At 35.9% G+C, this 288,358-nt stretch overlaps 2 non-coding genes across 2 annotated transcripts; one reads left to right on the top strand and one right to left on the bottom strand.

Moving 5' to 3' along the window:
- The first annotated feature begins 158,260 nt into the window (after positions 1-158,260).
- TRNAV-CAC (transfer RNA valine (anticodon CAC)) lies at positions 158,261-158,336 on the top strand. Its single transcript has one exon. It is a non-coding gene; the product is annotated as a tRNA-Val (tRNA).
- Positions 158,337-276,435: 118,099 nt separating this feature from the next.
- Positions 276,436-276,511, bottom strand: TRNAA-UGC (transfer RNA alanine (anticodon UGC)). The gene has a single exon. It is a non-coding gene; the product is annotated as a tRNA-Ala (tRNA).
- Between the last annotated feature and the right edge of the window lie 11,847 nt (positions 276,512-288,358).

The raw sequence follows: 288,358 nt of genomic DNA, 5'->3' as shown, positions 1-288,358 counted from the left end.
TTTGAGCAGACATCAAAGTGAGAGTTTGTAATCCCTGTTTAAATAATTTGTCTGCCAAACAAACAACAAAAAATTAAACTCTGGTAGAATATAACAGAATTCAGAATCTCCACTATGTAACATTCTCAATGTATAAGATACAAACCAAATTATTCAACAATTGAAGAACAAAGAAAAGATGACTCAGGTGATGCAGATGTTGGAATTAGCAACAAGTATTTAAATGCAGCTGAAATAACCATGCTCAATTTAAGAAAGTGTGCTGTCAATGTATGAAAAAATAGGAAACCAACAAATAAATAAAAATCGGCAAAAATAACAAAATGAAAATTCTGTAACAGAAGAAAACACAGTATCTACAATAAAATATTTAATGGATGAGATTAAAAACATAAATCTTTCAGAGGAGAGAATCAATTAGAAATCATTCAATTTGAAATAGAAAAAAAGAGAAAAGGGAAAAAAAGATTAAAAATAGAAAAGAAAAGGATACTAGACTTTGAAGCTACGTGGCAATATCTAATTAAAAGTCTAATATATATGTAATAGGTACCCAGAATAGAAGAAACAGAATGAGGTCTACAATAATGAAGACATAATGTTAGAAGCTTTTGCAAATTTTAGTGAAAGACATAAATTTATTGATTCAAGAAGCTCAACAAACTGAGACAGCATGTATATTTTATTTTACTAGTTGATTTTTTGTCTTTATCGTATCATATGTAAGGGCTTAACTGATTTCCCCAACTCTCCCAGTTCTCATCTTGCTACAACTTCATTCCACTTGTATTTCTGAGTAACAGATTTGACAATGTAACCAAACCCTATATTCAACAAGGGTGTAAGGCTTTCCATTGTCTTTGGAATAAAATATTTAATGACAAGTAATGCTTTTCTTCCATCTGCTCATGTGATACTTTGTTGTTGTTTTTTTTGGACATTTTTGACCAAGCTCTTCTTTTTGAACTTTTACTCATGGTATACTGTTGTGGCGACAATGAACTACTCAGAGTAGTAAACCTGTCATTTGGTTCCCATTCCTCACACGGGGCACTGCTTGTTGTGGCAGCAATGAACTACTTGAAAACCAGATGACATGTTCCAAGGGGCTGAGGGGAGGCAATAGCCTTGGTCAGCAGACTGAAGGACTGAAGCCCCCTCCCCAGCCTTACTCAGATATTTATTAGCCTGTACAAATAACTCAAGGAAGCAGACAGCAGAAGTTTTCAGGGGATGAAGTAAAATACAAGGAATATGCTGTCTCCTAATCTCTGTCCTGAGAGTCTAAACATGTCTTGTTGTTGCTGAATCTTATGCTGCTGTTTTGCTGTTTCCAGCACACACTGTTTTCAGTACTGGTCAGAGAGGCCCCTGGACTCTCGTCTACTCATGGCTTTCACCTCAGGGCTCCTCACTATCTCTGATTGTTTACCCTAACTCTGCAAGTCTTCACTGCACATTCCTATACTACACTATATTGATTTGAACAACAGCTATGCTTTTAGTTTAACCATTTTTCTCTTACTTGTTAAAGACAGACATAATTCTCAACATTTCAGTAGCTCTTATATATTCAGATTTTTTGAGCCATTCAATACTGATAGAAAAATAATTTATGTAATGCTTAAGACTCTTTTGTAGTTAGTGAAGATACTTCCCTAGAGGGAATTTCAGTTTTATGATAATATTTCTGTTAAAAATAACAATTGTGAATGCAGGAGTAAATCAGAAAATGAAGAGCTAATATATAATAAAATAGAAAACAAAAGTATTTTGTAAAGGAGACTTCAGAGTTATTTTTTTCTTCACAAATCCTAAAAGAACTTTTAAAATATAATTATATAAATAGGATGATTGAGGGATTATATATTTATAATTTTATTACATTTAATTCCCTAAAAATTATAAAAAGTTTTAGATTTTACTTCTTTTAAAACCTATTTTCCTCCTTTTCTGGTTTGTAGACTTTTGACTTATGTGCTTAAGGACTTCTGGTTTACCAAGAAAAAATAGGCTTCTTTTTGGTAAGTAAGCAATGTGGTTGTTGTTTAGCACAGCACCAACTATGGCCAAATAATTAATATGAAAGATATTTTAAACAGGTGGTGTTGCTATCAAACATATCCTTTTAGAAAACTACAAGTTCCCTAGAAATTTGAATCTGGGTCACTTGAGAGTATAGAGAATATATTTGTGCTTTTTGTGAAAGATAAAAGTCACTGAAGGAAAAATCCAAATGACAGAATATTAGAAAAAGGACCAAATACTTCATTCCATTTGTATTTCTAAGTAACAGATTTGGCAATGTAACCAAATCCTATATTCAACAGAGTTAGGGTAAACAATCAGAGATAGTGAGGAGCCCTGCGGTGAAAGCCATGAGTAGACGAGAGTCCAGGGGCCTCTCTGACCAGTACTAAAAACAGTGTGTGCTGGAAACAGCAAAACAGCAAATATTATCTCAACCAGAATGGTAGAGAAATGATCAGATCTTTCCTCCAAAAGAGGGTAAGCATGACCCCGTAATATCCTGAAGGAAATGGAAATCTCCCCTCATTGCTGCACAAGAACATGGACTGTGAGATCCAAAAAAGACTTGAATATTTGAGATATAAGAAGTTGAGTGCTTCACTTCATTCTTTTTCAAATAAAATGTTCCTCCCCTTTCTTTTAGTTATCTCACAGTAAGATGCAAGAGAATAGTTCTGTAGACAAGCGTGAGGTTTTGAGTCAGGAAACATGGACGTGAATTCACCCTACAGTAATCTTGTGAATTTTGTCAGTTTTGTCTGACATTCTCAACCCCAGTTTCCTGATTTATCAAATGAAGAAAATAGTAATCCCTTCCCATTTTTTAGGCTAAGTAACAATAATGTACATAACTTTGTCCACTGCATATATGTATATACATTTATTTTGGTGTGTGTAAATTTAAACCACGCAACATATCTGGGCTTATTTTGCCAGCTCCCTGATGCCTACACTCTCTAGACTTCTGAAATGCTAAGAAACAAAAGATTTCCTTTCTTCCTTAGAATAAAAACATCTAAATATCAATGAGTTACTTTGGTTATAAATGCTAAAGAAAAGATCAAAACATCTAATTTACTCCTGAGAAATTATGAAATATTTGTCATATGGACAAGTGGCCAAATAATGTGTAATAAAAAGGTAAGTAAAACATATTGGAGAGGGTTGTTAAGCAATAATTACTAAAAACATGATGTTACTATTCTGGACTTTATCATTTTTGTGGTCTTTGTGTCATTTAACTATTAAAATTGTTTTAGTTTCTTTTCTCATTGATGAATACTTATATTTCATGGATAATATTGTATTTATAGTTTGTATTAGTTTCCAGTTACACAAATTCTGCATCAACCTCCTTAGAGCAGCACAAGAGCTTCCTTATGGAAGAGTTGAAATTCATGTTTCCCCTAGTAAAATTTTATTAATTTCTCTGATAGTCTGTGTCCTCAGTGGTACAATTGCAAATTAGTTCCTTAATCACTTTATAGGTTCGATGTCTGTCTGCCTGAAAAAATGAATGGAAACTTTAAATTATTGAATAGTTTAAATTAATGAGTTAATTATAACATGTGATGATGTTTAGCTTCAAACTGTGGTTTAATTTCTTCAGAACATTGGCAGAATTGTATGAAAGTAATGGGAATGCATTGTTTCGTGTTAACATAATGAAAAAAATGTTTAAGATGACTGAATAAATCTTTTGTTGGGAGACAAGAATCATGAGCTGATTTTAGAGTACTGGGTCTCTGCTAAGTCTTCTTCACCTACTTGAGATCATTGACACAAAGTCATTAAACAAAGCAGAGTGTGAGGAAGGTATGGATGGACTCAATGTTTTCTAATCTAGCTCATCAATCTTGACTATTGCCAAAGAGATTTTGTAAATTTAGATGTGATATGTCATCAGAAAGAAGCTTATGAATGTACTTTTGTGCAGAATTTGTAGCAAAAAGTAAGTCCTTAAGATTCAATAGCAGACACATGGTAGACAGCTCAAGAGAAGAAAATAATGAAAAATATACTGTCTATTCAATAATTATTAAAAAAGACTATATTGTCTGGCATGTAAAAAACATATTTTGACAAGTATTAATTAAATGTTTAAAGTAGCTAAACTTCCTTGTCTCTCATACAAGTAGTGTGACTGTATTTGTGGTAGAAAACTATTCAACATTGTATTTACAAAATCTTAGATGTGGAAAACCATGCATTTACTATACCTCAGAATTACAATCTACTTTCTATATATGTGCCCCATTGAACTCTATTAGCTGATGAGATATTGATAAGTGTACTTACATCATAAAGTAGACCATCATGTTGAATGATCATAATTCAATTATAAATTTCTGTTTACTGATATTGATGCAATATTCCTCTATTTCCAACTGATTATCATTCCACTGTCTTTTAAAGTATTTTTACTCTTTCTTTTTTTTGTCTAACAATATTTTTATTTATGCTATAGTGGAAATTGTAGTTGTCCCTTCAATATACACCCACCCCCATTTAACTGTGCAGCAACCATATTCATTGGGTGAAACTGATCATCACTCTTGCTGCTTTCCAATGCCCCTCCACAGTCTAGGTCACTATCATTACATCTATAGTCTCTCCAATAGGTTTTCTTCTGTGTTCCCTGTTTCCTTGGTCCTTTCTAGAATCTATTCTCCTGTAGCCCAGATGATAATCATCAAAAGCACTAATCATACGCTGTCATTTCTCTGTTTTATTTATGCCCAAAATGTTACAACTGAATTACATTGCTGTTTAAATAAGACCTATTATTTTTATTGCTTACAAAGCCTCATTGTGATCCAATTTTTCTCTATTTCTCCAGATTTATAACATTCCACAACTGGATTATTACTAGGCCCTGGCTGGTTGGCTCAGTGGTAGAGTGTCAGTTCAGCATGTGGATGTCCTGGGTTTGACTCCTGATCAGGGCACACAGGAAAAATGCCCATCTGCTCCTCCATCCCTCCCCTCTATCTTCTCTCTCTCTGTCTCTTCACCTCCTGCAGCCATGCTTCAATTGGAGCAAGTTAACCCTGGGTGCTGAGGATGGCTCCAGGGCCTCTGTCTTAGGTACTAAGAAGAGCTTGGTTACTGAGCTATGGAGAAATACCCTAGATGGGCAGAACACTGACCTAGTGGGCTTGCCAGATGGATCTCGGTCAGGGCACATGCAGGAGTCTGTCTCACTGCCTCCCCTCCTCTCACTGAATAAAAAAATAAAGCCTGGATTCATAATAACTAGCTATTTCAGCTTTTTCTTTCCTTTCCTCAGACTATTAAGCCCTTTTTGACATCCAGGACTTTTCATTTGTCATTCTTTTTCTTAGAATATCTCACAGCACTTCAAAAGGTTAATCCATTTTCATTTTTAGATGTCAACCAAACATAAGTGTTTTAAAGGTACGCACACTAGTATCACCAAAGTACTGCTCCGAGGTATCCTATTTCTTATTAACCAGTTTATTTCCTTCATTGAGCATAGTATAAGAAGTAAATTATCTCATGTGTTACTTTACTTTTCTGTCAAACATCTAACCTAGTGGAATGTGACCTACATAAGGATAGAGGCTATTTCTATTTTCTTCGCTGCTTTGAAATAAATACTTGAACAGTGGCTTGTAAATTGTCACTGCCCAAAAAATAATTGTTAAATATAAGGAAATAAGTTAAGCTTTCATACATCCTTTTATTATTATCAGTAATTTGCATTGAATAACAAGTATCAATTTGTATGTTATTGAGAATCATGGTACTAGGCCAGAGTGCTTTAAACAATGTATCATAAAACATAAAAACAAACAAAAAAATCCCCAAAAAACTATTTTCAGTAACATTATCAGAATAAGATTTATTTTTTATTTATTTATTTTTTTTATAGAGTCAGAGAGAGGGATAGATAAGGACAGACAGACAGGAACGCAGAGAGATGAGAAGCATCAATCATCAGTTTTTCGTTTTGACACTCAGTTGTTCATTGATTGCTTTCTCATATGTGCCTTGACTGTGGGGCTACAGCAGACCGAGTGACCACTTGTTCAAGCCAGTGACCTCAGGGTCTCGAACCTGGGTCCTCCACATCCCAGTCCAATGCTCTATCCACTGCACCACTGCCTGGTTAGGCCAGAGTAAGGTTTAACATGAGATGTTGCAGTAATCACTTGCCCCAGTTGGCTTCCCTAACTACTCTTGTCTATAATAATCTCTAACTGTGATGATCCCAAGTTTTGTGAGTTTATAGATGATTTGACATTGGCACAGATTGTCTTGTGAAATGAAGTATAGTAGTTTAAATTGCTCTGTCCTTGATAATTTTTTCATGTTTATAAAAAAATATAGTAGGTAAATATCTTGCCTCTTAAAAACTAGTATTATCTTTTAGTGGATACTGCTATATAGACTGCTAATCACTGGTATTTAGTAAAAACTAATAAAATTAATGCATATTTATGTATTTCTTTGATATAATAGGTATTTATAAAATTTTTCTGTGGACTTTCCCTCACCTCTTTCTCTCAAAAAAACCTCTTTAAAGAATAAGGATTTTCATTTCTGAATATGGTCCAGAATTTTTATTTTCCTCTTTTCTGTTGTAGACACCAAAAATAAGGAAGAGAGGATAATTCAGAGTTTTTCATTTGACAGACATCTTTGATTGACACTAGACATTGTGCTGAACTTTAAGGATATAGTAGGAAACAAACAGATATGTTTCCTATTGGGATGTCCATCATATCCTGGAGATACAAAATAAATAAATAAACACATAGATGAAATAACATTTTTTTATGTGTTTTGAAGGCAAAACTGAAATGGTTCCTGTTGTTGAGCTGACCAATTGGGGGTGAAGGAGGGAATCCAGGCTTTAATTAAATAATCCCGCAAGGAAGCCAAGTTGGCTTGAACAATAAAAATTGACCTAAAAAGAAAAAGAAAATGTCTATGTAGACTGAGTTTGTAAACAAGTTGAAGGGATTCAAGGTTTAGAGTGAGAGTTTTTGATCAAGAGGGGAAGTGTGTATAACTGAGTTGTGCAGTGTAATAATAAAACTGTTTATTTGTTTTTTTCCCCAAACATCCACAAATATTTAAAGCTATTCTTAGTTGTCTTTGGTTGCTACAGTGATGTCCTATTGCCTAAATGGGTTGCACTGAGTTAGATCATGCTTGGCCTACTGGCTAATAGGAAATATTCAATATATTGCCCTTCTTACATTGTTATATTGAAATATTAACCTGATTTTGGTTATGACTTACATAACAATTATTCCTTGTACTTGAAAGTTTGCTAAAACCCTGTCATAGAACCTTCCTCCATTCTTCTTCCCTGCCTTCTGGCCTGCTGTCACTCCCTCACTGACACCTCTCACCTATTCTTCTCACTCTCTCCCTCCTTTCTCTGTCATATTTATTAAGCTCTTACAATGGATTGAGCAACATAAATTCCCAGGAACATTAAAATAATAACTAGAGTTTATTTATAGATCTTACTTTTGCATTAGCTAAGGTCTTTAGTGTTTCATGTAAACTAACCAGGTCCTAGTATTTTCTCAGAGATCCTGTTACATTTTTCTTTAAATAATATTGTTTGCTATGGTTGCTCAGAGCAAAGCTAAGTTGGTACGTCTGCAATTTCCAAAGTTATGATTTTTCTCCTTCTTTTATAAAGATGACTGTAATATACAGACCTTTTTTTCTTCCTTGGTCTGATATTTTTATAGATGTGTCAGTATATCCTGTCTAGAAGGTCTCAGGAGCCCTTCCAGTCTCACAACTGAGTATTTAGGATTGAATATTAAATAACTGTGCTCTCTGTGCATAGTTAATATGTGAATATGCATATACATAATAAATTCTGACAATACAGCATCTGACTAAAATTTACCTATATATTTTTAAATTTAAGTTTATAACAGTTTTATATCACAGATGATAAAATGGAGGCAGAGGAAGATTACTGTCTTATCAGTTGAATCATCAATTTGAGGATCAGTTGAGGACCAAGTTAGTTTTGAAATAGAAAGTTAATTCATTCCCCAATCTCTGCTCTATTCTGTCGAATTAAGTGTTGCTTTGTTATTTATATTTAAATAAATACAATCCAACTTATTAGTTTGTTGTAGTCATTTCCTCATAAATAGGTATTAAGAACTTATTTAATACTCTACATTGTGTTCAACCCTAAGGGTCTATATAAATGAAAAGATATATTTCTTTGCCTTCTTGAGGTATACCTTTACATTCTTCTGCCTTTAAAGTGGGTCCTGTAAAAATGCTTCAGTTTGTGTGTGGTGTGTGTTTGTGTGTATTTTTCATTGTGATGACAAGAATGTGGACTCCCTAAGTTCTTTCATTATTGCCTTTAAATGTTTAACAATATATCAATAAATGCACAAAGTAGTAACCAAAACACTATGTGAGAAATTCGTATAATAGCGTTTAAGCAGTAGATTTATGCCTGGGCATGTGGTTTTGAGTAAGTCATTTAAACTTTTCAGGACTTGTTTTCCTTATCTCTAAAATAAAAATATTTTGACTGGAAAGTATTTAAAGTTCTTTAAGATTCTATTAAATTTTTTACTATGTCTGACTTCGATCCTACAAGCTTCAATTTAGGTCAAGGCTTCATATTAGTTTCTCAGTGGAAAGATAGAACAGATTATTTTTCTTTTAAAATTAAATCCTTAGGAGGAAAATAATACAGTTGACCCTGAACAATATGGATTTTAACTGCATAGTTCCACTTATACACATTTTTTCTTTTAATAAATATAGTAATTGTATTTTTTGTTCCTTATGAATTTTCTTAACATTTTCTTTCTCTAGCTTACTTTATTGCAATATTTATTACATATAATATACAAAATATGTGTTAATTGACTGTTTATGTTATTGGTAAGGTTTCCAGTCATCCGTAGGCTATTAGTACAGTTGGTCTTCTGTATCCAGATTTGTAATCTCGATTGAAAATACTGTTTTCAATCCATAGTTAGTTAAAACTGTGGATATGAAAACTGTAGCTATTAAGAGTCAACTGTAGTTAAATATTTGGGAATCAAAATTATATACAGATTTTCAGCTGTGCAAAGTGGCCCAGTACCCCTAAACGCCACTTTGGTCAACTGTACATGACATTTTGGGCCATGATTCTAGATTTAGAGAGAATATTTATTAATGAATATAATCTTTAATTAGTTTGGTCAAGAAAAGATCCTTTTTTTTGAGTGAAAGACAGATGTTTCTTTTTTTTAATAATAAACAGTTATTTAAAGTTTTTAAGAAAGCAATAGTAATTTTACTTTACTGAATCAGTATAAAATCTTTTGCAGAAAACTTGAAATTAAGCAAAATCAATATGCTATGTATTTTTCAGATATAAAACTAGCCTTATTATATCTCTAATCATTTTTTTTTAAGTGAGAGACAGGAAGGCTGAAAGACAGACTCTTGTATCTGCCCAGACTGGGATCCACTCAGCAAGCCCACTAGGGAGCGATGCTCTACCCATCTAGGGTAGATGTTCTGTTGCTTGGCAACTGAGCTATTTTATCACCTGAGGTGAAGCCATGGAGCCGTCCTCAGCGCCCAGGGCCAACTTGCTTGAACCATTCAAGCCTTGGTTGTATGTGGGGAAGAGAGAGAATAAAGGGAGGAGTAAAGAAGCAGATAGTCGCTGCCACTGTGTGCCTTGATCAGGAATCAAACCTGGGACTTCCACATGCCAAGCCAATGCTCTACCACTGAGCAATCTGGCCAAGGCCTCTGATAATATTTTTGAATTGAATTTTTTTGGGTGATACTGGTTTAAAAAACTATATAGGTTTCAGGTGCACAATTCTACAACACATCATCTGTACAATGGATTATGTACTCACCATGCTAAGTCAAGTCTCTGTCCATCACCACTTATCTGCCTTATATCTTCTTCCACCTTCCCCCCACCACAAACTAGTGACAGCAATCATCACACTGTTCTCATGTGCATGAGTTCTTTCTCTTTTTTTGTTACTTCTTGCTCAATTTTTCCACTCCTCTCACGCAACTATATCCACCCCTGACAGTTGACAGCCTGCTCTTTATGAGTCTGTCTCTATTTTGTTGTTAGTTCATTTTGTTCATTAAATTTGCAGCTCCAATAAGGGGTTAATATCCCAAAAATATAAAAATCTCAGCAACAAACAAGCAAGCAATCCAATTAAAAAATGGGAAGAGGATCTGAACAGACACTTCTCCCAAGAGGACATTCAAATGGCCAACAGGTATATGAAAAGATGCTTATCTTCACTAGCTATTCAAAAAAATGCAAATCAGAACTACAATGAGATATCACCACCTGTTAGATTAGCTATTATCAACAAGACAGATAATAACAAGTGTTGGAGAGGCTGTGTAGAAAAGGGAAACTGCATTCACTGCTGATGGGAATGTAAACTAGTACAACCATTATGGAAGAAAGTATGGTGGTTCCTCAAGAAACTAAGAATAGAATTACCATATAACCCAGCAATCCCACTACTGGGTATCTACCCCAAAAACTCAAAAACATTGGTTCATAAAGACACATGCACCCCCATGATCATCATCACAGCATTATTCACAGTGGTCAAGACATGGAAACAACCAAAGTGTCCCTCGATAGAGGATTGGATAAAGAAGAAACAATAGCATAGTGACATTTATGACAACATGGATGGATCTTGATAACATTATACTAAGTGTAATAAGTAAATCATAAAAAGCTAAGAACTGTATGGTCTCAGACATAGGTGGAATATAAAAATGAGACTTATGGACATAGATAAAAGTGAAGTGGTTACCAGGGAGAAGGGAATGTGGGGAAGGAGGAAAGTGATTTGAATGAATGGGGAGAAGGATATAAAGAGGGACAAATATAAGGTGACAGAAACTGATCTGACATTGGGTGATGGATATACAACATAGTCAATACTTCAAAAATGCCATAGAAATGTTCATCTGAAACCTATGTGCTCTTATTGATCAATGTCACCCTGTTAAAGTTAATTGTCTAAATAAAATAAAATAATAAAGCTGAAAAAAAAATTCCACATATGAGTGAAATCATATGGTACTTGTCCTTCTCTAACTGGCTTATTTTACTTAGAATATTAAAAGTATGTATGTTGGGCAGATAAAATGTATTATGCTCACTTTGTTAAAAATAGGCGCTGCCCACGTGAGGCCATTGCCCAGGTGATATTAATGTGTGTTGAGAATTGTTGTAGACTGAGGCTTGGTTTTGGGATTAAGCCTGTCCCACCCTTTTTGGTGTGAGGTGGTACAATCCTATCATGCCTCAGAGAAGTGACTTTGTATTAGAGACTTCCCTATTATGTATATTGGATTAAGGGTTTGGATTTCTACACTATAAAAGGGAGGCAGAACGGGACTCGGCTCTTGGTTCCTGAGATTAGCATGAGAGAGCAGAGAGAGTAGAGCCAGCAGCAGGAGGAGGCCACGTGGAGGAGGCCAGGAGAAGCAGCCAAGATGGCAGAGTGCTGAGTGAGATGCCAGTCTGTGTAGAGTTTGTATCTGGGATAAGGAAGAAAATGGGGAACTGAGGAGAATAAGGTTGGTGAGCTAGAAACCTTTGATTCTAGGAAACTCGGATAAGTCAGTGGCTTTGTGAGCACTGAGTGTGACTGGGTTTTGGAGCCCAGTGTGTATTTTTACTTGCCCGCCGGGTGCAAGGTAGGATTAAAGGTTATGGCCCACCAGTTTTTGGCTCCATGGTTTCTTTACCGACTGTCCGAATCCAATGCGAACCTGCATGGGCTGGGCCGCTCTGATGGTGGCCCCGGCCCTGGCTGCTGGCTTTACAATGTAACAGAATAAATCAAAATAAACCTGAAATCCCTTGTATAAACATTTTTCCTTAAAATGAGAACAATCATAGCCATAGTACCAAGTGAATATATAAGGCACATCTCAGTTCAAAATCAGTTAAGGTGCTTGCTGTAACTATTATCTACTTCTTTTTTTTCCCCCTGAAATTTGGCATCATCAGCTAACTGTAAAAACTTTGAAGTCTATGACTCCAGAATAGCAATTTAAAAGCTAGATAAATTGATAAATTAGCTTTGATACATATATATATATATATGTATTATTTTAACAAGTATCTGGACACACATGAAAAACATTAAAATAAAGAAAAAAATGTGTAACATAAACGTAAATAAATAAAATTATTTTACATGAATAATTTATCAGCACTGAAGGAAAGAATAAAAAAACTATTTGAATATAAACACACTATTTTAACTCCAAAACTTCCTATTAGATGCATGATAATTGTAGAGAACTTTGTTAGTAAGTTTATTTTTTTCAGTGTTTTGGGTAAAAATTTCTTTAACATTGTATATTCTAGGATTGAGTAAATGAATTAACTTCCAATGATGGTACTTGCCTGAATCAATTATTACTATGAAGTTTGAAAAGCAGTGATTTTCTAATTCTATAATTTCCTCCATATTTATTATGGGTAATTTGCATTTGAGTATAAAAGGAAAAGAGATTTTATGTTCTACTTTCATCTTCTGAAAAAGTCTAGAAATAAATGTATCCTAGTAACAGTGAGCATATCTGAGACCCAGATCTTGTTTTCTATGTACCACTCTACTAAAAGTAACCAGGGCTCTTTCAAGAAGTGGGTCATTCCAGGGATAAAGTAAAGAAATACAAGATGAAGCTGAAACTTCTTGATGTGCCATAAAAAAAAAATGTGCTAATAATGTGGAGGGAATGTGAAAGGAAACAGGAGTCAGATTGAAGGGGCTTTCCTTTGCTAAAACAATGTTAACATATACATATATACTAATGATTAAACCCATTGAGCAGAACAAGATGTCATTAGCCTGTATTGACAAATACAAATAGAGTCATTAATAAGTGAGCGTAACTTTTTTAAATAGTCAAATGTTAACTAGCCAGCTAATAAATATAGAAAGAATTATAGAATTATGCAATGATAAAATCACAATTTGTCAACCTATATAGTAATAACACATTCACACAAGGATCATCAATACACATTAAAATTAGGGGTAAAAGTTTGATGATAACTTTTTACATGATCTCAAAGTAATAACTCTTAGTGGAAAAACCTGGCACAAACTAACTTAAGCAAGATATCAGAATTAACGTGACCAATAATGGAACCAACTGCATCATGTATGTGCCTTCTGTTATGATGGGTTGAGAAAAACACAACATCACTTTTGTCTTTGTGACTTTTGCCAAAAAGGCAAAATCTGAATATAATCATGAGGAAATACTATAGATATCCAAATACAGTACCATTGTTCAAACAAATGACCAACCCTTTCAAAAATGGTAAGTTTTACTATTCTCCAATAACAATACAAAACAAAAATACCAGGGCTTCTTGGATAAGTGGTTGATTCAAGTTTTCTAGTTTCTAGTGTTGGGCCAAGGAATATTCGAGATAAGCCTGGAGCTTTTTTAAGTGCCAGAAAATAAGGAAGTGATAAATAATCACAATGATAGAAGTATATCAAAGGAACACAAAAGCCAATTGAAAGAGCTCCAGATAGCCAAAGATGGAAAAATTGAGCAACAAAATAAATAATGTAGCATTGGATAATAACCAAAAGTAAAAATAAATATTTGTATCTATACTAATATAAATAAATGAATGAATAAATACATGAATGGGGGAAAATAAAAAAATCTCCCAATAAAAGAACTCTAAATAATGTATGTAGTGCTCTGCCCTGAAGGAGGTGAAATTTAATTTTCCACTCCTTAAGAGTGAGCTTCTTTCTAAAGAGTGCCATATGAAAAGTGCACGTTTGTAGGTGTGTGTGTGTGTGTGTGTGTGTTTACAGGGGTTAGTTTATAGCTTTATACTTTTAAATTTAGAGACCTGGCAAACACTGGCTCAGCCAGTTGATAAAATTTAGTATCAACAGTGATAACTCATGTTGCAATACATACCCTTGATATTAGTTAATAATAATACTTTATTTCTGTGTTCTTCCTCTTAAAAAATTGATAACCCTAGTATAATGAGAAAGAAATATCAGAAAAACTGAAATTGAAGGACTTGGCAAAATACCTGACTCTTTTCATCAAATTTATTAAGATTATTAAACATAAGGTAAATTAGAAGAAGTCATAGTTTAAAGTCTAAGGAGCCATGATGAGTAGATGTAATGTTTTATCCTGGAAGGTCACCTGGGGTGGAAAAAGGACACTAGGAAAAAACTAAGAAAATCTTAATAAAGTATGAACTTCTAGTTAATAATGTATCAATATTGGTTCATTAGCTGTGACAAATGTATCATATTTATGTAAGACTTTAACAAAAAAATCAAGGTACAAGATATATGAGAAAACTGTATTCTATCTTTTAACTTATGAAATCTAAAACTATACTAAAATATTTTTTTTTTCAAAAATATATGTCAAAGTCAACAGAAGGCTGAAGAATGTTTTAGATTAAAAATGAATGATGAGATGTGCAATGTATGGTTCTGGATTCAACTTCCCAGCAGATTTCTTTTTCTTTTTGCAATAAATGGCATTAGTAAGACAGTTGGAATTTGAATAATTTACCTAAAGGAAGTGATTTCCCTAGACTACCTTAGGATTTGAGGCTCTACACATACAAGGCGTATAAATCCAGTAGCAGGTTCCATGTGACAACAGCTCCCTTCCACTGCATCTCACATGAACAGAACACAGTGGCCCTCATTTTCTCTGTAACTGATTATTTCTAGATAAATTCTTGATTACCTTGCTTGCAAAACACTTGCTAGTTCATCAATATAGGTAGCTCAGATTCCAAAGAACAAATATATTTTAACTTCTTTGTATTGCTGGAAAACTCCCCAGACTGGGAGGAGACATCTCTTTATGAAGCTGTCTTGTTTCCACAGGATTTTCCTGAGAAGCAGTGCAGTGCGTGCTGCCTCCGCCTCCGCCTCCGCCTCTGCCACAGCCACAGACACCCCCCCCCCCCCCACCACACACACCTGGCTCAGCATTGGAGCTGAAATGGTTGAGAAATAGAATTTAACAGTAGCAGTTGGATTGAAGAAATTTTTTTTGTTCTTATTTCTGAAGACTGTTTCCTATGAATTATGATATTATAGATATTAGAAAACAGCAAAAAAAAAAAAAAAACCATAAAAACGACTTACAGGAAAAAAGGGGAAGAAAAAGGTAAAGATCACATGCCACATGCCCCCACACATTGATAAATTCATAAATAGGCCCGCTTTAAAAATATATAATAGAAAATTAGACTGTATTTGGAATCAGTTCAGTGAATGTAATTCTTGCTGCTGTATTGTTCTCTATCAGTATAACTCTTAGAATTAAATTTGAAAGGGCAGTTGTCCTATAGGAAACTAAATTAAAAAGAATAGGTTTTCTAAGGGGAAATAGATTGAACATATTAGTTTCTTATATCATGGGTTTTCAGAAATGTTTGAAATGTTGGGCAATACTACCCACTAAATATATTTCTCAAAATCTAAGAGTTCTTTTATTCCAGTTTTTAATCTTTATAATTGCTACTTGAAGGATTGCCCTAAGCAATGCAGAAGTATTGCTCTAATGGGATAAATGCATGTAATTACTCCAGAGCCTTACGCAGAGAGATGAGTAATTATTTGAACATGGAGCACTTGAAGTCTCCATCTCTGAGAGGAACAAAAGGAAAAGTCATTCTCCAGGTAAGCCCTAGACTAGGCTCACCACGAAATCCAGGGTGCTGCATTCTTCCCTTGAGCGATATACATCTCAGCAGGTTCTCTCCAAATTCCATCACTGGGGATATTTGTTTTTTTAATCTAGAAATATTATTTTTATTAAAATACTTTTTTTTCAAAGGACTCAATAATGAAATATGAGTTATGTTTTAAAAGAAAATAATTTTTTAAATGTATGTTTTATGTTTTTAGATTAAAACTGCAATGTATGAGATTTGTGGTAAATTGGATCAAAATGAAATAAAATAAGCCCTCACTTTGGGGACTTTTTGAAGGTAAACTTTCTAGGGAACCTGTTTTTGGTTTAAGAGTTTCTTCCAATATTGAAATTTATTAATATATTTTTGGGAAAGCCCTTAACTGATCATTGTTATGGGACGCAAAGTGGGGGAAAATAGATAAACTCTTCTTGAACTATTTTGCATTAATCACACTTTATGTTAGATGAGCTCTCTGTTAAAAACCTCCTTTCTGAGGATACATGCACTGCTAGGTTTCCAGGTATTATCAACAGAACCAAAACAGTCATGTACCAAGAGTCAAAACAAATGTCATTATGTTCCTAAGACAAGGGGGACAAAACAAGAACAAATTCAAAATAGATGCACTCAGAACATGGGACTAATAAAAGAAATGCTTCTTTCTCCCGGTTGACAAAACTCATACCAGGGTTTTCAGCATAATTTGCCATCTTGATGAACAGCCCTAGTGCAGGGCATTTACATGCGAGTCTTTCGCGGTAGCCCTGTTTAAATGCCTATGGCATTGCCCAGAATATAGTAGGTGCGTAAAATGATTACTGAATTATTAAACTTGCCTTCTAAGCATCCAACAGATGAAGTATGGCAGGAAGGGGGAAGGATGTGCCCTCTTCCTTTTATCTTACACATGTAGCCGGAGGCCTGGTGCATATTTAGGCAACTTTTGATGTTTTCTCCAAAAACAGACATTGGTTTCAGAATGTCTCTTGACATCTCCTTGAATAATCTCCTTAGGAAGAACATGTTATACTACACCTTTTATCAGTTATTAATTCTTTTGTATTTTTTAGGATGCAAAATTGAGTAATAAGAACTGAAAGGAGTCAGATCATTCTTCCTTTGAGAACATCAGGCACATGGTCACACCTTGACCTTAGAATTAAGCATGTGAAATTTTAGTTTTGTTTCCATGATGTATATTTTTCTTCTACATATGCCTTATCTGTCATAGTATTTGTAGGATGCAGAGAAAGTGACATCTTTCTTTCACATCAATAAGGGTAGGTCTTCTAGAATTATCTCCTATCTCTTTTGATCCATTTAGCAGAACTAATCCACATGCTATTGTCAGATGCCATTCCACTATCTTATAGTTTACATCAAAGATGTGTGTGATATGCTTATCTTTGTTGTTGTTGTTTTTTTGTGACAGAGACAGAGACAGGGACATAAAGGGACAGACAGACAGGAAGGGAGAGAGATGAGAAGCATCAATTCTTCGTTGCGGCACCTTAGTTGTTCATTGGTTGCTTTCTCATATGTGCCTTGACGGGGGGGAAAGGGAGGCTACAGCAAACCGAGTGACCCCTTGTTCAAGCCAGTGACCTTGGGTTCAAACTGGTGAGCTGTGCTCAAACCAGATGAGACCACGCTCAAGCCCGCAACCTTGGGGTTTCAAACCTGGGTCCTCAGTGTCCCAGTCCAATGTTCTATCCGCTGCACCACCATCTGGTCAGGCTGATATGCTTAACTTTGTATTCCTATATTTAAAGAGATAAAATATTCTGGTTTTTTTCTGACTATTCTAATGATTTTCTCTCATTTCTACAATTTGATTATGATATATTCAGCATGATTTTCATTCTCTTTTCCTACCCCGGCTGTAATTAGAGAAGCTTTCGGGATTTCTGAGTATATTTTTTTACAAATTTGAGAACAGAGCAAAATAGTAATTATTTCTTCAGATATTTTTCAGCTTGCTTTTTCTTTCTGGGACACAAACTATACATGGGTTTTACCATTTAATACTGTACTACTTAGGCCTGACCAGGCGGTGGTGCAGTGGATAGAGCGTCAGAATGGGATGCAGAGGACCCAGGTTCAAGACCCGGAGGTCGCCAGCTTGAATGCGGGCTCATCTGGTTTGAGCAAAGCTCACCAGCTTGGACCCAAGGTCACTGGCTTGAGCAAGGGGTTACTTGGTCTGCTGAAGGCCCATAGTCAAGGCACATATAAGAAAGCAATCAATGAACAACTAAGGTGTCGCAACGAAAAACTGATGATTGATGCTTTTCATCTCTCTCCGTTCCTGTCAGTCTGTCCCTCTCTCTCTCTCTCTCTCTGACTCTCTCTCTCTGTCTCTGTAAACAAACAAACAAAACAAAACAAAAAAAACAAAGCAAAAATACTGTACTACTTAGAAATGAGCCTCGGTTCATTTATCCTGTTCTCTTCTCCCCTTCCTCCTTTTTAGTTTTTTTAATATTTTTGTTTGTTTATATATGTTTTCTTGTCAGTATTCTCTTCTGCAATATCTATTATTCTCTCAAGTTGTTGCCGTGTAATTTTTTACTGGATTTTAATTTTTCATCTCTTAAAGTGTCATTAATTTTCTTTTATATCTTTAATTTCCTCATTTTGTTTATTTTACTTTAAATCCATTATCACATTTATTATTGTTCTTTTAAAGATCTGGTCTCTATCTTCAGTAGCTCTGAAATTTCTATTTCCTTCTTTCATTTATATTATAGCTCACATTTTCTCGCTTATTTCCACTATGTAGTAAATTTTTAACATTGTTAAGGTTATATATATATATATATATATATATATATATATATATATATATATATATATATATATTTTAAGTGAGAGGAGGCTAGATAGTGAGACAGACTCCCACATACACCCTGACCAGGATCCACCTGATAATCCCTGTCTGGGACTGATGATTGGATAAACCGAGCTACTTTTAGTGCCTGAGGCTGATGTGCTTGGACCAACCAAGCTATCCTCAGCACCCACACTGACACTCAAACCCATTGAGCCACTGGCTGCGGGAGGGAAAAAGGGAGAGAAAGGGAAGAGTGAGTAAGAGAGAAGCAGATGGTCTCTTCTCTTATGTGCCCTGACCAGGAATCAAACCCAGGACATCCATATGCCAGGCCGATGCTCTACCAAGCCAACCAGCCAGGGTCATTAAGATGATCTTTTTGAGAGTTTGATTTCTGTTGCTTTCATTTAAAGAGTGTTGAAGTATGAGAATTTAGTTATTTACACATTAGTTTGATTGCTTCTGTGGATTAATTTTGTTTGTTAGGTTAGGTGTAAAATAGCTATTATTTTAGATCAAATTTAGTCCTACTTCTAAGTTGTTACCACTATAAGATCTCTATTGGGTTTTTTGGATGTGCAATAAGTTCTCTCTATTTGGCTTAGCGACATCCCGCTGATTGTGTTTTCTTGGTTTCTTGGTGTTATACCCTACACAAACTCAATTTAATCTTTGACAGACTGATTTTATCTCTTATATTATCATCTGTGCTCTTTCTCTGTGTAGTCCCTCTATTCCAATATTTTTCCAGCCTTATTCCAGCTGTGCCAACCTCCCCAAACAGCAGCTGATGGCTGGCAGTCAGCAAGTTAACTGCTCTTCTTGTGTTTCTCCTCCCTGTAACACATCCAGGAAAGTGAATCATAGCATGAAACCAGAGCATTTGCAGAATCCATTTCATTTTTCTTCCTCTTCTCTCAGAAATCAAATTTTTGTGATGATTGTTGTTCAGTGCCCCTATACAATCTTTTCATATATTTTTTCCTAGTATTCTATTTTCATACAGCAGGATGGCAAACCAATATCAATTAATGTCCGATCCTTTGGTAAAACATCCTGACACCCCAGCATATGTTATGCTAAATGTATTGTTCTAATATGTAAATGTTCTCTTTTATTGGAGTATTTATTATTGATTGAGCAGCTGGTTTCACTTCCATTTTCTAGTGTAAGCCATTTGTCCATTCAGGAAACAGACTGCTTAGTCATCAGGGGTTTACATTTCAAGCAAATATAATTGTTAGATTGGAATGTTAACTAGAGTTTTTCTTTGAAATGTTCAAGAGTAGCTGACTAAGACATACTCTAAATCTCCCAGGCTTCACCAAACTATAAGACAAATCTAAACTTTAATTTTAAATCTTAATAGTTTCATGCCCCTACCATTCATTTAAGAAACCCTGGAAGATTTACTTTCCTGCAAGTACTTCTGAGAATCTTCAAGGGGTGTTTTAAACTGGTCTTCAATTTGTTTCTGGTTTTTGTTCTTCCATAGCCTTATGAAATTTAATTTCTACATTGGCAGAGATCTCTGCTGGTCTACTTCTTATTGTAAAGATATACCTACCATTTTATTTCCAGGAGGAATTGGGGCTGATTAGCCATAAACTCACAGTTTGGGTTGTTTGGAACGAAAAAGAGTGAGAGCTCTTTCCTCTGAGGGGAGTTACATTGCTTCTACTCCAGCTTTAATCAGTAGTGCTGCCTTAGATAGTTCCAAGATACAACGTGGTTCTTGTTACTGTGCCTTCCTTATTGCCAAATATACTAGTACTCCAGTCTAGCCACCTCCATTTTGAGAAAAATCTTTCAGATGACTTGATGCTTGCTCAAGTACAATTAGACTTTCCTACAGCCTCTGCTTTGGCCAAACATAACTTGTGACAGGAATATTCTCTTGTCTCTCTATGTGACACTTGGCTAGCAGAGCCCTACAGCAAAATTGTTTGGAACTATCCTGGTATAGAATTGAGTGAGGCACCTCTTTCGATGTGTATGGTGCTGCCTTTTCTCTTCTAAATAATATGTACAGGCTACTTGTATATAGTATATTAAATAGTAGGTCTGGCTAGATTCTGAGGTCATCCACTCTGCAGTTTCCAAAACAAATATGCTCTTTCTCAGTCCCTTTCCTTTATTACTCTAAGTTGTGCTATCCATTCATACAATCTGATATGTGTAGGGGTTCTACCATCCAATATGTTGGTCTATCTGGGAACCTCGGGTGTTGAGAGTTGAAACCCATCTCCCTAATCAACCTCAAAGTATTCTTTAGTTTCCCACATTCATCTTTGTATATCAAGTTTTTTTCTAACTCTACACATAAGGTACTCTATTACAAAAGCATAGTAACAGCCTGACCTGTGGTGGCGCAGTGGATAAAATGTTGACCTGGAAATGCTGAGGTCGCTGGTTCAAAACCCTGGGCTTGCCTGGTCAAGGCACATATGGGAGTTGATGCTTCCAGCTCCTCCCCCTTCTCTCTCTCTGTCTCTCCTCTCTTTCTCTCTCTCTCTCTCTCTCTCTCTCTCTCTCTCTCTCTCCCTCTCCTCTCTAAAATAAATAAAAACAACACCAAAAAAAAAAACAACAACTCTGTATAATTAAAAAAAAAAGCATAGTAACAGCCAAATTCTAAATGTTGGACAATCTTTCAAAGCTGATTAAAACTCAGACTTAAGTTGTCTCTGAGTACTCTATGGTTTTGCCCTTTAACAAGATACAATATATATAAATACAACCTTAATTTATGGCTACATCTCTTATAATTCTAATGAATATCAAGGGTAGTTTCTGAAAGCCAATGCTCCTTTGTGGAATTATTAAAAAGCTGTTGGAATTTTTATTCATGTATTCTTAACAATGGACACCAATTATTATACCTGGCTTTCCATCACTAATAATCAGTAACAGATTGTCCAAGATATGCAGCTGCTGAGCTGCTGGGCTGGATTCCACCCAAGCCCCACAGCTCTTTTAATCATGCTTTCCAACTCAGTGGCCCTTTTCCCAAGCAATTACATCAGTACTCTTCAATTCTTCTTGGCAAATCTTATATTTTCCTTTTACTGCAAGCATGATTTTTTCCCCCTTGAGATTGATGAAAATATGTTAACTGTTTGTATTTAAAATATGAAACTTTTTTCATAACCAATTTTTATCTTTATCTACTTCCTTTCCAATTCTATTTTGAAACATGACAAGTAAAACATTTCTAAGCACAGACGGGGTGACCACCTGTCAGCATATATTGCAAAATATGTTCAATGCACTTACAAGAACATCTCAAATCTTAGATTGCAGGATTCTATAAAAATAATAACTGCTTATTTTCCTGAGTAAAAGTAAAAATAGGTTTTCCCATTTAAAATTCTTTAAAAATTGATTTCACATTGTTGAGAATAAAAATATATAATGTCACCTCATTAAATGTAAAATAGACCTATTGTTTTGAACTAAATTATGGTATAGAATTTGGAACTCTTTTTAAAGGCTCTCAGAAATTTGTTTTTTATGATGAATTTTCTTAAATCTTCTTCACTTAGTGTCCCTGAAATCCATGTGGCCATGTAATACATTCAAAATACATATAAATTATTGAATCATAATATAAATCTGTATGATAATAGACATAAGGTTAGCCTAAATGGTAATAGACACTTTTATCAGGAAAATATATAAATAATTTTAAAATAACTAAAAAACCATTATGGGTAACCTGACTTGCATATTCTTTTAGATTATTTCCACCTTTCATTATCTTTGTGGTTTTTTTTTTTTTTTTTTTTTGTATTTTTCTGAAGCTAGAAACCGAGAGAGACAGTCAGACAGACTCCCGCATGCGCCCGACTGGGATCCACCCGGCAAGCCCACCAGGGGGCGACGCTCTGCCCACCAGGGGGCGATGCTCTGCCCCTCTGGGGCATCGCTGTGCCGCGACCAGAGCCACTCTAGCGCCTGGGGCAGAGGCCAAGGAGCCATCCCCAGCGCCCGGGCCATCTTTGCTCCAATGGAGCCTTGGCTGCGGGACGGGAAGAGAGAGACAGAGAGGAAGGGGGGGGGTGGAGAAGCAAATGGGCGCTTCTCCTGTGTGCCCTGGCCGGAAATCGAACCCGGGACTTTTGCACGCCAGGCCGACGCTCTACCACTGAGCCAACCGGCCAGGGCCTATCTTTGTGGTATTTTAAAAATGTGTGCTATCAGTGATTTTTTCATAGAAATGCAAGCTGCCTATGTAAAACAGTTAATTATTACCCTATAAATATGAACCAATTTTGCACCTATTAAGTAAATTTTTTCAATATTCCTGATTGCCTACATGGGTTCCTATATTTAGGATTCTCCTTTGATCCATTTGTAACATATTATTTATTCACTCATTAATTAGTGAAATTAAATATAATTTTGGACATGTATATACATTTATATTTATATGAAAATGATAATTTTACTTTTAAAAGTATCTTTTGACAACTTCTAGTATAATTTAAATGTTTATTTTACTAAAGTTTAATTATCATTTTTCCAATTGAATAATTTTAAAATGTTTATGTCAAATTACCTATCATTTATGCTGTCATAACTTTACCTGGTGTGTTATAATTTTCCTTGTAATGCAAGATTGAAAGCTAGAACAGCCAGTAGGATATTTTCTTGTCATTTTTGGTCAACTAATAAATAATACACATGTCTCAACCATATATATAAAAGTATACTAACTGTAGTATATTATTTTAAATTTTCTTCAATGTTTAAAAAATTAAATTAACAACTACATGAATACTCTCAGTACTAGAATTGTACGTAGAAAGCTCTACTTGGAATTAACTTGTTTATGCTGACTCAGCTTTATAAACTATTATTTAGGAATACGTATTCATATTTACATTTAGTTTAAATTAAAATATAAAAAATTAATTAAGTGCCTGTTATCAATAAAAACCACTGAGTCCCAAGGATATAAATTTCAGTAAGTTATGGTGCCTACTCTCAGGAAGTATGAAGTCTAGAACAAAAAAATTTATAATAAAAATACTATTTTTGAATTTGATGTACTATATATCCTGAACAGCTGATCTAATGCCGTTATCTACTGAATAGTTAACGTTTGGTAAATTATAACTGTCACATCTCTTGTACAGAAAGGTATCTAGTCAATAATATATACTAGTAACTAATGACCCCAAATGTAGTCATAATTGCGATATGTTTAAAAATATATTTTCTCTAAGTGCTGAGAACACGTGCTTTGTTAATTTCATTCAGATAATAATTATTCAGTATCTAACATAAATAAATATATATATATATATATATATATATATATATATATAATGAAGTATATGAAAATGCTACAGGAATTAAAACAAAATAAGTAAAGAATTAAGTTCAGTAGCAAAGACAGGGCAACTACGCCTAAACGGTGTTTAAAGGTTTCCATCAGAGGGCATTGTTAGAACTGTGTTAAAGAGGAGTCAGTTTTACTTTGTCAGAAAATAAAAGAAAGATTGGTATTTCAGAAAAAATACTCAGTGTGTGCTGTCCAGGTATGCACGGACCAGTAAATAAGTAAATAAGGCCCAAACATGCAGTGAAACACATGGTAAAGAAGTTATTGACCAACCTGGGTTGTCAAGGGAGGAAAACTAAGTGGAAGGGGCTGGAAGTGTGAAACACATATGGGAAATTATATTGAAATCTAATTTTGAAGAATTTCCTATTCTGTTACAGAATGTGCTATAAATCTTCTATAAGGAGTCATGTATGAGGCAACATAATTTAATGCGGATTTAGTAGTGCTAATACAGAGGAATGTGTAGGATCAAATGGAGGGGGAAGAGTAAAGACGAGAAGTCCAGTTAAGAAGGCTGTTGATATTTTTTTTGTGTGTATTTTTTTGTATTTTTCCAAAGTTAGAAGCAGGGAGGGAGTCAGACAGATTCTCTCATGAGCGCTGGACCAGGATCTACCCGGCATGCCCACCAGGGGGCGATGCTCTGCCCATCTGGGATGTTGCTTTTTTGAGGCCGGAGCTATTTTAGCGCCTGAGGAGAAGGTCATGGAGCCATCCTCAGTGCCCGGGGCCAACTCTGCTCCAATGGAGCCTTGGTTGCAGGAAGGGAAAAGAGAGATAAAGAGGAAGGAGAAGGGGAAGCACCCATCTGCTTATCCAGATGGGCGCTTCTCCTGTGTGCCCTGACCAGGAATCAAACACAGGACTTTCATATGCTGGGCCAATGCTCTACCACTGAACCAACTGGCCAGGGCTAAGGTTGTTGATTTTTAATGTGTCTATTTATCTTGTCATTTGCTGAGCTGTCAGTTCATAACTGTATGTTTTTAAGACAATCCAGGCACAATATTAAAATAAATTATTTGTCTTCAGAATCTTTTGAGACCCAGAAACTGAAGCTTACACCTTCAACATGACCAGATTCCTTAGCAGCTCCGCAGCTCCTTATAGACTTGTGTTTCATAATCATTCTATCTTAAAGCATATTTTTCAGGAAAAATATATAAGCAGTTTATATCTAGTGTGAATTTAAACTAATTATTAACCTTTCATATCATTTTGTATTTAAAATGTATTCACTGAGCCTAAAGTTAATATTTCATTATGTGACATTCAAGATATCCATAAACAAGTTGCCTCTTGTCCTATGGCATTTGCTTTTGTTAATTAATAACCATCACAATAGGAAGTGACTTCATTGTAAGTCAAGGTTGAGAAAAAGAGATGAGTGGTTATTTTTTAATATCATTTTAACATTACAGATTTCCTATATTCAAAATTTTATAGTAATATCCAACTTTTCCTAACCACACTTTGTTCAATGTGTTGGTAAAAAGTAGTGAGACACTTAAACACAACTCTTAACAGACTGAAGACCTGACTGTTCTTCTCTATTGTCCCCTTGAATATAACAAAGTACTCAAGTAAAAAAGAAAGAATGGGTTATAAACTTCATTTTCCTCAAGCTAGAAATTGAATAAATTGCATCAGATTTAGATCTTGTGGGTTTGTTTTTTTTTTGTATTTTCCCAAAGTGAGAAGTGGGGGTGGCATGGGAGGGGGCAGACAGACAGCAGACAGACTCCTGCATGCGCCGGGCCTGGATCCACCTGGCATGCACACCAGGGGATGAAGCTCGACTGTTGCTCTGCTGCAATCGGAGCCATTCTAGCACCTGAGGTGGAGGCCATGGAGCCATCCTCAGCACCTGGGCCAACTTTGCTCCAATGGAGCCTTGGCTGCGGGAGGGGAAAGGATAGATAGAGAGAAAGGAGAGGGGGAAGGGTGGAGAAGCAGATGGGCGCTTCTCCTGTGTGGGCACTTCTCCTGTGTGCCCTGGCCAGGAATCAATCCTGGGACTTCCACATGTTGGCGATGCTCTACCTATGAGCCAACCGGCCAGGGCCAGATTTTGATCTTGTGATTTTTAACTTGATTTACACTTTTACAGAACTATAAGCCCCATTTAGAAAAAGGAAGTTTCAAAAATAACAAAGTTTTAACTTTTCAGCATCAGAATTATTGATTACACAATAAATACCTTGGCCATTATTTAAAACAGGCTAATCAGTGTGTTCACTATGGCTTAGTATAGCCAATAATCCAAATTCTATAATATTTACTCAGCATTTACCTTTTCTAAAAATCTGATTGTCATAATTTTAATACCATAAATTTTGCTACAGTTCTACATACTCTTGCAAACACACAGTCATGTGAACACTACCAAAGTTAAGACAAAGATTGTTTCCATTACCTCAAATGCTCCCTTGAGCCTTTTTATAATCATTACTTCTCTTCAGCAGCAGCCTCCGACAATCACTTACCTGTTCTTTGTCTCTATAATTTGTCTTTTCCTGAGTGTCGCAACAATGAAGTAATCAAGCATGTAGCCATTAAAATATGGTTCCTTTCCTTTAGCATGTTTGAGATTCATCCATATTGTTATATTGCTGAGTAGTATTTCATTATACAGATGACCATATTCTAGCCACTCACCAATTGGAAGACATTTTGATTGTTTTGACTTTTTGGAGTTTACAAACAAAGCTATGATGAACATTTGTGACAGGATTTTTCTAGATGTAATTTTTTCTTTATCATGAATAAATATCTTAGGGTAATATATCTCGATCATATGGTAGCTTATAAAAAACGGCCAACATATTTTCCAAAGTGGCTGTACCATTTTGCATTCTCACTAGCAACATAGAGAACTCCAATTGTTCTACATCCTCACCAGCTCTTGATGTTGATAGGTATGTACATATATCACACATTATAGTTGGAAAGTATTATCTCATTGTAATTTTAGTTTGCATTTCCTTAATGACTAATGATATCAAGTATCATTTTATATGTTGGTCATTTGTAAATATCTGGAAAAATTCCTCCTGAAATCTTTTGTTCATTTTTTTAATAATTTTTTTAATGAGTTGAGAGGTCTTTATATTTTCTGAATAAGTTCTTTATTAGATATAAATTTGTAAAATATCTTCTCCCTGTATTTAGCTGTTTTTTTTTTAATTTTCTTAATATATTTATTTATTATTTTTTACAGAGAGAGAGAGTCAGAGAGGGGGATAGATAGGGACAGACAGACACGAACGGAGAGAGATGAGAAGCATCAATCATTTTTTTTGTTGTTGTTACAACACCTTAATTGTTCATTGATTGCTTTCTCATATGTGCCTTGACCGTGGGGCTACAGCAGACCGAGTAACCCCTTGCTCAAGCCTGCGACCTTGGGTCCAAGCTGGTAAGCTTTGCTCAAACCAGATGAGCCCACACTCAAGCTGGCAACCTCGAGTCTCGAACCTGGGTCCTTTGTATCCCAGTCCGATGCTCTATCCACTGTGCCACCGCCTGGTCAGGCTAATTTTCTCAGTATATTTATAAAAGGAAAACTTTTTATTATAAGTCCAATGTATATTTTCTTTTGCAATTTATACTTTTTTATTGTCCTTATGAAGCAATTGCTGCCTTACTGAAGAACCTCATTTCTCCTATATTTTCTTCTAGACATTTATTTATTTATTTATTTATTTATTTTTTCAGAGACAGAGAGAGAGTCAGAGAGAGGGACAGACAGGGACAGACAGACAGGAACGGAGAGATGAGAAGCATCAATCATTAGTTTTTTGTTGAGCATTGCGACATCTTAGTTGTTCATTGATTGCTTTATCATATGTGCCTTGACCGCGGGCCTTCAGCAAACCGAGTAACCCCTTGCTGGAGCCAGTGACCTTGGGTCCAAGCTGTTGAACTTTTTGCTCTAACCTGATGAGCCCGCGCTCAAGCTGACAACCTCGGGGTCTCGAACCTGGGTCCTCAGCATCCCAGTCCGACGCTCTATCCACTGCGCCACCACCTGGTCAGACTCTTCTAGACATTTACATTTAGATCTTCATTTTGAGGGTTTTTTTGTATATCACAAGGTATGTACTAATTTTTTTTTTTATATATGGATGTTCAATTTCTTCATTATAACTTATTGAAAGGACTACCATTTTTCTATTAATTATCTTGGAAAATTTTGTTGAAAATTATTTGACCATATTTGTTACATCTATTTCTGGTTCCCTGTTCTATTTTATTGATGTATGGGCCTATTTTTCACCAATACCACCACTTTTTGATTGCTATAGCATTATAGTAAGTATTCAAATCAGATAATATAAATCTTACAACTTTGTTCTTATTAAAAAATACCTTGATTATTCTTATTTCTTTACATTTCTATATACATTATAAATTAGCTTTTCATTTCTATAAAAAAAACTGCTGGAGTTTTGGTTGAGATAGTGCTGAATCTGTAGATTAAATAATCTCAGCCTACATTTGAAGGGTTTAATAGTGTGTTATTTTTTATAGTATACAATATTGCATATGTTTTTTAGGGTGTATATGTATTTTATAATTTTGGTGCTACTTTAGATTTTACTTGAAAAATGATTACCAATTTTCCATTACCTGCATATATAAATATTATTGATTTTTGTATATTGATCTTATATCCTGCATTCTTGATAAATTCATTTTTTAGTTCTATCAATTTTTATTTGTATAGACTCTTTGGGAAAATCATTGTAGACAATCAAGTTATATAATTTCTTCCATTCCTATATGACATTTACTTATTTTTATTGTCTTTGTACTGACTAAGACATCCATATAATGATGAATAAGATTGTTAAAGTGCACTTCCTTGTTTTCAATATTAGGAGGAAAGCAAGCAATTTTAAACCATTACTTTTGGTGTTAGCAATGTTTTTTTAGATGTTCTTTTATCAGGATTAAGAAGTTCCCTTCTATTCCTAGTTTGTTTTGAAATTTTATCATGAATGGATGTTGAATTTTGTCAAATGTTTTCTCTGCATATTTTAAATGGTCAGATTTTTTTCCTCTTTAGTCTGTTGAGATGGTGAATTATATTTACTGGTTTTCAAATGTTTAACCAACCTTGTACTCCTTGGATATCCACCCTTAACCCCAGTTGGATATACAGGGGATTCTTGGGTTATGACACAGTTCTGTAGCTACAACAGTGATGTTACCTGAATTTTGGTGTAAGTCAAAATGCACCCTAGCCTAACACAAATGGAACACTTGTGCTTTAACAGTCCGAAATGTCGTAAGTATACCGGGGGATGCCAACTCCTTCACTCATATGCTGCATTATCGTGTATTATTCCACCACACACAACCAAACTAGTTCGCCCACGTAGTCTGTAAATACATGCTAATGGTATAAGCTGAAACACTCATGTCTCAATTTTTTAAAGTTTTTATGTGAGTGGGTGTTGTAAACTCAAAATGTTGTATGTTGAGACTGTCGTAACCTGGGGATTCTCTGTAGTAATGTTATTTTTTTAATTCTGAATTGAATTTGCAAATACCTTATTAAGATTTCTGTGTTCATAACAATAAGTGATATTGATCTATGTATACTTTTTCTTTTTTGTCTAGCAAAATTTTGTCTTCCTTTGTTTGGAAAATGTTGCATATAGTTGGTATTATTTTGTTATTAAATGTTTGGTAGAATTTGGCAGAAAAAAAACCATTGAGCTTCTTTTTTTCTTTGTTGGAGACTGTTAACTAAGATGCAGATTACTTTAGTAGATGGATAACTATGTTATAAATGTCTTCATCAATAAATTTTGAAATTTTGCATTTTAAGAAATTGTTGACCCTAGCTGGTTGGTTCAGTGGTAGAGCATCGACCAGGTGTGTGGATGTCCATGGTTCAATTCCTGGTCAGGCCACACAGGAGAAGTGCCCATTGACTTTTCCACCTCCCCCTCTCTCTTCTCTCTCTGTCTCTGTCTCTCTCCCCCTCCTGTAGCCATGGCTCAATTGGCTGAAGCAAGGTCACTCCAGACACTGAAGATGGCTCCATAGCTTCTGCCTCAGATGCTAAAAATATCTCAGTTATAGAGCAGTGACCCGGATGGACAGAGAATCACCCCATAAGGACCCATAAGTAGCTTGCTAGGTGGATACTGGTCAGTGTGTATAGGGGAGTCTGTCTCTCTGCCTCCTCTGCTCTCACTTAATTAAAAAAAAATAAAAAATTGTCCATTTCATCCTAGTTGATAAATTATGGTAAAAAAGTTATAATATTTTCATATTATACATTAATATCAGTAGAAACTTTAGTGATGTACATATTCTTTCCTGATATTGGTTATTTGTATCTGCTCTCTTTTTTCTTCTTCAGTATAGATAGATTTATCCACTTGTTGAACTTTAAAAAAGAAAGCTTTTGTCTCATTTATTATTTTGTTTCTATATTAATTTTTGCTTATATTTTTATTGTTTTTTTTTCTTCTTGCTTTGAATTTAACAATATCTTCTTTTTCTATTTTCTTAAGTTGAAAGTTTATTGAATTTCTTTGAGGCATTTGATATTTTCTAACATAAGCATGTAGGGCTATAGGTTTCACCCTAAACAATACTGTAGTTTAATCCCACAAATTTTAAAATGTATTTTCATGTTCATTTAATACAAAATACTTTCTATCTTATTTTATTTATTTACTTATTGATTTATTTATTTATCTATCTATCTATCTATCTATTTATTTATTTATTTTACAGGGACAGAGAGAATCAGAGAGAGGGATAAACAGGAATAGACAGACAGGAACGGAGAGAGATGAGAAGCATCAATCATCAGTTTTTCATTGCAACACCTTAGTTGTTCATTGATTGCTTTCTCATATGTGCCTTGATCATGGGCCTTCAGCAGACCGAGTAACCTCTTGTTTGAGCCAGCGACCTTAGGTCCAAGCTGGTGAGCTTTTTGCTCAAGCCAGATGAGCCTGTGCTCAAGCTGGCGACCTCAGGGTCTTGAACCGAGTCCTCCACATCCCAGTCCGATGGCTATATCCATTTTGCCACCGCCTGGTCAGGCTCTTATTTTCTTTTTTTGACCATGAATTATTTATAGATGGTTTCTTTCAAATTTCCAAATATTTGAAGATTTTCTAGATACTATTTTGTTACTGATTTTTAGTTAACTCTTTTGTGGTCAGGGATAGGCTTTATTTAATTTCAATTTTTTTAAGTGTGCTGAGGTTTTCTTATGGCCCAGTATGCACAAGATATGGTGTATCTTGGTGAGTTTTTATGTGCCTTTAAAAAGAATGTGTATTCTGCTTTTCTTGGCTTCTGTAAGAGTCTATATGTGTTCTTAATAGTGTTCACATCTTCTATATACTTATTGATTTTCTATCTACTTGTTCAGTTGATTGCCTAGTAAAGAATGTTGAAATCTCCAACTGCAATTGTGACCCCTTCCTCCCTTCCTTCCTTCCTTCCTTTCTTCCTTCCTTTTTCCTTCCTTACTTTCTTCCTTCTTTTCTTTCTTTCTTATTTTCCATTTCTTTCCTTCTTTGTTTTATAATATATTCATTCAAATTGTATTAATTTCCAGTTGTTCTGGTCCTTTTGTGCTATTTTTGCATAATCACCAATATTCAAATGCCAACTATAAGATTGGAAAGGATGACGTACTTTGCTAAACACTTTATGTATCTTAGATGTCCTAAGCACTGTTCTTTGGTTTTAACCTTAAATATATTATTTTGTATTTTCTCTAAAAGGGATGATTAAGAAAGAAAATAACCATTACCTCTTTATTCTCTCTCTATTCCTCTCAAAAACAATTATCTCTAAGATGGTTACATTAACAAATATGACCACTTGTTGAATTTTTGCTGGACAATAATCACTTTTAGTAAAACAGAAATTATATCAGAAAATTGCCTTTACCACATAGAACTCTCTGGGATACCATATCATAGTATATACTTTTTACAAAGAACAAATTATCACAATATATTCATTTTTAAATTTTAACGTCAAATTACAAAGCATAAGTAATTGAAAATGAGAAAGTAAAAAGGACTCCCTGTAAGATTATCCCTGTCACTCATTTTCCAGCCTCCTTATCACCTGTTCCCTGCTTCTTCTAGTTAATTGACTTACTCTTAATTCTTAGAAGGCACCATGCTGATTAGTACTTCTATGTGCTTTATCCACAATTCTCTCATTGTCTTGAATACCCTTCACAAATTACCACCAGTCCTATCATGACCTACATAGCCCTTCTCTTCTTAAAAATATAAATTAGTTGTTACCACCTTAAGACCCCTTTCTGATGCTTTCCTTGCTCTAAATGAAATTGGAAATGGACTCATCTGCAGCTCACACATCTCATAAAAGATTCTATCAGATCACCTATAACTAAGTATTCCATTTTTTAAAAAAAAATATGAATCCCTCCAGAAACATCAGCTTTTTAAAGATAGAAACTGTAACTTATTTGTCTTTGTGTCCACTTGACTGACAAGTTGATTATACACAACGGGCCATCTATTTATTCATCAAATATGTGATTGAATGAATGAATTAATTCATTTTTAAAATTTATTTATTTATTCATTTTTAGAGAGGAGAGAGAGAGAGAGAGAGAGAGAGGAGAGAGAGACAGAGAGAAGGGGGGAGGAGCTGGAAGCATCAACTCCCACATGTGCCTTGACCAGGCAAGCCTAAGGTTTCGAACCGGCGACCTCAGCATTTCCAGGTCGATGCTTTTCCACTGCGCCACCACAGGTCAGGCCCAATTAATTCATTTTTAAATTTATCTTAAACTCAGCTACCAGTGTAGTACCTCGTTATCTTTCTTATATAATTAAATACCAATATTAATTTTTCTGCTTTGACACGAAGAGAGTTTTTCATCTGTCATTTATATCCCAGCATCAAAGTTACATTCCATTCTCATACTCTGTCATTACATCTGTTTTTGCTTGGTTTCAAATTTATTAATGGGGATAAGACATCTGCCTTAAGTGAAATCATACTTTACCTCATTTTGTATATTTGTATTTAAAGACAGTAAATAAACTATTGACATTTTCTCACTTTGCTATTTTGTATTTCTAAAGAAACATTCTACTTATTTTATTTATACTATAATAAACACAGACTTATATTTACCTTTTTAGAATTAAATGACTACTCAGCCACATCTACCACCTCCTTTTCCCTACTACATAATGCCAAAATAAGGGTGTATATTTGTAAACAACATAAGAAGTATTTACATAAATTTTCATGATGGATTTGATATGTGAGTAGAACTGAGGGTTTTAGAAGAAAATGGAGCCCCTTATACTGATCTCTTATCTTTCCAATTGAAAAGAATTGATAGGTTGTATCCGTTAAATATTAGATTTTAGAAAAAGGCTGACTGCAGAGGAATTTATTCTTCATTGCTCCACTTGCTTTTTGGTTATTTTTTTTCCCCCTTCGGAATGTCTCCAATATAACTCATAAGACATACCAGGACATTGACTATTGAATTGTTTCCCTTTGTATGTGCAGTTTCAGCCATTATTTTTGATTACCTTTTCTGGCATGATCACAATTTCCTGTAATATTTCTTTTCTCTCCCAAGGGAAATTAATGTCTGTTCCTAGCATTTGTCCCTTATTTTCTTTGAGAAAACTGAGACAAGGAAGCAAGAAATTAATTTAACATTTAGCAATGTCTATCTCATTGGTCGATAATTTATTCTTATAATTTTTACTCTGTAGGCATCTTCACAGTGACCTCTGGTCCTTTATATGCCTGAAACACATTTTCCATAAGATTTTGACCTCCTGTGCTATTTTTCATTCATTCCTCACTTTGGTTTTCCCTTTCATTCTCCTCTCAAAACTGTGCCCTTTGTCTCTTTCCTGCAATTCCGCATAACCAATATTTTATACTCTCTTTCTGAGCTCTTCATATACTTGATTACTTTTTACAAATCATTTTTCATCCATATTATACTTTTTAAAATTTCTGCGGTATTTACTTTTAGGTTACACATAAACATAATCCATTGGGAACACTGAACATTAATTTACTTTGGAACTTGCTCTAATTTATTTTCTCTTTTTTGTTTTGCTCTACACAATAAATAAATATCTCACCTTTTTTTTTTACACCACACACAATACTGTAAGGTTACCGATATCTTATTTTCTCATTTACTGATTTATTTCCTTATTCAACTCAAGACATTCTGTAGTATTTCTTCATTTATTATTATACTTGTCATAGGAATCTTGAGACTTGGTTTTATCTTGCTCACTAATAAAAGTTCACACACTATATGTGTTACTACACTTTAACTTTTCTTTTAGCTCTAAGTAGTTCTTCTTGTTCACATTATGCAAAGAACACATGTACATGAATCTGAATCATTTGTCCCTAATTTAGTTTTCTTGTTTCAGGTGTTTTATACTTTCTTGCCATTTTCTATATTTCTAAAATAAAATTCCTAACATAGTGATTGTGTATTTCTTTATAAAATATACCCTGTGCTTTTAAACACTTTGTAACCCAAAACTCTTTTCAATTAAACTCTTTAGTTTGAAATAGTTGTAGATTGTTTTTGTATCTTTCATGTATAAATAGGTTCTTCTATAATTTCCATTCTGTCATATTTTCTGCTTGAATGTAGCTCATTTATTGATTCTTTCAGTGTATATTCACCATGTACCACATAAATAGCAGATACTATGAGGCTGATGTTGCAATTTATACATGGCCATGATCTCTGTCCTTATGAATGTCATAATCTAACAAATGTTTTTAAAATAATGATTTAAATTTATTAAAATTTGCCACTATAAATTTAGATAACTGTTAAATCTACAAAATAAAGACTACTATGAAAGAGTCCTATGAAAAATTTGGTCTGAAGTTTTAGAAGGAGGTCGGAAAAAATTTTTCCTGGGAACATTGTCTTTAAGCTAAGATTGAAAGCAATAGTAAAAATTACATAATGGTGTAAACCTGGGTTCCTCTTAAAACTAGAGATAGTGGGAGATTATCCCAAGCATCAGGAGCTTGAAAGTCTGGGGAGAGTCAAACAAGAGGGAGAAGTTAATCTCTGCCATTAGCAACTAGGGCACAGCCTTGCCAGAACCTTTTGAAAATAATTCTCCATCTCAGACACCATAGAAAAACCATTGACCCACTAACTCCCTTTCCCCACTGGACAAAGGCTTACTCAGATATTTATAATGACCAGTACTTCCCGATTGCATCTTTGTATATGCCTGCCGGCTCCCACCTGCCTATTTCCTAGTTCACTGTGTGGGGAAAGCCCCAAGGCAGAAAGTGAACAAGACAAGTATCAACCTTGAGTTAAAACACTGTCATCTTGAAGGGATTTAAAATCTTCACACAGCTATTCCCTAAATCTAGGGCTGGAGTGAGAGATGTGGCCCAGAGTACATGCAGTCAGCTTCAGGAGGTATTGGTCTACCCGGAAAACTGTTAAAGAACCAGTATTTGCAAAGTTCCAGAGACCAGAATTAATTGGACATAGTCAAGGAAATTAAAGAAGACCAGTGATCTAAAGAAGAATGGAGAGAAATAAAGAGTCTCCACAGAGATTAAAGTCTAGCTGTTGGCCTAGCGTGCGGAGGACCCGGGTTCGATTCCCGGCCAGGGCACACAGGAGAAGCGCCCATTTGCTTCTCCACCCCTCCACCGTGCTTTCCTCTCTGTCTCTCTCGTCCCCTCCCGCAGCCAAGGCTCCATTGGAGCAAAGATGGCCCGGGCGCTGGGGATGGCTCTGTGGCCTCTGCCCCAGGCGCTAGAGTGGCTCTGGTCGCAACATGGCGACGCCCAGGATGGGCAGAGCATCGCCCCCTGGTGGGCAGAGCGTCGCCCCTGGTGGGCGTGCCGGGTGGATCCCGGTTGGGCGCATGCGGGAGTCTGTCTGACTGTCTCTCCCTGTTTCCAGCTTCAGAAAAATGGAAAAAAAAAAAAAAAAAAAAAAAAAGGCTAGCTGTTTATTATGTTAAATGATATTTTATTCAGATATTGAAGAACTAATTAGGATTTGAAGTGTGCTGCTATACAAGGGATGTTTTTCTGAATCATGACCTTATATTTGACTACCCTTCTGTACTAGTCCCAATTCATAGTATTTGAAGTCAGAATTAGACTAATATTCCTGTTTTCCCTACAAAAACTGTCATCAAAAATCCTAGGCCATGCAAAAAATAGCTGCTGGAGAGGCCCGGGGTCTGTCAGGTGTGCATGATTAGTTCTCTAATGTAGATGGTGTAGGCATTTCGCTTTCATTTTATTCTTCAGATGATAGACAATGTACTTCAAAACATTATTCTGGATGGCAGAGAAGAACTTGCAACCATCAATGTGTGCCATCTATATGCTCTGTAGGATAAGGAGGATCTTAAAAGTTAGAAGAAGAAAAAATTAAGGCTATTGGATTTAGAAAATAACTTATAAACTTTAATGGTTGCTAATAACCTTTAGTTTAGAAACTTTGTTGAATCCAGAGCACTTTAGATTTATACAAAGCTATAAGATGTATAAGTTCCATGGGCCAAATGTACAGCATGTTGACTATAAATAATAAACTGTATTATATATTGTGGGGCAGCTGTATTAGGCTTGCTCACAGGTTTACTGGCTGCAAGCACTTTGTCTGATTAGTGCATGAGCGCGTGGCAGCGCCATGTATGTATGGACTATGTAAGGCTATGGATGCTTACACTCTGGGGGATGGTGGATGGTGTATTGTCTGCCCACCATGGAAAGGGGCCATTTTGCTGTTTGTTTGCCTGAGAAGTGGTTTCCCCTGCCTATTTGCTTGTCCGCCATGCAAGTATCTAATAAATGAGAATGGCCCAACACTTTCCGACTCCTCAGTTTTTCTACCATTGGCCTGAGTCCAATGTGAACCTGCCTGGCCTTGGCCACTGGCACTACATATATTTAAAATTTGCTCAGAGTAATTCTTGTGTTCCCATTATAACACAAGATAACTACGCAAGGTGATGGGTGGTATTTAGCTTTGTGGTGATTGTTTCACAATATATAGATATATTAAGTCATCCTGCTATACAATTTAAATTTACACAATTTTTATTTGTGAACTGTATCTCAGTAAAGCTGGGAAAAAAAGAAAAAAATACAGAAAGTGACCACCTGTTCTTTACCCAGGCTTCCCCCAATGGTAACATCCTGTACAACTAGAATACAGAAGCACAGCTAGGGTCTGACACTGACACAGTAAAAATACACAACACTGGCATCCCACCAGGATCCCTCATGGTGCTATTTTGAAGCCACAATCACTTGGTATTTTAAGAATTTCATATAAGTGAAATCATATATATGTAAACTTTTTGGATAGTCTTTAATTCACAAAACATAATTCTCTTGACATTCATCCATGTTGTAACAGGTCTTAATATTTTTTTTTATTAATTAGTAATTCATATATATATATATATATATTGCAATGTATTTAATCACTTACCTGTTATAGTATGTTTGGGTGGCTTCCAGGTTTGGGGCATTCAAGTAAAGCTGCTATAAGTATTAATATTTGTGTTATAGATATTAATATTTGTGTGTGTGCATGTGTGTGAACTTCTTTTAACTTCTTTGTGATTAATGTCAATGAATGCAATTGCTGGATCATTTTGTAATCGCAGATTGAGTTTTGAAAGAAATGACCAAAATGTGTCCCGAGTGGCCGTACCATGCTACATCCCCACTGGCAACGTAAGAATAATCCAGTTCCTCTGCATCCTTGCCAGTATGTGGTGGTGTCACCATTTTTAAAATTTAGCCACTCCCATAGGTGTTGTAGTGATATCTCATTACAGTTTTAACTTGCATTTCCTTAATGGCTAATAATGTAATGTTGAACATCTTTTAATATGCTTATTTGCCATCTGCATAGCTTCTTTGATTTATGTCTTTTAATCATTTTTTAATTGAGGTTTTTTTTTAACTGTTGAGTTGTGAGAGTTTCTCTATGCAGTTTGTAGATATTTTCCTCAAGTCTGTAATTTGTCTTTCAACTTCTTAAAAGGGACTTTCTCAAAGCAAGGTTTTAAATTGTTCTCCTTTTCAGTCTGGGCTGGCCTTAATTGACCAACAAAATGCAAGGGAAGTGAAATTTTAGGACTTAAGTAGTTAGATCATAAAACTTCAGCCTTTTTTTCGATACAACAGTTACTCAGATTTGCTTTGGATTTGGTAACATTGACATTTTTGCGAATACTGAGCCGATATTTGACAGAATGTCACTCAGTTATTTAATGTTTCTCTCATAAATGATATGGTGGCTGTGGCTTTTGAGGAGAAAGACCACAGAGGTAAAGGGTCATGTTTATCACATTATATATATCCAGTGTACACTAGTGACTTCTATTTGCTTTGTTGAGGATTTTTGAGTCTGTGTTCATAAGACATATTGTTCTGTAGCTTTCCTATATTATTAGGGTCACGCTGGCCTCATAGAATAAGATAGGAAATGTCTCCCGTTCTTATACAGGCATACCTTGGAGATATTGCAAGTTCAGTTCGAGGCTTCTGAAATAAAGGAAACATAGCAATAGCTAGTAATAATCCTTTTGCTGGTGGAAGATCTCACATTCAGTTTGTGAAAAATGTCTGTGAATCACAATAAAACAAGGAAAATAAAATGAGGTATGCTTATAATTTCTGGAAATGACTAAGAAGACTTGCTATCCTATCTGACTTAACTGTGTAGTAGAATTCACTAGTGAAACCATCGGGGGTTTCTTTATGGGAGGTTACTAATTATTCAATATCTTTAATAAATGTAGGCCTATTTAGAGAATCTCTTTCTCCTTTTGTGAATATTGTCCTTCTAGTAACTGGTCCATTTCATCAAAGCTTCAAATTTGTGGCAACAGAGTTGTTTATAGCATTCCTTTATTAACCTTGTAATAGTCGTGGTCTCAGCAGCTGTGACTGTCAGGAACTGAGCTGAGCTCAGAAGAGCTCAGTTGTCAAGGGTCAGAGTCATCAGTTAAGACAGACAAAATGAAAGTAAAACATGAGGCAAGCCATTAGTGACTGTGATAGTATAAGCAAGAGGTAAAACCCAAGAGAAAGCACCACCCCCCTCCTCCAATCTTCCCTTTGGAATGGTACTAGTTAAGAAGGATCCGTGGGTTCAGTGCACAGGTGGAAACTGTCTCAATACCAAGGGAGCTCCAAACAAAAGACTCCTTCAGTATTAAGGACAGGGGAAAGTTGGAGTATGGGGTGTGTTTGTTGCTGGGGGGAGTTCAGAGTGAAAAAGTACTGAATACTGAGAGTAGAGAAGAATGTCTTCGTGTCCTGTCCCCATAAGGAAGTCTCAGTAGAGGCATCTGAGAAAGGCTCAGATAAAATATAACCTCTGAATGGAGGCACCTGAGCTAGGAAGTTTATATAAATAACAGCAAGGCTGAGGAGGGCAGCCTTGAGTACCTCTTGCAGTTCTCTCCTGAGGCCGCAGTAACTTTGCAGCGCTCCAGTCATAGGAGGAGGGCAGCTTTGCCAGTGTGGCCTCCCAGGTAAGCTTCTGCCATTGTCTTTGCTTGGCTCTGAAAGATTACACATAGAGCTTTGGCCGACATTTGTAGCTTCATTGACCCATCTTTCATTTCTGATGTGGGTAATTTGTGACAGCCCTCTCTTTTTCTTGACTGGATTCGCTAGAGGTTTATAAATGTTTTAGTTTTTGTTTGAGCCAGTTATTGTCATCGCATTATTTTTCCATAGAATTCTGTTCTATTTCATTGACTTCTCTAATATTTATTATTTCTTTTTGTTTGCTTCCTTTGGACTTAATTTGCCCTTTTTTCTAGTTTTATAAGATAGAAGCTTAGATTATTGATTTTTAGATATTTTCACCTACCTAATACATGCATTAAATGACAAATATGTTGCTTTAAGCACTGCTTTCACTGTATTTCACAAATTTTGATGTTGTATTTTTATTTTTCATTTAGTTTCAAATAATTTGTATTTTTCTTGAAATGTTCACAATGACCAATATGCTATTTACAGAAATATTTTGAGATTTCCAGCTATCTTTGAGTCATTGACTTGTTGTCCGGTGAATATGCTTTATCAGATAATAGAAATTGAAGTAAAAAGGCTTCCTTGTAAAGATTTATGTTAAGTTGGTTAGGTGTTGGTTCTGTTATATGTTTGCCATAAGTAGTTTTCCAGAGGCCTGGAATTCCTCTGAGTCCTGTCTTGCCTGTATGGTTTTGTTTTCTTCTTTCTTATAGCCTGTGGGCTTCCCTAAGATCCTCAGACCGTCTGCCTTTCAGACCTTTCCTTTGTAATATACTAATGTACTGGAGCCCTGTTGGTGTTTTGTTAAATTGTGGGAGATGGAAAGTGTTTCATCATTTTGTGACTAAATCTCAATCTCTCTCATTTAGTGAACCCATGTCTTGAGCTTCACAAGTCATTTTTGGATTGTTTGTTTTAAGCTTCTCCTCCTCTCCCTCAGTTGCAGCAAAAAAATGATAAGAGGAGAATCAAGTGGAAGACAGGCCCTTCCCCAGGTGGGATAAGGCTGGAAGAGAGCCTTCTCCTGAGGGTAGACCTTTGTAACACAGAGCACTCTGTCCATATTTCAGAGTAGTTACTTTTTCTTCCTCCTGCCAGAGCCAGAGGGAATCTTTCTAGGCTTTCACCAGGAGAACCTGGTGGGTGCTATTGAGTTAAAACACGACAATATGGGAGCCTCCATATTGTCAACCCCAGCAGTTTCTCAGTCTCAACATATATCACAAGGTGCCTCCAGTAACTCATCAAAATTACCTCTTACATTTTACTACCTGTGTTTAATTTCCACAGCTTCTTTTCTAGAGTAGCCTGTCTCAGCTGGGACTGTGTTAGCTATGTCTCCAGAGCTCGGAGTGATGCTTTACACTCAGGTTACCTGCTGGCTCCACAAAAAATCTGTTGACTTTCAGTTTGTTTAGCTTTTTCTTGCTGTGAGCCTATGAAACACAGAGGATTACTTTGTTTGCTTTCTAACGATGTCAAGCAATAGTCATATATCTGATCATTATTTATAAATGAGCCATGAGGGAGAAAATGTTTGCAATCTTTATTCCCTCTTTTATACTCACATCTTCTTTACCATATTGTAGATCCTATACATGTGTTACATTCTAATCACCTCTTAGAATACTTCCACTCTCAATATCCAATGTATTTTCTTCTTTGAAATTCATTAAGACAGAGTATAGGCGCTCTTGTGCTAAGACTATAAGCTCAACTTTCTGGGAGCTCAACAAGTCAGCAGCAACTATATGTGTAATTCTTCACAGGTATATTCATCCACAAAAATAGTGCATTTTACACTTTGTTCAAAAATCATCTGTTTCTTCTTGTGTTAGCTGTTAAACCCACAGCCTAGCAAATCATAATCCTACCTTTTCTAAATCCTATCTTGGAAAAGAAACCTTGTCCACAGAAAAGGAGGAAATTTAATACAGCTTCAGGTGAATGAGTAAGCCTTAACTTTGTCTACACAAAATTGGCACCAGCTGTAACATTGTGACACTCTGGGATTTGATGCAAAACATGTGTGTTCTTTTACATGACAAAACTCTTAACATCCTGAGAAAACTGGGCATTTTTATAGGTTTTTTGTTATTTTAGATGATGCTTTTTCTTCAGATTCTTGAACAAAAAGTAGAGTTAAAATAACAATTAGGTAGGGATTGATAAAAAACTTTTTGTATACATATCATGTTACCAAATTTCCTTAGAATCAGTCATGTTCACATGTTCATTCTATAGGCGGTTTCACTCAGTAGGAAATGACCTTATCATCCCAGTAGGAAGTAAACTCCTCTTATCTCAGATTGAGAACTTAATTAGCAATCTTACCGTTAGGAATATGAAGCCTTTATATTCATTTTCCTAGTGTGTTTTGCAGACTCAAGGTTCCTGAGCTGTATGATTTATATGAAAGGTCAGGAGCTCTCCAAGGTTTCCTCATGGGGATATGACTTTATCTAACTAGTCAGTCAATCTGAGGGTGAAATTCTTAAGATGAAAGCTTTTATGAAGTCCTTTGGAATAAAAATAGGTTTTTTTTTAAAAAATTATACTAATCTTGTACTTATCCAAGTATTAAAAGCAAACACAAAAGAACCTAGATGAAACCAAATTTGGTTTCCAAATGATGCCTCTTTTTTTTCTTGGAAGTTAACTCTCTAAGATTCTACACAGTAGCTCAGTGGAGAACATACCAGATAACGATCTGTTTTCAGTATTTGAGATGTGAAGAAAAGTGAGTTGATGAATGGGGTTAAACTTTCTGGGATTTTTTCTTGTTGTTATCTATTTGCAGGTTTTAGTTTCTAATTGTTGGGAAATCATAATATGATTTTTAGTGTGTTTCTATCTTACTACCTCTTTTTTTTGTACATATTTTGTTTTTTAAGTAAATGTCAAAGGGTGTTTGGATATTTGTGAAGTCAATCAGATCAAGGTAGAAGGCACTATAATAATTCCAGTCAATTTTCCAATATCTCAGCATTTCAGTACCTGTTTAAAAGCAAGAAATGTTAAAGCTTAGTAAGATGTTTCCTTAACTGTGCTTGAGAATACTACAAAGTATGCTAGACTGTCTATCCTTTATCTAGCATACTTCTGTACTTTAGAGATATCCATATATATATATACATAAACACACACATCCATTAATGATAAAAAAGTGTGATATTAAAATAATGCATCTTATATTAGAATAAATTTGACTAATACAATTATTTAGATACAATGGGTACAAATAACTAAAATTAACTTGCAAATCCTAATGCAGATTTCAGTAGCATTAGTTGCATAGATTGTTTGGCAGGTGATTTTTAAGTAGGGAGCACACACACACACAAAAAAAAAACAAATAGAAAGGACCTTGTTTTTTAAAGGAGAATTACTCCTTTGGTATCATACTTTGGCCAAAAGTAGTAAAATATTTAATGCTGATATAAATTCTTTAGTTAACCTGAGTAAGGAGTTAATTATAGATGAAAATATATACAATGATATAGTCACCATAAAAAGATGTTTAAGAAATCTTGATTCTATTTTGTGTCTGTTATTCCAAAGTGTATTCTATTGTTTCTAAGCTCCCATATTCTTAACATAAGCTAATTTTAACTTTAGTTAATATAGAATTTAAATGATAACTTGCAAGAGGAGATTTGGCTGTAACTAAGCCCAAATAAAAAGGCATGGACGCATTGTTATTTATGGTTGCCATTATTAAACACTCATGACACTGCCTGCATATATTTAACTCATATTAATGGATTTATACATGAGGAAATTGAGCTGAAAAGAAGTTCAGAAGTGACAGAGGTTTATTTGAACCAGGTCTGTATGCTGCTAGGTCAGGACTCCAATCCACATTCTACTGTGTTTTACTGGACTTCTATAAGTGATTAAACTGAAAATGATCAATCTTCAATCTGATTTTATAATGTAAGGGCCAGAAAATTTGGCCATGTTTTATAAGTTTGATTCCACTGTTTAACAACAACAACAAAATAATGTTCATAAAAATATGGGAACACTTTTCAATTTCAAAATAGTAACAAATTGGGTTTGAAGCTCTTTTTCATAAATAGTTTATCTAGTATTATTTCTAATGAGAAAGAGCATCATAACTCTAAAACCACCTGGTGTCCTGACTTGCAAATATTGAAATAAAATATTTAAATGATTATAACATTTTTCCCATAGAAACTTGTAGCAAAGTATTTACCTATGTTCCTGAGGTCAAATCAAGGCTGTCCGTTTTTGTTTTACTTTCAGCAGCAGTAAGTTTTGCTAGTTTTCAAGTTGAGACAGTATTCCAAAGCACTAGATTGTTATTTACTCACAGAATTATAACCTCACCAGAGCCTCTGAAGGATCTTAGACTTCATGTTCATGGATAGCCCTTCTGGTCCTTGAAGTTTCCCTCTTCATCACTCTTTTTTTTTGTCTCCTCTTCCTCCTCACTTGTATCTCTCTTCCTCACACTTCCCCATAAACTGTCTCCTACCGTGAAAAATGATGAAAAACAACTCTTGCGTTATTTTACTGGGGCGTTATCACTAAGTCCAAGGCATTCTTACCAGATGACTTTATCTATAGACAGACAGCTGTTCTGAATTAGAACACTTTTTTTTTTTCCAGTACACTTGAGTTGGGTCAAAGTTATAAAAAATCAATCACAGATGTTTCAAATCTTGGCCATCATAACTCTTTAGCACTTGTTTATACCATTCTTTTGGAGCAAAGCATATGCTACCTTATATTTTAAATTATTTTTAGAAGTCCCTTTTTTTCTGTATTTCATTATAAGCTTCAAAGCTGGCATAACTCAAACTTTCGTAAGGACCTTATCTCTAACCTTGCACACCACATATGTTATATACATACTGGTTAATAACACAGTACAAATCAATTAACATGCATTGAGTGCCTACTGTTGACTCAAGAAATAAAAAAAGAATAGAATAGGTTGTTTTTACATCAGAGAATCTTCAAAACAATGTTCAAGGGGCTTATAGATGTTTTGGAAGAAAGAAACATTATTATAATTCAAAGTTTCTTGAGAATATTGCTATAAGAAGGTGCAAAGTAGGATGTAGAGAAAACAATTTACTTCACAAAGATTTATAAAAATATTAGAAAAGCATTACCATTTGTGTGACTTCTCAGAGGGAAAGTATTCAAGTTGACTGATGCTGAAGGAATCACAATGTCAACATTTATTGATCATTTACTAACAGGGATGTTTCTTGGATAGGAAAATAAAATAAAAGGGCCAAAAGACTCAAAGTTAAGAAGGACCTAAGTAAATTATATGAGTCAGTTAGAACACAATGAGTCTGAAGGTAAAGGTGAGGAAGGAACCTATAATTTCAACTAGCATGTGATATGGGGAGCTGTGGTAGGCAGAACAATAGCCCCTGACAATGTCCACGGCATAATCTCTGAGAACCTGTAAACAGAGGAAAAAAGTTGTTTTTTGTTTGTTTGTTTGTTTTAGTATTTTTCTGAAGCTGGAAACGGGGAGGCAGTCAGACAGACTCCCACATGCGCCTGACAGGGATCCACCTGTCACACCCACCAAGGGGCAATGCTCTGCCCATCCGGGGCGTCGCTCTGTTGCGACCAGAGCCAGTCTAGCGCCTGAGGCAGAGACCAAGGAGCCATCCCCAGTGCCCAGGCCATCTTTGCTCCAATGGAGCCTTGGCTGCGGGAGGGGAAGAGAGAGAAAGAGAGGAAGGAGAGGGGGAGGGGTGGAGAAGCGGATGGGTGCTTCTCCTGTGTGCCCTGGCCGGGAATCGAACCCAGGACTTTTGCATGCCAGGCCAACACTCTACCACTGAGCCAACCGGCCAGGGCCTGTTTGTTTTTTTACAGAGATAGAGGGAGAGTCAGAGAGAGGAATAGATAGGGACAGACAGACAGGAACGCAGAGAAATGAGAAGCATCAATCATCAGTTTTTCATTGCAACACCTTAGTTGTTCATTGATTCCTTGACCGTCGGCAGACCGAGTAACCCCTTGCTCAAGCCAGCAACCTTGGGTCCAAGCTGGTGAGCTTTGCTCAAACCAGATGAGCCCGCGCTCAAGCTGGCGACCTGGGGTCTGGAACAGTCCTCTGCATCCCAGTTCAATGCTCTATCTGTTGTGCCACCACCTGGTCAGGCAACAAGAACTTTGTTGAAGGAAGAGAGCCTTGAGACAATCAATGCAAGGCTACCCGTTAAATGACTTGGAGAAAGTATCAAGGCAGATCCCCCTTAGAGCTTCCAGAAAGGAGCACAGACCTTCAAACACCTTGAATTGAACCCAGTGAGACCCACGTTGGACTTTGGCTCCCCAAAATGTTAAGTTCATAAATTTGTGCTATTTAGGGAACTAACTTCATGGTAGTTTGTTATGCCAATGATAGAAAACTAATACAATGGCAAGTGATATTGTGGTTAAAATTAATTTATTAGGTTATATAGAGCTAAAGTTTTGAACAAGGCAGTGATGCTGGTTAATTTTATACATATTAGGAAAATAAAATTGCTTCTGGCTTTCAATATTTGCAAAGAAAATTAGATATGGAAAAATAATATATAGAGGAAATGGAAAAAATTATTACTTATATAAAACTTCCTTGCTTTAAATAGAAATTGAAAGCTCCAGTGTAATCTTTGTTAAGACAAGACAACATAGTTAAGAGAATTTATAACTGCTGAAGGGAAATTTTTAAATATAAGAAAAATACTTTTATTTCTCATTTTATTATATTTTTAAATATATTATAGAATTGAATGAAGTTTAAAGTGAACACTCATATAATCACAACCTTGACTTTATTATTGGTAGTATACATTTCTTCTTTTATCCATCCTTTGTAGTGTCAGTTCATCTTTTAATTAGTACATTTCACAGCAAATTGCAAAATCAGTAGAATCCACCCTAAATGTTTTAATTGTCATTGCTGCAGTTTCATATTTGCTTAAATATTTTTCCTTTCATGTAAATTTACATAGTTAAATGTACCAATTGTAATTGTTTATTTAGTTTTTACAAACGGCTATAACCATGCAACTCCAACTTTATCAAGATATAGAATCTTATCTAGAAGTTTTTCTTATGTTCTGTTGTGTGCTAGAAAGAGCTTAAACAAGTCAAAAGAACCAATTATCTATACTTTTTCTAAGTTCTTCTTGATGACATTAAGTTGGTAGTTGAAATTGGCTATGGGGATAGTATTTACAACATGGAAATAGGCAAATATATCAAATTAAATAAGAACATTTCTCTCCTCTTTCCTGAAGAGCTGAAGGTAATCATGTTTCTGATCACCCCCCCCACACACACACACACATGCACACAGAATAATTAGCTTTGTGCTAAAATCAGCTGTGCTAAAATTGCATGAAATGGAATCATATAGTGCGCATGCTTTTGATAAGGTGACAAACTCAGCTGAATAATTTAAACTTGTCCTTATTACTGCATGTTATCAATACTCTGTTCCTTTTAATGCTGATTAGATTTCAAGTATATAAATAAACCACACTTTAAGTCATTTCCTCTTTGATACTTGGACTGGTTCTGATTTTTGGCCATTATGAGTAAAAGCTTCTGTGAATATACTAGTACAAATATTTTTGTAAACCTATTTTTCAGTATCCTGGGTAAATATTCAGATTTACTCTGGGTCATTTTATAAAGGTATGTTTAATTTTATATATGTAAAAAAAAGACATTGGGCCTGAATGGCTGCACTGTGTTAATATCTCATGGTAGTACAATGTGACTACAATGTATGATAGTTACAGTTGTACCACATCAGCTTCCAAACTGGATAATTTCTTTTAATCTTAGACACTGTATGAAGTGTATAGTGATAGCATTTTATAGTGTTAAATTTGATTTCCCTGGTGGTTAATGCTGTTAAATAGTTGTTTTCTAGCTACTTATATTTCCTCTGTTAAATTTCTATCTAATTTTGCATTTTTAATGGATTAACTGTCTTTATTATTAAATTGTAGAATTTAGGAAAAGTCCTTTGTCAAGTATCTATTTTAAGAATCTGTGTTTATAACTTACCTGTTCAATATTTTTTTTAACATTGTAAACACTATTTTTGTAAAAAATATGAACTCCTAGGTATTGTAGGACTATTTGTTAAAAAGGCTTCCCTTTCCCAATTTATTTTCTTTTACATGTCATTTATTAAATATAAAATAATTATTGAAATATTTATCTATGCCTGTCTTTTTTGTTTATTCTCCTAGATACTTTTGAGTATATAATATTATTCACTGTAATCAACATGCTATACATTAGATCCCTATCTTTTTTATAACTTGAAGCTAGTACCCTTTGGGAAATATCTTCCTATCTCCACCACCCCGCAATCCTCAGTTCCTGGAAACCACCATTTTATATTCCATTTCTATGAATTTAACTTTTTTTTTTAGATTATGCATATGTTATACTGTATTTCTTTCTCTGATTTTTTTTTTGTATTTTTCTGAAGCTGGAAACGGGGAGAGACAGTCAGACAGACTCCCGCATGCGCCTGGCACACCCACCAGGGGCCACGCTCTGCCCACCAGGGGGCGATGCTCTGCCCCTCCAGGGCGTCACTCTGTTGAGACCAGAGCCACTCTAGTGCCTGGGGCAGAGGTCAAGGAGCCATCCCCAGCGCCCGGGCCATCTTTGCTCCAATGGAGCCTCGGCTGCGGGAGGGGAAGAGAGAGACAGAGAGGAAGGAGAGGGGGAGGGGTGGAGAAGCAGATGGGCGCTTCTCCTATGTGCCCTGGCCGGGAATCGAACCCGGGACTTCTGCACGCCAGGCTGACGCTCTACCACTGAGCAAACCGGCCAGGGCCTTTCTCTGATTTATTTTACTTAGCATTAAATCTTCAAGGACCAACCATGCTTTTACAATGGCAGGATTTCCTTTTTTCTCTAATGTTGCTGTGTGGATATACATTTGTTCAACTACCGATGGACAATTACGCTGTTTCCAAATCTTGGCTGTTGTGAATAATGCTGTTGTGAACATGGGAGTGCATATGTGTTTATGAGATTCTGTTTTTATTTCCTTTGGGTATATAACCAAGAGCAGGATTGATGAATTATATGGTAGTTCTATTTTGAATTTCCAGAGACAACTCTATACTGTTTTCATTAGTGGCTAAACAATTTACATTTCCATCAAGAGTACAAAGGGATACCTTTTCTGAACATCCTCACTAACACTAACCTCTTGTCTTTTTGATGATGGCTCATTAGAATAGATGTGAAAAGATAGTTAATTGTGATTTTGATTTGCATTTCTCTGATTAGTGATGCTGAGCACCTTTGTATTTTCTTTGGAAAAATATTTACTTGGGTCCCCTATCCATTTTTTAACTGCTTTTTTTTGCTGTTGAGTTTTTTATTTATTCTGTATATTAACCACTATCGTATACATGATTTGTAAATATTTTCTCCCGTTCTGAAAGTTGCCATTTCATTTTGTTGTTTCTTTTGCTGTGTTAGTTCATGTTAGTTAAATGAAGTACCTGTTATTTTTGTTTAATTGTTTGTGCTTTTGGTGTCATCCAGAAAAATTGTTGCCAATACCATAATACTGATATTAGAGTGTTTTCCTTGTTTTGTTTCTTTTATTTTTCTGAAATTTTAGGATTTTAAGGTCCTATATTTGTCTTTAAACCATTTCTAGTTAATTTTTTCAGTAGTATGAGATATTTTTCTAAATCCTTTCTTTTGCATGTGGTTTTCCAATTTTCCTAATGCTATTTATTAAAGAGACTATTCTTTTTTCCATTGAGTATTCATGACTCCCTTGTCATATATTAGCTGATCATGTATTCAGGGATTTTCTCGTAGGCTCTCAACTGTTCTTTTTTTTTTTTTCATTTTTCTGAAGCTGGAAACAGGGAGAGACAGTCAGACAGACTCCCGCATGCGCCCGACCGGGATCCACCCGGCACGCCCACCATGGGGCGACGCTCTGCCCACCAGGGGGTGATGCTCTGCCCATCCTGGGCATCCCCATGTTGCGACCAGAGCCACTCTAGCGCCTGAGGCAGAGGCCACAGAGCCATCCCCAGCGCCCGGGCCATCTTTGCTCCAATGGAGCCTTGGCTGCGGGAGGGGAAGAGAGAGACAGAGAGGAAAGCGTGGCGGAGGGGTGGAGAAGCAAATGGGCGCTTCTCCTGTGTTCCCTGGCCAGGAATCGAACCCGGGTCCTCCACACGCTAGGCCGACGCTCTACCGCTGAGCAAACCGGCCAGGGCCCCTTCAACTCTGTTCTATTGGTCTATGTATCTGTTTATGCCATTACCATGAAATTTATTCATATTTTATTGTTTTGATGCTATTGTGAATGAGATCATGTTCTCGAATGGAATTGTACTTTTTCAATATATTGTTGATAATGTATATATATAATTGCAACTGAGTTTTGTATTATGATTATTTTATCCTGCAACTATACTGAATTCAATGTTTATTGCTACAGTTTTTTTGTTGTTGTTGTTGAACTCTTTAGGATTTTCTATATATAAAATATTATCTGCAGATTAAGACAATTTTATACTTTCCTTTCCAACTTGGATATTTTTTTCTTACCATTTTTGTCTAGTACTAGACAGATAAATGTCCTAGACAGATAAATGTTGAATAGTAGTGTGAGTGCTCATTATTCCTGATCTTAGAGGAAAAACTTCTAATCTTTCACCATTGAGTATTTTATGAGAGATTATTAATATGTTGAAGTATGTTCCTTCTATATCCAGTTTGTTGAGAACTTTTATCATGAAAGTATATTGAATTTTGTCAAATGCTTAATCTCTATCGATTAAGATGGTCCTGATGTTTATCCTTTATTTTATTGATGTGGATAACATATTAATTTTTGTCTATGTTGAACAATCCTTGCATCCTGCTTGATCATAGTGTGTGATCAATTTAATGTGCTATTGAATTTGGTTTACTAATACCTTGTTTGAGAGTTTTTGCAACTATATTTATTAGGGATATCATTCTGTAATATTTTGGTAGTGCTTTTATCTGGCTATGGTATCAGAGTAATGTTTGGAAGTACTCTTTTATGTAATGATTTGAGAAGAATTGAAATTAATTTTTTATACATGTTTGGTAGAATATACACATTAAGCCATCTGATATTGAGTATTTTATTATATTTTATTTACTAATTAACATCCTTTTATTTCAGCTTTAAGAATTCTTTTCAGCATTTCTTTAAGGCAGGTCTGTAGTGATAAATTTCCTCAGCACTTTTTTATCTGGGAAAACGTCTCCTTTATTTTTGAAGGACAGTTTTGTAAGACTGTGTTCTTGCTGCCTTTTTCTTTTTCCTTTCAGCACTTAATATATTGTCCCACTCTCCCTGGACTGTAAGGTTTCCGCTGGGAATTTCACTGATAGTCTCATGGGGGTTCCTTTGCTGGTTACAAGCCTTTTATCCCCTCCTTACTGCTCTTAAGATTCTTTTGTCTTTCCATTTTGACAGTTTTATTATGTACTTGGAGAGAATATTTTTTTATAGTTTTATTTAGACAATTAATTTTAAAGGGGTGACATTAGTCAACTAGAGGATATAGATTTAGAGAAAACATCTCCAGATTATTCCGATATTCGATTATGTTGTACATCAATCACTCAAAGTAAAATTGTTCTCCGTCACCGTCACCCTTCATTTGGTTTTCTTTGTGCCCCTCCCCTCCCACCCCCCCCCCTCTTTTCTTCTCCCCCGGTAAGCACTGCACTCTTATCAATGTCCATGAATCTCAATTTTGTGTCCCACCTATGTATGAAATCATACAGTTCTTAGTTCTTTCTGAAGTATTTCACTCATTATAATGTTATCAAGGTTAGACAGAATATTTTTAAAGTGATTTATTTTCTTCTTTGGTGACCTAAGAACTACATAAAATTGTATATCTAAAACTTTCCCCAGACTTGGGAAGTTCTTAGTCATTATTTATTTAAATAAGTTTTCTGCTCCCTTCTTTTCTTCTTTTGGAATACCAATAATTTGCAAAATGATTGTTTTGATAGTATCCAATCATGTGGGTTTTGTTTGTGTTTTTTTCATTTTTTTTCTTTATTTTCTGAGTAAATATTGTCAGAAATTCTGTTTTCAGTCTCACTGATTATTCTGTCTTCTGTTTGATCAAATCTTCCGTTGACGATCTTGCAGTTTCAATTTTATTAATTGCTTCTTCAGTTCCAGAATATTCATGTGCTTCTTTTTATGATTTCTGTATTCTTGTTACCGTTCTTATTTTGATCATGTACTGTCTTCCTGAATTTATCAAATTATCTTTGTGTTTTCTTGTAGCTCATTGAATTTCCTTACAACAGCTGTTTTGAATTCTTTTTCAGGTACATCACAGACCTCCAAGTCTTTGGGATTGGTTACTGGTAGACTTTAATCCTTTGATGTCATAGCTCTTTGATGTCTTTTTAAGAAATGAGTTTAAAATATTTTTAAATATTGCATTTCTATATTTGTATGTGAAATATTACTCATTTTCTGTATCAAAACATCAGTCTTTACTGATTGACTTTGGGAGAGAAATACTTTCCATAGCTCTGGTAGGCATTCTGAGGCCTTCTTAGACCATCTATATAGGTACAATTACCCTCCAGTCATGTAGCTCATGATTCAGTACTCTGGATAGAATGAGAGAAATGAGCCCCTCTGGCAGCATCTTCTACAGATGGAGAATCTAGGTGCTTCCTCACACATTCTTTAATTTCTGTGCAGAAGAAATCATAGGTTGAGGATGCTCTCCCTTGGCCCTAATCTCTCTCCTATTAGAGGAGGTGTGATGCATGCAAAGTCAAGCTATTCCTTTTATCTCTTATGTATCCAAACTGTTGCATTATAATAATAATTATTATTAATTTTTACTTGAATTGTGTTTTGGGAATAGTCCTCTGGAAAATTGTGTGTGACTGAGTCATTGTTTAACAGGGGCTCCTGGACTATAATCAAGGCATGCCAGAGCTGGTTCATGAGCTTCTGCAGGGTTCACAAGGAGGACTAAGACCTGTCTGCCAATTATTTAGTACATGGTTAACCAAGATTTACCCCCTATCCCTTGGTGTATGGTGCTGAATCCCATACATCCCTCAAAGGCCCTTTTGTCTGTGGATGAATGCCAAATATTTATTGTTGTGAGAAGACACCCTAAAGATATCTTATGCCACCATGATGCTGATATTATGAGAGCACTTTATCTTATAAAATTTATAGGCATAAATTTATTCACAGTATTATTATCTTCATAAATTCTGCTAGATCTGGGGTGATAATTGTTTTATCTCTAACATTTCATAGCCTCTTTGTAGTTAGCATTGTATTACTTAAATATGTAATAACTTTGCAAACATAAACTTCTATCGATCATTCTCATTCTTCATGCTGCTCAAGTTTTTATACTGGCACACATTATAGATAAGAAAATATAAAATCCTTTTTGAATTAAACAGTTATATGTATCTTAACTAAAAAGAATTGTTTACTTAGATATTTGCCATTTTCTTCAGATTTTATTTATTGATTTTTGGGGAGAGGAGAGAGAGACAAAGAGAGAGCAAATGAGAAAGAGTGGGGGGAGGAGCAGGAAGCATCTTGTAGTAGTTGCTTCTGGTATGTACCTTGAGTGTGCAAGCCAAGGAATTCAAACTGGCGACCTTAGCATTCCAGGTTGATATTTTATCCACTGCAGCACCATGGCCCAGACAATATTTACCATTTTCGATGCTCCTCATTTCCAGCCTGGTAAACTTCCTTCAGAATTTTCTGTAGTTCCTGTCCAATGGAAATAAACTTTCTATTGCCTTTTGTTAGAAAATTAACCTATTCTGTTTTCAGTGTCAATGAACATATTTGCTTGTATGAAATTATGGTTTGAAAACTAATCCCTCCTACCAGTTTACTATTTTCTCATACCTTCTGGAGGTTTTTTTGTGTGTGTGAAGTCAGCATTCATTCAAAGAGAGTTCCTCTGTATGCAAATATTTTATTCTTCTGCAGGCTTTCCCAATGTATTCACTTTAGCTTTGTTTTTCAGCATCTTGCTTGTGACATGTACAGGAGTGGCTTTATTTTCTCCTACAATTTTGGATAATCTTACCTGTATTTGAAGATCATTCATATGATGGGTATAGGGGTCAGCTGGAGAATCAGAACGTTCATACAGAGAATTTTTAATATCCTCTCTGGATACTTTCTTTCTGGGCTTCTCTCCTTTCAGAAGCATCTGTTGCCCTGAAGTTTTGCCACTGGAGTTTCATTGCAAGAATAGCATCTACTTCAGGTTGCCCTCATGATAAAAGACATAGAATTAATACCACACCTTTCTTGTTCCCTTTTCCTGTGTGTCACTACCTTATTGACCTGCTTGCTTTTGTTTACACTTCACAGCATTTATGTTGTTGTTCATCCTTTCCATGATTTTGTAGTTGTAGTCTGGTAGAGGTACAGGTCTGGTGGGAACTACTTAGTCATACTGGAATCAGTATGTTAAAGGTATGAATTTTTAATAAATAATAAACCATCAACACCTTTAAGTTTGGTGAATAAAATCCAAACTAGCTGTGACTTATTTTGTACTGCTGCTGGGCTCACTGATCTGGAAATACAACCAATTTCATATCCAATATAAAAGAAATGATAATATAAAGAACCTATCCAGTAATTTCCTCTGAGAGGCTTTATTTTTCATAAAGGCAGTTGGGGGAACATCCTAGATAATAGTATCATTTTATTTTAACAGCAGAATTTTACCACTCTCCTTCTACACTTACAAAAGACATATGGTTTCTCTCATTTTATGAAGAAGAAACTAAGACCAAAGCAAAAAAAATTAACTATAATATATATATTGTGTATGTGTGTGTGTGAGACAGAGAAAGAGACAGAAGGACAGATAGGGACAGACAAACAGAACTGGAGAGATGAGACACATCAATTCTTTATTGCTGCTGTTCATTGATTGCTTTCTCATATGTGCCTCAATCAAGGGGATACAGCAGAGTGAGTGATCCCTTGCTCAAACCAGCAACCTTTGAGCTCAAGCTAGCAACCATGCGGTCATGTCTATGATCCCACACTCAAGCCAGTGAGCTGCGCTCAAGCTGGATGAGCCCACACTCAAGCTGGTGACCTCAGGGTTTAGAACCTGGGTTCTCTGTGTCCCATTGTGATGCTCTATTCACTACACCACCACCTGGTCAGGCTAACTGGAAAACTATAATAATGTGATAATTATGGAGTATCTTACAAAACATCTAAGTTCATCTAAGTCAAACCAATTTAACAAATATTTACTGAGCACCTTTGCTAAGGGTAGTATACAAGAATTCTAATTATTGTGGTCTCTTTGTTGAGATTGATACGTTAGTTGTTGAAGGATGGCAGACACATACTGAAATATTTTAAGTTACCAAGTCACTGCAATGAGGAAAAGCACAGAATGCTATGCAAACATATAGATGAGACACCCAACCCCACACTGTTGTCAGAGGAGTGATGTGTCACTTATGTTGTTCTTACTCCAGCAGAAGGGATAAGAGCTGAGTCTTAAAGGACTATTTTGAGTTAGTCCTGGAAGAACTGGGCGCTCACTTTATTCAGATTGTTGGTCCAGTGTCTCAGCACTTCCTGACTACAATAAAATGCTACTTCTCTTTCTGGAACTCCTTATCTCTCTCCTCTTTATTTCTTCCAATTTTCTATCTTCTAACATATATCCCCCTTTCCCCCCTCATTCTCACTGACTATGTATGTTGTAGGCGCATAAAGCTTTTTCTTTTTTGGTCTATTTTAATTACTGCTCCATCTACAATGTTAGAACAATTAGTTTCTGGAATATAAGTTCTCAAATATTTGCTATATAAACACATTTGATAAATGCTTTCAGTGATAGAAAATAGAACTTGAATATTTTCCAAAGGCTATACAATGTAGCACCAGAATGCTATATTAGGATGTTTAGAATTTGTTCTATGAGTGATAGGAAATTATCAGAAAGAAAAAGATAACATTTTTACATGAATCACTATAATAAATGAAGATATACTAGATCTGAGGGACAAAAATTGAGTTTCAGCCTTCTGACTTTGTTCTTTTCCTTCAATATTGTGTTGACTATTCTGTGTCTATTGTCTTAATTTGTGGGTATCTATAAAATAGCTATTCATAGTCATTATGCAGGAACTTCATTGGTGTGGTAGTAAGGTATATGTCATGGGCTGTGATCTTCACAAGTATTGCCCTAGTGGTATATATTTTTCCCATCATTCTCCTAACTGCCTTTATAGCAGCAGTATTTCCAATCTATTTCTTTGAAGGCCTGACCCTTAATAACTATGATTTTTACTCTCCCTTTGAGGTAAAAGTCTACAGGGGACTGGAGAGGTAAGAATGAACTTTTTCCAGTGAGAGAAAACAATGTTAGTTTTTTTTCCCCCTTAAGAGTTGGCTTTTGCTGTTAAGAAAGCTTGGAGCATAATTCCCAGTGATTACTCTTCCACTACACTTTCTAGCATCATAAAGAAATCTCTCCTGCTTCTTTAACATTTAAACCTGTTGGGAATTCTAGTGCTAATGCGCACAAATGGTAGGAGTACCCCTATGACTACAGTCCCTAGGCATTTCTCTCTCTCATACTAGCCCACACTTAGTGCAGGCTCTTGTTAAAATTACCATTTAAGTGTTGATAACTGTTTATTGATTTGGAAGCCTCTGCTCTAGGTAAGCAGATCTTGCTTGTGACCCTCTGCATATGCCCACCTCTCTAGATTTCAAGGGAGCAATTTTTTCTGCAACCTCAATTCTTGATAGTGATTCCCCAGACTGGAATGTCCAAGAAGCCAAGCGACATTCGGAGAGTTGGAGAACCAGCTGATAACGCCAGTAGGCTTAGCGAAAGTCTGAGCAGCGACTGGTGGTTTCTTGGGGCTTTTTATGGTCATATGGTTACCGTGCAAAGAGCAAGCAGGTGGGTTCACAGAAGAAAGAAAAAAACAAAACAAAAGCGGAATTGCTGGAAATGGAACAGTCATTTCAGCAATAGTAACAGCCATACCATTGTAACATATCAGTAACAGCCTTATCAGGAATAGTTGTGTGTGCAGTATATCAATATAAGCTATACCAGTTTCATCAGAAACCTCTGGAGAAAACAGAAGGAGGATTTCGGGTTACAATGGACCAGCGATATCAATAGCTCCACAAAAAGTTTGGTTTTCAGTTTTCTAGTTTTTTCTTGTTAAAGATGAAAGTATTAAAGATGGTTATTTCTCCTGTGTGCCCTGACTGGGAATCGGACCCTGGACATCCACATGCCAGGCCGATGCTCTATCACTGAGCTAACAGGCCAGGGCCTAAAATAATAATTTTTTATATACATTTTGTTTACTAATCTTTGCTCTAGTTTCTCTGGAACCTTTTACTCTGCTGAGGTACTTTGGTATCTCTTCCAGTGGTCATACATCATATGTCTTTCCCTCCCTGACTGCCTTCCGTGAAGCCTACAGATACTGAGTTCAGCAGTAGGCTAACCATTAAGGTAGGCCGTAGAAGAAAAACATATGAATGGATCATAATTTAGTGAAGCAGAAAAGTAATCAAAATAAAATGAAAATGAGCCACTACAAATTGATCCACTACCAATATAATAAGGCTGTTGGTATGTGGAATGCAATGCTACCAAAGTGGAAGCAAAAATTGTTTTGTTGAGCTTCTTCGATCATTTAATTTATATAATCCTTATAAATCTGTGACATTTTTTCCCCATTTTTACAATTGAGGAAAGTAATGATCCTATGGTAAGTGGTTATCTGGGGTAATAGTTAAAGCTACTTGAGCAGAGATAGCTATGATTATCTTAGTTTTGTATACCTCTGCATAACAATGTGCTTGGGACATAATAACCATCATACAAAATGCTTATTTTCTGAATTGATGAATTGAAAATTATATATTTTCAATGCCAAAAGTTATATATCCTAAAGGTGATGTTGACTTAGTTTTAGGATTAGGAGAAATGTGGGCAAAGGTGAATTGAGACAAAAAACTTCCTTGCAGTAGTTGACTCTTGACCTCAGTCTTTAGTAAGTAAAAGCCTGCTTATAAATAGACTCTCTATGGCCGACTTATTTTAAAAAACACCTTTTTATTATCCATTAAACAAAAGCACTTATTTATATAATTCTCTCAGCTCTTTCAACAGATTTGGCACTCGATAGATAAGTGATTTTGGAAAAAAATTCTTAAATGATCTTGAAAATAAAACAATGTTTTTCTTTCTGATTTTTTTTTTTTTCTGAAGCTAGAAACGGGGAGAGACAGTCAGACAGACTCCCACATGCGCCTGGCCGGGATCTACCCGGCACGCCCACCAGGGGGCGACGCTCTGCTCACCAGGGGGCGATGCTCTGCCCCTCCAGGGCGTCGCTCTGTTGCGACCAGAGCCACTCTAGCACCTGGGGCAGAGGCCAAGGAGCCATCCCCAGCGCCCGGGCCATCTTTGCTCCAGTGGAGTCTCGGCTGCAGGAGGGGAAGAGAGAGACAGAGAGGAAAGAGAGGGGGAAGGGTGGAGAAGCAGATGGGCGCTTCTCCTGTGTGCCCTGGCCGGGAATCAAACCCGGGACTTCTGCACGCCAGGCCGACGCTCTATCACTGAGCCAACCAGCCAGGGCCGTTTCTGATTTTTTGTAACAATGATTTCCACATTTTTATTTGAAAGTTGATTTATTTGATATTTCTCAAATAACCATTTTCATATCTCTTTTTTTAGAACTTAATAGCTGTAAAAAGTTTTGTAATATGTACTTGCAAACATAAGCAGACTTAAGTTTAATAGTTTAATTTTCTTTTAAATATATAATTAGCCTACCTTTAATTTATTGTCCATTTCTCCTAAATGGCAAAGATTTGGCCAACAGTCTTCTAAAACAGTTACCACAGACAGTTGAATTCTTGAGCTCTGATGTCTGTCAAAAATAAATGCATTTATTTCTTCATTTTTAGATTGTAGCACTACATTCACTGACTCCTATAATAGTTCTGTAAAAAATAAGAGTCTAGCCTGACCAGGCAGTGGTGCAGTGGATAGAGCATTGGCCTGGTATGCTGAGGACCGAAGTTGGAAACTCTGAGGTCTCAGGCTTGATCATGGGCTCGCTAGCTTGAGCACGGGGTCGCCGTCTTGAACATGGGATCATAGGCATGACTTCTTGGTTGCTGGCTTGAGCTGAAGGATGCTGGCTTGAGCAAGGAGTCACTTGCTCTGCTGTAGCCCCCCAGTCAAGGCACATAAGAGAAAGCAATCAATGATCAACTAAGATGCTGCAACTATGAGTTGTTCATCTCATCTTTGTCCGTGTCTCTCTCTCTCTCTCTCTCTTTCTCTAAAAAAAAAATAAAAAGGACGCTACCATCTTTTTACCTTCTCAATCAAAGGCATGGTAATCTGCTCAATTTGGTCTCTTAAAATGCACTTTACAAAAGAAATCTGCTGAAAAGACCTTCAATCTAGTTTGACCTCACATTTCTCATCATTTTGATTCTACCGATTCTGGCATCTCACATTTGCCTTTTGATCCTCAGTATTTCTGACCAAATTTCATCACCTTCAACAAAATATCTTTTAATCACTTTTAGAGAAACTGTTGGTCTTGTTTTTGTTTGTTTGTTTGTTTTTTGGAGAATTTATATTATTATCCTTATTGACAAGCCTCTTAGAACAGTATTCTTAGCCCTAGTAATCCTGTCATATTGTGAATGTTGTCCTGTTTCAATGGAAATTTATTATATTTGTAGCCTATGAGTTTGGGAAGATTTTCAAATATTGATTGTTGCTATTATTGCATAAACAGGAATAGAGATGATTTGAACATCATATTTTATTCTTTCACTTACTGCAGTAAATCCTGCCTTGCTACACATGCTCACATTTGACCAATTCAGTTACCCTATGAGGAATTTTCTTTTCTTCTTCTTCTTCTCCTTCTCCTTCTCCTTCTCCTTCTTCTTCTTTTTATTTATTTGTTTGTTTATTTTATTGATTTTAGAGAGGGGAGAGATCAAGAGAGAAACAGAAACATCAATCTGTTCCTGTATGTGCCCTGAACAGGGATCGAACCAGCAATCTCTGTGCTTCAGGATGATGCTCTAACCAACTGAACTCTCCAGTTACGGCAAGAATTTTCTTGTTCATTCCACTTTAAAGGCTCTTGCTTAAATAACTTTCATTTATTTTTTCTTGAATCCTTGGAGACATAAACAGTAACCTACCAATAATTGACCTAATCATTCTGTATAAATGTTTTTTGAAATATTGCTTGCTATTCTCTAGAACAGCATTTTTCAGTGCATACTATGCCATGGAATAATGGTTTTGTCAATGCTGAGTAGGAAAAAACCAGAAAGGTTCTGTGGTCAAAGGAATTCGGTCACTGCCATAGACCTGCACCTTTTTTTGGATGCACAGGAGTTAACATTAGTGTCTCTGTGAAGATTTAGAACAAAGAAACACATTTCACTTTATTCTACTCAGCCATTTCTCTGTCTTATTTCAACATGAGCTTCATTTTTCCTGTAACATCTAAGAACTCTCCATGAGAAATGCTCTGGGAAATACTAGTTCAGTGCTTCTTTTGTGATGTTTTTATCACATAGCACATTTTCCATAATTTGTTCATTTTATTAGTTTTAATATGTGGATATGCTCATATTTTTGAAGAGTTATATTACTATATTGTAGTTAGAAAGAAGTGAATATGAAATAGAATGGAAAAAAATAGTTTCAGACCCTTGAAGCTCATGGAAATTTTAATACATTTTTACATAATTTAATAATATATTTAATATAACAATCATCTTCACTTCCCTTTTTATACTGAGTAAAACTGCCATTCTATATGTGCACAATCAAATGGTAATCTACATAGACAACCAAATTTTTCCTCCTTGTTCTTTAGCCATCCAGTTTAAAAACTGTAATTTTAAAAAATCCTTTTGGTTACAGAGTATAAAATGGCCTTAAATCCAATTATGTTGGAACATTTCTATCACTACATCTTTGTTAGAGTGTTGGATATTCCTGTAAGGTTACAAAGGTTAGCATTTCTGTTCTTAGTTTGATGATCAAGAGAACAAGATGAAGAATTAAGTGAGCTGGGCCAAAACAAACCTTTGAATCTCTGTGTCATCAACTGCTGCTTAAATCAGAACTTGTGCCACCTCCCAGTGGGCAACAAGCAGTCCTTCTAGTGCAGGTCAAAGATGAGGGATATAAATTAAAGGGAAGTATGAAGAATTGGTAAAGTATCTGACAGTTTGATATGACCTATACTCTGAGTACAAAATGTTGATAAAAATCACAGGATAATGGTTGTTGGTTTCATTTTAATAACGTTATTTTCCTGTATGAAGCAAAACAGAGATCAGAAGCAAAATAAATGATACATAACAAAGTGTTTTGACAGAAAAACTATACAAATACCACCTTAATGTTTCATTCAACAATTGAAAGAATAACTCAGCTCAAAAAAAAATAGTTTGGGGGTTTGAAAATTCTTAAAGGTGCTTTTCAAGTGCCCCTTTTAATTATTTAGATTGATTTGAATGTGTATATCATATAAAATTATAGCTTGGGCCTTTACTTTTAGGACTCCAGGACATCCTTTGTATTTCTATCTGTGGTATATTTCTTAATTTAGATCTGCTAATGATATTTCTTTCCTAAACATTCCCTTGCAGTACTTTACTGAGTATGAGCTAGATCCCCATTATTTCCAATGGCATTCCATCTCCTCTTTAGCCTGGCACAAATTAGATCAGCTTATTCACCAGGGCATCCTCAGTACCCAATATTGGGCCACATGCACATTGTAATCTCTGTAGGCTGTTTAGACATTCACATGGGTTCCAGGTTGAGGACGGTGATGTTTCTTCTCTTTACTTGCCATTCCCTCCCTTGAATTTTACACTAAATTTTCTTTTGTCCTTTGAAGCTGTGATATTTTCTAACACTGTCTTCAATTTTCAGATGCCCTTCCTTTTCCCTGAGATGACTTTTCTGTTACTTTTAATCTATTAACTCACAAGCATTCTTCAGGGCTCAGTTAATACATCACCTATTCTCCAAACACTATTGTGACTCAGAATTTGTAACTGGACCTTGGCTGGTGGTTCTGTGGATAGTATCAGCCGCCCAGTGTATGGATGTCCTGGGTTCAATTTCTGGTCAGGGCACACAGGGGAAGCAACCATTAGCTTCTCTCTACACAGTCTCCCCCTTCTCTCCATCTTCCCCTCATACAGCTGGTAGCTTGATTGGTTCAAGTGTTGCCCTGAGCACTGAAGATAGCTCTGTTGGAGCACATCAGCCTCAGGTGCTAAAAATAGTTCTAGTACTCGAGCATCGGTCCAAGACCAGGTTGCCCAGTGGATCCTGATCAGGGTGCATACAAGAGTCAGCCTCATTATCTCCCATTCTCTCACTTAAAAAAAAATTATAACTGCTTACTATAAATTTCCAGTGTTTTTAATCCATTGTATTCTATAGTATTTTTATGTATCCTTTTTTCTCATGAGTTAATTTACTCACTTTTAACCACTACTACTGTATTTTCTATTATTGCGGTAATAAATTATCACAAATGTGGTGGTTTAAAAGCACAAAAATTTATTATAGTTCCAAAGGTTAGAAATGGGTGGTACTGGACCACAATCAAACTGTCAATAGGGCTATAATCCTTCTGGAGGCTCCTGGGGAGAAGCCCTTTCCTTGCCTCTTCCAGCTTTTAGAGGCTTCGTGCACTCTTTGGCTCATGCCGCTTCTTCCATCTGCAAAGGCAGCAGCATAGAATCTTTAGATCTCTCTCTGACTCTGACCTCCTCCTTTTACTTTTAAGATTCTTATGGGGTTATGTTCTGCCCATTTTAATAATCCGGGATAATCTGCATAACTCAATGTCGTTAACTAAAATCAATCAAAGTTCCTTTTGCTACATAATTCACAGGTTGTGTGAATTTTGACAGACATCTTTAAAGGGGCATTATTCTGCTTACCACACCTAACCATCATTGCATCTGTAACATCTTCCATGGTCCCTAGCATATATTTACTACCCAACATTTATTAGTTTAAAAAACTAATAAGTATTATAGTTACTAGTTTTCAAGTCAGTCTTTTACTAGATTATGAAATTCCTGAGACAAAAGGGGAAGTTTTAATTATTTCTATATCCATACTTCTGTATCCCTTAGTATACAATAAATTTAAAATACAATTTTATATAATTAAAAAATTTCCTAAGAGACAACTGAATTCAGTCTTCAATAAAAGTATCTAATGAATATCAATTTATGCATATAGAAAACTCCAATTTCTAGAACAGAAGAGTGTGTCTCTATTAAATCATACTCTAGATTAATTTTGTATTATGTGGGTCAAAAGGGAAAGTGGAAATCACCACAAAGTGTTGGTAGTCTTATTTCTTTGGACTAAGTGTAACCCCAACCCTTCCTAATTTTATTGTGTCGTTTTTCACCAACTATCTCACACACATTATTAATATTAGTGATGCTGGTTCCAGCTCATTTTATGTAATTTAGACCTACCAGGGCTTGGTAAAAAATAAATAGAAAAATAATAATGTAAAACGATACAATAAAAATTAGAAGATCAGAATAATGTAGGGATATAATTCATTTTCTGAAAAAATTGACAACAATGAATTTTTGAGTGGTTGTTCTATTTTACATTTCAATATTCCTGTGCAGATTCAGTCTATGGGTCATAACCACTGAATCCTGATTCAAGAGACTCATGCCAAAAGAACACAATTATATTACAGGAAACGTTTATATTCCCACATCCACACTCCACAATTATGGTAATTGTCATCTAAAAACATTTATTATTCTACTTTCAAATTAAAGAGCACATAAATACTGTAATATAACAATCTTTTTTACTCTGCTGTCATACTGTGTGGTGCTGGGCACAGAGTAGTCACTCAAAGAAATAATTGTCTATTGAATTAAATTGAAGTCATTAATACTGGTCCTTTATCTCTTTCTGTTTCTAGCCTCTTTCATTATTCCTCTTGTATAACCACATGGGAAAATTGCTCCATTCTAGCTAAGCAAATACTATGCATGGTTCCTTTAATATATACTAAGTCTAACAGTCACAAGAAAATTCTCTTTGTTTTCAAAAGTGTTTCTTTTTCCCCTTGAAACCACATGTATTTGATTCCATGTAATTTATGCTCCTGCATTTTCAAGCTTGAGTCAATCTAGGAACTCCAGATTTTCTTAGGAAGGTCTGGATAATGTACTTTGAAGATGTCATTAGCATTTTATTTGCTTATGTTTATTAGTTGTGTGTACCTTTTAAAATGTCAAAATGTAAACTACTAGTGGAAGAGGAGAAATATATATATGTACATATATAATAATATATATGTATATGTGTGTGTATATACATATACATTCATAATCATCACACTTATAAAACTTTTTAAAGGCAATTCTGTCTCTTACTTGTCTCTGAATATGCCATAGTCATTCCAGAGGGAAGATTTATGAAATATATTTTTTTCCCACCTTTTCAACCTTTTCAACTTTTGCTTATTTTTCTAGATGCAGCTTTTCTATTATACAAAACCTTTGTAAAACACTGCAGTACCTTTTAGTTGGCTTCATTGATACAATTATATACTTATCTTTTTTTTATCACTTACCTATTTCTCAATTTCCTTCTAAATGTTAGAATTACTTGGGTATGTATTAAATACATAGATTATCAGGTATTTCTACCAGAAATTCTACTTCAATAGTAATGTTTGGAGCTTAGAAGTATATGTTTTAGTGTTCACAGAAATTAGTTTCACTGGAGAAATAAAGAAAAATCTCTTGTCTTTCATTTGGAACTCATAACATTAACATCATTTAATACTGATAGCTAAGACGGCTGTTTAGGGCAACTTCTTCATTAACCCTTTGAGTAGTATGAACATTCATGTATGTCCTCATGCCTCCTGACCATCTAGAGTATGATCATAACAAAAATTTTTGTTTTAAAATTGTGTAAGACAACATTAAAAAAAGGCAAATGTATGTGCTTCTTGTTTTCATAAATTGGTTATCAAGCAAACATGATTCTAAATTAATAAAACTGGAACTGGAACTAACTTCACTTCTTGAAAAAAAATACATCCAGGGGGCCAATGAGCATAAAAAAACTCACTACTCAATCAAAGGGTTAAGCATCTCCCTCGTCTAACCACCCTCTCCCCTTTAGCAACTCCCCCAACCTGGGAAGGTTCAGAGAAATGTTCTTGGGGCAAGGCCATCAGGAGAGACCTGAGGGTTGGGAAAAGGAGACAGTCTGTGATCAAGTAACAAATCAAGATATGCTAATATAAGTAAGTCCAGGTGCACCCACCCCCATGCCATCAAGGGCCCGCAGACCCAATCCCGGAGCACTAAGGGCGGACTGAAAAGCAAAAATCATTTAATTAACATCCCACCGGGTGTTTGCTTTAAGTGTGCAATGAAGATCTCTGGGCCAGCAGGTGCCCTAAACCAGGCCAGCCCCCAAAACCACCTTGCCCCATTGGCGGTGGGTCCAATTGGAAGTCAGACTGTGATAGAACCTTTCTAGGTAAGACCTCATCCCTTCCTCAGCTGGCTGGCCCCTCCTTTCCAGAGCTGACAGGCCAGCCGCTGAAGACTGAAAGTGTCTGAGGATGGACGCCTCAATGATCATCATCACATTTTCTGAGCCTTGGGTAAACTTGATGGTAGCAAGTAGGCCAATTTCTTTCCTTTTAGATACAGGGCAACCTACTCTGCCTTACCAGAGTACAAAGGTCCCCTCGGACAGTCTGCAGTCTCTGTTGTGAGGATTGATGATCAAATTTCCCAACCCATGTCAGCCACACTCCTTCAATGAATGCTAAAATCCCTCTTTCACACATACTTTTTTTACTTCTCCTGTCCTGTCCCACCCCATAACTGGACCAAGATATTCTCTTAAAATTAAATACCACATTTACTTTTCATAATCTCCATAATGCTCTTAACCCCCCTGATTCTGCTCAGGCTTCCCTCCTACTTCTAAAAAATTCAGAATAAACTTCTCACACACCCACCCCCCTTTTTGAGACAGTAAACCTCAGAAAAAATAAATAAATAAAGTTATTTAACCCTTTGAGTAGTACAAATGTTCAAGTATGTCCTTGTGCTTCCTGATCATCCAGAGTACAATCATACAAAAATTTTTATTTTAAAAATGTGTAAGGCAACATTAAAAAAGGCAAATGGGCCCTGGCCAGTTGGCTCAGCGGTAGAGCGTCAGCCTGGCATGCGGGGGGCCCGGGTTCGATTCCCGGCCAGGGCACATAGGAGAAGCGCCCATTTGCTTCTCCACCCCCCCTCCCTCCTCTCTGTCTCTCTCTTCCCCTCGCCCCCTGGTGGGAAGAGCGTCACCCCTGGTGAGCCTGCCGGGTGGATCCCGGTCGGGTGCATGCGGGAGTCTGTCTGACTGTCTCTCCCCGTTTCCAGCTTCAGAAAAATACAAAAAAAAAAAAAAAAAAAAAAAAAAAAAAGGCAAATGTATGTTGTTCTTGTTTCCATAAGTTGGTTATCAAACAAACATGATTTTATATTAATAAAATTGTTACTGAAACTAATTTCACTTTTTGAAAAATACTCACTCCTGGAGGTCAGTGAGCATGAAAAAAAAACTCACTACTCAAAGGATTAAAAATAAGTTTGTTTGATAATGAAATATGTTATGTCAATATAAAACAACTTCAAAAATGTAAGAATTATTTTCTGCAGAAATTTTGTGCAGAGGGAAGAATATTTACAAGCTATTTTATAGACTACAATTGGGAACATAGCATATGTCATTTTACTTCACTTCCCCCAAATCACACATAGTTGCAACCTGTTCTTCCCTTATTTCTATATCAGACCCATGATACTTTTCTTAATTTGTCTAAGTTTATCCTCATTGTAACTTCATAAATTCCTGATCCCGTTTGTCCCATCTCCATCCATGGAGGACTAATTCCTTATTTCTCACCACAAAAATTCTTAGTCACAAACCCTCCTATTACTACTTCTCTTTGTACTTTGTCTTTTCAGAATTTTCATGCCCTTCATACAGAATCAAGTCTACATTCTCACCAATAAAACTATCAGCCAATTATCCTCCTCCAAGCCTCGCACCAATACCAACTAATATCCCAGCAAGTATAGACTTTCTCTCTTAGGTGTCCACAATGCCCCTTCTCAGCTTGAAGCAGTCCTAAGAGAACAACGTCTCCTTTCCTTTTTAATACTAAACCAAGAGAGAAATGATAGATAAAATGGCTATTTAGCTGCCATCTCGAAAAAATGCAAGCCTGGAAGAGGAAGAAGAATTGGCTTATTTAGTAATATTAAGTTTGGGTCTTGGGTCCTTGAAATTCAAGGTCCCTTTAAAAACTCAAATCCAAAAATAAATAAATAAAAATAAAAACTTAAATGCCCCTCACCCAACTTCCCACAAGGGAAACTTCTTCATTAAGCATCTCCCTTGCAAACCTCCCTCTCCTCTTAGGCAAATCCCCCCAATCTGAGAAGGGTCTGGTTTATGTACTTGGGACAAGGCCATCCAGAGGGACCTGAGAATTGGGAAAGGGAGACAGTTTGTGATCAAGGCAACAAACCAAGATATGCTATTCTGAGCATGTCCAGGTGCACCAACCCCATGGTAGCAAATGCCTGAAGCAACTTCTATATCTAACACTCACTCCTGCAGCTCAGGGCTGACACCCTTTGCTGGTCTCAGCCCATCTGCACCCAGGAGTTTTTAAAGTAAACTTTCCTTTTGAAATATACTAGCCTCATGTTTTAGATTCAGCCCATGGTGTCTGCTTTTCAAATACGAGGATAAGTCTTTATAGTAATAACCCTATCACTCTTCTAGGGCTCAAATCTCTTATAAACAGTTTTACTGCATAATCTTCTATTTCATGCTCCTGAAGATGACATTCACATTATGGTCTGAGTAAATTGTGTCTAATATGAAGCTGAAATCCATTTTTTTTATTGTTTCTACTTATTTCCTCAATTTGACTTTATGGTCAAAGTTATAGAGAGATCAATTATAGCTTCTAAATCAGCTATTCAATTATTAGAAAGTGGCTTTGTACCTACTTATCTCCTTTATTTTTCTAAAATTCAGAATTCAATTTTATTGACATTCTTCAAAAACCATGAGGTACCTATCTTAATTAGCAACCATTTGAACTGCATGTTTAATATGGTAACCACTACCAACATGTCATCATTAAGGAAATGTTACTGGTATGATGAATTGAGCTTATAATTTTTTTAAAATTTACATTTATATAGCTAAGTATAAATTAAAGTAGTTCAGAGTACAGAGAGACCCCTGTAGGAAATTTTTGCCTAACTTCATGAAGCCTCAAAAATATATAAAGTTTAGTTACATGTGAAGTATAAAATATTATTGTAATGGGGGAAAAGATAGTTAACTTTTGTAAAAGGTCAAAAGTATGTGCTTATAATTTTTCTTAGATAATATGTATGATTTGCTAGAAAGTCACGAGAGAATTTACATAGTTGGTGATAATGTTTGGTTGACTTTGGATGGATGTTTATGGCTTTATTTTAGAGGCAACAGAGGATTATTGAGATTTTTTTTTTTTTGTATTTTTCTGAAGCTGGAAACGGGGAGACAGTCAGACAGACTCCCGCATGCGCCCAACCGGGATTCACCTGGCATGCCCACCAGGGGGCGACGCTCTGCCTATCCGGGTCGTCGCTCTGTTGCATCCAGAGCCACTCTAGCACTTGAGGCAGAGGCCATAGAGCCATCCCCAGCGCCCGGGCCATCTTTTGCTCCAATGGAGCCTCCGCTGCGGGAGGGGAAGAGAGAGACAGAGAGAAAGGAGAGGGGGAGGGGTGGAGAAGCGGATGGGTGCTTCTCCTGTGTGCCCTGGCCTAGAATCGAAACCGGGACTTCCGCACGCCAGGCTGACACTCTACCATTGAGCTAACTGGCCAGGGCCCAGGCGAGAATTTTTAAGCAAGGAAGATAAATGTCCCAGCAGATATACTGGTGAGTCATGAATAATTTCTATTTAGAATAATTATTAATTTTTGCAAAAGAATACTACTAAGGTGCTAGAATTTTTGATGAAAGAATGAATTAATCCTTTTCACTATAGGAACACAGGTAGAAAAGACATAAGGTCTAAAACATTGAGACTATTTTGGGACCAAAGGGGATGGTTTCAAATAATTTAATAAATTTCAATCGGCTATAATAGGATATAATAGGCTATACCATAAATGACATCCTTGGGAGAATCTTAGCTGGAAATTGGAAAGTAATAACTAAATTGCCATGCTGATACTTCTATGCGCAAGATTGCATTCTATATATTTATAGTCTGCCTGTTTAACTCATGTTGTTGCTTTCTTGCTCCCATGACTAAAAGTCTTGAAAGGAAAAGATTTTCTTTTTGTTATATGGACATTATTTGGAATTCTAATGAGAAACCAGTAGGTATTTAATAATTAAAGGCAGAAGGTGGAGAAAGAACCATAAGAAAATGTTTTGATTGAATATGTGACACTTGGATTACATTTAAATATGAAGCCAGAGCTGATTGTCATGATATTGATGAACATCTGCAATTTATAGATCAAGTTAACTATTGAGAAAGAGAAAATAGAAAATAATATAATAGTAAATAAGCCTTTTAAATGAAAATATTTGGGATTATAACCCAGTAACCCCTGAATTTATAAATCTAGCCTCTATTTCTCCCTATATTTTTTTGTACTGTATATCCAATTTTCTACTCAATTTTTCCACTTAGATGACTGCTAAGTCAGCTCTGGCTTCATAAATTTCTACTTCATAATATTTGCCATTTCACATTACACTATTTACATTAGATTGAGCCAGTTTTGTCAGAAGTTTGAAACAACAGAAATCATTGAGATAGACTGGTGAAAACATTGATTCAACAAGTAAGAGTAGGTTTTAAGATTAAGTAAATAATGGCTACTTTTTTTTTTTTTTTTTCATGTATTCATTTATTAAACAAACATTTAGTGCCCATCACAGTGCAGTACAATGCCCAGTATTTGGTAGAGCCAGAGTAGCCGGAAGACCCCTGAGATTTTTGGTGTTTTTTTTTTTTTTTATATTAAAATTTTTATTAGATATATTTTGAAATTTTTTATTCTAACTTCAATATTTTATAATTTCTTTATTGCTTTTCCTCACTATTTTTTCCCACTAGTTCTTTTTTTTTTTTTTTTTTTTTTAAATAAATTTTTATTAATGGTAATGGGATGACATTAATAAATCAGGGTACATATATTCAAAGAAAACATGTCTAGGTTATTTTGTCATTAAATTATGTTGCATACCCCTCGCCCAAAGTCAGATTGTCCTTCGCCACCCTCTATCTAGTTCTCTGTGCCCCTCCCCCTCCCCCTAACTCTCCCCCTGTCCTCCCTCCCCCCACCCCTGGTAACCACCACACTCTTGTCCATGTCTCTTAGTCTCATTTTTATGTTCCACCAATGTATGGAATCATGTAGTTCTTGTTTTTTTCTGATTTACTTATTTCACTCCTTATAATGTTATCAAGATCCCACCATTTTGCTGTAAATGATCTGATGTCATCGTTTCTTATGGCTGAGTAGTATTCCATAGTGTATATGTGCCACATCTTCTTTATCCAGTCTTCTATTGAAGGGCTTTTTGGTTGTTTCCATGTCTTGGCCACTGTGAACAGTGCTGCAATGAACATGGGGCTACATGTGTCTTCACGTATCAATGTTTCTGAGGTTTTGGGGTATATACCCAGTAGAGGGATTGCTGGGTCATAAGGTAGTTCTATTTGCAGTTTTTTGAGGAACCACCATACTTTCCTCCATAATGGTTGTACTACTTTACAGTCCCACCAACAGTGAATGAGGGTTCCTTTTTCTCCACAGCCTCTCCAACATTTGCTATTACCCGTCTTGTTGATCATAGCTAATCTAACAGGGGTGAGGTGGTATCTCATTGTAGTTTTGATTTGCATTTCCCTAATAACTAATGAAGCTGAGCATTTTTTCATATATCTGTTGGCCATTTGCATCTCTTCCTGGGAGAAGTGTCTATTCATGTCTTCTTCCCATTTTTTTATTGGATTGTTTGTTTGCTTGTTGTTGAGTTTTATGAGTTCTTTGTAAATTTTGGAAATTAGGCCCTTATCTGAGCTGTTGTTTGAAAATATCAGTTCCCATTTAGTTGGCTGTCTGTTTATTTTGATATCAGTTTCTCTTGCTGAGCAAAAACTTTTTATTCTGATGTAGTCCCATTCATTTATCTTTGCCTTCACTTCTCTTGCCATTGGAGTCAAGTTCATAAAATGTTCTTTAAAACCCAGGTCCATGAGTTTAGTACCTATGTCTTCTTCTATGTACTTTATTGTTTCAGGTCTTATATTTAGGTCTTTGATCCATTTTGAATTAATTTTAGTACACGGGGACAGGCTGTAGTCGAGTTTCATTCTTTTGCATGTGGCTTTCCAGTTTTCCCAACACCATTTGTTGAAGAGGCTTTCTTTTCTCCATTGTGTGTTGTTGGCCCCTTTATCAAAGATTATTTGACCATATATATGTGGTTTTATTTCTGGGCTTTCTATTCTGTTCCATTGGTCTGAGTGTCTATTTTTCTGCCAATACCATGCTGTTTTGATTATTGTGGCCCTATAATATAGTTTAAAGTCAGGTATTGTAATGCCCCCAGCTTCATTCTTTTTCTTTAGGATTGTTTTGGCTATTCGGGGTTTTTTATAGTTCCATATAAATCTGATGATTTTTTGTTCCATTTCTTTAAAAAATCTCATAGGAATTTTGATGGGAATTGCATTAAATTTGTATATTGCTTTGGGTAATATGGCCAAATAATGGCTACTTTTAAAGTAGTTCATTTATGAGTGTCATTTTTCAAATATGAACATTTTTCTTTCTCTATACCCTTGCAAATTCAGAAACTGAAGTGATAAATATATATAATATAAAACACCTAAAATGTCAATATCCTAAATTTATAGATTAAATAATGTATTCAAAAATATTTATTGGTTTTTAGCTATATGCATCACCAATCTTAAAATTGTGTGTGTATATATGGAAAGAGAGAGAGAGAGAGAGAGAGAGAGGGAGGGAGAGAGAATGTGAATAATACAAACAAAACTCTCTTCAGGGATTACAATTTTATTGCAGAAGATATATTGATAGTGTATGTCTTTTTGATCTATACATATTTATACATATGTAGTTATATGTACATGCCCGTATATGTCTGTATATATGTAAACAGGGGTCCCCAAACTTTTTACACAGGGGGCCAGTTCACTGTTCCTCAGACCGTTGGAGGGCCGGACTATAAAAAAACAACTATGAACAAATCCCTATGCACAGTGCACATATCTTATTTTAAAGTAAAAAAACAAAAACGGGAACAAATACAATATTTAAAATAAAAAACAAATAAATTTAAATCAAGAAACTGACCAGTATTTCAATGGGAACTATGGGCCTGCTTTTGGCTAATGAGATGGTCAATGTGCTCCTTTCATTGACCACCAATGAAAGAGGTGCCCCTTCCGGAAGTGCAGCGGGGAGCCGGATAAATGGCCTCAGGGGGCCGCATGTGGCCCGCGGGCCGTAGTTTGGGGACCCCTGATGTAATATTTATGTATATATGAAGAAGACAATATGAAATACTAAGAAGTAGATGCTGTTTCATATGATGTACCTAAGAATTCTCTCTGAATAGGTAGCTTTTCAGTAGAAAGTGTTTTAACACCTAACATCTAAAACAAACAATCCAAACCTGCTTTTATACCAGTGTTCTGCAGCTTATATACAGCCTCATTTTTCAATAGTGCTTTAAAACCAGAATGTTAGGAATCTCTCTTGACATCTGACTTTCTCCCTCTCCCTACAGACAATTGTTTGACAAAGTCCACTGTCTCTGCCTTGAAATATGTCAAATCTAAACAATGTTATAACCCTTACCTCTTAACCCTAGTCTAAGTCACGATCCGCTTTCAGACTTCTGCAGTAGTTTCAGCTGATGATCCAAATGTTTACTTTTGTCTCTCGGTAACACCTTTTAAGGCAATGTTGTCATTTCCTTATTATAAATCCACCAAATGCTTTCAACCATATATTATTCTCTATATGATCTCTCAGTTGAGTACCTTTCCATACAAATTTCTCATCATCTTTCTTACTTTTTATACTTTTCCAACCTTGCTGGTATTTTCAGTAACCTTGTACCTAAGTAGTAGACGAAGAGCCCTATTAGTGATGGAGGTCTATGAGTGGCCTACCAGAGTTGTTCATGTCTTAATTCCTGAAATCTGTAAAAATGTTACCATATATAACCACTGGAACTTTGCTTGTATGGTTGAGTTAAGGGTCTTGAAATGGGAATGTTATCCTGGATTAATTGAATGAGCTTAATGTTATCATATGTCTTTATAAGAAGGAGTCAAGTCAGTAGTGGGAGATGTGGAGATAGAAGCAAGAGAGTAAGAACAGTAAGAGAAAATAGGTTCAAGGAAAAGAATGTAGGTAAATTCTAGAAGCTGAGAAAGACAAGAAAATGGAATCTCCTCTCAGAGCCTCCAGAAGGAGCCAGTCATGGCTACATCATGATTTAAGTGAAACTAATTTTAAACTTCTTACTTGAAGAACCATAAAATAACCAATTCTGTTGTTTTAAGCTACTAAATTGAGGGTAATTTATTAAAGCAGCGATAGAAAACAAATACACCACCCAACAGATTACTAACTAGATGCTACAAATAAGAGGAAGCCCTACAATTGTTTTCTTTATAAACAAACTGTTATCTTAACATACTTTTTATGTCTCCAGATATAAGGCATTATATTTAGCTCACATGTTATGAGCCTGAGTGACAGAGCAAGAAGATTTTGTAGTTCCTTTCAGTTACTTTTATTTTTTTAATATTTTTCCTTAAGTAAGAAGTGGGGAGGCAGAGAGACAGACTCCCATATGCACCCCAACTGGGATCTACCTGGCAAGCCCCCTATGGGGTAATGCTCTGCCCATCTGGGGCTGTTGCTCTGTTGCTCAGCAACTGAGCCATTTTAGTGCCTGAGGCAAGGCCATGAAGCCATCCTCAGTGCCGGGGTCAACATGCTTCAACTGAGCTATGGCTCCAGGAGGGGAAAAGAGAAAGAGAGAAGGGAGAAGGGGAGGGGTGGAGAAGCAAATGGGTGCTTCTGTATGCCCTGACCAGGAATCAGACCCAGGAGATCCACACACCAGGCCAATGCTCTACCGTCCAGTTACTTTTTAAAATTAACTTTGATTTGGCATTTGAGATAAATGGTAATCTTTTACTCTTTTTAAGTTATTGTCAGATTTTACTGCTGCTGTAAGGCTGGAACATGAACTTCTTAAAGTAATGATAACTCAAAAGTTTCTACAATGACTATAAACAATCCTGAAACATGGTAATGTGTTTATTTTATGTAGAATGAGGTTATTAGTGAAATGGTGTTTCTTGGAGACTTTTCAGTATGCAGGGAAGTATATCTCAAAAAGGAAACCATCAAATATCTGAATAATTACTGGTGAAAATCTTACCAGGTAATGTATGGTAAGATTTGCATTTTTCTACAAAGCAAAGGCCAGTCATTGCTGAGAAATTGTGAAATTGGTTAAGCTTCTCTTAGGGGGATCCTTCTTGACTTTTAAAATAACTTTTTAAGCCCTGGCCGGTTGGCTCAGCGGTAGAGCGTCGGCCTAGCGTGCGGAGGACCCGGGTTCGATTCCCGGCCAGGGCACACAGGAGAAGCGCCCATTTGCTTCTCCACCCCTCCGCCGCGCTTTCCTCTCTGTCTCTCTCTTCCCCTCCCGCAGCCAAGGCTCCATTGGAGCAAAGATGGCCCGGGCGCTGGGGATGGCTCTGTGGCCTCTGCCTCAGGCGCTAGAGTGGCTCTGGTCGCAACATGGCGACGCCCAGGATGGGCAGAGCATCGCCCCCTGGTGGGCAGAGCGTCGCCCCTGGTGGGTGTGCTGGGTGGATCCCGGTCGGGCGCATGCGGGAGTCTGTCTGACTGTCTCTCCCTTTTTCCAGCTTCAGAAAAATGAAAAAAAAAAAAAAAAAAGAATATATAAAATAACTTTTTATAACCACTATGTTCCCATTTCATTTGTGACTTCTTTGGCGAACTACACCCTCAATTACAGAACACCAAGAACAGGCCTTTATTTTCATGATTGGTCTATTATAGTTCACCACATTTAAAAAATTGTTTTGTTTTTCAATTACAGTTGGCATGCAATATTATATTAGTTTCAGGTTTAAAGCATGGTGATGAGACATTTATATAACTTACAAAGGCATCACCCTGATAAATCTTGAACCCATCTGACACCACACATAGCTATTACAATGTTATTGACTATATTTTTTATGCTGTAATTTATGTTCGCATGACTATTCTGTAACTACTAATTCTGACTTCTTATTCCCTTCCCATTTTCTACCCATTCCCATTTTCCCCAATCTTCTTCCAATTTGGCAATGATAAAAATGTTCTAGTTTGTTACTGGTTTTTTTGATCACTTATTTTTTTGGGAGGGGTTCCACATATAAGTAATATCTTATGGTATTTGTCTTTCTCTGTCTGATTTCTTTTCTTTTTTTTTTTTTTTTTGTATTTTTCTGAAGCTGGAAACGGGGAGAGACAGTCAGACAGACTCCCGCATGCGCCCCACCGTGATCCACCCGGCACGCCCACCAGGGGGCGATGCTCTGCCCATCCGGGGTGTCACTCTGTCGTGACCAGAGCCACTCTAGCGCCTGGGGCAGAGGCCAAGGAGCCATCCCCAGCGCCCGGGCCATCTTTGCTCCAATGGAGCCTCGCTGCGGGAGGGGAAGAGAGAGACAGAGAGGAAGGAGAGGGGGAGGGGTGGAGAAGCAAATGGGCGCTTCTCCTGTGTGCCCTGGTCGGGAATCGAACCCGGGACTTCTGCATGCCAGGCCGACGCTCTACCACTGAGCCAACCAGCCAGGGTTGATTTATTTTCTTAACATAATACCCTCTAGATCTATCCATGTTATTGAAGATAGAATGATTTCATTCTTTTTTACATCTGAGTAATATTTCATTGTATATTTGTACCACTTCTTTATCCACTTATAGCTATCTCAACAGTTGTAAATAATACTGTAATGAACATATGGATGTATGTGTCTTTTCAAATTAGTGTTTCATTTCTTTGGACAAATACCTAGAAGTGAAATTGCTGGATCTCACATTGTCTCTTGTTGCAGTATTTGCTTTAAAGTCTGTTATTTTCTGGTATAAGTATTGCTACCCCAGCTTTTTTATTTCCATTTTCATGAAATATATTTTTTCATTCTTTTAATTTTAATCTGTGTGTCTGAAATGAGACTGAAGTGAGTTTCTTGTAGGCACCATATGTAGCAGTTTTGTTTTCTTATTCACTTTTTTATTATATTGATTTTAATTTATTGTGTGTACATAGATTCTAGTGTTGCCCCAAATGCATCCTCCATCCCCCGTATTCCCCTCAACATCTCCCTTAGCCCCCTCCCCATAGTGCCCTCCTCTTATCCACTTTTGATTGGTGCAGTCATTCCTTTTACATTTAAAGCAAGTGTTCATAGATATGTATTTGCTGTTATTTTATCATTCATATTTTTTATCTTGTTTTCTTAAAATCCCTTTTACAATTTTTGTAATACTAATTTGGTAGTGATGAACGTCTTTGGACTTTTTCTGGTCTGGGAAGCTCTTTATCTGTCCTTTGTTTCTAAATAATAGCTTTGCTGGGTAGAGTAATCTTGCTTATAGGTGCTTGCTTTTCATCACTTAGAATATTTTGTGCCAAACCCTTCTGGACTTCAAAGTTCCTGTTGAGAAGTCAGCTGACAGTCTTATGGGAGCTCTCTTGTGAGTAAATAACTACTTTTCTCTTACTGCTTTAAGATTGTCTCCTTGTTTTTAACCTTTGACTTTTTAATTGTCATGTGTATTGGAGTGGACTTTTTGAGTTCATCTTGTTTGGAACTCTCTGAATTTCCTGGACTTGTATGTCTATTTCCTTCACTAAGTTAGGGAAGTTTTCAATTATTCAAATAGAGTTTCCATTCCTTGCTTTCTCTTGTCCTTCTTGCCCTCCTATTATGTGAATGTTGATATGCTTGATGTTGTCCTAGAAGCCCCTTAAACTGTCTTCATTTTTTTATTCTTTTTTGTTTTGCTGTACTCTATCTCCACATTACTGATTTGATCTTCTGATTTATCTAATCCACGATTGATTCCCTCTAATATAGTCTTCATTGTATTATGCTATTCTTAATTTTCTACTTTTATTTTTTTAAACTTTTTTTAAATTTTTATTTATTTTTTATTTTTTGAATTATTTTTATTTATTTATTCATTTTAGAGAAGTGAGACAGAGAGAGAGAGAGAGAGGGAGAGAGAGAGAGAGAGAGAAGAGGGAGGAGCAGGAAGCATCAACTCCCAAATGTGCCTTGACTGGGCAAGCCCAGGGTTTTGAACCAGCAACCTCAATATTCCAGGCCACTTTAATTTCCTACTTTTAAAAATGTTTTTATCTTCATTTTCTATTTCCTATTTTTTTTTATTGACATTCCATTGAGATCACTGAGCATCCTTGTAACCAATATTTTGAACTCTGCATCTGGTAGATTGCTTGTATACATTTTGTTTAGTTCTTTTTCTGGAGCTTTATTCTGTTCTTTCATTTAAGAAATGTTTTATTCAGGAAATTCTACATATCTCAGTTTTGACAGAGTGGTCTTATATAGTACGTGTCCTGTGGGGCCCCGTAAGAGAGTCTCTCAGGTCACCTGAGCTGGTTGCTCCAGTTGTGTCCTTGTGTGGTTTTTGTGTGCACTTTGTTACAGTTGAGCCTTGATTGCTATTGGTACATTGCAGGTTAATGTTCAGGCTGATTGTATGTGAAAACTGGTTGTGACTACACTGGAGGATCTGTTGTGTAGGGACTGACCCTACAGAACAAGAGTCACTTTAGCAGGGCTCTAGTATCTATCAAGTGTTCCCTTTGGGTGTGTCATTGTGAAAGTGGTTGGGTGGACTCTTGTGTAGTCTGAAGCTGGCCACCAGATGTGTTGGTTCTGGGCTCTCTTGAGAGGGGTTGTGGTGCTAGCCAATGTTATTCTTGCCTGTGCCCTGTCCAGGGCAACTTGTATGATTTATAAAATGATGAATAGATGGATGCTACTTGTGCTGGGCTTGAAGGTGCCTGATAGAGGCTGAGCTGTGAACTGAGGCCAGCTCCCCCCTAGTGCTGGGCTTGGGGATACTTAGCAATAGGTATGGGTCACACCAAGGTCTGATACTGCTTGTTTGTGATATGTGAACCTTTGAGAAATTTTTAAAAATTCCACAGCTTGAGCCAGGCTATTTTATTTTTATGAAAAGATTCTGGAACCTATATAATTTTGTTAATCAGTGTCACCCCAATAATTTTTTTAAAAGAAAAATCTACTGGAAGAGGCTTTTATGGTTGGTTGAAGTAGGGTCTCAGAGAATCATGAAGGCAGGACAAACATTTTTATCTTGGTTGGTAGAGAATCGCTATAAAGCAGGTAAAGACTAGGTGGTGGAGGATGATTCAGCAAAGGAGCAATGGCTCTGCCAGTACTTCTTTGTGGGAGAAAGCTGCTCTTTCAGCTCTTACCTTGTAGCCAGACAATTCAGTTTCCTTCCATATGCCCTTGGCACCTGAGGTGCCATGCCATTGCTGGAATTTAGCATGAGTGAGTCTATTAGGGAATAAGTTCATGTGTGGACCTTTTAAGATAAATGGTAAGAGTCCAGCAGTCCTCCATATCATTCAACTGCAATCCCCACTAGTTTTCACAGCTAGAAGATATAGCTGCTTCTCTTCTTGGCACTGAAACCCTAGGCTGGGGAGCCTGTTGTGGGGCTGGGACCCCTAGATCCTCAGGAGGGACCTTCACAGCCAAGATACTCCTTCAATTTTTGACCTCCATGTTTGAGTGTTGGACCAGCCTTTCTGAGTCTCCACCCCTCCTATTAATCTCAGGGTGGATTCATTTGTGTGTCCTTAGTAATAGGACTTCTGTTCAACTTGACATCAGGCAGGTCTCAAGAATAGTTGTTCTGTTGTTGTAATTTTGATGTCATGGGAGGAGGTCAGCAGGCAATTACCTACTCTGCTATCTTAGTAGGAATTCAACTACATCTTCTATAACTTATGCTTATATTTTGAAAATACCCAAACTTGTAGGTCATTGTATCAATGGATTCATTCTTGCCAAAAATTTTCTAATTATTAGTTGTGTAAATTTTTCATGTTACTTAACTTTTATGAATCTCTATTGACTCAAGAGAGAATAAAAAATGTGGACTGAATCATCTTTGAGGACATTAATAATAAGATTCACAGAATTATTATTTTTCTAATAATCCTGATTCTTACTATGAGTGAATAACCATTTGCCAATTATTTATCCTTATCCCTCTCTTGTCACCTCTTCTGGCTATGCTTACTCTGATTACAACCTGAATTTGAATACTGGAGCTTTACTAGAGGACCCAGAAAATTAGTTAAATTCCTACTCTAAATAAAAATATGAAAGTCTGTAAGACCTCTACCAAGATAGCCAAAATGCAAAGGTAAGAACTAAAAGGGAATTATAAAGGCCAGTATAAGATATCACAATAAGGAGGAAGATGTTTTATAGAGGCATTAGGAAGTAGTTAGAACACTAATTTAGTTTTAGAAAACCAGATTTTGGCATATAATGCCTAGACCATCTTGAGTGCATAAAAATAACTATCTAAAGCTCACTCTATGAATTGATCTAAATAAATCAATAATTTATCCTTCATTATATCCTCTGGCAGCTTTCTAGGAACTAAAAGGGGTGGAGTTCAGGGGGGAAAGAATATAAATATACAAAATTACTGAAACACAAGATAAAATGAGAATCTGAGATAAGGTACCGTCAGGGTTTAGAAAAAGAATCTTCCCTGTGGGCTGGGAGAGCTTATTGAAAGTGTATCACTTTGAATATTTATAAATGGTTGGTAAAAATTTCTAATTTATTTTCTTATATTTTGTATAGTTTATTTTTCAAAGCAAAGTTTATAACAGTTTAGTTCATAAAATCATGATTATTGTGAAAATAATAATGTCCTTTCTTTATTCAACATTAATTAAGAACCTGCAACAAACATTGCTTGGTACCTTCACAACATGACCTCATGTGATTTGCATCATCTTCCCATTAGATAGAAATTATTACTAACTCCATTTTGGAGATGAAAAAACTGAGTCATAGGTAGGTTTACAATAAGCTAAATATCATGGAGTTAACAAGTGACCAAATCAACTCAAATTCAGATATGTTTAATTTCATAGTCCCTACTCCTAATTCTCAAGATGTACATATAATGCAGATAATTAAAAAATATATGTCAACATTCATAGTACCACTCACCCAGAAATTAACACTGCTAACATTTGTTAGGATATATATATATATATATATATATATATATATATATATATATATATATATATATACTACTTACACACATACATGTATGCAGTGCTCAAGGTGACAAATTCAAATAATGTCTAAATCAGAAGATGAAAAGTAAAAGTTCCCAACTTGACACTATCCTTTCTCTCTCAAACAATAATCACTATGAACAGATTCTTACACAGACCTTCATAAATTTGAATATATATATCTGAAACGTTTTAAATCAACTCCCCAGATTTAACTGTCATTATGATATATTTAGCTTAACTACATAAAAATAGAAACTCAATGATATTAAACATAATTCAATATCTTCACAAAATAATTGTTAATTCAGTTTTGAAGGGTGCATATGATTAATAAGAAATCTACATATAAATTTCTGTTATAGTAGCAATCTTAAAACAAGTTATTATTTACTGAATATCAGCTATTTTAGACTTGTACATATCATTTTTAAAATGTATGACATCTGTACATGTTTTATTTCTATTGTACATTTGAGAAGGCTTAAATTTAGGAAAACTGAGTAACAGCTCTATATTACGTAACAGTTGTAAAGGGGATTTGATCTAGAATTGGTGTGACTCTAAAGACAGTTCTCTGTTCACAAAATCACTCCTCTATTTTCTGTGGCTTGAGACTTTTCTTTCACCACACAGTTTAATTTTGTATAAACATACCCATATTGGTCATATTTGCTAATAATTATCAAATTGTACTTTTCTTTGTACTATACGGCTTTAAATCTGGGTGTTCTAAATTGTTGCCAAAATGTAGTGAATGGAACAGTCCAAAGAATCATATAGACTATTTTTTTCAGATAAAGTCTGCAAGGCAAAACTACCTACCACAAAGGAAACGTGCAAACTGTACTTTTGTACTATATCTTTCTCATTTCAATGTATCCTTGTACACTTCCTGTTATTTTAGTTATCCATGAAGTGGAACATTTGTTTAAAAGCTTTTTGTGAAAAGCTTAGTCAAGTGAGGCAAAGAAGAGGATTAAATATTGGTATTTGTTTTAAAGTTCTTTTTCTTGTTGGACTATAGGGAAAATTAGTTGGGATGATATGTATTAGATATTCTGCTTCTTTGATTTAAACCTAACAGTGGAGAATGGATGATAAATGTGTAGCAATTATATCAAAACCATTATCCTGAGTTATATCATGATATTATGGACTTAGAATATATCTTATCCCTGTTTTCTTCTTTTTCTTTCTCCTCTTCCTCCTTTATCCCCTCTTTTTTTCCTATCATAGCAAAATGACTCTGGGAAGTATTCAGTAGAAATCCTAGAAGAGACCAACTAAAGGCCGGAAAAATCAAACAATGATAGGAAGAAGCTCATTCTTTCCTTGAGAGTACTGGGTTTGATACTCGGCTCAATTGACCAATATCTTTAGCACTCACATCATAGCATTTTTGAATTTCCTCTCTCCCTCTCCTCTTCGCCTCTTTCCCTTCCCCGTCTCCCCTCCCCCTGTCTCTCTCCCCTCACCATACCCCTTCTCTTTCTCTCAATCTGGAACTTTTGAGTCCTCCTTATATACTTTCCTCTTTCTCTCTCTGGGATCCAGGTTACTGATGGTTGTAGGGGACCTGGATAAAAAACACACGGATACTAAATCATATGCCTGTAACTCAGCACAAAGAAATTACATTATATTCATGTAAACTTTCTCAAGTCAGCCTAGAGTAATGATTAAGAGTATAGACTTTGAAGCCAACAAGAACTGATCTTGAATCTTACTGTGCATACTTATTTGCTACATCAACTTGTTCTTAAACCTTTGGACCTCAAAATGAGCTCATATAATACCTCCAAGTTGTTAGCACCACTCAAGTTTAAATGAGAATATATTCATAAAGTGCTTAGTATTCTGACTTTTTCAGGGTAAGTACTCCATAAAATATAGATAAATTAAGACAAGTGCAGTTTTTCCAGAGAGGCATTGTCTGCTAATAGATGGAGCATACTTCAATGGTCAGTGAAGGCCTGGGTCCATTTTTCCTATTTGTCAAGCAGAGCTATTTTAAGACCTGCTGTCTCAACTCTAGATACCTGCCTATTTTTAATTAATTGTTTTTCAATTAGTTTGCATTCAATATTATTTTGTAATAGTTTCAGATGTACAGCATAGTGGTTAGAAAATCATATACAAAGTGTCCCACCTGATATGTCCAGTACTCAACTGGCACTGTATATAGTTATTACAATATTATTGAATATATTAGAAAATTTATATCCCACTGAACATCACTGATCACAAGATCCTGTAGTTCAAAGACATTTGAGGGTCTTCAGGATACTGCAGACATTGAAAGTTTCTTAGACCAGCTCACTGTATCACACTCGCAGATCAAAGTGCAGAGTAAACTACCTCACTTTACTCACATGATCAATAGATGAGAGAGAAAACAGTTTTGTACAGATCTCTTGTTTTTATATTTTATTAGCCTTTGGATGGTCCTCCCAGATGGGAAGCACAATGAAAAAACAGTATGCTTTCCTAGCTTTACAACTAGCTATGGCAGGTATTTTGTTGAGGTTTTCTCCTAAAGAGTTCACCAGTGTTCCCACCTGCAGTCCTCCCTGACCTCACCTGTCAATATCAGTGGAGTATATAGTCATCTTATAAATAGGTAATAGCCCCAAACTCTGAATTTTTTTTTTTGACAGAGACAGAGACAGAGAGAGGAACAGGTAGGGACAGACAGACAGGAAGGGAGAGAGATGAGAAGCATCCATTCTTTGATGCAGCACCTTAGTTGTTCATTGATTGCTTTCTCATATATGCCTTGACAGGAGGTATGGGGGTGGGGCAAAAGCAGACCGAGTGACCAGGTGACCCCTTGCTCTAGCCAGTGACCTTGGGCTCAAGCTAGTGAGCCTTGCTCAAACCGGTTTAGCCTGTGCTCAAGCTGGCGACCTCGGGGGTCTCAAACCTGGGTCCTTCATGTCTCAGTTCGACACTCTATCCACTACACCACCACCTGGTCAGGCAACACTGAATTCTTTTCCCCTCTTTTTCTTTCTTTCTTTCCTTTCTTTCCTTTCTTTCCTTTCTTTCCTTTCTTTCCTTCCGTATTTTTTTCTGAAGCTGGAAACGGGGAGAGACAGTCAGACAGACTCCCGCATGCGCCTGACCGGGATCCACCCGGCACAAAGCTCTGCCCCTCCGGGGCGTCGCTCTGCCAAGACCAGAGCCACTCTAGCGCCTGGGGCAGCTTTGCTCCAATGGAGCCTTGGCTGCGGGAGGGGAAGAGAGAGACAGAGAGGAAGGAGGGGGTGGGGGTGGAGAAGCAAATGGGCGCTTCTCCTATGTGCCCTGGCCTGAATCGAACCCAGGTCCCCCTCACGCCAGGCCGACGTTTTACCACTGAGCCAACTGGCCAGGGCCTTCCCCTCTTTTTTTCTAACTGAGTTACTGGCTTTGAAATTCACAGTATATAGTACATGGTCTTTTTTTTCTCTGACTGGGGTTCCTTAGACTATATTTCTAGATGTTTTTCCCTCGCCCTCATCAAGATCTATTTTTATTTTTTAGAAGCTGGAAACGGGGAGGCAGTCAGACAGACTCCCGCATATGCCCGACCGGGATCCACCCGGCACGCCCACCAGGGGGTGATGCTCTGCCCATCCGGGGCGTCGCTCTGTCGAGAACAGAGCCACTCTAGTACTTGAGGCAGAGGCCATGAAGCCATCCCCAGCGTCTGGGCCATCTTTTGCTCCAATGGAGCCTCGGCTGTGGGAGGAGAAGAGAGAGACAGAGAGGAAGGAGAGGGGGAGGGGTGGAGAAGCTGATGGGCGCCTCTCCTGTGTGCCCTGGCCGGGAATCGAACCCAGGACTCCTGCACGCCAGGCCAACGCTCTACCACTGAGCCAACCGGCCAGGGCAAGATTTACTCTTTAATTTTCCTCTACCACTAAGTTGACAGAAAAAAGATTCACAGTGAAACTCCTGGCCCTTTTCCTTCTACTCGGCCAGTTTTATGATCTCATCCAATTGATGCTATAAACTCTCATGTAAGGGTCTTCCCTCTTCTTTCTGAGGGCAGTCTGCTCAGCTGTGCAGGGAGACGTCTGCTCTTTCAAGGCTCTCAGAAGTCTACTTCAGCCATATTTGACTTGTTCTTATATATCCCTACTTTAAATAACTTTTTTCATCTGGATACATTCCCATTTGCAGAAAAGATATTGGATTGTTTGTGGTATGCATGGGCCCTCCTGACGGTTTTCAAATTCCTATGTGGAGTCCGATGGTATCTTATTCATGTTTTTATACCCTATAATATTAAATACATTTCTTGTACAGAGTTAAGAAAAAAATATTTTCTTTTGCTTTAAGGAAATGACTGTGGTCTGTGAGAGATAACAAAGTTTCTGCGCTAAAAATTAAGTGAAGGCCTTCACCACTTACTACTGGTTCCCAATACAAATTAAATAAATGATCTTGATGTGTATATTTAACATTTCACTTCATTTTTCTGTTGCCAAAATGAGTGATATTTTGCTTATTGAGTTGTTTTCAGATTAGATATATTCAACATTAGTTATCATGTCTGGCTTATAATATAATACAACATCCAAACTTTTGAAACTCAATTTAAATGCAGTGAATAAGCCATAATTATCTGCATAGCTGTTACTTAGTCTGTTTTAAGTGGCATAAAATTAGAAGTTTTATATCCTTTGAGAAAAATTACTAAATGCAATCTCTGTTTTCTAAGGGAAACTTTGCTTTAGGATTATTAGCTCATAATATGAATTTCTTCTAACTTTTGGCCTATTTTTGAATCTATATCCACCAGAATCTGAAAAACTTAAATTAGCATTGCAAATAAAGCAATACAAGTCAATGGAATCTCAAAAATCATGATGGTCTGACCAAATTAATGCTTTTAAACATGCAGAAAATTGAAAATATAAGTTTAGTGTCTTTTCCAGAATTAGGAAACATAAGACTTGGTTCTTTAATTAGTTAATCTGATAAATTTATAGAGTAGAATTATATGTCCAGAAAGTATTTTACTCATTTATGATAAGGGATAGAAGAAAAGAACTATTTCATGTAATTGAAAGAGGGAAGGTTTTTCATTAGAGAACTCAAAATTGAGTCCTAGCTCAGCCACATTTTAGTTATGGGATTTATATCTAGGCAAATTACTCTAAGCCAGTGGTAGTCAACCTGGTCCCTACCTCCCACTAGTGGGTGTTCCAGCTTTCATGGTGGGCGGTAGCAGAGCAACCAAAGTATAAATAAAAAGATAGATTTAGGCCCTGGCCAGTTGGCTCAGTGGTAGAGCATCAGCCTGGCGTGCGGGAGTCCTGGGTTTGATTCCCGGCCAGGGCACACAGGAGAGGCACCCATCTGCTTCTCCACCCTTCCCCCTCTCCTTTCTCTCTGTCTCTCTCTTCCCCTCCCGCAGCCGAGGCTCCATTGGAGCAAAGATGGCCCAGGCACTGAGGATGGCTCTGTGGCCTCTGCCTCAGGTGCTAGAATGGCTCTGGATGCAACAGAGCGACGCCCCAGAGGAGCAGAGCATCGCCCCCTGGTGGGCATGCCGGGTGGATCCCGGTCGGGTGCATGCGGGAGTCTGTCTGAATGCCTCCCCATTTCCAGCTTCGGAAAAAAAAAAAAAAAAAGATAGATTTAACTATACTAAGTTGTTTTATAAAGATTTATTCTGCCAAACTTAGCAAAAATTTGATATTAAGTACTTAGTAAGTAATTGTTATTATATGCTTTAACTTACTGTAACTATGTTTTATAAATTTTATAAAGTAAAGTTACTTCTCTACTTTATAAATCACCATTTCTGTGGAACCGGTGGGCGGTTAGAAAATTTTACTACTAACAGAGATACAAAAGTGGGCAGTGGGTATAAAAAGATTGACTACCCCTGCTCTAAGCTTATGGATTTCATCTTCCTTAATTACTGAATTATATATGAGAACCAAGTGAAACAATATTCATTCACTTAGTTCATATATATGTATTTACATATATCCTTGAAAGCTAAATTACTTATATAAGAAGGATAATGTTTTCTACTGAAGAAGAGAACACAGAATCTGTGAAATATAGGTGTTTATAAGAAAAGTACATTGTATCAAAATAATCACAAGTAGATCCTTATTCATGAACTGTTACAGATGAGACAGGGTATGGCTGGAGAAGAAACAGGATAAGATGACAGAAGCCTGGCGGTGGAGAGGTTGGACTTACTCTTTGGGATGGGAAGGATTTGACAGGATTTACACAGAAATTGCAATTGTGATATTTACATTATAGTTAGATGTGATATGAACCATGTGGTCTTTTTGCAAAGTGAATCATATTCATGTCATATTGCAGCTTTAAAACATCAAAGTCTTTCTACATAGGATGATAATGAATCATGTATCATGATCAATAAGGAAATACTGCTGATCTAGTCTCCATCTACCATTTTCATTTAAGCTGTTCCATTCTTCTGCTTTTCTCAACATGGTCACTTTCATTGTCTCTGAACATGGATAAGCACTTTCCTAACTTTTAGGACCTGTCATTACTGTTCCTTCTGCCTGGAATCCTCTTCCCCTGTGATTGTGCTAAATTCAATAAAAGTAATGCCACTTCCAAGAGACACCTTCCCTAACACCCTTTTTAATTTGCTCCCTCTCATTTACTCTTTCTTAGCACATTATTACATTATGATTAAATTTGTGGACGACAAAACTAGAAGCAGGGAGGAAAGTTAGGAAGATGACTTTATAGTCCACGTTAGAATGAATCCTGAGTTAGAAGAAAACTGGCTAACCTCTTGCTTTGTCAGGCCTCTAATGTCTGAGAGATTTTCTACCTGTGTCTTGCTTCATGAGAAAATGAGTTCAGTTCAACTCAATGAGTATTTATTAAGTAGATAGTGTATATTTGGCACAATGATAAATGCTGCTCTTAATATTGCTCTCTGTCTGTAACAAAGACATAACAAACAGTTCACCCATCTGGTCTTGAGCATGACATTACATTGCTGGTGCTACAGTGCCAGACTCTCAGAACTATTGGTCTTAATTGAACTTGCATCACACAAAGAGAATATACAATGTGCTATGTGTCTTAAATGATATTTCCTGAACATGATATAAATTATTGTTAAGTAACTGCAGCTATTACTAGAGGTAGATCCTTAATTGATAGTGTAGGGCCTGGTGCAATAATATAAATTGAGGCAATTTAATGTGTTCAAATATTTAAAACTTATAAATCAAGCTAACAACTTAAATAAAATGTATTCTCTACCTTGAAATATGTCTTAACAGTGACCATTAAAAAATAATGCTATGACTTTTATATATTACATATTGTCAGTTGGCAAACTTGATTGAAATTAATAGTTTTAACATATGTCTGGTATCCTGTTGATGGAGAATGATGTTTTGATGTATAATAAAATATACATAATTCAAAAGTATTATGTCAAGTTTAAAAATTAGTTTCTTGCCTTCACTACAATTTGGCATAAACATCTCATAACTATCTTATAAATATGTAAGAATCTATTGCATTATTGCTCTTTGAAAAGATTTATCAAGTTATTTTTTTCCTCTTTTCTGATAGCTTCCATTGCTCAAATTTTCCTGTTTGCAGAAGCAGACTTTCTTTATCCCAACAGCAGCATTATCCACAAGAACCATTTGGCCATAGTTGAAGGGTGGGGAAAAAAAATACATATCTAGATACTGAATAGACATTCTGGCTTATGGGATGTGTTATGCCAGAACTGAGCACCAAATTCTGAATTTGTGAAATCTCCATGTGTTTCTTAGTAGTGTTATTTTTTGTTTTCGTGACATTCGGGCTATCTAAAATGTGGAGCCTAGAGCTGAGGATACTCTTACCTGGGTCTAAGGCTGTGCTCTACAACGGAGGTATTTAATTGTATTGCACAAGGAATGTGACAGAGAAAAATCTTGGAATTGTGTACTAGGAAATTAGAAGCTGGACATCCAATGAGGAAGTGACTCTTTCCACTGGAAAAAAATAAGTACAACACACTTTACAGATAAAAGGGTTCATCCTACTAAAAGTACAGATGATAAAGAGCTTAATTGTATGTCACAGTCATTCATGTGTAGCTATTCTCAAAAATACAAAATCTGAGAGACTTGTTCCTAAAATCCTCACTGAAAGAATTTAGTTTGGGGCTCAGGAATGTTTATATTTCAGAAGTTCCTCATATGACACTGAGGCAATCTGTTTGGGAACCATATTATAGATTATGATTAGAAAAAAAAATGAAAAGCTAAGCAAACAATAAAATCTCATCAGGGCATCAAATGATAAAGCAGAAAGCCAGACTATTTGTTGTTATAACTAACAAATAATATTTGTAGAATAAACACCAAGCAATGGTAGTTAAAATTAAATAATTTATCCTAAGAAGACAACAACATACTCACATGCAATAACAGTAATCCTATGTCATGGAACATTTATATATTTAATTGTTTGAATTACTGCCATATTTTCTTCATAACTACTGTATCAGTTTAAATGGCCTTTCATCATGTTTTGACAATATGTGATATTGCCTTACTTTCTTTTTTCACTCTTGTGTTGGCTATAAAGTATTATATTGGCAAAATTCTAATACAAATTTTCTCTGTAAAATGAAGGTGAAAATTTCTCCTTGTGACATTTGCCATTTAGGTTTCTTCTTCTCTGAACAACCTATTCATATGCATCATTCTTTTTTTCTTTTTGCTATTAGCCATATTTTTCTATTTATTTCATATATATGTTTGAGATATTAGTCAAAGTATTTAGTTTTAGACTTTGTATTTACTTATTATAAATATTTATTTAATGTCTGTCTCATGATACTATAAGTTCCTGGAAGAAAATACTTTTGTAATATAGTGTGAATAAGACAAGTATTAAGTAGTACATTGTCACATGCAAAAAAAAATCTATATATTTGTTGAAACAATCAATAAATTTATTGTCTTCATAATAACCCTTCCATACACAAGTTTCCTGTCTACTCGCTACTCTGTGGTTTACATGCATTTGATTCCCTCATTATTTCATGTGAATATAAAGCATTTGCAGGTCATCAGCAAACTCAGGACTGGATTTCAATGAGAATTTGAAAAAATTGATAAATATTTATTTCTCAATATCTGGAGAATAAAAGGGCTATATAACATTGAGCAACTCCATATTATTGTCCCCGCTCCACACACAGATACACATATCGATAAGAAAATCAAATTATACCAACATTATTTCATGCCTAGACTATTCATAGGATACATAAAATCCACAAATTATGTATAAATTGGGAATTACATAACTAAATACATTTGAGTCAGCTACAAAACCTACAACTCAGTTTAAGAGTTAAACAGACGGGCCCTGACCAGGTAGCTCAGTTGGTTAGTGTTGTTCATAAATGCAAAGTTTGCGTGTTTGATCCCTGGACAGAGCTCATAGGGGAAGCAACCAGTGAATACATAACTAAGTGGAACAACAAATGGAAGCTTTTCTCCCTCCCCACCCCTACTCCTCCCTTTCTCTCTCTCTCCTTTTGTCTCTCTAAAATCAATCAATATATTTAAGAAAGAGTTAAACAGACTCAATAAAGAAGAATGGAGAGGATATAGAGCTCATGGATAATAAAACATAAATTTATGCAAGAAGGGTAAATTGAATGCAGAGGACATGTCTGAGACCTAGCATATCTGAGCATTGGCTACTGGGAAATCAAAAGGAATATTTGAAAATGCATAAAACAAATGGCTTTTTTTTAGGAAGAATGTCTGGGGGCAAGAAAGCAGGAAAGGAGGTAAATTGGAACAGGAGAAATTCCTTGTGGGCATACTAGGAAAGTACTTAAGAGATATTCCTTCCAATCTTATGATTAAAGGAATACCAACAATATCTACCCAACTATTCCTGAATTCCCCTAAAATTACAGCATTGTTTAAAGAACCTACCTGTTATCAGAAGAAAACACCTTGAACCTCTTGAAGTCTAGCCAATCACCTAGAACACTTATGTCAGTCAGACGCAAATATAACTCTTCTCAGAAAAATAAGACATTAAAAGCCAAAAAGAAACAAAGATAAAATGACACTCATAAATATTTAATATATGAAAACAGAAACTGAGAATGAAAACATTTTTAGTTGATTAAAATTCTCCCTACTACCATCATAAAAACTAAAACAGAGGACATACTACTCTGTTTTATTTTGAACTCGGAATCAAATATGCTTAAAGAAACCTCTGAGAAAAAACCCCCACAACAATAAATAGACCAACAAAACCAAACGTTAAAACAGAAATTCAAATCATATAATAGAATTGGCTCTAAATAAATGAAGTATGTAAAAAAAGAACTGTTCAATTCAATAATGAATAACTAAAGATATGAGAATCAACCTTAGGATAGGGGTTAAATGAACTATAAAAGACAAGGAGAAATATAGAATTTCAACATGTGTGTAAGTGGAGTCCCTAAAATAAAAACAAAACTATTGGTTATATTACAACCCAAGAAATTTCCCTTGAATACAGTTATACAAAACCATATTTTGAGAGCATCTGATTTTATAACAAGGAAAATGAACACTGAACAGTAGAATTTAAAACATACTACTAAAACTATTAGATTTAAAGATGAAAATTTTCAGAGTTTTTGGGAAAACTATCATGTCACAAAAAAATTTTGATTATTGGATTTTTCAGCAGCAGGACACAAAGTAAGACAATATTGGAGCATTAAATTTTTTTGTATTAAACTAAAGAATGTGGGAGACGAGCCATTTTACATTAGTCAAGGATCCAAGATATTTCTATATATGTATGCATAGAAGATAAAACTTAATGAAACATGACTGTTGTTTGGTAGGCAGTAAAAGAGAAAAAGAAAGCATAAGATTTCTCTGCCAATGTCTTTTTATATAGTTTTGAGTTTTGAATAGGGTCACCTTTTACCTATTTAAAAATATTTATACCCTTGTATGTATATAAAATAGACAAACCCATTCAATTTGTACACTAATATAAATAAGTGATACTGGGTGTAAATCAAATTAATAATACAAAGGAAAATATTTAATAAAGTTGTATGCATGCCTTCAAGAAAACATAATCTTAAAACATAAAGTGCTGTTAAGAAATTTTTACTTAGATGATTTAGTTTTAAATCTTTTAGTGTAGTAATCTAGAAAATATTCTTTTTTTTGGATTGAGAAAATTTGTAAATATATTGATAAGCACCTGGTATTCCACTATAGGAGGAGAATATTAAAAATAATAAATAAGCAAAGAAAAAAGAGAAAGTTCTCCATGGACAATGATCAACTTATAAATGTAGAAGTAAAAGTAAAATTAAAAAAATCTACCTTTTCACAATATTCATTGTAATAATTGATTTTAGGAATGATTATCCCTTTATGCTAATTTGAAAATATCAACTCAAGTATTACTTGCTTATTAAAAATGGAAGAAAAGCTACTATTTTGTCTTCATAATGCAGGAACTGGCAAATGTCAACTTAACAAAAGGACTAGCTTTAACATAAGTAATAATGGCACAAATTGCCATGGTATGCCTCCCAAAGATGCACTGAGGATAAAACATCACCTATCTGGTTTGCTTGATAAAAATATTTTTCATTTGACTCTAATCAGACTAGTAAAAGTGAAGGAATTCTGATCATTGAAATATTGTAGGTGCCTCAAAAAAAGTGTCAAAAAGACCTAAATGATGATGACAATAACAGAATACAGGCTAGCAAATGTCACTAGTTTTAAAAAGTCTGAAGAGAAATGACAAGTAAATAAAATGTTGATTGGAGACAATGGGAAACAGGTATAAAAGTAATTTGGGGACAGTGTGGAAATATGGATATGAATTTGAATATGTCCTTTATATAGAAAATAGGATTGTAGCAAAGTTAAATTTTGAGTGGATGAACTCTATTGTGGTTTTTAGGATAACTCTTTCTTAGAAATTGTATGCAAAGTACTTGAGGTTGAGTGATATGATGTCTATAACTCTTCTCAAATGGTTCACCACCTCCCTCCAAAATATATTTTTCTGGGTATGTGGTTGTAGGGGTGTGTACATGTGTATAGTGTGTGGAAATAAAGGTGAAAATTATATGGGAGGTTTATTGCATAACTCAATTTTTTTGTAGATTTGAAAATTTCAATACAAAATTTGATTAAAGTAGTGCATATTGTTTCTATGAGGAATATATTACACAGAAACATTTGCAAAAATTTTGTGATGTAATTTTTTCTTTCCTTAATAGTAATAATGAAAATGATAACAATATGGCAATGTTTACTATGCATTAGGCACTGCTGTTCTAAGCACCTTACATAGTGTATGTCATTAAACTTCACAATAACCCTCTAAGTTAGTTAATATTATTATTCCCATTAGACAGATAAAGAAACTAAGCACAGAAAGGTTAAGAAACTTATTAAAGATTACATAGCTAATGAAGAAAGGAACTATCCATATTTAAATAAATAGGCTTAATCTGGAGCTTCTCTCTTAGAAGTCATAAATGGCATATTTTTAAAGTAATAAGCTGCAATTATAATATCAGCATTGGTTTGCACAGGCCCTTTATATTTAATATACTAGTGTGTGTTTGTATATTTCTATATATACATGCTTATATGTGTGCATATATGCATATGTGCACACACACATACACATATATGCACATCATAAGAAACATTCTGTTGGATATCCATACCCCTTGTTCTCATCTGCATCTTTAAGACAACAAACAGGCCAAGACAAGTCGTTCAGAATAAAAGGCTAGGGAGCAAAGAAATATGTCTTGTTCTATGACAGTAATTTGTGTTAGAAGTTTGACATTCAGTAGTCACAAATAATTGGTGAGTTACCTCAGCAATATTGAGACAAAATTTTCATTCATTGTTTCAGTCCATGTTAACATGCTTTTATTGAGTGCATATGTGTTATGCATTGTGGTAGTCTGGATTGCACTGATGATTAAATAATTCTATTTTGTCCTCAAACGTCAAATAGACTCTAAATTATTTATGATGTATTATGACCACTGTTATGGATTAAAAGAATTACCAAAATATTAGTAGAGTCTAAAGGATCCTGTGTGGGGTCATTGATTGTCAGTAAAACTTTTACTTAAAAAAATACAATTCAGCCTTAAGAGTAAACAAGATTGGCCCTGGCCAGTTGGCTCAGTGGTAGAGCGTTGGCCTGGTGTGCGGAAGTCCCAGGTTCGATTCCCGGCCAGGGCACACAGGAGAAGCACCCATCTGCTTCTCCACCCCTCCCCCTCTCCTTCCTCTTTGTCTCTCTCTTCCCCTCCTGCAGCCAAGGCTCCACTGGAGCAAAGATGGCCTGGGCACTGGGGATGGCTCCGTGGCCTCTGCTTCAGGCGCTAGAATGGCTCTGGTTGAGACAGAGCGACGCCCGGATGGGCAGAGCATCGCCCCCTGGTGGGCGTGCCGGGTGGATCCTAGTCAGGTGCATGAGGGTGTCTGTCTGACTGTCTCCCTGTTTCCAGCTTCAGAAAAGTTAAAAAAAAAAAAAAGAGTAAATAAGATTTTGACAGAAGTCTTTACTCATCTGCGAATTTTATTAAAAACATATTTTAAAAACATATAAATGACTTAAGCAATTCAAATTTGTAACAGTGTGGAGAACATGAAGAAGTGCTGCTGCTTTTGCAAAGGAGGCTCAAACAGATTCACTTTAAAGAGAAAAAAAGGAAATGAAGGTAATAAGACAAGTATAGTATCTCTCCCTAACTGCTTCTATTTACCCAGTGGACATTTTTGGCCCATACTTTAACTGTAAAAAGGGAGATTTAACAGATTCCATTTTATTTAGTTAATATTTTCTAGTCTGACAGGGGATCTGATTTTGGTGAGATATCGCTAGAAGAGGTTTTAAGAAATCATTGGTGTCAGTAGTGGGGGCACAGCCTTGAATGCTTGATCTTTAAAACATCTGCACAGTTATCACTGAACTCTCTACAAAATAAAAATGATGGTCCTGGCAGAATTTTCATCCATATGCAAACCGAGGGTTAGATAACCTAATAAAAGTGGCTCAGCGCCTTACTCCACTAGCTGGCTGAAACAATTAAATGCATTTCAATGGAGCCTACATTCTCTTTTGAGCTGAGATGCATCACATCCATTTTTGCCTGTGAACCAAAGCAAATTTAGCAAATCTAACTTTCCGATCTCTCACTCTTGCTGGAAAAACTGTAAACTGGATGCTGTCTAGCTCTGGAGATAAAAAAAAAAAGAAAAGAAAGGAAACATAACGATTCAGTCTCTGAGTTTTGCACTTGTGTGACCTTTTTTTTCCCATTGGTTTTTACCTCTTCTATTTTCCTGTCAAAAAATAATTCTCCAGCCTGACCTGTGGTGGCGCAGTGGATAAAGTGTCGACCTGGAAATGCTGAGGTCGCTGGTTCAAAACCCTGGGCTTGCCTGGTCAAGGCACATATGGGAGTTGATGCTTCCAGCTCCTCCCCCCTTCTCTCTCTCGGTCTCTCTCTCCTCTCTCTCCCTTTCTGTCTCTCTCTCTCCTCTGTAAAAAATGAATAAATAAATAAAAAAAATTAAAAAAAAATAATTCTCCGATGGTATTGGCCAATTTGCCCTCCTCCATCTAAAACATTGGTCACTTACTGCTCGGTGTTTTCCCACACTTAGATGAACCATTATGTTTTTGTTTGTTTGTTTGTTTGTTTTTCTGATGCCGGAAACGGGGAGAGACAGTCAGACAGACTCCCGCATGCGCCCGACCAGGATCCACCCGGCAGGCCCACAAGGGGGCGACGCTCTGCCCACCAGGGGGCGATGCTCTGCCCCTCCGGGGCGTCACTCTGTTGCTACCAGAGCCACTCTAGCACCTGGGGCAGAGGCCGAGGAGCCATCCCCAGCGCCCGGGCCATCTTTGCTCCAGTGGAGCCTAGGCTGCAGGAGGGGAAGAGAGAGACAGAGAGGAAGGAGAAGGGGAGGGGTGAAGAAGCAGATTGGCGCTTCTCCTGTGTGCCCTGGCCGGGAATCGAACCCGGGACTTCCGCACACCAGGCCAACGCTCTACCACTGAGCCAACCGGCCAGGGCTTTTTTTGTTACATCATCTGATTTGAAATGTTTCCTTCTGACATTTTATTTTCAGGCTGTTTAGATTTTAATACTGTAATTCCTCTGGTCAAAATTATTTGTGAAGCTAAGAAATTAGAAGTTTTTATCTGTTTGAATTGATTATTTTGAAAGGAATGTAATGCTCACCTAAGGCTGTTAACTGAAAAATAATATTGACTAGGTGTTTCATCACTAAAGGGATTTACTTACGAAAAAGAAAGGGTTTAAACCCTCTGCATGCAGACATGGTAAGCAAGCCCACATACAACCCTGAGTGTCTTGATGGGAAGTGTTTTATAGAAAAAAAAAAAAGGAATTTAAGAAGAGGGGCAGTTAAAACCAGAGATCTTTATTTTAAACAGTTTCTCCGGTTATGTTCTCATGATAACACAGAGGATTATGGCAAAGTGGAAGAACTCCTTTCATAAGCCTTAGCTCTTCCACAAGCCTTCCTGACTGTCTTTGTAGCAAGTAAGTTATAATTGCATTATAAAATTTCTATTAAAAAATATAAGATTATTGACATTATTTTTAATCTTCAAAAAAAGATTATGATACAGTATAAATGATTAAATGTTTTGGATTATCATCCTTTGCAAGAAAATTACTTCAGTAAATCAATGAACACATTTTAAAGAGCCACCTTCTTTGGAGTTGATTTCATGCCCTTTCATGGGTTTATCATAGACCAGAATCAGGGAGAAAAATTTTAACTTCTATTTAACAAAATATTTACAAAATTATGATAAGAAATTAAGAAGATAAACAAAACACACAAATATATGTATTATATATATTTATATATAGTTAAAATTCTAAAAACTGCATTGTAGGATTGTTTAATATAATATGATGGAAAAACAAAGAAGTAACTTTATTGATTTAATATTAAGGGCCTGATCAGACAGTGGTGCAGTGGATAGAGCATTGAATGGGGATGCAAAGAACCAGGTTCGAAATCCTGTGGTTGCCAGCTTGAGCACGGAATCACCAGCTTGAGTGTGGGGTTACTGGCTTGAGCGTGAGATCATATAAATGACCCCATGGTCACTGATCTGAGCCCAAAGGTCACGGGTTTGAAGCCCAAGGTTGCTGGCTTGAGCAAGGCGTCACTCATTCTGCTGTAGCCCCCTGGTCAAGGCACATATGAGAAAGCAATCAATGAACAACTAAGATACTGCAGTGAAGAATTGATGCTCTTATATCTCTATCTTCCTATCTATCTGTTCCTCTCTCTGTCTCTCCCTCTGGTTTGAAATAATAAAATAAAATAAAATAAAATAAAATAATAAAATAAAATAAAAATATTAAGGGCATTACCAAGAAAATGCCTCTAACTTGTTCTTCATCTCCAAAAGGACAGTGAGCTAAGCAATAAAAGGAATTTAAATTCACCTTTAGAAGGCAGGGAGTCAGATCCAGAGACTATGATGACTTCCAGCTTTAAAATTATAGAAAATAAAATGTCTTCCTTTAAGAGTATTGAACTATGTACCTGTTATCAAACAGGTTGAGACTATTCACAGAACAATTTCAAATATTTTTAATAATTCTCTTTATATACATATAAATGAAGTTATTAACCTTCCATCAGGAAAGCATGTACTTTTGGTTGTTTGTCTACTAGTAGTGGTTTATTTATATTCTTCAACACAGGCTGTCTGGAACTCTAGGGGCAAGCAAACTTAATTGACTCACATGGGGTTTGAACTATTAACCCTTGATTCATTAGTCCCAAGCAAAATGAGCTAGCTACCTGTAACAAACAACACCATAGGATCTTCGGGGAAAAAGTTTATCTAGACTTCAATATGTATTTTGTTTGCGGACAAAGAAAGTAAAAATAAATTACTGAGCCTCCTTGCTTCAGCAGGATTCTATGAGTTTATAAAGGAGTCTTATAGGACAAAGATATAGATAGATTCTTCCATACTTGACAATTGGATCTTATATAATAATGCAAAGGTTTTAGGATAACTGAAATGACTAAAGCTTACAGAAAGGAAAGGTTTTTTTTTTTTTTTTCTGACCTGATTTGCGGATCCAAAATGCTACCCACTGATTCTTTTTCATTAAGCCACTGGCCACCATAGTAACCACATTATAGTATGGCTCCCCTAGTCAGCACTTGAGCCAGTTTTCAAGGTGTAACAGTTTTAGAATAGCATTAACAACAAAAAAAATTTTCCTCCAATAATAGAAAAGCATTTTTCAGAATGAAAGACTTGGCTCAAAGCCTTCCTATTCAGTGTAAAAGCAAAAGATAAATCAGATATATTCCTAATGTGGAGCAAATAGAAGATGGTAGTGTATTTTTGTAGGCATAGAACTGAGAATTAAATAACACCTATATCTTCTGCCAGCAAAGTTAGGAACGTTGAAGAGCAGATGCATTTACTTTCTCCAAAACTTGCAGTACTGACTTCAGAGAAGAAAACCCTGAGCAAACAGAAGACTAGAGTATAGTAATAAGGAGCAGTGGCAGAGCCCCAGTCCTATCCAGATAAAGCAAGTGCTATACTAGAGGGAGTTGAGATAAATGGGACTGAAAAGTTTTTCCACCCAGAAAATGAGTAGATGATAGAAAAATTTATTTCTACCTATAATTTCTAGCATTCTACAAGACACAATAGGAGTAAGACATTCTTGCAATTTTATAAATGCTTCCCAGAGGAAAGAACATGAGACATCATAGATGCCTGTTATAAATGTCTAGTAAATACATTACTGGATTATAGAAAATATATCAACTGGACAAGGTTGCTAATAGAATATGAATATGGAATGTCCTTTAGAGAATAAGTAGTTTTCTTCTGAGTGGAGGAAATTTTTCTCCTCTTCAGAGCTATAATAGTTCAATCAGGAGCCAAGAATCCTTGATTATGGGCCTATAGATCAACCATCTGAAGAGTAGGGACATTGGGACATATAGAGAAGAAAGGCTGGCTGAGTCTCGTAGTGCCTTTGATCTCACCAGAGGTCAGTAAATCCACCAGGGCATGTCTCCTTTCCTCTGGGCCCTGTTGAGCAAAGCCTGAGTGACAGACTGAACTTTCAGTCTATAACAGGCTCTGAACCTTCAGTCTTTAACAGGTTCCTGACTCATACTCTAGAATCCCAAGGAGTCCTCTGTCAATCAGCTTTCTTAACCTGCAGTGGATTCAAAATATTTTTCGAGTTTAATTAGTTTTCATGCAGAAGAGAATGTAGATATAATCTAACTTAAAATCCTAAAGCTCAACTTTGGTGCCATAGGCCGATACTCTTTTCTGCTGAGTGGGTGCCAAAAGAAAAAAAAAATATGTTCCCATATACATTTTTGGAAGCCCATTTCTAATTGTGACTTTCTCACATTTAAACCTATGCATATTGGTTAGTAAGGATTTTTACATAGAAAGAGAAATACAGAGATATTTCATATTTATTTCTCTTATTTGTTTCAGTGTACTGTATATTAAGACCTTACATAGTATATTTTATAGGTATGTGACATGTATCCATAGAGTTACTGAAAGGCAGAGCTCAATTTTGAATTCAGTTTTGCTCCTGATTCACTCATGCACAGGAGAGGGGTGGAGTAAGGGAGTGGAAAGTGGTACCTGGGATAACTTACAGCCAGCTACATCACACCGGTTTTCTAACATATACATTTCAAATGCTCTTTCCAACAGCGAAGATGTTATTCTTCTCTTTTCCAATGTAGTTTAATTAGGAAAACAGAATTCAGTTTATTATTTATCTTAAAAGACAAGCAATTAGTAACCAAGTGTAGATCAGAAGACACCAAAAATAAGCATGTTATATAACAGAAAACGATGCTTATACTTCTATATCTAACAAGATTTGAACATTTTACATGTTCTAAATGAATATATATACATGATAATGCCTATTATTTGACAAATTTACATATTTTTTTAAGATTTTTAATTGGTTTTTCAGAGAGAGAAGAAGGGGGAGAAAGAGAAAGAGACAGGAACATTGATCAGTCCCTGTATGTGCCCTGACCCGGGGTAGAACGAGCAACCTCTGTGCTTCCAGGCAATGTTCTAATCAACCGAGCTATCCGGCCAGGGCAACAAGTTTAAATGTTTAAAATTAATGTACTGATATTAATCACAATTTTCATAGAAAAGAATTTGAACCAGTAAGGTGAATATACTTAATTTTTTTCTTTTCTTTCTTTCTTTCTTTCTTTCTTTCTTTCTTTCTTTCTTTCTTTCTTTCTTTCTTTCTTTCTTTCTTTCCTTTCTTTCTTTCTTCTTTCTTCTTTCTTTCCCCTTCCTTCCTTCCTTTCTTCCTTCCTTCCTTCCTTCCTTCCTTCCTTCCTTCCTTCCTTCCTTCCTTCCTTCCTTCCTTTCCTTCCTTCCTTCCTTCCTACCTTCATTTCTTCTTTTGTTAGAGAAGGGTAGATAGATTTCCACATGTGCCCCACCTGGGATTCACCCAGCAACCCCCATCTGGGGCTGATGCTTGAATCAGCAGGCCATTCTCAGTGCCTGGGGCCTATGCTTGAACCAATTGAGCCACAGGCTGTGAGAGGAGAAGAGAGAGAAAAGGAAGAGAGGGATGAGAGAGAAGCAGATGGTCGCTTCTCATGTGTGCCCTGACTGGGGGTCTAACCGAGACTTCTGCATTCTGGGCCAACACTATTATCCACTGAGCCAACCTGTCAGAGACAATATACTTAATTTTTATCGATAAAGTCTCAGCATTACCTCTTTCTATATTTTTTATTGAATTTATTGGAGGGACATCAGTTAATAAAATTGTATAGGTTTCAGGTGTACTATTCTACAATAAAATATCTGTATATTGTATTGTGTGTTCCCACCCAAAATCATGTCTCCTTCCATCACCATTTATCCCCTTTTACCCCTTTCTTTCCCTGTAGTAATCACCAAAGTGTTGTCTGTGTCTGTTTTCTTTTCTTAATCCCTTCACCATTTTCACCCAGCCCACAACCCCCTTACCTTCTAACACCTGTCAGTCTGTTTTCTGTATCCATAATTCTATTTTCTTTGTTTATTTATTTTATTAGACCACATATAATTGAAATCATATGGTACTTGTATTTCTTTTTCTGGCTTATTTTACTTAACATCACGCTCTCTAGATTCATACATGATGTTGCAAAAGGTAAGATTTCTTTCTTTTTTAATGCTGAGTAGTAAATATATCAGCTTTTTTATTTACTCATCTATTGATGGGCACTTGGACTGCTTCCCAAATTGGCTGTTGTAAATAACACTGCAATTAATACACTGCAAAGAGGTGTATATATTCCTTTGAACCTGTTTTGGGTTTCTTTGGATATATTCCCAGAAGTGTAGTTGCTGTGTTACACCTCCATTTTTAATTTTTTTGAGAAAACTCCATACTGCTTCCCTCACTGGCTGCACCATTCTGCATTCCCACAAACAATGCACAAGGATTGCTTTTTCTCCACATCCTCACCAACACTTGTTCTTTGCTGATTTGTTGATAATAGCCATTCTGACAGGTGTGAGGTGATATCTCATTGTGGTTTTAATTTTTATTTCTCTGATGATTAGTGACATTGAGCATCTTTTCATATATCTATTGGCGATCTTTATGTCTTCTATGGAGAAGTATCTATTCAAGTCCTTTCCCCATTTTTTTTTAAATGAGATTGCTTGTTTTTTGGTGTTGAGTTTTATAAGTTCTTTAAAATTTAGGAATATTAATGTCTTATTAGATGTATCAATGAATATGTTCTCTCATTCAGTGGCTTGTCTTTTCATTTTGTTGATGGTTTCCTTTGTTGTGCAAAACGTTTTCAGTTTGATGTCTCATTTGAGTATTTTTTCTTTTGTTTCCTTTGCCCAAGTTGATTTATAAGAAAAAATATTGCTATGAGAAATATCCAAGATTTTACTGCTCATGTTTTCTTCTAGGATCTTTATGGTTTCAAGTCTTACATTTAAGTCTTTATTATATTTTGAGTTTATTCTTATGTGAGGTGTAAGAAAGTGCTCTAATTTAATTTTTTTGTATTTGTCCAATTTTTCCAACACAATTTATTAAATAGACTATCTCTACCCCATTGTATGTTCTTGCCTCCTCTGTCAAATATTAATTGACCATAAAGGTGTGGGTTTAATTTATGGGCTTTCTACTTTGTTTCATTGATCTATATGTCTGCTTTTATGCCAGTACCATTCTGATTTTAATACTATTGTTTTGTATTACAGTTTGAAATCAGGTAGTATGATTTCTTCCAACTTTGTTCTTTTTCCCCAAGATTGCTGTGGCTATTCAGGGTTTTTTGTGGTACCATATAAATTTTTGAAATATTTGTTCTAATTTGGTGAAATATGCCATTGGTATTTTAATAGGAATTGCATCGAATCTATGGATTGCTTTCAGTAGAATGCACATTTTAATAATGTTAATTGTTCTTATCCGTGAATATGATATATGCTTCCACTTATTAGTTTTTTCTTAAGTTTTCTTCTTCAGTGTCTAACAGTTTTATGAGTACAGGTCTTTTACACCCTTAAACTTATTTCTAGGTATTTGTTTTTTGATGTAAGTGTAAATGGGATAGTTTTCTTAGTTTCCCTTCCTAATACATTATTACTAGTGCATAAAAATGCAACTAATTTCTGGATATTTACTTTGTATTTTCCTACTTTACTGAATTCATTTATCAGTTCTAGAAGTTTTTTAGTGGAATCATTAGGGTTCTCTATATACAGTATCACAACATCTATAAATAATGACAGTTTTACTTTGTGAAGGTATCATTCTTAGTGTAGTGGTGGAATTAACCACAGACATGAAGTCATAGTTACAAAGCTCCTTTGTAGTAACCAATTACCTTTCCCAAACTCAGTATTCCTTTATTTAAAACAAGAATAAAACCTACATCACTTAGGGAATAGTGGAAGGAGCATGAATTTTAAAGTTTCTTCGTGAAGTTGACCAAATGACCCAACTTTTGGAACCTCACATTTTGCATTCATAATCTAAATTTGTGTCTAAGAAATTGCCTATAAGTAAAAAGGCCTAAACTAGTTTGTGGATTTTAACTATTGTGTTTCTTAACATTTTGTGGTTTTTTGAAGTCTTTGTTCTGAATATAGCATATGTCTGTCAGGATGAGCTAGTTTTGCTGAGCTAACAAACAATACTAATACCTCAGTTGCTTACAGGAGAAAAGGATGTTTAGTACTCATGTTCATTGTGAGTCAACTGAGACCCTGCTCCACATTATTTTCACCGGGGAACCCAGGTTAGTAGAGTCTCTGTCTGGAATATTACCATTTATCACAGCAGTGGGAAAGACGATACAGAAAACCCCAAGCTAGCTCTTAAAGTTTCTGCTCATAAGTGACATGATGTCACTTCCACCCACGTTTTGAATTGCAAGGCAAGTCACAGAAGTCTTAATAGATATCCATGCTACAAAGTGCTCTCTCTTTCCCTCTCTCTCTGTCTCTCTCTCTTTCTCTCTCTCTCTCTCTCATGCAGGCCTGGGTATTTCAGAGAAAAAAGAAGGGAGTCTCTATCTTAAGGTATCCTCAATCTAGAAAGAAGACATGTAGACTGTACTTTATATGTTTAATTAAAAATCATGAGATAGAAGTGAGAATGGAGATAGATATTTTTATCCTCACTTTATTTTTAAGACCTTGGTAAAAAAAAAAAAGAGAGAGAGAGACAAGGAGAAGATAAAGCTACGGCATAAGAGGAGGCACAAATACGGAGAACTTGAACACTAGATGCTATGTCTGACCTTTTAAGTGTGAGATGTCACTGGAAGCTTTGCAAAGGGATAAACCCTGTACAGTGGACTTTTTACAATAAAGCGTATCTGGCTGCAGTGAGCAGGATGGATGGTGGCACTGAGAGACTGAAGATAGAGACCAATTAGAAAACTATTGTAATAAATTAGGTGTGAAATGGTAACTAAAGTTCTGGACAAAGGTGGGGCTGTGGGACTGGAAAGGAAGGCATGGGTACAAAACAGGTTACTTCACCAGAATCAGTAAACATACTCACTGATCAGATATGTGTAGAAGAAAGGAAAGAAAGGGAAGGATCAAAGATTTCCTGGGTTTGAGATGGTTTTGCAAGAGAATGATAGATAGATAGTGTCTTTGACAGAAATAATGTAGTCAGGAGGAGATACTGGTTTAGAGGAGGACATGGGGGAGTTTGATTTTTAAAATATTGTGTTAGAGTGGTACATTGGGTATGAAATAAAAAATTTCCTGAAGTAATTAAGGAGATTTGATTTGGATCTTTAAATATGAAAGTCATCAATGGACAGAAGGTTAAAGAGGGAAATTAGCTTAGTTTGGTTTAAGGGGAGTCTGATGATGGTGTTGTAGAGCGGTAAAAACAGTGGCCCATTCAGTAATGGCTAACCCTGCATGGAGGCCAAAGGGAATAAAGACTGAAAAAGTCCATTAGATGTGGTGCTTAGGAGCTCAACAGTTAGAGTAAAGCAGGAAGGAAGTTGAAGATCATTTTCTGGGATTGTGGGGGGAAGAGGCTCTACTGCAGGGATAGTCAATCTTTTTATACCTACCGCCCACTTTTGTATCTCCGTTAGTAGTAAAATTTTCTAACCACCCACCGGATCCACAGTAATGGTGATTTATAAAGTAGGGAAGTAACTTTATAAAATTTATAAAGCAGAGTTACAGCAAGTTAAAGCATATAATAATTCTTACTTACCAAGTACTTTATGTTGAATTTTCACTAAGTTTGGCAGAATAAATCTTCATAAAATAACTTACTATAGTTAAATCTATCTTTATTTATACTTTGGTTGCTCCACTACTGCCCACCATGAAAGCTGGAACACCCACTAGTGGGTGGTAGGGACCAGGTTGACTACCACTGCTCTAATGCATTAGAGGCAGAGATTATTGACTACTTGCTTAAAGAGTTGTCAAGGTAAGCAGGAAGAAAAATATATAGCCAAAGTACTATCAAATAGCCATATATTTGGGGAAGAAAAGGCAAGGTGGAACCTGAAGAGACAGTGCACATAAGTTCTAAAAGCAAGTACTGTGATGCTTAGCCGTATTAATTAAAAAAAAAAATAAAAAAAAAATATATATATATATATATATATATTTGAAAAAAAAAAACAGCCTTGGTGATGCTCTAGAATCATGCCCTTCTTTTATAAGTTTTTTTGATACTTTGGTATTAGTTTTTAAGGTCAATGTAAGTCATATCCAATTTGCTGCATGATCATTGAAGCATAGTTATTATAATTTAATCATTAAAGTGTTAAAAGCACAATTAACAGGTCTTTAATTGTCCCAATCACTCAACATTTATTTTGTTCTAAGAGTGAAAGCAAAACCACTTCCACAGAATGTAATGTCAGTCTCTGAGCTCTAGTAGCAATGATCAAACTGCATAATTTTGTCAACCAAAATAAATTTAGGAAATATTGAAGTGGCACTATACACTTTTAAATTAAATTTGTCTAAAATGTTAACGTGACTAGTTTCACCATTACTTAATAATAATACATTCTTTTTTTTTTTTTTTTTTTTTTTTTTCTGTATTTCTCTGAAGCTGGAAATGGGGAGAGAAGTTCAGACAGACTCCCGCATGCGCCCGACCGGGATCCACCCGGCATGCCCACCAGGGGGCGACGCTCTGCCCACCAGGGGGCGATGCTCTGCCCCTTCGGGCCTTGCTCTGTTGCGACCAGAGCCACTCCAGTGCCTGGGGCAGAGGCCGAGGAGCCATCCCCAGCGCCCGGGCCATCTTTGCTCCAATGGAGCCTAGGCTGCGGGAGGGGAAGAGAGAGACAGAGAGGAAGGAGAGGGGGAGGGGTGGAGAAGCAGATGGGCGCTTCTCCTGTGTGCCCTGGCAGGGAATCGAACCCGGGACTTCTGCACGCCAGGCCAATGCTCTACCACTGAGCCAACCGGCCAGGGCCAATAATGATACATTCTTAATCTCACATAGCACTGACGTATATGCTATTTAATTACAATGCTAAGTACTGTCTGCCTGTGTCCAGTTGCTCTGATTGTTCATTTTTTCTTGACATCCAAGACACCATGACATTTTTCTGTATTTGGCCATGAAATAGTGGAGAAAATACTTCAAGTGTCATCTTTCATTCTCTGTTTTGAAACTATCTCCTTCTGCCTTTCCTCATACTTAATCTTTGTAGGTCTAGCCACCCTTCTGTCTAGCATCCTTTTCACAGTTTACTTATGTGGTCACATGTGCTTCGCTACTTGTGATTCCGCACTTCCCTAGGTTGCTGTCTCACGTGCCAGGTCTCTGTGAGGTGATCAGAGCCTGTAATTATATGATGCTGTTATCCAAACTGAAAAGTATAGTCCTGGACCTGTGATAGTCTTGGTTTAGCACATATTTTCTGCTAACCTTCTTCAAGTATATAGCAGAATTTCCCCTTGCTCCTGGTAAACCTCAATATAGCCGTGTGGTGTAGATTGACCAATGAAATGTGAGCAGAGACACATGTGTCGCATGTTTCTGGGAGTTTTAAGAGCCATAACAAAATTTTCATTCCCAATTTCCTGTCCTAGTCATCACTGAAGCTGGGACCCCAATCACTCTGGTTCATTGAGTGACTATTGAAAGCAATGTCTGTTGGCAAACCTTCCCTGGACATTTTGGTGTGTATGAGAAATTAATGTCTGTTATTTTCAAGCTACTGAAATGCTATATAATCTATTATATAAGTTCATTCCCTCATGCTTGGTTATTACGTTTTAGAATGAGAGTTTATGGCCTGACCTGTGGTGGCGCAGTGGATAAAACATCGACCTGGAAATGCTGAGGTCGCCGGTTCGAAACCCTGGGCTTGCCTGGTCAAGGCACATATAGGAGTTGATGCTTCCAGCTCCTCCCCCCTTCTCTCTCTCTGTCTCTCCTCTCTGTCTCTCCTCTCTCTCTCTCTCTCTCTCTCTCTCTCTCTCTCTCTGTCTCTCTCTCTCTGTCTCTCTCTCTCTGTCTCTCCCTCTCCTCCCTAAAATGAATAAGTAAAAAATAAAAAATAAAATTTAGAATGAGAGTTTAGATTCTATCAATTCCTCATTTGTAATGTGTACAAAATGCAGCTTCATTTTCTAAATACTTAATGTAAAATAAGCTTTTTAAAATTAGGTACAAAAAAGTTTTCACATTGTTAAAAAAGATTTTTCCAGAAAAATCTCTTAAAATTCTCACATCATTATAATAGAAAAAAAAAGGCCTTCGAAGCAGAATTCTGTCTCTGAGTGCAACAAAATTCCTAAAAAGGTAATTTTTAACATGTTTAGATAAATAGCATGTTTAAGTTTCTCCCAAGAATTATCTGAAGAGAAGTTCAGTGCCAGATGATTGTATCTCTAAGAAATACTTGGGCATTTACAAGGCCAACATAAACTTGGTATTGGAATTTGCAGATCATTCCCAGAGGGTAAGATTAAAAGAAAGAGCTTTAAAAGTTTTCAGCTGGTATATATCAGCATGTCCTCTTTAATAATAGGAGGGAACAAGGCTGAAGGCTCACAACTTTGGTATTTTATATAAAGGAATAATGTTCTTTATCCCCAGATCAGTGATTTTTATCCTTCTTAGGTCAATTTACTGAGGTTTTTGATGACTTTTCTGAAAAAGTAGGTGGTCTAGACTGGACATAATATCGAATAGGCAGATGTGTAGGTCATAAAGCAGGGTTTAAAAGATTTAGTCTGTTGTGGCTATATATATATAGAAGGAGCTAAAAGCTAAAGGGAGGTGACTGAATAAATCATGACCCTGGACAGGTAATTTAGACAGAAAATGGCCTGAAGCACTTGGCTTAGAACACTCATATTTATCACTTTTACCATATATATATGATTTTATATATTTATAATTTAATATATATATAAAATTTCAAAATTAGAATTAATATTTAAAACTCAGTGATTATCAGCTTGTTAAGTATGTTTTCGTTTTTGTTTATTTTATTTATTTATTTATTTATTTATTTATTTATTTATTTATTTATGTATTTAGTGAGAGAGAATGAGAGACACATGGACAGACAGACAGACTGACAGGAAGGTAGAGAGATGAGAAGCATTAACTTGTTGGGGCACATTAGTTATTCATTGATTGCTTTCTTAGAAATGCCTTGACTAGGGGATTCCAGCTGAGCCAGTGATGTCTAATGCAAGCCAGCTTCCTTGGGCTTCAAGCCAGCGACCATTGGGCTCAAGCAGCAACTTTAGGATTATGTCTATGATTCTGAACTCAAGCCAGTGACCCCGTACTCTAGCTGGCAACCTCGGGGCTTTGACCCTGGGTCCTCAGCACCCCAGGCCAATGCTTTATCCACTGTGCCACTGCATGGTCAGGCTGTGTTTTGTTTTCATATGCTGGTGAAGGGGTAGAGAACTAGTACAATAAGAGGTAATTTAACAGCAGGTGCACCGTGCAAGTGCCCTGGGCCCTGACTTCTGAAGGGCCCCACAAAACTCGAAATTTACACTTTTTCTAATGACACCAAGTTTGGTTTCATATATGCAATTTTAACATTAATAGTCCATAATATATTTATTTATTTTAAAATATGGTTAAAATGTATTTTTATTTTCTGTTTCTCTCTCTTTTTTTAAGGAATCCAGTATTTTCTTCTGTACCCAGGGCCTCAACTGACTTTAACCTGCCTCTGGGTACAAGGTTTGAATTACAGCCTATCTTTGGGACCTTCTGATTCAATGGGACTCTGGTGGGCTCCAGACATCTTATTTTCAATGTCACACTTCTATAAAAAATTTTGATTCTAACCCTATTAAGAATAAGTCCCAGTCTAATGGAGTATCTTGCTTATAGTTGGTGTTCTGTTCATGTTTGTGAGTGAGCAGGTAAATTCTTTCACATTTAGATATAGATGTATCTTCTTGCTGTATTAATTTTTTTATTATTTTATTTTTCAATTCACTGAAAACAGTTGAAGCCTCATTATTCCTGAATAGATGTAAACAATACCCTTTTTTTTTTTTTTTTTTTTTTTTTTTACAGAGACAGAGAGAGAGTCAGAGAGAGGGATAGATAGGGACAGACAGATAGGAATGGAGAGAGATGAAAAGCATCAATAATCAGTTTTTTGTTGTGACACCTTAGTTGTTTATCGATTGCTTTCTCATATGTGCCTTGACCATGGGCCTTCCGCAGACTGAGTAACCCCTTGCTCAAGCCAGAAACTTTGGGTCCAAGTTGGTGAGCTTTGCTCAAACCAGTTGAGCCCACGCTCAAGCTGGCAACCTCAGGGTCTTGAACCTGGGTTCTCTGCATCCCAGTCCAATGTTCTATCCACTGCACCACCGTCTGGTCAGGTAATACCCTTCTTTTTTAATTGAACTTATTTAGTGACACTAGTTAACACATTATACAAGGTTCAGGTGCGCAATTCTTTTTTTTTTTTTTTTTTTATAAATTTTTATTAATGTTAATGGGATGACATTAATAATTCAGGGTACATATATTCAAAGAAAACATGTCTAGGTTATCTTGTCATTAAATTATGTTGCATACCCCTCACCCAGAGTCAGATTGTCCTCCATCACCCTCTATCTAGTTTTCTCTGTGCCCCTCCCCCTCCCCCTAACTCTCTCCCTCCTTCCCTCCTGCGTCCTCCCTCCCCCCACCCCTGGTAACCACCGCTCTCTTGTCCATGTCTCTTAGTCTCGTTTTTATGTTCCACCAATGTATGGAATCATGTAGTTCTTGTTTTTTTCTGATTTACTTATTTCACTCCGTATAATGTTATCAAGACCCCACCATTTTGCTGTAAATGATCTGATGTCATCATTTCTTATGGCTGAGTAGTATTCCATAGTGTATATGTGCCACATCTTCTTTATCCAGTCTTCTATTGAAGGGCTTTTTGGTTGTTTCCATGTCTTGGCCACTGTGAACAGTGCTGCAATGAACATGGGGCTACATGTGTCTTTACGTATCAATGATTCTGAGGTTTTGGGGTATATACCCAGTAGAGGGATTGCTGGGTCATAAGGTAGTTCTATTTGCAGTTTTTTGAGGAACCACCATACTTTCCTCCATAATGGTTGTACTACTTTACATTCCCACCAACAGTGTATGAGGGTTCCTTTTTCTCCACAGCCTCTCCAACATTTGCTATTACCCGTCTTGTTGATAATAGCTAATCTAACAGGGGTGAGGTGGTATCTCATTGTAGTTTTGATTTGCATTTCTCTAATAACTAATGAAGCTGAGCATCTTTTCATATATCTGTTGGCCATTTGTATTTCTTCCTGGGAGAAGTGTCTGTTCATGTCCTCTTCCCATTTTTTTATTAGATTGTTTGTTTGTTTGTTGTTGAGTTTTATGAGTTCTTTGTAAATTTTGGATATTAGGCCCTTATCTGAGCTGTTGTTTGAAAATATCAGTTCCCATTTAGTTGGCTGTCTGTTTATTTTGATATCAGTTTCTCTTGCTGAGCAAAAACTTTTTATTCTGATGTAGTCCCATTCATTTATCTTTGTCTTCACTTCTCTTGTCATTGGAGTCAAGTTCATAAAATGTTTTTTAAAACTCAGGTCCATGAGTTTAGTACCTATGTCTTCTTCTATGTACTTTATTGTTTCAGATCTTATATTTAGGTCTTTGATCCATTTTGAATTAATTTTATTACACGGGGACAGGCTGTAGTCGAGTTTCATTCTTTTGCATGTGGCTTTCCAGTTTTCCCAACACCATTTGTTGAAGAGGCTATCTTTTCTCCATTTTGTGTTGTTGGCCCCTTTATCAAAGATTATTTGACCATATCTGTGTGGTTTTATTTCTGGGCTTTCTATTCTGTTCCATTGGTCTGAGTGTCTATTTTTCTGCCAATACCATGCAGTTTTGATTATTGTGGCCCTATAATATAGTTTAAAGTCAGGTATTGTAATGCCCCCAGCTTCATTCTTTTTCCTTAGGATTGCTTTGGCTATTCGGGGTTTTTTATAGTTCCATATAAATCTTATGATTTTTTGTTCCATTTCTTTAAAAAATGGCATAGGAATTTTGATGGGAATTGCATTAAATTTATATATTACTTTGGGTAATATGGCCATTTTAATTATATTTATTCTTCCTATCCAAGAACAAGGAATATTTTTCCATCTTATTGTGTCTTTTTCTATTTCTCTTAGCAATGCCTTGTAGTTTTCTTTATATAGGTCCTTTACAGTCTTTGTTATGTTTATTCCTAGGTATTTTATTTTTTTTGTTGCAATCGTGAAGGGAATTATTTTTTTGAGTTCGTTTTTTAATATTTCATTGTTGGCATATAGAAAGGCTATGGACTTTTCTATGTTAATTTTGTATCCTGCGACCTTACTGTATTGGTTTATTGTTTCTAGTAATCTTTTTGTGGAGTCCTTTGGGTTTTTGATGTATAGGATCATATCATCAGCAAAAAGTGATACCTTTACTTCTTCTTTTTCGATATGGATGCCTTTTATTTCTTTGTCTAGGTGCGCAATTCTACAATGTATCTGTGTGTACTATATTTTATGTTTATTACCTCCAAGTCAAGCACTCATCCATCACCATTTATCTCCCCTGTGCCCTCCTCCACCTCCTACCTGCCCCCCAGGGCAAGCATGCTTGTCCATGCCCAAAAGTTTTTTGATACCCTTTTTAAGTTAAAAATCTATACATTTTTTTTTACTTCTCTCAGTCTTCTTTTTTGAATTTTTAAAATATGGCTTAATAATATCTACTCTAGATGGCTATAGTAAAGAAATATTTTCCTTAGCTTAAATTTAATGACCTGACCTCCTTCTCAAATTCAAACTTCTTTCTCCTGATGATGTGACTCCCCTCAAAAACTAATCCCTTGTTCTAATTTTTGAAACTTCATCATCTTTCTTTTCACTTGAAATTTATTTCGGTTGAACACACAAAAATATCAATAAAAATTATTATTTTATAATTACGTTGTCATCAACTAAACAGAAGTAATATTAGAGCATTTAACTGGTAGAAGGCCAAAGTGCATGTAAATGTAATCTAGTAGAACCTAATAAATAAAACTATGGAGTTTCTCATTTGAAAAAAAAATGCTGTAAATAAAATACTATCTACAAATATCTAGCACTGAAAGTATTTGAAGAAGGATTAGATGTTTATAAATGATATTTATGTTGTTTTCATTCCCATTAATTTTTAAAATATACCAGCTCATCACAATTTGAGTCAGGAGAACGATAAAATATTTGTACCAGTTATACCTACAACTCCCAGAAGAACATTTAAAGCTTAAAGCATATTAATAATAGAATGTTAAAAAAAAATCTGGGGTGATTTTGTCAAGCCCATGATTATATGCTGATTACTTTTTTCATTTTTTTTTTTTTCATCTTTTTTTTTTGTGAGCCAGAATGAGAGTGGGACAGATAGGAAGGGAGAGAGATGAGAAGCATCAACTTGTTGGGGCACCTTTCTAGCAGTGTGAGTGACCTCTTGATCAAGCTAGTAATCTTGTGTTTCAAGCCAGCGACCTGTGGACTCAGGCCAGCAAACATGAGGTCACACCTACAATCCCATGCTCAAGCCCATGACCCCATGCTCAAGCTGGTGATCTCAGGGTTTTGAACTAGAGTCCTCAGCATACCAGGTTGGTGATCTATCCACTGCAACACCACCTGGTCAGGCTCATCTATTTTTTTTTAATAGCAGATTATGACATTTTGATATTCCACTAGTTATTTTGGACGAGTTGAAAGTAGACATTACTGGAAACAAAAACAAAATTTAGCTGGGCAGGGGCCTATAGGAGTGGAAATGGCATCAGCAGGTTGAAAGTAAAAGAAATGATTCATATATTTTCTCCTACAGCATCCCAAAGTAAATTCTGTGTAACTGTATGAAGTAGAGGTGTGTCCTCAAGCCTATATCATAACTAAGTCTTATTTTTTTTAATGGAGAGATGGGAGACAGAGAGACTTTCGCATGCACCCAACTGGAATCCACCTGGCAAAACCCCTACATGGCAATGTTCTGCCCACCTGGGGCCACTCCTCTCTTTCTTGGCAACCAAGCTATTTTAGTGTCTGAGGTGAGGCCATGGTGCCATCCTCAGCACCTGGGGCTAACTTGCTCAAATCATTCAAGCCATGGCTGCAGGAGAGCAAGGGAGGGGAGGGAGACAGAGAGAGAGAAGGGGGTAGGTTAAGGTTGGAGAGGAGATAGTCGCTTCTCCTGTGTGCCCTGACCAGGAATTGAACCCGGAACTACCACACACTGGGCATACCTCTGAGCCAACTGGCCAGGGCCTATCAGGACTAAATCTTTGTTAAATCAAAAGCCCAGAAATTATAAGAGAATGCTTTAATGTTGGAAAAAACAAACATTTCTCTACTTGTTATAAGGCCTCCCTTTTTCCCCAATATGCCTTGATAGATATTAATCATTATCAGTTTCAGCAACAGCACTATCAACATTATCATCATTATCATTGTCAAGTCTATTCATGAAGTTTTAATATATTTGTTGCATATTTAAAGCAAGTGAAACTGACATGTGCCCTAACTTCTGGAAGACCACTTTTTGTAAATCTAGGTTTATTTAGATATAATTTACATATAATAAAGTTTACTATTTTTACATGAACAGTTCCATGAATTTTAACAAATATATATAGTTCAGTAACAACCCCAAAAACTTTTCTATGTCCGTTTATAATCTATCTCATCCTGCAACCCCTCATGCCTGGCAACGATTGGTAAATTATTGTACTTGCAGTTGTACATTTTTTAGAATGTGAAATAAATGAAATCATCTAATATGTAGTCTGTTATGTCTGGTGTGTCTCAGTTAGCATAATATTTTTTACATTCATCGAGGCTGTTTTATGTATCAAGATTATACATTTTTATTGCTGAGTATTTTTCCATCTTATGGTTATACTGTAGTTTGTTTATCACTGTAGCAGTTGATTGATATTTGGGTTATTTTCATATGTGTACATTTATGAGTAAAGCTGATATAAATTTTTGCATACATATGTTTGTGTGTAACTAAAACCATTTAAATTACAACTTTAATTCAATGCCACATGGACATGCCAAGAATATATAGAACCTTAAAATTTTTTATTGAAGGAATGAGTAATAATTATTAATATTAATTCAGTAACAATGTTTTGTATAATACATATAGAATAGTAATATGTTAATGCTGTTAAACTATTTGTTCTTTATCACATATATGCTTTATAGTACAGTGATATTTATTTTATTAAATAAGTCAAAAGAAGAGTTATGAAGAACAAACTATAAAATAATCATCCTTAGTTATTATTAATATTATTAGCATATTTACATTGCAATCACAAAGTTAAGACTCCATCCTAATTTATACTTTTCTCTTATGTTTTTTTTTACTTTTCTCTTATTTTTAATATGACTCTGTGATAGAATACTTAAGCTGATAGAATACTCTAATTGAATAAGGAAATCATTATATTTACATACTGCCAAGAAAATAAAGGTCTTCACTAACAACAGTTTGTTTTATTATTCAGTGAGAGGAGGGGAGGCAGAAAGACAGACTCCTGTATGCTTCTGTACCAAGATTCACCTGGCAAGCCCACTAGGGAGTGATGCTCTGCTCATCTGGGATATATAGTTCTGTTGCTCAGCAACCATGCTCTTCTTAGCTCCTGAATTGAGGCCATGGAGCCATCCTCAGCATCTGGGGCCAACTCATTTCAATTAAGCCATGGCTACAGGAGGGGGAAAAAAGGGAAGAGAGAAGTGAGAGGGGGAGGGGTGGAGAAGCAGATGGGCTCTTCTCCTTTGTGCCATGACTGGGAAATGAACCCAGGACATCTCCACACTGGGCCAACATCTATCACTGAGACAACTGGCCAGGGCCTGATATCAGTTTTACAAACATATTCTGTAAAATGTGAAGTCTCAAGATTTCCATTCTTCTTACAAATAACAATGAGATTCTTATTTCCTCAATTAGCCTTTCCCTCTTCCGTTGCTGACCAGGGAGGGAAAACGGCTTCTATATACAGAACTATTAAACTACTACTAAATAGGTTCTGCTAAAAAAAGACAAAGTTATTCAATAAAGTCTTATTTCTCCAGATCTTACTACCTAAATTATTGGGAGCTAAAATTGGGCTAAACTAGCCATATAGGCAGTTATAAATAGACACATACTCCTGCAGCTTAGATTTGGGGTTATAGAGAAATTTTTGCTCCTTCTGCCAGTTAACCTCATAATCCTTAGGTAATTCTCCTTCAAGTCAACAAGAGCCTCCATGCCCATCATTATATTGAATGTTTTTTGTTGTTGTTGTTGTTTTACAGAGACAGAGAGACAGTCAGAGAGAGGGATAGATAGGGACAGACAGACAGTTTTTTGTGGTGACACCTTAGTTGTTCATCGATTACTTTCTCATATGTGCCTTGACTGCAGGCCTGCAACAGAGCAAGTAACCCCTTGCTTAAGCCAGCTACCTTGGTTCCAAGCTGGTGAGCTTTGCTCAAATCAGATGAGCCCATGCTCAAGCTGGCGACCTCAGGGTCTCAAACCTGGGTCCTCTGCATCCCATTTCGATGCTCTATCCACTGTGCCACCGCCTAGTCAGGCTTCAATATTTTGATTAAAGATATATTACCTGTTATTTTGGAAACCCATCAGTTCTGAAATCTAAAAAAAAAGACTATGATAAAATTGTAATGTCATAAGTCTCTTAGGAATCCTGTATTTGTTTTGACTATTGCTGATGAAGTATTGTGATTTTGTCATTTGAATTATGCTAGTATCTGTGGAAATAGCTGAACACATGTTGTATATGAACATAATTTAATTTCATATACTCTGATAGTGTTGGTTCATGTCACATTGTGTTCTACATTTATCTCTATGGTAGTTATTTTATTATTATTACTATTAAGATTTATGTTACAAGTATAATTCTGCTTGCACATGGGAAAACAGCACCCTCTAGAGCAGGGGTCTCAAACTCAACTCAGCATGTGGGCCGCAGAGCAAGATCACAGCCGTTCGGCTGGCCGCACTAGGTCTACAAAAGGCAACTGTTATGCAACACTTTTCTCACTGCAGTTGAAAACAAAAAATAAATCAGTACAACAAGCACAATCGTACATGCAGTTTACTCAGTGTCACAAAACGACCAGAAACTGTAGTTCACATCACAACTGCTGTTAACTAAGCTAATATCTAGCTAGGATGCTAGAGAAATGAAAAATACAAGTAGGCCCCTAGGCTTACTTAATTTTATCCAAAATATTTTGAACTTCGTGGATTAGTCTGCGGGCTGCACAAAATTGTTCAGCAAGCTGCGAGTTTGAGACCCCTGCTCTAGAGGGTACCTAAGTATTCTATACAGTTTTTGAGGCTACTCATAGCAAATTTTGGTTTGATCACTATTCCAACCTTAATAATTTGGAATTAAGATACATGCCTCTATGGAGCCAGAAGAGTTTTCCTCTTCACTGACCCAAGGATTTTAAGTGGACTTCAAGGGCCTCTGAGGATGGGCACATTAAGTGGGGCAGTCTGTTATGTATGTTGTCTTGGTGGGTAACCTTGGATCTATTATTGTTCTAATTTCTTTCCATCACAAGAGCAAAACCTTGAGAGGCAGTCTATAACTAACTGCCAGAGCAGGCATCAATCCAACATTGTCATCTTCAGTTTGCTGCTGCTCTCCCTTCCCTGTTTCTTTTTTTTTTTTTTTTTTTTTGTATTTTTCTGAAGTTGGAAATGGGGAGACAGTCAGACAGACTCCTGCATGCGCCCGACCAGGATCCACCCAGCATGCCCACCAGGGGACGATACTCTGCTGCAACCAGAGCCATTCTAGCGCCTGAAGCAGAGGCCACAGAGCCATCCTCAGCGCCCGGGCCAACTTTGCTCCAATGGAGCCTCGGCTGCGGGAGAGGAAGAGAGAGGGAGGGGTGGAGAAGCAGATGGGTGCTTCTCCTGTGTGCCATGGCTGGGAATCGAACCCGGGACTCCTGCACACCAGGCTGATGCTCTACCACTAAGCCAACCAGCCAGGGCATCTGTTTCATAGATGCAATGAAATAATACAGAAACCGTTTTTTCTTGGAAAACATGTTCATAGTAAAAGCATGGTATGTTTTCATCAAAACCAAGCAATAAATCTTGGCTTTCTTTGGAAACATTCAAGATAGCTCTGAGACCCACTAGCATCAGAGATCTTACAAATTTAGGTTCACAGAGGTCTTTTAAATAGTCAACCAATAAAAGGTAGAGAATGAAAGTTTTATTACATCTGTTTCCAACACACCCTCCTTTCCTTTTCTATAAGCCTGTGTATACTACAACATGGTGAATGATGTTGTGCATTTTATCAATGTTAAATTTCAGAGCCCATTGTCATTATGCACTTGAAGTCATTACTTACAAGCCCTTAATATGAAAATTTAAGAGTGAAAGGGAATTTATAGAACTAACAGCTCCAACAATGAATGTTACTACAGCCAAGCACAAAGACTCCATAAGGTCTTATTAAGGTGTTTATAAAATTTAGAGAGGTGTACAGTGCAGTCTTTCTTGGGTCTGACAGTTTGAGAATGAGTCTACCATATTGGACATTTGCTAAAAAGAGTAGAAGGTAAACTTATTTTTCTTTGATTTCTGCAGAGCTCTTGGTATACTGGGAAAGTTTAGGGTGGCCTTGGCAGCTGTAGAAACTTCTCTGTTAAAACGATAACGTTTTCTTTTTTTTTAATCAGTAGAGTCTTTGTATTCTCCACTGTGAAACAAAAAGGAAATGATGTTCTTTTGCTCTGGGAATCAAGGATTCTGTAAAGCCTTGACAAAAGTGAAAAAAAAATAGTTTTGAATAGGAGGAAGAAAATAGGTGCTCTGGTTGTTTACCAATAAGAACAGTATTGTTTCTTTTCTTTCTTTTTTTACATAACAATGAAAGATTTATTGCAATTCATTGTAATTGCTTGCTTTCTCTTTGCTAAAGTAGTCTTCCTGTTTTCATTCTGTTTACCTGTTCCAAGACCTCGTAGTTCTATTTTCAGTTTTTTGACAACATTATACGGAGTGAAATAAGTAAATCAGAAAAAAACAGGAACTGCATTATTCCATACGTAGATGGGACATAAAAGTGAGACCAAGAGACATTGATAAGAGTGTGGTGGTTACGGGGGGAGGGGGGAGAGGGAGAGGGAAGGGGGAGGGGGAGGGGCACAAAGAGAACTAGATAGAGGGTGACAGGACAATCTGACTTTGGGTGATGGGTATGCAACATAATTGAACGATAAGATAACCTGGACATGTTATCTTTGAATATATGTATCTTGATTTACTGATGTCACCCCATTAAAAATAAATACAATAAAATAAAAATAAAAATAAAAATAAAAAAAAAGACCTCGTAGTGTGTGGCAAAGTGTATGTTTTGAACAAATCAATCAATCAAAGTATAAATAACAGATCCACTTAGAATTTTACTTGGTTCTTCTGAATTCCTGGAATAACAGTGAAAAAAAAAAAACAAAAAAAAAAAACTCTGCTCTTTTTCTGTGAGCTTGGTTTTCTGTCTTTTTTTAAAAATACATTGTTAACTATAATCACTATGCTGTGCATTAGATTTCCAGAACTTACTCATCTCCGTGCAAGTTTGCACACTTTAACCAACATCTCCGCAATTTTCCTACCTGCTTATATTTTTTCTTTGCATTCCCAGCTTATGAGAATAAAGTCACCATCCACCTACCAGATTGTCAAAACAGAACATAAGTTATAAATATCTCCCCCATTTCTCCTCTCTCCAATTAATCATCATCACCACATCACCAGGCCTTTTCCATTTTATCTTCTTACATGTTTTTCACCTATCCCAATACTCCCACTATTGGCTATAGTCTCCTAATGTGTCTCTCTGTCAATCATTTCTGCCTCTGATGCAGCTTCATATAAATAGGTTTTGTTATAATTTTTTCTTTCAAGTTTCAGTTTCATACATAATAACTAAGATGTCTCCTTTTATTCCTTATTCTTACTCAGGAATAAATTAATATGTATATTTCCCTGCAATCCCATATGCTCCCTATGATTATGAACCATGACACATATCACACTGTTTCACTCTCTTATCTTTTCCATTGGAATGCAAACTCTTTAATATCTATAAGATATTTGATTGTATAGGTTCCCATATACTAGTTATATACAAGTGATAGACATTGAACATATATTTGATGCATGGATAAATAAATTAAAAACAGAATTTAGGGCATTATGAAAACTGTTACTATATTAACTTATGATTGCTTTAGAAAATAGTCACAAAGTCCTAAGCTAGGATAAGAATTTAATATCTCTTATTAGCACACTTTATTAAATAACAAGTAATGGAAGTTGACCATTTCAAATCGGTCATCAGTTTAAGGGAGAAAGGTGTTGGACTATAGACCCAGTTAGAGTAAGCAAACATTAAAAGGTTATATAGTCAAATTCATAAATTGTTCTCTATGCCCAAGGTCCATGAGTTTAGTACCTATGTTTTCTTCTATGTGATTCATTTTTCATATCTTATATTTAGGTCTTTGATCCATTTAAAGGTTTCTTTTTCTCCACAGCCTCTCTAACACTTGTTATTACATGTTTTGTTGATAATAGCCAATCTAACAGATGTGAGGTGGTATCTCATTGTAGGTTTGATTTGCATTTCTCAAATAGCTCGTGAGGATGAGCATCTTTTCATATATCTGTTGGCCATTTGTATGTTCTCTTGCAAGAAGTGTCAGTTCAGGTCCTCTCCCCATTTTCTTTATCTTTTCTTGTTTTTGTTATTGTTGTTGTTTTTTTTTTTTTTGTGACAGACAGAGAAAGAGACAGAGCAAGGGACAGACAGGAAGGGAGATAAATGAGAAGCATCAATTCTTCATGTGACACCTTATTTGTTCATTGATTGCTTTTTCATATGTGCCTTGACTAAGAGGCTCCAGTGACTCCTTGCTCAAACCAGTGATCTTAGACTTCAGGCCGGCGACCTTTGAGCTCAAACCAGCGACCATGGGGTCATGTCTATAATCCCATGCTCAAGCCAGCAACCCTGTGCTCAAACTGGCGAGCCCACACTCAAGCCAGCGACCTTGGGGTTTTGAGCCTGGGTTCTCCGTGTCCCAGGCTGATGCTCTATCCACTGCACAACTGCCTGGTCAGGCCTCTCCCCATTTTCTTTCTTTTTTTTTAAATAATTTTATTTTTAATGGGGCGACATCAATAAATCAGGATACATATATTCAAAGATAACTCCAGGTTATCTTGTTGTTCACTTATGTTGAATACCCATCACCCAAAGTCAGATTGTCCCGTCACCTTCTATCTAGTTTTCTTTGTGCCCCTCACCCTCACCCTTCCCCTCTCCCTCTCCCCCCTCCCCCCATAACCACCACACTCTTATTAATTTCTCTTAGTTTCACTTTTATGTCCCACCTACGTATGGAATAATGCAGTTCCTGTTTTTTTCTGATTTACTTATTTCACTTCATATAATGTTATCAAGACCCCACCATTTTGCTGTAAATGATCCGATGTCATCATTTCTTATGGCTGAGTAGTATTCCATAGTGTATATGTGCCACATCTTCTTTATCCAGTCATCTATTGACGGGATTTTTGGTTGTTTCCATGTCCTGGCCACTGTGAACAATGCTGCAATGAACATGGGGCTGCATGTGTCTTTACGTATCAATGTTTCTGAGTTTTGGTCTCCCCATTTTCTAATTGGATTATTTCCTTGTTTGTTGCTGAGCTTTGTGAGTTCTTCATATATTTTGGATATTAACCCCATATTAAAGCTGTTGTTTGAAAATATCATCTCCCATTTAGTTGGCTGCCTATTTGTTTTGTTGTCAGTTTCTTTTGCTCTGCAAAGGCTTTTTAGTTTCATATAGTTCCATTCATTTATTTTTGCCTTTACTTCCCTTGTCTTTAGGCTCAAATTCATTTACTGTATGACCCAGTAATCCCTCCCAAGACTCTTGGGTATATACGTCCAAGACTCAAAAACCTTGGTACATAAAGACACATGCACCTCCATGTTTATTGCAGCATTATTCCCAGTGGCCAAGATATGGAAACAATCAAAGTGTCCCTTGATAGAGGATTGGGTAAAGAAGATGTGGTACAGAAACTACAGAAAATACTAATAAAACAAAGACCTGGTTCTTTGAAAAGATCAATAAAATCAATAAACCATTGTCCAGACTAAGAAAAAAAGAGGAAGGACTCATATGAACAAAATTGAAAATATAAGAAATTACCTCAGATATCAAGAATATGTAAAGGATCATAGTAGAATATTATAAAAGATTATATTTCACACAAAAAAAACAACCTAGAGGAAATAGATAAATTCCTTGAACTAGACAATCTTCCTAGACTGAGTCATAAAGTGGAAAACCTAAATAGACTTATAGCAGGGAGAAACAACTATCAAAAACCTCCCCAAAAACAAAAGTCCAGGACCAGATGGCTATTCTGTCAAACATTCAAAGAAAATTTGATTACTATGCTTCTCAAAGTTTTCCAAAAAATGGAAGAAAATATACACCCCAACACATTTCATGAAGCTAACATAACCATCATACCAAAACCTGGCAAGGATAACACAAAATAAGAAACTACAGATCAACATCTCTAATAAAGACAGATGCAAACATCCTAAACAAAATATTAGTAAATCGAATACAACACATTGAAAAAATAATATATCACCATCACGTGGGATTCATTTCAAGAGCACAAGGATGATTCACCATATAGGAATTGATCAATGTAATACACGACATCCACAAAACAAAGAACAAATAGGATCATATAATTTTTGTTCTATAAGATACAACATATCTTTATGTTTAAAACACTCAATAAAATTGGAATAGAAGGAAAGTACCTCAACATAATAAAGGCCGTATATGACAAACCAGCAGCACATATCATACTAAATAGTGAAAAAATGAAGGCTTTTCCTCTAAAAACAGGAAAATAACAAGGCTACCCACTCCACTTTTATTCAACATAGTGCTGGAAGTTTTAGCCAGAGCAATCTGGCAAGAGAAAGATATGATAGGTATCCATATTGCAAAAGAAAAGTAAAGGTATCACTTTTTGCAGACGACATGATCCTATATATAGAAAAGTCCAAAGACTCTACCAAAAAACTATTAGAAACAATAGTCCAATACAGTAAAGTCATAGGATACAAAATCAATATACAAAAGTTTGTTGCTTTCCTATATGCCAACAATAAAACATCAGAAAATGAACTAAAAAAATAATTCCTTTTACAAATGCAACAAAAATATAAAATACCTAGGAATAAACTTAATAAAGGTTGTGAAGGATTTATATATTGAAAACTACAAAACACTATGGAAAGAAATTGAAAAAGACATAATGAAATAAAAACTTATTCCATGTTCATGGATTGGAAGAATCAACATTAAAATGGCCATATTACCCAAAGAAATTTACCAATTCAATGCAATCTCCATCAAAATCCCAATGTCATTTTTTAAAGAAATAGAACAAAAAAAATTACCACATTAGTATAGAACCATAAAAAAACCCTGAACCAATAAAAACCCCAAATAGCCAAAGCAATTCTGAGAAAAAAGAATAAAGACAGAGGTATCATATTATCTGACTTCAAATTATACTATGGAGTCACAATAATCAAAACAGCATAGTATTGACAAAATAACAGATATACAGACCAATGGAACAGAACTAGAGCCCAGAAATCCATATACTATATATATGGACAAATCATCTTTGACAAAGGAGCCAAAAACACAAAATGAAGAAAAGAAAGCCTCTTTAAAAAATAGTGCTGAGAAAACAGGAAAGTCACATGAAAAGAATGAAATTTGACTACAGTTTGCCCTCTGCACAAAACTTAATTCAAAATGGATCAAAGATCTAATATAAGATTGGAAGTAATAAATTGCATAGGAAAAAACGTAAGTGCTAAGTTCATGGACTGTGGCCATAGCAAACATTTTATGAATTTGACCCCAAAGACAAGGGAGGTAAAGTCAAAAGTATATGACTGGGACTATGTCATAAAAAAACTTTTGCAGAGCAAAAGAAACTGACAACAAAACAAATAGGCAGCCAACTAAATGGGAGATGATATTTCAAAAAACAATTCCAATCCAGAATATATGAAGAACTCACAAAGCTCAACACAAACAAGCAAACAATTCAATTAAAACATAAGACAAGGAACTGAACAGACACTTCTCCCAAGATGACATACAAATGGCAATGGATATATAAAAAGATGCTCATGTTTACTAGCTATTTGAGAAATGCAAGTCTAAACTACAATGAGATATCACCTCATACCTTTTTTATTGACTATTATCAAGGAGAGGTAATAAGTATTGGAGAGGCTGTGGAGAAAAAGGAACTCTCATCCACTGCTGGTGGGAATGCAACTTAGTATAACCATTATGGAAGAAAGTATGATGGTTCTTTAAAAAATGAAGAATAGAATTACCATATGACCCAGCAATCCCTCTACTGGGTATATACCCCCAAACTCAAAAACATTGGTACATAAAGACACATACATCCTTCTGTTCATCGCAGCATCGTTCACAGTGGCCAAGACTTGGAAACAACCAAAGAGCCCTTCAATAGAAGATTGGATAAAGAAGATATGGTCTATATATATATAGTATGGAATACTACTCAGCCATAAGAAATGATGACCTAGAATCATTTACGACAACATGGATGGACCTTGATAACATTATACTGAGTGAAATAAATAAATCAGAAAAATCTAAGAATTTTATGATTTTACACATAGGTGGGATATAAAACTGAGATGCATGTACATAGATAAAAGTGAAGTGGGTTACCAGGGGGAAGGAGATGTAGGAGAGGAGGATTGGGTAGGGGAGGGGAGGGAAGAGTGTAAAGAGGGACAAATATAAGGTGATGGAAAATGATTTGACTTTGGGTGATGGGTATACAACATAATCAATAGTTCAAATGCTATAGAAATGTTTACCTGGAGTGACATCAGAGAAATGGCGCCACGAGGAGCGCTCCCGATACCTCTCCCCAAAATTTCAACAAGTTCTACAACTAGAGACAGAAAAATCTATCCCTGGAGCATCTGGAAGTCTCACACACTGAACAAGAAGGTATGATTGGGTGAATAGTTGGCTAAATATATAAGGTCTACTGGAAAGTTCTGTCCGTTTTTGGAATTAAACAAAATACAATTTTTTTTACTGTCAATAAACTTTATTAAATAATATAATTGCCATTATTATTAATGATTTCTTGCCAGCATGAGGGCAATTTGTATATCCCATTTTTGAAAAATGTTTTATCTTTTGATGCAAAAAATTGAACCAGTACTTGTTTGATATCTTTTTTATTTTTGAATTTTTTGCCCTTCAAAAAAATTTTGTAAGGACAAAAACAAGTGAAAGTCGGAGGGTGCTAAGTCTGGGGAATATGGTGGATGTGACAGACATGCTTCTGTAGCATTTCTTCCTTGTTGAAATTCGTAAAAATTACAGTGGTGTAAATGAACTTTATCAGTAGCCATGGGTACACTATCGCTTCACACATAAGACTAATGTGAATCAACTTTGTTTTAGTTAATTTGCTATGTCAGCATGTATACATTAAGTGATAAAAATAGAGAGGCACACATGCGCCAAATAAACGTGCTTACTTGTCAAAATTTGTTGTGATAGAAACAAACAGAACTTTCCGGTAGACCATATATAATCAACCCTGAAGGAAATAAGATGGAGAATGGAATACTCCACCTTCCTCACTAACCTGAGCAAGGGCTGCTTCCACTTGGAACTGAGAGAGAGTGGGGGCTGTGGGTGTGGAGGGAGCTGGGCTGGGGCACAGACGTTCAAGTGAGGAAAGAGTGTGCCTGTGGCGACTCAGCCCACGTGAGCTAACACTGGTGCTGGACCCCGGCAATGGCGGGTGAGTGGCGGCCGCCATTACCCCTGATATCTTGGTTGGAAGCACGAACAGTGTGTGAGAAGTTCCTCCTAGTGCCCCAGGCATGGGTGCCCATGTTCCTGGACAAAGGGGCAGGGTCAAAAGCTTCTGTGTGGGTTGCGACCAGAGTCTTGGTGTGGTCCCTGCCCCCCCAGCAACAGCATGTGGGGAGTGCGTGAAAGTGAACATCCCTACACCAGGACTTCTTCAGGCAGACGGGCGCCTCACTCAGCCATTCAGGCTAACATCCTGGGGAAGAACAAATATGAAAGTGCTAGAGCAGTGTTTCCCAACCTTTTTTGTGCCATACCCCACCTTAACCTTTCTAAAATTTTTATGTCCCCCCCCTATGTAACATACATAATTTTTAACATTAAAAAATTGATTTGTTCACTTAATAAACATAAATGATAGGTTCTAGGAATAAATCACTATAAAATTGTTAACAAAACACAGTAAGTAAAATTTCAAAACATATAATGAAAAACAGAAATTTAAATTCCAAATAATTTAATACAGATTTTTCTATATTAATTTATTATTTTAATTAGTGTGATCCTTGTGCTTAATGCTTGCTGCACAGAGATTTTATATTAGGTTCCAATTTGGTTAACTTTAGTTTCAAGTCTCCACATTGTGTTATATCCAGCCGATTTCTTTTTTTTTTACCAGTAAATCATTTACAGCACTAAATCCACATTCAGCTAAAAATGAAGATGGAAATGGTAGCAACAGTTTTCTTGCACATTTGGTTGAATTTGGGTATTTGATTTCTGTTTACTCACAAAGCCATGCCATCACTCCTTTGATATTAAATAAAGCTTTAACTGACTCATCATTTTGAAATTCTGCAAGTTCTTCTTGATACTGCATATTTGATATATCAGACAAATCCACTAACATTGGCTGCATCATCCATGTTGGGAAATCAATTTGTTTTAAATCAGAAAATCTTTCTTTTAAATCAGCCGATAGAATATTCAAATGATTGACAATAACAAGTAAAGCGGTATCAGTTACTTCACATTTTTGGAGCCAATGAAACTATTTAAAGTTTTTGTTGTTAATATGTTTCTGACATAACTCAATATTGGTAATGAAACCAAATATCTTTGCTTTTGCATCGACAAGAGTTTTATTTGTTCCCTGAAGTTGCTTATTTAATATATTTAGTTTTTCAAAGATATTGGCTAAATAACTCACAAATGCTTTACCATCTGTTGTTAACAGATACTTCATTTCAGGTTTGTCGCTTAAAAAATCACTAAGAGTATCAAACAGTTCCATAAATCTTTTCAAACAGTTTCCTTTAGATAGCCATCTTACTTCAGTATGAAGTAAAAGTCTCACATGGTCTTCATTTTGTTCTTCACAAAATAGCTTGAAAAGACGCTCACATTTGGCACTAGCTTTAATAGCATTAACACACTTTATTACTGTATGTAATACTTCATTCAGAACAGGTGAGATGTTTTTAGCTACCAAGTTTCCCCTATGAATAACACAATGCACAAGAATCATTTCTGGATTCGCATCTTTCATCAATTTTAAGCAGCCATTTTTCTTGCCCATCATATTGGGAGCACCATCTGCAGCACAAGATGTTATATTTTTCATTGGTATATCATTGACATCTAAGTAGTTTTTTAGCTTATTATATATATCTTTGGAAGTAGTGGTGCTTTCTAATCTTTTACAGAACAACATTTCTTCAGCAAAATGCCCTTTATCAATATATCTTACGTAAGTTATCAATATTGCCTCACTGTCTCTCAAAGTTGATTCATCCATTTGCAAGGAGAATTTTCTTGTTTTCAGCTTTTCAATAAGTTGTTTTTTAATATCCTCACTCATTTGTCTATTCTTCAGCTAACAGTATTGTCACTGAGTGGCATAGCTTTTACATCTTTGTCATCTTTTTCAAGAACCGTTTTAAGAAATGCTGATATTGACGGTTTTATTAAATTCTCTCCTATAGTGTGATTTTCTCCAGTTTTAGCGATAAATAAAGAAATTTGATAACTAGCCTCAAGAACACGATTATTAGTTGAAGTATGAACAGTAAATAGAGACTTTAATGTTGTTCTTTTTTCAAAAATTTTCTTTAAAGTTTTAAAGTAACTCAAATCTGAATTAATATGAGCACTATGTTTTGCCTTCAAATGCGCCTCAAGACGACCTTGTTTCATTGATTCGTTGGTCAAGCATTGCTGGCATAAAAGACAAAAAGGAATCCGCTCATCGTGAACAGCGGGTATGAACCCAAATTTTAAATATTCCTTCGAATATTGACGAGTTTTTTTCTTGCTTGCACCACTCATTTTACTATGGGCTATAAGAAATAAAAATAAGATCAATTAAAGACTAATATTAAAATATGTGTTAAAATATATTCAATGTGACATAGAGTAAACGTATACTAAAAAGTCATATTTATTTAAATGTATATAACACATTTACTACACTACCACCGCAAATCAAAAGGTATCTATATTTTTTCCACTTGACAAAATTTTCTGGAAAGTTATGCTTCTAAAATTAAAATTGTCGTGCATGGACTATTATAGCCCCAATAATATTTATAAAATATTAGTGCTTTCTAGCCCCGATGCAAGAAGTACTTAATAAAGAGTTTAATATTGATAAAAATAAAATCAAATACTTACCAATTATATCTATACAATATATATATGTATATTTATTAAATCAACGAGCTTTTACAACAGTTTTGACTGACACTTATTTCAAATTAACACCAACTGAATGATGTGAAACACTACAGAAGTTGTGATCGGCCAATTAGGTGAGAATAACTGCGTTGTTTAGCAAGTTTTTAAAACGTCCGGGGTTCCCTGCGGCAGATGGCACGCTCCGCAGTGAACCCAGGATGAAGTTTACTTGATGACGCCAATCACCCGGTTGATATTTGGGTCTCATCAAATGAAATTATACTTAATAATTATTTACCGCAATTATTTAAGAATTGCATTTTTTGTTAAATTTGGCACCGATATCTAGCATTGCATTTAAATGGCCCGGGGTGAAAGAGTTAAAGTCGTGTCGAGTCCATTTTCAAATTGCCCCCCTTAATTATCGAATTGCCCCACTGTGGGGTGTGGGAAACACCATGCTAGAGGGAGGGGAGTGCAGCAGCTTGCAGACTGTCTCTGGAGCAGATCTGCTGATCCAATCACTGAAATTAGCTTAACCACCCAACTGGCTTACGCAGTTCTAGCTGACAAGGTCTCTCTCAGATCAGTGATCTAAGACAAGAGATGTAATATATTTTAGTGCCTCTTGCTCTGCACATATGGGCGAGGGCAACTTCCTGTCAGCTGATACAGGGTGAAAAGCACATTCCTACGGAACAAACCTCAGAGAACACTGCAGAAGTTAGACAGGCTAGGCTGTAGGCTTTTTAACAAGAAAGAAGCCTGCAGAAAGCAATCCCACAGAATGCTAAGGCAAATTTAACTAGATATACCTGGGGAACTGAACAGAAGTCAACACGCCCCCCTACTTGTTTACGCTGGTGGCTCTTGTTGGCAGAGCTTTCATACTCAGGGCTGTGGACTAAAAAGAGGGACTTGGCAGTTTTTAAGATCTCCTGTTCTGCAGGCAGCAACTAGGGCATCTTATTCCCAGCCAAAACAGTTTACAAAGTGCAAAAAGCCTGGGGAGAGTGGTCCCACAGAGTGCTGAAGCATATTAGACATGCATGGAGGCTCACAGAAAGGCACCTTGAGAGCAATTGGCTCCCAGCCCTGCCTGATTATGCTGGTGGCTCTGAGTGATAGAGCCTTACTCAGATCCCTGCACTGAGTGGGGATAGAGTGGGGATCTGGCAGCTCTTTGAGCCTTAATATCCAGGCATTGGCAGCAGCAACCTCATAGCTGGATCATCAGGCTGCTAAATCAGGAAGGAGAGACTAGGAGAGAGGCTCCGGGAAAATGGACTCTTCCATTGTCGGAGCCTGCAAATGCTAACAAGCCCCGACTACCAATGAGACTGAGGCCTAGTATTTGACATCTCCATAGAGACACATCTACTGCAAATCTCTACCTAAGCATGACACAGGGGCAGAGCCTGGGGTATAGAGCCACCAACCAGGAAGAGGGAGAGGAAAGAAAAAGGCAGAAGAGAACCTCTCAAAATCAAGAAAAATCCATAGTCTATAACAGTGTTTATAACTTTTTCCACTTTTTTTTGTTTCTTTCATCTTATTTTTATTTTTTTTCTTCTTTCACCTTGGTCCTTTTATTCTCTGCTCATCTTATTCCTTTCTCTTCATCTTGAACTACATTACCCATAAGTGTTAAATTTCCCATTTTTTCTTTTCTTTTTCCTTTTTCTCTATGAGTGTTATATTCCAAAACCATTAACTCCTTTTTTGTCTTTTTCCCCCCCTTTTCTTTTTTCTCCCTCTCTCTTAGAGTTGTCTTTTCTCCTTTACTTTTCCTCTCATTCGATCCTCACTAAAAAATTATTTTATTTTGGATTCAAATTTTTTCTTTGTGGTATTTTGTGTGCTTTTTACTTCACTTTTTAACTCATTAGCATTCCCCCCAATCCCAGCTCTCCATTCTATGTAGTTTTTGTTCCACTTAATACAATAGTATTTTTTTGTTTCCTTCTTATCCCTTTCACTATATCTCTCAGTTGACCATCATTTACAAGCAAATTATTTTATTATTGATCTAAATTTTTTCCTTTTTTGCATTTTCTGGGTCCCTACCCCCTTTTTGCCCCTTTATCACTTCTCCCCAACTCAGGTCCTCTGTTTTAGGTAGTTTTTGTTCCATTTAGCACAATATAATTCTCAGTTTTTCATGGCATTTTCTCAAAGAAGGAAAGAAAAAAGGAAAAAAAGAAATAATTTTTAAAATTATTTTTGTCTATTTTTCTACTTTTTATTCTTTATTAATTCTCATTAGTGATATTAACAAAACCACTCTCAGATGCCATTAAGGAAAATGAAATTGAATATCATGGATACAAAAGACAGAGATGTAGCACAGATAGATGAGGAAAAATCTATAGAAAAAAATTAATAGATTGGAAACCTTAGAGTTAAAATGACAGAGAATTTAAAATAGAAATTCTAAAAATACTCAGATATACAAGAAAACACAGAAAGGCAATTTAGGGATCTCAAAAAACAACTCAAGGAACACAAAGAATATATTACCAAGGAAATTGAAACTATGAAGACACATCAAAGAGATAAAAAACTCAATTCATGAACTGAAAAATGAGATAACAAGCTTAACTAATAGAACAGGCCAGATAGAAGAGAGGATTAGTAACATAGAAGACAGGCAACTTGAGGCACAACAGAGAGAAGAAGAGAGAGACTCAAGAATTTAAAAAAAAATGAAAAACCCCTACAGGAATTGTCTGACTTCATCAAAAAGAGTAACATAAGAATAATAGGTATATCAGAGGGAGAAGAGAGAGAAAATGGAATGAAGAACATATTCAAACAAATAATAGATGAGAATTTCCCAAGCCCGTGGAAAGAACTAAAGCCTCAAATTCAAGAAGCAAACAGAATACAGAGTTTTCTTAACCCCAACAAACCTTCTCCAAGGCACATCATAATGAAATTGGCACAAACCAATGACATAGAAAAATTCTCAAGCCAGGGAAAAGAAGAATACAATATATAAAGGAAGGCCTATTAGATTATCATCAAATTTCTCAGCAGAAATTCTTCAAGCTAGAAGAGAGTGGACCCCAATATTTAAAGTTCTGAAAGAGAGAAACTTCCAGCCAAGAGTACTATATCCGTCAAAGCTATACTTCAAATACAAAGGAGAAATAAAAACATTCACAGATACAGAAAAGATGAGGGAATTTATCATCAGAAAACCCCCACCACAGAAAATACTAAAGAGGGTTTTCTAACCAGATACAAAGAACAAAACAAAACAAAACCACAAGTAAAAGCTCCACAAAGAACACAATAAAACCAAATTTAAACTGTGACAACAAAAACAAAAGAAAGGAGAGAGGACAAAGATTAACAATAGCAAAGGATGATGGAGTGCAGAAGCACTCATAAGATAGTGTACTACAATGAACATGTTAGGTACCCTTTTCATTACTTAATGGTAACCACCCCTGAAAAAAACCACCACAGAAGCATAAGGCTTAAAAAAGGTAGTAACAGAGGAAAGAAGTATGGATTACAACCAAACAAAAACAAATGATAGAAAACAAAAAAGAAGAATCAAACAAGATACAAAACTAACAGAAAGCAATATATAAAATGGCAATAGGAAACCCTCAAGTGTCAATAATTACACTAAATGTAAATGGATTAAACTCACCAATAAAAAGACACAGAGTATCAGAATAGATTAAAAAAGAAAATCCAATTGTATGCTGCCTACAAGAAACTCATCTAAGCAGCAAGGATAAAAACAAATTCAAAGTGCAATGCTAGAAAACAATACTCCAAGCAAATAACATTAAAAAAAAAAGTGGTGTAGCAATACTCATATCTAACAATGTTGACTACAAGACAGCAAAAGTAAACAGAGACAAAAATTGTCATATCATAATGATTAAGGAGACACTGAATCAAGAAGACATAACAATTCTTAATATATATGCACCAAACCAAGGAGCACAAAAATATATAAGACAGCTACTGACTGACCTAAAAACAAAACTGACAAAAATACAATCATACTTACAGACCTCAATACACTGCTGATGTCTCTAGATTGTTCATCCAAACAGAAAATCAATAAAGAAATATTGGCCTTAAACAAAACACTAGAGCAGTGGTTCTCAACCTGTGGGTCGTGAGCCCGGCGGGGGTCAAACAACCAAAACACAGGGGTCGCCTAAAGCCATCGGAAATACATATTTTATTTAATATGTGCAGGTTGAGAACCGCTGAACTAGAGCAATTGGATATGACAGACATCTACAGGACATTTCATCCCAAAGTGAGAGAGTACACATTTTTCTCTAGTGTACATGGAACATTCTCAAGAATTGACCATATGTTGGGCCACAAAAATAACATCAGCAAATTTAGAAAAATTGAAATTGTACCAAGCATATTTTCTGATCATAAAGCCTTGAAACTAGAATTCAACTGCAAAAAAGAGGTAAAAAAACCCCACAAAAATGTGGAAACTAAACAACATACTTTTAAAAAATGAGTGGGTCAAAGAAGAAATAAGCGCAGAGATCAAAAGATATATACAGACAATGAAAATGAAAATACAAACTATCAAAATCTCTGGGATGCAGCAAAAGCAATAATAAGAGGGAAGTTCATATCATTTCAGGCCTATATGAACAAACAAGAGAGAGTGCAAGTAAACCACTTAACTTCACACTTTAAGGAACTAGAAAAAAAAGAACAAAGACAACCCAAAACCAGCCAAAGAAAGGAAATAATAAAAATGGGGGACAAGTCCTGCCGGGGGTGAGGACAATGGAGACACAAAGACATGACTCTGGGGACCAGGTTCAGTGACGCAGATCCACTTTATTCAGGAAGTAAGCAAGCTCATATACATGGGTTCAGCCTATAGGGTGTTACAGCATGTCCTTCATAGCTAATGGCTGAAAAGATCAGGGAGCTGCATGGTTGGTGCTAAGTCACTTCCTTATAGCAGGTGAGCTTCTTTTCTGGGTATGCCCAGGAGGCTTCTGGGAGCTGGAGTATTCTCACAGCATTGCATCAGCCAAAACTGCTAGGAATGCACTGTGCACTCTACCCACAAAAAATCAGAGCAGATGTAAATGAAATAGAGAACAGAAATATTGTCGAAAAAATTCATAAAACAAGGAGCTGGTTCTTTGGAAAGATCAACAAAATTGACAAACCCTTGGCAAGCCTCACCAAGGAAAAAAGAGAAAGGACTCATATAAACATAATCTAAAATGAAAGAGGAAAAATCATAACACATATCAAAGATATACAAAGAATTATTGTAGAATACTATGAAAAACTATATGCCACCAAATTCAACAATCTAGAAGAAATGTATCAATTCCTAGAACAATACAACCTTCCTAGACTGAGTCATGAAGAAGCAGAAAGCCTAAACAGAACAATAAGCAGGGAGGAAATAGAAAAAAACTATTAAAAACCTCCCTAAAAATAAAATTCCAGGCCCAGATGGCTATACTAGTGAATTCTATCAAACATTCAAAGAAGACCTGGTTCCTATTCTACTCAGTCTTCCAAAAAATTGAAGAAGAAGCAATACTTCCAAACACATTTTATGAGGTCAACATAACCTTCATCAAAACCTGGCAAGGACAGCACAAAAAAATAAAACTACAGACCAATATCTCTAATGAATACAGATGCTAAAATACTAGATAAAATACTAGCAAATCGGATACAACAACATATTAAAAAACTACATCATGATCAAGTGGGATTCATCCCAGAATCTCAAGGATGGTTCAACATGTGTAAAATGGTTAATATAATACACCATATCAACAAAACAAAGAACAGAAACCACATGATTCTATCAATAGATGTAGAAAAGGCATTCGATAAAATACAACAAAATTTTATGTTTAAAACACTCAACAAAATGTTTATAGAAGGAAAATATCTTAACATGATAAAGACCACTTATGATAAACCATCAGCTAACATCATATTAAATGGCATAAAACTGAGGACTTTCCCCCTTACATCAGGAACAGACAGGGTTGTCCACTCTGTCCACTCTTATTTAACATGGTGCTAGAAGTTCTAGCCCAAGCAATCAGACAAGATAAAGAAATAAAAGGCATCCAATCGGAAAAGAAGAAGTAAAGGTTTTTGCAGATGATATGATCTTATACATGGAAAACCCCAAAGACTCCACAAGAAGATTACTAGAAACAATAAACCAATACAGTAAGGTCACAGAATACAAAATTAACATACAAAAGTCCATAGCCTTTCTATATACCAACAACAAAACATTAGAAAATGAACTCAAAAAAATAATCCCCTTCACGATTGCAACAACAAAAAAATAAAATACCTAGAAATAAACATAACAAAGTATGTAAAGGACCTATATAATAAAAATTACAAACCATTGTTAAGGGAAATTGAAAAAGATACAATGAAATGGAAAAATATTTCTTGTTCTTGGATAGGAAGAATAAATATAATTAAAATAACCATATTACACAAAGCAATATACAAATTTAATGCAATTCCCATCAAACTTCCAATGACATTTTTTAAAGAAATGAAACAAAAAAATCATCAGATTTATATGAAACTATAAAAACCCCGAATAGACAAAGCAATCCTAAAGAAAAAAAATGAAGCTGGGGGCATTACAATACCTGACTTCAAATTATATTATAGAGCCACGACAATCAAAACAGCATGGTATTGGCAGAAAAATAGACACTCAGACCAATGGAACGGAATAGGAAGTCCAGAAATAAAACTACATATATATGGTCAAATAATTTTCGAAAAAGAGGCCCAAAACACACAATGGAGAAAAGAAAGCCTCTTCAACAAATGGTGCTGGGAAAACTGGAAAGCCACATGCAAAAGTATAAAACTCGACTACAGTTTGTCCCCTTGTACAAAAATTAATTCAAAATGGATCAAAGACCTAAATATAAGACCTGAAAAAATAAAGTACATAGAAAAGGCATAGGTACTAAACTCATGGACCTTGGTTTTAAAGAGCATTTTATAAATTTGACTCCAAAGGCAAGAGAAGTGAAGGCAAAGATAAATGAATGGGACCATATCAGACTAAGAAGTTTTTGCACAGCAAGAGAAACTGACAACAAAATAAACAGACAGCCAACTAAATGAGAAATGATATTTTCAAATAACAGCTTAGATAAGGGCCTAATATCCAAAATATACAAAGAACTCATAAAACTCAACAACAAACAAACAAACAATCCAATAAAAAATGGGAAGAGGACATGAACAGATACTTCTCCCAGGAAGAAATACAAATGGCCAACAGATATATGAAAAGATGCTCATCTTCATTAGTTATTAGAGAAATGCAAATCAAAACTACAATGAGATACCACCTCTCACCTGTTAGATTAGCTATTATCAACAAGACAGGTAATAGCAAGTGTTGGAGAGGGTGTGGAGAAAAAGGAACCCTCATCCACTGTTGGGGGGAATGTAACGTAATACAACCATTATGGAAGAAAGTATGGTGGTTCCTCAAAAAACTAAAAATAGAACTACCATATGACCCAGCAATCTCTCTACTGGGTATATACCCCCAAAACTCAGAAACATTGGTACATAAAGACACATGCAGCCCCATATTCATTGCAGCATTGTTCACAGTGGCCAAGACATGGAAACAACCAAAAAGCCCTTCAATAGATGACTGGATAAAGAAGATGTGGCACATATACACTATGGGATACAACTCAGCCATAAGAAATGATGACATTGGATATTTACAACAAAATTGGTGAATCTTGCTAACATTATATGGAGTGAAATAAGTAAATCAAAAAAAAAACTAAGAACTGCATGATTCCATACATAGGTGGGACAGAAAAATGAGACTAAGAGACATGGACAAGAATGTAGTGGTTGGGGGGGGGAAGAGAGGGAGAGAAAGGGAGAGGGGGAGGGAGAGGGGCACAAAGGAAACCAGATAGGTGTCAGAGAACAATTTGACTTTGGGTGACAGGCATGCAACATAATTGAATGACAAGATAACCTGGAGATGTTTTCTTTGAACATATGTACCCTGATTTATTAATGTCACCCTATTAAAATGAATAAAAATTTATATAAAAAAATAAATGTTTACCTAAAACTTATGTACTCTTATTGATCAAGGCCACAATGATAAAATTAATTTTCTAAATAAAATTTAAGAATTAAAAAAAATAAAAGGTTATATAATCATAATATTTAAAATTTGAAGGTCATAAACTCCTTGTCAAAATTGCTCAACTTTATCACTTGTAGCCAGGGGGAAAAAGCTATAAACAATACAGAAATTGCCCTGGCTGGTTGGCTCAGTGGTAGAGTGTCGACCTGGCATGCAGGCGTCCTGAGTTGGATTCCCGGCCAGGGCACACAGGAGAAGCGCCCATCTGCTTCTCCACCCCTCCCCCTCTCCTTCCTCTTTGTCTCTCTCTTCCCCTCCCGCAGCCAAGGCTCCATTGGAGCAAAGTTTGCCCGGGTGCTGAGGATGGCTCTGTGGCCTCTGCCTCAGGTGCTAGAATGGCTCTGGATGCAACAGAGCGACGCCCCAGAGGGGCAGAGCATCGCCCCCTGGTGGGCATGCCGGGTGGATCCCGGTCAGGCGCATGCGGGAGTCTACCTGATTGCCTCTCCGTTTCCAGCTTCGGAAAAATGCAAAAAAACAAAACAAAAACAAAAACAAACAGAAATTAATGGGCCTATGTTCTGATAAAATTTTATTCACAAATACAGGGAGAACATTGAATTTAGTCTATAAGATTTGCAGACCCTTGCTCTAGACTAGAAATATAATCTATTGTATGTGTGGGTCCTGTATTCTTCAATCTTGCTGCACATGTTCATTTATCTAATAGTTTTTGTGTGTGTACAGGAATTCTCTATAAATGATTATATTGTGTTAGTACACAGGTAGCTTTATTTCTCTCCTTACAATTTACATGACTTTTTTTTTTTTCATATCCTTAATTATTCTGACTGGTACCTCCAGTGCAAGGACATCCTTGTCTTGTTGATTATATGAAGGTGAAAATATTCAGTCTTCTATTATTAAGTATGAAATTGACTTTGGAATTTTTGGTAGAAGTTCATTACGTTGAGAAAGCTCCCATCTACAGTTTGGTGAGTGTTTTTATTATGAAAATGTATTAGATTTTGTCAAACACTTTTTCTATATCTGTGTAGATGACCACATGCTTTTATCTTTTATTATAGTAATATGATGTATTGCGTTGAGTGATTTTTTAGATGTTAAATCAACCTTCCCTACTTACAAAAACTCAAGGCTTCAACAGAATTCTTCTAATGATTAACATATCTATAGTACAAGCTATTTGCCTGAAGGTCATGGGAAAAATGTAGCTAGAGTTAAGATAGCGGGAACAAGCATTTCACTCTATTACCAGGGGTAGTCAACCGTTTTATACCTACTGCCCACTTTTGTATCTCTGTTAGTAGTAAAATTTTCTAACCGCCCACCGGTTCCACAGTAATGGTGACTTATAAAGTAGGGAAGTAACTTTACTTTATAAAATTTATAAAGCAGAGTTACAGCAAGTTAAAGCATATAATAATAATTACTTACCAAGTACTTTATGTTGGATTTTCGCTAAGTTTGGCAGAGATAAATCTTTATAAAACAACTTACTATAGTTAAATCTATCTTTTTATTTATACTTTGGTTGCTCTGCTACCACTCACTATGAAAGCTGGAACGCCCACTAGTGGCCGGTAGCGACCAGGTTGACTACCACTGCTCTATTACATAAACACTACTTTTGCTTTCATAAGTTTAGATATGTTGTGTTTTTGCTTTAATGCATCTCAATAAATGTTTTAATTTTCCTTTTGATTTCTTTTTTAATCCATTGTTCTTTAGAAGTGTGTTAACTTTTATGAATTTGTAAACTTCTCAAATCTTTTTTTATTCTCTAAATAAATTATGTCAGACAACATTCTTGGTATAATTTTAATCATTTTAATTTTATTGATGTTTGCTTTTTTGTCCATATGACAAAAATAGATTGTCCATATAATTATAGCATGGCTCATATTCTCATTTTATTTTTGTTGATCCACCTCCTCTTTCCTTTATTGAAATTGCAGTACTCCAATTATTAATGTTTAACTCTATTCTTTCCTTTATTTCTGCAAGTTTGTTTCTTATATTTTTAAACTATTGTTTGGTGCTTATATCTTTTTAATTGTATGTCTTCATTATATATTCACCCTTTAATTCTCTTAACTGCCATTTATTGTCTTATTAACAAGTGTTTAGTCTATTTTGTCTGATATTTTTGAATCAACTACAGATCCTATTTTCTTGCTGTTTGCATAATATAGCCTTTATGTTAAATTATTTGCATTTTTAAGTATGAAGCATGTGTTTTTTCATACCATACATAGTGTTATCATATATTTTTTGTGTTTGCTTTATCTGATCTCTTTCATTGGATTGGAATGGGATACTCTGAGGATAATAGCTGTGTTAGGCTTGCTCATAGGTTACTGGCTGTAAGCTCTTTGCACAATTAGTATATGAGCAGGTGACAGCACTATTGTAAGGATATAAGTGCTTCCCCTCAGAGGCGATGAGATCAGATTGCACCCAGCCACTGAGAGGTGCAGTTGGTTTCCTGGTCCTTTGCCCTCCACTGAGGAAAGCAGCTTTTCCTTTCCCTTTGTTTTATGTGTTGTTGCTATTGTTTGTTTGGTTGTTTGGGTTTGGTTTTTCTTTTCCCCTGCAGTAATCCTTAGAGCACAATTTATTTCTTTCTGCTGAGAAAAAAATTGAGTAAGGAAACATAGAGCAAGCTTTCAAATATGTTGATCAAATCATTGAAGGTAAGTAAGTGATCATGGGCCAAAAAGTGGAGTTTCAGAATTGAAAATTCTAAATTTAATCAGTTGGTTTGCAAAATACTGAAACTCTAAGGCAGAACTTCTCAACTCTGCTATGATTTCTTTTTATTTTGTTATGTTTACATTTTATTTAGAAAATTAACTTTAACATGGTGACATTGATCAATAAGAGTACATAGATTTCAGGTGAACATTTATATAACATTTGAACTGTTGGTTATGTTGTATACTCATCACCCAATGTCAAACTATTTTCTGTCACCTTGTATTTGTTGCTCTTTATACCCTTTGCCCCCACCTTCCTCCCCATTCATTCAAGTCTCTCTTTGTTTTTTTGTTTGTTTTCTTTCCTTTCTTCTTTTTGTTTGGCTGTCTTTGCAAGCCTCCAATAAGTTGGTATGACTCACTGTTTTCTGGCTCCACAGTTTCTTTGCTGTCTGTCCAAATTCAATGCAAATCTTCATGGCCACAACCACCAGCCTTATAGATACAGACTTTGGTACTGAGAATAATTCTAGAGGAACAGAATAATAAGAATTTGTTCAGAATTGGTTATGGGATTTCCAGAGTTGATTCTTTTTGCATGATTAGATTTAAAGGAACTAATGACTATTTACAATGGTACAGGGGACATTGATATATGATAGTTACTGTGACACAAATATGCAAAAGATCATCATTGGATACTCCTAGTCAAATACTTATAAAAGGTAAGATTCTGGGTGATTTTATATCTGATTTCTTAGAACATTTTTTTACTGATTGATCCTTATGGTGCCAGAAGAAGTAAGGGGGAAAAGACATGAGTCAGAGCTTTACATTTCCAGCTCAAGCTCCACAAAAATGATCTCCATATGTCTATGTCTGTTCTGAAAGAAACCCTCATTTCTTAGAGTCATAGGGGTGAAATTTCTGAAAAACAAACCCAGACTCTTATTCTGTGAATGGCTGAATTACAATGCAAATTGAATTTTTCAAAACCACAGCTTGTATGCTATTAAATAAGGGTATTGATTTGGAAGAAATGAGATCTTGAAAATTGGAGTGGGCTTATATGTGCAGATTCTGATGAAGTAGGATATATTAACACCTAAATTATATTTAGTCTTTTTTGATAGTAGAAACTACCCCATGACTCCTGTGCGAGGAGACGTAAAACATCATTGTAGTCTACCAATCAGACTTGGGCTTATAAACTTCAGATAATCAAAAGAATTTAGCTCAAGTTTATCTCACAGTAATTACCCAAATCAATTCTGTATGGTACTTTAGCCTATTTACCTAGTAATCTAAAAAGCCGCAAGTTTTGAGTAGAGCCCAGAACAGAAGAAGGTTCTGATATAGGTCTCAGCTGCTACGCAAGGTGATCTATCACTTAAATGGATCCCAGATCCAAGGATGTTTGAAGGGTCAAATACAGATTCTGTTTGGCAGTCCTCTGTGGATAACTCACAGTATAGGTTTGTAGGATTTTTGAGCAAAGCCCTAGTATCTTTTGCAGATAACTACTGTTGTTTTAAGAAACAGCTTTTGACTTGCTACTAGGCCTTAGCAGGAACTAAATATTTAACCACAGGCCACCAAGTTACCATGCAATCTGAGACATCTATCATGAATTGTGTGTTGTATAACCCATTAAGCCATAAAGTTGGGTATATTCATAAGCACTCCATTATCAAATGGAACTATTATATGTATATCATATATATTCGATTAGGCTCAAGCAGGCTCTGAAGACACAAATAAGTTATATAAGTAAGTACCCAAAATGTCATGGTCCCCAATCCTGTTACATTATCTTCTCTCTTTCAACCTGTACCTATGGCCTCACAAGGAGTTCCCTATAGTGAGTTTACTGAAGATAGCAAGGAAGAGAAACTTTGGGTCTTATTTCTGTAATCATCTTATAGGTGATTCTGTATAATATACAAGCATCACCCCACAATGGTTAACTGGAGTGCTATAGTCCTTCACCTGAAGGACAATGGTGAAGGAAATTCCTTGTAGTAGGTAGAATCTTGAGCAATGCATCAAATCAATGGTTCTCAAAGTGTGTGCCAGGGCTAGAGGATTTTCAGGTGTGCCCTATGGTGCTCCAGAGAAATATGTTCCTGTTGAGGACCAAAAAACCAACAGAGTTTTTGGAGTTTAGATTTTTGGGGGACAGAGTTGTGGGGAATTGGCTATAAGCTGACAGTCTGCCCAACCCCCTACCTCATTTTCCTGATTAGGTTGCAAAAGGCTGTTAAGCTGTGGTGCTAGATTGTTTACACTATCCTCCATGTTCCCTGGGAAGACTGGAGGCAAGTTTTTTCTATCCTTTGTTTGGTGTAAAGTTAAGATGATATGTATGGTGGGGATTTTTGGCATTTGGTAAAATTCTTGGGTTGCCTTGGAACATGATCAAAGATCTCATTGATTTGCTAATGGCCCACTTTGCTCTATAAATAAAGCAAGATGTGATTTTTGGGCATGCTTTGTTCTTGCTTTGCAGCAATTACAGGGCCCTCCTAAGCCCATATTTTCTTAATTCTGCATATTTTCTTAATTCTGCATAGTTCCCACTCAGGACCTGGAATTACTAGCTGTGCTGGTTTGTGGCATGTGCCCAGATATAAAAATATAGTTACTCTATTATACCATTTTGTTACATAAATTCTGCTCTTTTTGTTAACACATTATTATTATATTTATTATTAACACATCATTATATTATTTTTGGATAAATACACCCAAATAAAATTGATATATCTCTCAAAAAGAAGCATGATATTGAAGAATCCAATTCTGGAAGTGAGCAAAAGTTAAGTGTAAATAAAATAGGACTTAAAGGCTGATGGGAAGAATTTAATTTATAGCATTTTTCAACACTTAATACTGAACAATACAATTGGATTAGAAACCCATTCATAGAAGCTTCAAGTGATTTTGGTTTAACATTAATAGAAGAAGAAGAACTGGCAGCTATATCCACTGATCATGGATTGATGATTAAACATAAGAAATGGTCTCTTGAAGCCTTTTGGATTTCTATAAAAGAAGAATATGTGGCAATATCTAAAAAAGCTTTGAACATTTTACTACAATTTTCAACATCCTATTTATGTGAATTAGGATTTTCTACCCTCAACACAATTAAGAGTAAATAGAGAGAAATTCTTCAATGTATTGATGAGGAAATGAGAGTTTGCCTTTCAAATATATGCCCAAGCATTGAAGAAATCACTGGGACACATCAGGCTTATGTTTATCATAAACACAAGAATGAAAAAACTTAACACATTTATGCTGGAACCTGCTGAATTTACTAAATCTTACTAAGATTGTATTATATCTATCTATATCTATCTATATATAGATATATATAAAGATAACTTTTTGTCATTTTTTTTATTTCTTAACCCCTCTTTTTTTATGAATTCTGAAAAGCATAATTCAAAAAATGTAACATAAAAATGTGTTTTAATGTCAGAACAAATTTAATTTTGTCGTATTTATTTTAATTACCATAAAAGCACATTTGTACTTTATATTTTTCCTTTAATATTTGACTTAATTATTATTATGTATTTCTCAGAAATTTATATATAGTGCACATACAGTTATTTGTAGGATTTTAAATGCACCCCAACTTCAAAAAGTTTGAGAATCACTTATCTAGATGTTTGTTTTTTATTGAAAAAATTAGCCATACATATGAGTGTATATGATTTATAGGCTGTGGCCCTTTATTTGTCTCAGTGGTCAACAACTTGGCAAGAACATGGCTGGAAAATGGGTGATAAGAAAGTCTGGGGTAAATATATGCTAATAGACATTGCTGAAGGGACAAGTAATATGAAAATATTTATGTTTCATGTGAATGCTCAGCAAAGTGTTAACAGAAAATGATTTTAATAATCAAGTGGACAGGATAACACTTGCTGTACATACCAAATTTCCCTGGTCACTTTTTATCATTGCCTAGTGGGCTCAGAAAAACGTGCTCATGGTGATGTAATTGGAATTTATAGATGAACTCAGCAACATTAACCAATGAAACACTACCAATGCTGACCCGGCCACAAGTGTTGGCCCATTCTGCCCACAGATTCCCAACGCTGAGTCACTAACATGGCACCATTCCCTGGGACAATCAGCCAGCTACTGGTTTGATTACATTAGACTGCTTCTGTAATGAAACTGGCAGAACATTGTTCTTACTGGAATATACAACCTCTCTGGGTACTTTTTCAGTTGTATACAGGATAGTTCTAGCATGTTAAATGCAAGTATTGTTTATTTGGAGATTCACTATTATTTAAGGAGATGTGCATAGGTGCCAGGTTAATAAGGGTAAGGTTGTGGTGGTTAACTTTTGTGTCAACCTGGTAAGGCTGTGCTACTCAAATATTTAATCATATACTAATTTAGATATTGCTGTAAATTTTTTTTTGTAGATAAAGTTAGCATCAACAATAAGTTGATTTAAATTTGGAGATTAACCTAGTGATATAGATGAGCTTCATTTAATATGTCAGAATCCTTAAAAGCAAAAAAAAGAGAAGAAATTCTGCCTCAAGACTGCAGCATCAAGCTCTAGACAGTTGGCTCAGTGGTAAAATGTTGGCCCAGTGTATGGATATCCCAGGTTCAATTCCAAGTCAGGGCACACAGGAGAAGCACTCATTTGCTTATCCCTCCCTCCTTCTCTCATTTCTCTCTCTTTCTCTCTCTTCTCCTCCTGTCCTGCAACCATGGCTCTATTACAGTGAGTTGGCCCTGGATGCTGAGGATGGCTCCATGGCCTCTACCTCAGGCTCTAAAAAACTGCTTCAGTTGCAACAGAGCAAGGGCCCCAGATGGGAAAAACATCGCCTCCTATTGGGCTTGCTGGGTGGATCCTTATTGGGGTACATGAGGAATTTCTCTCTGCCGCCCCTCCTCTCACTAAATTAAAAACAAAAGAAAAGAAAACAAACAAACAAAAAAACACAGCATCAGCTTCTATCTGAATTTCCTGGTTATCAGTCTACTTCACACATTTTGAACTTGCCAGCCTCCATAGGCCAATGTGTCAATTCTTTAAAATATTTGACTTAACAGGTATTGATTCCATTTCTCTGGAGAATGCTAACTGATACAAAGTGTTTACTCCATTTACTTTTTAATATAGTTACCGATCCAGTAGAATTTATGTCTGTCATTATGCTACTTTTTATTTTTGTACCTCCATTTTTATTATTCCCTCATTTTAAAAGTAATAAAGATTTTTCTAGCCTAATATACTATTTTATTTTTGTTTTTTACTACACATATTGAGATATTCTCTTGTTTCCCTAGAATTATAATTTACATCTTAAAATTATGTAGTTCCAATTAATAACAATTTCAACAATGTGGAAAACACTCTAATATAGCTCTGTTTTCTTCTTTTTTATACTCTTATTGTCATACAAATTACTTTTTTATACATCATAATCCCTTTAACACAGAATTATACTTATTGCATTATGAAGTCTTCGTATACATTAGGAGAAAAAGAGTTACAACCAAAAATGCATTTTTGGTTAAAAATAAAAATGTTAAAATATACCATTTTGGCTTTTGTGGGGACTGCAGTGGCTTTATACAAATTTTATGATTATTTTTTCTACTTTTGTGGAAAAAAACATTAGTTTTGATACTGATATTGAATCTTAGTTGCTTCTCATAACATCGATGTTTTAAAATAGTCATTCTTTCTAGCAATCTTGAGACAGAAGAACAAAACTGGATGACTCAACACTTTCTGATTTCAAACTGTATTGAAAAGCTATGATAATCACAACAATATGGATTTTAGTATTAAAAACATAGCAATAAGGCAGACTAATGACCTCAGAAATAAACTCATGCATATATCATCAATTGATTTAAGATAAAGGAGAAAATTATATGGGTGAAAAAAAGATGGGCTCTTCAATGAATGGTGTTTGAAAAAATTGAATAATCACATGCAAAAAATAAAACTTGCACCATATATAAAAGTAAACTCAAAATGTTTAAAGACATCAATGTAAGACCTAAAATCATAAGTCTTAGAAGAAAATATAGAGGATAAATTCTTTGACATCAGTTTTGGCAATGAAGGGCTTTTAGATTTGAAAGCAAAAGCACAAGCAACAAAAGTGAAAAGAAACAATGGGACTGCTTCAAACTGAAAGGGTTCTGCCCAGAAAAGGCAACCTATGTCATGGGAGAAAATGTTTCATGTAACTGTATACTAATGTGTTAATATCTAAAAATATATAAAAAACTCAATAGCAAAACAAAAGCAATTTTGTTTTAAAATGGGAAGAAGAATTAAATGGACATTTTTTCATAGAAGATACAAAAATAGTGAAAAGATATGTGAAGAGGTGTTCAACATCACTAATCAGGAAAATGTGAATTGAAACCATGAATTAGCACATCACACTTGTTAGCATCACTATTATTAAAAGGACAAGAGATAATAAATGTTGACAAAGACATGGGAAAAAAGGAACCCTTTTTTTACACTGTTGTAAAATTGTTCGTGTAAAATGTAAATTGGTGTGACCACTATGGAAAACATGAATATTCCTCAAAAAGCTAAAAACAGAACTAGCAGACAAACAGACTATTTCATGTGCCCCAACTAGGATCCACCTGGCAAGCCCACTAGGGAGAGATATTCTGCCCATCTTGGGCATTGCTCTGTTGCTCAGCAACTGAGCTCTTTTTAGCAACCCAGGTGGAGGCTATGGAGCCATCTTTGGCACCTGGGGTCAACTAGCCCCAATTAAACCATGGCTGCAGGAGGAAAAGAGAGAAAGAGAGGAGAGAGGGGGGAGGGTTCAGAAGCAGTTGGACACATCTCCTGTGTGCCCTGATCTGGAATAGAACCTGGGACATACTCATGTCAGGCTGATGCTCTACCACTGAGCTAATCGGCCAGGGCCACATTCATATATATATATGAATATGATAATAAAACCACATATATATATGATAATAAAACCACAAAATGAAATAATATGAAGTTAGGAAAAAAGGACATTTTGCCATTTATGACAACATGAATATAACTTGAGGACTTAATATTAAGTGAAATAACTCAGGCAGAGAAAGACAACTATAAATATTATATGATATTATTTAAATGTAAAATCTGAAAGAGCAAAATTCATAAAAGACCAGGGGCTGAAGAGTGGGGAATATGGGGAGATGTTGGTCAAAATGTACAAGTTTCCAGTTATAAGATAAATAAGTTCTAGGTTGTAATGTAGAGAATAGTGAGTGTAGTTAATAATAATGAATTATATATTTAAGAGTTTTTAAGAAAGCAAATCTTAAATGTGCATGCCACCAAAAAAAAAAAAAAAAAAAGTAATTTTGTGATGGAGAAGGTAACCACTGTGTAATATATAAATGCATCTCATCAATGAGGTGGCTATCCAGGGTACTTATTTAAGTTTTTTTTTTCTTTTTTTAATAAATAAATTTTTATTAATTTTAATGGGGTGACATCAATAAATCAGGGTACATATATTCAAGAAAAACATGTCCAGGTTATCTTGTCATTCAATTCTGTTGCATACCCATCACCCAAAGTTAGGTTGTCCTCCGTCACCTTCTATCTAGTTTTCTTTGTGCCCCTCCCCCTCTCCCTCCTTCCCTCCCCCTGCCCCCTGTAACCACCCACTCTTGTCCATGTCTCTTAGTCTCATTTTTATGTCCCACCAATGTATGGAATCCTGCAGTTCTTGTTTTTTTTCTGATTTACTTATTTCACTCCGTATAATGTTATCAAGATCCCACCATTTTGTTGTAAGTGATCTGATGTCATCATTTCTTATGGCTGAATAGTATACCATGGTGTATATGTGCCACATCTTCTTTATCCAGTCTTTTAATCTTTTTTTTACAGTGATTAAAGCCTTTAAGCAAACTCTTGGCCAATACAGCAAGAATCCATAAAAGAGTAGTGTCCTTAACATGTTCACAAAGTCCAGGTTGGAACCCAACACCATGACAAATCCCTGAAAAATGCAACTCAACCCCAGTTTAGTCTGTTAGGAGCTGTCACAAGGAGCAGGAGTCCAGGAAAAGTTCACATCCAGGAAAAGTCCACATGGCACTGGAATTGTTGTCACAATTCTATACTTTGCAACTTATGTCCAAGTCCCAATGACCGCTGCTTCTAGCTGGTAATGATTCAGGTAGACTGGAAAAGCCATCTGCAGCATGTTTGGAGATGGAGCTTATATTCTCCTCTGCCTGGAGAGATGAGACCAGGTTGCTTTTTCCTAAAGCTCTGTGACTGTGGCTTGGTAAAGAGAACCTTGGTATACACTAAGCTGGGTGGCAAAGGTAGATTCATAATAGAAGATGGCAAAAGGAGGAAAGGAGCTCTAAATTAGGAGTAGGTCCCAGCCTGAAATATGAATGGGGCATTGAGGTAGGAGGAATAAAGGGAACACTATATATTAAACAAAGCAGCAGAAAAGAGGACTATCAACACCCACAACAGAGATCTTCGAGGGAAAAATAAAAAACCTGACTATTCAGGCAAGACATAGTTAAGTGGCCCTTGTGCAAATGAGATCAGTTTACTTGCTTCTTGGAAGAAATACCCTAGGCTCGTCCACAGTGTCATAGATGGGGCTGATGACCCTATGGCGCTGGGCACCTTCAGCCTTCAGTGGCAAACCCCAGCATTCTGGGCAAGGTTAGGTCATAGGTGGCTGGAGCAGGGCTGGAAGAAACTGAACCCTCCCTTAGAGGAGCGAGGGGGAAGCCTACCTTCCAATGTCCCCTTTTCCTCACAGCAAAGGCATGTAAGTCTGGCAGGCTTTAGCTCAATGACCTTTCCACTATTGAAGCAGGACCCAGATGGCATCCTATGAGACCCCTTTGGGGCATTGGAGCCTTTAAGGGTGTATCCTAAAAACTGATAGTTCCCCTGATCTCTATTGGGCTTTTTCTGCCTCTTGGTATCTTAAAAGCCATGCTCAGAAGATCTCGCTGAGGGGTTTGAGTATCCCCATCCACCTATATAAATCTTTTCCATACATCTGGAGCTATTTGGAAAAAGACAAAACAGTGTTATTAGCTGGATCAAATAAAAAAGGTAGTAGTTTGCAGAAGAAAAAGATTTGGCATCTCCTGTTCATCAGCATTCAAAAGAAATTTAAATTTTTTTAAAGTAAAAAGCATGATATGGTAGACCCATAGGAGTTCCAGGATATGACTCCCCCCTTTTAAATTTTTTTAAATTGACGTTAAAATATTTGCTGGGTACACTTTAATAATACCCTGACTTTAAAGATTGTAAGAAATACACATAATTTGAAAGGTTTGACAAAATACAGTAAATGCTTTTGCTCCATATGCAGGAGCATTGTCAGTTTAACCAGTTTAGGAAATCCAATAATAGAACAATGCATACAGACAATGAGCTATAACATGCTTAGCAGCCTCTCCTGTTCTGATACAGGTTACTATAAATCCAGAATATGTATCCACTGTAACGTGGACATAGGACTATTTGCCAATTGAAGGTATATGAGTAACATCCATTTGCCAAAGTTGTCCTGGTAAGGGTCCTTGAGAGTTAACTCCCAATGAAGGGACAGATTGTAGTATAGGACCCCTTGGACAGGATTTCCCAATCTGCTGTGCTGCTTCCTGAGAAAGTTGAAACTGTTTACACAGGGCTGCAGTGTTCTGGTGATGAATAGAATAAGACTGAATTGCTTGATCTTTCATGGTTGCTCCAAATAATTTTCTTTTGGGTAGCTCGATCAACAAAGGCATTCCTAGGCCATGGCCGGTTTGCTAAGTGGTAGAGCATCAGCCTGGCATGTAGGAGTCCCAGGTTTGATTCCTGGCCAGGGCACACAGGAGAAGCGCCCATCTGCTTCTTCACCCCTCCCCCTATCCTTCCTCTTTGTCTCTCTCCCCCCCTCCCGCAGCCAAGGCTCCATTGGAGGAAAGTTGGCCCGGGCACTGAGGATGGCTCTGTGGCCTCTGCCTCAGGCGCTAGAATGGCCCTGGTTGCAACAGAGCAACACCCCAGATGGGCAGAGCATCCCTCCGTGGTAGGCATGCCGGGTGGATCCCGGTCGGGTGCATGTGGGAGTCTGTCTGACTGCCTCCCCATTTCTAACCCCAGAAAAACACACACACACACACACACACACACACACACACACACACACAAAGGGCATTCCCTTGTGTTAAAGCGCCAGGGAGCATGGAGTGAGCTCGAGTATGTTCTATAAAACGTGGAGCTCTATGTTGAAATACAAGTCTTTGAAGAAGAAGGAACTGTTGAAATAGTTCATCAGCATTTGTCCCTAAGACAGCAGTATTCATAGTGGAAACACCATAAGTAAATATTTGCTGTCTGTATATAGATTAAAGGGAGAATATGGCAAATGCTGAAAAGCCATGATAATGGCATAGAATTCTAGACTTTGAGCTGATTTTAAGTTGACAATTTCTTTTTTTTTTTAATAATTTTATTTTTTTAATGGGGCGACATCAATAAATCAGGATACATATATTCAAAGATAACAAGTCCAGGTTATCTTGTCGTTCAATTACGTTGCATACCCATTACCCAATGTCAGATTGTCCTCTGTCACCTATCTAGTTTTCTTTGTGCCCCTCCCCCTCCCCCTTTCCCTCTCCCTTTCCCGCCTCCCCCCGTAACCACCACACTCTTATCAATTTCTCTTAGTCTCACTTTTATGTCCCACTTACATATGGAATAATGCAGTTCCTGTTTTTTTCTGATTTACTTATTTCACTTCGTATAATGTTATCAAGATCCCACCATTTTGCTGTAAATGATCCGATGTCATCATTTCTTATGGCTGAGTAGTATTCCATAGTGTATATGTGCCACATCTTCTTTATCCAGTCTTCTATTGAAGGGCTTTTTGGTTGTTTCCATGTCCTGGCCACTGTGAACAATGCTGCAATGAACATGGGGCTGCATGTGTCTTTATATATCAATGTTTCTGAGTTTTGGGGGTATATTCCCAGTAGAGGGATTGCTGGGTCATAAGGTAGTTCTATTTTCAGTTTTTTGAGGAACCACCATACTTTCTTCCATAATGGTTGTACTACTTTACATTCCCACCAACAGTGTATGAGGGTTCCTTTTTCTCCACAGCCCCTCCAACATTTGCTATTACCTGTCTTGCTAATAATAGCTAATCTAACAGGTGTGAGGTGGTATCTCATTGCAGTTTTTATTTGCATTTCTCTAATAGCTAAAGAAGATGAGCATCTTTTCATATATCTGTAGGCCATTTGTACTTCCTCCTGGGAGAAGTGTCTGTTCATGTCCTCTTCCCATTTTTTTTATTGGATTGTTTGTTTGTTTGTTGTTGAGTTTTATGAGTTCTTTGTATATTTTGCATATTAGGCCCTTATCTGAGCTGTTGTTTGAAAATATCATTTCCCATTTAGTTGGCTTTCTGTTTATTTTGTTATCAGTTTCTCTTGCTGAGCAAAATCTTCTTAGTCTGATGTAGTCCCATTCATTAATTTTTGCCTTCACTTCTCTTGCCTGTGGAGTCAAATTCATAAAATGCTCTTTAAAACCCCGGTCCATGAGTTTAGTACCTATTTCTTCTTCTATGTACTTAATTTTTTCAGGTCTTATGTTTAGATCTTTGATCCATTTTGAGTTAATTTTTGTACAGGGGGAGAGACTGTAGTCCAGTTTCATTCTTTTGCATGTGGCTTTCCAGTTTTCCCAGCACCATTTATTGAAGAGGCTTTCTTTTCTCCATTGTGTGTTGTTGGCCCCTTTATCAAAAATTATTTGACTATATATATGTGGTTTTATTTCTGGACTTTCAATTCTGTTCCATTGGTCTGAGTGTCTATTTTTCTGCTAATACCATGCTGTTTTGATTGTCGTGGCCATATAATATAGTTTGAAGTCACAGAAAAGAAGAAGTAAAGGTATCACTTTTTGCGGATGATATGATCCTATACATCGAAAACCCCAAAGAATGCACAAAAAGACTACTAGAAACAATAAGCCAATACAGTAAGGTCGCAGGATACAAAATTAACATACAGAAGTCAATAGCCTTTCTATATGCCAACAATGAAACAACTGAGAATGAACTCAAAAGAATAATCCCTTTCACAATTGCAACAAAAAAAAATAAAATACTTAGGAATAAACATAACAAAGAATGTAAAGGACTTATATAATGAAAACTATAAACCATTGTTAATAGAAATTGAAAAAGATATAATGAGATGGAAGAACATATCTTGTTCTTGGTTAGGAAGAATAAATATAAATAAGATGGCCATATTACCCAAAGCAATATACAAATTTAATGCAATTCTCATCAAAATTCCAATAACATTTTTTAAAGAAATGGAGCAAAAAATCATCAGATTTATATGGAACTATAAAAAACCCCGAATAGCCAAAGCAATCCTAAAGAAAAAGAATGAAGCTGGGGGCATTACAATACCTGACTTCAAGTTGACAGTTTCAGTATAAAGTTGTCCATTGATTTGCAAGAGCAATTTGCCATGTAGTGGAAGTTTCCCAGAGCCATTGTTGTTGATCCTTTGAAAAAAGGAACAACAATAATTTTGAGGCTCAAAACCTATAAGCTGTCAGGGTCGCCTATGTCCCTTGATAATCCAGGAGGCAACAAGATCAAAATATGGAAGTATATTCCATGGGCTATTAGATGGTTCAATGTGCCCAAGCTGTAGCTGCTCTTGTACCAATTGAGCAGCTGCCCTAAATTTCTTCTGAGAAAGGGGCCATTGGTCTACCCATACAGGATTACCAGATTTTCAAGTAATTGGGTGTGCACAATGCATTATTGAGGTAGCAGGAGCTACAAAGGCCCCCCTGCTAAATTTTGATATCCTAATCCACACCTTCTGGTATTGGGTGCCACTTCTATGGAGGTGAGAATTCCTCGCTGTTCTTTCCCTAGTCCCTTGGTGGGCAAAAATCCCCAATCAAGCATCTGAGTACTGACTAAACCATTAGGATTTACAAGCAACGCTCCCATTTTTTCAAAACATCTCTACCCCACAAATTAACCGGCCATCCAGGGGGCACATAAGGCTTAAAAAATCCAAAATGACCTTCTTAATCTTCCCAATGTAGAAAACTAGAACTTTGTTGAGGGGATTTACTCTGCCCTATACTTTGTAATTCTGTGGCTGCTGCATGAGTGGGCCAGGAAGGAGACCAATGTAGCTTAGCAATAACAGATACATCAGCTCCAGTATCTAAAAGTCCTTTAAACTTATGCTCATGTTTTGTTAGTTCCATTTTAGGGCGTTCCTGACCTCTTTTTTTAAAAATCCAATTGGCAAAATCAGAGGAGCCAAATCACCAATTTGCTTGGGGCCACTTTTGCAGGATGTGGCCTGAGAAGCAGAATTAGTATCCTTATGCTATACTTCTAAATGCCTGAATTAGCCATGAGACACATTTTTTTTGATTAATTTTAATGGGGTGACATTGATAAAATTGTCTTCCATCACCTTCTAACTGGTGTTCTTTGTGCCCCTCCCTTCCCCCAACCCTCTCCCTCTCCTCCCCCCCCACCCTGTAACCCTAACACTGTTGTACATGTCTCTGAGTCTCATTTTTATGTCCCACCTATGTATGGAATCATATAGTTCTTAGTTTTTTCTGATTTACTTATTTCGCTCAGTATAATGTTATCAAGGTCCATCCATGTTGTTGTAAAAGATCCGATGTCATCATTTCTTATGACTGAGTAGTATTCCATAGTATATATATACCAAAGCTTTTTAATCCACTCGTCCTCTGACGGACACTTGGGCTATTTCCAGATCTTTGCTATTGTGAACAATGCTGCCATAAACATGGGGGTGCATTTCTTCTTTTCAAACAGTGCTATGGTGTTCTTGGGGTATATTCCTAACAGTGGTATAGCTAGGTCAAAAGGCAGTTTGATTTTTAATTTCTTGAGGAATCTTCATAATGGTTTCCACAGTGGCTGCACCAGTCTGCATTCCCACCAGCATTGCAGGAGGGTTCCCTTTTCTCCACATCCTCGCCAGCACTTATTCTGTGTTGTTTTATTGATGAGCGCCATTCTGACTGGTGTGAGGTGATATCTCATTGTGGCTTTAATTTGCATTTCTCTAATGATTAGTGATGTTGAGCATTTTTTCATATGCCTATTGGCCATGTGTATGTCCTCTTTGGAGAAGTGTCTATTCATTTCTTTTGCCCATTTTTGGATTGGATTGTTTGTCTTCCTGGTATTAAGTTTTACAAGTTCTTTATAAATTTTGGTTATTAACCCCTTATCAGATGCATTGTCAAATATATTCTCCCATTGTGTAGTTTGTCTTTTTATTTTGTTCTTATTGTCTTTAGCTGTGCAGAAGATTTTTAGTTTGATAAAGTCCCATTTGTTTATCCTGTTTTTTATTTCACCTGCCTGTGGAGACAAATCAGCAAATATATTGCTGCGAGAGATGTCAGAGAGCTTACTGCCTATGTTTTCTTCTAAGATGCTTATGGTTTTATGGCTTACATTTAAGTCTTTTATAAATTTTGAGTTGATTTTTGTGAATGGTGTAAGTTGGTGGTCTAGTTTTATTTTTTTGCAGGTAGCTGTCCAATTTTCCCAACACCATTTTTTGAAGAGGCTGTCTTTACTCCAATGTATGCTCTTACCTCCTTTGTCAAATATAAGTTGTCCATTAATTTGTGGGTTAATTTCTGGGTTCTCAGTTCTGTTCCATTGATCTGTATGCCTGTTCTTATGCTAGTACCAGGGTGTTTTGAGTACAATGGCCTTATAATATAACTTGATATCCGGAAGTGTGATACCTCCCGCTTTATTCTTCCTTTTCAAGATTGCTGAGGCTACAAGTATTCTCTTTTGGCTCCATATAAATTTTTGGAATATGTGTTCTATATCTTTGAAGTAAGTTATTGGTATTTTAATTGGTATTGCATTGAATTTATAAATTGCTTTGGGTAATATAGACATTTTAATGATGTTTATTCTTCCTAACCATGAGCATGGTATATGCCTCCAGTTATTCGTATCTTCCCTGACTTATTTTATCAATGTTTTATAATTTTCTGAGTACAAGTCTTTAATCTCCCTGGTTAAATTTATTCCTATGTACTTTATTTTTTTGGTTGCAATGGTAAAGGGGATTGATTTTTTAATTTCTCTTTCTGACAGTTCATTGTTAGTGTATAAAAGTGCCTCTGATTTCTGAGTATTGATTTTATATCCTGACACCTTGCTGAATTTATTTATCAGGTCCAGTAGTTTTTTGACTGCGACTTAGGGTTTTCTATATACAATATCATATCATCTGCAAATAATGATAGTCTTACTTCTTCTTTTCCAGTTTGGATGCGGTTTATTTCTTTTTCTAGTCTGATTGCTGTGGCTAGGACAACCAGAACTATGTTGAATGAGAGAGGTGAAAGGGGGCACCCCTGCCTTGTTCCTGATCTTAAGGGGATTGCTTTTAATTTTTGCCCATTGAGTATGATATTGGCTGTGGGTTTGTCATAGATGACCTTTATCATGTTGATGTTTGTTCCCTGTATTCCCAGTTGCTGAGAGTTTTGATCATGAATGGGTGCTGGATTTTATCAAATGCTTTTCCCGCATCTATTGATATTATCATGTGGTTTTTCTCCTTTCATTTGTTTATGTGAAGAATCACATTGATTGATTTACGAATATTGTACCAGCCTTGCCTCCCAAGAATAAATCCCACTTGATCATGGTGTATGATTTTTTTCATATATTGCTGGATCTGGTTTCCTAATATTTTGTTGAGGATTTTTGCATCTATATTCATCAGAGATATTGGCCTATAATTTTCTTTTTTTGTGTTGTCTTTGCCTGGTTTTTGAATCAGAATTATGCTTGCCTCATAAAAGGAGCTTGGAAGTTTTTCTTTTCTCTTGAATTTTTTGAAATAGCTTGAGAAGGATAGGAGTTAATTCTTCTTTGAATATTTGGTAGAATTCACTTGTGAAGTCATCAGGCCCAGGACTTTTCTCTTTTGGGAGTTTTTTGATAACTGTTTCAATCTCATTTGTTGTAATTGGTATGTTTAGGTTTTCCGATTCTTCCAGATTAATTTTTGGAAGATTATATGTTTCAAGGAATTTGTCCATTTCATCTAGGTTGGCTAGTTTTTTGGCATACAGTTCTTCATAGTATTTTCTTACAGTATTTTGTATTTCTGTTTTGTCAGTTGTTATTTCTCCACTCTCGTTTCTAATTTTATTTATTTGAGTCCTCTCTCTTTTTTTCTTGGTGAGTCTGGTTAAAGGTTCATCGATCTTGTTTACCTTTTCAAAGAACCAGTTCCTGGTTTCATTGATCCTCTGTATTGTTTCCTTAGCCTCTATGTCTTTATTTCTCCTCTGATCTTTATTATTTCCTTCCTTCTACTAGCTCTGTGCTTTACTTGCTGTTCTTTTTCTAGTTCTTTTAGATGTAGGGTCCAGTTGTTTATTTGAGCTTTTTCTAGCTTCTTGAGGTATACCTGTAATTTTATAAACTTCCCTCTCAGGACTGCTTTTGCTGTGTACCATAGATTTTGAGTTTATGTATGCTCATTATTGTTTGTTTCTAGGAATTTTTTAATTTCTTCTTTGATCTCATTGTTTACCCATTCATTATTTAATAACATGCTATTTAGTTTCCAAGTGTTTGAGTATTTTTCAGTTGTTCTGCTGTGGTTGATTTCTAGTTTCATGCCATTGTGATCAGAGAAGTGCTCAATATGATTTCAATCTTCTTAAATTTGTTGAGACCACTTTTGTGCCCTAACATGTGGTCTATTCTAGAGAATGTATCATAAGCACTTGAAAAGAATGTATATTCTGCTGCTTTAGGGTGAAAGGTTCTAAAGATATTTATTAAATCGAGTTGATCTAATATGTCCTTTAAGTCTGCTATTTCCTTGTTAATTTTCTTTCTTGAGGATCTATCTAATGATGTTAATGGGGTATTGAAATCCCCTACTATTATATATTGCTGTTGATCTCACCCTTTAAATTTATCAAAGTCTGGTTTATATATTTAGGTGCTCCTATATTAGGTGCGTAGATATTTATAGCGGTTATATCTTTATTTTGGATTGCTCCCTTTATCATTATGTAGTGACCTTCTTTATCTCTAAGTATAGTCTTTGTTTTAAAGTCCATTTTGTCTGATATAAGTATTGCTACCCCAGCTTTTTTTATTTCCATTTGTGTAAAATAGTTTTTTCCATTTTTTTTCAATCTTCAGTCTATGTGTATCTTTTGATTTAAGATGTGTCTCTTGTAGACAGCATATGTATGGGTCCTGTTTTCTTATCCATGCAGCTACCCTATGTTTTTTGATTGTATCATTTAATCCATTTGCATTTAAGGTTACTATTGATATATAATGGTTATTTGCCATTTTATTCTTTAAAACTGTAATCCTCTTTTGCTATATTCTTTTTCTCCTTTGATCTGTTTACAACAGGTCCCTTAGCATTTCTTGCGGCCTTGGTTTGGTTGTAGTGAATTCCTTGAGTTTTGTGGGGTTTTTTTGTCTGTAAAGCTTTTTATTTCTCCTTCAATTTTAAATGATATCCTTGCTGGATAAAGTAGTCTTGGTTGTAGGCTCTTGTTCTGCATTACTTTGAATATTTCTTGCCATTCCCTTCTGGCCTCAAGAGTTTCTGTTGAGAAGTCAGAAGTCATTCTTATGGGGGCTCCTTTGTAGGTGATAGTGTTTTTTTCTCTAGAAGCTATTAATATTTTCTCTTTATCACTTAGCTTTGGTATTTTAATTATGATGTGTTTTGGTGTTCATTTCTTTGGGTTTCTCTGTAATGGAGTTCTCTGTGCTTCCTGAACATGTGAGATGTTTTTATGCCTTAATTGAGGGAAGTTTTCAGCTATGATATGCTTGAACAAAGTCTCTAACCCTTGTTCTTTCTCTTCCTGGACTTCCACACACCAGGCCGACGCTCTACCACTGAGCCAACCGGCCAGGGCCTGCATAGTTTCTTTAAGAAGAATCCTGGGTCTGAGAAATCACTTTTTCTCACAAACAGTATCCTGACTTGTTTCCAGGTAACTACTGTCTTTATGCCTCTTCTGGGCTCTGGGGCTGCAGGCTGGGGCTTTGTTCCTGGAGCTCAGGACCCTCCCCTCTCTGCTAAACTCACTTCTCGCCACGCAAGTCTCTCCCGGCTGCCGTTCGCTCCAGGGAGCTGGGCAGCCCTCTCCGCATTTCCGCTTTTCCTACCAGTCTCGGTGTGGCTTCTTCAGTGTTCCTTGGTTGAAGAGTCCTCTTAGTTTAGTCCAAAGTTGGTTTTACTAGATGATAGTTCTTAAAATTATTTTGTATTCCGCTTTAGTTCTAGGAGGTGGATGTTGGTACGTCCGCCTACTCCAGTGCCATCTTGTCTTCAGAGCGAAATTCCTTCTATTCTAAGTTCTTAAAATATCATTGGAATACTGATACCACCTGTTAAGAAATTGTAACTGAGTAAGAATTAAAGAATCAAACAAAGCATGACAACCCAATTTTTAAAAGCCCTCATTCCTAGGGCAGACCAGTACAAACTAGATATTACTGGTTCACTTATTTCCTTCAACATAAGTTCAGAAACCCAATAAACATACAAACTCATTTAGAGTATTTATGTGACTTGCTCTATCTACATTTGAAATCTTTAATATATTTTTAAAGGAATTTACTGTTTCAGTAAATCACAATTAAAAGTGGAAGCAAGCCTGACCTGTGGTGGCGCAGTGGATAAATTGTTGACCTGGAACACTGAGGTCACCAGTTCAAAACCCTGGGCTTGCCCGGTCAAGGCATATATGGTAGTTGATGCTTCCTGCTCCTCCCCCCTTTCTCTCTCTCTCTCTCTCATTCTAACTTTATCTCCTCTCTAAAAAATGAATAAATAAATAAAAATTAAAAGCAGAAGCAAGAAATAGAAATATGAAGCCATTTGCTTTCATTAAAAAGTCAGTTATAGGCCCTATCCATCTGGCTCAGTTGGATAAAATGTCAACTTGGTGTATAAATGTCCCAGGTTTAATCCTGGGTCAGAATTCCCTGGAGAAGTGACCATCTGCTTTTTTCCCTTCCCTTTCCCCCTCCTCTTTCTCTTCCCTCTTGCATCCAGAAGCCAGTGGCTTGAGTGTTTGTCAGGTGCTGAGGATAGCTTGGTTAATTCGAGCATCATCCCCAGGAGGCAGTTGCTGGATGAGTCCTTGGGGTGCATGCAGAGGAGTCTTTCTCTCAATCTCCCCTCCTCTCAAAAAAGAAAAGTTAACTGGAATAGTACACAACTACTTTCTATATTAGTTAAAATAAGAGAAATAATAAATAAATATGTTATTTAGCTATAGCAGTGGTTGGCAAACTAATTAGTCAATAGAGCCAAATATCAACAGTACAATGATTTAAATTTCTTTTGAGAGCCAAATTTTTTAAACTGAAACTATGTAGGTAGGTACATTCCTTCTTGAGGTAGTGCCCTCACATGTTATTTTTTGGAAAGCCACACTCAAGAGGCCAAAGAATCACATGTGGCTCATGGGCCACAGTTTGCTGACCAGGAAGCTATAGTATAGTTAAAGCATTAATTCATGGAATATTTGTAATTAATAGAAACTAGTGCAATACATTTTGTAATCACATTTACAGAATGCCAGTTTAAATAGTCACCAAAATATTTGTTCCATCAAGATGCTTACATATTTTATTTAGGTTTTCTGAGTATAATGCTGAATCAGTATGGAAATTTTCAAGTGGAGAACAGCCTCAAAATTTTATAATTTTTCCTAAAATTGTCTTCTAACAGTCTTCTTGTAGAAACAGCAATGGGCCTTTCTCTACCATGTTAGTACTGGAGCCTAGTGCATGGGTTGACTGTGAATGGATTTTTGAAGAACAATAATTGAATTCATTGGAGGAAGAAAGGTGCACATTCAAAGAAACAGCAGGCAAATTAGACATGATGTAAACCTCAATATTTGCCAGTTATGAGAAATCAGCAAAGAAAGAAAACATTCCTGCAGCTAGCAGCAGGCTTGGTGGGAAAGACACTCAGCACCCTGGTTGAGAAAGAAATAAAGTAATTTTAATTGAGATCTGGTTCAGGTGAGGACAGCAGAACCTGACTATTGCCTTGTTTTGATTTGCCCTTTGAAAATTAGGAAGTGTTAGGCCCTGGCCAGTTGGCTCAGTGGTAGAGCATTGGCCTCACATGCAGGAGTCCTGGGTTCAATTCCCGGCCAGGGCACACAGGATAAGCGCCCATCGGCTTCTCCACCCCTACCCCTCTCCCTCCTCTCTGTCTCTCTCTTCCCCTCCCACAGCCGAGGCTCCATTGGAGCAAAGTTGGCCCAGGTGCTGAGGACGGCTCCATGGCCTCTGCCTCAGGCACTAGAATGGCTCTGGTTGCAACAGAGTGACACTCCAGATGGACAGAGCATCGCCCCCTGGTGTGTATGCCAGGTGGATCCCGCATGCGGGAGTCTATCTGACTGCCTCCCCGTTTCCAACTTCATAAAAATACTAAATAAATAAATAAAAAGAAAATTAGGAAGTGTTCTTGAGAGAAGATGGCAACAGAGTAGGCATGTGTTACAACTCCCAGAACCAAAGTGAATTACAACTTAACTTGGAAACAATCATTTTATAAAAACAACTTTGGATTAAACTAAAAAGAATCTATAACCAAGGATCACTGAAGAAACTACACTGAGACTGGTAAGTAAGGTGGAGATGCAGAAAGGGCTGCCCTGCTCCCAGGAGCAAATGGTGGCTCAGAGCATCTCTAACGGCCATGTGGGTTGCCCTGAGAATTGTGAATCCTCAGCCCCAGGACCAGAGCCCCAACCTAGAGACCCACAGACTAGAGGAGGCATATGGACAATATTTAGTTGAAAGAAAAGCCGAGTTACTATTAACAAGAGGGATACAGAAATCTCAGGCCCAGGCTTCATCTTAAAGAGACCGCATAGAAAACCTCATTCACAGCCAATCAGGAAGATTGGCTCTGAGAGCAGGGAGCACTGAAAGGACTGGAGTTGTGAGAGAAAAATGTAGTCTTGAAGGCACAGGGAGAGATTGTGGGGGACAGCCACCCTAACCCCTGTACTAGGTCATTCCCCAAATTTAATGTGGCCATTATTTCCTGGGAGAAGCAACTCCAGCAAAGGGAAACAATTATTCTGCCCATCAGAGGCTCTCCTACTCCAGTCAGAGCAGAGTCACTTAGAAGCAGGGAGCACATTAGGGACACAGGTTTTGAGTGCTGAGGTCTGTGCTACACTGCCCCCCCATGATGCTGAGTACTATCTGAAGGACGAGAGGGCCTGGCTGAACTGATGGCACCTGTGGCAGGGGAGGAGCACGGCAGGGGGGCCATACACCTGGTGGTGCCGATGCCCAAGTGCCTGAGGAAGAGGTGGTGGTAGTGGGCCAGAAGACAGAACACATCTCGGAAATAGAGAGGCTGTACCCACTGGCCAAGGGTGGATAAAAGCCAGCCTAGGAGTGCAGCTGATATTTACAAGTGCATCTGAGCCCAGCAGAAGTAGCCACAAATTCTGGATTGCCTGTAGCTCCAAGAAGGTTGCTAAGAGCAAGTAATAAGCAGTGACCCCCACTGGTTTGCACCACATTCCAGCCAGGCAGTTCTGGGGCTGGTACATACAGTGGCCAGATATGGAGAGTATCAACTCAGGTCCTAACAACCCTAGTTAGAGTGGTATTTTAAGGAAGGGCTCCCCACACCTGTCTCAGCTAAGGCATAGAAAATGCTGACACAAATAGCAAAAAAAAGCAGCAGCAGCAGACAAGTAGCCTACAGCAGATTACAAACAACATCAGAGGCCAACCCAAGAAGATATAGAAATGACACAACTGGAAGCTGGAGGCAGACAACACCAACACTACACTCAGCTAGCTACATAACCAGCACACCCAAAAGGAGCAGTCTCTACACAGACAAAATGGGAAGACAGAGAAATGCAATTCAAATGAATCAACAAGAGATATCCCCAGAAAAAGAACTGAATGGAATGGAAATAATCAAGATACCAGATGCAGAGTTTAAAATAATTATTGTTAGGATGCTCAAGGATCTTAGAGCAACAATAGATGGACATAATGAGCACCTAAAGAAAGAGAGAGTAAGCATCAAAAAGGACATTGAAATCATGAAAAAGAATCAGACAGAAATGAAAAATACAATATCAGAAATGAAGCCTATACTATAAGGAATTAAAATCAGGCTGAATGAAGCAGGGGATTGAATCAGTGTTTTAGAGGACTCGATAAATGAAAGCACAGAAGCAGGACAGCAAGAAGAAAAGAGGATCAAAAAGGATGAGGAAACTCTAAGAGAGCTCTGTGACAACATGAAGAGAAACAACATCTACATCATAAGGGTTTCTGAAGGAGAAGAAAGAACAAGGGATAGAGAACCTGATTGAAGAAATCATAACTAAACACTTCCCTAAATTGATGAACAAAAAAGTCACACAAGTTCAAGAAGCACAGAGTATCCCATTAAAGAGGAACCCAAAGAATCCTACACCAGACACATCATAATTAAAATACCAAAATTAAGAGATAAAAAATACTAAAAGCGAGAGTAATGGTGGAGTAGGAAACGGTATCGATAAATCTTCCCCAAAACTCAACAAGATCTTCTACCAGAAACAGAAAAACCTATACTTGGAGCCTCCAGATGCTTCGCAATACACCCAAAGGTATGGTCGAGTGAAAAATTGGCTAAATATATAACCAAACCCCGAAGGAAATAGGGAGTAAGAAATGCTCTGCCTTCCTCACTAACCTAAACAGGGCGGCTTTCTCTGGTAACTGTGAATATAGAAACTGAGGCGGGCAAAAAAGGTGAATAGATCCAGGCCACGGCACAAACGGCCGAACCAGGCTGTGGCACGGAGATCCAAGCCGAGGAAAAACTGATCCTGTGGCAACCCAGGCAATACAAGCTAACACTCGCACCAAACCCAAACAAAGAAAGACAAGCGGGGCAGCCATTTTACCCGATCTCCTGGTCAGTGCGCAGTTAGTGGGCGAGAGATTTCTTCCTAAGCCCCAGGAGTGGGTGCCCGTGTTACCCCACAGAGAGGCAGAGTAAGAGGCCTTTCTGTGGGCCGAAAGCAGAATCTCTGGGCAGCCCCAGCGCCCTGGGAAAGCCGCGCACGGGAGGGAGCGAGAACTAATTCCAATGGTGGAAATTTTCCGTGCTGGTGGGGGTTACACTCAGAGGGAAACGCGGCCAGCCTCATATCCTGGTCTGCGCGCGCAGATAGGGAGTGAGAGATTCCTCCGAGTGACTCGGCAGTGCGTGCCCATGTTATCGCACAAAGGGGCAGAGTCAGGGGCCTTTGTGTGGGCCAAAGCGGTATCTCAGGCTGCCCCAGCACCTTGCAAAAGCTGCGCACGGGGACAGAGCGAGAGCCAATTCCAACGCTGGAACTTTTCCATGCGGTTGGGGATTTCACTCAGAGCCTGAGACTGCTGGCCGGATATCCTGGTCTGCGCGCGCAGCCAGTGAGTGAGAGTTTCCTCCAAGCGCCCCGGAAGTGGGCGCCCGCCTGTGTTACCAGACAGAGTGGCAGACAGAGCCAGAGGTCTTTGAGTGGGCGGAAAGCCCATCTGATTATGCTAGCAGCTCTGACTGACTGAGCCTTACCCAGAGCCCTGTGCTGAGTGGAAATAGAGTGGGGAGTTGCCAGCTCTTTGAGCCTCTTACTATCCAGGCAGAGGCAGCAGCAACCCCATAGCTGGATTATCAGGCTACTAATTGAGGAAGGAAAGACTAGGAGAAAGGCTCCAGGAACACGGACTCTCTCACTGTCGGAGCCTATAAATGCTAATGAGCCTCGACTGCCAACGAGACTAAAGCACAATACATGACATTGCCATAGAGACTTATCAACTGCAAACCTCTACCTGAGCGTGCCAAAGGGGCAGAACCCGGGGTACAGAGTCACCGACCAGGAAGAGGGAGAGAAAAGAAAAAGCAAGAAGATAACCTCTCAAAATCAAGAATAATCTGCAGACTTTATAACCTATCCCATTTTATTATATTTGTTCGTTTGTTTCTCTTATCTACATTCTTGATACCTTCTTTCCTCCTCCAATTTGGCCGATTAACTCTCTGCCGGTCTTACTCTCTCCTCTCCTTGAACTACACTACCCATAGGTGTTACATCTCCCATTATCTTTTCTCTCCTCTTCCTTTCTCTCTATGAGGGTTGCACTCCAAAACCCTTAACTCTCTCTCTCTCTCCTTTCTTTTTTCTTCTTTTAGTGGTTACCTCTTTTTTCTCTCTCTCTCTTTCTTTTCTCCCTCTATATTAGTTTCTTCCTTTCTCCTTTACATCTCCTCTCATTCAAACCTCAATAACAAACAAATTATCTTATCTGGGACTCAAACTTATGTTTGTGGCATTTTGGGGTTTTTTACTTCACCTTTTTAACTCACTAGCAGTGCTCCCATCCCTGGCTCTCCATTTTATCTAGTTCTTGTTCCACTAAATACAATAGTAATTTTTTAATTTGTCCCCCCATTTTTCTGTTTTCCTCTTATTCCTCTCATTATAACTCTTAGACAACCAACACCTAAAAGCAAATCATTTTATTCTTGACCCAAATTTTTTCCTTATTTGCTTTTTGTGGGTCCATACCCCTGCTTTTTTTCTTTCTTTTTTTTTTTTTTTTTTTTTTTTTTTTGCCCCTTTATTACTTTTCCCCAATTCAGGACAACCATCACAGGCATTGTTTGTTATAATTCACAGTTCACCACAAGATTTTCTCAAGAAAGAGGGGAGAGGAGAGGAGAGGAAAAAAGGAGGGGGGGAATAATTTCCTTTTTAAAAAAATTTTTATTTTATTTTATTTTTCTTTATTTCATTATTAATTTTTTTTAAAAAAACAACTCTTTCGATTTTTTATTTTTTTTATTTTTTTTAACTTTTTATTCATTATTAAATCTCATTAATACTATCAACAAAACCACCCTCAGAAGCCATTAAGGAAGAGAAAATCAAATATCATGGATACAAAAGAAAGAGAGTTAACACAGCTAGATGAGGAAAAATCTATGGAGAAAAAATTTAATATATTGGAAACCTTGGAGTTAAATGACAGAGAATTTAAGATAGAAATCCTAAAAATCCTCCGAGATATACAAGAAAACACAGAAAGGCGATTTAGGGAGCTCAGAAAACAACTCAATGAACACAAAGAATATATGTCCAAGGAAATTGAAACTATAAAAACAAATCAAACAGAGATGAAAAACTCAATTCACGAGCTGAAAAACGAAGTAACAAGCTTAGCTAATAGAACAGGTCAGATAGAAGAGAGGATTAGTGAAATAGAAGACAAGCAACTTGAGGCACAACAGAGAGAAGAAGAAAGAGACTCAAAAATTAAAAAAAATGAGATAGCCCTACAAGAATTATCTGACTCCATCAAAAAGAATAACATAAGAATAATAGGTATATCAGAGGGAGAAGAGAGAGAAAATGGAATGGAGAACATACTCAAACAAGTAATAGATGAGAACTTCCCAAGCCTGTGGAAAGAACTAAAGCCTCAAGTTCAAGAAGCAAACAGAACTCCGAGTTTTCTTAACCCCAACAAACCTACTCCACGGCATATCATAATGAAATTGACACTAACCAACAGCAAAGAAAAAATTCTCAAGGCAGCCAGGGAAAAGAAGAATACAACATATAAAGGAAGGCCCATTAGATTATCATCAGATTTCTCAGCAGAAACTCTACAAGCTAGAAGAGAGTGGACCCCAATATTTAAAGTCCTGAAAGAGAGGAACTTTCAGCCACGAATACTATACCCATCAAAGCTATCCTTCAAATATGAAGGAGAAATAAAAACATTCACAGATACAGAAAAGATGAGGGAATTTATCATCAGAAAACCCCACTCCAGGAATTACTAAAGGGGGTTCTCCAATCAGATACAAAGAACAAAAGAAAACAGAGCCACAAGTAAAAGCTCCAAGAAGAACACAATAAAACCAAATTTAAACTTTGACAACAACAAAAAGAAAGGGGGGGAGAAGATGGAGATTAACAGTAGCAAAGGACGATGGAGTGCAAAAGTACTCACAAAATAGTTCGCTACAATGAACAGGGTAGGGACCCTTTTCATTACTCAAAGGTAACCACCATTGAAAAAACCACCACAGAAGCACATGAGATAAAAGAGATAGCAACAGAGAAAAGATGTATGGAATACAACCAAATAAAAACAAAAGATAGAAAAACAAAAGAGAAGGATCAAACAAGACACAAAACTAACAGAAAGCAATGTATAAAATGGCAATAGGGAACTCACAAGTGTCAATAATTACACTAAATGTAAACGGATTAAACTCACCAATAAAAAGGCACAGAGTAGCAGAATGGATTAAAAAAAAATCCAACTGTATGCTGCCTACAGGAAACTCATCTAAGTAACAAGGATAAAAACAAATTCAAAGTGAAAGGCTGGAAAACAATACTCCAAGCAAATAACATCCAAAAAAAAAGCAGGTGTAGCAATACTCATATCGGATAATGCTGACTACAAGACAGGAAAAGTACTCAGAGACAAAAATGGCCATTTCATAATGGCTAAGGGGACACTGAATCAAGAAGACATAACAATTCTTAATGTATATGCACCAAACCAAGGAGCACCAAAATATATAAGACAGCTACTTATTGATCTTAAAACAAAAACTGACAAAAATACAATCATACTTGGAGACCTCAATACACCGCTGACGGCTCTAGATCAGTCATCCAAACAGAGAATCAACAAAGACATAGTGGCCTTAAACAAAACACTAGAGCACCTGGATATGATAGAAATCTACAGGACATTTCATCCCAAAGTGACTGAGTATACATTTTTCTCCAGTGTACATGGATCATTCTCAAGAAGTGACCATATGTTGGGCCACAAAAACAACATCAGCAAAAATTGAAGTTGTGCCAAGCATATTTTCTGATCATAAAGCCTTGAAACTAGAATTCAACTGCAAAAAAGAGGGAAAAAATCCCACAAAAATGTGGAAACTAAACAACATACTTTTAAAAAATGAATGGGTCAAAGAAGAAATAAGTGCAGAGATCAAAAGATACATACAGACTAATGAAAATGACAATACGACATATCAGAATCTATGGGATGCAGCAAAAGAAGTGATAAGAGGGAAGTTCATATCACTTCAGGCATATATGAACAAACAAGAGAGAGCCCAAGTGAACCACTTAACTTCCCACCTTAGGGAACTAGAAAAAGAAGAACAAAGACAACCCAAAACCAGCTGAAGAAAGGAGATAATAAAAATCAGAGCAGAAATAAATGAATTAGAGAACAGAAAAACTATAGAAAAAATTAATAGAAAAAGGAGCTGGTTCTTTGAAAAGATCAACAAAATTGACAAACCCTTGGCAAGACATACCAAGGAAAAAAGAGAAAAACTCATATAAACAAAATCCAAAATGAAAGAGGAGAAATCACCACGGACACCGTAGATATACAAAGAATTATTGTAGAATACTATGAAAAACTTTATGCCACTAAATTCAATAACCTAGAAGAAATGGATAAATTCCTAGAACAATACAACCTTCCTAGACTGAGTCAAGAAGAAGCAGAAAGCCTAAACAGACCTATCAGTAGAGAAGAAATAGAAAAAACCATTAAAAACCTCCCCAAAAATAAAAGTCCAGGCCCTGACAGCTATACAAGCGAATTTTATCAAACAATCAGAGAAGACTTGGTTCCTATTCTACTCAAAGTCTTCCAAAAAATTGAAGAAGAAGCAATACTTCCGAACACATTTTATGAGGCCAACATAACCCTCATACCAAAACCAGGCAAGGATGGCACAAAAAAAGAAAACTACAGACCAATATCTCTAATGAATACAGATGCTAAAATACTAAACAAAATACTAACAAATCGAATACAACAACATATTAAAAAAATAATACATCATGATCAAGTGGGATTCATCCCAGATCTCAAGGATGGTTCAACATACGTAAGACAGTTAACGTAATACACCATATCAACAAAACAAAGAATAAAAACCACATGATCTTATCAATAGACACAGAAAAGGCTTTTGATAAAATACAACACAATTTTATGTTTAAGACTCTCAACAAAATGGGTATAGAAGGAAAATATCTCAACATGATAAAGGCCATATATGATAAACCATCAGCTAACATCATATTAAATGGCACTAAACTGAAGGCTTTCCCCCTTAAATCAGGAACAAGACAGGGTTGTCCACTCTCTCCACTCTTATTTAATGTGATACTAGAGGTTCTAGCCAGAGCAATCAGACAAGACAAAGAAATAAAAGGCATCCATATCGGAAAAGAAGAAGTAAAGGTATCACTTTTTGCAGATGATATGATCCTATACATCGAAAACCCCAAAGAATGCACAAAAAGACTACTAGAAACAATAAGCCAATACAGTAAGGTTGCAGGATACAAAATTAACCTACAGAAGTCAATAGCCTTTCTATACGCCAACAATGAAACAGTTGAGAACGAAGTCAAAAGAATAATCACCTTCATGATTGCAACAAAAAAAATAAAATACTTAGGAATAAACATAACAAAGAATGTAAAGGACTTATATAATGAAAACTATAAACCATTGTTAAGGGAAATCAAAAAAGATATAATGAGATGGAAGAATATACCTTGTTCTTGGCTAGGAAGAATAAATATAATCAAGATGGCTATATTACCCAAAGCAATATACAAATTTAATGCAATTCCCATCAAACTTCCAATGACATTTTTTAAAGAAATAGAGCAAAAAATCATGAGATTTATATGGAACTATAAAAAACCCCGAATAGCCAAAGCAATCCTAAAGAAAAAGAATGAAGCTGGGGCATTACAATACCTGACTTCAAACTCTATTATACTGCCACGACAATCAAAACAGCATGGTATTGGCAGAAAAATAGACACTCAGACCAATGGAACAGAATAGAAAGTCCAGAAATAAAACCACATATATATAGTCAAATAATTTTTGATAAAGGGGCCAACAACACACAATGGAGAAAAGAAAGCCTCTTCAATAAATGGTGCTGGGAAAACTGGAAAGCCACATGCAAAAGAATGAAACTGGACTACAGTCTCTCCCCCTGTACAAAAATTAACTCAAAATGGATCAAAGATCTAAACATAAGACCTGAAACAATTAAGTACATAGAAGAAGACATAGGTACTAAACTCATGGACCTGGGTTTTAAAGAGCATTTTATGAATTTGACTCCACAGGCAAGAGAAGTGAAGGCAAAAATTAATGAATGGGACTACATCAGACTAAGAAGTTTTTGCTCAGCAAGAGAAACTGATAACAAAATAAACAGAAAGCCAACTAAATGGGAAATGATATTTTCAAACAACAGCTCAGATAAGGGCCTAATATCCAAAATATACAAAGAACTCATAAAACTCAACAACAAACAAACAAACAATCCAATAAAAAAAATGGGAAGAGGATATGAACAGACACTTCTCCCAGGAAGAAATACAAATGGCCAACAGATATATGAAAAGATGCTCATCTTCTTTAGCTATTAGAGAAATGCAAATCAAAACGGTAATGGGATACCACCTCACACCTGTTCGATTAGCTATTATTAGCAAGACAGGTAATAGCAAATGTTGGAGAGGCTGTGGAGAAAAAGGAACCATCATACACTGTTGGTGGGAATGTAAAGTAGTACAACCATTATGGAAGAAAGTATGGTGGTTCCTCAAAAAACTGAAAATAGAACTACCTTATGACCCAGCAATCCCTCTACTGGGTATATACCCCCAAAACTCAGAAACATTGATACGTAAAGACTCATGCAGCCCCATGTTTATTGCAGCATTGTTCACAGTGGCCAGGACATGGAAACAACCAAAAAGCCTGTCAACTGAAGACTGGATAAAGAAGATGTGGCACATATACACCATGGAATACTACTCAGCCATAAGAAATGATGACATCGGAACATTTACAGCAAAATGGTGGGATCTTGATAACATGATACGAAGCGAAATAAGTAAATCAGAAAAAACCAGGAACTGAATTATTCCATACGTAGGTGGGGCATAAAAGTGAAACTAAGAGACATTGATAAGAGTGTGGTGGTTACGGGGGGGAGGGGGGAATGGGAGAGGGAAAGGGGGAGGGGGAGTGGCACAAAGAAAACAAGATAGAAGGTGACAGAGGACAATCTGACTTTGGGTGATGGGTATGCAACATAATTGAACGACAAAATAACCTGGACTTGTTATCTTTGAATATATGTATCCTGATTTATTGATGTCACCCCATTAAAAAAAAAAAATTTAAAAAAAAATCAGTATTTGAAAAAAAAAATACTAAAAGCTGCAAGAGAAAGGCAGTCAATCACATACAAAGGATCTCCCATAAGAATGACATCTGACTTTTCAACAGAAACACTTGAGGCCAGATTGGAATGGCAAGAAATATTCAAAGTAATGCAAAACAAGAGCCTAAAACCAAGACTTTTTTATCCAGCAAAGCCATCATTTAAAATTTAAGGAGAAATAAAAGGCTTTCCAGACAAAACAAACAAAAAACACAACAATTAAGGAATTCATTACAACCAAACAATGCTGCAATAAATGTTAAGGGGCCTCTTGTAAATAGAACAAAGGGGAAAAAATCTAGAAAAAAAGGAATGTAGATTTAAAAATTAAAATGGCAATAAACAACAACATATCAATAATAACCTTAAATGTAAATGGATTAAATGATCCAATCAAAAGATATAGGGTAGCTGCATGGATAAAAATACAGGATCTGTACATATGCTGTCTACAAGAGACCCACCTCAAAACATAAGATTCACATAGACAGAAAGTGAAGTAATGGAAAAAAATATTTTATGCAAATGGAAATTAAAAAAAAGCTGGGGTAGCAATACTTATATTTGACAAAATAGACTTTAAAACAAAGGCTATTTTAAGAAATAAAGAAGGTCACTACATAATGATAAAGGGAGCAATCCAACAGAAAGATATAAACATTATAAAATCTATGAGCCTAGTATAGGAGCACCTAAATATATAAAGCAGATTTTGATGGACATAAAGGGTGAAATTAACAGCAGTACTATATTAGTAAAGAATTTCAATACCCCACTAACATCAATAGATAGATCCTCAAGAAATAAAATTAACAAAAAAACTGCAGCCTTAAAAGACACACTAAATCAATTGGATTTAATAGATATCTTCTGAAGTTTCACTCTAAAACAGCAGAATGTACATTCTTTTCAAGTGCTTATGGTACATTCTTTAGGATAAACCACATTTTAGAAAACAAAAGCAGTCTCAATAAATTTAAGAAGATTGAAATCATATCAAGCATCTTCTCTGACCATAGTGCCATGATACCAGAAATCAACTACAATAGAAAAACTAAAAAATATTCAAACATTTGGAAACTAAATACCATGTTATTAAATACTGAATGGGTTAACAATGAGATCAAGGAAGAAATCAAAAATGTCCTGAAACAAATAAAATGAACACACAACAACTCAAAATTTATGGGACACAGCAAAAGCAGTCCTGAGAGGGAAGTTTCTAGCATTAAAGGCATACTTTTAGAAGCAACAGAAAGGTCAAATAAACAACTCAACCCTGCATCTAAAAGAGCTAGAAAAAGAGCAGTAAGTAAAGCCCAGAAGAAGTAGAGGAAGGAAATAATTAAGATCAGAGCAGAAATAAATGACATAGAGGCTAAAAAAACAATACAGAAAATCAATGACACCAGGAGCTGGTTCTTTGAAAAGGTACAAGATTGATGAACTTTTAACCAGACTCACCAAGAAAAACAAAGAAAGGTTTCAAATAAATAAAATTAGAAATGAGAGTGGAGAAGTTACAATGGACACAGCAGAAATACAAAAAAAATTGTAAGAAAATACTATGAAGAACTGTATGCCAAAAAATTAGACAACGTAGATGAAATGGACAAATTTCTTGAAACATATAATCTTCCAAAACCTAAGAATCAGAAAACCTCAACAGACTGATTACAACAAATGAGATCAAAACAGTTATCAAAAAACTCCCAACAAACAAAAGCCCTGGGCCAGAAGTCTTCACAGACGAATTCCACCAAATATTTAAAGAACTATGTCCTATCCTTCTCAAACTATTTCAAAAAACTGAAGAGGAAGGAAAACTTCCAAACTCCTTTTATGGGGCAAGTATAATCCTCATTCCAAAACCATGAGAGGACACTACAAAGAAAGAAAACTATAGGCCAATATCCCTGATAACTTTAGATGGTAAAATTCTCAACAAAATACAGTGTGTCCATAAAGTCATGGTGCACTTTGGACCAGTCACATGAAAACAACAAAAGACGATAGAAATGTGAAATCTGCACCAAATAAAAGGAAAACTCTCCCAGTTTCATACCTATTCAGTGCAGTTTGATCTGGGCTCACACACAGATTTTTTTAGGGCTCCTTAGGTAGCTATCCCATATAGTCTCTATAGACGCGTCACTGACTGATGGCCTACCAGAACAGGGTTTCTCCACCAAAATGCCTGTTTCCTTCACCTGCTTATCGCACTGAGTAATGTTATTCTTATGTGGTGGCACTTCGTTATAAATGCGCCAATATTCACATTGCACTTTGGTCATAGATTCAAATTTAGTGAGCCAGAGAACACACTGAACTTTCCTCTGTACCGTCCACATCTTTTTTTTTTTTTTTTGTATTTTTCTGAAGCTGGAAACAGGGAGGCAGTCAGACAGACTCCCGCATGCGCCCGACCGGGATCCATGCAGCATGCCCACCAGGGGATGATGCTCTGCCCATCTGGGGCATTGCTCTGCTGCAACCAGAGCCATTCTAGCACCTGAGGCAGAAGCCATGGAGCCATCTTCAGCGCCTGGGCCTACTTTGCTCCAATGGAGCCTTGGCTGTGGGAGGGGAAGAGAGAGACAGAGAGAAAGGAGAGGGGGAGGGGTGGAGAAGCCAATGGGTGCTTCTCCTGTGTGCCCTGGCCAGGAATCGAACCCGGGACTCCTTCACACCAGGCTGATGCTCTACCACTGAGCCAACCGGCCAGGGCCTGTACCGTCCACATCTTAACTCGCATGGCCATGGGCTGCTCCGCTATATACATGGTGTTACATCATCATCTGCACATGCGCACATGCTGCCACATCATCCTACAGAAACTGGGAGGGTTTTTCTTTAATTTGGTGCAGATTTCACATTTCTATCATATTTTGTTGCTTTCCTGTGACTGGTCAAAAGTGCACCATGACTTTACAGACACACTGTATTAGCACACCGAATCCAGCAATACATGAAAAAATCATACATTATGATCAAGTGAGATTTATTCTGAGGAGGCAAGGCTGGTACAATATTTGCAAATCAATCAATGTGATTCATCACAAACAAAAGGAAGGAGATAAACCACATGATAATTTCAATAGATGTAGAAAAAGCATTTGATAAAATCCAGCACCAATTTATGATCAAAACTCTCAGCAAAGTGTAAATACAGGGAACATACCTCAACATGATAAAGGCCATTTATGACAAACACATAGCCTACATCATAATCAGTGGGCAGAAATTAAAAGCAATCCTCTTAGGATCAGTTACAAGGCAGGGGTGCCCCCTTTCACCACTCTTATTCACCATAGTTCTGGAAGCCCAAGCCACAACAACCAGACAAGAAAAAAAAATAAAAGGCATCCAAATTGAAAAAGAAGTAAAACTAACATTATTTGCTGATGATATGATACTGTACATTGAAAACCCTAAAGTTTTAGTCAAAAAACTACTGGACCTGATAAGTCAACTCAGCAAGGTGGCAGGATATAAAATTAATACTCAGAAATCAGAGGCATTTTTATATACCAACAATAAACTCTCTGAAAGAGAAATTAAGAAAACAATCCCCTTCACTATTGCAACAAGAAAAAAATAAAGTACCAAGGAGTAAATTTAACCAAGGAGGTTAAAGACTTATACTCAAAAAATTATGAAACATTGGTAAAAGAAATCAAGGAAAATACAAACAAGTGAAAGCATATACCCTGTTCGTGGATAGGAAGAATAAACATCATTAAAATGTCTATATTACCCAAAGCAATTTATAAATTCAATGCAATCCCTATTAAAATACCAATGGCATACTTCAAAGATGTAGAACAAATATTTCAAAAATTTATATGAAACCAGAAAAGAACACGGATGGCCTCAGCAATTTTGAAAAAGAAGAATAAAGTGGGTGGTATCACACTTCCTGATATCAAGTTATACTACAAGGCCATTATTCTCAAAACAGCTTGGTACTTTGGTACTGGCATAAGAACAGGCATAGAGATCAATGGAACAGAACAGAGAACCTATGGAGATTTCTCAAAAAATTAAAAATGAAAATGCCTTTTGACCCAGCCATCCCACTTTTAGGAATATATCCTAAGAATTCCAAATCATTGATTCTAAAGAAGAAATGCACCCCATGTTTATTCTATTATTGTTTACAATAGCCAAGATTTGGAAACAGCCCAAATGTTTGTCAGTAGACAAGTGGATCAAAAAGCGGTGTTACATATACACAATGGAATAGTACACAGCCATGAAAAAGAAGAAAATCTTACCTTTTGCTACAATATGGATGGACCTGGAAACTATTATGCTAAGTGAAATAAGCCAGGCACAGAAAGAAAAATATCATATGCCCTCACTCATTTGAGGAATCTAATGAACAGTGTGAACTGAGGAATGGAATATAGATAAAAGTGATTCAAAGGAACCAGAAGGAAAGCAGTCAGAGGGAAAGATGATGAGAGGATGGGATCAGAGAAAAGAAAGAGATTGGTGAAATTATATATATATATAAAACACAGCATTATAGAGAGCAGGACAGCAAATCCTGGGGGGGGGGGAGGTGTTGGAGGGAGGGGACAAGGGGGATGTCAAGGAGAACAAGGCAGTTGGGGATGATGTATTTGGTGGGACACTTGAATCTATATAAACACAATAAATTAAAATCAGTAAAAAATTAAAAAAATAGAAAGTGATTACTTTTTTTCTTCCAGAGACACAGCCTTGGTAAGATGGAGTTAATTGGGGAATCATAGCTTTAGAGATAAGGGATTTAGGCATTGACTCAATTTGATAAATCAATTAATTAGTTACCATATATCTATCAAGCTGATCATTTACTGAAGAAAAATAAAATCAAGGAAACCATTCAGGGAGGATTATATGAAAAATAACATGGGGATATTAGTCACCATCTCTGATTTTGTAGGGGTTTGTAAATATGTGGTACAGGTCTGAGTGTATATGTGGTTTTATATAGGTGAGAGGGAAATAAGTTCATTGGATAAATATGCTCTTTGGCCCTGGTCATGTAGCTGAGTTGGTTAGAGCAGTGGTCCCCAACCTTTTTTGGGCTATGGACTGGTTTAATGTCAGAAAATATTTTCACAGACCGGCCTTTAGGGTGGGACGGATAAATGTATCATGTGACCAAGACAAGCATCAAGGGTGAGTCTTAGACGGATGTAACAGAGGGAATCTGGTCATTTAAAAAAAATAAAACATCGTTCAGACTTAAATATAAATAAAATGGAAATAATGTAAGTTACTTATTCTTTCTCTGCGGACCAGTACCAAATGGCCCACAGACCGGTACCAGTCCGCAGCCTGGGGGTTGGGGACCACTGGGTTAAAGCATCGTTTCTGACATGCCAAGGCTGCAGTTTTGTCCGGGTCAGGGCACATAAGAGAATCAACCAATGACATGAATAAATCAAACAACCAACCAATGTTTCCCTCTCTCTCTCCCCCTTTCTAAAAGAATCAATAAATTACAAAAATAGATATACTCTTTATCTCAAAAGCATGTATTTTTCAAGACGAAGTTCTTAGTTGTTTCTTTAGATAACATTAAAATAAAACAGTAAAATAGGCCCTGGCCGGTTGGCTCAGTGGTAGAGCGTCGGCCTGGCATGCAGAAGTCCCAGGTTTGATTCCCGGCCAGGGCACACAGGAGAAGTGCCCATCTGCTTCTCCACCCCTCCCCCTCTGCTTCCTCTCTGTCTCTCTCTTCCCCTCCTGCGGCGAGGCTCCGTTGGAGCAAAGATGGCCCAGGCGCTGGGGATGGCTCCTTGGCTTCTGCCCCAGGTGCTAGAGTGGCTCTGGTCACAACAGAGTGATGCCCCAGAGGGGCAGAGCATCGCCCCCTGGTGTGGGCAGAGCATCGCCCCCTGGTGGGTGTGCTGGGTGTATCCCGGTCGGGCGCATGTGGGAGTCTGTCTGACTGTCTCTCCCCGTTTCCAGCTTCAGAAAAATACAAAAAAAAAAAAAGAAAAACAAAACATAAAATAAAACAGTAAAATATACAAAGCTGCCTTTTCAAACTACACTAAAATTGTTAGCCTAATACACTGGAGGAGAAAATTGATAGTTAAATCCATAATTTATTCTTTTACAAATTAGAAAGTGCCACATAATGGATTTGATGGATCTATAATTATGTTATTAATTTATTCATTTAGAGTCAAATATGAGCTTAAACAGAATGTTAAAATTTGTGCCAAAATATCACCCTGCAGTATTGACACAGTGGATATCTTTATGTAAGACAGAGAAGAGAGTCATGATTTCTTATTTTGGCTTTACAGCCAAAGATGAGAAGAAATGATGAACTAAATATTGTAATCATCATTTTATGTCTAACTTCTCTAGAACTAAATTTATATTTTGACTCTGTCCACATATGTGAACAAGCAGCAAGTAATTTTGATGACATTATTCTAAATCATTCATATGAACAATGAAAAGTACCATTGAAACTTTATATTTAGGTAGTTTATTACATTAGAGTATCACTGAGCTTTTACCTCAGTTTTAAAAAAATAGAATGAGAGTGGGCATTGATGCACGAATATAATACTAAATTTTAGACTTTTCAATTCTAGAGGATGGGCTTCACTCATGATTCCAGAATTCTGAAAAGATTATAAATTCCAATATACATATAAATATATATGTACATAAATATTATATGTGTCAGCTTACAACATATTTGGTACATTTAAAAGTAAAGAGAAACCTGACCAGGTGGTGGCACAGTGGGTTGAGCATCAGATTGGGATGCAGAGGACCCAGGTTTGAAGCCCCAAGGTCGCCAGCTTGAGTACAGGGTCACTGGCTTCAGTGTGGGATCATAGATATGACCCTATGGTTGTTGGTTTGAGCCCAAGGTCTCTGTCTTGAGCAAGGGGTCACTTGCTCTGCTGTAGCCCCCTGGTCAAGGCACATATGAGGAAGCAATCAATGAACAACTAAGGTGCCAAAACAAAGGTTTGATGCTTCTCATCTCTCTCCCTTTCTGTCAGTCTGTCCCTATCTGCCCCTCTCTCTGCCTCTCTCTATCTCTCTCAAAATAAAAGTAAAGAAAAAATTTTGTGGAAGTAGTTACTATATTTGAAAGTTATGTTTCTAAAAAGGAACAACAAAATATATGTTATAGAACAGAAACATTATAAATTTCTTTAAAAAAAACTTCTTGGGGTGTGAACAAACAATAATATATACAGATAATGTATGATAGAATTATACACCAAAAACCTACATAATTTTATTAGCCAATGCCACCCAAATATTTAATAAAAACTCATTGAAAATAATAAAAATTCAACTTTGCTTATGTGAATTAAAAGTATGTTGGTTTCCAAAAGTCTCTGCACATTACTTCTAGTTATATAAATTAGGCACATGCAAGTCTAAAATAATTAACTATGTCTCTTTATACTGAATGTTTCACTATGGTCAACTAATTCAGATAAAAATAAACTTAAAAAAAAAACTTCATGCTTCAAACTATTAAAGTACATGAAGAAAAGTGATAATTAGATAAATAGGCTGTATGTGTATACAAAATTCATTTTTGCTTCTGGCTTTGTACTATCTAGTCCCAGTGACCCTAAACCGATTACTTAAATGTTAAAAACCCCAATTTTCTTCTCTGTAAAAGGGGAATAGTGTTATCTATCTTAAGGGGTGCAGGGAAGAATAAAATTGTTTGCCTGTATAGGCATTTGGAACAGTGCCTAGAATAAGATAATGGCTCTCTTTTTCAATGCTAATTAATATAGTTGAGAATATAGTTAATGTTATTGTGCTACTGGGAAAAAAAGACTAGAAGAGACTCCTGGTTTTTATTCAAATATTTTTTTCTTTTTTAAACCATTTTTTTCTACAAGAATATTTTGCTAACTTTTTACATAGGCACATTATAGTGATGATGCTCATGATGGTAATTGTCTCTACTGAGTACTTTTCTCATGCTAAGCAATGTGCTAAGCACTTTCATGTATTATTCATATTTATCTAACCCAATAGATTCACTTTAATTTTTTTATGGAATTTATTCAGACAACAGGATATCCCAGCTGGCATATGGTAGGTAATGTTGGAGAAAGTGTGCCTATGCAACCATTAAAATTGGAGACAAACATGCACACAAATACTATACAGGAAACACTACCTTGTATAAGGCTATCTTTACTCAAAAATAATAGAATCAGACTATATAACCATCTACCTGGAGAATTCTCTGTCCAGCATCATTAGCAGGTTGCCAAGCAGTAAGTAATACCTTGATGGAGTAGATTCTGATGATGCAACTGTGGCAGGTGATTTGGAATAAGAAGACTTAAGTTTGCTTGCTGGCTTTGACATTTAAAAAAATATAGGATCCACCTGACCAGGCAGTGGCGCAGTGGATAGAGCATCAGACTGGGATGCAGAGGAGCCAGGTTTGAGACCCTGATGTTGCCAGCATGAGTGCGGGCTCATCTGGTTTGAGCAAAAGCTCACCAGCTTGGACCCAAGGTCTCTGGCTGGAGCAAGGGGTTACTCCATCTGCTGAAGGCCCATGGTCGAGGCACATATGAGAAAGCAATCAATGAACAACTAAGGTGTCGCAACAAAAAACTGATGATTGATGCTTTTCATCTCTCTCTGTTCCTGTCTGTCTGTCCCTATCTATCCCTCTCACTGACTCTCTCTCTGTCTCTGTAAAAAAAAAATAAATATATATATATATATGATTCTTAGAAAATCAATTGCAAAATTAATTATTCAATTACTATCTATGAAATTGAAATAACCTATAAATCCTTTGCCCCTTTTGGTGATTAAGAGATGTATTTATATAACAGTGATAGACAGTTGATATTATTATATATACTGGTACCATCAGGCTGTCTTAACTTATATTCTTATAAACATTGATTAAATTAAGTCATATTCCTATTACTATATATTACTGTGTAACAAGCTACCATGAACCTCAGTCACACCAAATAACCATTTTATTAGACTCTGGGTCAGAAATTCTGGAATCGCACAGCAGAGATGGCTTGTGACTATGCCAAGATATCTATACCCTTAGCAGGGATGTCTTCCATGGCTGAAGTTAACTTGATGACTTGAGCTGGCTAAAATTATATAAAAATACCCTTACTCACATGTTTGGTTATTAATGTTGACTGCTGAGACTTGCAACTGGAGTGCTTCCATGGAATCTCTTTGTGTCTTGATTTCTTGTATGATGGTGGCTAAATTCATAGTAAAAGCTTCCTGATTAGGTCGTCTATGGAGAACAGTCATTTCAATTGTACTAAGTGGAAACTGCATGACATTTTGTGACCTTGCAAGTCATATGATATCACTATTTTATTGCTTAAAATAATTACTAATCACCTAATATTTAAGAAAAAAATCCATCCCAATTCTTGGTGTGAGAACTGCCAAAGAATTTGGAAGTCATGTTTTAGAATCACTAGAGATATATTATTGGAATATATAGATTTATTTTACTTTTTTCTTTCTTTTCAAAGCCAGGAATACAATACTTATCTAAATAGGAAATTCATATTCTTATTCCATCTTATCCAAGGTAATGGAAAACACTCTAACAAGCTTAACCTCAATTGTTTTTCAACCTTTTCATGTTTATTGAATCTATGAAAATTCCATGTAATATTTTTTGTCTTGGCATGATAAAAGCTTGAAATCAATAATTTTTTTCAATATATGAAAGAATAGGCCATTTTCCCATTTTTTTCTGATTGTAAGTCCTATTTCTTTTTAATTTTTAAAGCTCATTATACCTATTTGGTAGCCAAGTGAAGTTCATAATTAACAATTTTTTGTTATAATTAAAGCACATGAAATCCCTTTGACTTAAAAATATATACATAATTGAGAATGAGTTAATGAAATCTTGAATTACTGAGATATTGGTTTGGTTATTCTGATTGCTTTGCCTATATAACATATACATGAGATTATTTTTACAAATAAATGCAGGTAATATAGAAGTATGATTTGTTTTTTTATATCATATAACTAAGCAACAATAAGTGAGTTTGGCTTTAAAAGGTTATGTAGGTAATGTTATTTAGTTATTTTTGTCAAATATTATTACTGCCAAAACATAAATATATGCAAAGACTAGATAATCCTTCTCAAATTTTCTACCCAATCAAAATAAAAGCTAGTCTTAGACCATAGTGGATTGCATTTACATTTGTGTATCTTCTATACAATGTATTAATAGTAGATAATTCATTTCTCATCTCAGCAGAGGAGAATGCTACTTCAGTGTAGTTTTGGTATATCTCCTATGGGGAATAGCAAGGTTGGATTTTATTGAGAATCTGAAGTTTGATTTAAGGTGGTCTTTCAATGCAAGGACTTGATTAGAATTTGTTTTTGACTATGGTCTATAGGTTTAGTTCCAATGACAATAGCAAAGCAATAATTTTGGGTTGAGAGATTCAATGAATCTCAATTATCTATTGATGCCTTCTACTGAAGAGTTATTGGGTTATTTGATAAGTTTTTTAACAAACAAAAACAGTTGCTTTCCTGGACAAGAGTTTCTAAGAATATTAAACTTTTGTCACTGTAGACAATGGAATAGTAGTTCACTGTAATGTAGAGAGATGTGTGGAGGTTTTCAATAAAATCATTTGTCAGGATAAATATACTATTGAAGGGGGAAAATACTACAATGATTCTTTTTTATCTCAAGGGCCTCAGTTTTCTGTCTTGTTAGGTGCTCTGGTAAAATCATGAATAAAAAATAAATTAAATAAATTTAAGGCACAGTTTTCAAACTACAGTCAGGATTCAGTTAACATTTTAGTCATCATCAGATATAAAATCTTCAGAAATCATGATCAAACTTGGCCAGTTTAGAATCAAGTGTCAAGTGTCTTTCTAAAAGGTGGTGGGTATTCCTTTTTATTTAAAAATAAATATCTCTAAAATATTTTAGCTAATCCACATATCTTGAACACCATTAGTTTTACTAATGAGACACATCTAATTTTATTTATGTTATTAGCAAAATATCTGGTTATAAGAAGAAAAAAAGATGGCCCTAGTGGTACAGTACTGATTTTGATGAAACAGAGTTAAAATACCAAAATGGGGTAATAAATCCCCCATCTCTACAGTAAATACCAAAGCTGTTTATGCCAAAGTGTGTAAAAAAATAGCAAGTTGTATAATAGTTGTGAAGGATGATTCCTACAGGCAGAAGGCGAAGAAGGTATAAATTTCCAAACTTGAGACAAAACTTTGTCTGTCTGAGAATCAGAAACTGGCTGTGGTCAGTGGATGGACATTCATTGGTTTTGGAGGGAAGGTAACAATGTAACTTGATAGAAAGTTTCTTTTTTTCTCAGTGAAAAATCCAGAGTAAAAAAAAAAAAGCAGAGATGTTGGGGAGAAAAGAGAGAGAGAGAGAGAGAATGAAAGAAACAATACAAAGAAATGAAGGTTGGGGATTTAAGGGGTTGGGGCAGATGCAGAGCACAAGCAGATACTTGCATTTTTGAGGAGCAGAAACACTTCCCAGTGGGATTAGGAGGGCAGGCTCAGCAAATGAGATTCAGGTACAAGGAGGTTTCTAGGCTAATCAGTAGAAGTATAATAGAACTGTGCACCCTTTCCTTCTGTTATCAGTAAATTTTATGAAACAATTTTTTTTATACATAAGTAGCATTATGGTTGAGAAGAAAGGATAGTATGAAACAACTCTTAAAATAATATTTGTTTAACTTTTATTTACAGGAGAGGTTCTGTATAGAGGGAAAATATGACAGAAGGGTGCTATGGTGGCACACAGCCTCTCCTCCAACATTTATGACCACTCAGCTCTAATATGTTTGCTCCAATAAGCAAATCAAAAATACCACAATGGACCCAATTATGAATCAGTTCTGTCTACATAATAGTCTCCTTATAGGGGCTATTTTCCCACTTCTAGAGACTTATCAAAGCATTCTTTTCACTGACCTATTAGTAATTCTGGCTGGATATATTGGTAAATACAGTAGTTTCGTTGCTCTTATATTCACAGGGATTTTTTTAACACTTAGATACTTCATTGCCCAGGATAAAGTGACATCCTAGGCAATTTCCTGTTTCTTTGCTTATCTCTCTAAGCCTTTAAACTAACTGTTCATCCAGAGAATAAACTATTTCTTATTTATATTCATAGTTGTTACTAGAATTCAGTAGGCTCTTCAAAAAAGTTTGCTAATTCAGGGCAAAACTTGTGGAGAGAGAACTAATACACCAATTTAATTGCTTATACTATATATAGGGTTAAGATGACCAAAGAAAGACAAATCAAGTTTAAAGAACTGCACAGTATAACAACATTGGTTGTTGAAATTTACGTTTTGTCCAGCAGAAATGGTTAATTAATGGCATTTAGTCTAGGCCTGATTCAAAACTGTAGTTTGCTGGAGCTGTCACCACAGGACAAGTCGAATGTGGTCCCAGCAGGGGTGTGACTGGGCACTGCTCTGGATTGACTTTGCGTCTCTGTTGGGGACTGACTTAGAGTCAGTGCTGACAGCTGAGGCATGGGCCTGGGGAGTGGTAGGCTATTATTGAATACAAGAGGGCAGAAAGGTGGGGAGAATGTGGCCCAATGGATTCTTGATTGATATCTGGAGGTGAGAGCTGTTGGGCAAACTATCTCCAAGAAAATGTGGGTAATTCAGTGCCTCTCTTAGTTCAAGGAAACCAGTTTAGTGCTACTTGCCATTTTCCCAGACTATTCAGTAGAGTTTGTATAGCTCTAGACACCTTATCTTGGCCAACAGGAAGGCTGTAAGTTTTTTGCTGAAAAGACAAATATAGCTGGCACAGAATTTGTGACTTTGTCATTTCTATGTGGTCACAGCAAGAGCTACCAAAGAGCTTTCACATAGTAGGTACTCAATTATTGCATGTCAAATAATAATTTAAAAAATGGCTTCATATTTTGGCCACTGCTAAAGTAAAATCCCACCTCATTCAAAACCACTTGATAACTTCGATGACTTTCTAACTTTGCCATGTGCTATATAATATATAAGCCTTTACCAACTGAATTTATAGTGCTTTATTAACTGGTTATGAATTTATTACTAAAAAATCCCTCACCCCAGCCTATGTTTAATTAATAATTGCTTTTGAAATCACTATACAACCAACAAGACTTTCATATATATTATTCTCATTGGGATAATAGCATTTTAATTATTTTTATAAATATATATATAACTGAAAGATCTGCTATATTAAGCATATATTTCATGTATATTCTACATAGTCCTTATAGATATTATTTTTTTATATATTTGTGATCTACAGGACAAAGAGTTCATCTTGATTGAATATCTTTAAATGAACTCCTACATGCTTTATAATTATATCTATTATTTATTAAGTTCCAAGAATACACTAGGTTTCTTACAGGTAATTAGATCCCGTTTCACTGGGAAAATTCAACCCCAACTGCTTGATAGGCAGATCAGGGAGAGATTTCAGTAGCATTCAACTCCTTGGCAAGGCACTAGTATTCAGTATAAAATTGCTCTGATTGGCTTTGCCCATGATTGCAGAACTATGATTGCATATATTTTATTGACTAAAAGTCCCAATTCTTAACCAATATGCCCCAAATTCCAGAAATGTTTGTCCCCACTTGTAGGCAGGCTGTCCCTATTAATAACTTCTGAATCTACTGTAGAGCCATAAAAAAATCTCTAAGTTCCAACTCAGACCATCTTTCATGAACCTGCTTACAAGTACAGCAAAAGGTTTTTTTTATTGATATTATTCCTAGAATAGAATATTTTACATGTTTCTGGATTAATGCTAAATAACGGTGAACTTTCAGGTCAATATACAATGTGATATTTCTGTGTCTACAAATTTAGTTATGAAACCTCATGCTTCATCTTAAAATTATTGCTTGTCTCGGTTTTTCTGCCTAATTTAGAATACCAGCTTTGTTTCTAATGCTCTTTCTGGCATATCTATTGGCTCTACATCCTGCAGAATTCAGACTATTTATTTTTCCCATTTTCCCTTATTAAAGTTCTTAGAATCTCTGTGAGAAGAATTTTGACAGAGACCAGATACGTCAGATCAGAATTTTAGTGGCTCCTAAGTCTGTATCACATATTTTTATTGTGCCCTCACTTGTTCTTGCTATAATTACATATCTGTGTACTTCTCATTTAAGGTTAATGATTAAACTGTACTATACCATATTTTGCTGTGAGAACAGATGTCCAGGCAGGTAGAATCTGTCCTACCTGATAAGCTTCTCGTTCTAGATCATTAGCACTCTCATAAGCATTCTGTAATATATAGGTTTACAGTTGTGAGTATGCAAAACAGAGTTTATTCTTATATTCTTATTTATTAATTATAATTTCCCATGCAAACAACTGTAATTCTCCTTTTGCAATATCCTGTACTAATGTTTTGGGATGCAGTGAGGCATAGTGGGAAAAGCCTAGATTTTAAAATCAGTTGCTTAGCATTTGAGTCTTGCCTTTACCATCATTATCTCCTTGATCTTTGGAGAATTATTTATAGTGGTTTGATATTTCATCACTTGATACAGTACTGTTGGGGAGATTAGAAGTAATTCATTTAGAGAAACTTATATAGTATCATTTATGTTTATAGTAGGTTCCAGTAAAAACATTGTTTTATTTCTCTGTCTTACCAATAACCTAATAATTATTAATATCTAGCCTACTTTGGAGTCAAAATCTGATCATGTCAGTACCAAACATAAAGCCTGTTAGTAATTTTTAAACGTTGAGACAGAATAAAGTCCATATTTTCTATTTGAAGAGTCTACTTCAAGGCTCTTTATGACTGATACTCTACTACTTTGGCCTTATTTCTTTTTCTTCTTTCTTGGACATTTTTCTTGAACTTTTTCTCACTAATAACTTGAAGTTACCTTGTTATTTCCCCCCAAAGCCTCCCTTTATATATGAATTTGTTTCACTCTGCCTAGAATATTCATTTGAAACTTTGTCTATTAAACATATACTGTATATCTTTTTGGTCCTGACCAGGTAGCTCAGTTGTTTAGAGCACTGTCCCAATATGCCAAGGTTGTGGGTTCAATCCCTTGTCAGGGCACATACAAAAATCAACCAGTGAATGCATAAATAAGTGGAACAAAAAATCGAAGTTTCTCTCTCTTGCTCTCCCTTCCTCTCTCTAAATCAATAAATTAAAAAAATATTTTTAAAGTATATTTCTTTTAAAACTTGTCTCAAATGATATCCTTCATATGACATTTTTTCCTGTATTAACCACTCCACTCTACCTCATATCCACCAGATGAAATTATTCATGAAAGTTATAGATCTACTTCCATATGCAATGCCCTAATGACTTTAGCATGTATGTGTCTATGACACTGTTAACATTTATGTGTGTGTTTGTAAACATACACAGAATTACAGCTAGACTCTGAAATTCTTCAGGGCAAGGATAGTATGTCAAATAGGCACAATGTTTCACCTTATTCTCTATCCTTAATTAACTGATTGTGGCTTCCTAGAATGCTGTCTTGGAAGGATTCAAAGACTGGATCCAGGATCCTAGGAAATAGTGGCATATTTTTGTTTGTTTGTTTTTTTGTTTGCATCTTTCTTTCCTTTCTTCCTTCCTTTTTTACTTTCCTCCCCTCTTTCTTTTCCTTCCTTCCTTCCTTCCTTCCTTCCTTCCTTCCTTCCTTCCTTCCTTCCTTCCTTCCTTCCTTCCTTCCTTTTTTCCTTCCTTCCTTCCTCCCTTTTTTCCTTCCTTCCTTCCTTCCTTCCTTCCTTCCTTCCTTCCTTCCTTCCTTCCTTCCTTCCTTCCTTCCTTCCTTCCTTCCTTTCTTCCTTCCTTCTTTCCTTCCTTCCTTTTTTTCCTTCCTTCTTTATTTATTTTTTTATTCTTTCTTTTATTCTTTCTTTTGTTCTTTCATGCTATGGTTTTAAATGTTAAGTGACTTTAAACAAATTATGTTTCCCACCTCTTTATTCTTTCCTCTTGCTTCTATCTATACTAGAGTTTTATATTTATCTACAAATTCCAATATCACCTCTGATAGATTTGACTTTGAGTCTATTCCCTTTATGCTATATAATGTTGTATTTGTACCATAATCAGTCCATTTAAGGACTGCAAATATAAGTTGGCATTATTTCAAAGCCTGAATTTTATTTATATAACTCAAATTGCTCATTACAACAAAATGCACTTTAAATTTCAAGTACAGCATAACCATCACCACAATTTTGTCATTCCCAAATAGAAACCTTTAGCTATTACCCACTATTTTCTCCAGCCATAGACAACCATTAATACACTTTCTTTTCTTGTATTTTGTCTCTGGACATTTCATATAAATAGAATTATATATTATGTAGTTTTTTTGTGACTGGTTTCTTTTCTTTTATTCTTTAAGTAAGAGTGAAAGAGAGAGAGAAAGACAGACAGACAGACAAGAAGGGAGAGAGATGAGAAGCATAAACTCATAGTTGTGGTGCCTTAGTTGTTCGTTGATGGTTTTCTCATATGTGCCTTGATTGAGGAGCTCCAGCTGAGCCAGTGACCCCTTGCTCAAGCCAGAAACCTTGGCTTCAATTCAGCGACCTTGGGCTTTAAGCCAATGACCATGTGGTCATGTCTATGACCCCACAATCAAGCTGATGAACCCATGCTCAAGCCAATAACCTCAAGTTTGAACATGGGTCCTCAGCATCCCAGGCTGATTTTTTTTTTCACTGTGCCACCACGGTCAGGCATGACTGACTTCTTTGACTTAGCATAATGTTTTCAAGGTTCATCCATGTTGTGCCATCTATCAGTACTTTATTTCTATACTTGACTAAATAGAATAATATTCTATATAGATGTATCACTTTTTTTATTCAGTCATTAGTTGCGGGTCATGTGTGTTGTGTCTAACTTTTGTCTATTATTACTACTAGAGCTACTATGAACATCTGTGTAAGATATTGTGTACACATATGTTTTAATTTATTTTGGGGTCTATACTTAGAAGTGAAATTGCTAGGTAAGATGATAACTCCATGTTTAACTTTTTGAGAAATTTTCAGTCTTCTTTTGTTCCTTCCTTCCTTCCTTCCTTCCTTCCTTCCTTCCTTCCTTCCTTCCTTCCTTCCTTCCTTCCTTCCTTCCTTCCTTCCCTCTTCCTCTCTTTCCCTCCCTCTCTCTCTCTCTCTCTCTCTCTCTCTCACTCACCCTCTCCCTCCTTTGCTCCTTCCCTCCCTTCCTTTCTTCCTTCCTTCTTTCTTTTTTTCTTTTCAGGAAGGGGGAGAAAGGGTGAGATGCATCAACTCTCATTTGCTTTCACTTCAAAAATGCATCAGCTGTTTCTTGTATATGCCTTGAATGGGGCCAAGCTAGTGTCCCCTTGTTCAAGCCAGTGACATTGGGCTTTTCATACCAGTGACCTTTTTGGGGCTAAAGCTGGCAAGCTTTGGGATCATCTGGATAATCCCCAACTCAACCCAGTGACCCTGTGCCTGCATTCAGAGCCAGAGACCTTGGGACTTTGAAGGGCTTTGAACTGATGACCTCAGCATTCCTGGCTGACACTTTATCTACTGCACCACAACAGGTCAGACAAGTTTCCATGCTGTTTTCTAAAGTGGCTGCACCATTTTATGTTCCAATCAACAGCATATGATGTTTGTGATTTCCCTCCATCATCACAAATGCTTGTAGGTATCTCACATTTTTATTATAATCATCCTAGTTGGTATGAAGTAGTATTTCCTTGAGGTTTCATTGCCTTGATGACTAATAAAGTTGAACACCTTTGCATGTACTTACTGGCTATTTTTTATATCTTTGTGGAAATTTTGAGATCTGTTTTTAATTATTTGTCTTTTAATTGAGTTGTAGGGGTTCTTTACATATTCTAGATACAAGTACTTTTTAGATATATGCTTTGCAAATATTTTCTTTTATCCTGTGGATTTTCTATTCATTTTTTGATAGAGCCCCTTAAACACTAAAGAAATTTAAAATTTTATTAAGATCTAAGTTAGCTGATTTTTTCTTTATTTTTTCTATGTTCCTGAAGTCATATTTAAGAAACCATTTCCAAATTCATTATCAAGAAGATTTATCCTTATGCTTGCTTCTGAGAATTTTATAGTTTCATCTCTTACATTTAAGTTTTTGATTCACTGTGAATTAATTATTGTATATAATGGGAGTTAGGGATCCAATTCTTGGTTATTATTCAGTTTATAAGAAAAAAGTATACCTAGGTTTATCCTTTCCCATTGCCAGTCCAACAAGCCAATGGGTACATTTCTACTTTGAGAGTAAGCCAAAATGTGCGAAAGAGGTTTTATATATCTCAAAATTTCATTTATGTTTTACTTATAAAGCAGTTTACTGTGAAAATGTACAGGCATTTGAAAAATAAATGTGCTGGGTTTAATTTATATTTTCTCTATCATTTTAATTGTATATTATTTTAATTGTATATATTAAATAATTTCTCAGATCTTAACAGTTTCTCTTTTAAGTAGAAATGATAATGAATATGTCAAACCACTGCATTTAAGATTCAATGAGATAATTTCTACCAAACACCTAATATAATTTCTACAGGTAAATGTAGGTATAATTAGTTCTTATTTTCTACTCTCTTTTTAACTGTTTTACCACTTGCCTGGCATCTCCTCTTGATTTGTTGCTCCAACATCTTCCCTGAATGGATGAACTTTAATGAGTCACTGCTCACAGTTCTGACACATTTAATGGTCTCATCTTTGAATAGTGAAGCTAAAATTTATGTATAATTAATAGCAAAGACAAAAATAATTCTTAGGAAATGAAAATACCAATGTTAGAATAAATGCAAAAGCTCAAAGGTGACATAAAAAATAAATAAAGAAATAATGAAATGCTAAACAGAAAAGAGTTCTGTTTCTACTCAATACATACGTGTGAGATCCCATTATGTTTCAGACTCTGGTGAGCACTAAGTGTACACACTGAGCTATGCAAACATAATCCTTTCCCTCCTGGATAGTGGCTACTATAGTAAGACTTTCCAATCTAAATGGTAAATAATTGAAAGTAGCAATTTCTAACTGATTATTATATCTCATTGTCTCTACTGTTTTAAGAAATGTTGAGACAAAAGTTATCTCTAGCTACTTTTCTCATCATAACTCCTCTAATGACCTGACTTTAAAGGTAACCACTGAGTAATTGCCATGCAGAAACATGCATTGCAAGCCATTCAGATACTTTGTTAGCTGGGCAAGGAACTGAAATCCACAGCAGAAAGTTGTCAATGCAAACTTTGAATATTTTCTTATTATTCCAACTAAACCACTTTCAATAAAGTTTCTGTTTCTCTATCACCACTCTTCCCCCTCCCACACAGTCACACCAATAGAGACATAATTTAAAAAGCAGTTAGGTTTATCATTTACATTAACATACAGCCATTCAAAGAGAATAGCAATGTGGTATGAGAATGGAAGTTAGATCAAGAGCTCCTCCGTACATGAAAGAAGTTAGAGAAAGTAGGACACACAGGAATTGTAAATGTATTTGGAAAGAAATAGGGATTTCTAAGTGATATAGGATGGAGAGTTTAAACTTCTTTTAACTCTCAAAGACTACGACAATTTTAGAGGAAGTCTTATGGGATCACTGGCTTTTAGGTCTCATATCTATCTTTGCTTTTACCATCAGCTTCCCTGGTCTAGAATGTTTTTATACTCTCCCTGCCATTCTTTGATTAAATCAATATGAACAGATCAGTGACTGAAACCATGTGCTCTGTACACACTGGGAGAGATATAGGACAATGAAGGGAGACAGAACTTCTTCACTGTAGGTGTGACTTCAAATTAAACCTATCCAAAGATAATTATTAAAGTAATCTTTAGAACATTTAATTAGCACTGTTAGTTGAGAAATTTTCTCTATCATTGCCCATACACATCTAAGGTATCTGTAATCTTTCTTTGTATTAAATGAAGAGCAAAAGGTGTCCATCAAACATGATTCTTCTTTAACCGTGGTACCTAATAAATCCCAATTTTTTTTTCTATATGAGTAACCTCTTGTGTATATTAAGCAAATGCAAAAGGGAGATGCAACATGGAATGGGGATGGGGAGTCTTCATAAAAAGGGATTTGACCTCATGAGACTGTCAACCAGTCTTCCTCTGGACCCTGCAGGATCTGTGATAGATGAACAGTTCCACAAGTTTTGACTCAAAAACTGAGAAAATAAGCAGTTTATTATAATGCAAAGAACCCTTTGGAATCAGAGCAACAGTATTTGCATTTAGGTTCCACTTCTTACTAATTTTCCAAACTTGTGTAACCTGGTTTTGTCTCCATTTCTCATCTCAAAATGGGTGAGCCAGTTCTTCCTCCATAGAATAATGCTATGGATTACCAGTGATTACAGACATAAAACTATAGAAGGATGTCCTATATACAGAAAATATTCTTCCTCTCTTTCTCTTTGTATACTGACCAATTCCCTAAGCGCAATATAATAAAGAAGTCAAATCTGATGGGAACAATATGCATAGTTGCTTTAGGCATAGACTCATGTAGGTGCAGAGTGCATATGTGATTTTTATGTTTCATCGTCAACATTATTACTTAGAATGGTAAATAAGACCAACTGAATTTTGGTCACACCTGATAATTGCTGTATGTGCTAGAGTAGCAACAGAAAGTTCCAGGCAGCTGATATGTTTAGAACTCAATTTAGAGAAAAGCAAATGAGACAATTACTTGGTTCCCACAGCCATAGTTTGTTTTCTGCATGTATGTGTACAGCCACAATATATATACTTGATATGATGTCATATATATACATATATATATAGTGTGTGTGGATATATACATTTATGTCATATAGGTTATATATATACACTATGGGTATGTATGTATGATATATACATGGATATTACATATATATATATATACTTCTACATAGATACCAATAAATAACGTGATATAAATAAATATATCCATATTATATCCATATATAATATACTAATATAAATAATATATATCCACACATATATGTATATACAATATATGTACATGTATATAATATATAAGTATATATGTATAATATACAGTATATATTATATATACTATTATATTCATGTTTGCTTATTTGGTATTATTGTTTATTTTATTGAGATATTATTCCATTCACAAATGGCATTTTTTACCTTAACCAAACAAGTTCTGCCAAACCATAAAAAAATATTTGGATTTAAAGAGGTATGTCTTTTCTTTGGAACAGTAGAATAACTTTCTAAACATGTATAATTGGAAAATGCTTTCTCTTAACTTTGAAAGATATGCATTAAAGAAAACAAAACCAAAGCTATCTATTTTCAATTTCTCAAAAAAGCTAAAAAACACCTGGAAGCAACTGTTTGAAGAAGCGGTATATACATTTTCCCTGAAAAAGGCTTATGAATCAGGTTTAATGCATATTAGTCCACTAAGGAGATCACTGAACTTTGAAAATTAAAACTTCAATGGATTTCATGGTGAGATATGAATATGTAATCATGATCTAGGTATCTAATTATAATACATAAATTCTAAACTGTGTAAACTTCTCAATTGAGGACTAGCTTTATTTTTGTTTATGGAAATATAAAAATTGATACATGAAAAAATTACAATATAAACATTTCAGCTTCACAATAAAAAGGATTTAATTATCATGTCTCCCATCAAAAACACACCACAGATATTCAGTTAAAAATGCATATCTTTAAGTTAGAAGATTTTACAAATAAAAGTGATTCATCTTCTACTCCAGGTCTTGACAAATTGTGTCACTTCTTACATGATAATCAGCCACCATTTTAATTAGAAGTTGTCACTTACCCCAGTACACCAATCTCTGGAAGAGATCAAGTCACAGTCTTTACAGCTGCTCCATGCTTTGCTTGTCATCATTGGCCTGACTTTGAATTCCTCTCCCCCATCTTTTCCTCTCCTTTAGATATCCCCTCCCCCTTTTCCTCACTCCCACTGAGCTGTCAAGAGTTGAAATACTCTGATATGAAATCTTTGCCTCTATGACTCTAAAAAAAAAGAAGAGATTGCACAAGAATTTGATCAAAGAGAATCATTTATAAGATAGATGCATTGAAAACCTCAGGGAGTATTTCCCGCACCTCCTCCCCACCCCAAAGCATCAGGATTATGTGAAGTAACAAAAACAAAGAAACATTTTAAAACATTTTTTTTTTGCTCTTAACTACATGATTAAGTTTGGACTATAGGATATTTATCTTTCTTTTTTCTTACATTGCTATTCAGCACTACCTCAGAAAGATGTCACCTATGAACATTATAACTCCACTAAAAATGGGAAGGATAAGGAATATAAGAATTACAGCTCTCACTTTTGTGAACAATGAATGAAAATGAAAAGAAAGCTGTAACTATTATACAAGAACAGGAAAAGCTCTGGCGAAGGCCCATAAAATTGCCATCAAGTGATAACAAAAATCGGAAAGACTTCTTGGTTATTTGCAATTCTCCTTGCTATCATTTTTATAAGGATGTTTATGTTGTACTACATCTCATTATAATCTTTGGCTCTCCAGTATAACATGCAGTAGCTATAATAATATTTAGGTAAGAGATGCAGACAACTGTGCTTTGTCCTTTAGCGGAGGCTGCTTGTTTACTGAATCCCTCATCTGTGCTATGACCATGAAGTGAGAGATGCAGACTAAGGTCACAGCCCTGCATGATGACTTTCACATCATTCTCCAAGTTGAGTATCAAATATTTAAATTCTGATGCCTTCTTCATAATCAGAGAAGATGCCACTAGGAACCCATTTCCCAAAAGTGATCATAATAAGAATAAATAATAAAAGCATTGGCCATTTTCCCCCTCTGGTTTTTATGTCATATTCTTATTGTTTTTGTTGGATGTGGAAAGTGACATTTTAAAAAATGTGAAATGAAGAATGTGTTTTGCATAATGATACTTTGTACCCAGATATTGATTTGCTTATTTATTTACTGGTTTGAAAATGTAGTCATTTTCTCAGTCTCTGAGCACATATACATGAATTGATATATCTGTTTATATATATTTTTTTTTTTGGAGAGAAAGGGGTAGATAGGAAGAAAGAGAGATAAGAAAAATCAACTTATTGCTGTACTTTAGTAGTTTGTTAATTTCTTTCTCATATTTACTTTTACTGGGGCATGAGGGCTCCAGCTGAGCCAGTGTCCCCTGAATCAAGCCAGTGACCTTGGGCTTTAAGCCAGCTATCATTGGGCTCAAGTCAGTGACCATGGAGTCATGTCTATGATTCTTCACTCAATCTTGTCAGGCTATGCTCAAGCCGGAAGAACCAGCACTCTAAATGGTGACCTTGGGATTTCACACCTGGGTCCTCAGTGTCCCAGGTCTATGCTCTATCCACTGCACTACCCCCTGGTCAGGCTATAATTTATTCATTTAATTTTTAGTTTTATAAAAGTACACCTGTTTTCCTCATCTCTGGGTATATATATATCGTATAAAATGCTAAAGATGTAAAAAAAGTCAAACAATAAGATAAAATTACAGAAATATTATAGGCACCGAGATTTTCAGATTATCAATATAAAGGCAGTAATATAATTTCTTTATTAAATATTAAAATCTAGAAATAAAGCAAAGAGGGGAGTTAAAGGCAAAGAGAGAGTATAATTAGTACTATAAGGAGAGGAAAATCAGAAGTTGTTTCACCATGTAGACTTGAGAATAATTCCTGTTATCTAAATTAGCCATTTCTGTGTAGTGTATGTATAGACACGCATATGTTCTAGTAGAGATATATGTGGTTACTTAAGGTTTTCCCTTTTACTAGGGTCATTCTTAAATGTCATTTTTCTTCACATATTACATTGTTCAAGAACCTGACACTTTGGTGGTGGAGGTGAAAGGGAAGTGCAGTGGCAGAGATGTTAGAAGGCCTTCAAAGCTTTGCTATTATTATTCTTAAGGACATAAAAGCGGCTGGCCTGATAATAAGACCCAATGACAATAGTAAAACTTACAAAGATATTAATATGGGACAAATGACAAAGTTGTTAGTGAGATCACCCACTTCCTTCCTAAGTACTGCCTCCCAGTGTAATCTGGGTCCTTTTCTTTCTCGTGGCTCAAACCCAAAATGGAAGTAAATATGTATTAGAAGAAAGATGCAACATTCTATTATCTTTTATTTGTCTTAAATATCAAAGGCCTATGTGGAACTTAAAATGAGTTTTATTATCTGAAAGACTAGAGAGAAAAATTCAGGTTAGAATTGTGGAATATAGGGTTTATGTTATAAAAAAAAATGTTAACTTTCCAGTCATGAAAATTATTTAATATTATGATGGCTCATCCAAAGAAATCTCAGAGCAACTTTTTGTGAAGATTTTTCAAAATGACTTTTTTCATGAATGTTAGCCCAACTCTTCAAAAAGTTATATAAATAAAAAACTGGTTGTGATGAAGTAAACTGGCTTTAAAGAAATTGAAAAGAAAACCTATCCTTTTCTATTTAAAAATATGGCCTGACATTGTGTTTTAATGATGTATTCTTCAAGTCATTTTAGAACATATAATGTTACCTAGGGATCTTATTGGAGCTCTGTTCCAACAACCAATATTGATGTTCATTATTTGTTGTCTAGTTTAGTCTGTGGCTCTTAAGAATTCTGAATCTGGATTAAATATACTGCATAAGTAATAAAACACATGTAGTTCTTGAGCATCATATTTCTATTATTGCCTACAAAATAAAATGGATTCATATTACTGACAGATTGATGATGTAAAGTTGTCTGTGGTTATGCTGTTTAAATTCAATGCATGCCTTTTTAAATTTGAAAAGGGGATCTAAATTACTTTCCTTTTTCCTTTATATTAGAAAATTACCATTGTACAATTGCAGGTGTAGCTTGGAGAAGAACATTTGTGACCAGAAAACTTTGCTTTGATGTTCACATTGAAGACTAATATTGATTTTTAGATTCTAGCCCCTGCTTAGAGACTACAGTGCTTTTCCTCAAATAAACTCATCTGACTCATTTACCAATTACCTGTTACTATAAGTCAGCTTGTTCTGGCTGCCATATTAATGAATTTCATGGCAATGTAGCAATTTAAATATCTCTTTCTTTTTCTTTCTCTCTCTCTTTCTCTATATATATACACATGCATATACATACTTGTGTATCTGTGTACACACAAATATACATTACATATATTAAATAATATACCCTATCATATATATTTAAACACAATATATTTCTAAAGTTACTGTAAGTATTAATAAGTTAGAAAGAAAATATCTATTTATGATAAATACTCAGATAATCAAAAGGAAACGTTCTTAATTTAATAAAGGGCATCTATGAAATATCCATAGCCAATATTACATAAAACAGAGAAACACTGAATACTTTCTCCCTCAGATCAGGAGCAAGCTTCTGTAACAACAGTGACATCTTCAATGGTGTAACTATAACCCTTCCTTCTGATGTCCTTTATGTCTTTCATGATCATCATTTCATGATGTTCTAGTGAGGCACTCTTCCATAGTGTTGACTATCCTTTCCACACAGTACCATGGGGAATGAATGACTTTTAAAGGTCCTTCAGACCCTCTGACATAAAGCCTGAATTAGAAGTGTTGTGTTTGAGGGCAAATAAACCACTCTGATGCCTTTGGTGTGGAACTCATGGGATTCTAGGGGGGTCAGGGGTATTGTCCAAGTTACTTCTTGATCTCAGGGACAAAACACAGATAGAACAAATCCAGAAAAAAATGTTCTCCTTATTCATCCTTCTTGTTGTACAGACAAAAGACTGGCTGTTGGTGTTTATCATTTCCCTTCAAGACTCAGGGTTTAGCAGCTTTATAGATAAGGGCAGTTCTCATAATAATTCGAACTGGATTTGCCTACAACCTCATGCTGGCTTCTCTTTCTTACTAATAAATGTCCTCTGTGGTATTTTTTTTCCAGAATAGGGTACTTTCATCTCCATTAAATATGTGTTTAGCCTGACCTGTGGTGGTGCAGTGGATAAAGCGTCGACCTGGAAACGCTGAGGTCGCCGGTTCGAAACCCTGGGCTTGCCTGGTCAAGGCACATATGGGAGTTGATGCTTCCAGCTCCTCCCCCCTTCTCTCTCTGTCTATCTCTCCTCTCTCTCCCTCTCTGTCTCTCTCTCTCTCTCCTCTCTAAAAATGAATAAAAAATAAAATAAAATAAAAAAGAAACCTAAAAAAATTATGTGTTTAGGCAGATATATTATCTCCTCAGGGATTGATTCTCCTAATGGCATCTGAAAACTAATCTGCTGCCTCTTGGTCAACAGAAGCTGCTTCTCCTGTTATCCTGACATTTTTTTAAGCCTAACTTCTTTCTAAAATTATGGAACCTATTCTTCTGACATTACCTTCTTCAGCTTTAGATCATTTTCCTTCTGCTTTAAATTGTCATATAATGGCTTCACTTTTTCTCAAATCACACTGGAGTCTATAGGTATGCCTTTCTTATAACAACCCTCTGCCTACAGAAAAGCTGTATTTTCAACAAAGATAAAAATGTATTTCATAAAAAAAGTGCAAGGTTTCTTGTACTTCTGGCATACCTGCAGTGACAGCTTCATGGATTCCCTTTTCTTTTTTTTAGTTCTTACACTAGATTCATTTATCTTGAAATAGTGGACAACTGTAGCTGCAGACTTCAATCTACAGAACCTATCAAGCAATTCAACTTTTTCTTGTAATGTCATGACTTCTCTCTGCTCTTGGGAGAACTTCCACACTCACTAGTAGCACTTTGTATGGGAACCATGATGTTATTCAAGGTTTACAGTATTGCAGTAAACACATTGAAAGATACTGAGAACTGAGAAAAATCACTTTTACCACAAAACACTACTGGAGAGAGAAACTGCTTGCGTGGAGGTGATCATTATCACATGGCATTTTAATTGAATAATCACAATACGTGAGCTCACTGGCATAGCAACAAGAGGTGGCTATAAAATGATTACCATTTAGCATAGTATGTACTACAGAAAATTTAATGCCATTATGCTTTAATACTGCATCTTTACATTTGTTTACATTTCTCTCTCTCTCTTTTTTAGTGAGAGACATACAGATAGGGACAGACAGACGGGAAGGGAGAGAGATGAGAAGCATCAACTCATAGTTGCAGCACCTTAGTTGTTCATTAGTTACTTTCTCATACATGCCTTGACCTGGATGCTTCAGCAGAGCCAGTGACCCCTTGCTCAAGCCAGCTACCTTTGGACTCAAACCAGTGACCATGGGGTCATGTCTATGATCCCACACTCAAGCTGGTGACCTCGTGCTCAGGTTGACAACCTTGGGGTTTTGAATCTCAGTCCAGGCTGATGCTCTATCTACTGTATCACCATCTGGTCAGGCTCTTTATGTTTCTCTTGACTGCAGATGACAACATGCATGTTTTATGTATGTATATGAGTTTTGATAAATTTTAACTTTTATAATATATTTGTATCTGTTATGGTAGTAAATAAAATAGACTAGTATCTACATGTTTTATACATTCATGACATACCTACCTTTTTCTTATTGTTTTCAATATTTTTAGTTTAGGTTACATAGTATGTCTGTCAGTTATTTTTTAAGTTGTTGTATATTTCCAATAAATTTTCCAGCATAATTGTTGAAAAAAAATATTAATGGACCCATACAGCTAAAACCCATGTTATTCTGGGTTGACTCTGTGTGCATGTGTGTGTATGTACATAAATATGTGTATATACTTGTTGTATAAGCTACAGAAAGAAGTCATACATTTTTAGGAGTTATAATTTGGGGGACTTGTACACAAAATGGGATTTTCTCTATTTATATTGCATATGGTCAGAATGCAAGGGCAGATATGAGTTTGGTCAAAAAGGATTGAATCTAAGGATCTGATAACAATTAGTCATTTCTCTGGTAATCAGTGATGTTGAACATCTTTTGACATTTCTGTTGGCCGTCTGAGTGTTCTTTTTGAGGAATTGTCTATTCTGTTCCTTTCTCCATTTCTTAATTAGAATATTTTTTCAGTGTTGAGTTTAATAAGTTCCTTACAAATTTTGGATATTAAGCCCTTCTCAGATGTATCAATGATATCACCTCATACCTGTCGGAATGCATGTCATCAGTAAATCTACACCGTTGTGCACCGTTGATGGAAATGCAGACTGGTGCAGCCACTGTGGAAAATAGTATGGAGTTACCTCAAAATATTAAAATTGTAATTTCTCAATGACCCAGCAATTTCTCTTCTGGGAATGTCTCTAAGGAAACCTGAAACACTTATTTGAAAAAATACATTATGTTCATTGCACTGATATTTACAATAGCCAAGATTTGGAAGCAGCCCAAGTGCCCATCAGTGGATAAGTAGATAAAAAGAAGCTATGGAATATTTATACAATGGAATACCACTCAGCTATATAAAAAAGAAGGAAATCTTACCTTTTGCATCAGCAGGGATGGGCCTGGATATTATTATGCTAAGTGAAATAAGCAACTCAGAGAAAGACAAGTACCATATAATTTTACTTATATATGGAATCTAATGAACAAAATAGAAACAGACTCACAGATATTGAGAACACACTGACACCTGTCAGAGGGGAGGCAGGTTGTGAGGTTGGGTGAAAAAAAGTGAAGGAGTTAAGCAAAGAAAAATGCTCGTAGACACAGACAACAGTATGGTGATTGCCAGAAGAAAAGAGGTTGGGGGGAGGTAGAAGAAGGTAAATGGTATAAATGGTGATGGAAGGAGACTGATATGGTGTGTGAATGCACAGTGCAATGTGCAGATGATGTATTATGAAATGGTACACATTAAGCCTATGTAATTTTATTAACAAATGTCACCCCAATAAATTCAATTTAAAAACAATAAAAATGAAAAACATTAGTCACTTCATTTTTGCTCAGTCATCTTAGAGCATGAAACTCTTCAATGTTCTTTAACTGCAACTAATGAAAACTGCTTCTTCACAGTTCACATGGCACAACAGCCATTCTATACAATTCTTGGAATATAAAAGTGACCTTGTTTCTCATAGAGACTGATTCATCCTTTCATGTTTCATGATTACAGATTTCTTGGAGATGATTTCTTGTGTCATGTGTGTACTCTGTTTCAAATAGCTATAGATGGTCAAAGTTCAGGGGATGAAATCTCAAAATCTAAGCCAGGGGTACAAAGGCAGAAAATAATTTATTCATTTAATGACTAGAAAATATCTAAGCTTTTAAATGTTGGAAGATCACTCTGGCCTTAATCTGCTTTCTTTCCATGGGGCTTGAGACTTAGGCAGAATGATGCTACTTGTCTTCCTCTTCATCTTGTACTTACATATTATTTTTTTAGTGGCTTATATGATTTAAAACAATACATGAAGAGAAACTGAGCATGTGTGTCTCCATTTTTCTGGGCTCTCTCCCTTTATTTTTCATTATGCCAAGTGTAAGCTAAGTGTCCAGCTCTGCTTCTGTCTCCATGTAATGGGTGCTTCTTGGTCACAACTGAGTAGTGACTTTTAAACACATTTCTGTTGTTTCACTTCTTACCAACCTTGCTAGCAAATCTGTATTTATTATAAGGCAAATAAATAAATAAGTAAATAAGGCAGAAATTCACATTGCTATTTTCTGTATTTCTGTCTGTTCTGTGTATGTGATTATGTTCAGTTTGAGTATCAAATGCAAAAACTAACAGGCTAATTTTGATTTTCATTTTTTTATTTTTTTGTATTTTTCTGAAGCTGGAAACGGGGAGGCAGTCAGACAGACTCCCGCATGTGCCCGACCAGGATCCACCCGGCATGCCCACCAGGGGGCGATGCTCTGCCCATCTTGGGGCATCGCTCTGCCGCAATCAGAGCCATTCTAGCACCTGAGGCAGAGACCACAGAGCCATCCTCAGCGCCTGGGCCAACTTTGCTCCAGTGGAGCCTTGGCTGAGGGAGAGGAAGAGAGAGACAGAGAGGAAGGAGAGGGGGAAGGGTAGAGAAGCAGATGGGCACTTCTCCTGTGTGCCCTGGCCGGGAATTGAACCCGGGACTCCTGCACGCCAGGCCAACACTCTATCACTGAGCCAACCTGCCAGGGCCTGATTTTCAGTTTTAATTTTATTATTAATATTTGTGACAAAGACTTTTAAGATATACTCTCTTAGCAAGTTTTAAATGTACAATCCAATAATGTTAACTAGAGTCACTACGCTATAAGTTATATAGCCATGACTTATTTTATTAAATGGAACTTTGTACTTTTTGACCCCCCTTCACTGACTTGTTGATTTTTGCTTTTATTTTCAAGATTGATGACTAGGAGATTACTGTCTGTGTTTTCTTCTATAAATTTTATGGTTTAGAGAATTACATTTAAGTTTAAATCATTTTGAGTTAAAGTTTACATATAGTTTAAGATGGTTGTCCTATTTTATTTATTTATTTTTTGCAGATGGCTGTGCAGTTTTCTCAGCATCATTTATTGAAGAAATGGTTCTTTCCCCACTGTATGTTCTTGGTTTCTTTGTCATAAATTAATTAACCATGTATGCCTTGGTTTATTTCTCAACTCTCTATTCCGCTCCATGTTGTGTGTGTTTATTACAGCAAGAAGTGTGATGACTCCAACTTTGTTCTTATTGCTTAAGATTATACTGGCTATTTGGGGTCTTTTTTGTGACAGAGACAGAGAGAGAGAGAGACAGAGAGCGGGACAGATAGGGACAGACGGACAGGAAGGGAGAGAGATGAGAAGCATCAATTCTTTGTTGTGACACCTTAGTTGTTCATTGTTTGCTTTCTCATATGTGCCTTGATGGGGGGATACAGTAGACTGAGTGCTCAATCAAGCAACTTTGGGTTCAAGCTGGTGAGCCTTGCTGAAACCAGATGAGCCTGCACTTAAGCCAGTGATCTCTGGGGTTCAGTCTGACACTTTATCCACTGTGCCACCACCTGGTCAGACTTGTAGTTTTATACAAATTTTATACTTATTTGTTCTAGTTCTGTGAAAACTGTCATTAGATTTTTAATAGGGATTGCATTGAATTTGTAGATTGCATTGGGTAGTATGAACATTTTAACAATATTAATTCTTATAATTCACGAGCATGAAATATCTTATCCTTTATTTGTATATTTTTTAAATTCCTCTCATCAATGACTTATAGTTCTCTATTGTAAGAATCTTATATTTTAGTGCTAGTTACTCCATACTGTAAACTTACCCTGATTAGTCTTTACAGATTATTTAAATTTAATTTCTTGTAATTAAATTAAAAAATAATTCATACATGAAAATACGTATTTTCTTTGTCTCTTTTCCTTTACATTCTGCATCCTTGGGACAAATTTCAAAAGAAGAATACCTAGTTGTCATAATTAGAGGAAGAAAAATGTCGATTTCTCTGCATCAGTGGCTTGGTGAATACACATAAGATTACTGCCAAGAGGCCTCTTGGGGTTAAATTTCATTATCTTGATGAATTTATTAAGCTTCTGATATGATCCTTTGTTTTGCTGGCACAGCATACTGATTTTATCAGCACACCAAGAGGACATTAATATCTCAGAAGTAGACATATTAAGCAAGCTCTTAAGACACTTATACACTCAAAATGACAAATGATTAATTCACTATGGAAAATGTAACTGTCGTAGGAACAACAATATTTGCACCTTTCATGATCAGCCCATTTTCTCTCGCTAGGTAGACCTACAAGAGTTTTCAAGTTACATTCTGAATGTCAACTTATCTTCCTATAAAATATAATTATCACAGGTACCATATAAATTTCAGGTTTTTGTGACCAGAAATTGTATTTGATCTGACACACCTAAGTGGATAATGAGTACTGCCAATGACAAGCAACAATCGATCTCAAGGGCTGGAGATGTTTCTCATTTTTTTCTACCATATAAAAAGAAAATAAAAACAAAACAAAATGGAAACATGATACTTGTAATGGTGTTCTTTATTTAAACAGAAACAACAGGGTGAATGTATTCGTGTGTGTGTGTGTGTGTATGTGTGTATGTATATATGTATATACAAGATTAATGGAGTTATATAAACAAAATGGCAATATAGGAGATCCCTGGCCCCATGCGCCACACAGAAATCAACAACTAAACAGCTCTCCATGAACAAAGTAGCTCTGGGGTAGCTTCAAATTACACTTAAGAAACTTTAGCAATACAGTGCAGCAAAAACATAACAGTGGAGAAAAGGGAACCCTCCTGCATTGCTGGTGGGAATGCAGACTGGTGCAGCCACTGTGGAAAATAGTATGGAGATTCCTCAAAAAATTAAAAATGGAGCTGCCTTTTGACCCAGCCATCCTTATTTTAGGAATATATACCCAGAACACCACATCAATGATTCAAAAGAAGAAATGCACCCTCATGTTTATGGCAGCATTGTTTATAATAGCCAAGATCTGGAAACAGCCCAAGTATCAGTAGATGAGTGAATTAAAAAGCCATGGTACATATACACAATGGAATACTATGGGGCTATGAAAAAGAAGAAAATTTTACCTTTGTGACAACAGAGATGGACCTGGAAACTATTATGTTAAGTGAAATAAGCCAGGCAGAAAAAGAAAACTATCATATGACCTCACTCATTTGAAGAATCCAATAAACAATGTGAACTGAGGAACAGAATAGAGACAGAGGCAGGATCAAAGGGACCAGAGGGAAAGCAGACAGAGGGAAAGGGGATGATAGGAAGGGATCAGAAAATGGAAAGAGATTGGTGAAATTATACACACATAACACAATGTATTTCTGCTCTCTATCTTTGGTGGTGAAATTTTGCCACTAAAGATAGCAGAAAAGCTAATCCTGGAGGGAAAGGGGGATGTTGTAGGGAACATGCGGGGGGGGGGGGGAGGATGCATTTAGGGGGACACTAGAAAATGATGGAGAAAATAAACAACAACAACAAAAAAAACCATGAGAACAAATTCACAGAAGAGAAAGACAACTTTGGTTTGTCTGGAATCATCTTGTACCCAAGCTGGCATTGCCCAGTGCCAAGAAAGAACTTTTTTTTTTTCCAAGAAAGAACTTTCCAGCTAGAGAGAGTGCCCCTCTTTCTTACCTCCCTTCCCAGCTAGAAAGAGTGGGGTGAGAAAACAGCTTCCCTAGCCTTTTGGGGACCTACTTTGGTCTCATCCCATCCAGAGCGGCAAAGTTGAGACTTAGAGGTGACTAGAAACAAGGGGGATAAAGCAGGAACTATCGCTTGCAGCCACACTGTGGGAGCGACTGTGGTTCGCAACAACCTGCTCTGCTGCCAACTCAGCAAATTTTGCCACTAAAGATACTAATGGCCAGTGGGGCTGCTGCAGGCCTCCTGTAGATTTCGTGAGCTTTTTGCCCAAAAGACATATTTGTGTTAACTGACACCAGCTGCCTGGATCCCTCTCCTCCCTCCAGCTTTGTGTAGTTGCTGTTTGATGCAGACGCAAGACCTGGAGGGCAGATATTTCAGTTTGAATCTAAGGTGGGAGAAGAGTCAATGTCCCAGCTCAAATGTAGAAAATGTAGGAGAAATTTTTTCTTACTGGGAAAGAATTGGCTTTACGGTCTGCATAGATCTTCAACTAATTAACGAAGCCCATTGGCATTATGGAGGACAATCTGCTTTACTCATTCTAACAATTTAAATGTTAACCTCATCTAAGAGCATGCTCACAGACACAGCTAAACTAACATTTGATTAAATATTTGGGCAGCAAGTGGCCCAGTAAGGTTGACACAAAATTGATCATCATAAGTTCCTATAAAAAGATACTGTTTAAAACATAACAAGGGCAATCAACTGGACTGGAGTGCCCTAGCTATGCTTACTGCTTATTCCTCGGGAGTAGTATTTAGGGCTGTTCCCCTTTCTATCACTCACACCTTCTATGGGTCTGGCAAATAACTGTTCAAAAGTTATAATAAAAAGATATTATAAAATGACTTGGCATCTGAATTAAATCATGAAAATATATAGGTTCTCTGAAATAAGGTCATATAATCAGGATGAATAAAGTTAGATGTAAAGATAACAATTAGAGCTATGTAAACAATAACCAAAAATAAAAAAAGATCTAGGTATCTATCTATTTGAAAATTTATGGAAGAATAAGAAAACCTCTCACATAAGAGCTTAAGCATATATTAGCTATAAAACTATCTTTAAAAATTAATATATATTTAAATATTAAAAATACAGAAAGAAAATACATTTGTTTTTCCTGAGAAATGTCCATGCATATAACAAGAAAAATATATAAAATTGTTAGTAATAACAGCAAAACATAGGGTTAATCTTGAGTAATTGCTATTAATATGGCTACAGAAGTAATAAAAGTGTCAAGAATAATAAAATATATAATGTGAGAAAAATTAGGTAATGAGTGTTCATAATTTCAAAGGTTTTTAAGGTAAGATTCAGCAGTGAGTAGAGATGTCAAAGAGCTCAAAATTCCTCATCTATATAAATGAGTTGAAGAGGGTAGTCCTATGAAAAGGATATTTTTCTACCCATTTTGATTTTTGTTTGATATTTGTAGTGGCTAGCTGCCTGGATGCATGGTGCCTGTTTTATGTGATCTGTATCTGCTTTCAAAGGGGATAATGGGCATCATTTCTTTTTTTACTGAATAATGCCATCATCTTTATTTTTCCTTCTAGAAGTGCCTCCCTAATCCATCCTCCTTCCCTCTTTCTTTCCCTCCCTCCCTCTCTTCCTTCCTTCCTTCCTTCCTTTGTACATTCCTTCCCTCCTTCCTTCCTGCTTTCTTTTTGTCTTTTTTAGAACTGCTGGCCAAAAAATGTTTGTTTCAATTCAGAGCACAATTGTTTTGTTTCTTCCTAAACAACAAACTGATTTTCTTCTGGAAACCTCCTCAACACATAGCATTATAGTTATTTTTTTGTTTTCTTATTTCTTTGCTTCTTTTGTTTAGTTAAAATGTGGAACCTGTATAAACTTGACTTCATAAATTATTACAGGTTATATGAACCCAAGAAAAGCAGAGTGTATACAGTGAAATGTCACATATGTCCCACATTATGAAATAGGTACTGAGACAACAATATAACCATGATTTCATTGTAATATTGTAAAATAATACTTATATGATAAACAAGCTGCAGACATCTCCAAAATTCAGTTTTCTCACCCAATAAATGAGGGTAATATTTTCCCAAGTTGCCTTAGAGAGTTGATATGAGCATCTAATGAGGAAATAAAAAGAAAGCTCTTTGAAAAGAAAAAAGCACTTTTGCAATGAGTTTGGGGAATTGTTAATTATTGATGTTATTAAGTCTAATTAGGAAATAACCTTAAATAATTTATCTAAATCTATAGATTACGTTCTTTGAAGTGCTCTACTGCTCTCTCAATAGCTAATATAAGTTTTTTTAACTGAAGCAAGATTATTCCAGAGTATAATTTTAAATCTGGCTATAAATAACATTTTCTTAGAATACAAATTGGCCTCTGAACTCCACTCAACATGAATTATCTCTCATGAGAATAGGTATTTTTTTAATATTCACATAAATATCATAGTTAACATTCAAACCTACCCAAAATTTTTATTCTGTAATTATTTTTAAATGAAAATATAATTTATCTTACTAATACATGAACCTATAAAGATACATAGAGTACTTTTCAGGTATAATTTTACAAATCCTATAATTGCATCTCTTTAAGGATTCTAAAATCCCAAAAGTGATAGTCTGTTTATACCAAGTCTAATGATGAGATATAATTAGATTTTATTTTAAAATGTAATTAAATATATTTTCATGGAATATCTCTTTGAAGGCCAAGGGATAGAGGAGTATATATGAATGCAAAGTATTTATATATATTAATAGAAGCCAATATAATAAGTTACATTATATACCACTTACAATGTTCAGGTACCATTCTGAACATTTTTTATTCTTTAAATCACTTCCTCTGTAAAGAAACCTAGAGCTAGGTGCTATGATAAATGCATTTGGAATTGTGCGCACTAGGAGTGAGGCCTCACATAGTGAATGGTCTGACCTGACATGCAAGCTTCATCTGTTTGGTACTGGTATGTGGTAGTCATGCAGAAGCTGGATCTGGTAGTTTAAAGAACCCAGGGACTGAAACAAGGAGCTGCTACAATTTCTGGAGAAATGCCAACACGAACAAAAAGCAAAAAAAAATAGGGGAAAGGCTGTCCTGCCCTACTTTTATTTCACAATCACACTCCAGGACAAAACTGACAGATCATTATCTGAAAAAAGAAGAAATGCCACTGCAGCATCCCAGTTCCTGAATCAGAGGACGGAATGCAGAGGGACAACTTTAGAACTAGGAAAAAACAGCTGAGTAACTTGCACATTCACTTTATTAGCTTATTATCTATAAGAATATTAAAGAATGCATAACTTATATAAGATAGAATAAAAACTATAACAATAAAACTACTTATTTAATACAAAAGAATCACTAGATGAGAGAAAAGGAACAAAAAGGGAGTAAAGAGCAGATAAAAACATTAAGAAAACAATAAATAAAAAGAAAGAGTAAACCTAACATCAATAATTACATTTTAATATTATTTACTTGGGCTATATGCATTTAGAAGTGTAAAATAGGTTGGATTAAAAGTAAACAACTATTAATATATAGTGCATATAAGAGACATGCTTTGCCGGACCAGGCAGTGGTGCAGTGGATAGAGTGTCCAACTGGGATGCAGAGGACCCAGGTTCGAGACCCCAAGGTAGCCAGCTTGAGTGCGGGCTCATCTGGTTTGAGCAAAAGCTCACCAGCTTCAACCCAAGGTCGCTGGCTTGAGCAAGGGGTTACTCGGTCTGCTGAAGACCTATGGTCAAGGCACATATGAGAAAGCAATCAATGAACAACTAAGGTGTTGCAATGTGCAACGAAAAACTAATGATTGATGCTTCTCATCTCTTCGTTCCTGTCTGTCCCTGTCTATCCCTCTCTCTGACTCTCTCTCTGTCTCTGTAAATAAATAAAAAAAAACATTTTAAAAAATGTTTTTAAGAGACATGCTTTATTACTTACAATTTTTTGTTATTGATTAGAGAAAGGGGGGGGGGAAGAGAGGACATAGATCTGTTCCCGTATGTGCCCCAACAAAGTATCAAACCAGCGACCTGTGAGCTCTAGGAGGACACTCCAACCAACTAAGCTATTTGGCCAAAGTGAGACATACTATAAATATAAGAACATTTAAAGACTAAATGCAAGGCCCTGGCTGGTTGGCTCAGTGGTAGAGCATAGACCCAGTGTGTGGAAGTCCTGGGTTCGATTCCCAGCCAGGACACACAGGAGAAGTGACCATCTGCTTCTCCACCCTTCCCCCTCTCCTTTCTCTCTATCTTACTCTTCCCCTCCTGCAGCCAAGGCTCCATTGGAGCAAAGTTGGCCCGGGTGCTGAGGATGGCTCCATGGCCTCCGCCTCAGTTGCTAGAATGGCTCCAGTTGCAGCGGAGCAACACCCCTGATGGGCAGAGCATCACCCCCTGGCGGGCATGCTGGGTGGATCCTGGTTGGGCGCATATGGGAGTCTGTCTGCCTTCCCCTGCTTCTCACTTAGGAAAAATACAAAAGAAAAAAAAAGACTAAATGCAAAAGGATGAAAAAAAGATACCACACTCATGTTAACCAAAAGAAAACCCTCATGGTAATATTAATATGAACAAAGTATATTCTTAGTTAATAAACATTACTAAAAATAAAGAGGGGTGTATTTCATGATTGTTTTTGTCATTGCAACAAGCAGATAAAGAACTTCTATATAACAATGCTTAACATTGTTATATAGAACACAATAAAAACATTAGAAAAATTCATGGAGATATATCTATTTTAATTATGAGTAGTACATGCAGAGAAAAAATAAAAGACAGGAGATTTAAAGATAAGTGATTTTACTTAATTTGCTTATTGGAAGTTCTGCAGGACATTTGCAAGATAAATATTTTTTAATGATATTGAAGCTCTTATCAAATTGGTCACAAGTTGAGTCAAAACAAACCTCAAGTTTTAAATGATTAAATCATACAGATTATGTTCTCTGAATAAAATGAAAATTAGAATTCAGTGACAAAATATGACAAGGAATTTTCTTTAGAATGATCTACCAATGATTAATTTTGCTGAATAATATGCTAAGTATATTTTTAACTTGATAAGAAACCACCAAATTTCTTTCCACATCATTCCCATACTTAATACTGTCTCCCAGCTACATAGGAGGTTTGCAGTTGCTCTACATCCTTGCCAATACTTGACATTATTAGCAAGTATTTAATTGTAGTGTAAAGTAGTAATTAATTGTGGTTTTAATTTGTACTTTCTCAATGACCACTCATGAACTGAAGGGGTTCATTGCTTGGGGTGTTTTATTCAAAAACAAGATATGGTTTTCACAAGGTAGTTTTATTTACCTGCAAGTAAAGGAGAAGGGATTGTATCCAAAGCTTGTGACGAGGTGAGGCCATTGCTGATGTACACTATTTGGTCAATTACAGGCTGATTTTTTTCTTTGCAGTAGGCTACATTTATCAGATTCTATTATGCTGTGTTTCTATCAGGCTCATTCTGTTTACACTTAGTCTGCAAAATACTGTGTTACACTTTAACATTTAACAAGAATAGCATTTAGTAAGAATGGCCCAGACCTTGAGATCCTTGTCCTATCTAACTTAATGATAGATATGCTATTGAAAACACATATTATATTTTTGCAATATGAATTTAAATCATTTGTACTTTTTACATGTCTACCTTTTATTTTTTATAGGTTTGAACATCTCTTGATTATGGAATTCATTTTTTTCTGTTTCTTTCCATATTTAATACATTTTAGGTGTATCAGACATTAAATATGATATGATTAAGAGATACTATATTCATTTTCTTCTGAAGATGTCTGATTTTTGTTGTATAAATATTAGGCAGTTCAATAATTTATGATTACCTTTATGTTGTATAATATTGGTTTTGCCCTTTGTCAGGATAAATCGGTGGCAAGTCTAAGTCACTTTAGTCTCGACTCAAACTCCAAACCTAGTATTTTCTTAGATCACTTGAATATATCTTCAGGATTTGTTAGAGTGAGTCTGGAGTAGCCCATACTCCCAAGAGCACCTTTATTCTGAAAGTCTTTCTCGTGTCTCACATGTTCCCAGTGTTAAGGGATTCCCTCCATCCTAACTGAGGCAGATCTCTACTGTTCCAGTATTAACCTATAATATCTCTGTTTAATTTTTAACCCTATAGCACAGGGTTAAAAATTAAACCCTTTTTGGCTGAGAGAGCCATGAATGCCACATATTTTAAAATGTAATTCTGTGAGAGCCATACAACGACCCATGTACATTACGCATTATCCATTAAAAATTTGGTGTTGTCCTGGAGGACAGCTGTGATTGGCTCCAGCCTCCCGCAACCATGGACATGAGCGGTAGGAAATGAATGGATTGTAATACATGAGAATGTTTTATATTTTTAACATTATTATTTTTTTAATTCAAGATTTATCTGCGAGCCAGATGTAGCCATCAAAAGAGCCACATCTGGCTCGCAAGCCATAGGTTCGCGACCCCAGCTATAGCAACTACTTTCTGGTAAGCTTATAGTCTCATTCTATGCATGTAAACCTAGACTTCAGCCAAGGGGTTTGAGGGGATCCTCTTTCTCCAGGTCCAAGCTTCACCAATTCCAACCCATTCCATGTCAACAGTGTTGATCTCTGGTTCGTCAGCTCAATAAGACTACCACAGTTTGTTGCACCTATTTGAAAATATTCTTCAGATAGAGGGCAAAAATGATTATGAGATTTACCTCATGAACTCCCCTTTTCTCTGGGATTGCATTATTGGGATGGATATTGTATGGTTCTGGGGAAGGTTCCCTTTTCTCAGATTCTACTCAGATCATGGTACCAGAAGAATTTCAGGGCCTGGATTTAATAGTCAGGCAATTTTTTAAAACTATTATATTCTTTGAAGTACCTCCCAGATATATTTTCTCCAATATTGTATCCTTACCCAATTTCTCATATATATGAATGTTAACTATATTTCAGTGGATTATAGAATTTGTTTAGATGTTATAATATTATAAACACAAATCATTAAAAAAATTGAAAACTGTATTACTTAACAATAAATTATTTTTATTTCACAAAACTGGTTCACAAATAGAATATGCTGAAATGGATAAGAGTCAGATATTATGTCCTTCTAATTATTTGAAGATAGAAACTTAAATATTTTTAATTTTACCTTTTATTTCAGTTTACATTCAATATTATTTTGTATTAGTTTCAGGTGCGTAGTATAGTAGTAAACAGTCATATACTTACAAAGCAATACCACTGATACTTCAAGTATCCACCTGGCACTATGCATATTCATTACAATATTATAGACTATATTCCCTATGTTAGACTTTATTTTTTCTGTTTCTATGCGATAAGTGGTGGGTCTATTTTTCCCAGAATGCGAATCAATTTTTCCATATGTATAAGAAAGTACTGATACAACTTTTGACAGTATTGAAAAACTAATTTATACTTCAGAAATATTATACCCTTAGGCAAACACTTTAGGGGATAGCAGCTGCAAAATCTATAGAGTTTATAAAACTTCTGACCATAAATATAACTTTATTTTAAAAAATAAAATGATACAAAGAGATCATTTTTATACTCAGAAGTATATTTCTTATACCCTCTGTCAAGCAAATAATCTTTCCAGTCCTGAGTCAGCAGAAAATTTATTTTAGTAAGTTATATGTAGTACATTAACTTTCACTGTCTTTAAACCTAATTGAAATATTTATATAAGCTGTATATATAATACTCAGTTACATGTTGCTATACATTTTCTATGACATTGTGTCTCTGAGCTTGCTCTGGTGGATCAGTATAAAAATCTTTTGTTGTGTCTTTTTTATCATCATGACTTTTGTAAAGTATATTGTCCTCAAGAGGTTGCAGAATTTTACAATATCCAAACCATCATTTTCCCCTTCCCTCAAATACACAGAACAGCATTTCCTGCAGCCATAAGTAGGCTCAAACTTTCCTGTTTTGTCCCAGAGGATGAAAGCCAGTTTGGATGAATTAACTGTGAGTTGAGAGAGCACCAGGGCTAATGACCAGAAAAGGTATCATCACAAGCAAGGAAAATGAGCATTGCCAAGATTTGAAACACTTTCACCTCATGGGCATTGACTTGCAAAGTCAACTTGAAGCTCTGGGAATTTCAGATGAGGTTTTGTTTGCTTCTCTTGAGAAAATTGGTTTCTTCTTTACAAGAAAATGGGTCCCCAGTGGTTTATAAAATAGGCTAATACACTTTGGGAATTCAATATTGGTTTAACAGAGCAACATTTTTGGACTTGAATATAGCTGTTAATCACACCCTAAATATATGTATATACTCCTACCTCAAATAAACAAACACTATATGCAAAAATATTGGTTAGGACAAGTTTCTTCCTCCACATTCTTCTTACCATTCTCATGTGAGGTCTTGATCAGCAATAAACAAAATTAGAAATAAATTTTATTTTAAATATATTTATTTTCCCCAAGAATAACCAAAATATAGTAAAAAATGCAATATTCAGGGAAATTTTTTTTCTTGAAGGCTTTAATTCTTTGTTTATCTTACCTTGTCTTCTGGACCTACTTTGATCCGCCCAAATTTATATTATATTTCCCAAGTCTCTTATATTTACTGTATTTGCCTTAGATTGTAAGCTTCATAGGAAGAAATATTTTTCTGCTCAATAATTATTGAAAACGTTCATCATGGGTCATTTTTTCTTCTGCACATCTTATAAGCAGAGGTACTACAGCTTTCTGATTAAGATAATCTTTAAAGGGTTTTTATGTAGCAAACACCCTTGGAAGAAATCATAGATACTATCCTCCTTCAATTACAGAGGTCAGGATTTTTTTATTTCCCAGTATAATAAATACAATATATTCCTTCAGGGTAAAAGCTGTCCATGTTTGCTTGCATATCATTATGGAAGAATGGAGTTTACTAAGCTTGGGCTTCCTCTGGAGTGATGCAAACCTACTGTGCGCAGAGAATCCCCTGAAGCCACAGAAAACTAACTGGTGCTTATACAATGCTCAGACTGCCTGCTTTGCTACCAATAAGAAATCCCTCTGTCTTTGGTCCAAGTGTCCTGTTTCATGTTATCAGCATCTGTGAAACCATGGCAGGCTAATTTTCAGGCTCTTAACTTGTTAACACCGATGTAACTCAAATGCCTACAGCCCTTTGAACACACTAAATGTATGTTGAGTTAACATATAAGTGAATGAATAAGAAAAGAACTATAGCACTTATGTGAATATATAATAGTATTGTGGAGTGAAGTACCTTGAAGATCATAATTTGTTATACTAAAAAGAAATTTAGACATCCACATGAATGTAGAACAGAATGGTTAAAAATTTGGGTTCTTAAATATGAACTGCAGCCCTGGCCGGTTGGCTCAGCGGTAGAGCGTCGGCCTGGCGTGCGGGGGACCCGGGTTTGATTCCCGGCCAGGGCACATAGGAGAAGTGCCCATTTGCTTCTCCACCCCCCCTTCCTCTCTGTCTCTCTCTTCCCCTCCCGCAGCCAAGGCTCCATTGGAGCAAAGATGGCCCGGGCGCTGGGGATGGCTCCTTGGCCTCTGCCCCAGGCGCTGGAGTGGCTCTGGTCGCGGCAGAGCGATGCCCCTAGGGGCAGAGCATCGCCCCCTGATGGGCAGAGCGTCGCCCCTGGTGGGTGTGCCGGGTGGATCCCTGTCGGGCGCATGCGGGAGTCTGTCTGTCTCTCCCCGTTTCCAGCTTCAGAAAAATACAAAAAAAAAAAAAAAAAAAAAGAACTGCAGTTCTAGTAGTACCTATTATTCTCTGTGTGATCTTGATTAAACATTTCTCAGTTTTAATTTCTTATGTGCAAGTTAGAAGAAATCTTGGGATCGTATCTGTAGTACTGTTGCATTAGATGAGATAAACAAACAGTAAGTACTCTACTGAAGTTTATTACTGTTATTATTTTGCCAAGCTCCCATTCTGAGTCTTCCTTATCTATGAATAACAGTATGATTTACAGAGTCCACAAATGACTTGTCCTCTTTTATCTATTGTAGTCTAACTTCAGATCCACAGAACTTCTTGAATCTGCAGCTTAGTATTGTTTATTCTTCTGAAAATTTCTCAGCCATAACTTTTTCAAATAGTGCTTCTGCTTTGTCCTTTTCCCTTCCCTTATGAGCCTGATGATTCTAGTTTGAGTGATGAGCATTGCATTTTTTAAATGTAGGGGGAAGAAGAGCTTGAAACCTAAGTATAATGTTAGCTTCCTTCAGAGTAAATTTATATTTGCTTCTGGCAGATGGCTGGAGACACTAGCCATTTGGATCACATAAATCTAATCTTAGGGAATAAAGTAATGCAAAGCTTTGCGTCAGTCCTTGAGGGTAGTTCTATTTATGTCTTTTTCCTTAATCCTATAATATATCCATTTGGGGTCCCTGCACAGCATGCTTGGAAGTTCCATGGTACTTCTCTAGGAATATCCTTCAACTTTAATTTTTCTCCTGTTAGACATACAAGACAGTTAACATTTCCCCTCTTCCCTGGTGCACAGATGCTTTTCTGTAAAGCACAGAAACCTTAGGGGCATTGTGGTCTCAGATAGGCTGGGCAGCATTTTTACATGTTCTTCTTTTGTGTCTGAGCCCTATACTTTTTTACTGCCTTGTTAGCTTTCCAGGGCCTTCAATCACACACACGTACACGCATGCACACACACTCATACACATACACACGCACACACTCACACACACTCAGACATTCTCTCTTTTCTCGCTCAGCTTTTATAGATGTTTTCATAGATGAGTTGCTGTTACTGGAAGCCCAATGCACTCTACATTTTTCCATTAGGACTTGCGTTTTTATATTAAGCTTAGCAGACCAGTGGCTAATTAAAAAATTAAAATAGGGGACATTTCTTAAAATATAAATTACTTATATTATATAAATATATTATATTTATAAGTAAACAACTATAATACTTAAAATTATATTTATAATATATCCCATTATATTATACAAATTTTAAAAAATTTCCAGAATAATAATATTTTTTAAGATTAATATTTGCAACCAATCTTCAGAACACAGAAATACTTGGAAATAGAAAAACGGTTATCGAGTTAAAGAAGAAGAAAAAGAAGGATCAATTCCAGAGTTCTTAGAAATGAACTAAATGGTTCACTGAAATCTGTCCTAAATCATCAGGTAACTTTGAATTGTCCTGAAGAAAAAATATAATCTTACAATATATATTTTAGTAGATCATAAAGGATGCTAGTGGGGGAAGAGAGAGAGTATGAAACATGAAATATAGAAGCACTGATGGATAATTGAGGGGCCTCCTGAACAATGTGGTGAAGAATACTCATCTGTTCTGCCTTGGACCAGCAGCTCTGCTCATACCTGAATTAGTATACGTAGAAGGAATAATGCGCTTTCCTTCCACTAAATTTACCTATGGATGCAAACTGGTATAACAGTGTAATGGGTAACCCCCCCCATCTCATTTAAGCCTTAGTGTCCACCACAATTCTTTCTTGTTTCAGAATTTTTTTTCTATATTATTAGAATTCAAAATAACTGAAATGTCCTTACAACTATAATTTGTTTTTAGGCTACCAACCATGAATTTTTGCCCTAATTAGAAGCAAAAAAAAAAAAAAAAAAAATTAAGCTTACCTCAATAACTAAATTATTTAGCAACCAAAACAGGTAGCTTTTCTTATTGTAAATAATGATGAGATTGTTGCCCCAACCCTAAACAAACTTTAAAAGAATTAGTGAAGCGTAGTTTTATTTTTCAGTGAAGTAAGGCAGAAATTTTATGTTACAATTTCAATTCTGTTTTAACTTTTTCTTGAGAAAAACTTTTATGAACTTGGCCATATTTATATAGACAAAGGATGTCTTTTATATTATGCAAATGAAAGGTGATTCTCTTTCCTTAAACTCTTGGGTATTTTAAAGTTATTGCCCTCCCCAGCTTTATTGAACTATAATTAACATATGATATTTTATAAGTTTACATTAGACCCTGGCCAGTTGGTTCAGCAGTAGAGCATTGGTCTAGTGTGTGGAAGTCCTGGGTTTGAATCTTGATCAGGCAACTCAGAAGAAATGCCCATTTGCTTCTCGACCCCTACACCTCTCACTTCTCTCTCTCTCTTTCTTTTCTTCCTGCAGCCATGACTCAATTGGAGAAAGTTGGCCCCAGGCACTGAAGATGGCTTCATGGCCTTCTCAGACGCTAAGAAGCGCTCAGTGGCTGAGCAATGGAACAGTGTCCCAGATGGGCAGAGCAATTGTCCCCTAGTGGGCTTACCAGCTGGAACCTGGTTGGGGCACATATGGGAATCTGTCTCTACCTCCCCTCCTTTCACTGAATTAAAAAAGTTTACAGTATATAACATATTGATTTAATAGCCATATATTGCAAAATGATTACCACAATAAGATTAGTTAACACTTTCATCATCTCATATAATTACCTTTTTTTTTTGTGGCAAGAACACTTAAGATCTACTTTTTAAGCAACTTTTAAGTATATAAGTAGTATTGTTAAATATAGTTATCGTGCTGTGCAAAAAAACCCCCAGAACTTTTTCATCTTATAACAAGATATTTGTACCCTTTGACCAAAATCATCCCATTTTCTTCACACTCCAGTTGCTGACAACCACCATTTTAGTCTTTCTATGAGTTTAGTTTTTTCAGATTCCACAAAAGAAGATCATACAGTATTTTTTGTCTTTTTATGCTTTGCTTAATGCCTTCAAGTTCCATTCTTGTTGTTACAAATGGCAGGATTTTTTTTTAAGGTTAAATACTATCTCATTTCTACATACACATCTTTTTTTTTTTTTTGTATTTTTCTGAAGTTGGAAACGGGGAGGCAGTCAGACAGACTCCCACATGTGCCCAACCGGAATCCACCCAGCATGCCCACCAGGGGGCAATGCTCTGCCCATCTGGGGCGTTGCTCTGTTGTAACCAGGGCCATTCTAGCGCCTGAGGCAGAGGCCATGGAGCCATCCTCAGCAGCCTGGCCAACTTTGCTCCAATGAAGCCTTGGCTGCGGGAGGAGAAGAGAGAGACAGAAAGGAAGGAAAGGGGGAGGGGTGGAGAAGCAGATGGGCACTTCTCCTGTGTGCCCTGACAGGAATCAAACCCAGGACTCCTGCACACCAGGCCGATGCTCTACCACTGAGCCAACTGGCCAGGGCCTACATACACATCTTTATCCATTTATTTGTAGATGAACTCTTATGGTGTTTTCATATTTGACTGTGGTGAATAATACTGTAGTGAATTTGACAGGGTGCAGATGTATCTTCAAGGTCCTAGTTTCACTTCCTTTAGTTATATACTCAGATGTGGAATTACTAAATTATATGATAGTTCTTTTAATTTTTTGAGGAATCTCCATACTGTTTCTCATAGTGGCTGCACCAATTTACATTCTACCAACAGCGCACAAATATTCCCTTTGCTCCTCGTACTTGTCAAAACTTTTGTCTTTTTTTAAATTTGTAATTGTATTTATTGTGGTGACATTGGTCAATAAAATTATATAGCTTTCAGCTGTACAATTCTATAATACATTACCTGTCCATTGCACTCTGTGTTCATGACCCCAAGTCAAGTTTCCATATATCACCACTTATCCCCCCTTAAACAGCCATTCTACCAGGTGTGAGGTAATATGCATGGTGATTTTGAAATGCATTTCCTGGTGATTAGTGATGTTTACTATCTTTTTATGCACCTGTTGGGACTTTGCATGCCCTCATTGGAAAGTATTTGTTGAGGTCCTTGGCCCATTATTTAATAAGTTTGTTGTTTTTTCTGCTCTCTTTTTCTTTTCTTTTTGCCATTGAGTTGTATGAGTTCCTTATGTTTTGTATATTAACCTATTATCAGATAGATCAGGGGTCGGGAACCTTTTTGGATAAGAAAGCCATGAACGCCACATATTTTAAAATGTAATTCCATTAGAGCCATACAACATTATTATTATTTTTATTAAAGATTTGTCTGCAAGCCAGATGCAGCCATCAAAAAAGCCACATCTGCCTCGTGAGCCATAGAGTTCCCGACCCCCGAGATAGATGATTTGTAAATATTTTATTTTATTTTGAAAGTTACCTTTTTATTTTGTTGATGGCTTCCTTACTGTGCAGAAGCTTTTCAGTTTAATGTAGTCCCACTTGCGTATTTCTGCATTTGCTGCTTGTGCTTTTGGTGTCATATCCAAAAATTCATCGCCATATTCAGTGTCAAAAATTTTTTTCTATTTCTTCTAGTACTTTTATGTTTTTTTTCTTTATTAATTATTGTGTTAACATGGATTCAAGTGTCCCACTCATTATAGCCATCAACCCCCAACAATGTGCCCTCTATTACACTCCTTTTGCCCACTTCACCCTGATTTTCTCCTTCACTTCCCTCATGATTCACTATCCTGTTATCTGTATCTATGTGTTATATATAATATAATTTCACTAATCTCTTCTCTGATCTGATGCTCTCATTGTCCCTCCCTCTGAGAGCTGTTCCTCTGCTCCCTGTGACCCTACCTCTGTCTTTATTCCGTTCCTCAGTTCACTGTGTTCATTAGATTCTACATATAATCTATATGTAGATCATATAATATTTGTGAGTGAGATCATATAATATTTGTCTTTCTCTGCCTGGATTATTTGACTAAGGTTAATAATCTCCAGGTTCATCTATGCCATTGCAAAACATAAAATTTCCTTCTTTTTCATGGCCATATAGTTTCTACTCTGTATATGTACCACAGTTTTTATTCACTAGTCCACTGATGGACTCTTGGGCTGTTTCCAAATCATGGCTATTGCAAACAGTGCTGGGATAAACATGGGGGTGCATATCTTCTTTTGAATCAGTGTTTTGGGATTCAAAACACTTTTAGGATATGTTCCCAGAAGTGGGATAGCTAGGTCAAAAGACAGTTCTATTTTTAATTTTTTAGAGGATATGCCATATTGTTTCCCACAGTGGCTGTACAAGTCTGTATTCTTACCAGCAGTGCAGGAGGGTTCCTTTTTCTCCACACCTTCACCAGCACTAGGTATATGTTGATTTGTTAATAAGAGCCATTTTAATAGGTGTGAGGTGCTATTTCACTGTGGTTTTAATTTCCATTTATCTGACTAGTGACATTGAACATTTTTTCATATGCCTATTGTCCATCTGTATGTCCTTTTTGGAGTAGTGTCTATTTGGTTCCTTTGACCATTTTTAACAGGATTTTTTACCTTCCTGGTATTGAGTTTTAGAAGTTTCTTATAAATTTTAGTTATTAACCCCTTATCAGATATATCAGTGAATGTGTTCACCCATTGTGTGGGTTGTCTTTTTATTTTGTTAATGTTGTCTTATGCTGTGCAAAAGCTTTTTAGTTTGATATAATCCCATTTGTTTATTTTGTCCTTTATTTCACTTTCCCATGGAGATATATCCACAAAAATATTGCTATGAGAGATATCGAAGAGTTTACTGCCTATGTTTTCTTCCAAGATGTTTATGTTTCTGCAACTTACATTTAAGTCTTTTATTAATTTTGAGTTTATTTTTGTGAATGATATAAGTAGGTGGTCTAGTTACAATTTTTTCATGTACCTGTCTAATTTTTTCAACACCATTTATTAAAGAGACTGCTTTACTCCACTGTATATTCTTCCCTCCTTTGTCAAGTATCAATTGACCATAAAGGCATGGGTTTATTTTTGGGTTCTCTGTTCTGTTCCATTGATCTGTATGCCTGTTTCTTATGTCAGTACCAAGCTGTTTTGATTACAATGGCCTTGTAGTATAACTTGATATCAGGAAGTGTGATACCTCCCACATTGTTCTTTATTGTCTAGATTACTGTGGCTATTCAGATTCTTTTTAATTCCATATAAATTTTTGAAATATTTGTCTCAGATATGTGAAGTATGCCATATTTTAATAGAAATTTCATTAGAGTTATACATTGCTTTGGGTAGTATAGACATTTTAATGATGTTTATTCTTCCTATCCATGAACATGGTATATGCTTCTACTTGTTTGTATCTCCTTTGATTTCTTTTTTACAATGTCTTATAATTTTCCAAGTATGAGTCTTTTACCTCATTGGTTAAATTTACTCCTAGGTACTTTGATTTTTTTTGTTGTTGTTGTTGAAATAGTGATAGGGATTGTTTCCTTAATTTCTCTTCATGGCAGTTTATTGTTGATGTATAAAAATGCCACTGAATTCTGAATATTAATTTTATATCCTGACACATTGTCAAATTTATTTATCAGGTCCAGTAGTTTTTTGACTGAGACTGTAGAGTTTTCTATGTACTATATCATGTCATTAGCAAATAATGACAGTTTTACTTCTTTTCCAATTTGGATGCCTTTTATTTCTTCTTCTTGTCTGATTGCTATGGATAAGACTTCCAGAACTATGTTAAATAAGAGTGGTGAAAGGGGACACCCCTGCCCTGTTCCTGATCTTAAGGGGATAGCTTTTAATTTTTGACCATTAAGTATGATGTTGGCTGTCAGTTTGTCATATATGGCTTTATTAAGTTGAGGTATGTTTCCTGTATTTCCTCTTTGCTCAGAGTTTTAATCATAAATTGCTGCTAGATTTTATCAAATGCTTTTTCTGTATCTATTGATATGATCATATGATTTTATCCTTTATTTTGTTTGTCATGAATCACATTTATTGATTTGCAAATATTGTACCAGCCTTGTCTCCCTGAAATTAATCCCACTTGATCGTGATGTATAATCATTTTAATGTATTGCTGGATCTGGCTGGTTTGCTAATATTTTGTTGAGAATTTTAGCATCTATGTTTCTCAGGGATATTGGCCTATAGTTTTATTTCTTTGTAGTGTCTTTACCTGGTTATGGAATGAGAATAATGCTTACCTCATAAAATAAGCTTGAAAGTCTTCCCTCCTCTTGAATTTTTTGAAATAGCTTGAGAAAGATAGGTGTTAGTTGTCCTTTGAATGATTGGTAAAATCGCCTGTGAAGCCATCTGGTCAAGGACTTTTGTTTGCTGGGTGATAACTCAATTAATTTCATTTATTGTAATCGGTCTGTTTAGGTTTTCTGATTCTTCCAGATTGAGTGTTAAAAGATTATATGTTTCTAATTTAATGACAAGATAACCTGGACTTGTTATCTTTGAATATATGTATCCTGATTTATTGATGTCACCCCATTAAAAAAATTTAAAATATTATTTGTTTCTAGGAATTTATCCATTTTACCTAGATGTTCCAACTTTTTGGCATATAGATCTTAATAATATTTTTTTTACATTCCTTTGTATTTCTGCAGTGTCAGTTGTTACTTTTCCACTTTTATTTTCAACTTTATTTATTAGGGTCCTCTCTCTTTTCTTTGTGATGAGTGTGGTGAAAGGTTCATCAATCTTGTTTACCCTTTTAAAGAACCAGCTCTTGGTTTAATTGATCTTCTATGTCATTTATTTCTGCTCTGATCTGTATTATTTTCTTCCTTCTACTTTCTTGGACTTTGTTGTTCTTTTTCTAGTTCTTTTAGGGGCAGGGTTAGTTTGTTTATTTGAGCTCTTTCTTGCTTCTTAAGGTATGACTTTAGTGCTATGAACTTCCCTCTCAGGACTGCTTTGGCTGTGTCCCATAAAATTTGAGTTGTTGTATGTTCATTTTTATTTGTTTCAAGTAAATTTTTAATTTTTTCTTTGATGTCATTGTTAACCCATTTATTATTTAACATCATGCTATTTAGCCTCCAAGTGTTTTGAATGTTTTTCAGTTTTTCTACTGTAGTTTATTTCTAGTCTCATGCCATTAAAGAAGTCTAGTCTAGTCTCATGTGATTAGAAAAGGTGCTTGATATGATTTCAATCTCAAATTTACTGAGATTCATTTTGTGTCCTACCATGTGGTCTATCCTAGAAAATGTACCATAAGCACTTGTACATGAGTAGTAGGAAATGAATGGCTTGTAATACATGAGAATGTTTTATATTTTTAGTGTTATTATTATTTTTATTAAAGATTTGTCTGTGAGCCAGATGCAGCAATCAAAAGAGCCATATCTGGCTTGTGAACCATAGGTTCCCAACCCCTGGTATATAAGATGTAAGAAATCTAACTTTGAGAAGCATGTGTCCTTACAGCCACTAGCACCGCCTGCTCTGCTTGCTTTTTTTTTCTTCTTTTTTTGTATTTTTCCGAAGCTAGAAGCAGGGAGGCAGAGACTGACTCCTCTATGCACCTGACCGGGATCCATCCGGCTTGCCCACCAGGGGGCGATTCTCTGTCCATCTGGGTAGTTGCTCTGTTGCAATCGGAGTCACTCTAGTGCCTGAGGCGGAGGCCATGGAGCCATCCTCAATGCGCGGGCCAACTCCCTGGAGCCAATGAAGCCTTGGCTGCAGGAGGGGAAGTGAGAGACAGAGAAGAAGGCAAGAGGGAAGGGTAGAGAAGCAGATGGGCGCCTCTCCTGTGTGCCCTGGGCGGGAATCGAACCCAAGACTTCCACACGCCAGGCCGACGCTCTACCACTGAGCCAGCTGGCCAGGGCCTCCACTGGCTTTTTAATAAATTCTCTTTTCTTCTAATCAAGTTATCTGAGCATCTATCCTCCATCGAATAGTTTTCCTGCCACAACCTCAGACTAGGTCCCTCTTGTGTTCACAAACCCTCCATAGCCCCCAGCGTCCTGAGAAGAAAAGGAAAACTCCTCAGGCACCACTTCTGTCCTGTTCTCTGTCACCTTTAGACACAAAACAGGGCGCGGGCTGTCACCCTCTGTCACCCCATCACACCGGACCGGGTGTTACACACGAGCACCTCACAGTCCGGGACTCCGGGGCCTGGGCCGCAGGACGTGACCGGCCCTGCACTGGGGCTCCAGGTTCAGAGGGGTGAGGTGGCAAAAGTCCAGGGGACACGCTCACCTCAGCCAGGCACCTCAGCGCGGCCACCACCATCGCAGCCTCAGGGCCCAGGACAACGGCGAGAGCCGAGCTACCAGGGCAGGAACTCTGGCACCAATGTCAGAGGCGGGCCTCACCGTCAGCAGCGTCCCCAACCTTAAAGCAGGCCCTACACCGTGGCCACAAAGCCTCCTCCTGCACTTTGTTTCTCCGTCACCTCAGCACCCACCTGTCGAGCAGGAGCCCAACCTTCTGCACCAACCCGAGAGCCACAGCGCTTGAAAAGAATGTATATTCTGCTGCTTTGAGGTGAATGTTTCTGAAGATATCAATTAAATCCAGTTAATCTAGTATGTCATTTATGGCTTCTGTTTCTTTGTTAATTTTTTTTCTGGAGTATCTATCCACTGATGTTAGTGGGTATAAAAAATCCTCTACTATTATAGTATTGCTGCTGATCTTCCCTTTATGTCCATCAAAATCTTTATAAATTTAGGTGCTCCTATATTAGGTGCATAAATATTTACAATATTTATATCCTCCTGTTGAATTGCTTCCTTTATCATTATGTAGTGATCTTCTTTATTCATTACTATAGCCTTTGTCTTAAAGGCTATTTTGTCAGATAAAAGTATTGCTACCCCAGCTTTTTTTTTTTTCTTTGCATTTCCATTTGCATGAAATACTCTTTTCCATCCCTTCATTTTCAGTTTATGTGTACCTTTTGTTCTTAGGTTGGTCTCTTGTAGACAACAGATGTACAGTTCCTTTTTTCTTATCTATACAGCTACCTTATGTGTTTTGATTGGATCATTTAATCCATTTATGCTTAAGGTTACTATTGACATGTACTTATATATTGCCATTTTATTCTTTAAACCTACAATCCTCTTTCTCTCACTTTCTTTCTTCTTTGCTCTTTTTATAACAGACCCCTTAACATTCCTTGCAGTACTGGTTTGGTTGTAATGAGTTCCTTGAGTCTTTTTTTGTCTGGGAAGCTTTTTGCTTCTCCTTCAATTTTAAATATAGTGGTACATTGAGATACAAATTTAATTTGTTCTGTAACCGAGCTCATAAATCAGTCAACTCGTATATCAAACTGCCGATATTGGACTAGTGCGCCAACATGCCAACTAGTGGCAGCTTCCTGAATCACGATTTGTATCTCGGAATTTTGCTCACAATACAGACCGAGTCGCAGTTCATATCTTAAAAAATTCATATGTTAGTCTGTTCATATCTCAAGGTACCACTGTAATAGTCTTGCTCGATAAAAAAGTCTTGGTTGTAAGCTCTTGTTTTGCATCACTTTGAATATTTTTTGCCTATCTCTCTTGCATCAAGTGTTTCTGTTGAGAAGTTGGTTGTCATACTTATGGGGGCTCCTCTGTAGGTAATTAACTGATTTTTCTTTTGCAGCTTTTAGTATTTTTTTTTGTCTCTTAACTTTGACACTTTAATTATGATGTGTCTTGATGTAAGTCTTCTTGGGTTCCTCTTTAATGGAACTCTCTGTGCTTCTTGAACTTTTCTGACTTTTTTCTTCATTAATTAAGAGGAATTTTCAGCTATGATTGCTTTACACAGGTTCTCTATTCCTTATTCATTCTCTTATCCTTCAGGCACACCTATGATGTGGATGCTATTTCTCTTCATTTTATTACAGAGGTCTCTTACAGTTTCCTCAGCCTTTTTGAGCTGCTTTTATTTTTGCTGCTCTGCTTCTGTGCTTACATTTGTCTTGTTCCCTAAATCGCTGATTTGATCTCTGCTTCATTCAGCCTGCTGTTGATTTCTTCTAGAGTAGTGGTCCCCAACCTTTTTTGGGCCACGGACTGGTTTAATGTCAGAAAATATTTTCTTTAGGGTGACCTACCTTTAGGGTGGGATGGATAAGTATATCACGTGACCAAGACAAGCATCAAGAGTGAGTCTTAGACAGATGTAACAGAGGGAATTTGGTCATTTTTTAAAAATAAAACATTGTTCAGACTTAAATATAAATAAAATGGAAATAATGTAAGTTATTTATTCTTTCTCTGTGGACCAGTACCAAATGGCCCATGAACTGGTACCAGGGTTGGGGACCACTGTTCTAGAGAAGTCTTTATTTCTGATATTATATTTTTATTTCTGATTGTTTCTTTTTGATGCTTGTTATCTCTTTGTTTAAGTTCTCATTGTGATCATCCATTGCTGCCCTAAGATCCTTGAGCATCCTAAAAATCATTATTTCAAACTCTGCATCTAGTAGTTTAGTTACTTCCACTTCATTTATTTCTTTTTCTGGGGATTTCTCTTGTTGATTCATTTGGGTGATATTTCTTTGTCTGCCCATTTTGTCTGTGTATTGGTTAGCACTGACAGACTTTGAAATTTGTTTTGGTGTCTTTATGAGGAAAATGAGCTCAATGTTACTGACCTGCAGGCCACCTGAGTTTTTTTCTCAGGAATGCTTTTTGAGGGTATTATTTTCCCTCCTATTGTATGTGAGTATTGAATGCAGTTGGTCCTTTCATGAGTACAGTTATCCCTTCAGGCTGGCTGACTCTAAGAGTCAACCTTGACCATGCGTATTAGGTACTGTACAGTGTCTGAGGGCATATTTATTCCCCATAGTGTCTGGTGCCTGCTGGACTCCTCCTTTGGGCATGCCTCTTGTGTTTTAGCTGGGTTGGTGCTGTCTGCTACCCATGACTGGTTGTGTTGGTTCTGTGTCTTCTTAGGTTAGCATCAGCCGTTGTTCATAACTTGCCATGGCTTTCTGTCTGAAGTCACTGCTCTGTTTGCTGTTTGTGTCTGTGTTTTCTGTGCCTGGGTAATGTGGGTGGGGCCAATGTGTATATAAGGATCAGCTTCCTCCTGCTTAAAGATGGCAGCAGCTCCACAAAAGCCTCAAACTCTGTAGGATTTGCCTCCACTTTTCAGCTGCTCCACCTCATCTTGCAGCTGCTTGGTCTGCCCACAGAGTCTTCTATAGAAAGGCTATAGAGGGGGCTCATACTATCCAACCCCACCAGCCCCTCTACAAGTTGCAAACTAGATGGGTTAAGGCAGCTGAGGTTGGAGATACATTAGTGGGAACCCTTACTTCAGGGGTCTGTTGGTTAGTAGCTCAGTATGGGGAATGTAACCCCTATTGCAGCACCTAATCCCTCAGCAACTACTGGGTACTCAAATTTTATTTTTCCCAAACAAGTTGAGCAGCAGGTTTGATTGAGTAGGGCCAATAGAACCTCTGCAGAAGTTCTTACAGCTGATGATACCCTGGATTCAGGGTAGAAGACTGAGAGAATCCTCCCCTAAGACTGACTGTGCCCCTCCAGAAAGTGGTTAAGCCCCTCACCTAGACCCAGCAATAGGCTCATGGGGTCCCACATTTTAAATGTCTGTACTTCAAGCTTCTCTCTTCCTGTGGAATCTAGCTCAGAGGGGTAGAATATTCAGCACCCATGCTAGCTGACTATGAAGCTCCACCCTATCCAGTGAACATGAGCCACTGTGCCTGTGTTGATCACAGAGAGTGGAACTCGCCTTAGTTGGGCCAGGCATGAGGAAGCCCTTCCTTAGAAGACTGTAGCAAGGGTTGTTAGGTCCTGAACTGATGCTCTCCACAGCTGGCCACTGGATGTGCTGGCCCTTGGCCTCCCTGGAGGGAATTTGGCACAGACCACTGGGGGACAGACCCGATGACTGGCCCTCAGCAATCCTCTTGGAACTACAAGCAATTCAGAGTTTTGTCTACCTTTGCTGGGTCCAGGTGCACATGGAAATACCAAGCCACACACCTAGGCTGGCTTTTACTCACACTAGGCCTAGGGAGGGTCCATAAAAGGATAATTTTCCTTGAGACTGCCTCCTGCAACCTCTGCTGACTACTTGTTACACTTGGTCACTGAAATAAAACCTCTTGTAGAGTCTAGAGCCTGTGGCAATTCAGGGATTAGGAAGGGTGGTGGGTCTGGCTCTGCCCCTCGGCCCCAGGTGTCAGTCTGTCCAGACTTTTTTCACAGACCTCAATAGGGTGTGACCCCAAGATCTCAGTGGGATCCTCTGAGACCCAGAGATGTGGTATGCCCATAGTCTGGACAGTTTCTACTGAATATCCCATGAAGTGGAAGTAGCAGTCATGGACTTGAGAAAGTGCATGGGTGGGTAGGGGAAAGCTCCTGCCTCAACACCAGAAAATTGTCACTGATGTTCCCCCTGGTTCCAGGCTGACTTCTCAGAACAGCCCTGTCTTCATAGAGTGGAACAGGAAGGATTCCAGGGGTGAGGCAGTTGCTTTTCTCCAAGCTGATGTCACAGGGAGGCGACTGCTCTGCCCAAGAAAGGTGGCAACTTTGGTATTGGAGAATGACTCAGCACTGGGGTTCCGGTGATTGTCCCACACCATGTCTCTCCCTGGGCCACCAATTTCATACTCTCCTCCCACAAATCTAGTTGTCTAAGTCCTCCCTCTGCTGAAGCCCCAGGTAAGTGGCTGTGAATAAGATTTTTTGTGCTGGCTTAAAGACAGAGCCTATGTCTCTGAGAGCTCTGTCTCTTTTTCACAGACAGAAACTTTGGCTCTTTTCATCACCAAATGCTGTGTAGGCACCTCTTCTAGGTGCTAGAGCTCTAGGCTGGGGCTCTAGGCCTAGGACTTAGGACCCTCCTCTCTCAGGGCAAAACTCCCTGCAGTGATAGTCCCTCCGGACCCTTTACTGTTGATCACTCCTGGGAGCAAGGCAGCCCTTTCTGCATCTCTTCCTTTTCTACCAGTCTTAATGGGGCTCTTCTGTGACTCTTGGTTCTAGACTCCTTTTTGTTTAGTCCAAAGTGGATTTTTCAAGATGATTGTTTTTAAATTAAGTGGTAATCCAATTTGGTCCTGGGAGGTGGCAGTTAGAATGCCCACCTACTCTGTCACCATTCTGGAATTTGGGACTTTTTATGGTTTTAAGTCTTATGTTTAAACCTTTATTTTATTTTGAGTTAATTTTTATGAGCAATGCAAAATAGAGTCCAATTATATATTTTTAAATATGGATATTCTAACATCATTTACTGAAGAGACTGTATTTCCCTATTGAATATTTTTTTACTCCCCTTTCAAATTTTACTTGATATATGTGAGGTTTTATTCTGATGTTCTCAATTCTGTTCCATTATGTCTACTTCTCTTTTTAATGCCAGATCCATACATTTGTGATTACCACAGTTTTATAATATAGTTTTGTTTGTTTGTTTGTTTCAGTGAAAGGAGGGGAGTAAGAGAAATAGATTCCCCAGGTGCCCTATCCAGATTCTATCTGGGAAACCCACTAGGAGACTATGATGTGTCCGTCTGGGACCATTTCTCTGTTGCTTAGCAACTGAGCTCTTCTTAACACCTGAGGCAGAGGCCATGGAGCCATTCTTCGTACCCAGGGCCAATTTGCTCCATTTGAGCTATGTCTGAAGGAGGGGAAAAGATAGAGAAGTGAGAGGGGGAAGGTTGGAGAAGCAGTTGGACCCTTCTCCTGTGTGCCCTGACTGGGAATTGAACCAGAGACATCCACAAGTGGGTCAATGCTCTACCACTGTGCCAACCGGCCAGGGCTTTATAATATAGTTTGATATCAATAAGTGCTATACTTCCAACTTTATTCTTTCTCACAATTGCATTAACTATTCAGTATCTCTTGTGATTCTATATAAATTCTATGATTGTATTTTTTCTTTTCTTTTTTCTTTTTTTGCAAGAGAGAGACAGAGATAGGAAGGGAGAGAGATGAGAAGCATCCACTTGTAGTTGTAGCACTTTAGTTGTTCATTGATTGCTTTCTCATACATGTTTTGACCAGAGGACTCCAGCGGAGCCAATGACCCCTTGCTAAATCCAGTGACAGTAGGGTCATGTCCACGATTCTGCACTCAAGCTGGTGAGTCTGCACTCAAACTAGTGAGTCTGTGTTCAAGCCAGATGAGCACACTCTCAAGCCAAAGACCTCAGGGTTTCAAATCCGGGTCCTCAAAGTCCTTGATCAATGCTCTATTTACTGCACCACCACTTCGTCAGGCTCATTTCTTGATTATCTAATTTTTGGTGTACAATTGTTTGGAGTGGTCTCTTATAATTCTCAATTTCTGTAGTATTGTAATATCTTTTTCATTTCTGATTAAATTTGTTTGAGTCTTCTTTTTTGTTTTTGTTTAGCTAGCCTAACTAAAGTTTTGTTAATTATGTTTATTTTTTTCCAAAAACAAAAAAACAAAAAAGTCCCCTAGTTTCATTGTTCTTTCCTGTTGTCTTTTTTTGTCTCTGTTTTATTTATATATTGGTGCTCCAATTTTTCATTTTTCCTTCCTTTTTCTAACACTGGGATTAATTTTTTCTTTTTGTAGTTTTTTGAGATGTAAATGTCAATAGTTTATTTGATATCATCTTTGTATTTGTTGTTAATGTAGGCTTTTATTACTATAAACTTTACTGTTTGATCTGCTTTTGCAGCATCTTATAGATTTTGATATGTTGTGTTTTATGCCTGGTTACACGACAGCCTCCCTTTTGTTTTTCCAAGGGTACTGCTAAAGCTTAATTTGTAGTTCTCCCTGGCCCACAAACTCTAGCCTGCTTTTCATACATGTTCACCAGCTTTCTGCCAGAGTTCATCCTTGCTGCAGTCTGGAGTATGCACAGGGAGCCAGCCATGGGGTGAAAGGGTGTGTGGATGAGGCATCAGGAGCATTGGAGGTATCAAGGGTTACTTGGGGAAATTAACACATAAGGCAGGTAAGGCACCCCAGTGACTTTGCATGGGTCTTTTCTGGAGTCTATGATGTAGTTAGTGGGATTAATATTCTTTTCATACATTTCTGATACCCAGATGCTATTCTCCTATCCACGTATACCCTCCAACCCTCAGTCTCCACCACCTTCACACAGCTTTTACCACTCAGCACTCTGGATGAGGGAGAGATAAATGGTCCTCTTCAATAGCATCTCAATAGCTGGAGAAGCCTAGCACTACCTTCCCTATACTAATGCTATTGGTCACCATGACACATTGGTGGTGGGGTGATATATTTAAAGTCAAGCTGTTCCTCTTTCCCTATCAGAAGAGTCCAGTACTCCAGTGATGTACTGAAACTTCACTGTATGCTAGACTTCCCTAAACTCTCTTGTATGTGGGTGATTGTCAAAGTCAGTGTTCTTCAGGGGCTCGAAGACAGCAGCCAACAGGGGGCTAAGGCTGGTATGCAGACCACTTCAGGGTTAGTTCCTGGGACCCAGGAACTGGGTCTGCCTATTTTTCAAGGCACATGTGAGTGAGGTTTTTCTTGGGTCTTTTGGCATATGGGTCTGGATCTCACAGTTCTCACAAAGGCAATTTTGTTCATAAAGGATGCTATATTTAATTGTTTTTAGTGGGGGATATGTTGACAAACATATTCAACCATCTTGCTTGGCATATTGGTTTTCTATTTAATCAATTTCTCACTTCATGAGTTATCAAATTAAATAGATTTTCTTTAGGAAACTTTCTAAAAAATCAAGGAACATATTTTAATCAAAAAACATTATGTATTCATCCTTCATATATATATGGTTCAACATCTCAAGTTCAGCATCTAGAGTACCTCACACTAAGTATACTTTCTGTTTAATTAATAAAGTGCAAGTGCAGATTTGCTGAGTTGCTTATGGTAAGTAGCAAATTATATTTGGGGCATAGATTCAGTTTCTACAAAGGGGTCCTCGGAGATGCCACCTTCTTTGAATGCTTTATGTATCCTTTTACTTTTTCTCTATTTTATTCTTTTTAATTTATACTTATTTTCTTTTTCTAATTTTTTATTCATTCCTTTGTTTCTTCTTAGCCACTTACATAATTTCTTAAGTTTCCTATAATCTACTAATGATTCCCAGAATATTCAGATACTTGTAACAGAAATAATACACATTGAGACACTTTAATTTTATCTTTTGTTCTCATTTATTTTGCTTTATTACATTCCACTCTCTTCATTATGAATTATTTATATAAAATATACATATATATTCAAATATATATTGTATATATAAATGTATTTTTCACATCTTGTTTTATAGTTAAATAAGATTAAGGGTAAATTATAAGAAATATACAGATATGGACAAATGTGGCAAAAGTCATTTGGAAAAGATTGACTATTAAAGAGAACCATGAATAAGTTTCCAGATCTCTTATATTGAGTCCTAAATCAGGAAAACATCAAATACTTTTTTCTTTTTTATGACTATAAAAATTCTTGCTAAGTTATATAAAAATACATATACATTAAAAACTGTATATATACATCAGCAAGATAACTTTATTGACAAGGGTATACTGAAAGCAAAGGGAAGGCCTTGAAAATTTGAATCTATGCCACTTATTTATCAGGGAAAGATTTGAAATTATTTTTTTTAAATCATAAAGTCTTGGGCTATATAAACAGTCACACAGTATGACTTCTCAGTGAAGAATGGCTTTGTCCTGAATTCATTTTTAAGTTTCTTACCTATATGTTGTAAAAGAACAGTCTCAAGATACTTTTCTTGGACTGTGTTTTTTATTGGATAATTCAGCATGTTTCAAAAGATGTGGACATTTAACATATACTACACTGTAAATTTACAGGGGGATTGCAAAATAGATCAATATCATGGACTGTTTTATTTCCAGTCTTAGTAAAATTAAGACAATCTTTAAATAGGCTAATAATATACACTTCTCTTGTTTTTATCTGAATATATGACCTTTGTTTATTTGATCTAAAATATCTTTCCTGCAGTGTAGATCACATTTTGTTATTGAAGTAATGAAAAGAGAAATAGTACCTAGTTGTGAAACTGAAAAATAAAATTTGAAATAATAGCCAGGTATTAAAAAAGTACATTTCAGTGAGTCTGAAGTCTTCAAATTATAGTCTTTTAATATCTATTTAAAAGTACCTATTTTTCCATTAAGATTTAACCAGAAAGTTTACAATCAGGGGAGGAAAAATCTGAGTTAGAGGGAAAGACAATGAAACAAAATATGCTTTTCTTTTCTGGCTCTGCAGAACTGTGAAAGGAACATAAAGTTATCAGTAGTGATCCTAGTGTCTTTGGGGACAGAATAACCTGGTGCCAACCAAGGATGCACTCACATAAACTAGTCTTTAGTATGTTTCTACCCTTAATTTCCCAAAATTTGATAGCATGTAGGTGGAAGACAGGTAATTCAGAACAAAGGCATGAAATTTCCTCTCTCATTTAATTATGTCTATAGGAACTGTGATATATCAAAGTAGAAGGTCACTTTGTGGAAGCATATATCTATTTTTTTCACAACTTCCTAAAGGAAATAATTGGTATTTTCCCCAAATTACTTCACAATAAACTCATTGAGTGGGCCTTTCCAATGATACTTGAGAAGCTCTATGATGGAATGAGCAGGGAGGTTTGGAGTCAACTCAGATATGTCAAAGAAATTACTTCTTATATGGAACCCAAAGGCAAGGCAAAATAATCACAATTATTTACAATTGGGATGAAAAATTAAAATGTAAAAGCAAAAGCCTAGGTGATAAGAATACAAATACACATAGGTAGTTTAACATCAATATATAGCAACCAACTTATAAAAGCAGAAACTCAAAATAATCAATATCCCTAAACTGCTATAACTGAATTATGGCTTCATCAACAACTCTACCTTCTCTCATGCAATTTGATTAAAGTTCTATGACTGTATTGACCATTTAAGGATTAGATAGCACATGTCTCCCACTTAAAATGCACTGATTTTCAGAAAGCCCATCTACATACTTTAAATACTAAAACCTACAGCTATCTCCAGATCTCAACTGCTCTAAGTAGTTACAGAACTAGTGATAAATTATTATAAACCTTCCCTTCAAAAAAATCATTTAAACATGACATAGTCCTACAAAATTAATACAAGAAAAATATTTTAACATGACTAATATCTTTATAACAGTCAGAGTTAAAATTCTGGCAAGGATTTCTAGACCCCACTAGTAGAGATTATTATAAGACTCCCATGGCTGAAAATACCGTATAGAATTTCTGAAAATATAGTGTCAGAGTTAAGCATGATCTATGCTTAAGTGAAAAGGCATAAAAATAAGTGTAACATAACCATATCACATTAAATTTTACGCACATTTTTTAGTCATGGCAACATGTTTTAATTAGTTTTCCAATTTCTGTAGACTTATCCAAATGCAATGCAAAAAATAGAATATTTGTGTTATAATAACACAGCCCTAAGGATGGAAGTATACAAAGGTGGCCAATACATTCCATGCTCATGTGAATCTAGCCTAGTAAGATATAATTCATAATAGATAAAAAGGAGACAATGAAAAAATTAGCCCGTTAATTTATTTTCCCATCTATAGGGACCTCCACCTTCCCTTCCAATGTGCTCTTTATACAAGACCAGCATTTACTTTATAAAGCTGAAAGAAAGAATACCTATCCATATATTACTATTGAGATACCAACTGGTGGTTCTTAGCACTTGTAGATCTTAAAAAAATTAACTCTTACCACCGTACCACACACACACAGAGGTATAGCTCACAGAAGAGAAGAGACCTTACAAGCTCCCTCAAAATTTCTGAGGACTAACACTTTATTATAAAGTCTTTAGCTTCCTGAGCTATGCTTTAGCAGTTGTGAGTATTAATACTGAATAGGAATTTTATCTTTTTTAAAAATTTCAAATATATATTTAAAATTTACAAAACTTTTTAATAAACTAGCATACATTACTAAAGATTTTAGAGAAAAATATATAACAAATAACATTAATTGGACAAATTCTTACTATTTTACCTGGCCATTTAACATCAATGTTTTGTAATGATTCTTTATATTCTATTTCAACCTGTCTCAATTTAGCTGGAATTTCCACTTAATTTTTCCATATTTTAGCTCTTTATCAGTTATCTTATTGTAGATACTCATAGAACTTACCACTACTATTTGAGTCTATAGGTTTTGTGAATACTGTGGTACAATGTGTGTGTAGCAGAAAGAGGTGTGTTGGAGACTTATTTCAGTAATTTAGTGGTTACAAAATAACTCAAATCCTTAATTTCTCCTGGAATCAGTGCTGGTTTTATTTTTCTAGCAATATGTATATTTTATATTCTATTGTTTAAATTTGTCAACATAAATCTGTTCATATTTTCTTATTATATTTGAGTTATATGTTTCAGATAAAGTACACACGTTAAGTGTACAACATGATGGATTTTTACTTATATACAGATTCATATAATTACTACCCAGATCAAGATAAAAAAAAAATACAGTGCCCTAGTGAGTTTCCTCATGCCTCTTTTGAACTGATATCTCTCAAAGGCAACTGCAATTCTGACTCTATATTCATTGATTAGTTTTCTCTAAAATTGAACTTCGTAAAATAATATACATTTTTTAACCTGGCTTATTTTACTCAGTATCTGGGAGAATTGTTTATAAAATGTAGTTAGTTTAAAAAAAAAGTATATAATTCTTTTGTGTGAAATACCATGACTTATTCATTTAAGTTATTTTCAGTATTTGTAATTTAATAATAAAACTTCTCTGAATATATTGTATATATCTTTTGCTGAACATATGGATTTATATTTTGGGCTTTCATTGTTGCTTTAATCTCTGTGCTATCATAGTAATGTGTCTTTTTCAATTCGTTATTGGTTATAATTGGTTATTTTTGCCTTTTTTTTCGGAGTAGTCTCATCAAAGCTTTGGGAAATTTATTGTTATTTACAGAGAATCACTTTTAGATATATTGAGCTACAGTGTATGCATGTATATTTTCTTATTTTTACTGTTTCATTCTTACTAACATTGGAATATTGGGTTTATTTTATTGTTCACTCTATAATAACTTCATGATAAAGCACTAGTTATTACAGTCTATCTTCTCTTCTAATTTAGGTCTTTCAAGCTATACATTTCTCTCTAAATACTACTTTGGCTGCATTCTAATGTTTTAGATGTACTAAAATTCTGGGGGTTTTTTTCTGTTCAAACTATTTTACAATTTCCATTTTAGTTGCATATTTTGAGTTTTGAATTATTCTGAATCTTTTCTAAAGTTTAAGAATATCACATATTTCTAGGTATATTTTTGTTTAGATTTCTAGCAGACTAGCATTTTAAACACATAATATCATCTAATCATATAAATATCAATACTTTCTAATTTGTTGAAACCTGCGTTATAACCCAGAACACAATTGATTTGTAAAATGTACTAGACGTGCTTTAAGAAACTCTTAATTGCCTGACATATGGTGGCACAATGGATAAAGTGTCTACCTAGAACTCTGAGGTGTCTGGTTTGAAATCTGGGCTTGCCTGGTCAAGGCACATATGGGAGTTGCTTCCTGCTCCTCTCTCCCTTCTCTCACTCACTTTCCTCTCTAAAAATAAATAAATAAATAAATAAATAAATAAATAAATAAATAAATAAATAAATAAAATAACATTTGTTTTAAAAAAATCCCAGTTCTATATTGGGTTTTTATATTTTATTAACTATAAATAAAAATATATGCAACCAAAACACTAACTAAAAGGAAGTTGGTATATCTCGAGTAATATTAGACTGAGAGACTGTATGGCAAGAATAATTACTAGATATAAATAAAGACATTTTATAATGCTAAAGAGTAAATTTAAATAAAAAAATAGAAATGCTTAGTTTAGTTTTGTAGTTCAATAATCTATAACTGTCCTTCAATTATTGCTAAGTTTGTTATTATCTTTTTCATTATAGAAATTTGCTATTTAAAAAATTGAGATGTAATTGATACCTACATAACATTTTGTAAGTTAAACTGTGCAATGTGTTGATGTGATACACTTATACAATATATTGATATATGATCACCACCATAGCATTAGTTAATACATCTCTGACATATCACATAATTATTACTTCTTTATTTATGATAAGAAAACAATTAATATCTAGTCTCTCAGTAACCTTGATGTATACAATAATACAATACTGTTGACTACAATCTCTAGGCTGCTCATTAGATCTTCAGGCCTGATTTATCTACCATTTGTAGGTTTATACCCTTAGACGATATTGCCCCCTATTTCACCACCCCTTAGTTTCTGGTAATGAGAAAAGTGTTTTAAAATCTACAGATATATTAAGGATTTGTCTATTATCCCTATGGTTTCCTAGTTTTTGCCTCAGAAATTTATATGCTATGATACTTGATAAATGTATTAATCATACCCCATTGAGTTTCAATTTTTAAAATTATCAAATGACTTTTACACTCCTAATCATGAATTTGTCCATGTAAATTCCTTTTGATTATTATTTGCATTTTTCTATCCATTTACTTTTTTTTATTTTCTAGAACATTAAACAAAACATAGTTATTTTTTAAAACCAGTTAAAAAGATGGTGTACTACTTTTACACTTTTTTAAAAATGTTAACTATATATCAAAACTCAAGAAACATGTTCCATGAAGTAATAAAATATAAATATGAATGATATTATGTTAAGCAAACTACATTTAACATTTAGATTTAAGCAGAGATTAATTTAATATAAATTTAATTAATATAAAATTAAATACTCCACTGAGACTTCTAGTTAAATTACATGACACTAGTTTTACACTATAAATATGTACATTGCCAAAAAAACAGAGTTAAGGGCCAATGATTAATTGCGCCTACACTTAAGAAAAATAACTCTCATCATTTCATAGTTATCTATAATTCTAAACTCAAATTATTAGTATTTTCAAAAATTACCACTGACACATTTCATAATTTCAAGGTATCTTTTAGCTTTTGAAATATTAGCTATGGTACTGAGGACCCTGTAATTTCTGATTCTATGTTACCTTATAGTGGAATAATCAAGATAACCCCAGAATCTCTAGGAAATTATAAATTCTTACTGTCCCAAAAAGCAGTCTAAGTGGCTGAGAGGTAAGGTAACTGAGAAAGAGTATGGCAAGCTTTGAAGTGACATTGCTTGCAGTTATGATCAACTGTGACCACGAGCATTAGCAGACAGTCACCAAATTTGAATATGAACTTGTTAGCCACAGACTAGAGAGAACCACATATCAATAAATAATACTGCCCTGGCCAGTTTGCTCAGTGGTAGAGCGTTGGCCTGGCATGCAGGAGTCCTGGGTTCGATTCCCGGCCAGGGCACACAGGAGAAGCGCCCATTTGCTTCTCCATCCCTCCCCTTCTTCTTCCTCTCTGTCTCTCTCTTCCCCTCCCACAGCTGAGGCTCCATTGGAGCAAAGTTGGCCCAGATGCTGAGGATGGCTCTGTGGCCTCTGCCTCAGGCGCTAGAATGGCTCTGGTTGCAACAGAGCGACGCCCCAGAGGGGCAGAGCATCGCCCCCTGGTGGGCATGCTGGGTGGATCCTGGTCGGGCACATGCGGGAGTCTGTCTGACTGCCTCCCTGTTTCCAACTTCAGAAAAATGCAAAAATAAATAAATAAATAATACTGTGCAATTTTGATACTTTGACACATTTTCTCACCTAGTAATGCCAGTTCTCTTCAGTTGTTGACAGAAGCATTAGCCCACTTGGCATGGAATTGGACTAGTGAATATTTCTAGATTACCCAATGAAGTATACCAGAAAAAATCTTCCCATGCTTTGACAAACCCTCCTACTATTTAGACTGTGTAGAAGCTGGCTACCTTCTCAGAATCAGACCCTTTATGTTTCCTTTATCAAAGAAGTCATAACTGTCACTTGCATGAGACTTTTGTTAATGCAGAGCTGTGTTACTATCTGCTATCAGCAATTTTTACATAAACCTAACAATATAGCAAATAAAACTAGTCAAGCACATTCAGTTTCTGAACCAGAACTGGCTCAGAATAATAGGCTCTAAAGTCTGAGCTAGTTCATAATGGTTTACAGAAGTTATAAAAGCCCACAATCAAAAGCCAGCTTTGTATTTCAAGTTTTTACTTTCATTTCTTAGCAAATGCAGAACACAGACCATGAGGGATGACAGGTGTTGAATTGGTAATGCTCAGAAATTGCATTTGTCTTAATGCATTTTCCATCCATGTGGCACACATTGTGCTACTTTGTGTGTTCCTGAGTTTTATTATTTCATTGAGCCACATTAATGAGACTATGTAAAACACCTAAAGGTCCAGTGATTTAACCCAGGCGTGAGGGTTCAGCCAACTAAATTTCTTATTTATATATTACATTTGAAAATTAAATAAAATTTTATTTGGTTTATGAATACTTTGTTTCTAAATTCGTTGTCACCATAAATTTTAATTATAAAAACACATTAAACATTATCAATTACATAAACACATTGAACATTATTCACCTATTTCTCTTTATTCATTATTATTTTTCTTTATCATGATATAACTAACATTATCTAAATTCTTTAAAACTTGGTATTTTGATTTTTATAAAATTATGCACAATGACTGTTACACCTAATTCCATGGGAATTTATATTCATTACGATAAATTGGTTTTCTTTTGTGCATAATTTGCATATAAGGGAATGTGAAGCAGTCTTGAAAATAGTCAAAAGGAATATAGAAAATAGATGAATTATTTAAAGACAATACTTTAGAAATGTTGATGTAGAAAAAATATTTCAGTATAGTTTGTTTGAATTTACAACGACACTAGCAAGCAAATGACACAAAGTCAGCTGCTGCCAGCCTCACACCTTATGACTATTGAACTGAAGTGTCTGCACTACCTGCTCACAGAACTTCCTTTTGCCCATTGGTCCTGCTTGGACTCCCATGTGTCAGGAAAACACTGAGTATTGGCTATGCTTTATTTCCAAGTCTCTAGTAGCTACCATAACAGTGAACTTACCCTCTCGTCTTAAGTTATTGCCAATGTGTTAAATCCCATGTCTTATGCAAGTATCCCCTAAAGTTTTTATTATCTAGTCTTAAACTCTGTCCCTATTGATCAGGAACCCATAAAATCCAATCTTAAGTTTATTTCTCCTGATTCCAGCTGGTATATGCCAATTAGTGCTTCAAATTATTTACATAAATAGCCTCTTTCCTCAATTATCAGAACCAGTATTTCTGAGTTACACTAAATTTTAGTGTAACTCTCAAGTAAATCAGAGTTCATGGTATTAGTCTATGATAGCTTGCTGTGGAATAGGTGGATCTAAGTCTGTATATATTGCCTAGGCAGTCATAGCTTTTCAATCTCTATTAAGAATTTAGTCAGAAGTACATACATAAGTGAAGGTCCAGAAGCCTTCACTGGGCTGAATTAATAACATGTTGCACATACTAAGAAAGCTACCCAGCAGTGACTTCCCTAAAAGAAGGGAAGTCATGATTGGGAGCTTTCTCAGGTATATCAAGTGCCATGATGCGATTAGAATACAGGTGTGTATGATTCTGAATTGATGTCTCACTATAGTGAGAGTAATTAGGTTTTCAACTTTGAAAGTGACCACAAATTAAACCCTCAAAATAAATAAGAAAATATTGAAGTTCACAATTTCAAATATAAAAATTTAGGAGTTGCAAGAATATCCAGATATAAATAGCTGAAACCTATATTTTTACCTACATTTAACCTAAAATTTAACCTATATTTTTGGCTGGGCAAATAGGAAAGATGATGGGGTACAACCCTGACTGGGAAACATATTGCCTAACAAAGGAGAGGTTTCTGCAAAATATTTTAGTATAAGAAGTTTCCTGACCTTTCCAAAGGAAGTGTTGGCCACTAGCACAAGCACAGAGGGTCTAGGTAAGGAGAGATGATTGGAAGGTCCGCATCCTCAGGAGCATTCATTCATATGTCATTTTCTGAGTTTCCAGGATCAGAGATGTCCCCACCAGGGCTCTTATCTCTACATAACAGACTTGTCTTGAATGAACATCCAAGTGCCTTTGTTCCTTTGTTAACTCTTAACAAATTAGGTCTTCAATCTGCTACTCACTGCATCTAACTTCCCACTGCAAGTGGTGAGGACTTCTTTTTAAGCTACCACAGAAGCTCTCTAGGTCTTATTTAGCCATTGTCAGCATTTGGTTTATCATTATCCTTCTTCAGGGCATCGGTGCAATTTAGCAGTAATCACCCAGCTTCCCCTTCTGTATAGGCATCATTTTCTCCATTTATTTAAAATAGCTCTATCATCACACCTGTCACAGCACTACCCACTTCTGAACAGAAGGCAGGCATTTCATATCTACTCAATATCATTTGTTGAAGTTTTGTTTTTTGTTTTTGTTTTTCTAATTCAGCCACCCAGATTGTACCCAAATGTCTGGAGTGAATCATAATTGAAAGTGTTAGCCAGAATGGATTTCCTTTGCAAAAGAACTTCTAAGTCCTTTCAGAACTGACTTGGGCAATATATTCCAACTCTTCAAAACATATTGTTACCCAAACAAAATATGATAGTTGAGGTGAAAGGCTAGAGATGACTGTAGGTATCTCAGATTCACCTGTCTTGCTCAAGATTATTGCACATTGTTTCTGAATGTCTCAAGTAAATCAGAGTTCATGGTATTAGTCTATGACAGCTTGCTGTGGAATAGGTGGATCTAAGTCTGTATATATTGCCTAGGCAGTCATAGCTTTTCAATCTCTATTAAGAATTTAGTCAGAAGTACATACATAAGTGAAGGTCCAGAAGCCTTCACTGGGCTGAATTAATAACATGTTGCACATACTAAGAAAGCTACCCAGCAATGACCTCCCTAAAAGAAGAAGGGAAGTCATGATTGGGAGTTTTCTCAGGTATATCAAGTGCTATGATGCGATTAGAATACAGGTGTGTATGATTCTGAATTGATGTCTCACTATAGTGAGAGTAATTAGGTTTTCAACTTTGAAAGTGACCACAAATTAAACCCTCAAAATAAGAAAATATTGAAGTTCACAATTTCAAATATAAAAATTTAGGAGTTGCAAGAATATCCAGATATAAATAGCTGAAACCTTGAGAACTGGAGGTACTTTTTTTTAAAGTATGGAACTGTGGATAGAAAGATCTTTATGCCCAGTAGAATTCATTTGTCTTCCTCAGGATGTTAATGACTTTTATTTCTATAAGCACCCACAACAGTGATTCTCACCATTTGATAACATTTAGGGACATTCACAGTAAATCTGGCAATGAGTAAGAAGCACAAAGATATATTAAACTGAACACCAAAATCAAACCAATATTACACATAAAGATTTAGGTTTATAGATAATCAGATATGGTTATAAAGTCAAAGTTTTGTTTAAAAATTCAATGAGATCAAATGGGAGTGATAAAAGAAAGAAAGAACTTGATTACTCTGCCAATGATAGAAATATAGACCCAATGCCAAAGATTCCTAAATAGATTTCTGTGTATGAATATAATAGTTAACATTGCCTGACAAGGTAATGGCACAGTGGATAGAGCGTCAGACTGGGATGCAGAGGACTCAGGTTCATAACCCCGAAGTTGCCTGCTTGAGCACAGGCTCATCAGCTTGAGCACGGGGTCGCTGGCTTGAGTGTGGGATCATAGACATAATCCCGTGGGAACTGGCTTGAGCCCAAAGGTCACTGGCCTGAGGAAGAGATCACATGCTCTGCTATAGCTCCATAGTCAAGACACATATGAGAAAGCAATCAATGAATAATTAATGTGCCACAACAAAGAATAATGCTTTTCATCTCTCCCATCCTGTTTGTCCCTCTCTCTGTCTCTGTCAAAATTAATTAAATAAATAAAAAGATAGTTAAAATTAGCAGTTATAGAAAGCAATCCTAATTTTTTTTTTGAGAGAGAGAGAGAGAGAAAGGGAGACAGGGAGGGAGGGAGAGAGGGAGAGAGAGTGAGAATCATCAACTCATAATTGCTTTCACTGTAGTTGTGTATTGATTGTTTCTCACACATGCCTTGACTGGGTATTGGAGCAGCTCAAGCTGAACCAGCATCCACTTACTCATGCTTGCAACCTTTGGGCTCAAGCTGGAAACCTTTGGAATCACAATTCTCCATTCAAGCCAGCCATCTGACCCCTTGCTCAAGCCAACGAATCTGCTTTCAAGCTGGTGACCTCAGGGTTTTGAACCAGTAACCTCAGCATTCCAGGTCAACGCTTTATCTACTGTGCTACCACTGGTCAGGCACAATCCTAAATCCTTAAAGGTTTAACACATTAGAGGTTAATTTCTCTCCCATATCACAGTGTAACTAGTTGTCACCCAGGTAGTCTTCCAAGTGGTGACTAAAAGGTTCAGAGTGCTTCTATCAAGTTGTTTCAGCATGCACAGGGTCTCCTATAAATCCTTTGTCTCAGCTTTCCAATGAATAAGCAAGGAAAAAAGTATTCAGAGAATGTTACATAACTTAGGCCTGGAATTAGTATATATCACTCCTAGAACTAATTATGTGGTCTGATATAGAATTTGTCTTTATAACATCAATCATCTAAAGTCAACTTTGTATGCAAAAGTTGAATTAAAATAAAATACAAAAAAGTGATGAAGAACAGAATGAATTCTTTGTGGTGGTCAAATTAGAACATGAGCTCTGGCCAGTTGGCTCAGCAGTAGGGTGTTGGCCCAGCATGTGGAAGTCCCAGGTTTGATTCCCAGCCAGGGCACACAGGAGAACCACCCATCTGCTTCTCCACCCTTCCCCCTCTCCTTTCTCTCTATCCCTTTCTTCCCCTCTTGCAGCCAAGGCTCCATGGGAGCAAAGTTGGCCCGGAAGCTGAGGATGGCTCCATGGCCTCCACCTCAGGCACTAGAATGGCTCCAGTTGCAGAAGAGCAACACCGCAGATGGGCAGAGCATCACCCCTTGCTGCGCATGCCAGGTGGATTCTGGTGGGGCGCATGCAGGAGTCTGTCTATCTGCCACCCCCCACTTCTCACTTCGGAAAAATACAAAAAAAATTTAGAACATGATATATTTAACTGGCCTGAATGTGAACTTCAGAAGCTATTTGTGGATAATAGATGAGAAGCAGCAAAGAATGGAAAAATAAAAGGTAACACCAATTTCAAAAAGATAAACTAAATAAATGGTATTGTGTCAACTTTAGGACAGTTCCGTAATAGCTTATAATAACTGATTTCTGAATAATATAAAGCTAAAATAGAACTTAATAATTTTAGAAAACCAAATGAGAGGTGACAGAGGACTATTTGACTTTGGATGATGGGTATACAACATAATAGAATGTCAAAATGATCTAGAGATGTTTTCTCTAAATCAATGTACTCTAGTTGACCAATGTCACCCCATTAAAATTAATTGTCTAAGTAAAATTTAAAATAAAACTTAATAAATTTTGGTTATAAATTTATATGGAATCACAACTGTTATAATTAAGTTTATGCTATATTTAAAATCTAGTTAATTTTTAACCATTTTTAAATCACCAAGTCCTTTGAGAAGCTACAAAACCTGTGGATCTCTACTTGCGAAACTGAAAATACACACCTATTCACAAAAATCTTCTCTAAGTTTCTGTGAATTCCAAAGTATTTTAAATTTCCAGATTAAGAATTTCTGTTTTAGATAGAAGGTGACAGAGGACAATCTGACTTTGGGTGGTGGGTATGCAACATAATTGAACGACAAGATAACCTGGACTTGTTATCTTTGAATATATGTATCCTGATTTATTGATGTCACCCCATTAAAAAAATAAAATTATTATAAAAAAAAAAAGAACTTCTGTTTTAGCAGATTGAAACAAAACAAGTTTACTTGAAACACGTTTATGTCAGATTAAAAGCACCAAACTGGCCCTTGCTGGTTGGCTCAGTTGGAGAGCATCGCCAGGTGTGTGGATGTCCCAGTCTTGATTCTGGTCAGGGCACACAAGAGAGGCAACCATCTTGTTCTCCACCCCTCTCTTTCCCCTTTCTTTCACTCCCCTTCTCTCTCTCCTCCTTGTGCATCTATGGCTCAATTAGTTCCAGTGAGTTGGTCCCAGGTGCTGAGGATTGCTCCTTGGAGCCTCCACTTCAGGCACTAAAAATAGCTTGGTTTCCGAGCAGTAGCCTTAGATGGGCAGAGAACTTGCCAAAGAGGGGCCTTGCTGGGTGGGTCCCGGTTGGAGAACATGTGGGAGTCTATCTCTCTGTCTCCCCTCCTCTCACTAAAAAAAAAAAAAAAAAAAAAAGCACCATACTTTTCATAAACTGGGAGAATTTGATCTTACATCAAAGCATTTGCAACCACAATTTGAAAAATAACTCCCAGAACAAAACTATCATGTTTTCAGAGACTAATATCATTGAGATTGAGGAAGCAATCTGTCTTTTTTAATTAATCCCTTTATTGATTAAAGATAATAAGTTTTACTTAGACCTCACCAAAGAAGATACACAGAGGGAAATAAGCATATGAAAAGATTTTCTACATAATGTCATCAATTAAAACAACACTGAGTTATCATTACACACTTATGAGAATGACCAAAATCCAGGACACTGATATCATCAAATGTTCCCAGTATATGGAGCAACAGGAACTATAATACATTGAAAGATAGTTTCGTGTTTTCTTTCAAAACTAAACAGACCCTTAGTAGATGATTCATCAATTATATTCCTTGATGTTTACCCAAAAGTGGAAACTTATGGCCACACAAACTTATGTCCACACAAAAACTTAACCATGATATTTATGCAAGTTTTCTCTATAACTGCCAAAAGTTGGAAAAGAAGATGTTCTTAAGTAGGTGAGTAAATAAACAAGTTGTGGTACATGCAGAAAAATGAGATATTTATCAGTGCTAAAAAAGAAATGAGCTATCAAGATTAGCTTAAATGAGCTATCAAGCCACAAGAAGCCATGGAGGAAACATAAATGCATATTACTAGGTAAAAGAAAATAATCTGAAAAGGATACATACTGTATGATTCTAATTATATGAAATTCTGGAAAAGGCAAAATTAGGAGACAGTATAAAAGGATCAATGGTTGTCAGGATTTAGTAGGAGGGAGAGGAATAGATAGGTGGAATACAGAGGATTTTGGAGGAAGTTGAAATACTCTAGATCAGTGGTCCCCAACCTTTTTGGGCTACAGACCGGTTTAATGTCAGAAAATATTTTCACGAACTGGCCTTTAGGGTGGGACGGATAAATGCACAAAATAAAATTATGCGACCAGAGTAAAAACTGTGGTATTTTTAAATATAATTGTTGAACTTATGATATTTATTGGGCTAAGTTAAAGGAGGAACGAGCATGTCCTCATTATTCAGGCTGTATTTAAATTTGTTATTCTGACAACATTTCATGTTATTTATTCTTTCTCTGTGGACCGGTATCAAATGGCCCATGGACTGGTACCAGTCCATGGCCCGGGGATTGGGGATCACTGCTCTAGATGACACCATAATGTTAAACATATGTCATTATATAGTTATCTAAACCCATAGAATGTACACCATCAAGAATGAATCCTAATATAAATATGGACTTTGGTTTTCTATGATGTGTCAGTATAGATTTACCAGTGTAATAAATGTACTAGTCTGGTAAAGGGTGTTGAAAACAGGGAGGCTATGCATGTGTGGGGACAAAGAGCATACATAAAATCTTTGTACCTCCCTCACAATTTTGCTGTGAACCTGAATATGATTTTAAAAGATACTTTAAAAAAGAATATTTTTAAAAGCCAGAAGCAGCATTCCTCTGGGTAGTCCTAATAAACTCTTTCCAGGAAAACATAAAACTTGCAGGTTAGTTACCACCTCTTCCAAAATTTTCTAACTTTTTTTGCCCCCCCCCCATATATAATTCTTTTATTGATCTTGATAACAAGAATATATGATTGCAGGTGTATTTGGAGCAGAATAAAAATAACTATTTAGTCTTTATATCCTGGAGCTGGAATGTTCCTGGTCATTTGTCTTCTCAAAAAGTACTCTATTTCGACAGCAGATGGAGTGATAATTAGCTAAGAAAAAACTTTAGTTCTCTGTGTTCAAAGATCTCATTGCAAAGAGAAATGCCTCTTGGTATTATTGGCAAGTGAAATAATGCATCAAAAACAGTTAGCACTGTGCCCTGCTTGTACTATATGTTTTAAAAAATGTAAACTACTCTCTAAACATTATTAGCTATCACTATTCTACATAACCAAAATATATAAGAAGTATTGCTATTCTTGCTAATGAGTATACAGTTATGTTTTCTATCAACTGTCAGCTTTCTTTGGCTTGTGGCTGCATCACTCTGATCTTTGTCTCTGTCTTCACAACACTTTGTCCTCTTTATGTACATAAAATATCCCTCTGCGTACCCTTTATAAGAACACTTGTGATGACATTGAGAAACCATTCAGATAGTGTAAGATCATTTCCCATCACAAGATCTTTAATCACATATGCAAAGACCCTTCTAGTGGTTAGGACCACTAGAAGACAAAGGGACAAAGAGCATACATAAAATCTTTGTACCTTCCTCACAATTTTGCTGTGAACCTGAATATGATTTTAAAAGATACTTTAAAAAACAATCTTTGGGAACACTTTTCAGCCTACCAATTGTATAATGTAAAATTAAAATACTGGAGTCGGTGCTGGAGAGCAGAATCTTGGCTAAAGTTCTGGTTGTGCCATTTACTTTCAGGGTAAATTTGGTAATATAACTGGCTGAAATTGATGAATGATTTCTCTGTACTCTGTTCCAGGCAGGAAGCAGTGTTTATGCAGATATTTGTTTATATTCAGAATAGCCATGTGAAATACATACTGTTATTCTCATTGTATTGATGAAGATGCTGACTTTCCATCAATTTACAGTTAGTCAATACTCATACAGTTGGAAATATTCTCAGAATTCAAACCCAGGTTTGTTGTACTCCAGCGTCCAAAGTAGTTTTCCTGCACATAGCTACATTCCCTCTCCAGCACCTAGTTGTGCTAATTATTGTTTTTCATTCAGACATTTATAAAACAGTGTTAATACTTATCTAACATACTTCATAGGATAACATTAAATGACCAAATATGTGTAAATTTTATAAATTGTGACATTCAACAACAAATATACTGTATTGTTATATATTTTAAAAGACCAATTTTCACTCTTTTGTGAATACAATTATCACAGCATAAGTGGTTTACAAATCAGAGCTCTAGTGCTATGATTGGCTTATCTATAAGGTAGTTTTGGTTTCCAAGACTGCCAGTCAAATCTGACTGTAGTCACAAAACCTTGACCATTTTGGAGCAGATTCAGATTTTCTTTTCTTTCTTTCTTTTTTTTGTGACAGACAGAGAGAGAGAGAAAGGGACAGATAGGGACGGACAGACAGACAGGGAGGGAGAAAGATGAGAAGCATCAATTCTTCATTGTGGCACCTTAGTTGTTCATTGATTGCTTTCTCATGTGTGCCTTGACCAGGGGGCTACAGCAGACTTAGTTACCCCTTGCTCAAGCCAGCAACCTTGAGCTTCAAGCCAGTGACCTTTGGTCTTAAGACAGTGACTACTGGGTTATGTCTATGATTCCATGCCCAAACCAGTGACCCAGAGTTCAAGCTGGTGAGCCTGCACTCAAGCCAGCAACCTCAGGGTTTCAAACCTGGGTCTGCAGCATCCCAGTCTCACACTCTATCCACTGTGTACCACTTGATCAGGATAGATTCAGATTTTCAACAAGAAAACCTGTCCATAAAGAATCCCTTCTTTGATAAGTTTCATCCTTCTTTTGGAAGGTCAAATCAATGAAACATAATGGATTTTTCATTCTCTCAAAAGAATAAATAGATCAGGGGTCTCAAACTCGCGGCCCGCCGAACAATTTTGTGCGGCCCGCAGACTAATCCACGAAGTTCAAAATATTTTGGATAAAATTAAGTAAGCCTAGGGGCCTACTTGTATTTTTCATTTCTCTAGCATCCTAGCTAGATATTAGCTTAGTTAACAACAGTTGTGATGCGAACTACAGTTTCTGGTCGTTTTGTGACACTGAGTAAACTGCATGTACGATTGTGCTTGTTGTACTGATTTTTTTTTGTTTTCAACTGCAGTGAGAAAAGTGTTGTGTAACAGTTGCCTTTTGTAGACCTAGTGCGGCCCACCCAACGGCTGTGATCTTGCTCTGCGGCCCACATGCTGAGTTGAGTTTGAGACCCCTGAAATAGATGAATGAAAGAATGCATGCATAAAATGGGAATACATTCCGTTTTAACTGGGGATGCAGTTTCATCCGGGCTCTTTTGGTATTAGAATTAAGAGAACAGTATGTTCAAGTAGTGAGACTTCAAGAAGGAGTTTAAAGGAAATTACTTTTGCTCCAGTGTCTGCAGATAGAGGAAAGAATTTCTCCTGTGCACTCTACAGATTATCAGGTCTGACTGACTTCTAATCAAGACTTGCTAATATTTAAGAAAGAACAATACCAGGAAGGACATTTGGGTTACTTATAAATTGTGGAAAATTTTCAGTTATTCTTTTAGAATTAATCTTTTGTCAGCCACTATCCTAGTTTATTTATATATTTTATCATATTCAACTTGAATTAATCTCTTAGGACAATATTATGGACCCAAATACCTATTTGTATTCAATGAGAAAAGGAAGCATCTTTATAAGTATCCCTCCTTTTAAAAAGCTCCCTTGATTAATTATCATTTATAGTTATTTGTGCCAATCCTGGTGATACTCATCTCCTTCTCTAACCAAGTTAGAGTGCCATTCTTGTGATCCACACCATGCCCACCCCCATGCTTGCTTTCTGTCAGTTTTTTTTTCACCCTACATTATTGTTCTTACTATTGAAAGCAGGTCAAACATATACAATCTGTGCATCTCCAGTGCCCACTGCCATGCCTGGCACTTGAAAAGTTCTCTATGAGAGACCTTATTTTGTAACACCTTTGCCTAAAAGTCTTCAAAACCACACGTTACCCTTAGGATAAAGCTCCAACTCCTTTAACTGTTATCAAAGGATCTTCGTTATCCAGTTTAATTTTTCCACTGTACCTGATCTGTTGCCTTGCCCCCCTTCACTCCAGCAATATAAAACTCTTCCTTGTTTGCTTTTACAAATTTAGATATATAGATTTTTGTCTGTTCAAACACAAAGCCCTACTTTTTTAGGAATTAAGGGTCAAATAACTAGCTGAAGTATTGAAAAGAAACAAGCTAAACTTAGTTCTTGGTATTTGTATACAATCATATGCAAGGTAATGTAACATCTTTTCACTCAACAATGAGCCATGTACATGAAATGTAGTTTCATAAAATTGTAACGAAGCTGAAAAGTTCCTGTCACCTAGTGCCCCTGTAGCCGTGGTCATATTGGAGTGCAATGCACTAGTGTTTTGTGCTAGTCAATCTATAAATAGTAATGCTACTGACTAGAAATGCCGGGGACACTCACTTAAGCCCAGGTGAGATTCCCACAGACATCTCCCCTTCCTAAACCAGTGTTAAAACTGAGCCAACTCTTGTGTTTCTCATTACAACTGCAAAATGCCCTTCAGCAATAACCCTTAGAAAACTTTGAAGAAGAGGGAAATGAGCAAATACCATAAGAAAAAATTAGTAATTTATTAAACAATCTGTATAATGCATAGGAACAAAAGAGGGACAAAAATAATCTTTTGTAGCATTGTACTTTGGGTAGGGGGTGTTATTCCCTTTACAATGTTCTAAGTTGTTATAATAATAATAATTAAAAGAATAAAAACCACTGTTCATATCCCTTTATTTTTAAGTTCACCAACAAAGATAGCTTTAAAAAAGACGAAAACACTTTTTAAAAAGTATCTCTTTAACCTTCCTTTGTACTTTGCCCCAGCTCTGCTGTGATTCTTCCAGGCAGTTCAAGGGCAGCTGGAGCAAGAGTGGTTTCTAGACAGTACAATGCGTTCAATTGAACCTGCCACATTTAGTGTATTATTTTTTTCTTTTTTCTTAACACCTGGATGCCAATTTTATACACACTTCCCCGATGCGCCTTACATAATAGCTGGGCTGAGGGAAAGAGAAATCACTGCTTACCCCATCTGCGTGCTCTGGCCATGTACAGTGAGTGGCTCATGGGCCTCACAACTGAAAGGCATTCAGGGCTACCACACCAGTGGGGGGCCAATGAGGCTGGGAGCTCTGCGGCAACGTGTAGTTTGGCTCCAAAACGAAGGATAATGGTGCTGTAAGATCAGGGCTCTATGTGCAACACACAATAAGAGTGAACAAGCTCTGGGGTGCCTCAGTTCATTCTAATTGAAATAAGTGTGGCTGAGAGCCGAAATTACTTTGATAATTGTACCTCCTTTCTTTACCTCTCTAGCTCCCCCCATCCTGGCTCCATAATGACAGGAATCCCACTGTATTCTAGTGCCTGGTTCTTTGCCAGCCACCCCTCCCCCAGACTTGCCTCCAAAAGCACCTTGAACACAAAGAGTTTTTTTTTAAATATATTTTTATCTCCCAGAAACTAAAACAGTCTGGTGCATAATACATAATCAATATATATTAGTTAATATAATTTAAATGTGACTTCTTGGAATGATTTTGAATTTTATTGGGGTTTATAGGGGATGCTAGCCTAGATCAGGTTATAAACAGATGTAGCAAAATCCAAATAATTACTATATTGTAAAACCTAGACAACACAAAATTGAATATATTAAATCTAAATATTTTTACTCCTATTTCTTCAGTTATTGAAAGCCCCTTTATGATTACTTATTTTCTAATTTTTTCCTCTAATTTGTTCAAATAACTTCAAAATAATAGCCCCTGTTGCCCACCAAACAGCTATTAGAGAAGGAAAAACAAACACTCTTCAGGGGGAAAAATCTCTAGTTTTCATAATTACATTCTTCCTTCCTGCTAGGGTTTACTAAATTTTGATTTGATCAATATATGTTAATTATTTTGTGATTTTCAACTTTGATATGCCTTTTTTCTTTCTCAGACTATATCTTAGCAAATACACACACAAACATACATATATACGGTATGGATTTATAAGAGATATGTTAGATCTTTGTGGATTGCTGATGTTACAGTCAGGCATGTTTCTTTTGCCACATATGTTCATCATACATACTTTTACTCAAATCTAGGACCTTCTCATTGTTTGTGATCATAATTTTATAAATAAATAAATGCTCAGTAAACAAGTGTTTCTGTTACATATTTGTGTCTATAGTTGATTGCAACAAAACTGACTGAATGTCTTATACTGTGTCATGAGAATTACCTCTGTTTTAAGAAAACAATGATAGAAGAAAATAAAAGAAGCAAGTATTGTAAGTGTTTAATTTGTGACTTTATTAAAAGATCAAATAATACAATAATATAAAAACTTATTATCAGGAAAATGTTTTTAATGAAAATTCCAGATAATAGTTCTATACATATTTAACCTTCTGAAATCTGGAGTCCATTTAATTTTCTGGAAAAATTTAAAGTTACCTCAAGGTTTGCCAAATTCTATAGAATATTGTACTTAATGGAATGTTTATGGTCCAAAGGAGGGTTGATCTTAACTTGTTGTCTATGGGTCCCTGAGGACTCTGGGTAGGCTTCAATGGATTTGGAAATTCTATTAAAATTGTGTCAATATTTTGCACAAATTTAGACACATGTATACACATTCTTTAAGGAGTACATGTCACATCAAGGGTAAGAATTTCTACAGGTACCTCAATGAGACAGTTTCTCCAAAACTGTATATTTCACATAAGAGGAAACTGAGGTTTCTATATTAGCTATAGTGCATATTCAATATCTAGCATAAATATAAGAGGAACTTGATTCTCCTGTTTTATATACAAACACTCTTTCTTAATTTCATAATTTTGTAATTATGGTCTAGGTCATTAAAAAACAAACAAAACACTATGAGCCCCCATTCAACTCATTCATTCACTGATTTAGTGAAAAATTTCCGAGTGTCTACTATATACACATCTCTAAGTAAGACAAACATACAATCTACCAAGTAAAACAGACATATATGTAGTTGCAAATTATAATCTTATAAAAAGGTAAAAAAAAAGGCAAGTAAACAAAAGTGTATATATATTTTCGAAGTTCTGATAAATTCAATAGAAAAATTCAAAAATACTAATATTCAGGAAAAACAGGGAAACATTTTAAAGAGGTGCCCAGGAAAGACCTTCTTGAGAAAGAGGCATTTAAACACAAACATGAAGTATGAGAAGAATAGCCAGGCTAAAAGTGAGATAAAGATTTTTTAAACATAAGGAAGACAATAGGAAGAGTCTATGAAAAGGTAAAGGTCTTTCTAGATGTTTTTGAGGAAGTGAGTTGAATCTAGGCATGTTCGAGTTCATGATCTTAGTAAGAAATGGGGAGAGTGGGATAACTCAATGGTAAAAACAGGCAAATGTGTATCCTGGAGTCCTTGAGAGGGCATTGGACAAGCATTTCAAATTTTTGGGAACACTACCACATTCATTACAAACACAACTCATGTGTTTCTTGTAGCAACTTTTTTCAAGTAGATGTTTTTCTGGCTTTAAAGGTGAGTAAAGAGAAATCTGTCCAATCTCATGCATTTAGAAAGTGTTAAAGGTAGAATTCAGAACCAGGTATTTGTAAGTCCAAATGATGGTTTGCTTTTGAGTTCTGCACTGTGCTAAAATAAATACAGTGGCACTTTTTTTTTTTTTTTTGCCTAAAATGTTAGACTTATCTATTATAAAGGAGGTTACTTATTTAGCCACTTATTACATGAAAATCCTGTGCCCTACATGTCTAGGAGTGGGTTTCTAAAATAGAGGACAATGATATATACATGTGTAGGATAAAAGCATATTATATAATTGAGGTCAAGAATATTTTTTCTATTTTTTTAATCCCTTTATCTTTGCTTATGGAAATATACTGGCTTTTGAATATTCATTACTAATCTTCTCTTAGGTGAAACTTACTGTATCCCAGTGACCTGAAAAAGTTCAATTACACCCCATAGAGCATGGTCTTTCAAGCAGCTATTAATTTTCTGGATAGATTTAGGCAAATATGTATAAAAATACTTCAAAGCCATGATAAAAACATATACAATACATATACAATATTTTTAGTATTTTTAGTGTACTTTAGAGACTGAATATTTCTTGTTAAATATATCTTTGTCCTTATTGGTGAAATCTGGTAGAGATAAAATAGAAGATATTGAAAGTACTGAAACATTTTAGGATCAGGATTATAGCCAAACCAAGGACAACATTTATAGTTGAGAAAGTTATCCATGTGCCTTTAATGTCTAAAGAAATTTTTAAATTTAGTGGAAAAGGTAAATGGCTAAAATATAAAGAATTATGTTAATTACTTGACTTTTTTCTATATAACATAGCACAATTATTTAAAAGAGAATTGTCTGTTTTGCATGTCATGAGACTTTCTTGTTAATGGCCTTTGAAACTTGAAATTATAATGAAGAGAAGGCATCCCCTGACTGAAATGTCTAAATGAGGCAGTGTGATGGAGAAACAAACACAAGATCTGCAGTGAGAACACTGCAATTCAGGTCCCACTTCTGTTTCTAAGCTTCTGTGTGGTCCTGAGAAAAATCTCACTATATATGGACTGTTATTTTCTCATCTGTAAAATAAATGAATTGTTTTTAGTTGACGAAGTTATCAATTAGGGTCCCAGCAATAGAGAAACAGTGTGTGTGTGTGTGTATGTATGTATGTGTATATATATGTGTGTGTATATATATATGTGTGTGTGTCTATATATGGTATATATATACATATATGTGTGTTTGTGTGTGTGGAGAGAGAGAGAGAGAGAGAGAGAGAGAGAGAGAGAGAGAGAGGTACAGACAGACACACAAACTGACTGGGTAGACATGTCCAAATTGCAGGGCCCGCCATTGCTGAGGGTAGGAGGCTGGACTCCTTAAGTAGATACTGAAGCTGCAGTCCACAGGCAGAATTTTCTTCATAGCAATTTCATTTCCACTCTCAAAACCTTTCAACTGATTGAATTGGGCCTCTCTAGATTGTCCAGGATAATCTCTTAAAGTTAACTGATGAAAGAATTTATTACACCTACAAAATATCCTCACAGCTACATTGAGATTAGTATTTGACTGAATAACTAGGGTTGTAATCTAACCAGGTAAACACTAAAAACTGGCCATCACAATTATTTCAAAACCCCTGGATTTTATGGTTTATCAAGTTAAATAAAAAAATACAGGGGGTGATATTATTGGTGAGTTTTAAATTGCCCTATAAACCTTCCTTATTTGATAAACACATAATTGTTAAACAATTATTTGTTCCAAATAGTTCTTTAATGGAATATATGTAGTTTATTGGAAAAGAAACCCTATTTTTATTTTTCTCATTTTACACCTACTGTTACATAGCAGCTTTAGTCTGTGCAGCTTGGGAACCACTGGATGTTGTCATCTCCACTGTCTCCTGCAACGCTCACATTCTCTGAGTCTATGAAATCAATCAAATGACACGATTGCTGTAAATATGTGGGGTTTAATTTTTGGAGTGGACCAGTTAAATATAAAAGGCACTATGCTGGTGACATTATCACAACGTGCTTATTAGCATGTTATAGAGTCATTAGCTAGAATGGTCTCGAGCAATTTAACTCTTCACCCTGGGCGTCAGTTTCTTCCTGCAAAATGAGAGCAATGATGCTTTCTTGACTATGTCACATTTTTCTATTTTTTCACATGCTTGCTATGATTTATTGTGATATAGAAATAATGACTGATACATTGTAAATACTCTGGATTATGTTGTCTTCCCTTGAAAGGTGTTAAATTTTGTTCTTTTTTTTTTTTTTTTTTTTTTCATTTTTCTGAAGCTGGAAACAGGGAGAGACAGTCAGACAGACTCCCGCATGCGCCCGACCGGGATCCACCCGGCACGCCCCCCAGGGGCGATGCTCTGCCCACCAGGGGGCGATTCTCTGCCCATCCTGGGAGTCGCCATGTTGCGACCAGAGCCACTCTAGCGCCTGAGGCAGAGGCCACAGAGCCATCCGCAGCGCCCGGGCCATCTTTGCTCCAATGGAGCCTTGGCTACGGGAAGGGAAGAGAGAGACAGAGAGGAAAACGCGGTGGAGGGGTGGAGAAGCAAATGGGCGCTTCTCCTGTGTGCCCTGGCCGGGAATCAAACCCTGGTCCTCCGCACGCTAGGCCGACGCTCTACCGCTGAGCCAACCGGCCAGGGCCTAAATTTTGTTCTATCAGGCACTTAATTACTGACACTTCACTCTCAAATTTTTATAATTTGGTTTTATGTTTTGTTTAGGTAGGTGCATTTTGCTTTTGCTTTGATTTTTTAGGATAAATGAATTATTTTTGGTTTTACCCTATTACTGTACTATGATTTAGTTCTAAAATTGACCTTTTATTTGCATTTTAATAGAGGGTCTTATATGCTTTGAATTCTTGCTCATTTTGTAAGCCTTGAGTTGTAAACGTATTTACTCCTGAGGTAGACAGCACCTACAATTTCTGCTCACTTGTTTCGGTTTTCTTTCTTTCTTCTTTTAATTTTTTAATTGTTTATTTTATTGATTTTAGAGAGGGAGGAAGGCAGAGAGAGAGAGAGAGATAGAGAGAGAGAGAGACAGGAACATCAGTCTGTTTCTGTATGTGCCCTGACCAGGGATGGAACCAACCAACTGAACCATTCGACCAGGGCTTTCTTTCTTTTCTTTTTAATTTTTTTTCTTTCTTTCTCCCCAAAAGCATCCCCGCTCCCCCATATTCCCCTCAACATCTCCCTTACCCTCCTCCCAAAGCTCTCTCCCCCCTTCCCTTCAGGTTTAATTTTATTCCTCAGTTCACATTGTTCTTTAGATTCCTCAAATGAGTGAGGTCATATGATATTTTTCTTTCTCTGCTTGGCTTATTTCACTCAACATAATAGTATCCAGGTCCATCCATATTGTGCAAAAGGTAATATTTCCTTCTTTTTCATGTCCCCATAGTATTCCATTGTATACATGTTTATGTACCATTGCTGTTTAATCCTCTCCTCCACTGATGAACACTTGGGCTGTTTCCAGATCTTTGCTACTGTGAACAATGCTGCCATAAACATGGGGGTGCATTTCTTTTTCTGAGTCAGTGATATGGTATCCTTGGGATATATTTCTATAAGTGGGGTGGCTGGGTCAAAGAACAGTTCCATTTCTAATTTTTTGAGGAATATCCATACTGTTTTCCACAGTGGCTGCACCAGTCTGCATTCCCACCAGCAGTGCAGGAAGGTTCCCCTTTCTCCACATCCTCACCAGCACCTTTCGTGTGTTGATTTGTTAATGAGCGCCATTCTGATTGGTGTGAGGTGGTATCTCATTGTGGTTTTAATTTGCATTTCTCTAATGATTAGTGATGTTGAACATTTTTTCATCTGTTTGTTAGCCATCGATATGTCTTCTTTGGAGAAGTGTCTATTCATTTCTTGTGCCCATTTTTTTTTTCTTTTTTTCTGCATTTTTCCGAAGCTGGAAACGGGGAGGCAGCCAGACAGACTCCCGCATGCGCCCGACTGGGATCCACCCAGTATGCCCACCAGGGGGCGATGCTCTGCCCCTCTGGGGCGTCGCTCTGCTCTGTTGCATCCAGAGCCATTCTAGTGCCTGAGGCAGAGGCCACAGAGCCATCCTCAGCGCCCAGGCCATCTTTGCTCAAATGGAGCCTCGGCTGCAGGAGGGGAAGAGAGAGACAGAGAGGAAGGAGAGGGGGAGGGGTGGAGAAGCAGATGGGCGCTTCTCCTGTGTGCCCTGGCTGGAAATCGAACCCGGGACTCCTGCACGCCAGGCTGACGCTCTACCGCTGAGCCAACTGGCCAGGGCCTCTTGTGCCCATTTTTTGATTGGATTGTTTGTCTTCCTGGTGTTGAGTTTTACAAGTTCTTTATAAATTTTGGTTATTAACCCTTTATCAGACGTATTGTCGAATATGTTCTCCCATTGTGTGGTTTCTTTTTATTCTGTTCTTATTGTCTTTAGCTGAGCAAAAGCTTTTTAGTTTGATATAGTCCCATTTGTTTATCCTGTCTTTTATTTCACTTGCCGGTGGAGATAAATCGGCAAATATATTGCTGCAATAGATGTCAGAGAGCTTACTGCCTATGTTTTTTCTAAGATGCTTATGGTTTCGTGACTTACATTTAAGTCCTTTATCCATTTTGAGTTGGGTTTTTTTTGTACATGGTGTAAGTTGGTGGTAAGATAGTATTTATTGATTTTAAAGAGGGGTGGAGAGAGAGAAGCATCAACTTGTAGTTGATTGCCTCTCATATGTGCCTTAACCAGACAAACCTGGGGATTTGAACTGCCAATGTTAGTGCCCTAGGTCAATGCTCCATCCACTGTGCCACCACAGGTCAGGCTGTCAGTATTCTCATTATTGATTCCGTCTCAGTTTTTATACATTCAACTACACATACCTAATTGTCAAAAATGATTGAAAGGAAACTTATCTTTTTCTGCCTAATGATTAGTAAGTAATACATATGTTTTAGATAAATGGTTACATTAGCTTTTATTCAATAATTATATTGCATATACTACCGAGCAAGTACTAAGCTGGTGATGGTGTTAGAAAGTAAGCATATGAAAAAATTAGTTCTTTACTTCGAAGAGCTTTCACTCTAGTAGTAAAATTCTTATGCCGCCACGTCAAGAAAGAAATATGTCTGCCAATTTGTTGTTTACTTTTCCGCTATAATGTCCTTAGATGTATACAATTGGGTTCAATGGAGGCTATTTTTCTCTAAATATCTAATTTCTCTCCAGCTAACTGATAAGAAGCTAGTTTTATTCTATATCTTTATTTACAGTTGAATGAAGAATGGTTTGAAAAAGCATGTTTATGAATAAAAATTTTTTGTTTTTTACTTTTTACCATTTTAATCTATTCTGTGGTATAAATTGCCTTTGCTACCTCTATTTCATTTATAGAAAAAAATCATGTTAAAATAACTGTTATATTTAAGTTAAATATCTTTAGAATTTTAGTGTTTCACAAACAAACTAGACTGTGTGGGTGATAGATATTTCTTTCCCTGAACGCATTCTGCTGAAATTGACATTTTTTCTTGGAATTCAGAGAAAGAGGTTTGAGTAATTCCTGGTTAAAGGATTTTGAAGAAAGTCTTACTGTGGGTTTCTCTTCAAAAATTGGGATTGAAGTCTTAAAACTGAATGGAAGAGAACATTATGCTAAGCAAAATAAGCCAGTCAGAGAAAGACAAGCACCATATGATTTCACTCATAGGTGGAATCCAATGAACAAAATGAACTAACATGTGACAGAGAGACAGACTAATAGTGAGCAGGCTGACAGCAGTCAGGGCAGTATGGGAGCGGGGTGAAGGAGTGATGTAATTGAGCAAAAAAAGGACAATAAAACAAAGAAAAAGCTCATGGACAAGGACAACAGTTTATGCTGGAGGAATAGAAGAGGGTATGGGGCATAAATGGTGATAGGTGAAGATTTGACTTGAGGGGAGCTGATGAACACACAATACTGTGCACAGAAACGTGTTATAAATTAGGCACCTAGAACCTGTATAAATTATGTTAACCAATGAAATTCAATTAAAGCCTAAAAGAATAAAATGAGAAAAAAAAGAATGGAAGAATTTATATCAAGAGGCACTAGAACTCTGGGCAGTAATATTTGAGTTTTCTGTAACTTTTTCTTTCAGGAAAATTTCAAGAGTATTAGTCGGAATTCAGGACATAGACCTAATTGACAAAATAAGTCTCAAGCATGGCCCTGATGGTGAAGGCTTTGTATAAAGAAAGTATCAGATTCCTCCTCTTTCAAAAAATTAAACACTCCAGACAGCTGAAACTTTGCTGTGCTCTGGTAATGCTACTTTAGAATTGAAAATCTTAATGCCAGTATCATTTCCAGGAGATTCTAACACTATAATCTCTAATACACAAATAAGAGTGTGATAATAGTGTTACCATGATAAAATAGAACAAAAATTTACAAAAATATTATTATTATTTCTCATAAGAGTATAATCAACTTTTCTGAACAAGCAATAAGGATTAGTTTCCAAAGAAACTCAAAAGCAAGGGCTATCTACCTATATCCTTTAGAAAAAAATTCCATTAAAATAGGAAAATAAATTATTCTTACTTAAATCTTTAAAATTAGGCAAGTATTAAATTTACTAAAAATATTCTGAGATTGAACATAAGGAATAATATAAATGCATGTATATATATGTTTGTGTATATATATCATATATATGATATATATACACACACTAATATTTGCCATAACATTTACCCTTATATTGGGCCATTGTATTAAACAAAATGCAAGCATATTATCATTAGAATAGTTTATGCTAAGAGAAAATAGTGTTTTGAGTTTTATTACTATTGTCTGTCACAGGATGTCAGAATGCAATTACTAGATATTGTTGATCAGTCTAAACATTGCCTACTTAATGTTAATGAACATTCAATTGACATAGAAGGTTAGAGATTGTCTAATTTAACTATTAGAGATATTTAGTAAAGTGTTTTCTGCCCTAGAGTATTTGTGAAACAAAAAGTAAACAAAAAAACATTATTAAAACCAATGGTTTAAATTCATTCATTTAAGTAGTTTATTCAGATTTAAGACAGTTCTGAACTAAAAAAGGACTTTATCATCACCTCACCTTTCTTTTAATAAGAGGATATGTTTATCTAAATGATAACAAAAATTGCAGTTAAGGCCTGGATAATTCAGATTTGTTAGACAAGTCTTATATTTTTAGAAGTTTTCAGTTATATTCAATCTAGTTGCCCTCATAAAGACCTAATGGTGTTTTATATAATCAATAAGTGTTTGTTGAATAAATAAATGCAAAATGCTGTCAATTTGTCCTGTAAAATATATCTCAGATATTTCTGGGATTTTTTTTGTTGTTATTGTTGTTGTTTTTACATATCTACTACCACTCTCCTGGTCCAATGATATACGTTCCTAAATGATCTCCTCTCAGCACTTTTGATTCAATATGAAGTGTCCAGAACTTTCTCTGAAAACATACATTACAGATTACATCATTGTTTAGTCCTTTATCTTTTTAATAAGAAGCAATTGAAAACCCTTACTGTGACGTTAAAAGTTACTTAGTAGTCACTACATTGACACATGCGGGAGGTTAGCTCCAATTACATTGACCCCCTTTTTCCCTTTAATTTATATCCCAAGACTTTTTAGCTTATATCTAGAAATCAGTACCTTTTAACTACCTTCATCTAATTTCTCCTGTACCTCCACCCCTGCCTGTAGCAAGCACAAATCTGATCTCTGTTTTATGAGTTTATTTTTTTATTTTTAGATTCTACATATAAATGACTGCATACAGTATTTGTCTTTCTCTGTCTGACTTATTTCACTTAACACAATGCCTTCAAAGTTCATCCATGTTATCACAAATGGCAGGATTTCCATCTTTTGGGGGCTAATTTTGAATTAACATTAACCTGAGATACTTTGTGCAGAAGTTCTGAAGTAGAAGTCATCCAAAATAGAAATGTTAAATGAGACTGAAATTAAGAATAAGTACTTAATTTCTCAGGCTCTGATTTTAACTTTACTGACAATCAGTTCAATCTGCCATGTGAAAGAGTTTGAAAAAATATAAAAGACTCATGAAGATATTTGAGAAACACAGTACAACACGTCTGTACATGTACACACACACACACACACAAATATTTCTTGGCCAGGACGAGAATGGATAATGATAATACTAAGTAAGGTTTAGCTAAATATATTTTTAATAGTGTTTTTGTTAGCTTCATATTTTTTATATTTTCATTCCTTTAATTATGTGGATTATTGACACTAAGTCAGCATTTCTCAACTGCCAGTCCACCAGAAATTTTGTGCTAGTCCACAAGACTTAACCACCGTGATGTTGTATAAAGATTACAGAACCAATCTTCATACTACATCAGGGTGGTTAACTCTTTCAGCAGGAAATTTCTGGTGAGCCGACCCCGGTCCACTGACTGACAATTGAAAACAACCATTCTAAATTACCTCTCACTGCTTAGGAAAGGATAGTTTGGTTGTACAACTTAATTACAACAAAACATTTGTGTAGTTAGTAAAAAGGGATGAATAAAAAGACAGATATTTCGTTATAGCAATAAATACTAACTCTCTCCCAATTTTATATGTACTGTATTTTTCGCTCTGTAAGACACACCTGACCGTAAGATACACCTAGGGTTTTAAGGAGGAAAATAAGAAAAAAATATTCTGAGCCAAGCAGTGTGTTAAAATATTTAATAAAATATACCACAATAATATTTCAACAATGTAAACTCAACAGCAGTATTAACAACCATTAGCATTGTTATTAACAAATGAGAAGAAACTTTAATGTTCAAATACTCTTCTATTTGTCTGGGAGCCCACAACAGCTAAAAAAATGAACATTCGCTCCATCAGACGCACGGGTATTTTCCTCTCCACTTTTGGGGATAAAGAAGTGTGTCTTACAGAGCGAAAAATATGGTATGTACCACATGTTCTTTATCTAATTGTCTAACAGTGGGCACTTAGGTTGCTTCCAAATCTTGGCTTTTGTAATTAATGCTCTAATGAACATAAGGTGCATATATCTTTTTGAATTAGTGTTTTTCATTTCTTTGAATAAAGAAGTGGAATTACTGGGTCATAAGATAGTTCTGCTTTTTCAAACTGTATATCCTTAAGTCATTGCTTCATTTATTGGTTTTTATCACAATGCAGTTTAGATTCTCTGCTCTCTTCCAAATTTAAGCTTTATCATTCTTCGTTGCTATGTGCAGAATTTTGGCAAGGCTTAACAATTTTTTTCATAGATACTTTACACAGTAAACATAATGCTGTGTATTGCAGACTATCCCATATGAACTCAGTTGGTTCAACTTGGTGAACAGAGTAGTCATTTTACATTGGAAACATCCTGAAAACAAACTACACAGAGGAGAAAAAAAACGATAAAACACATTTAATTTCAAGTTAATTTACTGAGCCAGTAAGAGCTACAGATGTGATAGTCCCAGATAAGGCCTAGGAACCAAATACAGTCTACCACCTGTTTTTGCAAGTAAGTTTTATTGGAAACAGCCTTGTTTACATTTTTATGCCTTGCTTAGAGCTGCCTTTGCACTACAATGGCAGCATTAAGTAGCTGTGACAAAGACTACAGTGGCCATAGAGCCTAAAATATTTACTGTCTGATCCTTTAATGAAAAATTTTCCAAACCCTACAGTAGTTTCATACTCTCACTTTATGTCATATGGCATTGGATGCTTAGATAATATTTTCAATTAAGAATTTTCCATGGACTCTGAATATTGTTACAGGCTCAGAAGTGAAAGATTTCACCTGTTAGTTTCACTAAGACAGCTATAAGCTAAAAGGTTCTTAAACAACCTAAAGGAGTTAATGAGTTTTCAAAAGGCCCGTTTTAACCTCCATAGATGTGTGATTAAGAATAAAAATTGGGTCATGGATGGTTGACTGTATTTGAAATGAAAGACTGTGCTAGGTGGGAGTCTGGCAAACACACAAAAATCTTGGCCTTCATAGAAATCTTCATGTTCAATAATGTATTTTGGAGAGACCAGTACATCAGGCAAGGTAGTTACGGAAAGCTGGAATAAAAAGCACCTCAGAAATTGCACATCCAGGTGAGAATAAAAGGACTAAAAGGAAGATAAAGCAGGGGCCAAACATTCAGAGAGAAAACTAAGAAATAAGAGCTCATGGAGGGGGGTGCAAGAAAGAATGGAAAAAGAAATAGGTGGGAAGCACCAGAACAGAGTATTCATGGTACTTAGGTTTTCATCATGAAAAGACCAAATAGCCTGGCTAGGAGTTTATAGCACAGCAAGCCTCTGTACTGAATGGGAATTTTTCAAACAGCATCCGTGTCTTGCCCTCACACTGGTAGTATCTTCTCTCTCACTCAGTACAAGCTGGTTTAGATCCTGCCTGTTTTTATCCTTACTTTCTTTATCTGTTCTTAGAACTAAGGTCCTTTGAATTAACCAGCCAATAACTTAAAAACAACTTTTGCTACCTGAGTCTAGTGGAGTCAGAATAATATTTGATGTCTTTATTTTTATTTCTTTTGGATCCTCTTCTATCCAGTATTTTGACTTGAATTCAGTACCAGTTAATAGGGCTAATTCTTAACATTGCTCTTTAGTTTTTCATACTCACTTCATATATACCAGAACTGTGATTCTAAATCTAGCAGGTCCAATGTTTTTCCTTAATAATTTTGTGATATAATATCCCCGTTAGTATCCCAATAGAACTGATAAAGACAACATGGAACACACCGACAGCTGTCAGGGGAGGGAGGTTGTAGGGACTGGATGAAGGAAGGTGAAGGGATAAAGCAAAATAAAACCAGACCCATGTAACACATTGACACAGACAACAGTGTAGTGATAGCCAGAGGAAATGGGGAGTGAGAAGATAGGAGGCAGTGGACAAAGTGAGGAAAAATGGGGACAAAAAGAGATTTTGCTTGGGGCAATGGATGCACAATTGCAGTGTGCAGATGGTGTTTTATTAAGTTGCATACTTGAAACCCCCAATAAATTCAATTAAAAATAAAGTTAAATTAAAAAAGACAATTATGTTACTCAAAATCAAAATAATATCTGAATAGTAATCAACAAAAGAAATTTTAAAAATACGTTCTTAACTGTCATTCAGAATATACATGCTTTTAGTATAGTTACATTAGAATATGTAATGCCTGACCGGGCGGTGGTGCAGTGGATAGGGCGTCAGACTGGGATGCGGAAGACTTTGAGGGCCGCTCATCTGGTTTCAACAAAGCTCACCAGCTTGGACCCAAGGTCGCTGGCTTGAGCAAGGGGTTACTCAGTCTTCTGAAGGCCTGCAGTTAAGGCACATATGAGAAAGCAATCAATGAACAATTAAGGTGTCGCAACAAAAAATTGATGATTGATGCTTCTCTTTCCATTCCTGTCTGTCTGTCTCTATCTATCCCTCTTTCTGACTCTCTCCCTGTCTCTGTAACAACAACAAAAAAAGAATTGTAATGAAATTGCCCATATGCTTGTTTTTATAGATAGAATGAATGTTAATGAATCAGCCATAAATTCAAATTGATGATTCCATGATTACTCAAATGCCAAAAACTGGCATTGCTATCCATGATGTGATTTTTCTAGAAGTGAACAATTCATGTTAACATGCCTACAAAATAAGGCATCCCATTTATCCTCAAAAACTTAATAAATATTAAAATTCAGAAAAACTATAGATTTAAATATTTTATAGATATATGTTTTAGGGTTTTATTTCTGCATGTTTTGTTCATTAAAAAATATCCACAAATATATTTATAAGTTCCATGGAGTACAGTACAACGTTTTGATAAGTAGGATATTCCAGAATACTGTAGCAATACTAGCATCCTTGCTTATCACTACCCCACCCTTTACAGTGATGACCCCACACTGTGATAACATAGAATACACTGAGGATTTGTGTCCTATTACAATCGAATGAAGAGCAAAGGACATAGCGTTCCTGTTGTCTGCTCCTCCCTTGATGCTATCATTTTAGAGACATCACTAAAAGAGCTTTACACTGTGGAGTCCTGGGAAAAGTCTAGAAGTAAAACTATGTTTGAACATAATTATTTCAAAGCTTAAGTTTACTGAGGAGTGAAGGCAAAAAAACAAGAAAGGGGTTAATTATGACTGGAGGAAACACATCACTGAGAAAGAAGATAGTCTGGCCATGGGTGCCATGGTTATTTGGATATATAGATCACTATTTCATGCACATAATACTGAATGTAACAATAGGATTAGAGTAGACAATAAATACTCACTGATAATTTACATCTGTCATTTTAGATAAAAGAAACAGAGCAGTTGTTGAGCACTTCATTGGTTTGTATTTGGAGTCTCTGTTCAAAACATTGATAATGATACTAACAACTCAATAACAACCAATGAATTTTTCATGGATGATAATCATATTCATGAATTTCCTTTCTATTTAAATTTCAATTAGATATTTAATGTAAGTCAGTTTATTTCTGCTTCAAGCCTGAAGCATAGGTTATTATCAGTAAAAAGTGAGGTTTCCGAGGTGAAATACAAAATGGTGAAATCCCACTCTGTAAATTCCAAGAGGATTTTATTTATTGATGTACTTCTGAAGCCTCAAATAAAGGCATGACATAGACATGATAAAAAAAGCAAATAGTATGTTAATTAGAAGTAAACAGGATAGTTCATGGATTTATAATATCTTTATCTATAAAAATATATGCAGGAAAACTGATCATCATTACAATTCTCTTTCTAGTCTCCTACTTTTTTAGCCTTCTTCTTACCACTCATGCTAGTTCTCAGAAATTCTCCTTTTATTTTGGCTCTTTGTGGAAATTTAAGTTTTATCTGTTGGCTTTTGCTATCAATTTTAGCATTTCTAATTTCTCTCATAGTATGAAGTAATGTCAAAATGTCTTGTTCTAAAATTTCAATCAGAAGAATGTCATATTAAAATCTTAAGGCTTACCAGAGATTGTGAACTTTAGCTTTCAATGACTTATCACTATTTTTTCCTAAAAGACCAAAGAGATAATGCACAGGAAAATGAGGCAGGTTAGTTGGTAAAAGGGACATGCAATCAGGAAAACACGCGTGCTGGATACCTGGCCATACCTCCTTGGTCTCTGCTATGGAGTCCCACCTAAGGTTTGGGCTAGAATTGGACATAAACAAAAATAGAAGCTAAGACTGAATCTTTCAGTCAGACCTGGGATAAATCATTTAACGCATATATCCATTTCTTTGTTTTTAAGATGACAAATGCTTATTTCCTCCCAGAAAGTACAGTGCTAAAAGTCTTTAAATGAGACTTTAGAGTCTTATTTTACTAATAAAGTATTATTTTTCTTTCAAGAATAATGATTATGAGGCATTTATCCCCTAAGCCACTATCTATCAGGAGAGGAGAAAGCATCCATAATAGTTGCCTTTATTTAAAATGATTTATTGGTAATGCTGAATATATTTCCGCAAGCTTGAGCGGAACAACAAAGCTTGATGTTTGAGATTTATTTTTACATTCAGATAAAATTTCAAGTGTGCCACAACAATTAAAGTATGGGGAAAGCCTTTGTTCCAATTTAAACCCTTTACAAAGTTTAAAGATATATCACCATCTCTCTAACATGAAATAGTCCCCAGCTGGGAAGCTCTCACAGTATCACAGTGAGGACTGAGTCAGGTTGAAAAGCTTGTCTATAGAAATCACCTAGGAACTTTATAAGGCCAAGGACAGGAAAGACATTTACACTAAAGAAATACTGGCTTTGGAGGTAACTGATTATTCCTAGGAAGAATGACATCCGACTTGGATTGCTTGGAGAAGAGACAAAGGCCACAATGCTCATTAAATTTGCCAGCAAAGAAAAAGGTTAATAAATTGGAAACTTTTTTTAAAATGGAAAAGATAAGATCTGGATATTAGGTGAAACCTATAATTGGCTGGCTCCTAGGAATTCTTGCCAAAGGGAAGAGTTGACTCTGGTTCATGGATATAAGGTGCAATGTGGGATTCTCAGGTTGTGCTTGTTGCTTTTGTACCTTCTCCAGACCCAGGATTCAACAACCCTAGCTCACCAAATTCACATGAAGTATCTATCGTCTTACATTTCACTAAGCAATAAATTTACTAAGGTTTGTAGAAGATTTCTGAAGCAGCTCTTCCATTAGATAACTCCGTCACTTTTGCATTTTCCTCCTCTTAGACACACACACACACGTTTTTCACATTTGGTCTCATTTTGAATCAATGTTACAAAGCTAAAATACAGGGGCAGGTAAGCAAAAGTAGGTTTACAGTTGTGAGTACACAAAACACAGTATTTACTCTTGTATTATTATTTAATATTGTATTATTTATAGGTATTATAACTCTAAACCTACTTTTTTTCATCCCTGGATATTCAAATTTGGGAGAAATGAAAGAAGAGTGTACCTTTAAAAGGATTTAGAGTTAGAAATTTCTCCATGTGATTTCCACACAGTGTAAAATGAAGTGAAATATATACATATATATATTATTTTAATCTCTATGTCAATATTAATCTCTGTGTCAGATATTAAACAATAATCTCAAAATCACCAATTTGAAGACCAGTATTACTATTTTAGAAGATTAGTGATATGTATTGATTTAGGTTTCATGTCACCAACAGGAGCCTAACCTAGAAGCTATAAAATATGTCCTAGTGAATTTTCAACAGTGATCTTCTATGAAGAACTGTGCATAGAAAGGCAGTGAGATGATATGGGATTCTGCCCCTTATTCTGTCAAAATGTAACAGAGCAACATTGAATGAATCACTTTTCTTGATTGACTGATTTTAATATTCCCTTCAGCTCTAACCTTCCTCATTACTGATTATATGTATACAAACACATTTCTCTGTAATAGATGTGACCTCTATTATACTGGAAGATTTAGGAACTAGTCATGTGTTCTCTAGCCAATAGTACAAAATTAGTCATGTTAAGAAAGGTATAGGTGACAGCAGTGAAAATGGCAGAGTAGGCAATTCTAGGGAATCCATTCCTCCTCAAAATACTTAAAGATCTAGCCCAAACTGTCAAAATCTTACCAGAACTCAACAAGATACCATATACCTCAACCATGGTTATGTTTTCCACAGTTTTGCTTTCCAGAGTTTCATAGTCTCAAAACATTGAATGGAAAATTTTAGAAATTACTAAGTTTTAAATTGTGCACTGTTCTTCATATTATGATGAAATACTTGTACACTAAAATTCACAGCAGCCCAATGTACAGTAGGCAAAAAATGGAAATAACTCAAATGTTCATCAGCAGATGAATGGATAAACCAACGCAGTATATCCATGCTCTGGAATTTTAATCAGACATATAAAGGAATGAAATGATGCATGATATTGCATAGATGAACCTCAAAAACATGCTAAGTTAAGGAAACTAGACACAAAAGATCACATATTATACTCCATTTATATGAAATGGAGGAGACAGGAAGCAGACAAATGATTTCAGGGTAACTGAGAGAAGGAAAGAATGTACAGCAATTGCTTACTGAGCATAGGTTTCCTTTTGGGGATATAAAAATATATTAAAACTAATTATAATTATGGATTTATATATAAATATATATATGTAATATTTTTAAGTAAAAAAAAGAGTGGAACAATTTACTTTTGGCAGTATTCAGTTAGTGAACTTTCTTAATAAAATTTTCTAGAAATCTGATGTGCATATATTTCATTTATACCATAGCTACACTATAATATAATACCTTTCAGTGATCAATTAATCCTATACTGATATACGGAAATTTTGTTGCAAGCCATTAATTAAAGAAGATGTTCAGATTGACTTGAAGACAAGGTATCACCAAGATTCATAGAAATGACCTTATAATGTGTCCATCTCCTCTGTAGTCACTAAGCTCCTAAACAGGAAATACTTAACTATTTCCATAATAAACTCGTATAACAATCAACCTCCAAACAATAATTTATTCTCTCTGATATACAGGTGGGTTGAGTTGGATCTTCTCTGCATTTCTCCATTATCCCGGAATTTATGATCTAGCTAGGGCATGTTCTTTGCATTTTGATAACAGAAGCATGAAAAAAAAAAAGGCAGAAACTCATGAGGCTTCTCAAGTCTTAGTTTTGAAATTGTCACATTCTCATATCTGTCCACATGCCAATTAGTGGCTGAATCAGTTCTAAGTCCAAGTTCACAGTCAAGTACAAGAAAATATACTAACAATAATAAGGTTATAATAAATGCATGGATGCATGATGAGGTGAAATTTTTCTAGTAATTCAGTTTACTACAGTAAATATAATGTCTTATTTATTTTCCCCAGAACATTGCATTGTGACTGATATCTAGCAGGTAACAAGTAATAAATGTCTGTTAAACCAAATAAAATCAAAGTATTTTTTATTCAAATATGTATTGGGTCTTATTGATTGCTGTCAATAGACACTCTCATTAACTTGAAGGAAGGGGGAAACTTTTGAAAACATTTTGTTTAGCTCACAGAATTGACAGAAAGTTTAAAATGTCTAAGAAAATATAAGAACCAGGATAACTAGTGAACATAAATAGAATATTTAATTAGATCTATTTGAGTAGTATTGACAAATGATTTAATACATGTGGATATTTGTAGAGCATATCATTTAAGATAGTAGGGTGTTTTTTAAAAATTGCTTCTGTATATGGAATTCAATCTCTAGAAAGTACTTAGCACAAAAAAGAGGCTTAAAAAATGAACAAATGCATGTTTCATGAGTAAATATATTTATATCCTTGTGCTAGTTCAATCGGATTTAAAGTTTTAGGCGATAGAATCTGACTGCCTAAGATAGGTCACATACCTATCAGATAACTACTAGCTTACTTTGATTTACCATCCCATGGATTGTACGTATACAAGATAGCAGAAATTCCACCCCAAACCTGGGATGCTGTTTCTAGAAATTGAGTGACTACATATGTACACTAATCATGTTTTTAGCCTACTTAAATACTAATGATTCATGATTATATCTATACAACAGTAAACCTCTTCTATATATGAGTCTTCAAAACCTAGTCCTCTTATTTCATTCCAGACTTACTCCATATCATTGTTCCATTTATACCCAAGTCTCTATCCTTTCTGAATGTACCACAAGCATGCCATGTTACCTCATGTTTTATTCAATGTGTTGATTAAAGTATAGGCTAAGTTACTGTTACAAGGGAAACAGTAAATTTAGCAGCTCTGAGAAAGTACAATTTATTTCTTTCTCATGTGAAAGTTCAAACGTAAGTGCACAATCCAGAGTGGACATGATCCAGGTCCCTTCTGGATCTTCTATTTCTGCATGATTTCCCGGGATAAAGCCCTCACCTTTATGGTTAAAGCTGACTCAATACCACATTGTATGCTTTTCAATATATTAAGGAGCAAGGAGAAGAAGCAAAGAATAAGTACTGTTTTAAAAAAGAATATGACCTGGAAGATACAAACATGATTTCTATTTACCTCCTAATGTTACATGGCCAAATCTAGCCAGATAAAAGTGTTAGAGGACAATTATTTTTAAAAAGGGAGAGTGGATACTGGAAAATAATAATGTCTATCACAAATATTTTTGCACATTTTCTCTTCCTGAAATGCTATACTTCCTTTCCCCTGTGCCTGTGGCATATGTAAATGCATTTTGTCCTAGGAAACTTTTCTAGCCACTCCATGGAGATTTAGTTGCTCCATTTTGGAACTTAAGTTATCTTCACTTTGGAACTTAACCACTTACTCCTCCATCTCCTAGAAGACCTAGAACATAACTTATTTATACTTTTATTTTCAGTGATGAGGTCAGTCCATTTTCGTTGAACAGTCATGAAGTCTTATGAGTATATTTTTACTCCAACTTACTAACAGATCACAAAATATTAGTCATGCTTATTAGTAAGATGGTGTATATCAGGAAGCCTTTATTGGGAATGGGAACTACTTTACAAGGTATTTTTGCCTTTAACCTTAGTCTTTTAATGGATTAATTGAAGCTTAAAAACAACAGAAAACTAATTTTCTATGGATATCTCTGCATGCAAATTTCCTTGAATAAGGCCAGTTTTGTATTCTTTATTAAACACCTATTCTATATAGCAGGGGTCCCCAAACTTTTTACACAGGGGGCCAGTTCACTGTCCCTCAGACCATTGGAGGGCCAGACTATAAAAAAAACTATGAACAAATCCCTATGCACACTGCACATATCTTATTTTAAAGTAAAAAAACAAAACGGGAACAAATACAATATTTAAAATAAAGAACAAGTAAATTTAAATCAACAAACTGACCAGTATTTCAATGGGAACTATGCTCCTTTCACTGACCACCAATGAAAGAGGTGCCCCTTTCGGAAGTGCGGCGGGGGGCTGGATAAATGGCCTCAGGGGGCTGCATGCAGCCCGCAGGCCATAGTTTGGGGACTCTTGCTATATAGGGTTGTATTATTAGGAGACATTCAAATGCAGAGTATTAGAATATATGCCTTGAATGTATGTAAAGAATATTTTAGAGATAATGTTCATAATAACTCAGTATGCAAAACATTATGCTTCTTCTGAGATGGTTATATTTTTTTGTTTGTTTTTTTGTTTGTTTGTTTGTTTTTTTAATAATTTTATTTTTTTAATGGGGTGACATCAATAAATCAGGATACATATATTCGAAGATAACATGTCCAGGTTATCTTGTAGTTCAATTATGTTGCATACCCATCACCCAAAGTCAGATTGTCCTCTGTCACCTTCTATCTAGTTTTCTTTGTGCCCCTCCCCCTCCCCCTTTCCCTCTCCCTCTCCCCCCTCCCCCCGTAACCCCCACACTCTTATCAATGTCTCTTAGTCTCACTTTTATGTCCCACCTATGTATGGAATAATGCAGTTCCTGGTTTTTTTCTGTTTTACTTGTTTCACTTCGTATAATGTTATCAAGATCCCACCATTTTGCTGTAAATGATCTGATGTCATCATTTCTTATGGCTGAGTAGTATTCCATAGTGTATATGTGCCACATCTTCTTTATCCAGTAGATGGTTATATTTTAAAGCAAAACTAGAAACTAAAACTGCTGATAACTGAAAAAGTCATTCTTGACATTTATGTTTCAACATGGTGAATACATTTTTTGTTATACGTACATATTTTCTCTTCACAACAAATGTTAATCAAAATTCTATTTACTATAGTGCTTGGAAAGTCTCATTTGCTTTTTGCTTTTTTTTTTTCCAGTGTAGTTCAGTCTGTTAAACTCATACTTAATTACTGAAGCAGTTCCCTAATGACAAACAAAACTTTTGATACATAAGCCAATAAAACAGCCTCTAGTTGACATAAAAAGTTTCATATCAGCTTAAATTTTCTTGTCCACCAGAGTAAAATAAACATAAAAGCAAGTATTTCTTTAAAAACAGTAATCACCATGAGATTTAGAGATTATTTCTTAGTTTTTTGCATGACACCTAAAAATATCTCAATAATAATGAAAAATCCAGTCAAACCGCAAATTTGGTTTTATATAGGCTATTTATAGGCTACAAAACTGCTGGGCTAAGTAGCTGTTGGTGCTTTTCTTTTCTGTAATGCTAGATTCATTTAATATATATCTATATATCTATATAGATCTATATATCTATCTATCTATCTATCTATCTATATATATATATATATATGTCAAGATTCATCTAGATATTTTAGAGCAGTATTTCAATCATCTTTGTGTTTTCTCCAGCAAAATTCTGAGTTTCTGTAAAGAAAATTTTGCATTTTCTTGATTTTTAAACTTTGAAAAACCTAATATAGCTCCCTACTTCTCATGGTCTTGAATACCTTTTCTTTATATCACCAAATGACAGAACTTAAAAACTGCCACCAGAACTCTGGAGTAAAGAATAACAGATAAAAGGGATAAACAGGTTTTCTACCCAATCTAGTTAAAAATATTGAACCACAATTAAATTGCCCCAATGTTCTTAAAGTTCTTAATAGTTTTGCATAAATATTGAAACATTTCATATGTCAATTCATATATTTTCTTAACAACACTTTTTTTTGTATTTATTTTTTGTGGCAGAGACAGAGTCAGAGAGAGAGAGAGAGACAGATAGGAACAGATAGACAGGAAGGGAGGGAGAGGAGGAACATCTTCGTTGTGGATCCTTAGTTGTTCATTGATTGAATTCTCATATGTGCCTTGACTGGGGACCATAGCAGACCAAATGACCCCTTGCTTGAGCCAGTGACCTTGGGCTCAAGCTGGTGAGCCTTGCTCAAACCAGATGAGCCCGCGCTCAATCTGGCAACTCAGGGTCTTGAACCTGGGTCGTCCGCATCCCAATCCAACTCTCTATCCACTGCGCCACCGCCTGGTCAGGCTTAACAACACTTTTAATAAACTCATTTGTCTCACATTAGCAAGAATTCAACAATAATACTTTGAAATGATATATTCAGAATTAAACAGAGATTTAAGAGGATATTGAAAAGACTTTCAGAATTCTGTCCCTGTGACTACTTGTTAGAAGGTAATTGAAAGTTATCCTAGAAACTACCTTCTTTAAGTTTGAATGGTGTATTAGTATTAGGTGGAATAAAATAGAAGCCACATCTCAAATCATTTTCCAAGCTCATATTACTGTTCAGCTCTACCTATATTTTCTAAGTCATGTTCTTCCACTTTACTCAAAGTCAAAGAGTTTTATTTATAATGTCTTTTTTATTAATTCTATAGTTCAATTTTTAAAATGATTGTAATCTTCATTTCAACCAATTCTGGGCTTCAACTCTATTTTTTTTCTCTCCATATATTGATATGTGCTCAATCAGTATTACTGTGAGTCTTATAAGAAAAATAAATTTATAATAGAAATTAAAAATTAATAATTATAGGAGAAACTAGGGAAATAAAAGCATAAAGAGGTCTAAGGACCAGGAAAAAACAATTAACCAGCTCTGGCACAGGCAAATGAGCCCGAGCTTAAGGAAATTTGGAATAGACGCATCTATCTGCTGGAGTGGGACCACGAAGAGGAGGTGATGTGTATGACAGCTGTTGTCACTTCATGGTCACCACAGGGAGGTTCTTAGCAAAGTATGTGGTGATAGGCCTTAGGCCACTGTTGACTGGCAGGGCTGGAAATCACAAAGGGGAGTTGGCTGGGGAGAGGGTAGGAGCAAGGAAAAAAAACTCTGGAAACTTTGCATGTGAAACTCGCTGCCTCTAACCAAAAACCTACAGAATAGAACCATTCTGCTTTCCTTATATCTATCAAGCCTCACAACTACTTTGGCCAACTTTAACTTGAAATCAAAGAGTAAAGGAGATTCTGGGAAATGTATATAGTTCCCAACATAAGGCAGGTGACAATACAACAACCAAACTCAGCTTGTCTTTTGTCAACTCAGTATCCACACAGACTTCCTTAGCCATATGTAACTCCCACATAAAGGTGATGACAAAGTCACACTTCTTTCTAGCATTAGCTTTTATATAGTCACAAACACTGTGGCACTCTCCCCAAGCATGACACCTCACAGCCCAGTTCATCTTTGGATGGTGTTCTCTTCCAGCAGACATACTTTTCCTCCTGACATTCTGTAACTTACTACTGAGAATTAAGGTTGACTGTTATTAATACATCTTCTATTAGTAGGAAAAGAAAAGAAGAAAAAACAAAACAAAAGTGATCTTTAATCTCTTTGGATAGGTAGGTATGAAGAAGATAGGTATCTTTATACATATACATATGCATATTATGAATTAATGGACTGTGTTTCTGATCATAAGTACTATTTACCTCCCTATTCCTTTTTCTATTAGTCTTAGTCTGAATAGAATTGGGGATCTTGATATATATCCTCTGGAGCCCTCTTCCTGGATTAGTACTAAGCAAGTATATTTGATAAAATGCAAATGTCAGAAAATTCCATGGGAGTCTTCCACTAGTAGGAGCACTTTCTTTACATATAACAATAAAAAGACAGGATTTTGTCTGTCTGTTTGTTTGATTTACATTGTTTCACTTTCAATGAAAAGTAATAAGATAGGCAGTCAGATAGATAGATGATAGATAGAAAGATAGATAGATAGATAGATAGATAGATAGATAGATAGATAGATAGATAGATAGATAATAGATAGATAGATAGACAGACAATACCAAATACTGATTCTTGAAAAAAAAAGTTAGTGATTTATTGTTTTTAAGTTCAATAATTTATCCCAAAACTTCACCCCCACTTTTCCTTATGTTCTGGGAAGGGATATTTTCAGTGAGTTATGAGTTCTGACTATAAGTTGAAGCTTTATTTCTTTATAATAAATATTTTATTGTGAAATATTCACCTTCAAAGTGTGACCAATAAGCCCGCAAAAAGCAATGACTATAATATAATTACACTCCTCCTTATTAAAATGTTCAACCATTTGCTACAGATGCACAGTTCATGGTTATGGAAAGGGGTAATTTGTTTAATAATATATTCACTCAGCTACGCATAATGTGATTTAATCAGTACATTATATGCAGACTTCAAATGTAAAATTTCTCAAATGATCAAAATGAATTATTAACAGTTTACAGTCATCAAACCCTCATGAGGGAGGGAGATGAAAATTTATCTTCTTTCTTTGTAAATCTTTTACCTTTCTCCTACAGCCAAAGACTAATATTCCATAAACCACCTGCTATATCAAACAATGGAGTAACAGCTTTGCCTGTGGTTGACAAAATCAAAGCTATTCTGATAATGTGACATCAGTTTATTCATATTTTGAGTTCATGTAATCTGAGAATAATATATCAGTAAGTTCTTATTTAGGCCAAAAACCTTTCTTCTTGTAATTCCCATATTGAATTTATCACACATCCTTCACCCCTACAAGGAAAATATAACCTGACTAGTTTTTTCTTACTGATATTACTCTGAACCAAGACACCATCATTTTCTTATAAGCAAGTCAGAGAGACAGAGATAGTGACATTAAGGGACAAACAGACAGGAAGGGAGAGAGATGAGAAGCATCAACTCATAGTTAAGTCATTTTAGTTGTTCATTGATTGCTTTCTCATATATACCAAGACCAAGGGGCTCCAGCTGAGCCAGTGACCTCTTGCTCAAGCCAGTGATCTCACGCTCAAGCTAGCAAATTTGGGATTTCAAACCTGGGTCCTCAGCACCCCAGGTCGATGTTCTAACCACTATGCAACTACCTGGTTAGGTAAACCACCATCATTTCTAATCTAGATTATTGCTAAACACACCTGTTTCACAACTTCCTTCTGTCCTTGCCTCTGTTATGTGTATTTTCAATTCTGAAGCCAGAATGATGCTATTTAAATGAAAGCCAACTCTTGACACTCCTCTACCCAAAACTCTCAAGTAGCTCTTCATAGAACAAACAGTAAAAGCCAAAGTTTTAGAATGACTTGAGGAAACTTCTGGTTCTCTGTCCACAACTATATTTCTAACTGCATTACTTTCAACCCTATTATTGTTCCCATCCTTCACATTGATCCAGCCTCACTGGCCTTCTCTTTGTTGCTTCAAAATGCCTGATGTCATTCCACCCACAATCTTAAACATTATGTCATGTGAGATGCCCTTTGTTCATATAGCCTAAGGTTCCCTATTCTCCCGAGAGTGTTTATCAAACTCACCTCCACAGTGAGGCCTTCTCTAACGGCCCTATATCCAAAATTGCAACCTTCGACCCTTCTTTACTCCACTCTGCTATATTTTTCTTCTTGGTACTTATTACTTCTTACCACTTTTACTTATATATTTACTATTGATGTTTTTATCTGAGTGTTTTAATACTGTATCACTAACACCTGGTATAGAGTAACACTTACTGAATTAGTAGGTATACTAAAGACAGTGAACATCAACAGTAAACCTCATCTATACATATACATTGAATGTGCACTCAAATATAGCTGTTCTTTTTTAACATGATGGTACTAGTGAAAAAATTGTTGCCAAATTTAAATCACAAGCATTCTAAAATGCTATACTAGTTTTCAATTGCTTCATTAATAAAAAATCATTCCTAAAACTGAATGGCTTAAAAAATTAACATTTATTTATCTTTAGCTTATATAGGTCAGTTCATAGTTCTGTTGCTCTGTTTAGAATGACCTGATCTTGACTAGACTTACTCATAGGACTATGTCAGCTGGTTTGTTGATTGGGGATTTGCTGATCTAGGGTAGCTTCACCTGGGATGAACTGGTTTTGTACCACCTGATTTCTCATACTCTAGCAACCTGGATTTATTCAATTGGTGGTCATAAAAGCCCAAGCAAGAAAGTGAAGCACACAGGCCTCTTGAGGTCTAGGCTTAGGGTTGACACACCATTCTTTCTGCCAAACTTGATTAGCCAAGAAAAATCACAAGGAAGCCCAGATTTAACACGGTAAGGAAATATTACATTCTTAATGGAGGAGCTGCAAAACCACATTGAAAGAACTTTTACCACATAAGCATTTCAACAATACATCTCACAAAACCACAGTGGTCACAAATCATTAAATCTTGATACTAAAATGGAAAAGTTTGGAGATGATCTCTTTGCATATCACATAATCATGTTATATTGTTCTTTATCAATTATGAATTGGATCTCTATTTTGTGTACAAGAGTCTAGTGAGACCACAATTAAATTATTATAGTATACTTTGAGAATTTTCTGGTTCTACTTTCACATTCTCAATGGCATCAGTTGTATAAAGTTTAACACTTCCTTAAAGTGAAATAATTAGCTTAAGACCAATGATTATTAATGAGGAAGGATATTTTGAATAAAACTAGTTATATACAACCTTAGCAGGAACTTTGCAGAAAAAAAACTAAGATAAAACAAACATTAAAATCATATTTAAAAAATAGCAATGAGATACAACTTAACACCAAAATGTTATTATGACCAAAATTTGGAATTCTGACAGGACCAAATGCTGGTGAGGCTGTGGAGTGATAGATACTCTGATTCATTGTTGTTGTTAATGCAAAATTGTACAGCTACTTTAGATGACAATTGGACAGCTTCTTATAAAACTAAACATATTCTTAACACACAATCTAGCAGTTGTGCTTTTTTGGAATTAACCCAAAGTATTTGAAAACAATGTTCTCAAAAAAACATTCACAAGTGTATTTATAGTAGCTTTATTCATAATGACTGAAACCTCGACACAACCGAGATCTTCCTCAGCAGGTGAATGGGTGAACTGTGGAATATCCAAACAGTATTACTCAGCACTAAAAATGAATAAGCTATAGAGCTATGAAAAGATGTGGAGGCATCTAAATGCATATTACTAATTGAAAAAAGTCAACCTGAAACGGCTGCATATTCTACGTATCCAATTATATGACATTCAGGAAAACAAAAAACTATGGAGACAGGAAAAAGATCAATAGTACTAGGTATAGCCAGAGAGGAATGAATAGGCAGTGAACAGAGGTATTTTAGGACAATGCAGATATTCTGTATAACCCTATAATGTTGGATTCATGTTGTTACATATTTGTCCAAACCTATAGAATGAACAATACCAAAAGTATGTCTTACGGATTTGGTGATTATGATGTGCTAGTGTAGGCTTCTCTTTGATAAAAATATGCCATTCTGATGGGTGGGGACGCTATGCATGTGTAGGAGAAGAGAGTATATGGAAAATGTACTTTTCTTTCAATTTTGTCAAAAAGCTAAAGCTTATCTAAAAAATAAAATTCTTTTTTTTTTTTTCTGATGCTGGAAATGGGGATAGACAGTCAGACAGACTCCCGCATGCGCCGGATCAGGATCCACCCGGCACGCCCACCAGGGGCAACGCTCTGCCCACCAGGGGTCGATGCTCTGCCCCTCCAGGGCGTCGCTCTGCCGCGACCAGAGCCACCCTAGGGCTTGGGGCAGAGGCCAAGGAGCCATCCCCAGCGCCCGGGCCATCTTTGCTCCAATGGAGCCTTGGCTGCGGGAGGGGAAGAGAGAGACAGAGAGGAAGGGGGGGGGGTGGAGAAGCAAATGGGCGCTTCTCCTATGTGCCCTGGCCGGGAATCGAACCCGGGTGCCCCGCACGCAAGGCCGACGCTCTACCACTGAGCCAATGGGCCAGGGCCAAAAAAAATAAAATTCTTAAAATGTCAAAGAATGTAGTATTTTTTGATGATTATACATCAGTGTTTTAGCATGAAAGAATGGTTTTGTGAAACAGATGTAACCTCTGTAACTCTGTCCAGACGAAGCAGTCAATGCAAACACAGATTATTCACTCTATCCCTCTTTGTATGCAGTGAAGCATATGTATTTTGATTATTGATTTTTATTGCTATCTACTCTCTTTGATCAATTATCTGTTTTTTTCATCTGAGGTATTTCTGCCTTTTCTCTGAAATAACCCACAATTCTTTGTCTTTTAACTTTCCTGACCTTGGCATCAAGCTTCTCTTTGCTTTTTGGCCTCGTCCCTTTCTAACTGAAAATTTGAGTTTGAAGAGAAGACAGAATTTTCTTACTTGGCAGATATTTAAAGCTGCCAATATAGTATTTTGCTTTGTGCTCTAAATACAGACACATGTGATTAAAAAAAGAAAACCCACATGGTAGATGGGGTTTTTAATGCTGTGCATAACTGTTAACAGAAAATTCTTTTAAAAAGTGAGGGAAAGAATATTAGTCTCAAAAGATAGCTTCTGAAATATCTTTTCCTAAACTCTAAAGTGTTTATTTCTGTTGATTTAGTTGGGGATATGGAAGAGGATAAAGATTCTGATCCTAATGTTGCCCCTCTAAGATAAATATATATTCAAAAGAACCCTTAAATAATGCATAGGGAACATTTTTGTGTGTTAACAGCCCCAGAATTTGGTTTGACTTCAAATGAAAGCTAGTTATAATATAAACAGTTTATGCTGACAAACCATACATAAATTCTGCCCAAATGTGATTAGTAAAAATTCATACACTACATGGCAATACAGTAGCACTTGCGAACTCAAGAGTATTGGCTTAGTAAGAGTGTCCCGATATAAAAAAAACAAAAAAAAAAAAACATGTTTTTTTGTGTTCTGTAAATTATTTAACCTCTTGGTCAGAGAAAAACTTGGCTGAAATTTTCTTTATGGGCCTGAAACATTTATTTTATTTATTTTTCTTTTTTTATTTATTTATTTTAATCATTTATTCATGTCCCTCTCTCTTTGGGATATCGTGAGTGTTTATGTTATTCTCTAGTAAATTCCCCAAAGATATGTGGTAATCTTTCTCAGAAAAACAAAATCAGTGTTACTATAACAAATACAACCTGTACAGCTAAAAAGATATTTTTTAAAATCCTAATTCAAAAATTGTTGAATACTTGCCACTTATTGCTGCTACCAGGAACAGAGAGAGGCTGGCCTGTTTTCCTCTCTAAGTGAGGTCATGGAAGTTGTTTGGACATCCTAATTGCAGTAATGGCTGCCCTCAGAGAGATGAGAAAACGGGTCAGAATCTCTCCACCCTTTGAAGCAGCTTCTCATGTGTGATTAAAATCCCCTGAGCATGTCTCTGAAAAATTAGAGGTGACCTAGATCTGCTTGACTGCATAAAAATAATCCCAAAAGCAAAAGACTGAAAAAATGTGCTGTTATATTTAAATATTGTTTAATATTGTTTTGAGTAATGAACAAAGAAACTCGTCTCTAAATCTTTTACACTTACATTTTTCTCATTTCTTGTGAGGATTACGTTAGATAATATATGTGTTTACTGTGATTCTGTGTCACATTTTTTTAAAAGTAACTATTAGTTAAAATATATGAGACCCGTTCTCTATCACCTTGTAACTGTAAATTCCAATTACATTTTAGATTAGTAAAGTTCCAGAATAGTCATTTGTTCACTCTGATGTCTATTGATACAATAACCAAAAATCAAGAGGCAAAGCCACTTTTAGTTTTCTCCCCAGACCCAGTCCAGTTCAATACTAATTGGGGAGGCCAGCTCTATACATAAGTTATACAAGAAAAAAAAATCTCAGAAGTCCCACCTGCATTGGAATGTAGGAACAGGGAACTATTAGCTCTATTTCCCCATGATAAATTAGTTTCTGGCTTTTCCATTTCTAAAGCCCCTAAGCTGTTTTATTAATAATCCAGACATTCACTGGGCAATCATTCTTAGTGGGGAAAGTTCTTATGCCTTAAAAACAGAAATTCACCTTCTGTTCTTATTAATGTTCTTCTTATCCTACTTTATGTATCTCAATAAGTATATGGGGTCTGTGCCCTCTTATGGACTCAGAGGGACTTTCATTCTTCTCTGGTTCCTTGTACCTGGGTATATGAATTTCAATACAGTTTGCTTATCCAAATCCCCCACCATGACCCATGTATTTAACTTTCATCCTCATAGTATTGTTCAGAAAGTATACAGAATCCAAGATTTAAATGCAAGAGAAACTAGTAGGTTCCATTAAGGCTTTCCATTTTATCTGTGTACTTCAACTCAACCTGCTTTACTTAGTAATACTAATTCAGATATTAATGGAAGACTGTTGTTTCTACATTCTGTTGTTTCTGTATTTAGCATGGGCTAATCTGTGGTGGGGAGAGATAATGAATTATGTTTTGTGCATCTCTGAATCTATGCCTATAATATAATTAAATACAATTAAACATCAAAATAAGCTAAATTAAAGAGAGGAGGAAGAGAGTGGCTTCATATTTGAATATCCAAGCAGACCACATAGAAATAGCTTTGTAGTGAAGCTTTCTCTAACCTTCTAAAGAACTCTTTACTGAATGACACAATTGCCAATGTCTGGGTAGAATCTTTCACACCTCACCAGCAATGTATTATGTATCATGATGTTTCGAAAAATGGAAATTTCTGTTCTAGCCAAGATAGTTTAAACATTTAGCTAAATAAAGAGAACGAAAAATGCATGCATATTCACCAGTAAGAAATGTACTATATATATTCAGTTCAAAATTAAAGTAACTCACAAATACAAAAGAAACTGCCTGGCATTTTTTGTGTTGTTGCCTTGAAAACATATCCTTTGCTTTTCTTCCTATTCATCCACTTTCCTAGTTAAAAACAAAAAGCATTTAATAAAGATTTTATATAAACAATTCAGGCTTTTGTATAGTGTAATTCTTCACTTTAGAACCCTCAGCCCACCTAACTGTAGCTGTTTCACAGACTTTCCCTTCTTTTTCCTCTTCCTCCTTCTTTACTGTTTTCTCTTTTCCATTTTTTTTTTGCTGTTGATTCTTTTCTCCTTCCTCTTTACCTTCTGCCTTCTCTTCTCTCTCCTCTCTTTCCCCTTTCTAAATTCTTCTCCTTTCCTTCCTCTCTTCCCTTCTTCTCCACCTATTTAAATCCTCTTTATTTTTCTACAATTACTTTCTTCTCTCTTCCCTTTCTCCTATTTTTTTTAGTGTGTCTGTGAGAGAGAAAAAGGGAGGAAGATGAGAAGCATCAACTTGTAGTTGCAGCACTCCTAGTTGTTCATTGATTGCTTCTCATATGTGCCTTGATGGGCGGTGGGGTTAGGGCAAGGCTCCAGACATGCCAGTGACCCCTTGCTCAATTCAGCAACCTTTGGGCTCAAGTCAATTACCATGGAATTATGTCTACAACCTCATATTCAAACCAACAACCCCACACTCAAGCTGGTGAGCCTGTGCTCAAGCTGGCAACCATGGGGTTCTGAACCTGGGTCCTCAGCATCCCAGGTTGATGCTCTATCCACTGAGCTCGTCAGAGTCTTCTATTTTTCTTTCTTCTGTGTTCCCCATTTCTCTAGAAAATTACTCACTTTTCTCTTGCTGGTTTAACATTTTTTTCTTGCCAAAAAAGAATGGAAACACCTATCTTTCAAAAAATGAATCCATCCATACATAAAAATCATGTAATATCTTCCACTAGTGTCTATCAGTGGAATTTACCTGGTTTCAGTCAGCAAAGCAAGGGCTATGAATTTTAATATTTTAATGTGTGCTGTATTATATTATCATGTGAAAATTTTTCTAGCATCTGTTAGAGTTGAAACATCTTTAGAAACTCCTGCTAGTTCTATAAAGCAGTAGAAATGAATAAGAATTTCACCTTTAGTTAAAAAAATTATTTATGTAGAATAATGACAAAACTCTCTCTAGATTATTTTTATATAAATCTCTATTAATGGATTTTTTAAATTATAAAATACAGTCACTAAAGAATCTCTTCTTTTTTAAAATAATAACCTTAGTGATAACATAGCATAGTTGAAAAATGGGCATTTTCATCCATAGATTAATTTTATTAATTTTTCTTTTAAAACAATATTTCAATGTAAAACACTGCGATAATTTCCCAGATCTCAGCCTATGTACATCTTTAAAGAAGAATAAAAGCTGGAAAAACAAGTTACCAAAGCTCAACAATATGGTGCTACATGAACTGATGAACTCAAACTTTTAAAAAGAAAATCCATCCAATAATAATTAACAAGAATCAGTTTAAGTATTGCCAGTTATGAATGCAAGTTCAGATGATTTGTTTAACAGTAGAGTCCACTGATAAAACCACCGATGCCAAATTTAACTAAATATGCATTCTTTATTTTTTCAAAAATGTTACAATAAAGCTAAAAAATTATTTACCATGTGAGTTAGTGACTCCACATGATTCAGGTAACTGTAGATGAAGCATTTCATTACCTAGTAACCATTACCTATACCACTAATAACAATCCAATTTCTACCAGAGCACTACAATCTTCACTTTTTCTGTGAGGCTTCTAGGCCCTTTTATTTTATTATACTATCAAACATTCACATTTATTAAAATGTTATCAGAAAAGAATAAAGAAGTAAAGGAAGTATTTGTAGGCAAACAGCTTCCAACTACTTCTCTGTCTCTGCCATGCTTTGTGCGGTGGTAGTGAGGGGTGCTGGTATAACAGTTTATATAAATCCCAATTATGAACAATCTATTTGCAAATTCCAGACACAGCTTTATTTACCTCTTATATTAAATAAACTACCACTTGATTTTATCAAGAAGTTTAGAAAGTGATGAGATAGAGATATTACAATTATAAATATAGCTGTGAAGGCACAACATAATCTGAATCACAAGCAGCAATGTTTATAGATGGCTACAAATGACAGTGTAGATCATTTGAAGGATAGCATACTAATTATTTTTCCCATGTCTACTTTTCTCTTCTTTCTGTTGCTATGTTTGTCTTTCTTTCCTGTTAGTTTCATCTTCTCTATTGTTATTGTTGCTCTTATTCTTCATCATTTCAACTTTCCTTCCTTTATTTAAAGCTCCTACCTTTTAAGTTAAAAGAATGATATATTAACAAAATGGATTATTGTTTTATTTTCTTGAAAAATAGAAGATTGTAAATATCTAGAAGTTGTTTTATATTACAAAAGTTTTTCTTTTTTTCTTCTTTTTTTAGCAAGAGAGACAGAGAGAAGGACAGACAGACAGGAAGGGGGAGAGATGAGAAGCATCAATTCTTTGTTGCGGCACCTTAGTTGTTCATTGATTGTTTTCTCATATGTGCCTTGACAGAAGGTTCCAGCTGAGCCAGTGACCCCTTGCTCAAGCCAGTGACTCTTGGGTTCAAGCCAGTGACCATGGGGTCATGTCAATGACCCCACACTCAAACCAGCGACCCTGCACTCAGGCTGGTGAGCCTGCGCTCAAGCCAGATGAACCTGTGCTCAAGGTGACGACCTTGGTGTTTCGAACCTGAGTCCTCCATGTCTCAAGCTGATGCTCTATTCACTGCACAACCACTGGGTCAGACTACTAAAGTTTTTCTTATGCATATGAAGAGCTAAAAGGACAGAATCAGCCAAATGTTCAACATATTGAGTGTTAATTTATCCCATTGCCTGACTAATTTTCTTTTTTCTCAATGAATTTATGACTTTCAATGGTTTTTTCCTTTTTTTAACTCAGAGACACAAAAATTGCTTCTATGAAGTACAAATAATCACTTTCATAGAGGTTTAAAGTACAATTGGAAAGCATTAAGTCTTAATCTACCTCTTGGATAAAGAGAGTGCACCTGTGCAACACATAGTCAATGATGTTGAATGGAGTTGAAAAACTTTATGAAGCTGACTTCTTATGTTATTGGTCTCAGTTTATGATACTATAAAAATGTCTACTTGCAATTTCCTGAAGCTCTTATTTTAAAATATAGGTCTTGAATCATCCCTGCTCTAATATGTTTCTATTCACATTATATTTATGAATTTGTTAGAGTTTACTATTAACTGTAAAATCTAATACCTATTAGAATTTTAATAAATATAAAAATATTTATTTCTTAGATCTCATGGAATTTATATTGTGTCACAATATCTATATTTTTTTCATCCAATTTTAAAAAAGAATTTCTGTACTTTGGCTATGTTTTTATCATTCCAGCTCTTAGTGTTTAACAATAGAATACTTACAATATTCTAGGTAATCTGTTAAGGATCTTATGTTCATTTTTATATAATCCCCACAGCAATTCTCTGACATAGATACTATTATTTCTACTTAGAGCTGAGGTTCTGTTCAATTAAGCAATGTAATAAAATTTACAGAATCATAACTTGAATCTGATTCTGTTTGACTCAGAACTACTTACTTCTTTTTCTCCTTGATTCTGTATCTTGTAGCAACTTGATTATGACTAAGATGTCATTTATTATGCCTAACTTAATGACTTAGGTGTAGAATGTAATTTCTATAATTGTCTTAAAAGTGGTTTTCAACCAGGGGCAATTTTGCCTCTAAGAGGGCAATTGGCAAATTTGGTTAGGAAAATTTGGTTGTCAAAATTATCTGGGCCTGGAAGAGAGACTACTAGTATCTAGGGATATTGCTAATCATGCTAAAATGCATAAAACACCCCTACAACAAAGAATTATTTGTCAACAACCCTAGTGTTGAAAACTGTGCATTAGAGTTACAGTAACTGTCTAGTCATCCCTCCTTTCTAATTAAACACTCCCTGACTTTCCCTCAACACCACAATATATCAAAACTGCAGATTATATAAGAGAGAGAGTTTTAAAATATTGTAATCAAACAGATTGAAAACAATGCTTCAACCGTTGATTTTTCGAAGGCTCTATATTAATCATTAATATAATATTATTTTCTGTCTTGTCTTCTCCTAGACACCTATAGTATGATAACCTATGTGATCTTTCAGAGATTATATTAATTTCATGAAGTTTTTATGGGTAAATATATTCTCCTTTCTTAGTATTCCTGAGAATGACTAAAATATAATATAGGTGTTCTTTTCACACATTTTTATAAAATGCATCAATTAATAGAAAAAATATATTTATCGGGCTATATATTAATATTAAAATTTTCAGAATGCCTTCAGTATGAGAAGTTATTCAAATGATCCTTAAATATTAGAAAGTTTCTTGGGAGAAAGAAAAACAAATAAGATCAAGAATTTGGGTTCAACTTGCTTGATATTCAGCCTCCTGGAATCCCCTGAGAACTCATTGTATATGCTATATTCAGAAAGCAGCCTGGAATTCCCTTGCTGCTCTACATCAGTCAGACTTCAGCTTTTTCTTTCCACTGGTGCTATCTTTTCCACATTGTTGTATTTCTTTGTGATTCCTTCATCTTCTGGCATCTAAGGCAATGTCCAGGCAGTAGCATGTGACCTTCTAGCAGAATACAACAAACATCCTTAAATTACAGGGGTAGCAGTGGTGATGTGATTTTCTCTGAGAAATAAAGGCAGGGAAGGGTAGAATGATAATTCTGCTGGTTGTTGCCAACTTATTTTTCTTCTCTTTATCATTTTTCTTGTCTTGGCCCGAGAGTCTGCTTCCCACTGTCACCTCATACTCTGATGAACACTGTTTAGTTTTTCAATATCCCTGGTATATCACATCTCTGAGTTATTGTCTTGATACAGTACACTTCAGTAACAAAAGCTTATATCATGGATATAATGAATAAAATCCTTTGTCTGTGGATCGACACCAAAACCGTCTTCACAGGAAAACCTCAAAGCTAAACACTCAATGGGTAGTTTATTATTTATCAGTAGGAAGAGCTCAGTACTATATTCTGAAGTGCAAGCATAATTAGTATATAAAAAGAGCAGCTCTACCTATAATCACAACATGAAACTATCAAAAATGAGTTATGTTGATATTGAATGAGTTCTAAGAGTGGTAAAAATAAGGCTCCAGGGTTTGATTTCACACCAACATAGATGCCAAATATCAAACTAGTAGCATAAGACTGTGATTATTTTAGTAAGAAATTGATGCAGTGTTTAAGTACATTTATTTGTTAGATCATTAAAAACATGAAATAAAGTGGTAATTTTAAACTGACTTTAAGAAATATAATTTAAAAAATATAATTTTAAGGAAATACCTTGATTAAAACAATTTCAAACCTTATTTTACTAATGTGGTTTTCTTTTATAACTAAGGAAGGTAGAAGGATAGAGCAGAAAAGACAAAAAACAAAGCATCATGGACATGGACAGCATGTGGAGGTTGCTGTGGAGGTGTAGAGGAGGATAGGTGGGGGTAAATGGTGAAGGATGGAGACTTGACTTGGGGTGGGTGAACACACAATCCAGTGTACTGAGATATGCTGTAAAATTGGGCATCTGAAACCTGCATAAGTATGTTAACCAGCCACCCCAATAAAATTTAATTAAGAAATAATAAAATTAAATATTTAAAAAAATTAAAAGTAAGCTATTATATACTATCAATCAACAAAAAAACTGTAGATTGTCATACAGTTTATAATGCTATTTATCCTAACACTAGAAAAATCTCTACAAATAGTAATATCCTTGTTAACACCACCCCCCCAACACACACATACATTCTTGAAATACTTAGAGATTAACTTTGCTGAACTAGTATTTTTTTTGGTTCAAAAGAAATAAATCATTTAAAATTATGAACAAACACAATGGGTTTTTATCAAAATCCTATGGTAATTAAAGTTACAAATTTTATATTTGAGTTAATAAGATGTGTGTTTTATTCAGATGTATTACTATTTAGAAAAATCACTACCTTGAATCCAAGTGACATAGTTTTCCAACTGGTAGACAGTAAAATATTTAAAATATTTTTCTTTTTTCTTTAGATCAAGTGTATGGAGAAAAATGTATCTGATATAAAATAATTTCCTTCATTGAATTCCTGCAAATGTTTTCTTGGCTTATATTAATTTTATTTAGTCTATAATCACAATTTTAATAACAATTAAATTTTTAAACAGTTTATTGCAATAGCCAGAAATCAAAATAATTGTTCTTTCACCAGTAATTCAATTGTAAAATAAAACTCTCTCTTTTCTATCCCCTTTACTTATTAAGTTCAACCACACATGCAGATATTAACAACTAAGTTATAAAGGTTAGGGGAGTTTGCTAGGAACATTATTAAAGAGATTATCTCAGTACTTATAAACACAGAAAAAGACAATAATATGAAAACAACATCAACATTTCTTGGTGGCAAAATCAAATGAGAAAAACTCATATATTGGAACATGAATCAGTTTTAATAAAAAGATTCAGTTGTTATCCATTCAATTCAACATTTATTGATTGAATACTATATACCAGGCATTAAAGGAGGTACTAATAATACAGAAATGTGGACAACACATTATTTATCCTCCAAGGATTAATGAGAGAAGTAAAAATAATACTTGCTAACATTCATTGAAAGGGGGCTATGTCATTATTTTTGCTACCTATTTTTATTGGTAACACTGTCTGTTTATACCCAGGATCATCAGCCTGACCTTGAATATTTTGTGGTTTACATTAGAATTAGAAACGACATGTAAGCAACCACAATTTCATGTTGACATATGTTATAAATTATACTTTTTGTGTTAAAGAATATCCTGAATTGACCCACAAAGTCTTACACATAAACAAAATGAATAACTAATCAATAACTTTTACCCATAATGCATTTAACTTTGAGCTTTTCTCTTGTGTATAGAATTCTGGGATAGCACACTGAGTTAATTTATGCATTATGCTTTTGTCCTGTCTTTCTCCAAATCTTTATTGCATACTTTCTCTGTATATGCCTCAATATTCAGTCTGAGGGGAAAATTCTTGAACAACACTTACTGTAACAATTTTTTTGAACAAAACTGATTCAGAATGCTAATAGAACACGGTAAGTGAGTGGAAGATAGTAAATGAAGGGAATAAGGGTATAAATTGTAGCAATGGTTAGAAATGGTAGGAACTGAAAAGAGAAAACAACATAATAGTCTGTTGAGAAAAACATAGAGGTAAAGTGTAAAGAGAATGGAGGTAATCAATTAATGAGAACTGGACCAAAGGAAATCTTCCATTTCACTACTGAGTAGAGATATCATGACTGTCCCTTGTTAATGAGGCATTGATGCTATAGAATTAGTATTTTTGTTATAAAAAGGCCTAATTTATATTAGATGTGAAATAGGAGTAATGCCCACTCAAGGTTTTGGGAGGATATTTTTAGTTCATACAATATGTGTTATAAATAAAATATTCAGAAACTGTAACATAGTATAAATGAAAGTTTTACTGATCAAAAACCATAGTATATAAAAAGTCATCTCACTTTATTTTAATTTGTGTCAATTCAATTTTTAACTTTTTATTTTGAAGTAGATGTATAAGAAGTTGTAATAGAAGCCCAGGTGCACTTCACTCCTTCAGATCTCCCCATTGGTTGCATCTTATGTAACTAAAGTACAATATCAAAACCAGAATACCCACTACATGTATAAGACTGGGTTGTTTTATCACAGGTGTGGATTCATGGAATCATAACTGCATTCAAGAAACAGAATTATTTCATTACCACAAAGACTTCCCTTATGATACTAATTTCCAGTGCTGCTATATTAGTTTGTATTCATTTTCTGTGGCTGGTGTAACAAATTGCCACAAACTGAGTGGCTTAAAACAGCAGACATTCAGTTTTACTCAGTTCTACAGGCCAAATGTCCAAAGGCAAAGTACTGACAGAGCTATGTCCTGTGGAGGCTGTATGGGAGAATCCTCTCTTGCCTATTCCAGTTGCTAGTTATTATCAGCATTCCTTTGTGTTATGTCTGCATCTCTCTCCACTCCATTTTCACATGTGTCTTCCTCTCTGTGTATATCTTATAAAGATATTTATGATTGAATTTAGGGTTAACGAGAACCATTCAAGATAAGATCTTAAACTTAATTCTATTTTGCTATAAAAAAAATTGTTGCCACAGGTTCTGGGAATATGGACTTGGACATATTTTTCTGGGGACCACCATTCAACACACTGCTTCCTTTTTAGCTGAATGCATTCTATCTATCCCACCGCCCAATTCATAACATCGCTACCTAAGCCCTCATGATCATTAACTTGTTCTTCAACTCTAAAATTATATAATTTTATTAATGTTAAATAATAAATTCACATAGTATGTTATCTTTTAAGATTAAGTTTTTTTCCACTCATTATAATGCGCTTGAGATCCACGTTCCTTCGTGCCTTAATATTTGTTTTCTTTGATTGCTAAATAGCATTTAATGGCCTGAATGTACCATAGTGTTTGTTTAACCATTAACCTACTAGGAACATTTTAGGGAGCTCCAGGTCTGGGATATTATACATAAAGCTGCTCTGAACAATCAATCTTATATAGGTATTTTATAAATGTACATTTTTATATTTTCATTTATCTGGGATGTTTGGCCAGAAGTAAGATTTCTGGGTCTCAGTGTATGGTTAGTATTTACAGAATTATCCAACTAATTTCCAGAGTGGCTGTTACACTTTACATTCTCATAAAAAATGTATGAATGATACAGTTTCTGCATATTCTTATTAGCATCTAGTACTGTCACAATTTTAAATTTTAGCTGTGTTAATAACTGTATACTAATATTTCCCTAATGGCTAGAGATGATAAA

Source organism: Saccopteryx leptura, chromosome 1 (genome assembly GCF_036850995.1).
Source record: "Saccopteryx leptura isolate mSacLep1 chromosome 1, mSacLep1_pri_phased_curated, whole genome shotgun sequence".
NCBI lineage: Eukaryota > Metazoa > Chordata > Mammalia > Chiroptera > Emballonuridae > Saccopteryx > Saccopteryx leptura.
The sequence above is the reverse complement of the archived record's forward strand: the minus strand, read 5'-3'. Positions and strand labels throughout refer to the sequence as shown.